Genomic DNA, 288,358 nt, shown 5'->3' on the forward strand with positions numbered 1-288,358 from the left:
TTCCTTCCAGATACATGTTATTCCCTAATTAGATAGGCATGCCACTTAGGTCTTCATCCAAGTTGTAGAAATGTTGAACAAGGGCAGGCTAGAGAGAGCCCAACAACATCCCTTCTTAAGATAACACTGCACCCTTAATGACATCAACACTTTGGGGGTATAGCTTCTAGACTGTTTTCAGCCTAACAGCATTTTATGTTATACTGTCATCAGTTAAAATCCGCTTCTGGGGCTTCCCTGGTGGCGCAGTGGTTGAGAGTCCGCCTGCCGATGCAGGAGACAGGGTTCGTGCCCCGGAGCGGCTGGGACCGTGAGCCATGGCCGTTGAGTCTGCGCGTCCGGAGCCTGTGCTCTGCAACGGGAGAGGCCACAACAGTGAGAGGCCCGCGTACCAAAAAAAAAAAAAAAAACTCTTCTCATAAGAATACTAAGATGTTATTTTGACTGTCCTCTCTTATGAGTGTACAGTGGAATCTTCCACAGGGTAAATGTAATATGATACTGGAATAGATTAAATGCAGAAGCAGATATGAGAATCAGCTGTCTTCTATTAGGCCTGATATATTTGCAAAAATATAAAACAATAACACTGCTCACTAACTTTTTTTACTTTGGACAACAGTTATTTTTCATTAAAATATGTTATTTACATTAATATATGTGCCTTTGTTATTTTTAAATGAATTAAAAGATTTTAGTTTTAATTTCCTGTATGATGAATATTGACAGGTATAACTCACATAAACAAAAGCTATTTGATGTTCTCAAGGACTTATTTATTTATTTTAAAATTTTATTTATTTTGAAATGTTGTTGACATGCAACGTTATGTTAGTTTCAGGTATAGTGATTTGGCATGTGCATACATTATGAAAGGATCACCATAATTAGTCTAGTAACCATCTGTCCCCATACAAAATTGTTACAATATTATTGACCATATACCTTATGCTGTATATTAATAAGCCACCCCCATGGCTTATCTATTTTATCTCAAGGATTTTTTAGAGTATAAAGGAACCCTGAGACCAGAAAGTTGGAGAACTGCTTAGTGGAAATGAGCGAGCCCTAAAGTTCATGTCTTGCTCCCTGAGGGAAGACAAGTTGCCTAAGATTTCCAAGACTTCTTCCAGCTCTACAGCATAGGATGATGATTTAAACTGCCTTGTCGGGTTACTTTGAAGATTGGGTAGAGTGAGCTTGTAAAACTCTTAGCTCGGTGCATGGCACGTGAGTTCTCAGAAAATATTAGCCAACACTGTTATTAGTACTGCTATCACTACTACTATTACTACCACTATGAGGATTATTATTCCCTCCTGGCAATGTCTTTACTTAGCTACTAGGGGATTTAGTCTTTGAACTTGTTAAATGCTCTTGGGCCTTTGTACTTGCTGTTCCCTTTGCCTGGAATAGCTTTCCTACCTTTCTGTCCAGCAAATTCTCATTATTCTCTCATATGGACTTAGAGCTTCTTTGTCTTGGAAGCTTCTTTGTCTTTTATGGCTTTCCAAAAAGGTGTCCTGCTGTAGGTCCCCATATATGCCCACTTAGCACACTTCTTGTATTTTTAATGGCTTTTCTATTGCATTCTGAAAACTCTGTGACAGTGGGGAACACGTCTGGGTCACTGCTATAATTGCAAAGCTCAGCACAGTGCCTGCCGTTCAGTAAATGCTTGTTGAATAAACTTTGCGAAAGTCCCCAATTTCTCTTCTCACCCTATTGCTCCTTTCATATCCTGGAACACCTAAGCAAATTTGGTACCTGAAATACTCTTGTGAATTCTTCAGTCCTCAAATTAGATGTGAAATCTAAGCTTGAAAAGTGACCTGGGCTTCATTTGTCAGTTTAAGGTAATGGCTACTTATCTTAAAAGATGTTTGATTGTATGCATTCACTTCCCAGGGATCCAGAGTTGTGCAGAAGGTAAAGTATCAACTTTTGTATAAAAGCTGGTTAATTCTTAGTTATGATCCAGACACAGATCACTCACAATCTAAGATAGAGAACTGAGATGGCTAGAAAAAATGCTTCTGGGTACCAGCATCACAGCTCTTATTGCTATGAAGAGCGGGAAGAATACTTTGCTTCCTTTTAAGTTGCCTTTCCTTCCACCCTTAATGGAATTTATGCCTGCACTTCTCTGATCCACTGATAGCAGTTCCAGAATTTCTATTTTAGAGGAGCTTAGGGACAGCAATCTGATTGAATAAGGGGCTAGGAGACTTTTTCTTTAAGCTATATTTGCATAGCAAATACACTGTTTTTACTGACATTGCATGTTTACTTTGGAGGGTATTCTTGGATATAAGAGGGTGCTAAGGACTCCTAAGTCACCTTACTGCTGAAAGTACATCTATTTTTAGTATGGAGACATGTGAAGTAAAGGAATAGGAAAGCTTGATAAGAGAGGTTTGACTGGGTCTCTTTTGTTACTGCTATTTACATTTGTAAACCTATACTCTGCCTGGTGAGAATTAACCAATATGATTTCAAAAAGATTTCAAAGTCTGACAAAGCAGAGTCGACCATGGGAATAAGCACCAGAGTATATTTATTAAGTCTGGGGCCTAAAGAGATCAGTATAGTCACAAGGAAACAGGCAGGTTGACCAGAGAAAAATAAGACTTGAAGAAATCAGTTTATCACACAATTACTGTGTATTTATTTCGGATACAATAACATATAAGACATGACCTCAAGGAGCTTGCAACCTAATTGGGAAGACAAGAGAGTGCCTACGAGGTTATCATTTAAGCATATTTGTGAGACTACTTTTTAGCATTCACTGTTCCTGCTGGTTATTATGTTCTTAGCCTAATTTATGTGAAGAAAAATAAAATGAAGAAAAGAATGGATGGAAAGGAAGGGGATCGTGGCTAAACGTATTATGACATATGCTCCAACTTTAAAGTAGTATTATTCATAGTTTTAAAGCTGGAACCTTCAGCTAACATTTAATTGGGCCTTCTTATTTTGCAGAGGAGGAAACTGAGGCCTGTCTAGCAAAATACCCCAGCTGAGAAGTGGCAGGCCTAAAACCAGAAGCCGGGTTCTCTGTTCCCATTCTAGTGTCCTTTCCATCACAGTCTAGTGCCTTTGAAGTTGAGGTGAAATAACTGGAGTCACCCTATCCCTAGGTCTGTGCTAAAGAGCCTTAGTTTTCCCTTTAGTGGTTAGATGGCTTTTGGAATTCTTTGATTACCCAAATCAGGAATTTTTTTTTTAGCATGACAGTTTTCATCAATCCTAATTTCTCAGTTCCCCAAATAGAATCTATCAATGCTGAAGCTCCTAGTCTTTATCAAAGGGACAATTCAAATAATTAATCTGAATCACAGACCAGAAAGTGGGGTTTTTTAACCTCTATTCACTCATCTCTCCACTTCCATATCTTTAACCATATGAATGATTTCCAAATTTTTTATTTCCCTCCTGACCTCTTTTCTGAATCATTTTCATATTTCAACAGCTGCATCCCTACCTGTTTTTCCTCCCATGACCTCAAACGCAACAGGAAGCCAGCTCCTACTCCACCGGTATCTCTGTTTCTGTCAATGACACCATCATTCTTCTAGTCACCCAGGTCTGAAATCGTGGCGTCATCTCTTTCTTCTTTTCCACATCTAGTGAATCACCAATTCCTGTGGTCTCTTCCTGAAACATGTCTCTGAAGTTCATTTCTTCTTTCCTAATTCTATTTTGTACATGCCAACTCACATCCTCACACTCGCATAACCAGCTGGACAATATGCTGCGTCCCAGTTTCACCTTAGCAACACATTCTACAACCACCCTGGACTGCTCTCTCTCGAAATCACCATTAAAAAACAAAACCACAGGGCTTCCCTGGTGGCGCAGTGGTTGAGAGTCTGCCTGCTGATGCAGGGGAAACGGCTTCGTGCCCTGGTCCGGGAAGATCCCACATGCCGTGGAGCGGCTGGGCCCGTGAGCCGTGGCCGCTGAGCCTGCGCGTCCGGAGCCTGTGCTGCGCAATGGGAGAGGCCACAACAGTGAGAGGCCCGCGAACCGCAAACAAACAAACAAACAAAAAACCACAGACACCTACTTCACCCCTTTGATTCTAACTTTCCACAGTTCCCCAGTGTCCATAGATGATAAGATTCGAAATCAGTGAGCCCTGGATCATGCCTCCCATACTTTTATTTTTTTTATTTTTATTTTTTTAACATCTTTATTGGAGTATAATTGCTTTACAATGGTGTGTTAGTTTCTGCTTTATAACGAAGTGAATCAGTTATACATATACATACGTTCCCATATCTCTTACCTCTTGCGACTCCCTCCCTCCCACCCTCCCTATCCCACCCCTCTAGGTGGTCACAAAGCACCGAGCTGATCTCCCTGTGCTATGCGGCTGCTTCCCACTAGCTAGCTATTTTACGTTTGGTAGTGTTTATATGTCCATGCCACTCTCTCACTTTGTCACAGCTTACCCTTCCCCTCCCATACTTTTAGAACCTCGTCTCCCATTTCCTCCACAGAACCGTCCTCCCCACTGACCATAACTTCTCTCCCCAGTACTGATTGCCACCTTTTGCTCACACCTGGAGCGGATTCTAGTCTCATCTGAACTCTGCTTTGCTAAAGTCATCAACCAGGGCAGCAGACCATGACCCTTCCTCAAAATTCCGTAGGTATCTACTGATGGTTCCACTGAGGCAGCCTTCAGCCCTACCTCCCCCGAAATATCTGTACACGTCGGTTGGTCCCCTTACCAAGCAGATAATTAGCATCTGTACGGCACGAAGGAGCCTCCCGTGTCTTTGTATCCCAGCGCCTTTTTCATAGTAAATGTTTGTTGATAAGGATGAGTTGAGGGAATACGTGGTGCTAACTTGTTAAAAAGATGGGAAGGCACAAAGGGAGGCAGAGGCATACCCCCTCTATCCGCGTCCCCGCGGTATGGGGTGCGGTCTGTGGGGTGCGGCGGCCTGGGAGGGTCCCAGGGCGCGCGGCGCAAGGTGCCCTCGGGGTGCAGCCTGGGAGCCCGATCGCCCGCCCCCGCCTCGCTGTCTGGCGCTTCTGCGCTGCGGCCGGGCCGGCTGGCGTGTGGGGTGCGGACAGGGAGGCCCGGCCGTTCCGCGCTCAGAGGTAGGTGGTGCTGTTGCCGTGACTGTCTTCCTCATTGGCGCGGGCGGAGACGCGGAATGTTCAACTCCTGACTCGGGCGGAAAGCGTGGGAGCCGACCCGGCCGCAGTCCTCTCGAACCCCGACCGCCGCCCCTGCCCTCGCCGCGCGCGGGGCCTCGGCGCCCCCGGCTGCTGCTCGCGCCCGGCCCGGGAGCCAGGTAAGGGGCCAGGCCAGAGGCTGCGGAGCAGGCCCGCCGCGATCGCGACTCGTCCTGGCGTCGCGGGCCCAGGCCCTGCCGGGGTCAGGGCCTCCACGGAGCACCCCTGCCCGACACGGAGCTGGCGTCCCCGGTTCCCGCGCCCTTGCGCGGCCGGGAAGCGGCTCGGGAAGTTCGCACGGGTCCCAGGCAGAAGTTGGCGCCGGGAAGAGCGGGGCGCAGCCAGAGAGACTCTGGTGGTCTCGGCCCCGGCGGGCGGCGCCTCCCGGCCGCCGCTGCCCTGCCCGGACGTGGAGCGCCGGCCTCGCCGGGGTGACCCGGGCGTCTCTCGAGAGGCGAGGCGCGAATCTCCCAAATCAGCGCAGGTTGCAGGCCGCTTCCCGGCAGAGGTGCTTGCGTGCGAGGAGAGGCCACTAACTTCTGCTTTCCTGCCGGCCGTCCCGGGAGCTCGCCTCCCGCCCAGAGCGGCAGCTCCTGCACTGCCCCGAGCAGCGTGGAGCTCGTGCCTTCCGCGGGCGTCGGGGTGGCCGCTTTGCCGACCGGGTGGCGTCCCCGGGTTCCTGGGCTCGGGGTCCTGCACCAGGACGGAGGTGAAGGCTGAGGCGGCCGCCACCCCTCGCTTGCTCCTGACAGCTTGCAGACAAACTTTAATCCAAAACTGGCCGGAGGACATTGAATTTCCTACAAAATGGGGCAATCTTAGATTGTTGAAAATGTATGTTTCTGATGCGCCTCTGGGTCTTGGATAAGCAGTGTTTATGGGGAAACTTAATTACTATTTTTGTTAGTTTCTTTAATAATGAAAGCAACATCATTTAGTGTCCTATTCCGGTGATATTACAATAAACAGCTTCTTATGTATGATAGTGTATTAGAATGGACTTACAGAATTAATTCTATGATTTTTGAGCTACGGTGGTTGTTAAAGTATATCCATATTTTAACCTTAAAGCTGTTTTAGGAGAGCCTTCTTGCTTTCCTGACCTCCGTTGAAGTGAACAGCTAGGATTCAGTGGAACCAAACCTACAGACACATTTAGACAAAAGATAAACAAGCAATCCAAGACAGTAGTAGGCCCATCTCCACAATGAAATTTCATGTCGTTTTTTGATTTTCAAAAAATATGGGATGACTGCATTTTAATTATAGTTTTAGTCATTTGTGGAGCCTTTGTTTTATGTTCCTGCTACCATAGTGAGAGATTTGGGAGATTGTAAATGAATGCGAATTTAGTTTGTTTGGAAAGGGAGAATTAAGATAAAGAAACATGGTCTTTTAGAGCAATGTGTACTGTTTATTTTAATCTTTCAGAATTTAATTTTTATTATACCTTTTTTGAGATTATTATGGGAATTTTTTTAAACTGGAAAATATTGTTTGTATCAAAAGTTTTAGTGGTAATAATTCCAGAGTAAATGACCATAATGGCAAGGACATTTTTTTCTTGTCTAGGAAAGCAAATAGATGATTGATCTCTTTTTCTTATTCTTTTGGGGAACACATAAGGACAAATCAAAGAGAAAGAGAGAAATATCCAAATATTAAGCACTGAGGATTTGGATCTAAAAATGGATGGTCAAAGATCTTGGGAACTCAGGGACCTTCTTGCCAAATAAGGAAACTTGGCAGGCTAAGCTGTGTATTTTAAGTTAGCACAAGAGTGAGTGTTATTGGCAGTATATTGGCTGAGTGCCTATCCGGAATGAGCAGTGAAACTGATAGGGCTACAAAATTATAAACAGGAGTTAACAGGGGCGTGAAGTGAATAATCTAGTCATCAGAGAAAACACTGGAGAAATTACAGTGATGTTTCATGAAAAGGGGTCAGACATGGAGTGAAACTATTAGTGTGGAGTGAAAGAGAAAAGTGGACAGTTGATTTTAGAAATTGATGGATTCAGAAAAAAGAAAGGAGAGAATCAATGATTTTTTTTTAAAACCAGAAAAGGATGTTTGTGGTGATATAGGCCTTCTTGGAATAAGATAGCCTTATATCTGTATCCAGAGATGCTGGAAATAAAAATCAATTTGGATCATTTGTTTTCCATTTTATTCTACCCAGGACAGATTGACAGGGAGGGTGTCTTGTCTATCTACATGTAATAGGAACAGCGAAGGCACCTTTTGGTCTTACTGCAGGGAAGATTTAGGCTACTTTTGTGGCTGTTAACCTTGCCCCACTACACACAAATAAGCAAACTTCCAGCTGTGACCATAAAACTGTACCTGTTAAGGAAAGAGAGCTATAAATGCTAGAGCTTAGATTGGTTTGACTGATACCTGGGTGCTTTTGTGTCAGACCCTCCTACAGATAGCTGAACCATCGATTATGCCCTAATAGCAGTTAAGTAATCCCAACACAGTAGAAGATTCTGTGAGAACAAAGCAGCCACGCATTTGACACCCTGACCCCGGCATCCCATTAAAGCCTCAAATTGAACTTTAGGTGGATGGTAAGCAATCTAGTAATTACTATAATAAGAAAAGAGATTGTTTAAAGAAAAAAAGGCAAATTAGAAGGAGGAGGCAGAATGGTATAGTGGAAAAAAGACATGATATGGTGGAAAAAATGATATGACTTTGAAGTCAGACCTGAATTTGAATTTGTGTCACTTTAAGATAGGTAGTTGGCTTGGGCAACTTTTACACGGTTGATCCTCAGTTTCCTCACATGCAAACTGAGGACAGTAATCCCTGCTTCATAAGCAGAAGGATATGAGACAGCACATGGAAATGCTTGAGCCAGTGCCAGGAACTTTAGCCACCATCACTGAGTGGTAGAGAAGGGGTTTTCCACACTCTCAATTTATACACAGAGAAAGCTGCCTGTCTCACCTGTTCCCAGCTAAGGCTTGCCCTTGGTAGCCTGCCCTGTTCCCAAATCATACTTACGTGTGTATGTAGGGCTAGGAGGTTTTCATAGCTATCCTCCTGCTTTGCACATAAGGATTTCTAAAGCAGCTCTGTGCGTACCTCTGTGTTTATACACAGCTTTGTAATATTCTTGGGGGGAGAATCTGAAAATTAGTGCATTTATATTTGAACAGTTTGGGAGCTGTAGGAATGGTGGAAGATTATGACCTAGAAGACCAACATTGACCATTCTTACAGCCGATTTTGAGCACAGATTGCCTTCAGGGACCAACATTCTTCTCTGTGGACTCATCTCTGGACTTCCATAGAGGAAAACCAAAAAGAGAAGGCAAGGATCACTGCCTAAAGGTCATGGAGTAAATCTTTGCTTATTAAACTTTTCTACCAAAAGTGGGGAAGAATGTATTCCTTCAGGGATCTGTAAGTATAGCCATAAATACCCCTAGTGTAAGCAAGCACTTTTTTTCGAATCTTGCATTTAATCTTAAAAATTCATGTGACTTTGGCGTTGTCTTCTGTACTGTTTGGCTTTATTGAACAAACCAATACAAACAGACATTAAGCAAGTTTATTCCTCCAAATCTTAAAATCGCTGATGTAAGACGTGTGTTTATTCGTACATCTTCTGCTCAGAACTGGGTACTCCACCCGTGGGCTAACCCACATTTGAGGAGCATGGTCCTGGTTCTGGTAAATGGTACCGGCACCATTCTGCTTCATAGACCAGCCTGCCACATGGGGTAATGCAATTCCATTATGCTGAGAAAAGAATGGGGGTAGATCATCATCCAAAGAGTTTTTTTTTTTCCTGTGGTCATACTGTGGCTTTTGAGGTCAGCAGAGCTCTTTGCTTTGGAAGTCAAGAGGAGGGGGGAGGATAGTTGTAGGATAGAAGTCTGAAATATGGCTCTCACCTTCTCAGCCAGTTTGGGAGGAGAAATTTAGGAGGATGCCCAGTCATCTCCATTATCCCCATTGCTGGTATTGGTCACTGTGTTCCTCCACAAGCGAGGGGCCTCTCAGTGTCAGGTTCATGACTGTATCCCTAAGAAGGGAAGGGAGAGGTCAGTCATGGTGTACTCATAGGGTTGGAGTGGATCTTTGTGAAACGAGTCATTCTGCTTTCGTCGTCTCCTATCCACACTCCCGTTCAACACTCTCAGTGATGGAGGACTCACTACTAAACAGGGTGGTATATTTCCTTGTTAGGCAGCTCTAATAACCCAGAATTCTTTCTGTAACTTTTGTCCACAGATAGCGTTGCCTCTGGCTCGGTGATACATACTACAGAGTCTTCCTTTGGTCTTATCTAGTTTTAATGTCCCCATTTTTTTTTTTCATGTTACATCAAGGTTACCAGTTTTTAACTCTCATATTTCCCTTTCTCAGGGAACCTTCATTCTAGGTTTGTCCAAAATTGTACTGTTTGTTAGCAGCCGGGAAGGTGAGATACTTTCTGTTTGACAGCAGACTGTTCTAGAGTAGAAATAAAAGCTGAGTGGCAGCAGGATCTAGGGATGGATGGACCTGCTGACTGAATAAGCCGTGTTTACTCACCAGGCTTTCTCCCCTACCCTCACCCGTATCCCCAAACACCTGTGTGTTCCTCTTCCAGCCAGCCCATAGAAATGTGCCCTCTCCATGCTCCTTTGTTTTAGTCAGACTCTGGCCCCATTCTCTTCCTCATGCCTCCAGTCATTCAACGCTAGAAGCTTCTAATCATTCGACATGAGAAGCCCCTGCAGTGACCCATGTCCTGGATTGTACCTGCTTCGAGTTTCCTAGTTGGGCTTCTGTTTGAGCACAGACATATTTACACACGGCATTTCTGTGGCATAAGTGCCCCTGCCCCCTACATTCCTGTTCCTCCTCTATTTTGCTTCTCATAACAACATTTCTGGCAAGAAAAGTATGTCATGGAAGTCTCTTTTCATTAACTGAAGTATTAAAGTACAAATAATGTCTCATTTAATTAGTTCATTTTAATTTTAACCTGTGCTTTAACTAGAGAGTTCTGTGTTATTTATGTGATAAAGGAGCGAGGGGAAAAAAAAAGTGAAACAATAGCTTTTCTGTTTTTTTAGACTCTTGAAGTTGGCTTCTCTCAGATATCCATGACTGAAGATCCTCTTCACTGAGCCCAGCAACCTATTCTAGACAAGACGGTCTGCTTTCTGGTAGCAGCCTTGGAGGAAGGAAGGACGTAGCTACAGTAGACACAATACTAGTTAGTTCTATTCATACCCAGTCTCTAGCTAGTCTTACAGATCTTATCTATCATAGCAGAACAGCAGTCCTGCTCAGGAACAGAATCTTTGAATCTTTGACCTTGGTGTTATAAACAAATACATCAAACCAGAGCTTTCCCCATTTTTTTGAAGATAAGACTTGCAGAAAAAATAAATAATTGCAGACCTGCAATCCAAGTGGTATTGTTTTTATGTACATGGTGATGAAGCACATTTTTATTAGTTTATTCTGTGTTAAGGAGGCTGAAACAATACTAGCATAAATAAATATTAGGGCAGTGAGCTTGGCAAAAGAATTTACTGAGGGGTTTTTGGGTTTTTTTTGTCATATTCAGGTCATGACAAAACAAATGATTTTTTTCTTCTATATTGTATCAGAAAATAGACTTTTAACTTTTGTGAAGAGAGGAAGAAGAGTAGTATAAATTAGGGGTAGAAAATGATCTGAGTTGAGAAATAATAGCCCTGTATAAACCTAAAAGATAGAAAAATCCAGAAAAAGTCCAAAGTTCTTTTCTAATAAAACTAATCCTTTTATAAGTAGATTTAATTTTTTTTAAATTAAGATTTGCAAGTATCTTGAGTCTATTTGATATGCAGTAGATAAGATCTGAAAGAAGATAAGGGCCACCACAGAAATGTATACTCTAAGACCCTTCCAAAGTGAGGGCTATAATTGACTAAATAGGTCCCAGAAACTCTAGTATCTAAAAAGTGCCAAAAAATAAAAGTATTGTCTTTTAATAACTTAAATATTCTCCTTATGAAAAAAAATGTTTAAAAGAAAATTATATTACTAAGAAGATAGATCTTGCAAAAATGGCCAAAACCAAGAGCAGCAACTAGAGGAGTGAGGGAAAAAAAATAAAACGTACACAAAGAAGCTCACAAAATAGGGATTTAAGGATCAACAATACATTATTTATAGTTGTTCGGCAAAACTAATGAAGATATAATATAAAACAATTCTGAAAACAGGAGAGGAAAACTGTTGAGGAAAGCATACCTAACTACAAAGGCTGAAAAAATAGATGGTTAAATATGATATCAAGATTTCTTAAAATAATTAAAGAACCATAGTTTCCATTTATTGAGTATTATATACTGGGTGCTGGGCACTGTGCAAGGCCTTTCACAGCATCTGCCACTTCTCAACAACTACACAGAATGGGTATTACTGCCAGTGAGAAAGCTGAGGCCGGAGAGGCTCAGTGCCCTGCCCAAGGCCTGGCGGCAAGTCAGTTCAGATTTGCTACTAGAGCTGTCGAACTGGGGTCTTTCCCCTGGATCATGCTGTGTCCGTGTTGAAATATCTGTTACTTGGAAGTGAGACTTAAAGAAATCAAATAATACTGTTCAAACTTGATAGCTTTTGGACTATCAATTTTGAGACACATGGTAACAGAATGGATATTTCCTTTATTGGGTCTGGAAATGCCATGGTCTGAGAAAAGTGATTGATTCAAGGTTACTGAGAAGTAGAGGCAGAGTTCTAACTCACATCTATCTAATTCTAAATTTGTGGGGGTTTTTTTTCTTTTTTTAAAATCCAGGGCAAAAGTCCATTTTTTGGATTGGAAAGCTGAAAACTTTAAAAAGTAAAACAATACTCCCTATAAGGATTTTTTTCTTCCTCCCTATAGTTCTACTTTTGATAATTACCTGATAGTACTATATATGTTTTCAGCAATTAATAGTTTAAAAATATTTTAAAATTTTAATGTAAGGAAATTTTTTTTTTTTGGCCACGCCCTGTGGCTTGCAAGATGTTAGTTCTCCGACCAGGGATTGAACCCAGGGCCCGGGCAGTGAAAGTGCGGAGTCCTAACCACTGGACGGCCGGGCAGTTTCCTAAGGAAATCTTTAAAAATTAAAAAAAAAATTAGTCTTACTACTCAAGTACTCAAATGATTGGATTCAACCACTGAGTTAGTGATTTTCAATATTTTCAGAGTTCTGACACCCTCTTATACATTTTTGTGATATCCCTGTTCTAACTTACCCTTCAGTGCTCTGTGATAGATACTTATCATTAAAATTTAAAACAGCTTTGAGAGTTTATGAAACCAAAGTTAGGATGCTACAAAATCAGGACTGGGGACTTCCCTGGTGGCGCAGTGGTTGAGAGTCCGCCTGCCTATGCAGGGGACACGGGTTCGTGCCCCGGTCCGGGAAGATCCCACATGCCGAGGAGCAGCTGGGCCTATGAGCCATGGCTGCTGAGCCTGTGCGTCCGGAGCCTGTGCTCCGCAACGGGAGAGGCCACAACAGTGAGGCCCGCATACCGCAAAAAAAAAAAAAAAAAAAAAAAAAATTAGGACTGGGAATTATTGCATGGAGAAAAATTGCCTTTCTTGTGTAAAAGCAATAGTTTTAACATGGTGGGATGAAAACATCGTTTGATTGGGTATACTATGTAAATACATTTATATAGATGACTCATTAAATTCTAGTCTATTCATTGGAGAATACACCTGAAAAATTAGAACATAATTTCATCAGGTAGCAGTCTTCCCCAAGATGCTCAAAGTATGATTAATCAGCAACTCAGTTTATCCATTCTTCTGGTCATAAGTTGATCCTCTTAGAATAATGATTTTAAAGGAGAGAAAGCTCAAAGGGAAAAGTAAATATATGTGGTCAGACAGTCACATAGATGGCAATGGGAATCTCAGTCAGGTTTTTCAGCTGTGTCCATGATGCTTTGACACGCTCACTGGAGTTAAAACCTGTATTCATACACCCCAGAATTGTTAGTCTCTTTGGTAATCAGATGGGACCTAATTTTTTATGGTCTCAGTAAAACCCTCAAGTAATTATATAGTTCCGTTCCTTCATAGCCAGTTTCCAAAAGGCAGGATGTACCACCAAAGGCAGGATGAGTAACAGTGATTCTGGGAAGAGCTGACTGGTTGCCTCAACTCAGGGTGAAGATCCTGGAGAACTATGCTTCTCAGAGGTCAGCCTCCCTCTGGCACCCCTGGGTCAGTTTCAAGTGGGACTGATCCTGCCTCAGTTCATCCACATTCCCGGGACTTGCTCTGCACCAGAGGGTTCAGACTTATTCATATTGATCTCATCCTGGTTCAGATCTGTTTGTTCTGGAAGGATTTCTTCCCTCCCCCTCCTCCTCTCCCCCTCCTCCAGACTCAGAGACACCTAATCCTGAAGACCCAAACGTACTGTTCTCAGTCTCCCAAGAAGCCCAGGCAGCTGTTTCCAAATCAGGATTTGCTTCGGATTCCTCTGGGGGCCACTTATGAAAACTATAGTTCTCAGATTTTACTTAATCTGATTGGAATCTTTCCAGCTGCAAAAGGCATAACAGGAATAGCCAGAAATTATTTATTCATTTATTTATTCATTCATTCATTCAATACATACTTTTTAATGGAAAAGGTGTGATGCACCTAGCTGCGTAGTAGGTGCTGAAGATCCAGGTGTAAATAGAAACGTGTCTTGCCTTTAAAGAATGTGAAGTCTGGTGGGAAGTAAGTGGGAATGATGAACGGATAAAAAGAGGGGCTGCGGTACAGAAGGAGAATTAACTCTGCTCGTGAGGCCCAGAGGAGGTGGTCAGGGACATCACTGGGCAGGGAAAGGCATTCTAAGCAGAGACACTAGCCTGTGCAGAGGTGTGGAGATGCGAAAGCGTGTACTGGCAACTGCAAATCAGTCCTCCTGCGTGTCTGGGGAGGGAAGAGACAAGAAGTAAAAGTGGCTATAAGTGGTGAAGGAAGCTCACAAGGAAATTTCCTGGAATTAAAAGACATGAGTCACAGACGGAGAGTATACTGAGTATCCCACCAGTGAATGAAAAAGGCTCACCTCTAAGCATATCCTATTAATTTCAGGATTCCAGGGATGACTACAAGGTCCTAAAAGCTTTCAAAAAGGAAGAAAATAATGTAAAAAGAATTAATAACCAGAGTAGCTTCAGGCTGCTCTACAGACACGTTAGAAACTAGATGGGTATGAGGTAATATTGTACTTTGGAAACTATAAGGAGATTATTTCCTATCTGTAATTCCATACTACCAATCAAGACATTTTAAGACATACAGATTCTCCCCAAAAATTGCATCCTGGGCACTCTGTTCAGGTAGCTAATGGGAGATGGTACACTGTCAAAGTAAGGGAATAAACCAAGAAAGAGAAGCCAGGAGATCCAAGGACAGGCGTTCCCACAGAGGAAAAGGTGAAGGAAATGCTGAGGATGATGGGGAAGGGAAGTCCCAGTCAAGTCTAGCCTAGAGCAGCTATTCCAGCTAGATTGCCTGACGTTGAAGGCTATAGTAGGAATGTCTCCAAGAGAAAATGGAACACCCCACCCCTGCCAAATTACCCGATGTTTTTACTTTATTGAGAGGAGTTTTGCAGTTCTTGGGAGAGTTTGATGAGGTGAATACGTTTTAGGTGTATAAAAAGCTAAGCAGGGCTTCCCTGGTGGCGCAGTGGTTGAGAGTCCGCCTGCCGATGCAGGGGACACGGGTTCGTGCCCTGGTCTGGGAAGATCCCACATGCCGCAGAGCGGCTGGGCCCGTGAGCCATGGCCGCTGAGCCTGCGCGTCCGGAGCCTGTGCTCCGCAACTGGAGAGGTCGCAACAGTGAGAGGCCCGCGTACCACCAAAAAAAAAAAAAAAATCTAAGCAAACAATGAAAACAAAAACAGAACAACTAGTAACTCTGGGAGAAAGAAAAAATTATCCAAGAAAGGAAAATTCATTAAGTCCTGCTCAGCACTCTTGGGAATAATGTTTACTTTATCAGACTACTGTAAACAGTGAATATTGACTTAACCAAACGTTACAGTAGAGTTGGATGCTGGGAGGATTGGGCAAGTGTGACATATTTGTATGTAAGGGGGTAAAGGATGGGATATGAGAACTAAATCGTTATCTTCCACAGGGAGAAGTTAATAGGTAATAACTAAAACGGGACAATCAGGAATTAGCAATATAAAGACATTTTTAGAAATATAGATATAAAAATATCATATGAAATATAAATATCAGAATAAAACCCTAAGCGAGTTGAAATTAGTTCCCTCTGAAGAGAGAATTGGGTGTGGGGAGGGAGGGGAAAGGAGAGTTTTATTTTTTTGATAAAAATAAAAGTGAATAGTAAAAATATAGTGTCTATAATACTTAACACTGAGGAACTCTTGCAAGTGGTGTTTTCCATTTTGTTGAACAAACTTCTTTTTTCATCTATATTTTTAAGTTTTAATGACATTTTCTTTTTTTCTTTTTATTGGAGTATGGTTGCTTTACAATGTTGTGTTAGTTTCTACTATACAGCAAAGTGAATCAGCTATACGTATACATATGTCCCCTCTTTTTTGGATTTCCTTCCCATTTAGGTCACCACAGAGCATTAAGTAGAGTTCCCTGTTTAGTTATCTATTTTATACATAACATCAATAGTGTATATATGTCAGTCCCAATCTCCCAATTCCTCCTACCCCCCCTTCCTCCTTGGTATCCATACATTTTGTTCTCTACGTTTGTTGAACAAACTTTTTGCGGATAAGAACAAATTTGCATGTTCTGTGTACCTACCTTTGGCACATTCTTAAATTTTATCTTTTTTTTTTTGCCTTCTTTTCTGTAATTAGCTAAATATGAATTTAAGCAAAAGTAAGGTAAGTTGTTGACTCAGATAGGTACAGACTGTATCTGGATACTATGTTTATTTATGTAGACGCTAAGCTATCTTTTAAAGTGCAGAGGATAAACAATCCTCTCTCTTGCCTTCTTCCCAAAGTAGAGCTGAGTTTGGCTTCTGTTAAGAAATCAGCATTCTTCAGTGACCTGATGTTCCTAAAATGGGATGGCTGCACGTTAAGATCTCTGAGCTTACTGTGTACATCACTCTGCAAAGCTGCAAGTTGTTTAAGAAGAAATGTTGTCAATCTGTATAGGTGCAAACTGCCTCCCTCCACCCTTTTCTTTGGAAAATAATCAAACTCCACAGAAAAATGGAAAGAGTAGTAAAACGCCCATATAACTTTCACCTAGATTCACCAGTTCTTAACATTTTGCTGCATTTGCCTCCTTCCTTTCTATACCCATTCACTTTTTTCGGAGGGTGAGGGGGAATTGAACCATTTTAAATTAACTTGGAGATATCATACTTTAATACATCACCCACTATATCTTTCAAGAGCAAGGACATCCTTCTACAAAACCAAAATACCATTACTTGCCACGGATAAAATAATATTATCTAATATATAGTTAATATTCAGATTTCCCTAAAATCTTAATAACTTCTGTAGTTTTGGTGGGGGGGGGTCCAGAATCTAGTCAGTGATTATGCATTGCATTTAGTCATCATATTTAAGTCCTCTGTGTGCTGTAAGTTTCTCTGCTTTTTTTTTTTAATCTTTCATGACATTGACAATTATGAGGACCCCAGGGGAGTTGTTTTGTAGAATGTCCTGTACATATGGATTCATCTTTTTGCTCCCTCATTATAAGATTCTGATTTACAGTTTGGGAAGAATATGTATACAAACTTTTTTATCCATCTGCTTTTCATGCAAGTTCAAAACTTTAGACCTTCGTTTTCTTGTTTGTATGTTTTTGTTTTGTTTTTCCTGCGAATCTGTGGTTTGGTATAGGGTGTGAAGAATGACCCCTTACCTGGAGATAGTAAAACTCCTTAGACTGCAGAAAATATCACTGTAATAATCTCTGGGAGAGGTAATCAGTTCCTCTGGAAACAAGAATAATATTTTTTAAAAAACATTCTTGGCAGAGTTCTCTGGATGACGTAATATATTTTGTAATCAAGGGCAAATTTTCTGCTCTTTAATTAAGTTCTGCTCCAGGATACAATCCAGGGAGCCACTTCTGCAAAACACTTGGCCAGCTCTTCTTCCATCCCGAAGCTGACCGCTTGCTTTTGAAATCCCAACACTGAATGCGCGTTCAGTTTGCAGCATCTGGGCCCTCCTGTGCCAGCATGCTCAGATGCTTAGGTTATGTATATTTTGTGTGAAGTGAGTACAACACGGGGAGATGGCGTGCCTCAGATGCCAGAAGAGCTGTGCAAGCCTGCTGCTGATGGCATGCTTCCCGTTTGTTGGGGCTTTGGGGAAGGAGACCTGGTGACACAGTAGCCTTTAGGCAGAGCTGCTTGGGATGTGAAGGAAGTGGTGCTGCAGGCTTTGTCGGTGGGGGCGTGGGAATCTGAGCCATTTCTCTGCAGACAGCTGTGTTTCAGAGTCTGGACAAGTTGCTGTTGAATTTTACATGGGCTGCCAGGGTAAGTGTTTTCATGTTGATTTGCTTATACTCTTGCTTTTCTTCCTCCTAAGTCATCAGGCCCTTTCTGGAAGTGCTTGCAGGACTTGGTATACGTTAGCTAAAGTGGAATACAGAGGTTTCATTCTAATATGTTTCTAATCCAACTTTCTTTTCCTTTCCCTCTATAGATTTCGTGGAAGTATAATACTTTGTCATTATGAGATGTCGTCTCTCGGTACCTCCTTTGTGCAAATTAAATTTGATGACCTGCAGTTTTTCGAAAACTGCGGTGGAGGAAGTTTTGGGAGTGTCTATCGAGCCAAATGGATATCACAGGACAAGGAGGTGGCTGTAAAGAAGCTACTCAAGATAGAGAAAGAGGTAAGGTCTTTTCCTGCTATCAGAAGTGGTCACGATAGCACTTATGTAAACTTTTCAACCTGGAGTCAGAGGTCTCAGGCTGCCAGGGACCTAGCAGAGCCTTTGGGGTTGATCCGTGAGGCCGTTTCCCAGTTTCCATTCTGGGAGCTCCATAAATAGCAACCAATGCCACGTGTGCTGGGGGTTGAATTTTACTAGGGGTCATCTGAACTGAGAGGATTTCTTTCCATGGCGTGAAAGACCGAATGTTCCCTGAGCTCTCGTCCAGGGGAGGTGAGCTTTCAGGCCTTCCCAGGCTTCAGGCTTTTCCCTGGGTCAGCCAAGAGGGGTCAGTAAAGAGTAGTGTGTAAAGTTTTCATCCCCTTTCCATTTTCTGTCTATTAATTTGTGGTCCTCAGGAGCTGTCTTTTGAAAAACAAAAAGCATTATTTTTCTACTGAAATATAAGCAATACCAGCTTCTTGCATTTCACCTCTACTTGAAGCCCAAAGTGATGGACTTTGTTTAATAAAGATGCTAGACAGAGAGCTGGCCTAGTTGTAAAATGGGAAAAAGGTCTTAACTTTCAGAGTCTGGGGTTTGTGCTGGTCCTAGTCAAGCCCAAAACTTATACACAGGCCCTTTATCTTTCTTAGGAAAGTGACACATCATCCCCACATTCCGTTTGGTACCTAAACTCCACAATAAAGCTGGTTGTGGAGTTGACCTGCGGGGGCTCAGGGCATTGATAACTTTTAATAGTTACCCTCTGGAGTTTGCTTTGGTCATTTCTAGTTATGTCCTGTTTTGGCTGCTTATTGTTCTTTTCAATATCTTTTTGAAGTGAAATTTTCCATAAACATCTTTTAATCTCCCTGAATGATTTCATTTTTTTCATTGACTGCTGCCAGTGAACCATAGCAATTGATTGGAGATGGAAACCCAAGTGGAAAGCACTATGTGGCCTTCCATCTCAGCACTGCTGTGTGACTGTGTAATCACCATCTGTGTTTCCGATTGTTGAAGCCAAGTCAGAAAGACTAAGATATCTCTGCCTTGGGGTATCTGTAGGTTGTGGAAAGCATTAAGAAGTGAGAGCTTTTAAAGCCAATGTGTGCCCCAAACCGAAGGGCACTATGTAGAAAAAGTTTCCTTCCCCTCATTTCTTGATCAACGAATTTTTAAAATAGTAGCCAAATAATAAAACCATTTCTTATTCTGGACTTGAACCTAGTTTTTTTTATCTAGTGAACTCTTAAGCCCTTTACAGGCCAGCATTATTGTACCCATTCTGTAGCTTGGGAGATACAGCTTTGAGAAACAGGTTAAGCTGCCCCAGTAGGGGTAGGTGAAATCCAGGTCAGACGCCCTGTTCTCCAGTTTTTAACTCTGAAACCTCTAGTTGACCAGCTAAGAACAGAAAATAAACCAATTCCATCAAATTTATATTCAAAGAAGCGTATAAGTATGCTAATATTTTTAAGCATCATGCAACTTCAGTACAATGAACATGTTCTTGTGTGATTGTTGGATGTGAGAAAGACTTTATGAGACATGAAATAGATCTTGATAGGAAGACAATAATTGCAACCCATTCACTCCACCTCCATCCATACCCAATACCTTTTTTTACTGTCTTTGACAAAGCCAGGAAAATGACATAGGAAAGCACAGGGGTGAAAACAGGAACCGGAAACTGCCAAATCCTGCTCTTGTGTAGATATTTAACCTGAGTATCATTCAGAATTGGAGTTGATTACAGTAAACCGCAGGAGCATACCTCATAAACTTCTAAGTAGGAAAGACAGAAACTCAGTGTCAGCTTTGGAGCTTGATTTAATCAGTGACTGTCCGTGATAAAGAGACACGGTAAGTTATTGCAAAGCATCCCCACACTTACTGACTTGACATGCGTTTAAGATGTAAATAATTTTGGCTAGGGGTTGGCAGTTATTGGAAAGGAAATATGCATTTCTTATGTGAATGTTTGTTATACTGTATGAACTATGTATTGCCTTGGTGGCTAGATGTTTTCTCAGTGAAAAGATAAAGGTAATAAGCTCTGGATTTTTTCCAATTTATAGATTCAGTCCTGTGTCACTTGGTCATTTTTGACAATGAATTTTAGAAGTGATGGAACATTTACTAATATGTTGGTAGCTCGCTCATGGAACTCTTTAAGAATGACCTAAGGGCTTCCCTGGTGACGCAGTGGTTGAGAGTCCGCCTGCCGATGCAGGGGACACAGGTTCGTGCCCCGGTCTGGGAAGATCCCACGTGCCGCGGAGTGGCTTGGCCCGTGAGCCATGGCCGCTGAGCCTGCACGTCCAGAGCCTGTGCTCTGCAACGGGAGAGGCCACAACAGTGAGAGGCCTGCGTACCGCAAAAAAAAAAAAAAAAAAAGAATGACCTAATATCTGATTAAATATATGTTTTGTGAAAGGTGGAGAAAATACATTCAAAACTCTAACTCTGGGCTTCCCTGGTGGCGCAGTGGTTGAGAGTCCGCCTGCCGATGCAGGGGACGCGGGTTCGTGCCCCGGTCCAGGAAGATCCCACATGCCGCAGAGCAGCTAGGCCCGTGAGCCATGGCCACTGAGCCTGCGCGTCCGGAGCCTGTGCTCCGCAACGGGAGAGGCCACAACAGTGAGAGGCCCACGTACCGCAAAAAAAAAAAAAAAAAACTCTAACTCTGCTTATGTGAGGGTATAGAGGAATGCTATTTATTTTTTCTTTATTCGTAGACCTCTAGTTTAGTGAGTATATGTTACTTTTCTGATTTAGAAATAAAGGAAGAAAAATGGCATTTACTTAAAATCTTGGTAGTTCTTTAAAACTTAATTTTTTTGATATTCATCCATTTGTTTTATTTTTTAGATTCCACATATAAGTGATAGCAACAGTATTTGATTTCTCTGACTTATTTCACTAAGCATAATACCCTCTAGGACCATCCATGTTGTTGCAAATGGCAAGATTTTCATTCTTTTTTATGGCTGAGTAGTATTTCATTGTGTACATATACCACATCTTCTTTATCCATTCATCTGTTGATGGACACTTAGGTTGCTTCCATATCTTGTAAAACTTCATTTTTAAAAAACTTTTACACCTAGTGAAAAACTACAAGGATAGTACCATGAACTGTAGCATATCCTTCCCCTAAAATCATAACTAATTAACATTTTGCAACATTTGCTTTCTCTTTATATATTATTGATTTATATATATTCATACATATTTTAGTTTTTACTGAACATGAGAGTAAATTGCAGATGCTATGTTCCTTTATCCCTAAATACTTTAGCTTCTCCCAAGAACACAACTGTAATACAACTATCAAAACTTTTACCTATTGTACGAGTCTATTTTCAAATTTTGCCAATTGTCCCAGTAAAGGCTTTTTATGGCATTTTTTTCCCCAACCCAGGTTCCAGTCCAGGATCACATAGGGGGATGTGAGGGGGATCCCCAGCCTCCAGGATCTAATGCCTGATGGTCTGAGGTGGAGCTGATATAATAATAATAGAAATAAAGTGCACAATAAACGTAGTGCGCTTGAATCATCCCGAAACCACCCCCCTCCACTCCCCCCCACCCCCAGTCTGTGGAAAAATTGTCTTCCATGAAACTGGTCCCTGGTGCCAGAAAGGTTGGGGACCACTGACATACTGCATTTAGTGATATATCTACTTAGTCTGTTTTAATCTGTAACAGTTTTTCTGCCTTTCTTTGTCTTTTACACTTTGACATTTTTGAAGTGTGCTGGAAAGTTTTGTAGAATGTCCCTCATTTGGACTTTATCTGATTTTCCCTCCCTCTTGCCTAGTTTAAAGTTATGTAGTTTTGGTAAGAATGTTATATAGGACATGTGCCCCTGGTGTGTCTTAATGGAAGACCTCCGATGTCAGTTTGTCCCATTGTAGGTGATATTAATTTTGAACCTTGATTAAGAGGGACTCACTCAATATCTCCCCAGTAAAATACCTGTTTTCTCTTTGTAATTAATAATTAAGCTATTGGTAGATACTTTGAGGTTATGTAAATATCTTCCCTCAACAAACACTGCCCAATGTTTTTAGCATCCATTGACGATTCTTGTTCGAATCAAATATTGTGACCGTTACTGTGGGGGAAGCAAAAGGTTCTAGCATAAATGAGAGCCTTTCTTCCTTGTTTCCTTACTTTTCACTTATTCACTCATTCATTTATTTATTGCTTCATTGTAGACTTACAGATTCTTTTTCAAATTCAAAATGTTATAGTTCATTACTATCGTTATTCACTTTCATGCTTAAATTGTTCCCGATTTAGCAAGTGGGAGTCCCTTAAATTTGGCTCCTATGTCTTTTTGATACTTCTTCATCATTTTTTTAGCCTTTTCATACTCCCTGGCACAAAAAGATGTTCCAGTCTCAGTTAGTTCCATTCCTGGAGTCAGGTGTTTCTTCAGGAAGCCTGATTCAGGGTACCTGGTTTGGGAGTATGATATTTAGAAACCAAGATTTGGGTACTAGGTTTGCTTATTGTAGACTCTTTTAAAAAGAGCCTTTGTTCTTCTGGGAGAAAGAATGGTTATAGATAAATTTTATTTATGGGAGCATTTAATTAAAATTTTAATATACATCTGTATAGCTATGATCTGTGATACACTCCTGTTAGAAATGTAAATTGATACATGTTTTGGGGAAGAGTTAGGAAAATATATCAAAAATATTAAAATGTTTCCTTCCTTTGAGCCAGAAATCTTACTTCTAGGACTTTATCCTAAGGAAATAATCAGAGATATGCAGGAAGAAGGCTATAATAGGTTGCTTATCTCAAATAAATAATGAAGAATTAGAAAAACTCAAGTGTCCTACAACAAATTATCTTTTAAATTATGCTACATCTTACCACCCTCCCAAAAAAGGAAATGTGAAAGATGATGGTTGTGTTAATTAACTTGATCTTGGGAATCCTTCACAATATACGTATGTATATTGACATCATCATGTTGTATACTTTAAATATATTACAATTCTACTTGTCAGTTATACGTCAATAAAGATGAAAAAAATTATGCTACATCTGTATAATGGAATTCCATTGCATTTGGAAGAATACTTAAAGAGCTAGGAAAATGCTCATAATATATTGCTAAGTGGTAAAAAAGTTACAAAATAAGGTATATAATATCATCCCAGGTGTCTGTGTGGTGTTTTTCTTTTTCTTTCTGTTGTTTTTCATATTTTTCTATGATGATCTCATATTTCTTTTTTAAGAACATAACACTTTTATTATGAAATTTTTCAAACATGAAGAAAAGTTGAAAGGGTAAAAATGAACATCTGTATGTCTGCCATCTAGGATCTGTTATTAACATAAATACTTGCTTTATCACATGTATGTCTATGTATTCTTCCATCCATCAATCCATTTTGATGCATTGCAAGATAAGCTGCAGGTGTCAATAGTTTCCCCTTAAATACTTCAGCATGCATATCATTACCAGAGTTCATTATGTGTTTGCAGTTCTGTTTTCTTTTAATGTAAAATTTACATACAATGAAATACACGTATCACTAAGTTTTGACAAATGTAAACACAGTGTAACCCATATATTTACAGGAAAAAAAAACTCAAAAAAATCATAGCTCTGACAACCTTTGTCACTTTCTAAGGATGTTCAAGTGAATTAAATTTTATAAACCTCTTTAGTCTGTCACAAATCACACATTTTTCAGTCTCAATATGTGCTTTCAAAATGTTTAATGTTTACTTCTACATTGCTTTCTCATAGCAGTGCTACAGGTTTTTCAGTGGTAATTTAGCTTGTTTTTGTTGGTTGCAGATTTACTTACAGAGCACTATTTATTTTTGTTACGAAAAGAAGTTTTCAACAGGAAAAAAATAATATGGTCTTAAGGGCATATACCAAAGGTAAGAAAAGAAGCCATTATTGTATCTTTTTGGTAAATTCCAGATGAGCTGAGATCAAACCAAACTGCTTAGGCAGAAATTGAAGCAGGGAGTGGCGAGGGCAGAGGAAGACACTGTGGATCCCAGTGTCCTCTTTCCAACCACATACCCAGAGGAGAGCAGTCCCCACACGAGTGGTTCATCAGCTTCACAGCATGAACCAGGCATGTCTGTACCTGGTACTTTTTTCTGTCGGAGAGATGGAAACCTGCAAGCATTTGTGTTAACTTGAAATCTGTTGATATTTAACTGATGGTAGGAAACCGGATTTAAGTATGAGATATGAAGGAAACATGATTCCTTTTTATTTCCCCCAAAGAATGAAAAGGAAGCAGAATCCTCAAAAGGTGAAATATGAGGCTCCTCCTTCAATTGCCTTGACTTCTGCAAGGCCCCACTCCCTTTTTTTTTTTTTTTTTTTTTTTTGCGGTACGTGGGCCTCTCTCTGTTGTGGCCTCTCCCGTTGTGGAGCACAGGCTCTGGACACGCAGGCTCAGCGGCCATGGCTCACGGGCCCAGCCGCTCCGTGGCATGTGGGATCCTCCTGGACCGGGGCACGAACCTGTGTCCCCTGCATCGGCAGGCGGACTCTCAACCACTGCACCACCAGGGAAGCCCCCTACTCCCTTTATTAAAAAAATCTATTTTCCTACCAAATTTGATTGTTGTAGAAATGTTGAAAGCCAGATAAATTCAAGTTTCAAAACTTTCCCACAGTATAAATATTTATAGGTAAAGAGAGAAGATCAAAATATCAAAACTGATCATAAGAACAGGAACTCTCAGTAACTTTTTATATAAAGGGGGAGATACCTGTGTGAGACAGAAAATACAATCTTGAAATTGACACAGAACTCAAAACTAAAAATGAGAGCTTTTATTATACAGACTTTATCAACATGTCAGCAATTAGTGCTTCACTAGAAGACTAGTTAATGTTGTTGTCATTTTATTAACTCTTGAGAGACCCTTTTTCCTCTTCTTTGCAGTTCTGTAGCTGACTTTTTATCCATGAATTATTACCTTTGCTTTAACTGTAGGAATGTGAGTTATTATTTAAGATAACCCCATGCAGAATTTTTCTGTCCGCAATCAGAATTTACCCATTCTGCATTCTATTCTTTTAGGTCAGTGGTTCTCAAAGTGTGGCCCCTGGACCACTAGCATCAAGCGTCACTTGGAAATTTGTTAGAAATGCAAGTTCTTGGACCTCACCCCACCCCTACTGAGTCGGAAACTCTGGGGTGTGGGGCTTGGCGATCTGTGCTGCAACAGGCTTCCCAGGTGTTTCTGATTGCTCACTGGCGCTTTAGGTTGTACCTAGCGAATCATGTCAAATACAGACGATCAGTATGTTGACTCCAGTTTGGAATTGCAGGTACTTAGTGAAACTGGTAGTGGAGAGATTGTTGTTGTTAGAGGCTTTCGAGACGCTTAAATTCACCGTGCTCAGGTGACCACCTGTGCACAGGCCCTGCTTGGCAATGTCACTGGGCATAATGAACTCAAGGCAGACTTAGGAACGGCCGACAGACGGGAAACCTCAGGCAGATGCCCTGAGATTCCAAACCTTTTCCACTGGGGTTCTCACCTGACTTTCCAGCTTTGTCTTTCATTTGCTGACCTGAAACCACCTTCCCTTCTCGCCCCCTCCCCAACCGGGTCCAGCTGTGCTTCCATCCTGCTTTCCCGTTTCTGTAACCTTGTCCACATTCTTTCCTTCACCTGTAATACCTTTGTTCTCTGCCTGAGCAGGTCCTACTCATTCTTCAGCTTTAATTTCTTCCTTCACTGTGAAACGTTCTCAGATCACACAAACGTAATTTTTCTCTTTTTCTTTTGAATTTATACCAGTTAGCACCCATACAGCTAATTTGACATGCGATTAAAACTGCCTCGTGGCTCTAGAAATACTGTAAGGGAGGGCACTTAACTTTTCACATGAACATGCCACGTCTTCTCATCCGAAAAGTGGGGCTAATAACAGTACCTCCATCACAGGGTTGTCGAGAGGATTAGAGAACTTAACACGTATAAAATATCTAGAAGAGTGCTTGACACAGAGGAAGACTTGGGTGACTGTTAACTGTCGGTGATATCTTCACAACCATGCTCTAAAGTCAGGATAGCAGATAAGTGTCATGTTTTGTGAAAACTTCAATTTGTTGGTTCCTAGAACCTATGTTGAGAAGGGGTCAGAGGCCACGTTTACAGTTTGCAGGAAAAATCCATGGCAAGGCTCAGCATGAATGCAGAAGGGCAAGCATGTATACGCAAGTGTGTGCAGCATCCCTGGTGAGAACTCTCTGAGGGCAAAAACAGCCATTAACCATTGCCTTTGTTGCTGATGCTGTCACCATCCTGGTCATCATCACTGTACCAAGTACAGCTACCACTGTGAGCTGATCACTTGGTTAGGGGCTTTCCATCCTTGCCCTCTTCCTCTTCACAGTTGTGTTACAAGATTATAATCTCCATTTGATGGCTCAGAAACTAAGGCTCAGAGAGGTTAAGTAACCCGGCTAATATAAACAGCACCCTTCTTACCTGTCTCACAGCACCTAGCACTGTGCCTTGCTCAGAGTCAAGTATTTATTCTTGGGATCATATCGCTGTAGATGTCCCTCTCATTCTCATCCAGGAAAGATATCCTGTATGGACGTATCTACATTTTCTTCGTTTACTCTCTTTGAGCTATGAAGAGGATAGAGCACACCTGTCTTCACTGTGTCAACTGTGTCACTGTACCACTTGCATTCAGCTACATAGTGGCTTCCCTGGTGGCGAAGTGGTGAAGAATCCACCTGCCAATGCAGGGGACACAGATTCGAGCCCTGGTCCGGGAAGATCCCACATGCCGCGGGGCAACTAAGCCCGTGCACCACAACTACTGAGCCTGTGTTCTAGAGCCCGCAAGCCGTAACTGCTGAGCCTGTGTGCCACAACTACTGAAACCCGCATGCCTAGAGCCCCTGCTCCGCAACAAAGAGTAGCCCCCACTCACCACAGCTAGAGAAAGCCCTCATGCAGCAGAGAAGACCCAACGCAGCCAAAAATAAATAAAATAATGAAAAAAAAATACTACAGCTACATAGTACTCTTAGTTATTGGTTTGATTTTTATAAATTCCTTTGCTTTTGTACCTTTTTTAGACCGGCATGCCATTTCCACTTAAGGAATTTTAAGCATTTCACTATGCCATGCTTTGATTTTTTACTACATACATAAATCATTACTTTGAATTAGAGAATAAGCAGTTTAAAATAATGGATCATTTTATTTGATCATTAATGTAGTCACCACTCCAAAGGTATATATATAAAACAGCTATCCATCACTCAGCTCTTTTCTGTGAGACATTTCTGTTACTGGGAGCTTATAAGACATCCCAAAGTGAACTGCTATAAAGAGATAGAGAAAATTGGACAGGGACTTCCCTGGTGACACAGTGGTTGAGAATCTGCCTGCCAGTGCAGGGGACACGGGTTTGATCCCTGGTCCGGGAAGATCCCACACGCCCGTGCACCACAACTACTGAGCCCCTGTGCCACAACTACTGAAGCCTGCATGCCTAAAGCCCATGCTCCACACCAAGAGAAGCCACTGCAATGAGAAGCCTGCGCACTGCAATGAAGAGTAGCCCGTGCTTGCCGCAACTAGAGAAAGCCTGCGTGCAGCAACGAAGACCCAGTGCAGTCAAAAATAAATAAATAAATAATTTTAAAAAGAAAATTGGACACATGTTGAACAAATATGTAAATTACACGAGTAAGCGTATACTACTGATATATCTGAAGGTAACACAAACCTTGTGGAGAGGTAACCTTACACTGAGGAAAAGCTGTAGGAATGGCTTCCCTTGGGACCAAGAGGAATTTAGAAAATTACCTGAATTATAAATAATTTTCTTATCATGTTATGTGAAATGCAGTTACATGAAGACAAACATCATTCTAGGATATTTTCAGATCACTTATGCGACTGTAATAGTGTTTTATTTTCAAGAAAAAGCCCCTATCCTTCTTATTTTTGCTTCTCAGTCATTTAAAAATTTTTTAATCCTTTCAAAACTTTGTTAGATTACATATTTACTTGCATGTGGAGGTTTTTTTCAATTTGCCATATGTAACATTACATATTACAACAGTTATTTCAGCTTTTCATTAAAGTTATTATTGATCTCAGTATATTAGGCAATAAACATTTCAGTTAGTTAATAATATTTTTCCAGCCATCCTCTAAATATTGTGCTGAAATCAAACCAATGAATGTATTCCAGTAAGGCTGTCATATCCTGACTAACTGGTGTTATACAAAGCTAGGCTCTTGCTGCTAGAAGAAAAATAGTACGAAGCCTGAATTGGATTTTTGAGAAACACAAAGCCTAATATGGAGAGAACAATTAAAAAACTGAAAAATTGGAGGAGAGGAAGAGCTACCTGTGAGTATTTCAGATAGTTTTCAAGTAGATATGATTAATTCTCTGTCTTCAGAATAGAATTATGTCACTTGGGTATTAAAAAGGTGTGTAGAATTTTCTTCTCTGCTTTCTAGTGAAGACAGGAACTCACTCTCATGGAAGTACTTAAGACAGAGACCATCTTATCAATTTTTTTTTCACTGATGCTTGATTCCTGCTCCTGGTTAGGACAACCAGTTTCTGTTTGAAGGCTGCCATCGATGACATGTGAGTTGCAGGCTGTTCAATTTTGCAACAGTTTAATTCTTAGAAAGTTCTTCATAATGTAACTTCCAGCTGTGGATACTGGTCTCTTTTTCTGGGGCCATACAGAACAAATCTTACCCTCTTCCTTCCGTATGTCTGCTTCTTGAACTTAAGATTTGTATCTGATTGATCTTTTTTTCTAAGCTCTGCATTGTAGCCAGCCCACCATAAGCAATCAATAAATGCATAGGGAGTAAATAAAATAATAAACCTAGTCATCATATCTCAACTTTCTCTTCTTCTGTAAGATTTTCCAGGAAGGTTTTGCTCTTCCTGAATCTACAGAAAAGAACAGTCTGCATTTCTAGTCTACTTCATTCCTAGCCTTTTCTTCTCCACGTTTGACTGATCTTTTGAGCTCTTAACAAATTAGTTTGTCTTTGAATGAAAGGTTCTGTTCTGTGGCTGTTAGGCAGGATTTTCCTGGCCATGGTTCTTATCTGTTTTTTGTTTGTTTGTTTGTTGTTTTTGGGGTACGCGAGCCTCTCACCGCTGTGGCCTCTCCCGCTGCAGAGCACAGGCTCCAGACGCACAGGCCCAGCGGCCATGGCCCACGGGCCCAGCCACTCCGTGGCACATGGGATCCCCCCGGACTGGGGCACGAACCTGTGTCCCCCGCACCGGCAGGCGGACCCCCAACCACTGCGCCACCAGGGAAGCCCTGGTTTGTTTTTTTTAACATGTTTCCAAGAAAGGAATCCAAGATGCTTTTTCTTAGCAGTGTTAATATCTGATGTTCATGATTCATGACCTGAGAAAAATTAAGGTGTCCTAAATGAAATGAGACCGTTGGAGTCTTAATGACTTGAAAATATGACTTCTACCCGTGATACCATTTAGGAGAATAGCACTTGGTAAAATTAGCTACATTACAGCAGATACACTGTTAAGGATGGAAATGTCTGGTGAGTGTTTGTGCAGGCTCTGCTCAAGAAGGAGGGGACTACATGGCCGATCTGCTTTTGAAGACAGATTATATTAAGTAATTAATGAACAAAATCCATTTAACTCACTACATTTTAAAAACATGCAGAATAGTGCATCCTTTAGTGGGAAACAATTGTTTCTGTTATTGGGACTATAATCGTAGAGCCTATCTTAAGTATGTATTCATTTTATTTTAATCATTGGGTGGGTATTTTAAAATATAATACATAGTTTGGTTAACATCTAAACTAACTTCTACTGAACTAATTAGCTGCTGACCAAATCTTTAAAGTTATGAAAGTGGAGAACTTTTTTCCCTTAAAAATCTCAGGATAGGGACTTCCCTGGTGACACAGTGGTTAAGATTCTGAGCTCCCAATGCAGGGGACCCAGGTTCAATCCCTGCTCGGGGAATTGGATCCCGCGTGCATGCTGCAACTAAGAGTTCACATGCCATGACTAGGGAGCCGGCAAGCTGCAACTAAGGAGCTGGCGAGCCACAACTAAGGAGCCCACTGGCTGCAACTAAGGAGCCCGTGAGCTGCAACTAAGGAGCCCGCCTGCCGCAACTAAGACTGGGTGCAACCAAATAAATTTAAAAAAACTCAGGATAATTTCTTAACCTCAAAATAAGGCCTCTAAGTGTAACCTACATTCTTCTTTGGGAAAAACTTGGGAACTGTGGCTAAGGCCAGGGTACTGGTCTCAGAACAAGGAGGATATGTGGGAAATTCTGATTCCAGTTAGACTTACTGTAAGTGCAGATCAGACCAAGAACAGATCTAGTAAGAGATCAAGACATTAATATTAACTGGATTTGGGGGTGTGGAGCATTAAAAATTTATACTCTACCTTTTTTCAAAAACTATTTAAGATTATTAGCAGGTAGAATAAGCATGTTTTTGAGATTCCAAGGAAGACCCTCTATGCCCCCCAAATCTCCCAGACCTGAATGTAGGGTAAGGATATATAAGCAAATTAACATTTCCTGAGTTCCTGTCTTTGACAGCCTCTATTCCAAGCCGTTTACATATATTCTCTATTTAATCCTATTGCTGATGCCTCAAATTTTAGCATTGTAATTTCATTCTTTAAGATTGTTTACCCTAATAAAACTGCAAATACCACTGAGAAAAGAAACATGTTAGTAACACCTCAGAGTAAATGACATATGTGATTTTTCTTCCTGGGACATACCTTTCTAGGTGGGCAGATGCACAATTGATGCTGTAGGAGACTGTGACCTACACAGATTAGTAGGAAATCTCCTTTTCTGTATTCTGTCATCCAAAAAATATTGGATATTTATTACATGCCAGGCACTATTCTAGATACTGGAGCCACATCAGTAATAAAATAAATAGACAAAAAACTTACAAAAAAATAGACAAAATTCATGTCCTTATAGAGCTTTACCTTCAAATGTGGGAAATGAAACAACTAACTGAAGGATATATTAAAACATTATAAAGACCCTTATGCCTCTTAAATATGGGCTGAACTTAGTGACTCACTTCCAAAAATTAGAGTATAGAAAAGAAAAAATTAGTAACTTTACAATCAACAAAGGTGCCAAACACTACCTTAACCAAGTGACATGGGTTAATATCGTTAGTGTTAAGCCATGCTGCTAGCGCATAACCCCAATATGATGTGATGAGAAAACCACTTCACCTCTGTGGTCCTCTTCCCCCCAAACCCATAACCCCATTCTAGTCGTGAGGAAAATATCAGATAAACCCAAAATGATGGACATTCTACAAAATACCTGGCCAGTACTCCTCAAGGTTATTAAGGTCTTAAGAAACTGTCACAGTCCAGAAGAGATTGAGGCATGATGACCAAACATAATGTAGTATCTTGCACTGGATTCTAGAACAGAAAAAAAAAAAAAAAAAAAGACATCAGTGTTAAAAACGGTGAAATCTAGATAAAGTCTGGAGTTTAGTTAATAGTAATGTACCATAATGGTTTCTTAGTTCTGATACATGTACCCTGGTGACGCAATATGTTAAAATTAAGGGAAGCTGGGTGAGAGGAATGATCTGCATTATCTTTCCAACTTTTCTGTAAATCTAAAATTATTCCAAAATAAAAAGTTTATATTAAAAAAGTGAGGAAAAACATAGAGCAGAGTACGGGGCATCAGGAGCGCCAGTATGGGGCTAGTGTTGCCAGTTTACATGGGCTGATCAGGTAGGCCTCGTTGAGAAGGTGGTATTTGAGTAAATGCCTGGAGTAAGCGATGAAGCCATCTGCTTACACGGGGATAAAACAGTCCACGCAGAGGGAACATGCAGATGCCAGGTGGGAGCACGCCTGGTGTGTTGGGGAAGAGCAGGGAGGCCGTTGTGGCTGGAGTGGAGTGAGTGAGGGGGGGAAGAGACAGGAAATGGGGCCAGAGAGGTAACAAGGCCAAATCGGATAGGGCCTGTAGGCAATAGTAAGAGCTTCTGATTTAAATCAGGAGGAAATGGTGAGCAGTTCAATGCTTTGGCGTAGAGAAGTGAAATGACTTATGTTTTAATATGACTACTCTGGTTACTCTGCTGAGAAAAGACCATATGGGGCAGGGGCAGAAAGACCAGTTAAATTATAATCCAGACAAAGAGATGTTTGTGGCCAGGCCCAGGAAGGTTACACTGGTGGCAGTCAGAAGCGGTTGAATTTGGGGTATATTTTAAAGATAGATCTAACCGGATTTGCTCACTGGACGTGCTGTGTGAAAGTAGAGTCAAGGAAGTCTCAAAGGTTGTGCACTGAGGAGATGGAAGGATGCATCTGCCATCATGGGAGAGGGGGAAATCATGGGTGGAGCAGGTCTGTGAGAGCAGATCAAGAGTTCATTTTTGATACAGGCAATGAACCGAGGAAGGAATTAGCCACCTAAAAACTACCACCTACAATGCAACGAAAATATGAGATAATTGGAAATAACCCAAATGTCCATCACCAGATGCATGGATAAACAAAATATGGTGTATGTATGCAATTAAATAGTATTCATTCCTTTAACAGGAGTGTAATTCTTTTTTTTTTTTTTTTTTTTTTGCGGTACGCGGGCCTCTCACTGCTGTGGCCTCTCCCGTTGCGGAGCACAGGCTCCGGACGCGCAGGCTCAGCAGCCATGGCTCACGGGCCCAGCTGCTCCGCGGCATGTGGGATCTTCCCAGACCGGGGCACGAACCCGTGTCCCCTGCATCAGCAGGCGGACTCTCAACCACGGCACCACCAGGGAAGCCCAAAGGAGTGTAATTCTTATACATGCTACAAGGTGGATGAATCGTGAAAACATTACACTTAGAGAAATAAGTGAAACACAAAAGGACAAATATTGTATGATTTTACTTATATGAGATACCTAAAATAGGCAAATTCACGTACAGAAAGTAGAATAGTGATTACTAGGGGCTGTGGGGAATGGGGAATTGTTTAATTGGTATAAAGTTTCTGTTTGGGATGGTGAACAAATTCTGGAAATAGACTAGTGGTGATGGTTGCACAACAGTGTGAATGCATTTAATACACTGTACACTTAAAATGGTTAAAATGGTAAGTTATGTATTATGTAGCACAGCTAAAATATAAAGTTCTATTTCAGAAAAAAATGAAATACTGAGGGATACATTTAACGAAAGAATTGTGCAGTATCTTTACACTGAAAACTATAAAACATTGCTGAGAGAAATGAAAGAAGACATAATAAATGGAGAGATGTCCGATGTTTATAGGTCAGAATATATGTCAAGATGTCAGTTCTCCTGAAATTGATTTATATATTCAATACAATCAAAACCTACAGCCAGCTTTTGGTAGATATTGATAAGCAGATCATAAAACATATATGGAAATGCGAAGCACCTGGAATAGCCAAAAGAATTTTGGAAGAGAGAGCAATGTTGGAGAACTTACGCTACTGCCTTGTATCAGTACTTACTATAAAGCTACAGTTTTCCACATTGTGTGGTGTCAAGATGTACGGATAGAACAGTGGAACAGAACAGAGAGTCTAGACATAGACCCACACATATTTGGTCAATAGATTTTTGACAGAGGTCCCAAGGCAGTTGAGATGAGGATGAAAAGATGAAGAAGGGATCATATTTTCAATAAATGATGCTGGAACAATTAGTGTCTATACGCCAAAAATTTCAGAACCACTGGAATAGGGAAATGTAGTTGGTTGCTGAGTACTGATAAGGGTGTGTGTTTTCTCCAGGCATATTCAGCTCAACAGGTGCAGGAGTGGAGTAGAAAGAACATCGGATTTATTCACGGTTGTGGTTTTCCTGAGTAAAGTGAAGTAAAAGCAGGACAGAGGAGGTGAGGATGGATTGAAGGGAAGGACTCTATGAATTGCCATGGAATTTAAATGAGGGGAAGAGGGGAAGGAAGACATCTGGGAAGGGAGTGGCATGAAAAGATGTAGGAACTGGTGATTGTAGGGCGAGGGGCTGCTGGAGTCCAGGTGCTAGAAGGAGGGAGCAGGAAATATAAGAAGTGGGATGGGTGGATATTGGATTACGGACGGTGCAGTTGCTGGTCATGCAGGGTCTAGGGTGTGACCAAAAGGATGTGCTACTGAGGTGTGTTGAAGGATTAGATTGTTGCAGCAGAGTTCAAGGACTTGAGAGGACAAGTGTCCGAGGCTCATTTATGTGCATGTAAACATTCCTACACTATGTGACAAGAATTGTAATCGGAGAAAATGGCAGTAAGCTAGGAGCTGAAATCATCAAGCAATGAAAGGGAGTTCTCTGGAACTTGTATATGTTGGCAACTGTAAAGGATAATGGATGATGTAATCTAATGACATAGATTCAGCTTTTAGGGAGGGGAGGGAGAGCTGTCTGGAAACGGTTATGAGGAGCCAGGAGGACACCTTGTTCCCCTCCAGGCCCCATGGAGCAAGTGCTGAAAGAGACAGACTAGCTGTCATCGGGAGAGCTGCAGAGGAGAGCTAGCTCCTGTCAGAAGGTGAGGGAAGGTCTAGGGAAGTTTAGACTTTCGGCGGAAGTGTAAAATGGCATAGCCTGCTGGAGGGCAGTTTTGGAGCCTGACAGAAGTCTTAAAATGAAATGCTATTTGATCCATCACTCTAACTTTTAAGTACTTGTTCTAAGGAAATAATTGGAAAAGGGCACATGCGTATGTGTTAAGAGTTGTATATGGCCATGAAAAATGGGAAACAGTGAGCATATGCTACTTTTATAATCAGAAAAAAAAAGAAGCTAACCAAATGCATGGAATCTTATAGCATGGAGACGGGAAAGACATCTTTATGATTTGTCAGTTTTGTATACAATGGCAACTCACCCCCTGTTTAGTTTTAAATCATGAAAGTACCTTGAAAATATACTCATATGCTTTTGGTATTTTCTGCTTCAATTCCCGTAGAGTATCATTGATGGCATCCTTTTTTTTTTTTTTTTTTCATGCCACACAGTTTGTGGGATTAGTTTCCTGACCAGGGATCAAACCGGCCCCTCAGCAGTGAAAGCGCAGAGTCTTAACCACTAGACCACCAGGGAATTACCCATGGCCCTTACTTTTAATCTCCTTGTTTATCTTAATTTTTTCCCCTTAATTTCTTTGCTGTCATGAAGTTCTGCATACACGTGGTATAAAGTAAACATGAATTCTACTTAAGAGTCTCTCCGGGTATGAGCTGATAGCTGAAGAAACACTGCAGGCATTTTAAGTTAAAATATTGTACATTTCTTTGGGTTTGACATCTTAATCTTGTAGTATTCTTTAGGAAGACAAATAGAACATTTGATTACTAACCAACAGGGCTTTAGAATTTTGCCTTTGTTTCTAGCTGGCTCCAGATTTTGGTAATTATAAGGGGGAGAAATCTGTATTAGTTCTGTAGGTGAAAACTTGTAAAGAACACATAACCAGTACTTGGGTGGTATTTGAAATGTGTTTTTTCCTTTATTATGGTAGATTTTTTTTTCTTTTTGTTTTAGCAAATTCATAAAGGTTCTGGAATGTTTACCCACAGCCATTTGTCAGGATGAGTTAGGAAGAAATTTTCCTTTTTAAGAACTGCATATAAACAGAGAAAAACATTTCACACCTGTTTATCTTAGCACGGCCTGCAGAGAAGGAGAGGCAGGTTCTCCATTAACTCTTCCCTTCAGAGAGGAGTTTAGAAAAGAGACAGAGCAGCCTGTGACCTTATCAGCCTTGAGTAAGGACACTCACAGCCAGCTGGAAGGGCCCGCCATTTGTGCCTACAAACAAAAACCTTTCCTACGTTTCTTAGTTCTCTTTTTGAGCCCCTCTGTACAGTTCTTTCAACTCACCTAGCTGAATTGTCTATGTTCATAAGATACTTCTAGAATACATTTTCAGAAATACACTTCAGAATTTTTTTCTTTAATGAAAACTACCTTTCAGTTTTGGTCCTCATTTGATACAGAAAATGTCTCTCTTATCCTCGTATATTAGGAAATCTAGTTGTGGGGTGGGGTAGGGCGGGTGGGGTGTGATATATTTGTCTCCTCTAAAGGAACGTCTGATATCCTCTTCCTTTTAAGATATTAATTTGATTCAGTAATAAGTGAGGCATAATAAGTAAAATTAATAACCTTTTAACTTTTTTTTTTAATTTATTTATTTATTTTTGGCTGGTCTTTGTTGCTGCACGCGGGCTTTCTCTAGTTGCGGTAAGCGGGGGCCGCTCTGCGTTGAGGTGCGTGGGCTTCTCATTGTGGGGGCTTCTCTTGGTGCACAGCACGGGCCCTAGGCGCACGGACTCAGTAGTTGTAGCTCGCGGGCTCTAGGGTGCAGGCTCAGTAGTTGTGGCGCACGGGCTTAGTTGGTCCGCAGCATGTGGGATCTTCCCGGACCAGGGCTTGAACCCGGGTCCCCTGCATTGCCAGGTGGATTCTTAACCACTGCACCACCAGGGAAGTCCAATAACCTTTTAACTTTAAAAAGAAACAAAGTCCTTTTTTTTATACAACTTATAAATCAAAATAAGTGGTGTCCTCGTTGACTGAATCAGTCCGTAAGCCGTATAAGAAAATCAGCCTGCTTTCTCATTTGCTACCACCCCTCTTCATGGACTCTCTCTCCATGCAACTTATTTAAACCACTTCATGTTGCACACATTCCTGCCTTCCTTGATTTCAGTACCTGCCTCAGTTATTGTTTCTGTCCTGTCTTTGACCATCAACCATCCTGAGTGAATTTGGCATCCACTTTAAGGACCCTTGAACCGACTGCAGACTTCTGTCACTACCATTTGCATGGCTTTTAGTTCCACTTACGTTCAGCCACTTATGGGTAAAACCTCATAGCTTAGAACTGCCTTCAAAATAGCCAGCCTGAGCTTCCCTTCTGTGCCCATAATTTATTTTACCCAGTCTTCAGCAGCTCTGCTTTTCTTCATCCTTATCACGGCATCTAGCCTTTATTCTCCAACCTCAGCACTCCCTTTTGGATTCATTTGCCTCCAGGCCTGCAGGTTTCCCACCGTGCACTTATTTCAGTGTTCACCTCTTTAATCCTGTTAAATCCCTTTGTTCTTATCTCCTTGACCTGTTGCTTGAAGACAAAGACAATGGCTTTGTGCATCTGTGCATCCCCTTGCTCCGTGTTCACTATTTTCTTAATGGGCAAATGACATTAAGATATGTATTCACAGGTTTCGTTTTCATAACTTTTGACTGTGTCAAAAATTAAACCTGCCATCAGAGGACAAATGTTTATAACACTCAGGAACCCAGCTAATGGAATTGCAGGGCCTGTAGTTTTAAATCAGGGCTGCAAACTGCAGAGTCTACATACGGTAATCTGAAGGAGTAAAGTCAGCACAATGGGAAGTAGAGGGAACTGGGGAGGTGGAGAGGGCAGCTCCACTGCGTACAGCTGTGTGCTAGTCCATCAGGGTTGTCACGGTTAAATGTGGTACCAACGGGTAGCTCATGGGTATTTCTGTCGTACAGGTATTTTGTGTTTGGTCCACACAGTATTTTAATTTTAAAAAGTTCATTGTCGACATTTAAAATTTAGATGATTTCATATGAAAATCCAGATTTCTAGCTTCCTTGAAAAAGAAGCAAACTGGGTCCTATTGTTGAGTGGTGACACTGATGACTTCTTTGATGAGGGCGAGGCTCATTTGGGAGTATTAATTCTAAAAGATTTAGTAAAGATCAGTACTATAATTTTATAATTATGCCTCATTTAGTAAGATGCAATTTTCATTAGTATTTAACAATGCAATCAATAAAATAAAAAGAAGAATTAGGGCTTCCCTGGTGGCGCAGTGGTTGAGAATCTGCCTGCCAATGCAGGGTACATGGGTTCGAGCCCTGGTCCGGGAAGGTCCCACATGCCACGGAGCAACTAGGCCCGTGAGCCACAACTACTGAGCCTGCACGTCTGAACCCTGTTACCCACAACAATAGAGGCCATGACAGTGAAAGGCCCCGCAGACCGCGATGAAGAGTGGCCCCTGCTTGCCACAACTAGAGAAAGCCCTCGCACAGAAATGAAGACCCAACACAGCCAAAAATAAATAAAGTTTAAAAAAAAAAAAAGAAGAATTAGTCTGTTAAAAAATTTATCTGTGGGCTTCCCTGGTGGCGCAGTGGTTGAGAGTTCGCCTGCCGATGCAGGGGACATGGGTTCGTGCCCCGGTCCGGGAAGATCCCACATGCCGTGGAGCGGCTGGGCCCGTGAGCCATGGCCGCTGAGCCTGTGCGTCCGGAGCCTGTGCTCCGCAACGGGAGAGGCCACAGCAGTGAGAGGCCTGCGTACCGCAAAAAAAAATAAATAAATAATTTATCTGTGAAGTATATCTGAAGGACTAAGGAATGTTAAGCTGAATCTCTTAAGAATGCCAAGAGTGCCTCTTATGAAGAAGAGATATGTTCTTGGTAAACTTTTAAACTTCCTCACTGATTTTTTCCCCTAATAAAACATACTGCACTCTGTTCTTGGAATGGACTTTTAGCACAGAAATGTAAAGTACCAATACAAAAACACAAAATGTATAAGTCATGAGCTGAAATGTATCTTTAAGCAAGAAGCAGCTTTGCAAACTACAAATATCATATTTCCTGAATTATTTCTGATTTGATAGCGGTACCTTCCTTATCTCCATTCATTTTCCCAAACTATAGACATGAATTATATTTTTATGTGGCAAAGTGTTAATGGAGTGACTCTTTGGTTTCTGTCCTACGTGGCAATAAAGGAATGAGATGAAAACCAAGAACAGTGATAATGAAAAGATCACTGTCTCTTTTCCATTTTCTTTTTCCACATGAAGCTCTCTCTCCGGTCCTCAGTTATCTCTGTAAGGAAAGCTACTCTGAAAAATGAAATCTTCCTTTGAAGATTCTGGAGCGATCAGGCTGTGCATATTACTCTTGTTTTCACTGATTTGCTTCTATGATAGTGAAATAAAACAGGTAACATTTTATGCATAGTAAAATATTATATTTGCAGGCATTTCCATTCATTTAAAGGCTTCTGCCTCTTTTTGGAAGTTTTTCCCCTAATATGAGGAGTGTTAAGTGCATTGATATATTTAATTTTTTGTTTCATTGATGAGAGAGTTCTTTTAAAATGATGACGTTTGTAGCAATATAAAGATAAAATTTTATATGAATTGGCTCCTTGATGATTTACCCATAAATGAAAATAATACCAAGGCTCTTATATGCCTCAACTATTTTGCTATTTATTTTCTTAATAAAATTTTTACTTAATAAAATTTTGTTTTTTACAATAAAATTGTAACCTCAGTATCCTTAATTGACCAAGAATTGGTTAATAATTTCCAAGATTACACAATACAGGATAGGACAGATGTTAGGGTAGCTTAAAGGAGTGCTCATCTAGAAAATGTCTCTGAGTGGGACAACAGTCATAAATTATTTTTGGCTATGGAAATTTTTGTTAATCTCTTGTGGCATCTAATACCAGAGACACTCTCCCCTGAGGTACGTTAGGAAAACATCTAAGTTATATATAAAGGCCTTCTCTGTTCAATTAGAGTGAAGTACCTGCCATTTGTCAAGGTAAAGAGGGTGGGAATGGGGTGGCGGATGCTTGAGGGAGGGGTCAATGGAGAGATGTAACAAGAGTATCTAAATCTCTGGTAAGGGGGACTTCCCTTATGGTGCAGTGGTTAAGAATCCGCCTGCCAGTGCAGGGCACACGGGTTTGATCCCCGGTCCAGGAAGATCCCACATGCCGCGGAGCGACTGAGCCCTTGCGCCACAGCTACTGAGCCTGCGCTCTAGAGCCTGTGAGCCACAACTGCTGAAGCCCGTGCACCTAGATCCCGTGCTCCGCAACAAGAGAAGCAACTAGACAAAGCCCACGTGCAGCAACGAAGACCCAATGCAGCCAAAAAATAAATTAAAAAAAAAAATTTTTTAAATAAAGTAAAATCTCTGGTACAGCAGGAGACTCACCCCAGGGGGTTTTCTGTTCTTTATACAATTAGAATCAGAAAATTTGGGACCTTAAAACATATTATCTAAAAAAAAAAAAAAAAAAAAAAAAATTATCTGAAGCCAAGTATTTTTGCTCTCGTTGTTTTACAGATGGAGAAATACAGCCATGTATAATAGTAGACCTTAAGATTAATTACGTTTCATCTCTTTTCTCTTTGTAATTCTGTTTTCTTCCAATCAAGTCAGAATATTTCTTAGTTTATTGAATTGTTTACATTTAAGGAGATAAAAATCTTTCTTTCAATAGATGTGCCCAAAAGAATGAGATCTGATATTAGTTAGTAACATTAATGAGTCTGGTTCGGGGAGACCACAGAGTTTTATGGACCTGTTAGTTTTTTGAAATTATTTCCAGATTCTTGGCTCCGTGTTATGGGCTTGAGGTGGAGAAGCAATTTATAAAAGCAGCAAGTAAAAAAAGTAACCTATAAGTATTTTATGTGTTGGTTCCTTGGGTTGACTGTATGTCTAATTTTGATCTCTGTGTCCGTGAATACTCAGGAGCCACAAACATACACCCACACGAACACACCCACACGCTTTCTCCCTTAGGTTTTCACAAGACCTTTTCGTGGAATCAGTGATTTTACGGTATAAAGCAGGGAATGGAGATTGTGTTTGACAGAGACTAGCTTCCTTAAAATGGAGGAAGTCCTTAATGGCAAGGCCTGACTTAGAAGTTGGTGGTAGTTATGTCTGTTCACCATCATTTTTTGCATCTACATCATCATATATGTAGGGCTTGATTTCAGACTGTCTTCTTTATTCAAGAAATTATAGCTTCTTCCTGTTATTTACTTAAAATATTATCAAAATAATGGTAACTAAGTTTGAAAAATGTACCGTTTGTAAGGTTAGTAGGTCCTGTCCAGTGGGTCATACCATGATGTAAGAGATGCCTCAGTACAAAACAGCAGATTATATCAGTCAGGGTCCAATCAGGCAACAGAAACTACACCAGTAATTTGAACAATGAAAACTCAATATTAAAATTACTAACTAGCAAAAGGTCAACTACTATTTTTTTTTTGCAGTACGCGGGCCTCTCACTGTTGTGGCCTCTCCCGCTGCGGAGCACAGGCTCCGGACGCGCAGGCTCAGCGGCCATGGCTCACGGGCCCAGCCGCTCCGCGGCATGTGGGATCTTCCTGGACCGGGACACGAACCCGTGTCCCTTGCATCGGCAGGCGGACTCTCAAGCACTGTGCCACTAGGGAAGCCCAAGGTCAACTACTATTAACTAGTAGAAGTCTCTAAGGAATATCGGAATAGCAAAGGTAGGGAGCAGCTACTCCCTCTGAACCTAGGAAGAACACCAAAGGAAGGAACAGACTTGGGAGAGAAATTTAGACCTCATTGGAGAGCATGTAGCTGCTTCTGGGTGGTGGAGGGTTTTGCTGTGGTGTCACAGTCTGGAGCTGGTTCACAAGAAGCCATCCGCTGGGGTTCCAGTGATGGTTCTCAGGGGTACCACGGCTGGCGTGTAGGAAGCCACCAGCTGGGCAGCTGGCAGGCTGAAGCTGGTCGACTGAGGTGCCAATAAAACACTTGAGGGTGAGTAACACTGGGTGTCTCATATGCTGCTGGCAACCATAGCCACTGGAAAAAAATCACACAGGAAACAGGAAGGGAAGCCCCCTCCTCTGTCATGTCTTGCAGTGGCTCTCCAGTGCCCATTATTGACAGCCTAACATCGTGCCAGCTGGCAAAAGAAAAATGTTTATAGGGTCTGTCTCCAGTATCATGAGGCAGGACAAAACAACAGATATGGTGCTGAGAAGCAACTGATTGGTAACTGGCCCAGTTCACCCCGTTGGCTACTCAGCTTCTGTGTACAGCCTCTGTGCACATTTGAACTTCCAGATAATAGTGAAACAACTCTGTGCTTTTACCAGTGAAGAGCACCTGTCCTTTGTACAAGTGAAGAAGTTTTCACCCTTCCCCCAAAATAAGGAGACACACACTCCCAAATGTCATTGTATCCATTGCTGACCTTATTAATCTCTCCTCAAATTCCATTGTAGTCTCACTGAATACTCTGTTACCTAAAGACTAAGTCATAAAGTTAACCCCTCACAACTTGCATATAAAACATGGGGGAAATAGACATTTTTCCAAGAAGACATACAGATAGCCAGCAGGTATATGAAAAGATGCTCATCATCACTAATCATCGGGGAAATGCAAATCAAAACCACAGTGAAATATATAATCTCACACCTGTTAGGATGGCTGATAGCAGAAAGTCAAAAGATAACAAGTGCTGGCAAGGATGCGGAGAAAAGGGAACCCTCGTACGATGTTGGTGAGAATGTAAATGGGTACAGCCACTATGGAAAACAGTTATGGGGGAGGGATCCTCAAAAAGTTAAAAATAGAACTACCATATGATTCAGCTGTCCTACCTCTGGGTATATATCCAAAGGAAATGAAATCACTGTCTCAAAGAGAGATCTGCACTCCCATGTTCACTGCAGCATTATTCACAGAAGCTGAGATATGGAAGCAACCCAAGTGTCCATTGATGGATGAATGGATAAAGGAGTTGTGTGTAAGGTACAAACTTTCAGTCATAAGATGAATTAGGTCCTGGAGACCTAAAGTACAGCATGGTGACTATTAATAATAATGTGAAATTTGCTAGGAGATTAGATCTCTCAAGTGTTCTCATCATACAACACAAAAGGTAACTATGTGAGCTGATAAATATGTTAATTAGCATGATTGTGGTAGTCATTTTATAATGTATACTTATATCAAAACATCATGTTGGGGACTTCCCTGGCGGTCCAGTGGTTAAGACTCCGCACTCCTAGTGCAGGGGGCATGGGTTTGATCCCTGGTCAGGGAACTAAGATCCCACATGCCGCATGGTGCAGCCAAAAAAAAAAAAAAATCATGTTGTACACCTTAAATATATACAATTTTTATTTGTCAATCGCACCTCCATAAGCTAGGGAAAAATAAGAAGAAAAAGAGATAAGAAAGAAATAGTTAATATACACAAATAAGTGTACATATATTATACAGATATAGGTATAATTATATAGATATCAAGCAAAGGGAAAAATACACAAAGCCCCTCCCATCCTCATTTCTGTAACTAGTCATGATTTCTGGCTTCCTTCCTCCTCTGCTCGTTCCAGATTTCCTTCTTCCCTCAGCCAAAACCTCAGCTGTTCAGGGTTCTTTACTTGGTGGGGTGACCTGAACTTTCATTTCTGAAGGTTCTGAGTCTTCAGTAGTCCTGCCGGTTACTGGTTATCGTTGTGTTTCATTAACTCTTGTTATTGATCATAGACGTATTAGGGGTCACCTCATAGAATCCCCTGGGTTTCAAACATAGAGTTCCTTTCCCCCACTGTTGAGCAACAGCCTAAGTTTTTTCTTTGGTAGTTGGGATCAATCACTCCCATCAGGAGAGGAACTTCTTTTTCTACGTTTTGGTTCAGTGGCATAAAAAACCTAAAATAGCCAAGTGGCATTCTTATATTCCAATTCACTGGAATCATTATTATGTGTCCCCCGGTGGGAAAATTTCACCCTCTGGGACTAAGGCTTCCAAACTAGCAGAGCTCAAAGCTGCTGTGGTGGGGAGCGCAAATCCTCCGAGTGGATTATTAGGTATAAGAGCGATAGGAGTCACTCTCCGTTCCCAGACCCACGTATTCCATCACAGGGGAGACAGTGGTCTCTGATCCAAAGCGTGTACTTCATCCTCTACGTCAGAGACACTTTTACGGCGTTGTCTCTCAACTGGTGACATAGCTGAGACTTCAGTAAGCCACTTCCACCTTTCTGTTGGAGCCGCTGCTTCTGAGTGAAGGGGTATATGGTGTGACGAGTCACTTCCATGGGGATGAGCCCGTTGCTGCCCTTCCTTTGTTGTGAATTGGTTTCCTTTGTCGGGAGCCCCGCAGTATAGCGAAGAGAGTGCGATAATGGTGAATAAGGCATGCTGGGAGGCAGCTGGTGAGGATGCTGGCAGGAACATTACTGCTTCTCCACAGCAGCAGCAGACCGCTCGCTCAGCCTTGCCAAGGGGGAGGTCCGTGAGGCTGAGTCTCCATCCCTGCCACCACGGTCACTTTGTTCAGGACCCATTGAGCTAGCATTGCAGTGGCTGGGAAAGAGGCTGAATGACATCTGCAGAGCATATAATTTTGTTTATCTGATTCTTGAGCACCCCATCTGCGGTGGATGCCCTTTGGTGAGCGTTTATATGGGACATAGTCTGTGCCCGCGCTGAGACATCCATCAGCTTACCTCTTCCCCCCAAATTCTTTGTCATCAGTCTTCTAATCCTGTTCCTTTCAAGTCCCTTATCATTCAGACAAACTGTAAGCAGTCACCCATGGGTTAGTATAAATTCATACTTCGGGCCATCTCTCTTTCCAGACAAAGTGGGTCGCTAGATGTACCGCCCAGGTTCTGCCCACTAGGAGGATTTTCCTTAAAAGCTGTTCATTGGCGATTATCCCTGCTTGGGGCTGCAGACATCTACTTTTAGTCGGTACGAACGTTATCACACAGAAACATTTATAAATTGAGCTCATGTATTTTCTTTGTCAGTCAGCCTGCTCTAGGGAACTTAGTATTGATTCAGAGCTAGTATTTCGTAATCTCTGAAACCACTGGGCATTTCCTTTTCCCCAGTGCACTGTCCGTGTAGTGAATGGCAACATGTCCCTTTGGTAATGCTCAGAGGAGGATTTTCTACGCCTGTGACAATACAGCAGGGCTCTTCCTCAAGGACACCTGGACTTGCCTTCAATCAGAGGGCTCTGGTCTAGAAACTGGGTGTGATGTTTGACTCCCTGGTGGTGACTTAGTGGTTGCCAGACCTAGAGATTTTTCTGTTTAATAGATCATGTAATATTCTAGTAGATTCCACGCTGATTTCATTCCTAGGGACACCCAGTATCCCTAAGCGTCTTGGTTATCAATACATCCCTGCTGCCGTTTATGGTAAATGCACCAGTCTTGTCTTCGGCCTCTGCTAACCCCTGTATTTCTTCATCACCAAGGAAATCAGAAAGCCTGTCTCAGTGGTGACACCTCCTGCAGTCATACCTGGTCTACAAATGAGTAGCCACAGAGTTTTTCAGCGATGCAGTGCTCCTTTCACCAATGTATTTTTCAACGTGTTAGTGAAGGGAGTGTCTCTGGCCCTCCTCAGGAGATCTGGTTAGGGTGGGTGTGTATGCAGTTTGCCTGTAGTAATCAACTCCAACATTTGGATTCCTTCTTCCACATCACGCCAGGGAAGTTCTAGCATCTCAACCTCATTACACGTAGGCTACCACGGGGTTCAAGTTTTAGTCAACCAATCAAGTAAACTATTAGAGACACTTCCAGCTTCATGGGCTAACATATTAAATCTGGAATCTCTAGTAAATGCATCCATATCTCTGAAATCAGCCTGATCTGTATATTCCCACCCTCCTCTGTCTAACACCTTTGATATTTACTCCTACACACATTCCCTGGGCTTTTCCCATATATATTAACAAAAATCTTGCAGGTTTTTTTGGCCTGTAACATATTTACTTGTGGATGGTACTGTGTACCTGGCCACCTGGAGCCGTGTTGAGATTTGGGGACAATGGGTGGTTTTGGTCAATCTTGAGAACAATGGGCATCCCCTTGTAAGGCACGTACTGTAGGTGACGCTCTCCAGCAAAAGTTTTCCAGCAAAAGAAGGCTTGTCTCTTGAGACATAGGAGGGCAAGTTACTTCTATAGGCAAGGGAGCCTCAGAGTGCCTTTGGGGTTTAAAATGGTCAGTTTTGTCTGAAATCTAATCAGATGTACCCCTTTCCAGGCTTCAGGTCCAGTTCTTTCCCAATCAATACACTAACTTTCACATGCAGAACTTGGTGAGGTTGTGAAATCAACTGATGTTGTAATTCAGCAACATACACAATAGACTTTGGTTTTAACTTCTGGAATTAGTAGTTCTGTGGCTACTGGAAATAAAACATCCTTTTAGAGCTGCTATGGAAGCTCTTTGGTTGTTAGACCATGACTTGCGCTGGGGATTAAAGGACCTGGCGCATCATTTTCTCTTGGTAACTACCTCATTGCCCTCAAAAGAACCCATCCTACCCTACAGCCCTTATGTTCATCATTACTGCCATGATGGTCAAGGACAGCAGACGCTTTGGCTTCCAGGCCTTGTTTCAATTGGCGCTTCACCTCAGTTAACCACAGGTGATGATAACATGATTAATGTTGCTGCCTCTTTATGCCATGGATTATAACATCCTCTTTCCCGTTGACAGGGAACTTGGCACTGCACTGCAGTCCACGTTCGTGACCAAGCTAACCCTAAAAACTTATTTTTCAGGGTCTGTAACCTGGGACCACACGCAGTACCGCTCTTTGTCAGTCAGAAAAGTTAATATAGAGAATTATTGACTAGTAAAAGGCGTTAACCACCCAGCGGGGTGAAACAAACTCAGGAGTACAGAAATAACGGACACGGGGAGCAGCCACTAACTCTGGAGCTGAGGGAGAGTCTTCAAGGAAGGAGCAGACTTGGAAGAGGTCCCATCCACCACACTGTGGTTGAGACCGGTGGGCGGGGCTGTAGCTGTGAATGGGTGATAGGGGAGCTTGTGGTGGTTCCACGGGCTGGAGCTGGTTCACAAGAAGCCACCTCCGGGGGTGCTGGTGACGTTGCATGTAGCGCCCGGGGTTGGAGTCGTTCCACACGCAGCCCCTCTCTGGGTTATCTGTGGGCCAGAGCTGGCAGGCAGCAAGCTGCCCATTAGGGTATGGCTTCCAGAGCTTGTTACAAGAAGCCAGCTGCCGGGGTGCCAGAGAAGCCTGCTGAAGGATGAGCGCCCCCGGATTCATGCTGAAAGGGGGAGAAGAAGCACCGAGGAGCAAGAAAGAGATGCCCCTTCCTCTGCTGTGCCTGCATTGACCCTGCAGAGCCTCCCTTCACAAAGCCTGAAACCACACCCACCAATTAAGGAGAAATGGTTATGGGGGTCAGCTCAAGTGTTACAAAGGACGGCAAAGTGTCGGTGCAGAATTAATTGAGAGGCAATTAATTCGTAACTAGCACCTATTTATAAGTAAGTACCAGGTCAGTCTGAGAAGAAATGATACCATTTTTTCTTCCTATATTGAAAATCAACTGCCTAGTCTTTAGTTTACATGTTTTGTGGAAGATGTGTTTTTTTTGTTTTTGTTTTTGTTTTTGCGGTACGCGGGCCTCTCACTGCCGTGGCCTCTCCCGCTGCGGAGCACAGGCTCCAGACGCGCAGGCCCAGCGGCCATGGCTCACGGGCCCAGCCGCTCCGCGGCATGTGGGATCCTCCCAGACCGGGGCACGAACCCGTGTCCCCTGCATCGGCAGGCGGACTCCCAACCACTGCGCCACCAGGGAAGCCCGAAGATGTGTATTTTAATCCGCCTTTAAATATATCCGTTGTAGAATCTCTCGTATATTACCTCCTAAGAGAAAGAACGTTCTCAGTGCAATAAATTCTTGCCCGTGTATGTCAGCCTTCCATCCATGAGTCCTGAGACCACAACTAAAGAACATAGATTGTTTTCTGGCTTTTTAGCTTGGTGAGAGCTCTCATCACAGCAATACAAGGATCTCAGATTACCTTGATAGCAACCTCACTTACTTGTGTTTTTCTTCTTAGAAGTTTTTACCTCATAGTTTGAATAGGAAACAAAGTTAAATTTCAGATATGTTCTTTGAAAATAAAACTTTATATACTAGTATTTCTTGCCTAACACTAAAAATGTCAGTACACTGGGGAGTGGAAGAGAGGATGCATTTCATTCCAGAGAGGAGTTTTCTCAGAAAGCTTTCTTTTCTTGATTTCCTTTTAATTTTCTAGATTGAGGGATGTGTGCTTTCCCTTTCTGTTTTGCAGTAATCTGTACATTATAAATGAACAGAAAATTATACCTCAAAGAATGGTTAAAAGCAAATGCTTGGAAGCAGTATAATTACATTTCTTTATGGAATTTTAATATGTTTCATCCAAAGAATGAGGCATTGTCTCTAAATATATATTGTTTCAAAGAGCTTTGTGTGATGCTTGTGCCATGGCACTTATGTAGGGCTTATATAAATTAGGGTATAGAATGTGTGGTTTCATACTTTATAGCTGGGGCAGGGAAAAGAATGACGGGCATGGGCAAGAAAGAGATAATGTTGTGATACTCCAGTGGTGATGGTCCAAAGTCACAAAGCGGGCTTCTTTACAAAGAGAGTATTCGTTTCCTGTTCTTACTGTCAGTCCAGAAGGAAGGAGAATGAGAAGCGCTCGGATTGCAGATGCTCTCGCACACTATTTTGGGCAGTAGGGTTTGCTTAGAAAAACAGGATAAATATTGATAGGCAGCATCCACATGTTCAACTCTGGTGGTGGCCACTGCAACAAGTAGGAGGTTTGTGCTTTCTGAATTTTAGAAAATGAAATAGAGCCTACCAGGATCCTTCACTTATGTGACAACCCGGTGGTTTTGGAGTGGACATTTATTTTCTCGTCAAATCACAATCCTATCTGGGTTGGTTTTGTGGTTTTCTTCGGACATGCACCAGGAAATAGGGATTAGCAGTATGACCACTCAGTAAACATCAGGATTTTGATCACGAAATGAATGAAACAAGGAATAAGAAAGCAAATTTCCACAGCAGAGGACCACCCAGTGGTCATTTCCTTCTAATTACCTCAGTGAGTCTAAGAAAGAAGGAAGAGGTGGATGGATGGATCTGCACTGATGGTAAACTCTCCGGAGGCTGGATTCCCTTTTCCTCATTCCATTTCCTCCCTCATTTAAACATTCTGTCGATATTTAAATAATTCAAATAATGACTTGCTACTCTCTCACCCCTTTTCTTAAGACTTGCTCTGCTATTCACAATGGGGGAAAGAGAAGAAAAATACTTTGATAACTATTTGGAAACAGAAATTTTGCTTTTCTGAGGATTCTGTTAAAAAGGTGACCTTTAAAAAAGAATTAGCAGCATCTTTCAACTTTAGGATCCCAGCAAAAAACAAGCATGTTTACATTTTGGAGAGTCGTGGGGAAGAAAGATGATGGGAACTGGTATGAATATGAGAAGAAGCTAACATGTACATCTTTAGTAACAAACCAGACCTTCTTTCTTGGGGAAGCTTTTTTTAAACGCCTAATTCCTAAATGAGATGGGCATGGGGACAGGGATACAGAAATGTATATGTTAGTTTGGAATATAATGTTAGTAAAGTTTATCCTAAATTAGGACAAAGGCATTAAGAGATGAAGTCAGAAACCCCATAATTTGTACAGAGCAACTAATAATAATATGTACAATCCTTTATTGAACTCTTCCCGTATACCAGCACTCTGTGTGCATAGGTAACACCCCTGTGAGTTAGGGGTTACTACCAATACACAGGTGAAGCAATGGAGAGAAGTGGATTTATATGCCCTAAGTCACATAGTAAGTGGTAGAACTCGAATTTGAATCCATACCTTCCTGGCTTCCACCATACGCGTACGCAACTGGACCTCTCTTAACTGAAGCGTACCTAGTTGAAGACCTCCCACACCTAGTTACAAATTTCTTTTTGATTCTAACAAGAGAAATATAATGAATTAATTTAGAGGCAAAAATTTTATGAAAACTATTGAAATAACAAGGGGAAGTTTTATTTTTTCCTCTGATACTAGGTTTATCTCACACGCCTCCTTGATGCCCTCTACAGTGTTTCTTCTCATGGTAGTTTTCTAATTGCAGCTCCCAAGAAGCAGCTTGGTTTGGGTTTATGCATCTGCAAAAGATCCTTTGACAGAGTAGCAGATGGCAAACATTATGGTCATTGACTTTATTTATTTATTTATAATTTTATTTTTGGCTGCGTTGGGTCTTCGTTGCTGTGTGCGGGCTTTCTCTGTTTGCGGTGAGTGGGGGCTACTCTTCGTTGCGGTGCGCAGGCTTCTCATTGCGGTGGCTCCTCTTGTTGCAGAGCACAGGCTCTAGGTGTGTGGGCTTCAGTAGTTGTGGCACACAGGCTCAGTAGTTGTGGCTCGTGGGCTCAGTAGTTGTGGCTCGCGGGCTCTAGAGTGCAGGCTCAGTAGTTGTGGCACATGTGCTTAGTTGCTCCGCGGCATGTGGGATCTTCCCGGACCAGGGCTCGAACCCTTGTCCCCTGCATTGGCAGGCGGATTCTTAACTACTGTGCCACCAGGGGAGCCCACATTGACTTTAATTAAAAGTTTTCATGCCGTTCTTTGCATTATTTCTCCCACAGCTATTTGGAGACTGTGTTTAAGATCATGATTTTAGGATCTTAGTAGGCTGATTCTTTCCTGAAAGTTCAAAATGATAGATCATTTCCTGATCAAATAGAATTTCCTTTAAATTCCATTAAACAAGAACCTGTTTTATCTGTGATAATTTTAAAATGAAAAATTTTCAACTGTTTTATAATAAAATGTGCTTCAGGGAACTGTAAACATTCTTCAACTCAATTTTAGAAATCTTAAACATTGAAAACAGAATTACAGAAATAGGTGACACTATGTCAATAAATAGTAACATTTCTGGAGTGTTTACTGGTGAGGGTAAGCTCATACATTTGTTATTTCATTTCATTCTCACCACAACTCTGTGAGGTAGGCACTACCACATCTCATCAAATCTAAAATGCCTTCAGTTTAAAATGAGCCATTATTTTATGCACCACTAAGAATGCTGCCAATGAAAACTGCAAGATGACCACCAGCTGCAATACAACCTTGATTTCAGTGACATCTGAAGAAATAAATGTACATCTTAGAATCCATGAAATACGTCAGTATCAGTTTTACATATGAGGAAACTGAGACAGAATTAAATAACTTGCCTGAGATCATCTGGTTTATAGGTAGCCTGCTAGAATCAGAGCCCAGGGCTCTGACTATATGTTTTATGTTCAAACTGTTACACTTGTGCTCTCACAAATGCTTTCATTAAGGGATCTGGGACTGATCCACTTTACTGGATGATTTATCTATATTTGACTTATTAAAATTAAGTTGAAATTGCCTTTTCAAAATTTATACATAATCAGAAATTAGAATTGAAACCCATGTAACTAACTAAAGCACTAAAGCAGGGCCAAACACACTAGTATAAAAAGGACACGAAGAGACATTTCACCAAAAATAGACTATTTACTGTTGATGACGATAAAAACCTATGTAAATTTTCCCTACTGTTGAGGGGGCTGGGGAAATGGATACTCTTAAATTATTGGTAGAAGCTTAAGCTGACATATTTCTAAATTGCATCTGTGTATTATTCTGTATCAAAATGGGCATACTTTTTGACCCAGGCATTTCCCAACTAAGAATATGTGCTGAGCTTATGGGCAAACAAGTACATCTGATAAATATACAATGATGTTTCTATGGTCATGAAAAATTAGAAACAATCTAAATGTTCAACAATAGAGAACTGAGTAAACGAATTCTGGTTTTCCCATTCAGTGAAAATTAAGCTGCTATGGAAAACGATGATCTCAATCCATAATTACTGACATGGAAAAAATAAAGCAGCTTATAGACAATATATATTTGCCTAATGAAGAACTGCTTTGAGATGCTATCCACTGAATTTCCATCACTGTCACACACACACTAAAAAAGGGTTATGAAGCTACATCGATATTTTAATGCTGTCAAGGAGAGAGTGGAATTCATATTTTTACCCTAGACTCTAAAATGAGTCCCTTCACCTTTCTGGTTCCCTCCTCTGTAAAAGAGAGGGTTAAAACATAGAATTATTGAATCTTTCCAGTTCTAAAATTTAAATGCACACTCACTAAAGAGAATTAAATACGACACAAGAATTTGTTGGGCCCCATCCAGAGCCTGCTAGTTAACCGAGGTACCAAGTTCAGGTATGATGGGGCTAGGACAGTGCTGAGCACATCGCTAGGCAAGTGCCCTCGTAGAACGGGCTTTGCATTTCTGTTCACTGCCACCGCCTATCTAGGAGATAAAAGGAAATCGTCAATGAGAGAAAAAGTCAGGCTGATGATGGTTACTGCTGCTGCAGCATCATCACATCAGGGTAAAACAAAAATTTTAAGTGCACCGGGATTCGGAGTTTGACAAGATTTTAGAACCTGCCAAAACTCTACTGAAACATGTGGCTATGTCTAAAACAAATAGGATACTGGCAGAAACAGAATTTGACTTGTCTATCAGCACCTTTGAAAACAATGTGTATGCCGTTTCTTAGGGATGATCATTACTTCACATGGTAGTGGCATTTGTGCAGAGTTTTTGTCTGCCTAGATCAAATCCTTGGCTCTGTGTTCTAACTTGGTGGAAATAGCAGAACCAGCGGCAGCCCAAAGGTCTCAAATCATCCTTGTGCATACACTCATTTTGTTTTTCTACTCTGGCTTTTACCCCAGAGGAGATAATGCATTGTCTCCAGGGAATTCAGAGACTATGGTATATGTCTTATAGAATCTAAAGGAGATTGAGTAATACATACACATGTAAAGTTGCATGTATAGTAATTGACATTAGGTGCTCCATTAAGCAATGAAATGTCACAGTGTACCAATTTTTCAGGACAGGTTGCCATGGATACCTAATGTGATAGAGGTAGGGAAAGAGTTGCTTAGGAATTCGATGATTTCATTTTGAGGTGAAGTGAAAAATAAACTGTTTAGAGATAGGAACCATTAAACTAGTTTATATATACAAATACTTGTTTTCAAAATCATCAGTCTTTCAAAATGAGTATCAATTAATGACAGTTAATTTATATTGCCTGTTGTTTTGTAAGCCAAAAAGCTAGGCAGAATTCTTCATTTCAGCTAGGAAATTGTGTGGCATATAGATACTCTTAAGAGAAAATATTTTAATCAAAGAAGAATAAAACTCAAAAAAATCAAATGTAGAAATACAGAAAGGTGGCAGGAGGCTAGTAGGAGGGAAGTTCTCTGACGGTCTGCTCAGACACACTCAGTACTGTGAACCCTCAGGTAGCCTTTGGATTGGTTACAAAGCAAAGATTTGGGAAAGGAACAAGTTTGAAGAATTAATAAGATGGAACAGAAGCAGTGGTAAGGATGGCAGCTAACTAGTTTGATATGATTTCATGTCCTCGCCTGTGTCTAAGAGCAGTTTGCAACCAGGACTAATTCTAATTCTCCGGTTTCCTGGAGGTATCCCTGATCTCACCCCCAACACTCCCCAGTGGAATTCTCATCTCTAATCGAATAGATTCCAAAACAAGGTCCCTGGAATGGAAGGACAGGACTCCTAAGGAAATGGGTGTTCATCTAGTTGTGTTCTCAACCATGTACATTTTTTTGACAATAGAAAGATTTTTTTGGAATTGGTGCTCCCTTATTCCATCTCTGCTTCCCTTAATACAAGTCATTATTCCCTCTCCTTCCAGTATCTATTTTCCCTTTCTAATCCATCTACCATATGGATACCAAAACAAACAGACAAAAAACTCACCAGGTCAGATCATGTCATTTCTGCACCAGACACTTTTGATAGTTCTCCATTACTTACAGAATAAATTCTAACTCCTTAATGTGACATTGGGGAATTCCCTGGCAGTCCAGTGGGTAGGACTCCCAGCTTCCACTGCAGGGGGCCCGGGTTCGATCCCTGGTTGGGGAACTAAGATCCCACAAGCCCCTCAGCCTAAATAAATAAATAAGTAAATAATACAAGGAATAAGATTTTTTTTTAAAGTGCACATTTAAAAAAATATATAACATTAGCCCGCTTTAAGAAAGTTCACCCCCAGTAAAACTCTTCAGCCTCTTATGCTACTTCCCACTCATGCAGGCTGTATCTCAGCCTCATGAGAGGACAGGACGTTCTCCAAATTGGCAATGCGCTCTCCTGCCTCCAGCTGAAATGCATTTCTACCTGCTCCCAGCCTGTCAGAGGCCTGTTGTCCTTAAAATACCCCTCCTTCAAAGCTCTTCCTCCTCTCCTCCCCTCCTCCCAGGGGAGTTAAAATGTCCCTCTGTTTTCACAGAAGTCTGTTTACACCTCTACTGAGCACTTAGGTTGCTTTTGTAAGACTTTCCTCTACCCCATCAGGATGTGTAGCATAGTGGTTAGAAGTACAGGCTCAGTGTCCTGTAGTGGCTGGAAGTACAGCTCGGAGGTGGTCGTCCTGGGTTTGAATCTATCTCAGCTGTTCTACTTATTAGCTTTTTGACCCAGGGCAAGTTAATTAACCACTAAATCTCACTCTATTAGAAACTGTAGATAACATTGGTAGCTCTCTCAAAGGCTCGTTTAAGGAATTAGATAACACAAGAAGCATTTAGCCCAGTGCCTAGCACACAGTAAGCCTTAAACAAATGTTAGAAATATACACTGTGTCTCTTTTTATCTCTTCCATCTCAGAGCTCCCAGTGGTACTTTATTTATAGTCGGTACTCAAAAATATTTATTGATTGAAAACTGTGGCTCGTTTTTTTTTTTTACTTTTTTTTTTTGGCTGCGTTGGGTCTTCGTTGCTGCACACGGGCTTTCTCTAGTTGCGGCGATCGAGGTCTACTCTTTGTTGTGGTGCACGAGCTTCTCATTGTGGTGTCTTCTGTTGTTGTGGAGCATGGGCCCTAGGCATGCAGGCTTCGGTAGTTGTGGCACCCGGACTTGGTAGTTGTGGCTCGCGGGCTCTAGAGCGCAGGCTCAGTATTTGTGGCACACGGGCTTAGTTGCTCCGTGGCATGTGGGATCTTCCAGGACCAGGGCTGGAACCCGTGTCCCCTGCATTGGCAGGAGGAGTCTCAACCACTGAGCCACCAGGGCAACCCCCAAAACCGTGGCTCATTTCTATAGAGTCCTCAGTAAGTGTTTCTCTATTAAGCAAGTGATGGAGATACATAAAATTTAGGGAGCAATATTTTGAAATGCTTTACCTAAATATCTGACTATTTTAAGAGGGCAAGTTTGGTGAAGTATACATAATTTGCATGTAAATCCTGAATTTTAGAAGACTGTATAGTAGTAAAGCAATGAAAACTTTTAAGTCCTTTACCCATAGAGCTGATGTCATTATTTTTATCCACAGTAATAAAAAGTGGATACGATCTGAAAACAGATTGGGTAACATGTAGAGAGATGATGCACAATTTGGAAACTCCAAATTGATGCTAACTTCCTGGAGGAAGCTCTCTCACAGTAACTGTAACAGAAAGGACTTCGTGGAGGGAGAGACGAGGTTATAGTTTGATGCAGAGTGAGGGCATTTGGGGACTGTAGCATCTGTAGGGCTTGAGAATGTTAAGTACGGTCATAAAATGAAGAGACAGTTGAGAGCATACCTTCATAAAATTATAGAAACTTAAAAGTTGAAAAGGATCTCACAGTCCCGTTTTCCTAATTTTGTCTGCACATCAAAATGACCTGGTGGGCTTGTTAACATACACATAGCTTGACCCTACTTCCAAGAATTCTGATTTAGTAATTCCAGAATAGAACCTAGGCGTGCGCATGTGTGTGTGTGTGTGTGTGTTTAAATAATTATCCCTGATGTAACAGGTCAGTGGACTGACATTGGCATTTAGGAAGCACTGATCTCCCCTAACCAGAAATTCTCATTATGGGATGATTTTCTCCATCATCTGGTTATCTGGATGCTTTAAATACCTCTGGTAATTGGAACTTACACTAAGACACCCTTTCTTCTTTTGCACTGCCCTCTTTTAAAGGCCTTTGTTGGTTTTAGTTAGAATTTGCTACCTTTTAACTCTGCCCATTGGTTCTAGTACTGTCTGCTGGAGCCATATAAATTGGGTTTGACACCTCCGCCATCTGCAGCCTTCAGATATTTGGAGACAGTTATGATGCCCTTTTAAAAACCTTCTTTTATTTAGGCTATAGAACCCTCTCCATCCTTAGTGTGCTATGGCTTCAACTTAATTCAGAAGCCATATATTAAGGACTTAGTATATGCCAGAACTGTGCTGGAAGTTGGAGAACTCATGGCGATCTTACATTTGATCTAGGAGAGGTGAACTTGTAAATAGATACCTTCAGTACAGAGGCAGTGGTGTAAAGTGTGGGTTCTGGAGTCAGACTCTTCTTGGAATCCCTAGTGCAATCACTTGACTAGCTTGGTCTTTCAACAAGCTTTTTGTGTCCTGATTTCCTCATTCTAGGGTGAGAATACTAATATGACCTGTCACAGAGTACCTTTGAGGGAATTAAAGGTTTTCAGTACAATGCTTGGCATACAGTAAGTGTTCAATACATTTTGGATAAAAAATAAGCTAAGGGCAATAATAGTGATAGGAACAAAGAGGATGGATTACAACTTGGAAGGCATAGTTTATCTGGTACTGAAATAAAAATATTGAATTAAAGTTTCCATGTTCAAATTAGGTGAACTTGTACATGCTTTTACACGTAAAGAGCCATTTAATCCTTGTGGAATTAAATTAAATACATTTACTCACATCCTTCTTAACACTTATTTTAATAATTTAGGTAGCATCTGATTCAGTTAATATGATAGTAGGAAAAGTAGTTGACATGTTTAAAGGCTTGGTAAGAACAAGAACCTGAAAAGATTTCAATGGATGAGAGCAGATGGAAATGAAAACTCTTATACATAGACTGTGAGGAGCTAAGTGTAGGCAGAAGGTGAGGAAGCTAAGTGTAGGCAGAAGGTGAGGAAGATATGGCTTAAGGGAAGGACATTTTTTTTTTTAACATCTTTATTGGGGTATAATTGCTTTACAATGGTGTGTTAGTTTCTGCTTTATAACAAAGTGAATCAGTCATACATAAACATATGTTCCCATGTATCTTCGCTCTTGCGTCTCCCTCCCTCCACCCTCCCTATCCCACCCCTCCAGGCTGTCACAAAGCACCGAGCCAATATCCCTGTGCCATGCGGCTGGGGAAGGACATTTTAGATTTGGTTTATTATGAGTTAAAATGTGATATATTTGCCAGAAAAGTTAATGTGATTTTCAAACCGTGATAAGAGAAATTTAGGATCCTGAACAATTGAAGATCATGCCCTATTCTCTGTTTAAAGTTCTAGATCTGTTCTTACTTTGCTCTTATTAACTGGGATGTTAGGCAAGTCAGCTAACTTCCCTGGAACTTAGTTTCTTCACCTATAGTATGGGGATAACTCCTGCCTAGTTGTATTTCTTTTGAATTGTAAAGATCAAATATAATGAATACAAGTGGGACTGTTGTCACTTTAGAGAATTTTGTCACATTTTATTCATATGGTTCAAAACCCTCTTTCCTTGATATGACTGACAATATTACTAGTTTTATTAACCATCTGGAATTTTAATTAATTAAAATTTAAATAACTAAAATCTTAGAGATTGTGCCGTATACTTTATTGTTGCTTTGCATTCAGTAGAAATATGGACATCAAAGTGGTTGGTAAATGGTGAATTATTTTTTACCTCTTTTAATTTGTATTTTGACTGGCAAACCTAACTGTGCATTAAACAGACCAAGGTATTTTAGAATAAGTTGTACTGAAAACCTCAACAGCATCCAGGGCTAAGATTAGGTATAGCAAAAGCAGTATGAACTACCTCATTGCATAGCCAGTGTTCTACTTTTCGGGGAAAAGAATACTCCAGGAATATAGGAAAAGAACAGGGTGGTAGTTTCTTTTACACTCTTTGCTACTGGTGGCTTGTGCTTTTTGGGGAGGCGGGAATGGTCTCCTTTTCTCCATTCTTTCTCTGTCTCTCTATCTCTCTGTCTTTCAACGGTTAGAACAACAAAAAATACATAATATGGAGATCAAGAGCCTGCAGATTGCAGTTCTTTCTAATTATATTTTAAACCCAAACATGAACATTAGAATCCTTTTACACACAATATGACAGTTTTCCATCCACCTTACATTGACATTTTGTTTTGTGTTCTCTGTAGCTACCAGAGAGCCTCGATAGGGAAGGAAAGAGACAGAGGGCGAGAAAGAAAGGGAGAGTCTAAATGACAGTCTTTTGAATAGTGTAAGTTCAATCTCTAAAACAAAAAGCACGATCTTTTTTTCCCCTAAATAATGTGCTCTCCAGCTTCACCTCTCATCCTGAGAAACATGAAAGAGAAAGTAAAAGAGGTGACCCAAATCACAGAGTGCCTTTGATAGGAGAAATTCAGCTGTTTTGAACACTTAAAATCAAAGGAAGTGGTTTCCCTAATTACATGAACTATGTGAAATCTCTCAGAATAGCTCTTCCACCCCAGGATTCCTTGCACTTTAGAAGTTTGCATAAAAAGCTCACATGGAGAATCAGATGCAAAGTGTTTGATTCAGATTTTATTAGGCAGAAGAGTGCCCACATCCATCCTGCAGTTTGCCAGCTGCTCGGGTTGGGACCACTATACCTGGTTTTGATGTGGATGTCTTTCAGACCTGCAACATTAAGATCTTTGTTCTATCCTTTTCTTACAAGGAGCACCACTTTTCAGAAGCAGTAGCTGTGAAAATATTCAGAAGATTGGTCTTCCCAATTTCTCTCTCAACCTGAAATGGATTCATAGCTGTGTTTGTGAACTTTGCATGGGAAAACATGATTTCCTGGTTTGGTTGCTGGGTCGTGTTAAAGTGTTAGATTTTATTAAGCTCTTCATTATATTTTAATATTTTAAATATAATCATTTACCATAAAATTTATATGTAAATTTCCCCATTTACTCTCAGAATCTAGAAATCTGCCAAAGCACTTGGCCTAAAGAATAGTGATTATAGCTGTATTAAATCTTTTGTATTTTGATAGTCACCTTGTTATTGAGGCATAAAGGGTGGGACAGGTGTGCAGAGAAGAGAATTTCAGATATCCTGAGTTCTCTGGGGAGGCAAGCATCAGTATGGAGGCACCAGAAGACAGAAGCATCCATCTTAATTAAAATGTCAGCTTGAGAGCTTCCCTGGCGGTGCAGTGGTTAAGAATCCACCTGCCAATGCAGGGGACACGGGTTCGAGCCCCGGTCTGGGAAGATCACACATGTCGCGGAGCCTGTGCGCCACAACTACTGAGCCTGCACTCTAGAGCCCGCGAGCCACAACTACTGAATCCTGTGCGCCTAGAGCTCGTGCTACACAACAAGAGAAGCCACCGCAATGAGAAGCCTGTGCACTGCAACGAAGAGTGGCCCCCGCTCGCCACAACTAGAGAAAGCCCGCATGCAGCAACGAAGACCCAGTGCAGCCAAAATTAAATACAATAAATAAATTTTAAAAAAAATTCTTCCATAAAGTACTGACTTAAATTGTAACCCACATAAAATGTCCTGACACTAGGACTGTTGGCTCTTGGGCAGCGAGGTTTAAGTAAAGGAAAATAAAAGTGCCCTTCAACCAACCAACCTACAAAAATCTATTTAAACAATTACATAGCAATTTCTTTGTACTTTAACAATCCTCATTTATTTCAGAGAAATAGCTTATTTGAAAAGATACATAGATTGATAAGTATTTGTCATTTTAGAGAGAATATTTAAAATCTGAGAGTGTGCATGACTGAACTATGGGACTCTTTTCTTTTTTTGTGTGTTGTGAACTAATTATGGATGGATAAAGATTTGGCTGTTTTGTAGATAGTCTCATCAGTATAATAAGAGAAAGGAGATTTGAAAGATGACGAAGGATTGATATTGTGGTAGGGGTTTTGCTTAATAGGTAGGTTTTCACATAATTGTGAAAAGGTCTGTTATCTTAGAAACCTAATATAATATTCAAAATGAAAATTTTTAAAAAATATTTATTTATTGGCCCTGTTGGCTCTTAGTTGCAGCATGTGGGATCTTTCGTTGCGGCACGCAGGCTTCTCTCTAGTTGTGGTGCGTGGGCTCCAGAATGCATGGGCTCAGTAGTTGCAGTGCACGGCCTCTCTAGTTGTGGCGCGTGGGCTCAGTAGTTGCAGCACGCAGGCTTAGTTGCCATGCGGACCTAGCTGCCCTGCAGCATGTGAGATCTTGGTTCCTCGACCAGGGATCGAACCGGTGTTCCCTGCATTGCAAGATGGATTCTTAACCACCGGGCCACCAGGGAAGTCCCTCAAACTGAAATTTTAATAGCTATTTTAGTTCAACAATCCCAAACCCCCATTTTAAAAATCAGTAATTTGAAGTTAAGAACTGTTATATTGGGTAGCAATAAATTCAGCTGTAGGGCCCAGGCCTTTGGTTTGCCTCTTTGGAGCTCTTGTCAGGAGCACACTGTCAAGTTCCTACTGCATCTGTTATTTTTCAAATGACGTTAAACTGCCTACACTATGCTTGTTATAAGAGAGAAGGTTAAATATGCTTGAATGATAAGTGTTTGATAACACTTTAACGTGAGCAGTAAAAGGTCATTTTGCTCTTCTTCTTCCTAGTATTTCTAACAACTAAGAAATAGTGCCACATAAATCACAATTCAGCTTCTTGTTTGCAATCAAGACTATATCTAAATCATCCCAGAGACTGAGAATTATGTTAAAATTATGTTAAAATGTTAATTATGTTAAAATTATGTTAAAATTATGTTAAAATAAAAGTCATGTTAAAATTCCACCACCTCTCTGGAAAACGGGTTCTGTAATCCTTACCGTTCAGAAGTCTGCTTAATGGCTGGCTTAAATAACTTCTGTTAAGGTTTTAACTCAATATCCCTTGCGTTATCCTCAGATGATTATAAATAATATTATTCAGATAGTACTTTTACCATTTACAAAGCACTGTTATATTATCATTCCATTTACAAAATGATGAAACAGGTTTAGTGTGACTCCCAAAATTATACCTTAGAAACCAGAGCTTAATCTTAGGTTTTTGGGGTCTGGATCCAATACTCTTTACCCACGATAGAATCTCAGCTTTGGAAAAGACCTTAACTGACGATATTTCTTTTTTTTTTTCGCGGTACACGGGCCTCTGACCGCTGTGACCTCTCCCGTTGCGGAGCACAGGCTCCGGACGCGCAGGCCCAGCGGCCATGGCCCACGGGCCCAGCCGTTCCGCGGCATGTGGGACCCTCCCGGACCGGGGCACGAACCCACATCCCCTGCATCGGCAGGCGGACTCTCAACCACTGTGCCACCAGGGAAGCCCGCAACTTGAATTTTTAACTTTGTATATTGAGGTACCATGTGACTCTATATAGAGCTACCTCATTCCTTTTAATAACCTTTATACTTTGTGTTTAAATAGTATTCGTTTACCTTTTCTTTATTATACTAAATTATATTCTTGGCCAATGTACAATAAAAATTTACTAAACATGTGAAGAACCATGAAAATGTTTCAAAAGGAACAAACTGTGAGCTGACCCAGATGTTGTAATTAGCAAACAAAGACTTTAAAGCAGCTTTTATAAACATGTTCAAGAACTTAGAGGAAACCATGGCCCTAATGAGAGAATAGAGTGGGAAATTCAGCAGAGAAATGGAAACTAAAAATTCTAGACCTGCAAAACTGCATTTTCTGAAATGTAAATTTTACTAGATGGGGCTTAACAGTAGATTAGTAAATGAAAAGGAAGTGTTAGTATATGTAAAAACAGATTAATAGGGTTTATCAAATCTGAAGGACTTGATAAGAAAAAAAGACTGAAAAAATTGAACACTCAGTAATATGAGACAATATCAATCAATCTAATATACATGTAATTGGAATTCCAAGGGGAAAAAAAAGGAGGATGAACAGAAAAAAATTGGAAGAAATGATGACTTAAAGTTCTCCAACTTTGGTAAAAAGCATACACTTATAGCTCCAAAAACCTCAGCAAGGGCTTCCCTTGTGGCGCAGTGGTTAAGAATCCTCCTGCCAGTGCAGGGGACATGAGTTTGAGCCCTGGTCTGGGAAGATCCCACATGCCGCAGGGCAACTAAGCCCGTGCGCCACAACTACTGAGACTGCTCTCTAGAGCCTGCGTGCCACAACTAAAGCCCGCATGCCTAGAGCCTGTGCTCCGCAACAAGAGAAGCCACCACAATGAGAAGCCTGTGCACCACAACGAAGCGTAGCCCCCACTCACCACAGCTAGAGAAAGCCCACGTGCAGCAGCAAAGACCCAATGCAGCCAAAAATAAATAAATAAAATAAATAAATAAATTTATTTTTTAAAAAAAAAGCTCAGCAAACCCCAAGCAGGATAAATTAAAGACAAAAATCAAAACCAAAAACACTACACCTAGTCACATCATAGCTAAACTGATAAAAATCAAAGGTAAAAGAAAACTAGGAAAAACAGAAAGATGACACATACATAAAGAAGAAAAATAATACAAATTTCTGGTAATTTCTCCTCAGAAACAATGGAGGCCAGAGGCATTTTTAAAGTGCTGGGTGAAAAAAAGAACTGTCAACAGAATTTCTATATCCAGTTAAAGTATTCTTTAAAACTGAAGGTGAAGTAGACACATTTTTAAATAAATGAAAATTGAGACAGTTAGTTGCCAGCAGATCTGCACTACAAGAAATGGTAATTTTTCATATGAGGATAAATATAAAAGACAATCTTTTTATTTTGTTAATTTCTTCAGAAGACAGCTGTTTAGAGGAAGAGTTGTTCTGTCATATTATGGATTTTATAATATATGTACATTAAATTACATAATGCAAATGACACAAAGGATGGGGGCATAAGAAAATTACTTACAGTTTATGTGTAGCACAAAATTATATCTAGTAGACTGTGATAAAGGTACAGATTGAATTCCTAGAGCAACCACACACACACACACACAAGGTATTGTGTAAAACCCAATGGAGAAATGAAAATGAAATACCAAAAAAAAAAATTATTAATCACAATGAAGACAGGGAAGGAGAAAAAGAGGACCAAAAAACAAATGGAACAAATGGAAAAGATAACAGTATAGTAAACTTAAAGCGATCAACATATATAATAACATTATGTATAAAAGGATTAAGCACCCCAGTTAAATGTCAGAGATTGTCAAAGTGGATAAAAAAAGCAAGACCCAACTATAAACTATATTCAAGAAATGTATTTTAAATATTAGAGATCTGTTGAAAGTGAAAAGATGAAGATATCTTACACAACTGGAAAGCATAATAAAGGTGCTGTGGTTCAGGAACCAAGAATATTACCAGAGATAAGGATATTGATTTAATAATGACCAAAGGGTCAATTCCTTAAAAGATATAACAATCGTAATTGAGTATGTAAATAATGACTAAGCTTCAAAATACATGAAACAAAACCACCAGAACTAAAGACAGAAACAGACAAATCCATCATTATATTTGTAAACTTTAAACATCCCTCTCTAGGGAAATAAGAACAAAGGGCGAAGTATGTGGGGAGGGATGTGGAATTTCCATCCTCTGTCCATGCATACCACTCTCCCAGCACCTCCATGTGTTCATCCACCTGGAAGCCCTCTGAACCCTGTTCTTTTGGATTTCTATGGAGACTGTTACATAGGCACAATTGATTAAAGCATTGGTCCTTGGCGATTGATTCAACCTTCAGCCCCTCTGCCCTCCCTGGAGGTCAGGGGGATGCGACTGAAAGTTCCAACCCCGCCTAATCACCTGGCTGGTGCTCCTGGCAACCAGCTGCCATCCTCAGGTGTTTTCCAAGAGTCATCTCATTAACATAACAAAAGGTACCTTTGTTGCTCTCAGTATTTAGGGAATTCCAAGGGTTTTAGGAGCTCTGTGCCAGAAATGGGAACGAAGACCAAAGACATATTTCTTATTATAAATCACAATATCACATACTTTATTCCTTTTATTGCCAAATAATATTCCATTGTATGAATATACCACATTTTATTTATCCATTCATCAGTTGATAGACGTGTGGATTTTTTTCTGCTTTTTGCCTATTATGAATAATGCTGTTATGAATGTTTGTGTATGGACATATGTTTTTAATTTTCTTTAATTTTAGTTGCTGAGTCAGATGGCAACTATATGTTTATTATTTGAGTAACTGTCAGATGGTTTTCCAAAGTGGCTGTACCATTTTACATTCCCACCAGAAGGGAATGAGGGTTCTAATTTCTCTACATTTTCACCAGTACTTGTTATTGTCTTTTTTTATTATAGCCATCCTAGTGGGTATGAAATGGCATTTCATCGTGTTTTCTAAAATTTAATTTAATTAATTATTTCTAAATTTATTTATTTTATTTTATTTATTTTTGGCTGTGGTCGTCGTTGCTATGCGAGGACTTTCTCTAGTTGTGGCGAGTGAGGGCTACTCTACAGCACGCGGGCTTCTCATTGAGGTGGCTTCTCTTGTTGCAGAGCACAGGCTTTAGGCATGCAGACTTCAGTAGTTGTGGCGTGCAGGCTCAGTAGTCGTGGCTCACGGGTTCTAGAGTGCAGGCTCAGTAGTTATGATGCATGGGCTTAGTTGCTCTGCGGCACGTGGGATCTTCCCGGACCAGGGATTGAACCCGTGTCCCCTGCATTGGCTGGCAGATTCTTAACCACTGCGCCACCAGAGAAGTCCCTCATTATGGTTTTGATTTGCATTTTTCTAATGAATAATGATGTTGAACATTTTTTTGTATGCTTATTGACCATTTATATCTTTTTTGGAGAACTGCTCTTTAGATTCTTTGCCCATTTTTTAACGGGGTTGTCTTTCTATTATTAAGTAATAAGAGTTTGTATATATTCTAGATATAAGCCCTTTATCAGCTATATGATTTATGGATACATTCTCCCATTCTATGAGTTGTCTCTTCATTTTCTTAATGAAGCCTGTTGAAGCAGAAATGTTTTTAATTTTGATAAAGTCCAATTTATCTATTTTGTTGCTTGTACTTTTGGTATCATATCTAAGACAGCTCTGCCTAACCCAAAGTCATGAAGATTTACTCCTGTATTTCCTTCTAAGAGCTTGATAGTTTTAGCTCATCGTTTTTGTCTGTGATCCATTTTGAGTTAATCTTTCTGTATGGTGTGAGGAAGGGGTCCGACTTCATTTTTTTGTGTGCGTGAATAATATCTTCTTACATCTTCTTAGAATTTTGTTATAAGGTCACATTAGCTATAAGGGGGCTTGGGGGATGAAACTTTTGGTTGGGGACCTTGCTACCCTAAACAAAATAGAATGCAACCAGCAGCAGCTGTCAGTTTTTACTTTTCACCCAAAATAGTGTACCACCAAATTTCATGAAGAATTATCCTAATCTTTCTGAAATATGAATTTGATCAAGAGGCATTCTATAACTGGCTTCAAAAAAGACTTTTTAAAAAGTTTCCTGGGGCTTCCCTGGTGGCGCAGTGGTTGAGAGTCCGCCTGCCGATGCAGGGGACACGGGTTCATGCCCCGGTCTGGGAAGATTCCCACATGCCGCGGAGCGGCTGGGCCCGTGAGCCATGGCCGCTGAGCCTGCGCGTCCGGAGCCTGTGCTCCGCAACGGGAGAGGCCACAACAGTGAGAGGCCCGCGTATCGCCAAAAAAAAAAAAAAAATTGGCTAAAAAGTTTCCTGGATTATATTTGTTAACATGGTTTTCCAGAAGGTGATGTGGAAAGCTGAAAAGAAATGCTATTTATTACAATTAAAGTATTTATTTCACTCTTCTTTATGCCTCCACTCAACTATTTGCCCACCATCACTCTCTCTCTCTCTCTCTTTCTCTGACACACACACACACACACACACACACAGTGTAGTTTTTGCCTGCTAACATTACATTATATTAATGCGTTTGACAAACATATCCTTAAGGACATGTTGGCCTCTCTGCTAAAAAACAGGTCATAGTACCTCCCTGGTTCTTGGGTCGTAAAAATTTCTGAACACTGCTTAGTAATATGTTATGCAGTGAGAGGCAGGATGTCTAGTGGCTTTCAGTACATGTTCAACTCCAGAACGTTTCCTTTGTTTTATTCTTCTAAAGCAACTTGGAATTTATTCACTGTTTCCTGATATTGTTGAGATGGGTTATGTGAGTACCATGGACTCTGGTTGAGCTTTCTCCCAGGCAAGTTAGCAAGCTCAGTGCACTGACGGGTGAAGAAAGCTTCACTCTCCTGCCTCCCCCTCACCACAGGTCATCTTTTCTAACTTCCTAATGGTGCTTGGAAACTGTGCAGATTGTTTAACAGGAAATGTATAAGTGTTGGTTGCTTTGCTGATTTCTATGGAATGGTCCCTCTTGAACTTCATGGCTTCTTTGGCTGTGTAGCTCTAGGACTAAGATTGATGATGAAGTGAAACCTGCGTGGCTTCTGAGGTTCCACTGATGCCTCCCCTGCCTTCACTCTGTCTCTTGTCTTTCCTGCTCTGCTAGATTGAGCTGCTTTTGCTAACTCACTTGGTTAGAGCAAGGTGTTTTTGAAGATGTGGTCAAGAGCTATCTCTATAAAGCTGGCTTCTTATGGAGAAAAATCTGGAATTGTAGAGGAATTCTGAACCCCAAGCAGCTGTTGAAGACATGTAGAACCGGCCACATTGTAGGATATGTATAAATATTTATTATAATGATAACGCTAATAACCATATTGGGAGCTTAATACATCCCAGTTTTCTTGGTGCTTTATATGCATGGACTCATCTAATGCCTAACAGTAGTAAAATGTATTCTGATACTCCTCTTCATTTTATGAAGTGTTTTCACATTTATTTGATTCTTCTTAAAAGCCTGTGATAGGAGGCCAGAGAAGACTAGGGTGACCTAACAGCTAAATGTGATGTGGTACTCTGGAGTGGGTCCTAGACCACAAAGAGGACATTCATGGAGAAACAGGTGAAATCCAAACGAAGTCTGGAGTTTTGGTTAATAGTAATGTACGATATTAACTGGGCGAGGGCTCTACAGGGCCTCTATTTTTTTCTATGACTCTAAATGGAATCCGAAGCACAGCTTTCCTCTGAACCTAAAAATTATTCCAAACAAAAAAGTTTAAAGTTTTTATTATCCCCCATTCCACAGATGTATAGTGTTTGAAAGGCCAAGTAACTTGCTGTATGGCACACAGGGGACTTAGTGAAAAACCAGAACCGAAAACCCAAGTCCTTGCCTTCCCGATGCCGCACCTGTATTCCTCTCCGTGCTGCCGCAGTAAGAATGCGCTGCTCTCTGGGCCGTCCTCCCAACAGCCTTTGAGAGCTGAGAGATAATATCCTCACTTTACAGATAATAGATCATTGTGATCCGTGTTCACTCCTGGAAAAATAACTGAAAAATATTTTCCCCATTGCCTTTGAGCCGATAGTCCTTCCATATTTGAATGGAGAATACAGTGTAACAGTTACACAGTTACACGTATACAGTTATACAGTATACAGTTATACAGTTACACGTACTGGGCTCATTTGATTAAACTAACACAACAGAGACCTCATTATGATGAATGACAGCCAGGGCCACAGGCAGCTGTTTTGAAAACAAATAATGGTATATTGTGTGCTCTTCTGTGACCTCTGACACAGAGATCTGAGAATAGGCAGAAGATAGAAACACAAAACCTGCCCCACCGAATTCACATTCGTTCTGCAAATGCAGTAATTGTGAGGCTAATGATGGTAAGCTGGATTCCTTACCCCGTGTGTGGAAAAGAGAAGTTATGTTCACTTTCCTTCAGCTTGGCACTTTATTTTTAAAATAGTAGGGGACTTTAAGAGATTTATTTAGAGAATAGAAGAACTAGGCTTAACAACTTTTGGTCTCCTTGGTATATTTTGGTATTTGGATTTAGATTCTTCCAGCTGCTGTGGTGTTACCTGAGTATGCAGGATGACATATGCCTTCACTCTCTTCCAGTGCTGTATTCACTAGACTCTCTGGTTTGTGGTCACTCTCCTGCCCAGACCTGTGGCAGGACAGGTATTCTCTCCTTTATGAGTCTCACTGTGCTGTTGCTGTCAGTCTTTGCATCTGTTTTCCAGCACTTCATAGTTCTAACTGATGTTCTGTGTATCTGAGTTCAGTTCTGTATATCTTCTAAAAATTTTGTCTGCGTTCACTCTAGGAATGATTCATTGAGGAAAACCAGGCGCCTAGCATGTACTTTCCATGCATATTTGGCCCTCACAGCTGCTTTAAGTAGATACTGGTTTTCTTATTTTACAGATGGAGAGCAAGCTCAGTGACATTAAGAGACTCGCGAGGCCACACAGCTCACACATGAGAAAGTTGAAGTTCAGCCCCAGGGTTTCCGACTCCAAAGTAATGAGGCTACAGTGTAGCTTTGCCACAGAAACCACTCTCCAGGCCAGTGCACATTAGACTCACCTAAGAAGCTTCTAAGACACACCCATGCCTGGGTCCCACCCCATACCAATTAAATCCGATTTGAGTCAGAATGTTAGAGTTGAAGGGACTGTAGATCATTCATTCTGTCCTTTTTACCTCCACATTTTGACATTTTATCATTAGGTGAGCTGAGGCCCCAAATCACATAGCCATCAAGTGTCAGAACCAGGAATAAACGTGGGTCTCTTGATTCTGATTCTAGAGTTCTTTCCATACCCAGATCAAATAAATATGTTAGAGTATTTACTATATTAGGCATGTGTATTGTCACAGGTGAGTTTGTCCATTTATATGAAATATATAGAAATGTGTGTCCATGCACATCCGTGTACATGTATAGAGCATGTTCATCTATCGACATTCATTTGTGAGAGAGGCAGTACTGTGTCATGGTCTAAATCATAGGCTGTACAGCCAGACTGCCTGGTTTGAATCTTGGCTTCACTGCTTCTCAGCTATCTGACCATGAGCAAGATACATAGCCTCCGGTTCTGTAGTTTCTTAGAGATAAACTGGGGGTAATAATAGTATTTACTTTGTGGATTAAATGCATTAATGTCTGTAAAGTGATGAGACAGTGTTAATACACAGGAAGCCCTGCGTGAGTATTAGGTAGAGCAGTGTGTGAGTGATGGTGTGTTCAGCTTTCAACTTCTGAATCTCAAAAGTTATTACATTCATTGATTGCAAAAGAATTATAAAATGATAGTATTTATGGGAGCTAGTTCATCTGTATCAAGTCGCTTTCTCCCAGCCTTAAAGAAAATGGTATAGCTTTCTTTAAGCCCTTAACAAGGTGTATGTTCTCATGCTTCATAACCCACAATCTTCTATCCAACTCCTTCGGAAAACATGCCGATGTTCTGGTTTATTTTCTTCTTTATCTCTGGGTTCACTGTTGGACCTCACTACTTAGGGAGACCCTGTATCTCTGGGCTCACTATTCCATCCCGGCTATATTCAGCAATGACTTTCTGTGTGTTTTGTTAACAAAGGTCTCGGGCTCCCAGAAGTGTTGCTCTTGTTGATGTATAACATACGTCATCTCCAGGTTTATATTTGTTTACATGCAAAATGATTCTTGTGTTTTGAGGGTCATATGCCATTGATAAGCATAATTATACAGAAAATCTTGAATTATTTTCTCTCTGAGACTTTTAGTGATGATAATGGTCTGTTGCATGAGAAGAGTTCCACCTAGGGCACTCAGAATATAAACTGAGGCCTGTCTCTGATCTCTCCAGGGTTCTAAGCGTTGTTGCATGAAATAAAAGGAACCCTGTTACACAAACACTGCTTCAGTCAACAGGTGCGGGAAGAATGTTACAGTATCATTAAGTACCATTATCAAATGCCAAGAAAAAGGGACTCTTTTTCTTTCTGCTCAGAGGTATCAATGTTAAGGTATTATATAGAGCCACAGTCAGATTAAGGACACCAACTGACTCTTCAAGCAAAGAGAAAAATCAGAATTTGGGGTGTGATGGTGTTTGGAAATGACATAAAAATCTGAGCAAGCAAGTTCAAGGGACACAGGAAGTTACATAGGTCAACTCAGGTAACTTGAGACAACAGAATAGGCTATCTAGAAAAGTAGTTTCCTACTATATGGGATCGAAGGCTCCCAAGGATATAGGGAAGGCAACTTCTAGGGAAAGCTGGTAGCTGCCCAAATAGCTCACTAGTAAGGTAGCTGCTGTCTTTTTTTTTTTTTTTTTTTTCATTTTTTGGCTGCACCATGTGGCATGTGGGATCTTAGTTCCCCGACCAGGGATCGAACAGCGACCCTGGCAGTGGAAGCACGGAGTCTTAACCATTGGACCACCAGGGAAGTCTCAGGTAGCTTCTGCTTTATGTGATCAGAAATTTCAGAGTTGAGTGGACTCGGTGCTAAATCATGCTAACATATTTGACTGCAACTGAAGAATAAAGTCAACTTACTAATTTAAAATTTTCCATTCGTAGGTGAGACATTGCTTTGTGAGTGTGGACTCAGAACAAGAGGAGTTAGTAATGGGATTTGAATATGTTCTACTGCTACATTCTGCTGATAATCTAATTTATCTCCAACAGGACCCGCCTCGCTGGAGAAGTTATTATGCTTTACAGACTTCCCTGCCAGTGCTTATTATCTCTTTTTTCTAGGCCATTATGGCTGACCATCCCTAACTACCACTAACTACACAAATATATACATGTGTACACACATGCACACACGTGAACTTTAAGTATGTCAATACTTTCAATCAAGTTATCTCCCACGCTGCTGGCCTGAAAGGATCTTTTCACTTTAGAGGGACTTGGCATATCTCTGCTTTCACCTGTTTAAGTCAGTCATTTCCAAATTCCCAGCAATACATCACTGCTTTCCTGGTGTTAACTTGTCCTTAGGAGTATTCAATCAGAGGTGGAATGCCTATTTCTTAAAATAATACTAAGGGAACTACTTCATTAGAAGGACAGTTGGAGCAGATCACCTTTAAATTCCAACTCGTGGTAAATTAATAATTCTCTTACCTCTGCAGGCCAGGCTGGAAGGTCTGTTTAAACATTAATATGTTTTCTTACTTTTTAGGAGTCTCTCCTACTGAAATTCAACCTGAAAATCAGCTTAGCATGTATTGTCATGTTGCTGTAGGTTTGCAGGTCCATTACCTATCTGTGTTCTACATATACTCCATGTTCCAACCAAACAAAAGTGCTTCTGTTTCTCAGATATGCTGCCCCATGCTGTGTCTCTACCCTTTGCTTGGAATGCCAAGCCTTCACCAGCTATAAATCAAAACTGAATTCAGGGGCTTCCCTGGTGGCGCAGTGGTTGAGAGTCCACCTGCCGATGCAGGGGACATGGGTTCGTGCCTCGGTCTGGGAAGATCCCACATGCCGCGGAGCGGCTGGGCCCGTGAGCCATGGCCGCTGAGCCAGCGCGTCCGGAGCCTGTGCTCCGCAACGGGAGAGGCCACAACAGTGAGAGGCCGGCGTACCGCAAAAAAAAAAAAACAAAAAGAAAAAACTGAGTTCATTCTGCATTGTCTAGTTGAAGCTTTCCATTATCCCCCAGCTTCACCTAATCTCCACATGGGTCCTCCACAACACTTTGTACTTCTTACGGTGGTTGTGTTGCATCTTGTTATTGTGCGCTTTTATTGTTCCCCTGATATTGTGTAAGTCTTGATGGTAGGGGTTTATTTTATTTTTATATAACTTACAATGCCTGTGTCTGATCCTTGTTTTCATTCATACCAGGATATAGCACAGGTATAGATGCTAAGGACAGTACCAGACTGTTAAGGGGAGGTTATATTTAACTTAAAAACTCAAAACAGAACCTATAAAGGGTATATTTAAAAGAAAAGATCAGAATTCAGAGTTAGTTAGGGAAACTTTAACAATAGAATAAAAATCCAGCCAAATATAATTGGATTAAGAAGTGAATAGAAAGCAAGGAAACAGAACTTAGTGTAAAGTATTATTTCAAGACATTTTGATGTTTAGGAAAGTAGTTTGAGAAGGAGAGAGGGTCAAGGAAAGTTGTTTGTTTCTTGGAGAGATGAAACTCAAGCACTTTTTCGGCCTAGAGGATAGAACTAGAAAGAGATTAAAGGCTCCGGGAAGGATATAATTGATGGATCGTAATGTCCTGAGGGAAGAAGGGGAGATATAAAGAGCACAGGTGTCAGGGTAAGGTCTGGGGGAGGAAGGATAGATAGAGGCAGTTAGAAAGGCAGGAAGCATAAGGAAGGAATACTGAAGGCAGTTATGCCTGTTTCCCCAGTGTAGAGTAGTCATAGTAACCTGAGACTGAAAAAGGCAAGAGTAGCTGAAGGACATGAAAATAGTCGAGGTTTATTGTAGCTGATTCATAAAGGTTGTCTTGTTTACTACTTGATATCATCATTGCCTGTCTTCCTCTACTAGACCGTAAGCTCCATGAGGGCAAGGGTTTTGCTATCTTGTTCTTCACTATCCTCAGCACCAAACAAATGGTGCCTGGCACATAGACACTCAGTAAATATTTGTTGGGTGAACAGAGAATGAAGAAGGGAGCTGGGACGTCCCTGGTGGTCCAGTGGTTAAGACTCCACACTGCCTATGCAAGGGGCACGGGTTCGATCCCTGGTTAGGGAAGATCCCGCCTGCTGCCTGGTGCAGCCAGAAAAAAGGGAGCACACGGGAGATACTCAAAATTACTGCTACAGTTTTTTAGCTTTCCATAATTGGAGATGTAAACAGAACTCATTGGATGAGATTGCTGAGAAAGCTCTTTAAAGGAGGCTGACCTAAGAGGATGCCCTTATGCACTTTCCTCCTTCCTGCTGCGTGGAATGTAAATATAATGGCTTGGAACCTCAGGGGTTGTATTGTGACCGTCAGGTAACGTTGAGGATGCCAACCAGTGCTAAGGGAGGATGGTGGGATGGAGGTAATTGTGGGGCTGCCATATTGGGCTTCGTGCAGCCTTCATGTTTTGAGACAATAGAAACTACTTCTTTAAACTACTGCTATTTTGGATCTCTGTTTCTTTCAATAGAACCCAGTTGATTAGAAAGGAAAAACTGAACGGAATTAAGGGACTAGAGACCTCAATGTGACCAACCGAAGAGCAGGTTTAAGGGGAATAAGGCTAAAAGATTAAGGTCAAGGAGGGGCTTCTAAGTTTGCGATGGGTGGGTAATGGAAGGATCTAAGGGATTGTCATAAACTGCTAAAGCAGAATGCTGGTGAAGCCTGCTGGAGGAGAAAAAGCTAAGGAAATAGTATCTGTGTGCACAGATAGGTCACCAAGAGGTAACCCTTCGACTAGACCAGTGTTTCTTTGAGTTTTCACTTGATGGGCTGCCAAGGATCTATCTGTGGACCCCGGAATCTTATCTTGAGGACTCCAATTTGAGATACACTGCAGAATACTATTTTATTGTATGACCTTGTTGTCAAAACGATTTAAGGCAGCTAATAAAAATACAAATTGTGAGATGTAAAAAAATTAAAGTAGGAGAATGGGGCAAACGGAAAATATGGTAGAAAAACAAAATGAAAACAGGAATGAAGTTAGTATGATAAAAGCACACTCATGAGGTTCTTTGTACTTTCTAGACGTAGGCAACAAATTTGTGTCTATCAACTTGAAAAATGTAACATGATAGATTGTTGAGCAATGGGATAAAAACAAACCAGTTCAGGAAAATCACAAATATTCCTTTTACTAAGACCATTACACTTAAATTATAACTTTATATGATTGAACTAAAAAGAACAACAAAAATTTTCTTTTAGATGGGAGGAATATAAAGATGGTTTTGAGGAGAGCCACGGTAACCAAGTTTACAACATATCCCAATATTGGGCTGAAAAGTGAATACATTCAGTCAGATGGCTGTACCTAATACCAATTATTTAAATATGTTTTCAGAATCACCGATGTCTTTGCATAAACTTAGGTAAAGATAACCCCCCAAAATTGAAAAATAAGATATGTCAAGAAATGGATAAGAATTAAAATTTTTAGGCTTAGGAAAATGTATAATGTAATACAATATAAAAATTAGCTTTCACCATCTCTATTGAACACAAAGACAGACTTAGATTTCAACATGAAGGTTAATGGAAGGAAAGATTGTCATGGTAGGTGGTGATGGTTATTAGTATTGGAGGGTTTGCTTAAGTGGAGGCTATCTCTTCATCAGACCTTTAGGGGAGAAATGATCTTAAGAGCCTATGATTCCAGATTATTTTTACTATATATTTGTTGGGATTTGGTACTTTTTTTTTCACTCAATAGTCTGTGAGATATCACACACATGCCTTTGTCATTAGTTATTGTTTGACTATGCTGACAGAGCCCAGAAATAGTGAAATCATTAATTTAGCTGAAGAATCCAGGTATTCAAGATACTGTCTAACTGGAGTCTACAGGATGTGAAAGGACTTTTCAAGTCTATTTAAAAATTAAATTTGCCTGAATTCTTCTAAATGATTTTTCAGATTTCCATAATAAATGTAGCAAACATTTCTCTTATGGGATGTAAATAATCAAACTCTGTTGCACTGTAGGGTAATATTATAAAGCACTTAGCTAATCAGATTGCGAGAGTCGCTCAAAATTCCTAACCATGTAATTTTTGCGTAGAGAGAGGGTGCTTCATGCTGTGCCATTAACTGGTTTTATTAGCTATCAATATGGTTGTTCCTGGCTGGCCTGACGGCCTAGTGCCTATGGGATTTAGATCTTGGTTCTTTACTTGATCCTGCACAGTTGAGTGTCAGGAAGGTATGGAAATCTTGCAGTGGGGGCAGTGGCCAAGGCCCTAAGGGGGAGTTGATGAGGAGTTGTTTCTCACGCTTCTAGATTTTCTAGGCCTATTGTAATTTTCGGATGTTCTATAAACTAAGGTTGCATTCTGCATTCAGATTAGGTTTGTAAAGTAAAGTGGGATGGTTTAGTGATTATAAGCAGAGCTCTGACATAAGACAACCTGTGTTAAGAACCTGGCTTTGCCATTTTCTGTGCCCTTAGGCAAGTTTTAAAATTTCTCTGTGCCTAGTGAAGGGTGATAGTGAAGGGCCCTCGCTCATGGTTTGCTGTGAGGATTTAAAAGGTTAGTCTACCAACTGCATATGCAATCACCAGGCAGAATGATTTTTTGCATTACTTACCTTTCTAAAATATGATTATTGTCATTAAGTTCTTTAACTACCCCTTCCATTTCTTCCTTTAATTTCTTCATACTACATACATTCAAAATAAAGATAAATAAGTACCTCTGCTCAAAAACAAGTATGCGTTTTAAAATTACATTTATATTATGTTTTAGTTCTCTAGATTGATCTAAGTCATTAAATAGCATTAGCAAATGTATTCACAGCAAATATAAAACATTTCAAAATGAAAGAAGAAGATCGCCAACTGAAATAAAAACAAATGGAAGGGGAGGGGGAAGGGGAAGCTGGGACGAAGTGAGAGAGTGGCATGGACATATATACACTACCAAATGTACAATAGATAGCTAGTGGGAAGCAGCCGCATAGCACGGGGAGATCAGCTCAGTGCTTTGTGACCACTTAGAGGGGTGGGATAGGGAGGGTGGGTGGGAGACACAAGAGGAAGGAGATATGGGGATATATGTAGATGTATAGCTGATTCACTTTGTTATAAAGCAGAAACTAACACACCATTGTAAAGCAATTATACTCCAATAAAGATGTTAAAAAAATGGAAACATTAAAAAACAAAAGCAGTCTACTTGGCATACTAGGCACTTAGTACTTAGTACATCCTAGCTGTTATTAATTATTCAGGAGTCTGCAAACTGGAATCTCTTTGAGCAAGGGCAACTTTTAATAAAAAATATTTAGAGGGCTTTCCTGGTGGCGCAGTGGTTAAGAATCCACCTGCCAATGCAGGGGACACGGGTTCAACCCTGGTCCAGGAAGATCCCACATGCTGCGGAGCAACTAAGCCCGTGCGCCATAACTACTAAGCCTGTGCTCTAGAGCCCACGTGCCACAACTCCTGAGCCCATGCGCCTAGAGCCCGTACTCTGCAACAAGAGAAGCCACCACAATGAGAAACCCATGCACCGCAGTGAAGAGTAGCCCCTGCTCGCCGCAACTAGAGAAAGCCCACACACAGCAGCAAAGACCCAACACAGCCAAAAATAAAAACAAATAAATAAATAGATTTAAAAAAATATATATTTAGATGAGAGGACTCATATTTTATTGCACTTTTTTTTAAAGGGGGGTGGAAATTTACAAAAAGAGGCAGAAGTAGAAGACCTAGGTGCAATCTTTATTACTGACGTTTACTAGGCTCCTGGGAAAAAAATGAGCCTGCACAAATCAAATCAATGACCCAGTTTTCTTAAGTCTTAAATATGATAAAAATATCTAACTTACTTGTGAGAGTCAAATAACATAAGTGCTTTGGAAATATTAAAGTGCTATATTTAGGTAAAAACACAGATAAACATAAAGTCAAATATAATAAATACATGCAGCTAACTAATCCAAACCAATTACGAAAGTATAATCCACTGCTGGAAGAGATCTGATCTTTGCTCGTAAGCTTGACTTGACTCTGAATGATGAACTGATTAAAAAGGAAGGGGAAAGCCTTCAGAGAAAGGAATTAGCATTGGGTAAGCACCTAGTATTTGCTATACACGGGGGTAGGATTTCTGTTCTCCCTTAAGGAGATGGGCCCAGAGAGGTTAAATAACTTCCTTTAAATCACCCAGCTTATTGGTGGCATAGCCAAGACTCATGCTTCAGCCTGTTTGACTCCAGAGGATGTCCTAACACACCACAGTTAACTACCTCAGTTCAGTTTAGCAAATATCTATTGAGCACCCACTCTGAATAAAGTAGTTAATAATGCATCAATTTTTTTTTATAGAAATGGAAAGAAATTTAGAGCATGAAGGAATCTGGAAGATAATTTCGTCCAACCAAGTAGTTTTCTAGGAAGAAAACAAGGTCCAGAGTGACCAGGTGGCTCCAGGGCCGTCTATTTTGTAATTAGAATTTAAATTTCCACTTGCCTAATCTAGATTTTGATTAAATTATATTGCTTTTCATTTAAAAAAAAAAAGCCTAATCCTTCGTTAGTTCATACTTCAAGTCTTATTCAAAGGCTTTCTTTGGGGAGGTTTTCTGTGTAATTTTAGCCCCAAGTGATCTCTTTGACCAAGTTACGTAAGTTGTTTAGTGGAAAGTTAGGTGCTTGAATGTGTTTTTGTCACCCAAACTGAATACAGGTTGTTTATAATATATTTTACTTTTTCATGTCATCACAGTGATATTCTGTTGTGAGCATGAAGAATCTAAAGTCTGTTAGCCTTTTTATGCCTTGGAAATATCTCTTAAATCCCTATCCTTAAATCTTCACTATTTATTTCATTCAGTTTTAGCCACCCTTCCATCCTGCCAGGTTAGTCTGCCCTTAGTTGGGTATGTACTTAACTGGAGAGCAGCCTGATCCCTGGAGGGGAGCCTAGGCTGCTGTCCAAGCAGCTGCATGTGGTGAGTCTGCTGCAACCCCAGGAAAACCCTTGAGCAGTTTAGACTTCCCAGTACCGGTGACATTTGTAATGCATCCCACATGGCTCCATCTTGACTGTTCATGAAGAGTGAGCAGAATGACTTGTTTATTTTTCCTTCTTAGTATTTCTAGCCATTTTTCTTCCAAAGAAAAGTTTTCATGACATCAAATGTCATGAGGAATATAGGCTGTATTATATTATGGAACCTGAATTCAGTTCATTTATCCTTCTTTATTTCCCCGAATACCTAAAGGGCAGCATTTGAAAGAGAACGTACAGAACTGAGAGGTTTGCTGCTTGTCATGTTATTGAATGAGTCTCATTAAGCCTAAAATGACTCAAAGAGCATGACCTGGGTATGACTCTGGTGATTAAATACAGGATTGAGAATCATCCAAGCCTACTTTTAAAGTTGTTCTATAGCACTGAGTTTTTAGGAGGAATGGGGGCTGGTTTTCCATCTTGCCGTACATGTAAGAATCAAATTGTTATTTTAGGAAAATGCCTCTAGCCATGATACTCTTGGAGTAAAAATGCAATGAATTAAACAACTTTTTCTTGACCCTGGTTCTTGTGATCTGATATGTAAATCTTCTGATTACTGAGAGTGAACATTCTGACTCAGTTATCTTTATAATCAGAGCCTGAAAGAGTTAAAAGGGAAGGGAAGGTCTACCCACTTCTTGCCTGAAAGAACCAGCTATTTTGACCTTATAGACTTGTAAACACACTACTGTTTTAGGAGTTTTTAAATCAAGAATTTCCCCTTGCCCCTTACATTCCACTGCTAAGTCCGATAGTTCTGGGCTCTGTGGGGATAATGATAAGAGGTATGCTGTTCTGAGAAGACCAGTGGCGTTGTCTTTTCGAACCCCTCCTGTTCATAAGAGGCCTGGTTCAGTTGTAGAGTTTTGTGATACTAGCCCAAGCCTAGGAAGAGGGCTGTCTTAGTCCATTCAGGCTACTGTAACAGAATACCAAAGGTGGGATGGCTTATAAACAACAAACGTTTATTCATCACAGTTCTGGAGGCTGAGAAGTCTGAGATCAAGTTGTTAGCAGATTCAGTTTCTGGTGAGAGCCCGCTTCCTGGTTCACAGATGGCCATCTTCTCGCTGTGCCCTCACCGGGCAGAAGGAAGGGGTGAGAGAATTCTCTGGGGTCACCTTTATAAGGGCACTAATCTCATTCATGAGGGCTTCACCCTCATGACCTAATCACCTCCCACAGGCCCCTCCTTCAAATACCATCACATTGGGGGTTAGGTTTCAACATATGAATTTTAGGGGAACACATTCAGTCTATAGAAAGAAGCCTTCGTGAAATGTAGCCCCACTCCTGAGAATCAGGGCTCCATTTTTCAGTGTGTCGTAGAGGAGTGTCTGCCACAGTGGGTATGGAACGTGTGGACTTGATAAGAAGCTGGCTTACTTGCAGAGGTGATTTTTGGAAATATAAATGGTAAAATGCATTGGGTAGAAAACTGGAACTGGAAGGTTTAAGACTAAGCAAGCCTCTGCATTCTGAATCTGAAAAAGTGCAATGAGGGCATGCTTGGAGAATAGCCAAACAGGGAAGGGCGGTCAAGAAATTTTGCCTGTTTGATTCTTGTGGACGGCAGAGCCTGCAAGAGGCAACTTGTAGCCATCCAAGTCTTCATTCTGAAAGTTCAAATCAATAATGAGCTGGTGAACATAAATTTCCATGTGGCTTCTACTATGGTTGTATAATTGATTGACTGTCATTCTTATAAAATAATACCCTTAAGTAACCCTTATGCATGTAAAAGAACAGAATGAATATTAAAGCAAAGCCACACCCACAGGCATTTTAATCTTCTTACTGTCCTGTTCAGAGTAAACATTTACCTAACATGAACTCTTACCGTGGCAATTACTTAAACACATTTAATATCATTATCATCAAATACTATTTGTTCATCCACCCTTCAGATATTATTGAGTACTTCCGGTACATAAAGCATCTAACCTTTCTCCCTCATGTGGTATCATACTAGACATGGTGCAAGATGAGCAACGTAGGGAAGGCTTCCCTCAAGAGCACTGGGCCACAGGAGCAAATGTCAGAAGGGAGAGGAAGGATGATGATTTAATAAAGCACTGAGCCAGACTCTGAATAGGTGCACTCAGTGCCCAGCACCTTTGTCTCATGGCCTCTCAGAGTCCATGGCCTTCTTCAAGAATAACCCAGGTGAACACTAGTTTGCTCTGGAGCCATATCAAGAGAAACTCATAGCTCAGAAGTTAACTAAACTAGTTTTTATATACCTAGGGTAGTTCTGGGGAGGTAAGGAAAGAGTTTTATCTCTTCCTGACCCAATCCTAGGGAAAAATCAGAATTTCCATGCAAATCAATATTTTTATATTTATATGCTCTAGTCATATATATTACATATAACGTACATGTATTACTTTTTCTGATTCAAAAATTATAGAGACTTATTGTAAAGAATTTGGGAAATATATAAAAATTTAAAATCATTTATGATTCTTTTTGCTACCTACAGATAACCACAATCAATATGTTATTTTATTTCTTCCCCATCTCTCTTCTTATATGTGTCATTTTAATTTTTTTAAAAATGTGGCTTCATCTCATATCTTCTTGAACTTTGGGGGACTATACTGATCCTGGATCAGATTGATATTTTGGAGACAGAGCTGTCTTTGGAGAGAACCTTTGACCTTGAATGCACAGTGCAGTAAGGAGACTGCTTCCTTTTGAAGGATTGGATGAGCCACTTTTCTTCCTTTTACTATCATACTCTGATGGAATCATAGACTCTTGGAATTGGTGAGGACCTCAGAAATCAAGGTCCTCCAGAAATCAGGAATGTTTTAAATACCACACACCAGAGGGCAAGGAGGAGCAGCTGACACTCGTGGACAGTAGAAGTGTACCTTGGATTTTTTTTACACCTACTGTCTTTGTGGTCGGTACCACATCACAGGCAGAAAGATGGACCCTGTGAGACACAGTCCTGCTGCTATGTAGCAGCTAAGAGCTGTTGACAACCAGGGAGAAAAGCTTGTTCCTAATATAAGATGTAAATAGAGCCTGCCAGCCTCATGATATGGGTCTTCATAAACGACTGCTTTGATTTTATAGTGATAAGTAGAGTGCCATTGGTACCTTTCTTTCACAAAAAGAAGTGAACCCAACTTTATTTTTAATAAGTTATCACATAAATACATACAGACTGTATCAATGGAATATTTTTAAATGTAAAACAAGCTTTAAAAACACAAAATCTGGGCTTCTGTGGTGGCGCAGTTGTTGAGAGTCCGCCTGCCGATGCAGGGGACACGGGTTCATGCCCCGGTCTGGGAAGATCCCACATGCCGTGGAGCGGCTAGGCCCGTGAACCATGGCCGCTGAGCCTGCGCATCCGGAGCCTGTGCTCCGCAACGGGAGAGGGCACAACAGTGAGAGGCCTGCGTACCGCAAAATAAAAACAAAAAAATCTTTCACCCCAATGTTCATAGCAGCACTATTCACAATAACCAATACATGGAAACAACCCTCAAGTGCCCACTGGTTTAAGAAGATGAGGCATATACATATATATATACACACACATACATACATACATATATATATACATATACATACATACGTATATATACACACACACGCGTGCGCGTATATACAGTGGAATATTACTCAGCCATAAAAAAGAATGAAATATTGCCATTTGCGGCAACATGGATGTACCTAGAGAATATTATACTAAGTGAAGTAATTCAGACAGAGAAAGATAGATATTATATAGTATCACTTATATGTGGAATCTAAAAAATAATACAAATGCATCTATATACAAAACAGAAACAGACTTACAAAGAAAACAAACTTATGGTTACCAAAGGGGAACGAGAGGGGAAGAGATAAATTAGGAGTATTGGATTAACAGATGCAAACTACTATACATAAAATAGATAAGCAACAAGGATTTACTGTACAGCACAGGGAACTATATTCAATATTTTATAATCTATAATGGAAAATAATCTGAAAAAATATATATAACTGAATCACGTTGTTGTACACCTGAAACTAACACAATATTGTAAATCAGCTATACTTCAACTAAAAGAAAAAAACTCATAGAATCTTTAAGGGTTCTATGGTAGCTCTCCAAAAGTAAAGAGACAAATTAAAATTTGGGATTAGGTTGAAAAAAGTTTTGAATAGAGGGAAAGGGATTGCTCTGAAGATGAAGATACTAATTAACTTAAAACCTTATTATAAAGCTGTTGAAAGTACTTTAAAGGAAGGATGTTAAAACTTAACCACCCCCTAAACTTAAATTTAGTTAAATTATGATACTTAGTAAATTTAGTTAAATTATGATATTTAGTTTCTCTTATTCTCTCTGATCGGATCAGCCATTTGGAACCTGCTGGTTGAGTTCTGGAAACATGGCCAACTGAGCTAATGGGTCATCTCCCCACATAAATGCTTAGAAATGCCAGTTGAAAGAAAATTAACAGAGTGCCCACCTCCTCCCCAAATCCCTGATAAGTTTTCCTATGAAGAAAGAAGGAGGGAGGGAGGGAAGAAGAAACCAGCCCCAACTGGAAACCATGGGAGCAGTCACATATCTTACTGCAAACACAATAGCTGTATAGACATCTGTGTGCTCTGATAAGGACATTACTACTAGACATTTTTATGAATAGACCTGTGGTTACTCCACTTGTCTGTCACATTGGGATCCTTTATTTTATGGAGAATCTTTGAGCATGAGTTTAAATTGCTGTAGTCTGTCCTGGTCTTTCCTTAAATCCTCACGTCCTAATCTGGAAAACTACTTATTTACCCCAAAGATCTTTAGACCTTGGGTTGTGTAACTCTTGGATGATTAGTAAATAGATTATGGTCATTCATCTCTGCAAAAGTCTAGAATAACATTTTTAAAACCTTTAAAATGTTTATTGTAGTAAAATACATACAGCATAATATCTGTCATTTTAACCATATTTAAGTGTATGGTTCAGTGGCATTAACTATAATCACAGTGTTGAAATCAACCATCGCCACTATCTATTTCCAAAATTTTTCATCACTCCAAACAGAAATTCTACATGTTAAGTGATAACTCCCCATTTCTTCCTCTTCCAGTCCCTGGTAACCTCTAATCTACATTCTTTCTAACCTGTGAATTTGCCAGCTTCAAGATATGTCATATAAGTGGAATCATCCAATGTTTGCCCTTTTGTGCCCGGCTTATTCACTTAGCCTAATGCTTTCAAAGTTCATCCATGTTGTGGCAAGTATCAGAACTTAATTCCCTTTTACGGCCAAATAATACTCATTGTATTTATCTACTATGTTTTATTTATCTGCTCATCACTTGATGAATGCTTGGGTGGTTTCTGCCTTTTGGCTGTTGTGAATAATGCTGCTGTGAGTCCGCATACAAGTATCTGTTAGAGTTCTTACAATAGCATTTTGCAAACAGAAATGTAAATACATTGTGTAGAAAAATGAAGTCATCTGGACTTCCAGTGTTGACTAAAATTGTTATTTCAGTGTAACTTGAGTAAACATAAACCTAAGAATTAACTCTTTATTGTGTATAGCTCATAAAATCAAAATCAATTTTTCAGTTAAATAAAAATGCAACTCTAAGATCAATACAACAGAAATAAACAACTTTCATCAAATTATATGTACTAAAAATAATTCTTTTGTTAGTTTTAATAGTGTAAAAAGATATTTACAGTTTTCAGTACAATGGAGCATTATTTTAGCCTTCGTCATTGTTATGTTTCCTTTTTAATAGTGAACTTTTTAAAACCACTAATCCATTATTTTGATGTGCAGGCCATTTGCTAGAGTATCCCAGAATTTAAATCTGGAAAACAACAATCTAAGGAAAAATTATTTGCTGCATATTTACTTCAGCAATTTCCATTAATGAACTTTTGGCAAGCAGGTGCCTATAAAGGCAAATCTACATAATACATACGCTTGCTATCAGTTACTGGCTGCTACAAGTACAGGTTTTAGTAATTCAGTTAATCCCAGGTATTTCTGTTGGAGTTTGTTTGAATTGCTAACATGGTGTCACTTGACCTTCATCTATTGCAAATACCACTTATTTATTTAATCTACCTCTGCTTATTATTAGCCCATTTCCATGAAACTACTACAGCACTCTAAAATAGCACGTTGTTTTCAAGATGTTAAATCAAATTCTTAGTTTATTAAATTGGAACCTAAAGTCTTATTCCATAAAAATGTCTTTTACTTACAAATCATACTGCAAGAGTTTTTTATAACTGTAAAAAAATTAAAATACGAGCACAACAAAGGGACACAATAGTTGTTATTTTGTCATTAGCATATGTCTACTCAAGAGCTGTTAGACATGCTTACCAATACCTGAAAAGATCAATTCTCTCTCCAGGGTATAATTTGTCAATATCTTAAACGTAAGCATGAAAACTAGCTGGAACACTGAAAATCCCATGTCGTGCTTAATTATAAAATGGTCGTTCAGGGCTTCCCTGGTGGCACAGTGGTTAAGAATCCGCCTGCCAATGCAGGGGACACGGGTTCGAGCCCTGGTCCGGGAAGATCCCACACGCCACGGAGCAACTAAGCCCATGCGCCACAACTACTGAGCCTGCGCTCTAGAGCCCGCAAGCCACAACTACTGAAGCCCGTGTGCCTAGAGTCCGTGCTCCACAACAAGAGAAGCCACGGCAATGAGAAGCCCCCGCTCGCTGCAACTAGAGAAAGCCCGCGTACAGCAACAAAGACCCAATGAGCAAAAATAAGTAAATAAAAATTTAAAAAAAAGGTTCTCCAAGGATTCAGAATATTCTTGTATTTATTTTTTATTGTTACAGACATTTTAATGGTCACAGGATTTAGATATTCCAAACAATATAACAAAACACACCAAAGGATAACAGTCCCCTATTTTGACCAATACTAGTCCCAACATTTATGCTTCCTCACATTGAACTCTCATGCTTTACTTACAAAAGAGTTGATCTGCCGCTTAAAAATAGAGGGCTTGGGGCTTCCCTGGTGGCGCAGTAGTTAGGAATCCGCCTGCTAATGCAGGGGACACGGGTTCGAGCCCTGGTCAGGGAGGATCCCACGTGCCGCGGAGCAACGAAACCCGTGCGCCGCAACTGCTGAGCCTGCGCTCTAGAGCCCGCAAGCCACAACTACTGAAGCCCGCATGCCTAGAGCCCGTGCTCCACTACAAGAGAAGCCACTGCAATGAGAAGCCCGCGCACCGCAGCGAAGAGTAGCCCCCATTCGCCGCAACTAGAGAAAGCCCGTGTGCAGCAATGAAGACCCAATGCAGCCAAAAATAAATAAATAAAATAAATTAATTTTAAAAAAAATAGAGGGCTTATGATTTCCAAGCTTCACATGAACTCAATTTTTACAACCAAGGTCATTTATGATTATTTAATGAGAAGTAGAATTGTCATATGGATGAATAATTGTATTTATTACTCAATTAATGCATTTTCTTTCTACTTGGAAAACTAAACTATGAGAAGGTTGTTTGATGAATACAGAACTTCTACACACAGTGGACGCTCAGTGAATGTTAAGGAATCGTTTTGATGGCTCCCTTCAACACCTATATTACTAAAAGAAAAAACTGTCAAATCAACCTTGATAAATGTCTCATCCAATCACGAATAATGTTCCTTTCTCTTGTTCCCACATTGACCCCTTGTCAACCCTCAACCTTCTGTTTTATATCTAGTCACACCACCTTCAAAACAAGTTTCACAGCATTTTAAATGAAAACTCAACTCCTACTATGAAAAGAAAAATGTATAACAAATGTGCAAATTCCCAAAGGGGAGTCTCCTTTATGACCAAGGCTTCTCCATTTTTATTCATTGCTGACTTTAACTGTACTTTTAATTCTTGATTAGCCATATTTTAACTCCACAAAAGCAATAAAATTTTAATGACTACATGTAATTTACTTAATCTAGAGAACATCCTCCTGTAGACATTAGCAGATATACACTGTGGTACCTCTTTTATTTTTCATTTTAAAAATTAAGTTTAGGGCTTCCCTGGTGGCACAGTGGTTAAGAATCCACCTGCCAATGCAGGGGACACGGGTTCGAGCCCTGGTCCGGGAAGATCCCACATGCCACGGAGCAACTAAGCCCGTGTGCTACAACTACTGAGCCTGCACTCTAGAGCCCGTGAGCCACAACTGCTCAGCCCACATTCCACAACTACTGAAGCCTGTGGGCCTAGAGCCCGTGCTCCACAACAACAGAAGCCACCGCAACGAGAAGCCTGTGCACCCCAACGAAAGAGTAGCCCCTGCTTGCAGCAACTAGAGAAAACCCATGCACAGCAATGAAGACCCAATGCAGCCCAAAATAAATAAATAAATTAATTAATTAAAAACAATTAAGTTTAATAAACAGTATTTTTTACCATGACACTCTGCAGTACAGTTTTCTAATAATTAACACATTTCACAGTGTAAGGTCTGGCTTCCCTATCAAATCACCACTGAAGGTCAAGAATCCACGTGTCTGTCCTTTACAGTACTTTGCATATGGTACGAGAGCAATAATATATTTTAAATAAATGGTTAGATAAATAATATAAATAGGTATTACCTGAATCTATTCCAGTAATGGTTAAGAAACCCTGCCGTAATTTTGTCATGACTACTCATTCAACCGACAGAAGTTCAGTCTTGTTGCAGTCTCCCAAAAGAAATATTATGCAGGAAAAAATGTACTTGACTTTTAGGAAGAGGGCTTTTACTGTAAATAAATGTGGTATCTCCCCTCTTTAGTCATCCCCTTCCACTGTCAGTCATGCCAGCTTGCTAGTAAGCACCTCTTCTGCCGCCAGTTCAACCCCACTTCTTTTTTAAATTTTTCAGAAAGCTTCAATATATAAATTCTTAATCTGTCAAGAGTGCTGCCAAAGACAGTTTTATCAGCATCACATACTTGTTGAGCACATATACATCTTTGTAAATGTATGTAAAAGAAAATTGAGTAGGAAACTTATTTTATGAGACTTTTATAAATGTGAAATTTTATGCAATTTTGTATTTGATTTTTGTATAGGCAGAAATACTCAGTGTCCTCAGTCACAGAAACATCATCCAGTTTTACGGAGTAATTCTTGAACCTCCCAACTATGGTATCGTCACAGGTAAGAACTCTATTTGACTTTTTTCTTTCCCCAATTACCTAGCTTTAGATTCTTTAATATGCTAAAATGCTTAATATTAGGTTCTGTCATGAATTGTGTGCTACTGTCAGATGTCACTTTTGTTGCTATAAAGCATTAATAAAACTGATTATATCAATATAATTAAGAATGGTGTTTCCACTTCTACCCATGTTTAATTGTGCTAATTATATCTGCGTAAATGCTATTTAAATGCACTCGCAGCTGCAGTACCAATATTTAAAGGTGCCATTTAACTAAAATTTCATTTAATTAGTTGAAATGAGCGATGTTTTTTGTAACTCTGTGACCTTTTACAAATTAAGATTTCTTGAGCTATTCATGTTATAATTCTTTGCAAGGCATTTTAATCCCGTTAGAGCATTCTTTCTTCAAGGCCTCTGACATGAGAATATTTTTCAGATTTGGTCATCTGCGTTGATAATGACCTTGATCTAAATTATCACATAATTTGGAGCAGCAGTTTATAACTGATGGAAATACCCTTTCCAAAAAGGAGCACACAGAAAATTTTGCCGTATAAAAACACAGAAAGGCACATATTTTGAACACTTTATACTCATATTTGTATAATCCAATGAGCAACTTCAGGTCTATGATAAGTATAGTGCTCAATTTTACAATACGTAACTTTGACCAGGTTCTTTATCACGGCAGTTTTTTGATCAAAACAAAGCGAACAAGAAAACCTTAAAAGATTAGCCCTCTCTTCTACTGTAGTGTTAAGGACTTGGATTGTCTTTATATAAAATAACAAAACACCCTCAGTAAAAAGGGCTGGATTAGGTACTTCCTTATAAATTATCTCATCTAATAGTTAGAATAACCCTATGAAATAGATAAAGTAATTTTATTTCACATAAGAAACTAAAACTCTAACTTAAGTACTTTCCCAAGGTTACCCAGCTAGTGGTAGAACCACAGTGGTATACATTTCTCAATTGGATTATACAGAATCTCCTCTTCTTGTATGCAAGAAGCCTGTGAGCACACTGTAGGTCCAACGGCTGTGGAGGGCCGACTGTACTGCTCCATTTTATATAAGGGACTTGAGTATCTGTGGATTTTGGTATCTGCAAGGGGTCCTGGTACCAACCCACCACAGATGCTGAGGGATGACATACGTACACGAACTGAGTCAAGTGTGGAAGATCAAATGGGTAGGGGATGATAGCACTTGCCCTGCCTCTTGAAATGAACACAAATAAGTCTTAGTACGGGAAGGTTAAGGCAGAAAGAGACAGGCACACACACCTTGATCACCCCGCCTAGCTAGCTCCCCCTCTTTAGAACCTCATTGTCTTTCTCAGATGCTGGGGTTCTGAGGCGGGAATCTTGAATGGCTTGAATCTATTCCAACCTGAGTGTACTTGTTGATAGAAAAGGTTATTGCAGCAGGCAGCTGTTGTCACTCATACTGAGGACTTGAAAGAATAATTTATCAGAGTGATGGAATGGAATGAACACCAGAATAGGAATTGAGAGATGAAATCTTGTCTTGATTCTGCCAAAGCTGCATAGGTGGGTCACTGATGATCTATGTGTCAGTTTTCTCATACGTGAATGAAGGGACTAGAATTGATGATTTCTGGGTGAGAGTGTGTATGTGTATGTGTGCACCTGTGCATGTGTGTTTGCTGAAACTTCTCATCACAGAGATTTTCTAAAATCTGCTTATAAGACCTGGAACAGAGTCCAAGAGGCAGCTGCCATTTTATTTCCCTTGGAAGGGAAGTGAACATCTTTCCCCCAGATCTGCAAAGAAATGGGGTGACTAGAATCTCAATCTCCAAAGTCAAAAGAAAAGGTACAATAGTGGACCATCTTTGCTTTGATCTTTGGAAACCTTAATTCTGTACTACCGTGCAAGCAATAACCATGAACTGGAGTAACTATCATAATTTCAGACAAAATAGGCTTAAGAAAAGAAATATTACTAGAGATAAATTGGGTCATTTCATAATGATAAAAGGATCAGCATATCAGGAAGATATAGCAATTGTAAATGTATATACAGCTAACAATGGGTCCTCAAAGTACATGAAGCAAAAATTGACAGACTTTAAAGGATAAATAGTCAGTTCAACAATAATGGATTTCATTACCCCACTCTCAGTAACGGAGAGAACAACTAGATAGAAAATCAGCAAGGATATAGAAGACTTGACAAACGCTCTCAACCAACTCTCCCTAACTCACATACATAGAATACACCACCCAACAAAGAATATATATTCTTTTCAAGGGCACATGGAACATTCTTTAGCATACCTAAGTTAGGCCATGAAATAAATCTCAATATATCCAAAAGGACTGAAAAGTTCTCCAACTACAATAGAATTAAGTTAGAAATTAATGCAAGAAAGAAACCTGGAAAATTCCCAAATATTTGGAAATTAAACAACATATTTCTAAATACCCAGTGAGTCAAGAAACTACAATGGATTTTTAAATACTTTGGACAGAGAGAAAAGGAAAATGTAGCATATCAAAATTATAGGTGGCAGATAAAGTAGTACTTGGGGGGGGATTTATAGCTTTAAACATCTATGTTAAAAAAAAAAAAAGGTCTGGGCTTCCCTGGTGGTGCAGTGGTTGGGAGTCCGCCTGCCGATGGAGGGGGCACGGGTTCGTGCCCCGGTCCGGGAAGATCCCGCATGCCGCAGAGCGGCTGGGCCCGTGAGCCATGGCCGCTGGGCCTGCGCTTCCGGAGCCTGTACTCTGCAACGGGAGAGGCCACAGCAGTGAGAGGCCCGTGTACCGCAAAAAAAAAAAAAAAAAAAGATCTGAAATTGATCATTAAGCTCCAACCTTAACAAATTGCAAAAATAACAGAATAAACCCAAAGCAAGCCCAATGAAAGGAAATAATAAGGATTAGAGCAGAATGCAATAACATAGAAAACAGAAAAATAATAGAGAAAATCCATGAAACTAAAAGTTTGGTCTTTGCAAAGATCAGTAAAACTGACAAACCTTTAGCTGGACTGACCAACAAAAAAGAAAATACAAATTAGCAAAACCAGGAATGAGGGAGAGGATAGCACTACAGTCCCTACAGAAATTTAAAAGGATTATAAGGGAATGTTATGACCAACTTTATGCCAACAAATTAGACAATTTAGTTGCAATGAACAAGTCCCTGAAACGATAAAAAATTTCAAAACTGACTCAAGAAGAAACAGAAAATCTGCCCAGAACTATAAGTAAAGGAATTTAAATTTATAATTTAAAATATCTTCCTAATGAAACACCAGACCCAGATGATTTCACTGGTGGATACTATCAAATGTTTATAGAAAAAATAACACCAGTCCTTCCCATACTCTTTCTGAAAATAGAAGAAGGAACACTTACCAACTCATTCTAGAAGGCCAGTATTATCCTAATATCAAAGCCAGATAAAACATAATAAGAAAACTGCAGACCACTGTCCCTCCTGAACATAGATGCAAAAATCCTTGACTGTGTATTAGCAAACTGAATACAGCCACCAATAAAAAGGACTGTACACCACAACCAAGTGGAATTTATCCCAGAAATGTAAGGTTGATTTAACATCTGAAATCAATTAATATAAAGCATCATAATAGATAATAGAATAAAAGACAAAAACCATTTGGCATTCTACAACACCCATTCACGCTAAGAAATCTCAACAGGCTAAAAATAGAAGTCAATTTTCTCAGCCTGATAAATAGCATCTATTAAAACCCACAGCTAAGATCTTACTTAAAGGTGAAAAATTGAAGGTTTTTCCCTTAAGGTTGGGAACAAGGAAATGAGGTTCTGCTCTTGTCACATCTAGTCACCATTGTACTGGAGGTTCTAGTCAGTTTAATCAGGCAAGAAAAAGAAAATAAAAGGCATCCAGGTTAGAAAGGGAGAGGTAAAACTGTCTTATGTGACATGATTCTCTAAGACTCAGGACACCCCAGGAATCCACAAAAAACTACCAAAACTAATAAACAGGGTAAGCAAGGTCACAAGGATCCAAGATTAATCTACAAAAATTAATTGTAGGGGGCTTCCCTGGTGGCGCAGTGGTTGAGAGTCCGCCTGCCGATGCAGGGGACACGGGTTCGTGCCCTGGTCCGGGAAGATCCCACATGCCGCGGAGCGGCTGGGCCCGTGAGTCATGGCAGCTGAGCCTGCGCGTCTGGAGCCTGTGCTCCGCAACGGGAGAGGCCGCAACAGTGAGAGGCCCGCGAACCGCAAAAAAAAAAAAAAAAAATTAATTGTATTTCTATATACTGGGAATGAACAGTCTAAAAATGAAATTTAAAAACCATTCCATTCACAGTACTATCAAAAAGAGTAGTACTTTGGTATAAATTTAATAGTATTGGGGTATAAATTTAACATAAGAAGTGTTAAGACTTGTGCAATGAAAAGTACAAAACATTGCTGAGAGAAAATAAAGATCTAAATAAATGGAAAGATTACATGTTCGTGGCTTGGAAGACTCAATATTGTTATGACGGCAGTTCTCCCAAATTGATCTACAAATTCAAAACAATTCCTGTCTAAGTCTCAGCAGACATTTTTTGTAAGAAATTGACAAGGTGATCCTAAAATTCACATAGAAATATAAAAGACTGGAATAGCCAAACCAGTTTTAAGAAAGATCTAAGTTTAAAGTCTTTGCCGCATTTCAAAACTTATTATATAAAGATGTTAAAAAAAAAAAAACTTATTACAGATCTGTAGTAATTAGCATGGTGCAGTATGTCACACAAGGACAGGCATATAGAGCAATGGAGCAGAATTAAGAATTTAGGGGAAAAAACCTTGCATTGATGGTCAATTGATTTTCAACAAAAGTGTCAAGACTATTAAATGGGTAAAGGATAGTCTTTTCAACAAACTGTGCTGGGAAAATAAGAAATCCACATGCAAAAAAAAAAAAAAATCTTAGACTCTCACCTCAAACAATACACAAAAGTAAACTGAAAATGGATCATAGAAATTATCAAATTGTACACTTACAGTATGTGAATTTTAAGATAGAGAATTTATATCTCAAAGCCATTTTTAAAGGAATGTTCTCACTTTCTTGGCCTTTTGTGCTTCAAATTTGAGGGCTCTTCTAAATTCTGATGCAACAAATACTGATTTGTTTGCATTGTCACATAAACCCTCTGACTTATGTGTTTCATCTTATCTCATAAGAATAACAAATTTTTGAAGAAATACCTATATTCATGCCTACCTTTGTTTCAAATACATTCTTGCAACATCCTTGTGTTTCTGAATTCCATCTGAATGTATTTGGATTTCATTGTCAGCTCAAGTTTTATTATTCATTCTGTTAGTGGTCTTGTCTTTGACAGATTTCTTACCAGGATGATATTCACTTTTAGAAACTTTTAGAAACAGCATGGAACAGTTTTTATAAACTTTTAATGCCTTTTGTTAATTTAACACATTTTCCCAATGAAACTATGAAGTCTTATTTCTGAAATGTGCCTTGGTTTTAATTATATGCTTATGTTTCCTTTGAAAATAGAATATGCTTCTCTGGGGTCACTCTATGATTACATTAACAGTAACAGAAGTGAAGAGATGGACATGGAACACATTATGACCTGGGCCACTGATGTAGCCAAAGGTAATGCTTCATGTATTCTTACAGAATTGATGGAGAGCATCCTGACATGGTGACTTTAGTCGGAGGATTTCTTATTCTGTATCTTAAGATGTTCTTTTTTCAGACCAAAAGTAGCAAGAATTCTGCAGCTTACTGTGCACATAATATTTTAGATCATTGCCTTTCTACTCCTGCATTCCTTTTCTCTTCTTCCTTTCTTTTTTACCAAAAACCAAGTTCCAACAAAATCAGTGGCTCCAAGGCAGCATTTTTGCCCTGTTTTGTGACATTGTAATTGACCAGCTTGTTTGATACATTAAATGGAAAGATTATAATTCTGTTGTGCTGCAAGTCTCTACTTAGATGCAGTATCCAGAAAACATGACTTACTGTAGGATTAGTTCTACTGATTTCGGATACATAATAATATGCTAAAAATAGTAACCACTTGGAAAAAATTTTTTTATTTATCCTGCCATGCAAAAGCAATTCAGATTTTATTTTATATTTAATGTAAACTTGGAAATCACCCTTGGAAATGAAATATTTTTAATACACAATATGCCTAAACAAGGTGCCTAGTTCTTTTTCCCTCATAAATTCCTGCATAGACAAATGCTTTCTAAAGCAATTTAAATTCCATTTATTTTTATCTTTTTATTTTCCATTTTCCTAACTGAATGTTTCTGAGTTTTATTTATAACTGTCAAAGTTGCTTTGGAAACAACTTAATCTAATGAATGCTGATGGTTACGTTTGTATTCTAGCAACCCCTAGAAAGCAAGTCTTTCCAAATTTTACTGGAGCAATTAACTCCTTTGCATTTTGCTGCTCCAATCTCTACCAGCATCTCTTTACAAAGCAAATAAAGGGATATTTAGCATCCAATAAGGAAAGCAACTCATACTTTGCTTTCACTGGGAAGTTACACAGGGACTTCCAAAAGTAATAGCCTTTCCTTTGGGGAATTATCTTGTCTGCTTGAAGTTTCATCAACACCTGCCAAATTCTTCAAATGGAGAAAGTGAAAATTAAAAAAAAAAGTTTCATGCTAAATGCTGCTGCTTGAATGATACTTCATTACCTTATAAGAATAATAAGCTCTATGTTTAGGATGGTATACCTAAGGCTTTGGCTGTGTTAATTAACTTAATTGTGTATTCATGCATCAGACGTCTCAAATCAGCCTTAAAATTTCACATTCTTCAAGACATTTTCATGTAACATCATAGCCACTTCTCTGCATATCAGTAGGCCACCTGTTCGTAAGCAGGGTAATGTGCTATTATTGGAAACTGCCTGAAGCCTTGTGGAAATACACTTACAGAAATGTAAATACATATACAAGCAGTTCTTGACTTAAAACACTTCACCTTACAGACATTTGCATTTAGGGTGCTCAGCCAATTACACCCATCTTATTACTTAATGGCACTTAAGATGGATAGACAGCAAACAAATCAACCGACACCAGTCACTCAGCTTCCAGCTGTACACCCTCCACTTAAGCTTCTCTGGCCCCCAGCCTGTAAACCTCATCCCTCCTGGTCCCTTCCCCTGCAACAGTCCCTGTCTGTAGGGCAAGTCCTTTGGCTCCAGATCAGCTCAGTCATTCCTGTGGTTTCTCAAGAGCCCTGGCACTCTGTATCAGAAGTACAAGGAAGAAAAGGGACAGGACTAAATAGCACACTGGAACTAGAGGTAAAAAATAGGGATGGAGAAAATGGGAGTGTCCAGAACCACACGGTAATAAAATCACTTTTTGGTAGCTGATGAATTAATCTGAAAGGCAAGTTCTAATGTGTTTGGACTCAGGTGAGAAGCGTAAAGCAAAGAAGAGACTTGTTTATGTGTAGTCACAAGTAATACTTAATACTTGAAATGCCTGCGAAAGGAAGAAGAAATCAGTGCTTTCAGAATGACTCCTACCCTCTCTGATAAAGCTACGTGTAGAACTTGGAGATGAAATAGGAAGGCTTGATTTTTGTTGATTCCATTTTGAATTCAGCTGTGCCCTTCAGTTTGACCATGACTGAAGCCACTGAAGCAACAAGATGTTGAGAAATCAAAGGATGAATAATTCATTTCAAATAAGAGTGGATTCGTGCATTTTGAAATAGGCATTGCTTAACATCACTGAAAAGAGAAAACCTCCTAAAAGGCAGAAAAAAAAAGATTCTCTTCTTTCTGGGTGGGAAGAGGGATAGAGGGCAGACCAGCCAGTATATCTGAAATTGCTACAGGTCAGTCAACAATGGGTAAAAGGAACAATTAAAGCAAATAAACCAGGATCCAATCTCCAAATGGTCATCATTGATTCCACATCTCCCCAGTGACTCCTGTGAAATCTTTTTTTTAGGAAACTCTGAATCTTAAAATTGATGAAAGTATTTTTCAGCATTCCTATTTTTTTGCAATAAACATAAGGCAGACAGAATTGTAGATAGCTCTATAAAAACACATTAAATAGAATTTTATATGATTTTGATTACAACTTTTTATGTACACTGAATGTTCTATAAATGTATATTATATGTTATACACAAATAATTTACAACACTTTTTCTCGTAATAGCTGCCATGAGGAAGAAAAGTGCCTGTATTTAAAGCTTCTGTGCTTGAGCGTTTTTATTGTCAGCAAATGTAGAAATGATCTAGGTCTACCTCTAATAGTTAATTAAATAGTTTCTACCTGAAAAATTATTCAGGAATTTGATTCTTAAAGACAAAGAGAAATAACTATGAAATTCTGTCATAAAATTATTAAAAGTTACCTGAGTTATAGCTTTTGCATTTTCACAGCTTAGAATATGTAGAACTTAATATTAGAAGAAATATTTCTTTTATTCCAGTTATATCTTGTTTAAGATCATTTGAACTACTAATACTTTTGTTGACTCTTCCGTAATATCTTTATATGGCAAGAGTTTAAATTTTTTGAAATTTTTCTTTGTTCTTTCATGATTCTTCACTATATAATAATCAGAATGTAGAAAATAATAGATTATTTTTAAAATTAGCCTTTATAAAACTGAAATTTTCTATATACTGAAAAAAAGAACCAAGGCCTAGTTATTAAATTATTTTTCAATAGATAGTTCATTAGGGCTTCCCTGGTGGCCCAGTGGTTGAGAGTCCGCCTGCCGATGCAGGGGACACCGGTCCGGGAGGATCCCACATGCTGCGGAGCGGCTGGGCCCGTGAGCCATGGCCGCTGAGCCTGCGCGTCCCTCCGCAACGGGAGAGGCCACAACAGTGAGAGGCCCGCGTACCGAAAAAAAAAAAAATAATAATAAGGTAGTTCATTAACCAAAGGAACCTGTTTGATTGGGGTGAGGGGCTATTCCATTGTTTAGAAAAGACAACTTGAGAAATAAAGAGAGGAAATGTTTCAGTAGAAAATGCTCTTGTTCTTTATTCTAAGGGGATAGACTGTATAAATACTGGGAAAGAGTCATTTTTTAATTCAAAATAATGAAACTCTATATACATCCAATTTACTGAAGTAACCTGATTTTCAATATGTTGTAGAGAATTTTGGAGTACATTTAAATATATATTATGTCGAAGATTTATCCTTGTAAGAAGAATAAAATATTTTGTAGCTACTGTATATTTTTCTATCTGAGGATCCCCAAATCCTTTACCAACCACAACTAATGAATCCAACCAGTTCTCCCCACCCCTACCCCACCTCCACTCCCAGGGTCTTACTGGAATGAGAAACCAAGCTTCACTGGGTAACTGCAGACATGCAAATGAAAACTGAAATTTTTGGTCAGAACTTTGGCTGATTTAGAAGGCAGTTGGTAGTATAGAATACCTTAGTCATTAGAGCATTTCTTCCAGTGGTATCTGTGCTATTTTCATGCAGACTCCAGAAAATTAAGGTGTCCTTATTGGATATTATAAGAAGCTAGCTTTATCCACAATCAAATTCCAACTTCTAAGAGGTTAAAGCACATAAATTTTTCTTAGCATATAAATTTTCTTAATGTGGGCATATCCTGTCCCTATTTTATCCATCATGGAAGAACAGAGCACATGAATTTAGTTTTTGCTATTAAATCCTTTGCAAAAATGTGGAAAGTAATACTGATGTTTAAAATAGAAAGGTAATACTGATACAGTGTTGAAAAATTATATTAATAGGCCTTTCTTCCTTTTTGTACAAAAAGGAATGCACTATTTACATATGGAGGCTCCTGTCAAGGTGATTCACAGAGATCTCAAGTCAAGAAATGGTAACGTAGTCATATGTTTTTATTTTACCTATTTTATTATAAGATACATGCACCATTGTATAGAAATAGGCATCACGCTTTCCATCTCTTTTGTAACCTGCTGTTTTGACTCACTGCTGATACTGTGAAAATCTTTCCTCTATTAATAAATGTTAAAATCCTCCACATTATTTCAAGAGGCTGCATAGTATTCCACTGTATAAGTAGCACAGAATATGGACATTTGGATTGTTTACATTATTTTTTCTATGATAAGAAATGTTGAAGTTAATACTTCTCAGTAGAAATTTTCAACACATCCCTAATTATTTCTCTAGAATCATTTTCTAAAACAGGTATTGCTGGTCAAAGCACATAGTTGTGTATTTCTAGTTCTTCTATTTTTAGATGGCTCTCTGTACTAGCAGTTTGGAGTTTTGTTCTTGTTACTCCTGAGTTATTTGGTGTAAATTTTTTATGTCACTCACATTACCCGAAGGAGTGCCCAAAAATGATCAGCACAGGTTTGGAAAGTAAGAGCTTTCTTTTTCTTCTTCTCTACTTCCTAAAGTTTATTTATGATCCTGTATTTTATAATTCGGAGAGTGAGCACTTTTAAATGGCAGGATTAGATGTTACCTTCAAGTAGGAGTGGTAATAGAATGCTTTGTCCATTACATCACTTGAAAATTAATGGAAAAAGGCAGTGGGACTATTTAGCTAGCCAGCACTCAGAGTTTGCCTCAGAGTTTGCTACTTAAAAACAAAAAATCTTGCTATCAATTCATTCACATGCCTTAATTTTTTACTTGCTTTCTAAGTGATTCTTCTAAGTATGGAGGAGGAGGAAAACAATTTATTTTTAGAAAATCTTTAAATCACTGCAGTTAAAATGGGTAACTGCTAATAGTGTGGTCCTTAGAATGGGTAGTCGTGGCCAGCCGAGGAAGAGAACTCGGGAATCCAACCAGCTGCCCAGGACCTTGATGCTTGCGGGGGTGGAGAAGGGGAAGTTGTCAGCAGCTGCCACTCCTCAGCAGTCCAGGTTGGACCAGCACCCTGACCCTGACAGTTCACTCTGGCTGATTGTTCTTGCCCTTTTCTAGGTTTCATCACTTATCCTTTGGCTTTTCTTAGACATAAGCTTCCTGGAGCTAAATACTTTTAATATATATTGGCTAGCAGGAGGTCATTAGGAAATAATACAGAATCTAGTAGGAAGTATCAGAGTTTTATGACTTTGTACATTTTCAGTTCTTGCTCAGAGTTTCAATCTAAATAAGTTGTTTAACATCTCTCCTTTTAATCTAGTTTACCAGTATATCCTATATATCCCATGAGAGGAGAATGGTTAAATTATCCAAGATGTCATTATGAAGACTAACAATGGAGAATGTTCCCATTTTTAGAAATTACAGTTTGAGGGCTTCCCTGGTGGCACAGTGGTTAAGAATCCGCCTGCCAGTGCAGGGGACACGGGTATGAGCCCTGGTCCAGGAAGATCCCACATGCCACGGAGCAACTAAGCCCATGCGCAGCAACTGCTGAGCCTGCGCTCTAGGGCCCATGCTCCGCAACAAGAGAAGCCACCGCAATGAGAAGCCCACGCACCGCACAGAGGAGTAGTCACTGCTCGCCACAACTAGAGAAAGCCCGTGCACAGCAACGAAGACCCAACACAGCCAAAAATAAATAAATATAATAAATAAATTTAAAATAAATAAATAAATAAATCTATATAACTTAGAAAATGAAAGTCCTACTATTCTGTCTCCATCCCCACCCCAAAACTGTTAAAAGTTTGATCTATATTGTTTCAATGTGTATGTGTTTTCACATCAAGTAACTACACAAACTGTAAATTTATTTTTGGCTGCGTTGGGTCTTCGTTGCTGTGCGTGGGCTTTCTCTAGTTGCAGTGAGCAGGGGCTACTCATCGTTGCGGTGCACAGGCTTCCCATTGCAGTGACTCACAAGATACGTATGTGAATATGTTCAATAAGCAGATAGATATATAGTTTTGAGGCTGAGATCTATTTGAGAGTGTTAAGATGTAGTTGGGGCTTTTATGGGAGTGGGCGAATAAGAGCATAAGAACGGAGAAGGCCAAGGGCAGAATCCTGAAGGAATGTTTCTAGCCTTTCCTTTGTAAGCTAAGCCACGCAGTGCCTTGAACATGGTAGTTTAGCAATACTTATTAGCTGTTACTAATGACCTTGATAAGTGGAGAAAATAACCTTTGCATGATCCAGTACACAGAAATAGCCTAAGGGTAAATTTGATACTATATATAATTAAGCTATACATTTTTTCAAATAAAAATATAAATATTGTTAATACTATATTCAGTTATTTAAAAAATACTTCTACTTTTTATCATAAGATTAATAAGTGTTCATTAAAAAAGTCTAACATTATAAATCTGTGTACTAAAATGTACTGTGTCCAAGTTGATCTTTTCATCTTCTGCCTACCCCCCAAAAAAATTATTCCTTCATTCCCTTCTCGGTGAGTGACAATACCAGTTGCCTAATCCAGTAATCAAATAAAAAGGAATTACAGTTCGATTGCAGAGTTCCTGTTCTAACCATTATGCTGTATTGCCTCTATTTTATTTCCTCTTTGAGTTCTCCTCCTCCTCCCCCATAGCCAATAATCCAAGCCCAGTTGATTCTGCTTCCTGTTTCTTGACTCGGTCCACTTCTCTCCTGTCCTTTGCCACAGCCTTAGTGCAGGCATCCTCATCTCTCTTGGACTACAACACTGGTGCACACAGTGATCTACTTACCTGTGTTCTGTTCCCCTTTGCACATTTGACTGTTTGATTCCTCCACTTAAAATCATTCATTGCCTTTCCATTTCTCACAAAGGCTCTTCTGGACCTGGCTTGTGCCTTTTCCTCTGCTCCTGACCTTTTGTACAAGCTCACTCTTCTGCTTAGAAAACTGCTTTCCTCCCCCAGGTCTCCTCTTTCTGGTTAGCATAGCATCATTTCTTCCAGGAAACTTCAACCTCCTTACACTTTGACTTCTTAGACTGCTCTTTGGTCCTATGGCAGTCTCCATGCCTCTCATCATGGAACTTATCCCGCTTTATTATAGATGTTTAACTGTCTTTACCATTAGACTGTAATCTCTACCAGAGCTGAGACAATGTCAGTCTTGCTCACCTTCCTCTGCTAGAACATAGTACATGGCCTTGCCCATAGTATATGCTCAACAAATATTTGTTAAATGAATGAATGTATGAATAAGTAAATAAATGAGTATTATCTCTGCCTTCAAGAAAATTACTCTTCAACTGGGAGGAAAAACCATATATATACCATGAAGTAATAATGCTAATTATTCCTCAGTATCATGTTGACAGTCTAGTGGCAGAACCCAAGTAAAAATATGGTTCTCTTGACTACTCCTAATCTATGCCTTTTTTGCTGGACACTACTGCATTTAATTTAAACCAGTGTTTTGAAGCCTTTTTTAATCAGCACCTCATAGAATTAGTTTTTTATTTTAATGTCAGCTCCTTTTTACAAAATCTTCAGTGCAGTAAATACTTTAATTTTACCTTTCATAATGCCATATGGAAGATAGAAATAGAAGTTTATAATATTTTTCAGTATAACTCAAATTAGATGAGTTTCATAATTTATCTTTTTTTTTTCCTTTTAGTTGTTATTGCTGCTGATGGGGTGTTGAAGGTAGGACTCTTTATTTTAATTTTTAAAAATTTCGTTAATTTCAGATGTAGGTTTTGTGACTGGTAATTCTTTTATTCGTCAGTGAGTAAAAAGTTGGTACTCGTTTCTCTTTTCTCAGATCTGCGATTTTGGTGCCTCTCGCTTCCACAACCACACAACGCACATGTCCTTGGTTGGAACTTTCCCGTGGATGGCTCCGGAAGTCATCCAGAGTCTCCCTGTGTCTGAAACTTGTGACACATATTCCTATGGTGTGGTGAGTTCTTATTTTTTGTTGCTAAAGGACATGCAAAAAGCAAACAACTTGCAGAAGCGGGGTATGACAATTTAACCCAGTTTTAAAACAATGATGCTGTTTCTGGTGGAATGCCCAGAGCAGTGGCAACAGAGAGAATATTTTCTAATTACTAGAAGGTTTACTTTGATCATTTTTATGCATCTGAGTTATTTTGTCCTGTGTTGAGAAGAAGCCAGTGCCATCGCAAGAAGCAGATTTAGATGGAACCTAAAATAGTGTTGGGCCTGATGCCCTCCTGTGGAGAGTGCCTTCCTGGGTGGACATATGTCTGTAGAATATCTCTGCAAGTCAGTGGATACAATGTGGAACAGGACTTCGTTGTCATGCGTTGCTCAGAAACCACCAATGGATCTGCCAAATGAGTTAATTAACAGGAAATGTCAACCGTTAAACTGATTAGTGAATTTCTGGAGAATACAGAAGAAAATGTGCTTATCATCTAGCACATAGCCTTGCCCGTGTCTGCTGCAATGGCTGTCTGAAGCACGAATCTAAGGTCTCACATAAGAATACCAGCAGAGCAACATAGTTACAAGAACAGAATAATGTGCCGGTGGGTCGGGAGGTGGGATGCTCAAGGAAGAGAGACCACAGGAATGAAGTGAAGGAGCAGAAGCTGCTAGAGGAGTTTTGAGATGTATCATTCTTGAGGAATAAGTTGTATCTGAATTAGCAGAGAGAAGGAAGTGGGGGCAATGGGGGAGGAGAGGCAGGGAGGGGAGAGTGGGCAGGGAGTTTCCTTGGTGGACGAAGGAATTTGTTGCCCTTTTTTGAGGATAAGTTTTTTATCCCTAAAAATGCTGTATTTCCTTTAAAAAGTCCAAAATAGTGTTTGGAACCCCCTGTCTTCGCCTCTCATCTCCTGATCATATTGCCTCTCTATTTTATAACTTCTTAAAAGGAGACTTTCATAATAATGGGGAAAAAGCAGTCTAACTGTAGACCAAATCAACATGCCTCTTCTTCCTGAACTTCTGTGTTTTCAACTGAAGGTGACAGCTGATAGCACAGGAGACCAACACTGTCAAACCCATTCCTTTTTCTTTAGAGTTCATCAGTCTCTAGGTAATTACTGCTAGCCTCAGTAGGTTCTGGGCTGGTTTCAGTTAGCTAGCTTTTTCTAAATCATTACTACATCTTATGTATACCAAATTAATATAATAGCAGTTTTGTTGGCTATTGAAAAAAATCATTTCATGAATGAAATATATGTTTTTGATGAAAGGCTAGAATTGTAAAAGTTGGAAGACAGTAGTAGCATCAGGTTAAATACCTAATTTTCCTTAATTCTGTGTGCTTCTAAGAATGAAGGCTATAACCTATTTTAGACAGTGATAAAATAATTCTTATCAAAAGAAAGGGAAAAAACCAAAAGTTCCTGAAGAAATATATTCTAAAGCTGGTCCCGTATGTCAAAAGTTACTACGTTCTAACCATTCTACAAATCATCTGCTGGGGAGTCTGAAAATGGGGAAATTTGTTGCGATTTAAGACTGTTTGTGAGATTATTTCCTCTTAATGAAGTTCCTCATTTTTTTTTTTTTTTTTTTTGCGGTACGCGGGCCTCTCACTGTTGTGGCCTCTCCCGTTGCGGAGCACAGGCTCCGGACGCGCAGGCTCAGCGGCCATGGCTCACGGGCCCAGCCGCTCCGCGGCACGTGGGATCCTCCCGGACCGGGGCACGAACCCGCGTCCCCCGCGTCGGGAGGCGGACTCCCAACCACTGCGCCACCAGGGAAGCCCTATGTTCCTCATTTTTAAGCAAAAATCTATTTATTGTGTCAGGCACTGTGGTAGACACCAACTTAGGGCAATTTACATTTTACTTTGCCTGCTCCTTGGGACCAGTGTCTCATTTTATCCTGTGGAAACAGGAGCCAGCAAACTTTTTCTATAAAGGCCAGATAGTAAATATTTTAGACTACGAGGGCCACTTACCATCTCTGTTGCATATTCTTTTGTTTTTTACAACTCTTTAAAACCGGTAAAACCACTCTGCCATCTGTAGCAGACTGACATTTGAGACCCCTGTGGAACCCTCTTATTCAAGATTGGAAGACAAGCCACATGGCTGAAGAACGGTTCCTAGTATTTTGATAAGGGACCGCAATTCTCACTCTTTCCCATTGCATGTTAGTTTTAAAACAGGGGCTACTCTTTTGCTATCTTAAAGAGAGGGGTTTACTCGGAATGCTGGTTATTCTTACCCCATAGCTGCATCAGCAGAATTCCATTCAGAAAAGTGCGCATGTGCTCATTTAATTATAAATGACAAATCAGGATTTTATTTAATTCTGACCCCTTCCCATAGTACTGTCAAGTAACACCATTAGTGAAAGAAAAAGTACAAGGCATGCTTTACTGAGCCTTATTGTTTAAACAATCAGTTTTTTTTTTTTTTTTAATGAAAATAGCGTTACATGTCCCTAAAAGAGCAGCAGAGGACAGTTATTAAGGTAGGGGCCATGTTAGCTGTAGAAGTTTATAGTGCATAAACCTTGAAAATTATATCTATCTAGGAGAGCAATGCAGGCATTTAGAATTTTTGATGTCCTTTCAAAACAGGTGAGTAACCAGAACTCCTTTGTCAGTAGGTGCATCTGTTTGCAGAAAACATACCAGGGTCCATTAAAAAGCCTGTTCCATTAATTGAGCTCCCACCCACAGAGCAGTCACATGCAGATGAATAAGAACATAAAAAACAGTTGTCCCTTTTTTGAAACCCATCCCCCAAACCCCAATATATGTTTGCTTTTTATTTTTCTTTCTCAGACTTGCTGTAAGAATTTAGCCCTTCATAGTCTCAAAGTCCCTAGCCCTCCCCAGTTTAATTAACCTCTGTTTCTTCTTAACACATGAGGAGACGAGCCAGCCTTGTATAGCCCTGAAATAAACGTGCTGGTGAAATGCCAGAAATGGATCTTGTGATCCTTGCTTCTGCGCTGGTATTCGCTAGGCAGGCAATTGTTCTGTTTTATAAGGCAGTAGGTTTTTTCTGTCCCCTTCTGGTGACTTCTCTTGAAGGACTTAACCAGGAGTGTTTAGGATATTATCCACAAAAAAGAAAAGACTTCAGGAGAGCCAAAATCATTGAAGAATTAGCCTTCTGAGAACTCAAGACCTAGCCACTCTTTAAAAACAAAGCTCTCCTGAGGACAATGCAGAAAGGATTACCTTCTCAGAAGCTTCTCAGCCAAAACCAGCTTTGAAAATAGAGTAGCTTAAGAGCGAGCATCACTGCCTCACTTGTCTCTGAGCCCTGTTCCAGAACCAGCCCGGCTCAGGTAATGGCTTTCCATTGTTTGTAAAAGAAAAGGCAGGAAAAGTACACAGCCTTGTCCAAGTTTCTCTTCTGTAAACTGAAAATAGAAATTTCCCTTGTGAACCCAGTTTAAACATGGGGATGTCTCAATATAAAATGAGTTGGAAAATATTTTTAAGGTGAAAGATCACAATAACGTTTGGCCTGCATTTTCCATAACTGATATTTTCAGTCACAGTTTAATATACTTTTTGACCTCTAACTGACTTCCTCCACAAAGTTACATTTTTTGTGCCACATGTCATTTCGTTCAGTAGAAAAAGCTGTTGTCCTATCTCATACCACCTACTTTTTGGATACATTTCTGAATGGTGAATAAATAATAGGAAATCTTGAGATGTGCTGATCCTGGAATTAAACTGAAGACCTCATTTGGGCTTCAGGACCCCGTGGTTAAGGACACCATCCCCGCCATTCTTGCCAGTTTCACGTCCATCAAGTGGCTCCCTCAGCTGTGGTAGCTCTTTAGAGACACAGAGAGGGAGTAGAATGAAACTATCTTATTTTTTCCAGGATTAGAACCCTCGGAGAAATATAACTCGGGTCTTATTAGATGTTTGGACACTTTCCAGCTGAATATTTTGGGATAAAGAATGACATAAATCTTTTTCTGGTGTCACTCCCCAGGCTCTTGGTTCTGCATCTTACCCCACAAAACCCAGGCCGCCTTTGTGCACATGTGTGCGCATGTGCAGTGTATTGTGCAGGCAGGCCAGACTCCAGAAGGAGGGGTGCAAGGCTGCTTATCCAGACGTTTTGGGGTCCAGGGCATTAGATTTATTTGAGGCAGTCATTCTTCCCATTCTCCTTAGTAATGCCAAATCCATTCACTTACTTGCCCTTCATAAGCCTTCCCCTCCCCAATCCCACCACCGGGAGGGTGGTAATTGCAACAAACTGAGGGGCTTCATTTCCTGCTCAGCCCTCTTGCTGCCTCTGTCCCCCACCCCAGCCCCGTGCCGCCCTGTGTCAGGTTACCACACACCTGTTCTAGTTCTCACCCTTTCTTTACTTTCAGTGTTTGCTGGAATCATCCCCTTCTGGGATGCCCCTTACCTTTTCCTAAGCACTTCTGTGACTCAAATAGAATTATTCAGGAGCTCTTCTAAAGAAGTACCTGACGCACTTGATTAAAAGCCCAAAGAGGTTTCAGTGAATTTCTTTTCCTCCTGCTTGAGCAGCGTCTGCCAGTTTCCCTGATTTTGCTGCTAATTATCTTCGTATTAGCCAGAATTCATTTAACATGTTATGGCTCCAATAAGACCGAGAGCGCTGGCTGAGGAAATCGTGCATATTGGATTCCCTTGAATAGTGTATATATCCTCAATCTACATTCTTATTTAGAAATGGGTTTTTGTTTTTAGAACAACAGAAGTGTACATCAGAGGTGCTGAATTCGCTTCTGCCATGGCTCCATACCGAAAGTAGGGCCCGCTGCATTCTCTCTTATACTGTAGCTCTTCCCTCTCTACAATTACATGTGGTCAAGACCTTGACCTTCAAGGGTGAGACAGCAAATTCATATTCTAGCTCTGCCACCTGGTAACTCAGTGCCTTTGGGCAAGTTTATTTAACTTCCTTAAGCCTTAGTTTCCTCATCTATACAATGAGAATGATACCTCTCTGATGGGATTGAGATTAATCATGATAACATACCAAAAGGGTTTAACAGAGTAACTGGAACATAATCACTCAATAAATGATAGTGGTTGTTATTATTACGATAATCATTGAAAAAATTATAATTGTTTTTGCACTTCACAAAAGTATTGGTAGATTCAAATCTTAATACTCATGTGTATAAATAGAGAAAGAAACTGAATGTAAAAATCTCCATTACTCAGAGTTTAAAGAGAATACCAAATCATTGGCTGTTTTCAGCATTTCCAGCATCAGTTTGCTTCAGTACAAATTTATTAATCCTGCTAATCTCAAGGATGGCAGAGAGATAACACAAACATAAATTTGCACACGCATGAACACACACGCATACACAGCCTATTTATATGTATATATATAAGGCGTTTATTACATTTTAGAATATAGTATAATAAATTATGTGGTAGGTGGAGGAACATGAATCCCTTAGACTGACTCATTTTGAGAGAGATTTCTCCAAAGCACAAAATCTAAATGTTACAGTTTGGCGAGTACCAACCATTGTGGAGGAAGTGGTTTAGCCAGTGATTTGGATTTGGCCCTCGATTTTTTTTTTTTTTTTATGAGACCATTATTGAACCTTTGAAAATATGGTTGAATTCCCAGTTATTATCTTATAGAGCAGTTTATCAGAGATTGAAGGTGCAAAAGAGTTTTGACCAACAAAATATAAAATCTAGTTTGTGGTGATACATGAGAATGCTGTTAATTTACAAGATAAAGTTAAATCACTGAGGCCCACTAGTTTCATAAACTTTTAAGCCTGGCTCTAGATATTCTAATTCCTAAACCAGATTTTTTGTTTTTAATATAAAAAAAGAACAGCAACAACAACAGCTAAAAATATATATATATATATAAAATATATGGAAGAAGTCCTCTGCATGAATATATACATTTTGCCCAAGTTTCTACAGATGGAGTTGGTTGTGCCTGGTAACTGGATACAGTTAAATGTTAAAGTTTCAGTAATATACCAAAAATATGAAGTACAAGAATAAAAATTCCATTTTCTTTTTGTTCCAGGTTCTCTGGGAGATGCTAACAAGGGAGGCCCCCTTTAAAGGTCTGGAAGGATTACAAGTAGCTTGGCTTGTAGTGGAAAAAAACGAGGTAAGTCTGCGATTCTCCATTCAGGTACATAGATCAGAAAACAGTATTGGGGTTTTGCAAAAGACTTTTTCATCTTCTTCAAATTGAAAGTAAGTTCACGCTTATGGAAAGATTAGCAGTAGGAGCTAACACAAAGGGTCAAAGTGATGTTATTCCTCATGAATGGACCCTTTACATCTAATTGTTGCAGCTTCACGTCGTGATGCTGTAGATCAAAAATTGTACAAGTACTGTACTAGTTTCTCAGTCTCAATTGTAAAACCTAGGGGTTTGTTCTTAGTGATGAAAGAAGCCATTGCGTCCAAGGTAGGGGAACAGTTTTAACTCCATCTCCTGCGTTTAGGACATCTTTTTTACTGTCCGGGAGTTGGTATATCTGTAAGAGACCTTCAGCTACTTCAACTTACCTCTCCCAGCAGGAGTCACTATAGTACAAGAAACTGTCGCTTAGATGAGAATTTCAAAAATAAAAGAAGAAAAAATAGTTTCAAAAAAGGGAAAAATTACAGTTTTGCCACCTACGTTGAACACTACATTGAAGATGAGCTCCTCACTGGAATTGGCGAGGCAGTGGCATAACTGTTCCCTTCTTCATGCAGAGCCTTTCCATTTCAAAAGAACTTCAGTGGCGTAAACACCGTTTGTGCTGTGTCCCCAGCCTCGCTTTTCTTCTTCCCACAAATTGAGGCTTTCCGTTAGTTGGACCCATGAGCCAACATCAGAGAACATGGTACATTCATATCAAAGACAGCAAATACATTTTGAAAGGTTTAAAATTGTGACTGAAACGCACAGTCATGGAAATTCTCAGCATAAGGATGAAGCATCCATTATCAAGGTATTATGAGAAGTTAGATCAAGTAATGGAAGCACGCAGTTGTCTTTGCAACGCTGTAAAACAACTTTATTTCACAAAACTTCTTCATTTCCACATCTTATCTGTGCCCTTCACAAAAGGGAAGGGTGCAGGCTTAGGGTAAAATAATTTGCAAAACGGTGAATATGTAGCAATATTCCCTTTTTAACGCTTTAAAAGAATTAGATTGATCCGCTCCCCATGTGAGTGCAGGAGCAAACTAGATCAATCAAAAAGCTGCTATTGACTGAGAGAAACCAAGTTTCCATATTTTAGATCACATAATTCATGGTTACCTTATTAATTTGTCCTTCTGAGCCATTGAGAATGGATGAAATGTTCATGATAGCTGAACTTGATGGGAGAAAGCTGCCAATTTAAGAAAAATAAAAAGATGTTATATTCAAGAATGTGTCTTACTCATTGTTTCACAGAGGCTGTTCTGTTTTAATTAAATGGGATGGTTATTCCTGGTGTGCTATTAAATCAGACCTCACACACAGGGTAACTGATTATCTCATGGTATGAGAACCCACTTGATTCTGTTCAGTTTCTTTTGCCAGTGAGATGATTAGACGTGTAGTTCTGGGTTGACAAATAGAGTGAAGAAGATTATTGACCTTCTGTTGACTTTGGAGCAGAACACTCAATGTCATTTTTTCCCTCTGTATCGTTTCAAGATAAACTAGGAGGAAATTTTTTTTTAAAGCTGACTGGACCCTCCAAATATGTATAAGACAGAGTAATTAATATTTTTAATATTTCATTTAAAGGAGGACAGAAAAGGTGTGAATCTAAAGCACTTTAAAAACAAAGAGAAAAATGAATTTAGAAGCTGCCTTTGAGTAGCTGACTTGAGGGTTGAGAGTCCCCCATAAATTACCTTCAGAATCTCCTCAGCAGGCTACATGAGGAGGCCATCGCCCCCTTTCTCCCCAGGAATCCCCTAAAGTAGACTGTCCGTGGTGTGATCTCATGATCAGCTAATAACAGATGGAGACTCTTCAAATGCCTCGCATACTATATTTATTAAATGAAATAGTCATTTGAAAGAAACCCACACGGTGAAGTAATTTTTCTCAACTTTCTAACGAACCTAATGAAAATTGGGTATTACAAGGGTATTTGTTTGTCTGTTCTCATTCTGCATATTTATTTCATTTAGCAGAATATGGAAATTAAGTTCAAATGTAGTTTCCATTGTCATCATTCAAGAAAATGTCTTCATTCTACCTCATAAATGGAGGCACTTATTACCAAAACAAATTCTGTTGAGGTAGCATTAAAATAATTCCCAAGGATTTATTTTATTTTACAATAAAATTGAGACTTTGACTTAAATACCATTTGTAAAAATCCCTTCAACTTCCAGTTATTTTATTTTAGTTATTTTTACTCTGGAATACCTTGCGCTATTGAGTTGAAAAGAGAAAGCTATAGTTTTTTTTAAGAGGCCTCATTGAAATAAAGGATGACATGTTTAAACTTTCAGAGAGACATTTTAAATGTGAGCTAGTCACACTAGAATGCTAGTCATCCTAGACTCATAGGAAGCTGCAAAAATATTACAAAGAATTCTGTGTGCCCTTCACCCTGCTTCCCCCACTGGTGAGACATAGGCATGGTATAGTATGAAAACCAGAAAATTGACACTGATACATTACTGTTAACCAGACTCTAGACCTTATTTGGTTTCACCATTTAGGATTGCTTTTTGCATCTGTAGGAAGATCGATACTTTCTAAAAATTATATCTGAAGACCTTTAATTCCAAACCCTTAATAATGAAATAAGGTCTTCAAACAATCATTTTTCCTATTATTAAATCCTATTGAAACTAGAATCCATAAAGCACTGTTCAACTTTACAAAGCAAACAGTGAACTCATAGAAGGCATGAAATTAAGAGGGTATTACTAATAAATTTTAAAAACCTTACAGATGTGTCTATCTGCCTTTGTAATTTCCATAAAACTCAATTAGTAGTCATTCAGAGTGTTCTGGCATTATAATTCCTATCTTTATAAATGCTTAAATGTGTTTTATTCTAAGTAGCAAAATTACTATTCTTTGTTAACAGAAATCGTCAAAAACTTAATCCATTGTTCTTGACTACACTTTAAAAAAAGATAATGAACTTGACTTAAAAAATAATTATTGCATCTTATGTTGAAAATGGTGCAAAAAAGAATATGATCTTTTTAAAAAATATCATGCCTAATTTAGTGATTAGGAAATATTTTAATTTTAAATTTGAAACTGTTTTATTTTAAAATATTTAAGTTTTAAGTAGTGTTGCAAACCTGGTGCTAATATCTGGTTATTTCAGGATGTTTTAATGAGTTAGGAATGCCCACAGTTACGTAATCAGGACTTAAATATTTTAGATTCTCTTTTAAAATACTTTTTAGTGTACCAAAATAATCCGTTGCATGAAGTGTCTGAGTCTAGATTTAACTGATCTTTGACCATCTCAGATAATTTAAAATAATTATGTCTCCTTTTATAATGTCTTACATGTGGTATCTAAAAAGTTTGTCAGTAAGAAAAGATCAACATCCATATTCAGCCAGTTCACATTTCAGTTCTTGGGAAAATGTTGTGCTAAAGTTATGTTGAAAATGTTACCTTTTATGAAAACTTATTTTTCATTACACATGGAGTACATTCAGTCACATAATTGCAGTCACTGTTTTTACTAGTTGCCATCCCCAACCATCTTACTTTTTTTTTTAAGTAAACACATGATTTTCCTTTTGACCTTCAACAAAAGGTTTCCAGTTTGCATTACAGTAAAATAATAGTACCATTTACTACACCTTGCTCTATTCTATGAAATCACAAGACCAGAAGTTGAAAAATGCTTAGTGTAGCCTCTAAGTTGGAGAGTTGTTCTTTTGTTTTTTTACTTTGCTTTAAAGTTTTATTTATTTTGGTTTATTTTTATTTTAATTCCAAATATAGATTGTCTGTTTTCTTGCCAAGGCAACTGTTTTTCTAGTTTTATACGTAGCCTCCCCCAAATCCAACTAAATTGTTTTCAGTTTTTTATTTGCAAAACTTCTTGGCAAAAAATGCTGTAAAATAAATCTTCTTGTACAGAGGTTCTCAGCTCTATCACATCCAATGCTCTCTTTATAACAACTATGTTAATGCTTCGTCTTCTTCCCTGAAATGAAATTTAGAGGTAGTACAACATTGTATTTTAAGCCAACATGATGCTCTAAATGTAATATAAGGAAGAAGTAAATATGTATTGCAATGTATAAATGCTCAGGCATAAAAACAGTAGAGGTGATGATGGAAGGTTTAGATGCTTCCACCTATGGATAAATAGAATTCAACAGCTACAAATGCAGAGTAGAAATGGGTTGTATTAATGATTCCAGTACCATGAGCAACACTGTTGTAGGCAACATTTTCCCAAAATCTTGGTAAGGTTATGAATAATGCAAAAATCAATCTGCCCTTGATTTATTTTATTTAGTAGTTGCATTCATAGAATGTTCAGTGTATTTTTAAAATATCTTTAAAAATACTCTATTTATAAATCAGATTCTAAGGCTCAGAAAATTATAAGCCTCATTGTTTTCTTGTTTTACTCACATGAATGCACCCGGGGCATTTGAAGTTTGGTGGAATGCAGGAGAATTTTTAATCAGGGCTTTACTATATATCGAAAGATGGCCAGCATTCTTGACCTGCTCCAGGTGCAACCCTCCAGACTTTAAAACAAAAATGTCTCTGTAGGGCTTCCCTGGTGGCACAGTGGTTGAGAGTCCACCTGCCGATGCAGGGGACACGGGTTCGTGCCCCGGTCCGGGAAGATCCCACATGCCGCGGAGCAGCTGAGCCCGTGAGCCACGGCCGCTGAGCCTGCACGTCCGGAGCCTGTGCTCCGCAACGGGGCAAAAAAACAAACAAACAAAAATGTCTCTGTAGATCTGTATACTGCCCCTGGGGGCCTTACATGTCCTATGAGAACCACTGCCGTACAATGTTAGAACAAGACTAATCCTCACATTATAATCTTTGTTCTATCGAGTCCTTACAGTTTATGCATTTGACCAAAACTAAGCCATAAGGAGTCATCCATTCAGAATGTCTCATTTGCTGCTGGGAGAATGCACACTTCTTTAAAATTATCTCTGTGCTCAAGATGTTTTCAGAAGTTGTACACCTATTGCCAAAGCTGAACTGTTTTCCTAGTTACCTGGCCTGTTTGCATATCTCATAGTTGCCTATAAAAGTACAGTGATAGATGTGTGGTTTAGATTTAGTGTTTAAGTTAGTATTTAAGTATTCCAACTTGCCCCTCTCGTACTGGTTTCTTTTAGACTTGATTCTATATTTTGTTGCACTTGTTGTGCTGAACCCTATTTCTTCATCCACTGTGGTTCCTCTTTGGAGGAAAACAGTAAAGTGTCTTTAGAGATTAGATGCTATGAACCTAAATGTAAATTCTCGCCAGTCACATATTAATCAATGCAAGTTTTAAATTTTATGTCTTGTTTATGCTACTAAATTAACTCTTTTATACCTTTCAATTGGAATTTCCTTCCTTTAGTGAGAAAATCCTTGTGTTTTGTTTTGATTGATGTTTTCTTTCCCTGTTACAGAGATTAACCATTCCAAGCAGTTGCCCCAGGAGTTTTGCTGAACTGTTACATCAGTGTTGGGAAGCTGATGCCAAGGTACACACACACGCACATGCACACACACACACGCACACACACACACACACATATATTGTTGTTGTTGTTGTTGTTCTGAAATTTCACTTGTTTGTTTGGCTTTGACTTTTTAAAACTTGGGGTAATAAAATTCATTACAAAGCAAAGCTGGGTTGCTGTTCTTCCGAGCCCCAGATTGACTGTGAAGGCTTTCTGTTGACATCTGCTTGTCTTGATCCCTAGAAATCATTACTGGGTCTTTCTTACAGCACTCTGGCATTCTTGAGTCAATAAAAAAGAATTTTGTTACCTTGTTTTTAATCTTTAATAGTAACTGTTGCACCTTCATGTTATACAGATGCTAGCGCACAGTGCTTATTGTAAGCCAGGAACTGTTCCAAGCACTTTATGTATGTTAACTCATTTATTCCTCAGAATATCTCTGTGAACTAGGTAGTGTTATTATCCTCATTTTACACGTGAACACAGGTTAATTAGTGAGCTCAAGACCACACAGCTAGTAAGTGTTGGAGCTGGAGGATGAAGCCAAACCAGCTGACATAAGTCCCTGTGCTTAACCACTACACCATATTGCCTTTCTAGCCAAACACCAGGCAAAGGTAGCACTTCTAGAGAATCTTGATACACACTCCCTGTGGAGTTTCAGTGATGTTTTTTAAGCTATCACAATAGAGTTGGAGAAATTCCAAAAATTAAGGCTTTCATGTGGTTATCCCATTCGAGCATGAATGGCTCATTTCCTTTCCCCACAAAGATCTGTTTAAAAGACTCTTACAGGGCTTCCCTGGTGGCGCAGTGGTTGAGAGTCCACCTGCCGATGCAGGGGACACAGGTTCGTGCCCCGGTCCGGGAAGATCCCACATGCTGCAGAGCGGCTAGGCCCGTGAGCCGTGGCCACTGAGCCTGCGCGTCCGGAGCCTGTGCTCTGCAACGGGAGAGGCCACAACAGTGAGAGGCCCGCGTACCGCAAAAAAAAAAAAAAAAAAAGACTCTTACATACATACAGAAATGTTTATAGGTAAAATGATAGGTGAGTCTCGGATTTGCTTCAAAATAAAGTGAAGGGAAATGGATGATGGTATAGATTAAATACCGTCATTCATGATAATTTTTGAAGTGATAGGTATATAGAGGGTCATTATATTGTTCTCTGTACTTTCTCATATGTTTGGAATTTTCCATAATAAAGAGATAAAAATTAAAAAGATTCTCACAGATTAAATATTGGAATAAGAGAGATACACTCAAGGGACTTCCCTGGTAGTCCGTTGGGTAAGACACTGCGTGCCCAATGCAGGGTGCCGGGGTTTGATCCCTGGTCGGGGAACTAGATCCCACATGTGTGCTGCAACTAAGAGTCCGCATGCCGCAACTAAGGATCCTACGTGCTGCAACGAAGATCCCTCATGCCGCAACCAAGACCCGGTGTAGCCAAAAATAAATAAATAAATAGTTAAAAAATAATAATAATAGGGGGCTTCCCTGGTGGTGCAGTGGTTAAGAATCCGCCTGCAAATGCAGGGGACACAGGTTCAAGCCCTGGTCCAGGAAGATCCCACATGCTGCGGAGCAACTAAGCCCTTGCGCCACAACTACTGAGGCTGCACTCTACAGCCTGTGAGCCACAACTACTGAGCCCACGTGCCACAACTACTGAAACCCGTGTGCCTAGAGCCCATGCGCTGCAATGAGAGAAGCCGCAATGAGAATCCCACGCACCGCAACGAAGAGTAGCCCCCGCTCACTGCATCTAGAGAAAACCCGCGTGCAGCAACAAAGACCCAACACAGCCAAAAAATAATTAATTAATTAAAATAATAATAATAAAAGAGATACTCTCAAGAAAGGAACTAAAATTTTATAGTTCAAATTTGTCCGGTTTTTCATGGAAATAGGTGTATTACAAACTGACCTTTTAAATAGAGATCTAAAAAGAATGATTTAAGAATGGAATTTCTAAAAAAAAAAAAAAAAGAATGGAATTTCTCCCTTAATTTAAATGCAGTTCCTGTATGACCCCCAAGAAGAATGAATGATGATAACATATACAGCAGTTCCTCGGTATGGGGTGGGGGGTGGGGGGGATAGTTGGTTCCAGGACCCCAGTGGAATCCACGGATGCTCAAGTCCCATATATCAAACGGCGTAGTTGAGTCAGGAACCCCCCGACCATCCTCGGGTTCAATAGCCTGTTCGAACTTGGGTTGATTGAATTCACCAATACGGAAACGTGCGTTTTGTCTAGTGGGAGTAACTCGTAACACTTGGTGAGTATGGGGATTGTGTTAGTATCAGGCAGAATTCATGCTGAATCATGAGTAGTGGTTTTCAGCACACTGTTCCACGCCACAAGCGAGAACCGCTGAACACCAAGCACAGTAGTGCAGCCAGTAGCACAGCAAGGGACACGGACCGGAGAGGCCCCTCTGCCCCACGTGCTCCCTGTCGGCTGGGATGAGCGGTGCTTTGTCTTGGAAGAGTTTGTTGCTGGTTCTCCCCAGCCTTGTGCGTTTCACCTTTGGCCTGGTGAACCAGCAGCCTCCATCTGCTTTCACTCCCGTTCATCAAACTACCCTCACCCTTTTTTAAAGAGTCCTACATTTACTTAGTATTGTTTTTTATTAAGGAATTTAACAGTTTTTAAACTGTTAGTATTTTTATTGAGGCTTATTATTGTTTCATTAGTTTTTTTATGACAAAGTTGATAGGTTTTGAATGGTCTGTCCTGCCCCTGTGTAGGCCTTATTTTAGTGTGTGATTTTTTAGAATGTGGGGATTTTGAAGCATTAAGAGAAATGCCTGCACTTTGCAACTAATCCAGTGGAAACTATAAGTGGCTATTTGCAAGCTTTCTGGAGAACATTTATTTTATACTATTAAAATACTACCCTTTTCATACTCTACCACTTATATGTCCGTTGTGGCCCAGTTGGTAATTTTTGTAGTATTTGTCTCTCTGATGCTCAAGTAGAAATTTCACCTGAAGTTATGTGTGCTGAATTAGATGAATGCCACTAGATCTCTGTAATTTTAATTATATTTCAGTATGCAAAGCAGGTTTTGAGTTTCTTAATCAGAAACTCTGTACTATGTTAATTAAAATTCTAAGAATATACATTTATGGTGTATTGATTAAATGATAGTGTAAACACCTACACAACAAGGACATGAGGTCCAGAGTTGATGCCATGAAGTTGGCATGTCTCTGTTGAACACGTAGTAAGCTGACCCTTTTTTAGGGTCAGAGGAATCTTGTGTTCTAGCCCCGTGAAGTATGAAGAATGTTTGAGATCAATTTTTATTTCCTAAATTCATGGCATTTTATTCTGATACAAATAATATATGCCCTCTATATTTGATTTGATTATGCATCCAGCTCACATTTCTAACTCTCTCATTGCTCTCTCCTCTAGACACACCTTACACACCTTCTTTATTCCCTGAACATGTTCTTTTCCTTCTTTTCTTTTCTCCCCTGATTACTTCATCATCAGGCCTTCCCTGGTTATTCTGTTTATCCCTGTCCATACTAACTACTTCTTTTCCAAAACCATAGTCTGAGCTACTGCCTCATCTTGTGCTGTTGCATTTTTAAAAATATCTTTTCTTCCTAAATGGATTACAGGCTCCATGAGGGAATAGAGCTAGCTTTTCTTTGTTTCCCTATAGCATCTTCCGTAAATTTAGTAAGTAGATGTACAATTTTTTGTTGACTCAAGTGGCCAGAGCAAGGTTTATTTCCTGAGAGGCACATTTTAGTTCTCTGGCTAGAAGTATATAGCAATTCAACCAGGAGTTGGTGCCAGTCCTATGCCCATAGATAGAGCAATAGTTGGTTAAAATATATTTTATTTCTTTTTTTTTCAGTCCTTAGACTCTAGAGTATTAACACATAGATTAAAATATTCAGCTCACCTATAGAAATATATTCTTTTGCAATGAGGAGGTAGAAATGTATACAAGAGAAAGCTGCTATTAGGTAAATAAATGTTAGATCATTCCAGTGGCTTCCACCGGGTGTTCAAAAAAATTTTTTTGAAGAAAAGAAGGAAGTAAAGGTGGGTATTGGTTCAAGTTCTAAAATGATATTTCTAAAGGAGAAAAAAATAATAGTTAAAGCCCTGAGTTTGATAGGAAGTAATGTCTTACCGTCATGTGATAAAGCATTTTGAAGTGTTTAAGAGCATAGACCCTGGTTCTGTAACTTGCTTCCTGTGTGATACTGGGCAATTCATACTTTTCTGAGACTGATCTTCCTTATCTATAAAACAAAAATAACAAATAATGTATACAGATGCTTAATAAATTGTTCTGGTTGTGCCTTTTTAAGTAAGCAAAGCCTACATAATACATAAAAGGAACCTAAACCGCTTCGGAGGAAGATCCTAGACCAAATGCCGTATTCTGTAACCAGAATACTCATTAAATATTAACACAAAATTCTACATTGTTGCTACCTTCTAAATGTTCACTTTGATAATTTCCATCTGAGAGCATATTCTAACTATAAAATTAAGATTTTTTCAGGGATACTTGCCATCCAATTACAAAAAGTTTTACCTTATCTCAAGAATGATTAAGTGGGGCTTCCCTGGTGGCGCAGTGGTTGAGAGTCCGCCTGCCGATGCAGGGGACACGGGTTTGTGCCCCGGTCCGGGAGGATCCCACATGCCGCGGAGTGGCTAGGCCCGTGAGCCATAGCCGCTGAGCCTGCGCGTCCGGACCCTGTGCTCCACAATGGGAGAGGCCACAACAGTGAGAGGCCCGCGTACCACAAAAAAAAAAAAGAATGATTAAGTGTAGGGAACAATATTATTCTTTGAAAATTTGTCAGCTCCTCCTGCTACTTTTCCATGAAAAATGAAAATCCTATATTTATTATATAATTAGTTCCTGTACAAACAATTAAAACATTTTTCCTTTTGCAACCTTGACACATGGTGGGAGAAATTAAAATGGAAACAAATTCAAAGAAGACAAACAGAATTTTTTCAAATTTCCTACTTAAGGCACTTTTCTCTTTGCTTATTTCAAGGCTTAATGTACAATCAGTGACATCTAGCTACTTACGCCCTTTTTAAAACACACACACACACACACACACATACACACACACACCCTTGAAAGAGAACAATAATGGGAGAACTCAGAATAAGTATCCCAGTTTTATATTCCTAAGAAAAATTGCTTTTCTTAATGTAGGAAGCACTCAAGTCCTGCGAGCAAGCCACCTCAACATTCTTCCTTCTTGTTTTTGTGCTCCTAAATTAAAATGCATGTTTTAATTGCTGCAACGGTAATTTGTTCAGAAATGGTATAATTATGAGGTGTGATGAAGAGAGAATGTACATCATCCTTTTATTATCTTTCTCCATTTTTGTTTAAACCTTTTGTCTCAATCTTGGCTAGAGTCTAAAGAGAGAGACTAGGGTAGTTTTTGCTAGCTAAAGAAATACATCTAACCACTCCTTTTTCAATTTCTAGTAAACAGTACCTGAGAGTTTCCCAGCACCAAAACTAGTTTTAATGTGGAATAAACATTGAGAACAGTGAAGTTATGATGGCTTTAAAATTGGGGAATTTTTCTCTGAGCAACTGGTTTAGGAAATTTTATAAGTTCTGCTAGATTAATAAGTAGGTTTCCCCCAACATTTTATTATAAAAATTTTCAAACATATGGAAAAGTTGAAAGAATTTTACAGTAAACACTGGTATACCCATCGCCCAGACTCTACTGTTAACTTTTACTATACTTGCTTTATCACAAAGATTTTTTAAAATAAATTTATTTGTTTATTTTTGGCTGTGTTGGGTCTTCGTTTCTGCACGCGGGTTTTCTCTAGTTGAAGTGAGTGGGAGGCTACTTGCAGTGTGCAGGCTTCTCATTGTGGTGGCTTCTCTTGTTGCAGAGCACGGGCTCTGAGCGTGTGGGCTTCAGTAGTTGTGGCTCATGGGCTGTAGAGCGCAGGCTCAGTAGTTGTGGCACACGGGCTTAGTTGCTCCGCGACGTGTGGGATCTCCCCGGACCAGGGTTCGAACCCGTGTCTCCTGCATTGGGTGGATTCTTAACCACTGCACCACCAGGGAAGCTCCTATCCCATAGCTTTCTTTTCTTGGCTGCATTGGGTCTTCGTTGCTGCACGTGGGCTTTCTCTAGTTGCGGTGAGTGAGGGCTACTCTTCATTGCAATGCACGAGCTTCTCATTGTGGTGGCTTCTCTTGTTGCAGAGCACAGGCTCTAGGCGTGCGGGCTTCAGTAGTTGTGGCACGCAGGCTCAGTAGTTGTGGCGCACAGGCTTAGTTGCTCCGCGGCATGTGGGATCTTCCCGGACCAGGGCTCGAACCCGTATCCCCTGCACTGGCAGGAGGATTCTTAACCACTGCGCCACCAGGGAAGTCCTATCACATAGATTTTTAAAAGACTTAACTTTTTCCTTTTAGGAGTCCTTAATCATACCCAAAAGAGAGAATTAGTACTTTCCTTAGTACTAATTAGTACTTTCCTTACCTGGAAAAATACTGTAATCATTCCAACCTTAGGCCACACAATAGAAAAATGACATCTGAGTCTATTATGAATAACTGGTTGAAAATAAGAAGTATGGTTCCCTAAACCTGAGCAGTCTGACAGTTGTAAAATAACTAAATCGGGACATTACATCATATTTTATTTTGTTTTATATAGTAATAAGGTGACTTGACCTTATTACTATACCTGTGGATTTTCTCTTAAAGATCTACTTTCTTGCATCCCAACAAGTGATTATTTTTTCTCCTTCAGAAACGGCCGTCTTTCAAGCAAATCATTTCAATCCTGGAGTCCATGTCGCACGACACGAACCTTCCTGACCAGTGTAACTCATTCCTGCACAATAAGGCAGAGTGGAGGTAGGTGCCTCACATCCGAGTCACATCATCTGACTTTAAGGGATCATGAGTAGCTTCAGCCAGGAACAGAACCTGGAAACTTGATGACAGTCCTGATTCCTTAGAAATTGGGGCTTTTTTATGTGTTTTTGTGTTAGAAAATTTTGGAGATCGAATAAGCCCTCCCTCTCATATGTAAGCAAAGAGTGTTCCTCTAAGCTTGTTGCTTTATCATATGTCTAAGTATTTAGAAAGCATATTAAAACAGTATCTTCTGAGATAAAAGACGGTTACCTGACATTCCTCTGTATACACTCTGTGTTAGGAAACTTTGTCCTCTGTCCAGTGAGAAATAAAAATACTGTCTGCTTGGAAATATGCAGAGCACTGTATCTGTTGATGGAAGAGTTAAGGAGACTGTAAAAACACTTTTAAAAGAAAGCTTTTGATGTTATAAATCCTATTAAATTTTTTCAGGTGTAAACAAACTTAGTAATGAGAGAATTGTATTGTGTGAGTGGAAGAAGTAAGCCCGAGATGAGACATTGGAGCCGGGTCACATGGTGCACGAATATAAATAGCATGTTTGGAAGCTGACATAATTCCTCCCTGACTCAGCAGAGATTTAAGTAACTCATCTCTGCTCCTGTTAGCTATGGCAGTAACGTGACGCCTGGCGCCACCTGCCGATACCAAATGAATACTGCAGGCACTTAAAAAACGACAATCGTTTACTCCTGTGATGACACATTTCTTTGGGCTTTCTGTTTGGTGTTTTACAATAACCTTCTTTATTTTTTATTCTTTGGGAATCTCTAGGACCAGTGAGTTAAAATGAATTTTTACTTAGTGTTACAAAAGTAATACTGTTTGCTGGAGTCTAGGTGTGTATGAGGGACTTTGTTCTGGGCTGAAATAATTAACAAAACAAAACATGTAAGTAATATTTGTTTCCTACAGTAAGAGATCAGCACAAATCTAATCAGATCACTCCCATTTTAAATCAGTATAAGGGGCTCCCATTGCTCTAGGACAAAGGCCAAAATACCTAAGATTCATGGCACCCTCTGTGCTCTTGCCTCAGCCACCTCATCTTAAGAGCATCATTCTACCCCTTAATTTTTGACGTTGGTCCCTCAACGCATGCATATTTCTCCCTCATACCTTGCAAATGCAGTATCTTCTGTATAAAATTCATCCCATTTCAGCGACACACCAGCCCTGATGCCCAAACCCAGCTTAGCTCCTACTACTACTGCTTCAGATAGTAGCTGAAAAAAACTCCTTTAAGGAGGTGTTTCCTGACCCCAGACCAGCTGAGGTTCCACTTTATGTGCCCTGAGAGCATCTCCTTCATAGCTTCTACTGCAGTTGAAATTAATAAGTAGTTCTGCAATCTGTTGTTTAATAATGTGTGTCTCGCTGGCTAAAATGTAAGCGAGTCGGATCATCTCTTGTGTTCCTTGCTGTAACTGGAGCCTCTAGAACGTATCTTGAATACCGACCGCAGTTGCTCAACAGATATTTGGAGAAGGAAATACCACGGTGGTAATAATATTAAAAGACATCACCATATTACACAAAAGAATAGAAATATGTAAGTTAATTTGTTTGCTTTGACAAATGTGCTTCTTACATTCATTCATTCAGATATTCATTAAACCTCTGCTGGGGAAAGGTGTCCTTTAGTTTTGGGCTGTGGTGATGAGCAGAACAGCCCCAGTGCACATGGAGTGTCAGTACTGGATTACTAAACACAAATATACGAATAACTTTCATTACCATTTTGATAAGTATGACAGAAAATTACTGGACGTCTGAGTGTATATAACCGTGAAATCTAATCTAGTCTGAGGGTTTAATAAAGGGATTCTCTGAGGAACTGCTGTTTGATCTGTTGGCCAAAGGATTAGTAGGATTTTAATACTACTATTAATACCCATGAGATAGGGAGTCTTTGAAGTATGTCAACAAAATCAGAAAATAGGGGGAAAGTTGGTAAGTTTTCTATATAAAAATGTAAAACCTCCGTAAGACCAAAAGCAATACCCACCATCAATAAATTTATAAGACAAATGCCATAGTGTTACAGCTTTTTTCCTGTATGATAGATCATCTGTTCTAGAAGTTTCTAGTCTCAGGACTCCATTACACTCTGAAAAATTATTGAGGACTCCAAAGGGCTTTTGTTTAAATGAGTTACATCTGTCAGTATTTACCACATTCAAAATTAGAACTGAGAAAAAAATTTAAATATGTAGTTATTGATTCATTTAAAAGACGGTAATAAATCCTGCTGCTGCATTCAGCCTATGGTACTATCCCACGTCATGAAACCTGTGGAAAAGTCTGTACACTTATGAGAGACTGAGAGTAGAAAAGGTAAATCATGTCTTAATGTTATATTGAAAACCAATTTAACCTTTGAAAAGCTCTCATGAGTCCCCAGATCACACTCTAAAACCACCACTTCTGTCTTTAAAATAAGATTTTAATTAAAATATCATATTAAAGGGCCTGAAATGGCATTTCACAAAAAAAGAAGTCAAATGACCAATAAACATGTGAAAAGTATTCAACCTCATTTAGCAATCAAATCAAAGGGAACATGATTTATTCATCAGATTGGCAAAAATTTATATCATGAAAATATCCAGTGTTATAAACTTCCTCATACTTCGCTGGTGGGAAAATACTACCTTTTGGAGGACAGTTTGGCTATATCGATCAGACACCTCTCCCACTGCCATTTCATTCCTAAGAAAATAAACGGGAAGGTTGTGCTAGAATGTATGGACATTTGTTTATCACATCCTTTAGAATGATAAAACTGGAAATGAGCTTAAAGTAAAATAAAAGATTGATTTGGTTTTTTTGTGGTTTTTATGATTTAGAAAATTATGATATCCCCACACACAAAATAGTATGGAGCCTTTCATGATATTACAGATCTGATAAACGATTCAAAAATGGATGCTACGGTCCAGTACGTTCAGAATGATTCCATTTATTCTAAAATAAACACATATTTATGTGTACATGTATGTGCACATAGAGAAAAGTATAAAAAGGTCAATGTTATATATTGTTGGGTAATGAGATTATGGGAAAGCGTTTTCTATGTGTTATCTTTATTTTGTATAATAAACCTGGATTCGTTGAATAACAAATTTATTTTTTTTAATTCTTCAAGCTAAAAAGATGAGAGAAATAAAATTGGTAATACATTAATGTATTTTAGTAAAAGGCAAACAGTTGCCTAGGGGACTTCCTCATTGGCTGTCTTTCAGGAATTCGTTAATCCTGAGAGCTGGAGAAGGAATATATATCTTTACCTGAAGCACTAAACCACAGTTTGAGCGGCAGCAGAGCTGTTTTAATTGAACTTGGTAATTGGTTAAAAACGTGGGGAATAATAATCATATTAATTAGAGTAACAATAACGAACACAGCTGTCATTTATCACATTCTTAACCAGACGCTTGTAGTTTATTTGGACTATCTTTTTTAATCCACATAGCAACCCTAGTGTGTACATCACAGGTGCAAGAACCGAGACCTGGACAGGTTGGACAACTGCTCAAGATGATACCATGTGAAACAGAACCAGCGCTGGCACCCAGGTGGTCTGATCCCACGGGCCTGCTGTGGCACACACGCTGTGCGGTGCTGTCCCTGAATTTGTGGCCAGTGTCATGCCCTCCACTGGATTCCCTTTTAGCAAAGAGAAACATCACAGGGGCATGATGGGTTTTTATTTTTGTTTTTGTTTTGCGGTACGCCAGCTTCTCACTGCTGTGAGAAATAGATAATATATATATTACATTTATATTACTTTTTTTTTTTTTTTTTGCGGTACGCGGGCCTCTCACTGCTGTGGCCTCTCCCGTTGCGGAGCACAGGCTCCGGACGCGCAGGCTCAGCGGCCATGCTCACGGGCCCAGCCGCTCCGCGGCACGTGGGATCTTCCCGGACCGGGGCACGAACCCGTATTCCCTGCATCGGCAGGCAGACTCTCAACCACTGCGCCACCAGGGAAGCCCAAGGGCGTGATGGTTTTCAGTGATGATTAGGGCAAAACAACTATCCCACTCAACGTGCCAAGTGTCCAAAAGAAGGAAATGTTTTGTCAGGTCATCTGGATATTTCAAAGGACAGCACATTCAGACCACTCCTCTCTTTCCCCTGACTTTTATCTGGTGTCTGAAACCATGCGTCTAGGGTCCAAAGTGTGTGTAGGAAGTTAACAAGTATCAGTGAAGTCGGACTCCCATCCTGCTCTGGTGTTTCTGACAAACACTTGTTTGCTGGTGGAGCTTCCTCTACACATAAACCAGATGGAACATCTAGTCTTAGAAACTTAAATGATTATTCTGAAAATTCTTTTTAAAACTAGGTTATTAAAAACCACATGAACTATGTCCTTTCCTTTTACCTAATAGGTGATAGGCAAGAAATCTAGTGTCAGACCTTTCCTTGTTCATCACATCTTCACCTTGTTTCTCCTCCTATTGACTTATTAGCAATAGTGGCCACGAGCATTAAGGACAGAAAATGTGTCATCCTCTTGGTCGTGTTTTCAGTTCTCGTTGCCCTTTGTGATTGTCTGCAGCCCTGTGGTCACCTGCACTGAGTGAGCCTCATGTCGCTGTGATAGTGCATTCAGGGTCTCTGTCTCTTGATAAGACATTCTGCTGGTTGCATTCTTCCTTGGTGATCAAAATATTCTTACTCTGGCACACCTTCTTAAAAACAAAACACAGAGGGCTTCCCTGGTGGCGCAGTGGTTGAGAGTTCGCCTGCCGATGCAGGGGACACGGGTTCGTGCCCCGGTCTGGGAAGATCCCACATGCCGCGGAGCGGCTGAGCCCGTGAGCCATGGCCGTTGAGTCTGCGCGTCCGGAGCCTGTGCTCCGCAACGGAAGAGGCCACAGCAGTGAGAGGGCCGCGTACCGCAAAAAAAAAAAAAAAAAAACACAGAGATTTAAAAAACTAATCTTTGCAATTTGGATTTTAGCACAAATCATTTAATATATAACACTAAATGTAATATATATATTATCTATTTCTCATGTAATATATATATAACTGTTTTTATGAATTAATCTTTTATTTCAAAGTAAGTTTCTGTCTAGTAAAAGAAGATAATTGTAGTTCATTGCCTGTTTTTGACATAGGGAAAATTTTCATCAACTTAAAACATATTAAACTATATTTTTAGAACAGGAGGGTTATATAAGGGCATCAGCCAATGCATTTGATGCGAAACAGTGCATCAAGAAAAACAGAGGGAACAGCCAGGGGAGCAACTGTCTTTGTGTTGCCATCCAGGTTTGGGTTACATCTCTTGTGGCGTAGGACCTGGACCACTGCTGTCAATATCCCGGGGCGTCTGGGAAAGCCTCGTTGGGGAGCGTATTTACTCAGTCAGTTTTTGTTTTTCTGCGACAGCTCTCAGCTTACTTAGCTTTACTTAACTGTTGATGTATTTTCCAGAAGGGCTTAAAATCAGAGTGGGCTCCCAGAGCTGGAACTTGAGATGAATCCTTGGCTTAAATGACAAGTGAAATTGCATGCGTTGGCCATTTACCCTGATCAAAAAGAACACCAGTGAGCTCAGTCTCCCTGGCAAAAGAGTTGGGACTGGGCTTGGTGGAAGCACCACGTGGCAGCAGCCCAGGGCCCTGCCGTATCCCACTGAGTGTGCCCAGCTCTGCTGCCTCCTTTTCTCACCCTCTCATTGATTGAAGATGGCTCATTCTTTCCTTTTTGTTACCAAAGTTTTAACCTAAGGTTTTCTACACTGTGTTTTTTTCCTTAATCCTCCATTTGAAAAATAAAAACACTTATTTATAAATGGGCATAATACTTTGTCTGAAATATCAGGGATAAAATTTGGATTTTATGATACAGTCATCATTTTGAAAGATGGCTCATTTACTGCTTTTCCTTAGGGACTCTAGTGTGACTTGACTTACCTGGCTTTATCATTTTCAGATGACACCAATAAAAGGGACGGGGTTGACAGCAGAGGCTTCTCCACTTACTTTCCTGCCTCCCTTGCTCTGAGGTACTTTGCAGACAGCCAGGGAAGTAAAACGTGGAGCCCAAGTCCAGAAACACCTCAGTAGCTGTTCTCGGAGTTGGGTTTTGCCAATTAATACCCAGAACCTTTTTGTTTTCCTTTATCTGCTTCTCATCTACAAGGGCATTGGGATAAGCTGTCCACTTATTCTGATTTTCCCTGGACATAAAAAGGCAGGCTTTGGCTACATACAGTCATCAACTTAGATCTGGGGGCATCTACCTTCTGTAGTCAAAGTCCCAACCAGGATCGCACAGTCGGACGTGTAGGTGTGTCCCAGGGGCACATGGGAGCAGCTGTTGGCTCAGCAGCTAATCTCCAACCGGCTTTTCTTTCCAGTCCCTTCCTTGTTCTGCGTCCTTCCCTCTGCGCCTTCGCTAACCCTTCCTTCCACCCTTCGCTCTGCTTCCTCTCCTCCTTTCTCTCTTCTTCCCTCCCTCCCTCTCGGTCTCTCCTTCTTTCTCTCAGTCTCTCATTACCGTTGCTTTTCTCACCGGCTCTTCAGAAACTGAAAGGGAAGAACTTCCAACTCTCAGAGCATAAATTTAGACTTAAACATGATGACAGCCCTGAAGGAGAAAAAAACCTGCCCTGAGCCATCTTACCAATTTCAGTTTCTATAAAGCACAGGTCTCTGTAACTGGACATATTGTTCCAGGTGGTGAGGTTGGTCAGCCCATAGAGACTAAGGAGGGAACTAACTTGCTTTTTAAATGATTAGAGTTAAAAGGAACCTTAGAGTTCATCTGGCCCAGGATTCCCACACTTGCCTGATGGTCAAAAAACGACCTGGCCCTTCTTTCAGATAATGGAGATTCCTAAGCCCTACCCAGCCCTACTGAATCCTGAGCTCTGAGGAAGGGTCCTAGGAATCTATGTTTTGTTGTATGTTTTGCCCAGGTAATTATTAGGATCAGGCAACTTGTGGAGCCCTGATAGAAGATAACTACCACCCCGTACAACTGAGGAGACTGAGTCAAGTTAATCAGTCAGTTACTTGAGCTACCCAGCAAATAGGCTAAGGTGAACTTACTAGTGGTATGACAGTGATCATATAACTGGAGTGTCATTTTCCCATCTCTCTCTTTGTGAGATGAGTACCTGTTTCTTGGGGCTGTAATGAGAGTAAGATGAGATAATATATAATAGAGCCAGATGACCGTAAGCATTTTTTTTTTTTTTTTTTTGGCTGCACCGTGTGGCTTGTGGGAGCTTAGTTCCCCGACCAGGGATCAAACCTGGGTCCACGGCAGTGAAAGCCCAAGTCTTTTTTCTTTTATAAATTTATTCTTACTTATTTATATATTTTTGGCTGCGTTGGGTGTTTGTTGCTGCACGCGGGCTTTCTCTGGTTGCGGTGAGCGGGCTTCTCGTTGCGGTGGCTTCTCTTGTTGCGGAGCACAGGCTCTAGGCGTGCGGGCTTCAGTAGTTGTGGCTCGTGGGCTCTAGAGCGCAGGCTTAGTAGTTGTGGCTCACAGGCTTAGTTGCTCCACGGCATGTGGGATCTTCCGAGACCAGGGCTCGAACCCGTGTCCCGTGCATTGGCAGGTGGATTCTTTTATTTATTTATTATTTATTTATTTTTGGCTGTGTCGGGTCTTCGTTTCTGTGCGAGGGCTTTCTCTAGTTGCGGCGAGCGGGGGCCACTCTTCATTGCGGTGCGTGGACCTCTCACTATCGCGGCCTCTTTTGTCACGGAGCACAAGCTCAAGACGCGCAGGCTCAGTAGTTGTGGCGCACAGGCTTAGTTGCTCTGCGGCATGTGGGATCTTCCCGGACCGGGGCACAAACCCGTGTCCCCTGCATTGGCAGGCAGATTCTCTACCACTACGCCACCAGGGAAGCCCGGCAGGTGGATTCTTAACCACTGCGCCACCAGGGAGGTCCCAAAAGCCCAAGTCTTAACCACTGGACTGCCAGGGAACTCCTGACCATAAGCATTTATTAAATGGCTAAACCAAGACACCAGCTCCATAGCTCAGGCCCCACCCAGTGGTTCTTCACTGCTTTGAGAAAGTATTCTGAGCTGATGTTTCCAAGCTAGAAACTACCTGTTGATTTTGAAGGATATGAAAGATTTCCTATTCTCTGCTCATTTACTGTTTGGTTTCAAAGCACAGGTTTAGCCTTTTCCTTTGATTAAGCATTGTGATGGACCCCTCAGCATGTAACACCTCTTCAGCAAAGTTGCGACTTAAACCAGTTATATCCCTGTGCAGGTGTGAAATTGAAGCAACTCTTGAGAGGCTGAAGAAACTAGAACGTGACCTCAGCTTTAAAGAGCAGGAGCTCAAAGAACGAGAAAGACGGCTAAAGATGTGGGAGCAAAAGCTGACGGAACAGTCCAACACCCCGGTGAGTGTTCCCTGCAGGGTTCACGGATCCCGTACTTAGGAGGCTGGCTGAGCATGGCAGCATGGCACCCCTCCCCCCTCCCCTGCTGCCTCCTCACTTCCTGCCTCGTGCCTCTACATTAAAGGATCCACATTTACACCCCGTAGCGCTCCTATCTCTTTTCAATTAACAAAATGCCAGAAATTTAGAAGGAAAGCTTAGCCTATTTCTGGCTCTTTCTCTGAGAACTGTTATTCTGTCAGTGTGTTTGTGTATTAGAATTACAAAAATAAAATTCAGTGTATTTTCACACCATCTGCTAGATCCCCAGAGCCTGTGCCTCAAGGCTGATTAACTCTTTAGAGTCCGCCGGTAATTAATAAATGTTATACCAAGGCAGCTAGCTGTCTGAGAAAGTCGTTGATGTGTCAGAACTTCACCGAGTTTTCCTTCTAAAAGAGAGCTAACTTAATGACCTATAAATGACGAGAATTAATATTCCTTGCTCAATTTAGGGTCACAATCATGGGCAGCAAAAGATTGGAAAAAGACTTCTCTCAGGACAAGCTTCCAGTATTTACTCCACCAAAAAATATACTGGTTTTTTTTTCCAAGTCCTGTATTTGGACTAAGATAAAAATTCTTTGTAAGGATTTTGCTATTTATATACTTACCATGAGCTTATATGTTAACATGATATATTAAAATCTAGTCAAATTTCAGCATTCTTCCCTATTTTAAATAATTTATTATTTTAGGAATTAAGTATAAATTTATCATTGGCTTTTCCAGGGTTTTTAATGGGCAATATATGTCCACTTTAAGATCACAAGTAATAATAAGATTAAAAGTACACTTGTTATGTACTTTAAATTCATTTTTGATAGTTGCTATGGCGATTGTACCCAAAAAAAATTCTTAAATGCCCTTCAGTTTGTGATCTTCAAAAAACTTTCCTGGGCTTCCCTGGTGGCGCAGTGGTTGAGAGTCCGCCTGCCGATGCAGGGGACACGGGTTCGTGCCCCGGTCCGGGAAGATCCCACATGCCGCGGAGCGGCTGGACCCGTGAGCCATGGCCGCTGAGCCTGCGCGTCCGGAGCCTGTGCTCTGCAAAGGGAGAGGCCACAACAGTGAGAAGCCCGCGTACGCAAAAAAAAAAAAAAAACTTTCCTATTTTTAACAGTCTTAATCTCCATTTAGCAGCCAATGCCCAACTGCAAAGTACTTTCCAGTGTCTAAAGAATAAAATAGTTTGCCTCCTTTTCCAATTTATGTGGAGAAATAACCCGATTTCCAAAAAAGGAAAATACAGTGAAGTTAAATGTTTATTATCAGATTTAACTTTTTCAAAAATGACTTTGGTTATCCAGGGAATCCCAAAGTAAGAACTGAATTGCTATGCATAAGACTGTCATGGGTACCACATCTTATAAGTACCATAGTACTTATAAGTTCAATGAATTTTAACTTGGCTCTCAAAAAAGAAGTTAAGGAAAGTTTCCTGTTCTGGTTGAATTGGTACCAACAGGCAGACTCAGAAAGCATTACCTTAAGGATCTTCAAGGGAACACTGCTTCTCCCAGAGCTGATGAGAGGCAAAAATATGGCCATCTTCTGAAGTCTGAGAGTTGTGGGGATTTTTTAAGTACATTGAAATCTTAAGCTATAAAGCATTGCATGGCTTGACTCTTTCTAAATGTAGCATTTTAAGAAAAAACTTTAAAGGACCCATTAAAGTATGCTTTAGAACCTTTCTTTAGTTTACTGGCATTAGTTTTGCTAAGAAATTATGGGCTGCCTTGCACACATTATTGCTATTAGTAACGCAGTTGTATAGTAAATGATGAAAAACTCTGAGTGCACAGTAGGTTGTATGCTTGCGTTTTAAATGCAGAAAACTCTCTGTAAAGGAACTGCTCTGAAGGCTACCATCTAACAATGGACAGCATGCAGCACGATCTCAATGAGATTTTCTTCCTTTTTTTTACTTATGAAGGCTAAGTTTTCTTTCTGTACAGTACTTGCTTTTAATGTCTCTTCTTCATAGAGCTGGTATTTCTGAAGGAAAGGTTTGTGCTCAGGTATTTTATAAGTAGATATTTTCTTTTATCCTCACATCAGTTTCTAGTTGACTTTAAATGAGGTTTCTGAGAGACTGATAAGAATAAACCTCTTTTAAAAGGAAGCGACTGGAGGTTGAGGTTTTCTCTGTGTAGCCTCATCTTAATTATAAAAGTTTAATATTAAAGTAACGTCATAAAAAATTGTATTACTGCATTTATTTCAAGGAAGGACACTACTTTCTTTCCTGAAATTAAAACATTAGTTAAAGATATTTGGGAAGCTGAATCTTCCATACACAAATATGAACAATATGTTTATTTTTAATGATTGTTGTAGCTTGATGTAGAAATTTTACTTCTTTTAAAAATAATAGCTTATTTGAGAGGCATTTGTTGAGATCTTAACATAATGTGAAATAATTATGAAATATATGAAATAATAAAATAGATAAGCAGCAAAGAGATCCTGAGAGTATCTAACAATTGAAAACAAATTTGAGAGGCTGGGAAATTTGACTGCAAGGAAAGTAATAGCCCGTTTCCGGTGTTAAAGGATCTAAATCAATTTCTTTCTTCCATGTAACTTCTGCTTTTTAGTTGAATTATATGAAGTTCTGATTGAACTAATAACTGTAGAGGTCTTTTCCTAGTGGAGTTAAGATAGTTTTTTTTAAAAAAACTTGATTCCAATTTTAATTTAAAAATTAGGAAATTGGTCCTAAAAAGTACCTTTACATGCAGAATATGAAAGTCATCCCAGAGTTATATTACTTTTTTACCCTTATTTAAACAGCATCAAAATAGAAGCCTTAATTTGCTCCTTTCTCAAAGGAAGAGGCAGTAACACTTTGAGATCCTAACAGTTTTACCCCTGAAATGAACAACATTTATGGAAATAGGTTGGCTGTTTAAAATAATTATGTAAGATTGAAAATAAATGTCTGTATCTGCTCTGAGAAGAATTCCTAGAAAAAAATTCTGCTAAAAGAAGGAAACTTGTAGAGAATAGAGACAAAGGTAACAATCTAAATTAATACTAGTTTCCTTTCCTCCCGGTTTTCCCATGTATTTACATACTTGTTTATAACTTAAATGTTAGAGACAATCTAGAATTTGTTTACAAGTGAATTATTTCATAAATTGGAAAACAAGAATTATATCTGGCTATAATAAATAATAAAGGGAGACAAGTGAATTCTAGACTGTTTATTAGTTTATAGATACTTAATCTAGCTAAAAAGGTAGCTAATGACCCAGATCTCCCAATTGACTGCTAAACCGTTTTTATGCTTCCTCTAAGCTTTTCTTCTTTGGTCCAAGGTTTCTTGTTTATTTTTTTTAACTCGAGATTTAATCTCTACTTAATTTCTCTTTTAATATAATTAACTAAATGTTTCCATATGAAAGTCAAATTGGGAAAAATTGAGAGAAATTCTAAAAACTACTTTGTTTTAAGGAAAATGAGGGCTTAAAACTTACAACTTCCTTCCTATTGGAAATTCGGCTTGCTGTGGTGCTTTGTAAACCTTTGGTTGTGATTTACTCTGTCATTTATAAATTATGGTAAACACGCTGGAGCCAAACCTGCCATTAAATAAATTCTCAAATAATCCCTTACATTCATTTATTTCACTAATCATTTACCTTCTGTGCAACACCCACTAATTTTGTGGTATCTGTTTCCTTGATATAAATTGGTCCTAATTTCTCTTTTTACTTCTGTCCTTTCTTCCCTCATGATAGCTTCTCTTGCCTCTTGCTGCAAGAATGTCTGAGGAGTCTTACTTTGAATCTAAGACAGAGGAGTCAAACAGTGCAGAGATGTCATGTCAGATCACAGCAACAAGTAACGGGGAGGGCCATGGCATGAACCAAAGTCTGCAGGCCATGATGCTGATGGGCTTTGGGGATATCTTCTCAATGAACAAAGCAGGAGCTGTGATGCATTCTGGGATGCAGATAAACATGCAAGCCAAGCAGAATTCTTCCAAAACTACATCTAAGAGAAGGGGGAAGAAGGTCAACATGGCCCTGGGGTTCAGTGATTTTGACTTGTCAGAAGGTGATGATGATGGTGATGATGACGGTGATGAGGAAGATAATGACATGGATAACAATAGTGAATGAAAGCAGAGAGCAAAGTATTAAAATTGAAAATGTCCGGGAAAACAAAAGAAACTTGTTATCTCAGTCTGTACAAAAACCAGTAAGGAGGTAGAAAACCAAGCACTGCATTTTTAGGCCAATCACATTTATATGACAGTCATTTCTTTACGATTTTACTTTTGATTTGTCTTTGCTTACAGAAAAGGGGGGAGGGGATTAAGCCAAAAAGGTCTATTCAATGAATCAGCAAATGTGGTGCCTGATTATAGAAACTTGTGATTCTATATGTAATATAGCATTTTTTAACGAATGACATTCTGGCTTTTTAAAAATGAATACATTATAGTTTGATTTGATTTGATTTATTCAGTTGCTTTAAAAAACTTACATTTTGAACAAGCACTCTTAACTCCTAATACTTCTTTGACACTTGATTTTCTTGTAACATACTATGTTTTTTTTTCCCTTATGGCAATACACCATACTGTCAGAAATTATTGATAGTGACTACAAAATCTAACAATAAAAAAATTGAAACGAAAGGAGGTTCTAACAAATACTTCTCCAGAAATACCTAAGTGCTGAGGGTTTTTAATACTTAATAGCACAACTACTGAAAGTAAAACCCAAGAGATGTTTTCAGTAGTACGTTTGCAGGAGAAATACTCTAACTTGAAACCAAACAGCAGTGTTGTGGCACTTTCACACCAGTGCTCGCCCCAGAAGCTTCTTAACAGCACACTGTCATCTAAGGCTTAGCTTAGACTTTATACAAAGAGAAAGAGAGGGTAAGGGATCCCACTTCCAGGCAGCGTGAGCGTTAATACGGGGGCAGGAGTGTATGCGTGTGTGTTTGTTTTCCAGAGGGGCATGAGAATCCTGGATTCTAAATACATGTAGAGATATTTTAAAGACGGAACTAAATATTATAAAAAGAATAGCAAAGATAAGCTGTCCTTACTTAGGCAAAAGTGCAGAATGAAGGGTCCTTTTTATAGCAGATCTAGCCTTCCAGATTTCTTTTTTTTAACCCTGACTCAGCCATGCTGGTGTTAAAGAGAAGTAAATGTAGGTGCTGCTCTGAAAACCTAGCTAGCCAGAGAGATATTCTCAGAATGTTATCACAGAATTGTCAAAGCTTGTTTAAACTATAAAATACTTTATTAAAAAGCTACAAAACATTTGTAGTTATGTACATACAGAAAGGCAAAAGAACAAAGAAAGATTTTTTTTCAGTCTAAATTTGAAAGCAGTGCCGTTCATTTGACTATTAAACCAAAGTACTTTGGGTGGTTCTTTTTATGGAAGATTTTTTTTTTTAATTTTATTTTTGGCTGCATTGGGTCTTCGTTGCTGCGCGCGGGCTTTCTCTAGTTGTGGCAAGCGGGGGCTACTCTTCGTTGCGGTGTGCAGGCTTCTCATTGCAGTGGCTTCTCTCATTGTGAAGCACGGGCTCTAGGCACACGGGTTTCAGTAGCTGTGGCACGCGGACTCAGTAGTTGTAGCACATGGGCTTAGTTGCTCCGCGGCATGTGGGATCTTCCCAGACCAGGACTCGAACCTGTGTCCCCTGCATTAGCAGGTGGATTCTTAACCACTGCGCCACCAGGGAAGCCCACAGAAGATTTAAGAAAGGATATCATCATAGATATTGTCTAATATTATTTCCAAGTATATTTGATCATAAAAAGCCTCCTGGAATTTGAAGCATGACATGCTTCCAATCCCCATTAAGGGTGGAAAATACCACAAAATGATCAGTACTCTGTGCCAGCTTTATTTAGAGAAAAATTACTAATACAATGTTCTGGGTGTGAAATGTAGAGACCAGTCTGTATAGAATAGTGATAAATAGAAGGATCTGGAGTCAGATCGTGATTCAAAATCGCTGTGCAACCTTGGGCAAATTATTTAACTTGTACGTCTGCTCACCTTTAACTTGAGAATGGTAATAGTACTTACCTAAAGGATTGTTGTGAGGATTAAATAAAATGATACATGTAAAGCATTTAACACAGTACCAGGCCAATGGTAAGTGGTCAGTTAATGTAGCTGCTGTTAACTATGCCAGTGAAAAGACACTGAAAAATAAGTGGTTTCTGTAACCTGGAAAACGAAACTATCAATTTCAAGTGATATTTGTTGAGTAGGATGAGATGAAAGTTAAAGTGAATAGCTTTCAGAAAAGATAGAGAACATCTTTGGAACGAAAGCTGCACGAGCCGATCTACTCTGTAGCCCTTTGAACACCATGCACATGGCAAGGTTTAGCTAGTCTGAGGTGTTTGCAGGCCTTGCTACCACCCACAGACCAGGCAAACACAGAAAGAAGAGGTAAACGTTTCCCCTAGGAGATGGGTTCCCCACATACCCAATCTGATACACTTCCTATGTCTATGCAAATATAGACACAGATACACACACACCACAGTATATTGCTGGTGACAAACAGGTGCAAACATAAATAGGCATCCTATCTGCACTCAGACATGGGGGAGGCCTCTTTGATTCAAGACGAGCCACTCAAGCAGAAGATCTTGGAGTGGAGCAGAGGGGATGGTTTTCAGCTCTTGACTTCCCAGCATGCCCTGGGGCTCTGTGCCATGTAACCTGAAGGAGAGCCAGAGACCAGGTAGTTCACAGCTTGTTGTTGCACATCTTCCCAGGCCAAGGTAAAGTCATCCATCCCACCAGTATTCATTGAGCCCCTCCTTTGCGCCCGGTACCGTTCTAGGGAACAGCTAGATGAAAATCTGCACTTGTGGAGCTTACAGGCCAGCAAGCGGAGATGGACAACAAACCGAACAGATGCATCATGTAGTAAACATTTGATAAGTGCACGTTGGGAAACGAAGCAGGGAAGGATGAGGCCCATAGCGGAGTGTTGTGGACTTTAAAGTGTGGTCAGGAAAGGCCTTACCCATAATGGAATCTCTGTGGGCTGATTTTGGGATCTGTGCACCTTATGTAAGAGTGTAAACCTTAAAAAATAAAAGAGTGTAAACCTTGTCTCTCATTTGAGAATAACCGGAAGTAAATTTAGAACGTATGAAATGAATGGGATGGACATTTTAAAAAATTTACATTAAATAAAAATGTATAATAATAATTAGATCTATTAGGATTATACATAAGGTTTTGGTGCATTAATAAAAGCAGCCAAATAAGGCCAAAAGAGAAAGGTAACAACCCAGACCTAGGTTTACCATCATTCAGGTAATATTTCTCTAATCTCTCGACTGCTGCCATTTTCCTCACAGAAATTCCAGAGATGGTCATAGCTCAATACTCTGCCATCAAGAAACTGCAGAGATTTTGGACACAGCAGAATTGATAACCTCAGTGATACGCTTGCAGTGTTCTAACCTAAAATTGGGCTATAGGTAATTACTATAGGGCACTGGCTATTTTACTCTCTGTTCCAAATCAGTGTCTTGCTAGGGTTTTGAACATCCCTGAAATCTGCATCATAGAAACAGAATCTTAAAGTGGTTTCCCTTGATCTATGAAGATGATTTAGAAGACTTTAGACTCTATTATTAGCCTTATTAAATTTAAAAACAAATATTTATCAGCCTTAGGCAGAATTTCTAATGAAGATGTTAATTATACAGCTTTTAATTCACTTTTCAGATCAGTTTTGTTGTTGTTTTTGTGTTTTAACGTCTTTATTGGAGTATAATTGCTTTACAATAGTGTGTTAGTTTCTGCTGTATAACAAAGTGAATCACTATACATATACATATATCCCCATATCCCCTCCCTCTTACATCTGTCTCCCTCCCACCCTTCCTATCCCACCCCTCTAGGTGGACACAAAGCACCGAGCTGATCTCCCTGTGCTATGCAGCTGCTTCCCACTAGCTATCTATTTTATATTTGGTAGTGTATATATGTCTATGCCACTCTCTCACTTTGTTCCAGCTTATCCTTCCCCCTCCCTGTGTCCTCAAGTCCGTTCTCTACGTCTGCGTCTTTATTCCTGTCTTGCCCCCAGGTTCTTCAGAACCTTTTCTTTTAGATTCCATATATATGTGTTAGCATACGGTATTTGTTTTTCTCTTTCTGACTTACTTCACTCTGTATGACACACTCTAGGTCCATCCACCTCACTACAAATAACTCAATTTCGTTTCTTTTTATTAGCCAGTGATTTTTAATATGCAGTAGATTTGTTAGCCTTTAACACCAGCTGGGGAATTCAAACTTGATCCCCATGAAAATCAAGGAATTGGGGTGGGGGAAGGTTTGGGAGAGATCTAAAACGATTTCTCATGGCACTACGATGTACACAACTTTGCTTTTCAGAGGTTTCATTGGAGTGGTAAGAATTTCATGAAAGATAATTTTAAAACTTACTTTGAGTTAAATCTTGATCTTTTTTTTGATACACTAGACTTGTTGCTGCCTTTTGAAACTAGCAGTCTACTGCACCGCATACATCAAAAAGCATAATTTTTCTATAATCAGGTACCTTTTGCTGCTTTGGGGTAAGACTGTTTTCCTGTTTAGATGTTAAGCATTTCCAGAGAGAAGAATCTGTTCTGTTCTTCTGATTGTAACATAGCCTGATAGCTGTAGATGCAGCCTCCCTGATGAGAAATGAGCGTCTCCCAGGCCATCTGGAGGACTAGCTATGTTTCCTCGGACTCCAGCTTAGTTTGCACTCTATTACCTGTGAGGAGCTTTCTGGCATGTGATTATTCACTTCAGAGCTCGAGTTTCAGGCACGTACATTAACTATTTTATATTGTGTGCAGAATAATAGACCTTTTAATGTCAGATACAATACACTGCACATATTGCTTTTGCACTGTTTTAAACTTTTTGTACTAAATGATAGAAAGTATTTGTATTCTTTGAGTGTGAGCTTTGAATAGATGGCATTATCACCTTATTGGTTTTTTTTTTAACAAAACGTTTTTCTCAACTATTCTATCGCAATGTTATTCTGAGCAAGTCGTATGCCAAAGTCGTGTATCATGTTTGTACGGAAGATTAAATTTTATTCTTGTGTGGTAAGACTACTCAGTTATTGACTTTTTGTTGGAATTTGATATCCCAACACAAAGTCCACAATGTATTCAGAAATCCAAGTTGGTGTCATACATTTCATTTTGATGTGAACTTTGCTTTGCTTTCCTTTGTTTTAAGACTCCATTTTGCAATAAACGTTTTGACAGTAAATCCCTTTGTTATGTGTTATTGTGTATATCAGAGCTTTGTTAGATTGGATTCCCAACAACCTTTGAAGGAATCGTTATCACACGCACGACCATGAGTGTGAGCTTCTCTCCTGAAATCAATTGGAGTGTAAATAATGAATTTGTAAAGTGATGGGGCAGTCACAAGGTGGATTTTTTTTTTTTTTTAATCCCCAAAGAGAGACAGAAAAGCTTAGAACTCACCCTGTAGCAGATACACTGATAACGTTAACAAGGTCCAGCAGACATAGAGGAAATAGGAAGCCACTCTGTGGCTGGAGATATTAACTCTTCTCCCCTGTTCTGCCAAATTCAAACCGTCTTGAAGCATGCCTGGCTCCAGCCTTCCTCTCACTAATCTTTGCCAGCAGCATGCAAGAATCCTGCCGGAGCAAGTCTCACACTGAATCCAGCGCCTTTCCCTTGGCGTCATCTTGGTGAGCCACCCTCAGAGCACAAGTCAACTCTTCTCCTCTCCTTCGGACATGAAAACCAAAGATGTTGGCTTTGATTAGTTGTTTCCTTTACAACCTTTATTCAAGAAATACTTATCAATTTTGTTCAGCACAACATTTGGGAATTATATACACATCAGAACATTCCATACACCCTCACTTCTTCTAAAAGCCAGCCTTGATGCAGCCCTAAACGGCTCTGTAAAGTAAAGCAGTCTGTTGTTTCTTAAACTAATCAAACAAGTTCCTTATTTCACATTTGATTCTGTGATGGGAAAAGCAAATGACGCTGCTGCAGCTGTATCCAGCTGCCCCGTGAAGAAATAAAACTTGTCATGTATTTTCTTTGATCAAGTTCAGTTTTAGATCCTGTTTCTCAAGTCACTTTCATTTCTGCATTATTAAAGCAGGTGAGTGCATGTGACTACAAACACCAGGTATTTCAGAGGAGGGAAGGGGCAGTCCTGTGGGAATCGGAGCACATGAGGGTAGCGGAGTACATATAGAGTGGTAGCGATTTATACCCTTGCAACTTATCTGTACGTCTCAAACTCTATGCATTCAGATTTATTGTAGCTCGTGGGTTTTTTAAATAAATCTGCCTGGCCCCCTAGAATTGGCTGCAGTTCCCCTTGATCCTTGGACATGCGCACACCATATCTGGAGCTGCCGTTGAACAAACGTGCCGTGCCCATCCTTCCTTCCTGTCCCGCCTCCACCACTGCCAGTGTCTTGCCTTGTTGCTTCTCACCAGGAGTCACCTCTCTTCTAGCCTGCTGTGCCAGCCCAAGCCACTATGCCTTCCATCCCCCATGGTAGTCTATGAAACCCTCCCTTTTCCGTGGTATAGCCATAGACATTGAACTCTATACCAGAGAATTTAGCATCATAGTAAATGCACCCTTCAGTTTTACTCATTCAACAAACTGTTCAACAAAAATTTACCAGGTGTTGTGTGCCAGGCACTCTGATGGGCACTGAGGAAACTAAAATGAAGGTGGCCTTGAACTCCTCCCAAGGTATAGTCCATACCTACTTTACCCCCCCTTAAATTAAAAGCTCCTTGAAGGCAGGGGCATGGCTTTCCTAGCAAGGTTTTGAGCATGTGAATTTAAAATACCTGCAGATTAGAAGGATTAACTCACCCACCCTCTGATGTTTACACTAATGGTAAAAGTAACCAAATCCAACTTCTTTTTTTTTCAACTCGCACAAAAAATACTATTTGTAACACGTGTTGAAAGACACTTTGCCATGTTGCCTCATGAGCAATCCAACCATGTTGGCAAGTTAAGCTGGTTAAAACTAATGGCTATAGCAAACTAACTCAAGTCACAAGACACAGATTTTCTTCCCGTTACGTAGGTATTTATTTAGTCTGTGGCCATGGAGCATATATTGAAGCGAGTAGTCCTTTGGCTCTGAAAATGGGCAGGCAGGAGTCCTCTTGCAAAGTTGTCATTCATGTTTGTATACTTGCCAGGGAGGGAGGTTAGTTTAATTTAGTTTTAGTTAGAGCAACTCTGCAACCTGGGTTCCTTAGGACGGCTCCAATTTTACGTGTCCTTCTAATATTTTGTTTTAAAAATATAGTGCAACTGAGACATTTAAACACTTAGAAATTCCCCTCTAAAAATAAGCATGTAAAACATCTGGTTACCAAGTGGTTGCTTTGGAATTTTCATTAATGATCAAACGATCTTCGTGTTGACTGAGAATTCCGAAGACGGCTCTGGTATCTGACAAACGTCAGAAATTCCTTGACTGCCAAGGCCTTCTCATGGGAGGTAAAACTACTCTCAGTGTGCCAAGTACAAAGAGTGGAAAATCCCAAGATGTGCAGAGTCCCATTGTCACGGCTCACCAAGCACAATGAATTGTTACTGAGAGGTGGTTTGGCTTCTGTGGGCAACATCTTTGGAACCCTGAGAAATTCCTTAACGGTTGGGAAAACTGGTTTCCGTTCAATGCCACCTGCAGGAGGAACCAAGCCAGAGCTGCTTGGTTTTAGCTGCCCAGAGCTAAAATACTGAAAAGTGTGGGGATAAACCAAAAAGACAGTGATAATATTCCTCTTTTTTTCCATTTCATTCATATTTCCCATGCAGCTGCTGCCTTCCTTTGAGATTGGTGCGTGGACAGAAGAGGACGTGGTAAGCAGCTTCTTTTAATGCCTCGTTTAACCTGGGCAGATAGTTCATAAATTTGTCCACAAGTTAAAAATACAGGGAGAGGGGTTTGGGCCTTAGGAAAGTGTTAAGTAGGAGAAGTTGACAAATTCCATGTCTTTCTATTTTTAATGCAGTAATGATTTAAAATAAGGCATCGAGCAAAGCAAGTATCTCTTCAAATCTTACAAGAGGATTCCACCTCCCTATTTGCTCTGAAAGGTATACCAGGATACAGTAATGAATACCAGTTAAAGGGGGGATCCAGGATACTAAATGAACATACTTGGAAAAAAATTGATCTTAAGTTTTCCCAAAAGACCAGGGATGGACTTGAACCATGGTGGGGAAAGAACTGGTAGAGGCAGTGCCTTAGCCTTGTTCATTTTACCGTCTTTACTCTGACCTTCCCAAGAAGGAATAGACCCGAGCTCCCAGACATTCTCTGAAGCGGGAGCCGGAGAAGCCCCATGTTTGGGGGAGGATGTGAACAGACAAGTTAAGTCCAAAGGAAATCCCACACCCTACAGACTGGGTAGAGACCCTGAGGAACAATCCTGCTTAGCCTGTTATATCTCTGTATCTGTTTCCTTAAGTGAAAAACAGGTCCGAGAATTCTTGGTCAGAGACCTCAGGGGTTGTTGCCTGTCCAGGTCCATTTTATAAGTTCAAGGTTTCATTAAATGAAAAAGGAAAAAATAAAAGTTTGTATGCCAGCCTCAGCAGGCCCACACCCCAGGAAATAGACTAGGTACCCCAAAGTCAAACTCATTATTAGAAACTCTTGGGAAGGTCTCTGGAAGGTTTACCAGACTCAACTGGTTTCTGGGCCAGGGCACATCCTCCCAAGCCCTTGGTCTTCTGGTGAAGTAATACTGCTTTCAGATAAGCTCATCTCTGTGGCTTCTGCAGGGGAAGTACGCTAGCACCAGTTGCCTCTATTTCCCATTCCCTGAGTCCTGGTGATTCTAACTTTCCTGCCAGCCCTGCTTAACAAGGACAGAGGACTTAGGCTCGCCTCTTCACAGGCCTCCATAGAACCCCTTTATCCCCAGCTGCAAAGTTGGCCCTTCTCGTTTGAGAAGAAATGTTTTAAAAGGCACTGAGCTCTAAAAGCTATTTTTAGTCTTTGCTCTGAGGTTGAGTGGTTTTCAAACCATTTAAATAAAATTCCAGGGTCAAGGGCTCCCTAGAGAATGGGTGGGCCTGGGTGTGGCCCCCCATTCTGTCTCCCTTCACCTGGATAGTGTGAGAGGCTACGGTAAACACACGCCAAGGGAAATTCAAGGACTGAGGTTGCTGGGTCCAACCTCATTCTGTGTAGGAAGCTCCACACTTGAACTTGTCTCGGGCCACAAAGCTACTTCATGACCAGGCCTAGAACAGAGGACGTATTCTATCCATCTTTCTGTCCACTGCCGTGTGGTCCCTCTCACTCAGACAATTCCTGGGTAAACCAGTGCCCTTCAACAACCCAGGGGACCACTGGCACATGAATGGAAAAAGCATTATAAGTAAGAATCTTCTTGAAAGGATTTTTAAATATCTTTCAAATAAGGAGGAAAACCAATGGTCCTTCAAGGGTCCAAGACCCCCAAAGGGAGGATGTCTCCAATTTGAAACCTTGAAGTTTTAAAACAGTAAAGAGAAAGTCTTCTGTTTTCCCTTTGTGGTTTAGCAAGAATTAAAGGTATTTTAATCCATTGAAAAACTATGTGTTTTACTGTTAAGTCTGGCCCCTGACCATGAATGAATCTTCAAAACCATATATGTCCTCTCTTCCACAGTATTTTTGGGTTCAGCAGCTCGTCAGAAAAGGCAAGTGGAAAAACTTACCTTCTTAATTCATGGAGTTAACTTTGCTTGGGATGTGATTGAGTCTAATTTTATTCTGTCTTGTAATCACTCCCTTCAGGTGACACTTCAGAGGAGATGAGCATATATGCGAACTTGTTTAAGGAAAACAACATTACAGGAAAGCGACTGCTTCTTCTCGAGGAAGAAGACTTGAAAGACATGGGCATCGTCTCCAAGGGGCATATCATCCATTTAAAGGTACCTCAGAAAGGGAGAACATTCAGTCAGCAAACCTTTATTGAGCTCCTACTGTGGGGTAGGTCGTGTGTCACGTTAGAGGCTGAGCTGGTGGTCACAGTGTGGAAATACTTCATACCAGCTGATCATTAGCTGCTGCCCCCATGGGACCCCTACTCCCTCTTCATAATCCCAGAACAGAGGGTTAATACCTGGTCCAGCAGAAGTCACATGGATACACCTGCATAGAACCCCCGTGCCCTCAGGAAGTCTCTAGTCTAGTGGAGAAGACAGTCATTAATCATGCAAAAATGGTAGCATGGCAGTTGTAAGAAGTACCACAAAGGAGAGCTGAGGTTGGGCTGAGGGGAGGCTTCTGTGCAGAAGTTATGGAGTTGAGAGCTGAAGGGCCAGGAGGTGTAAGTGGGTGAAGGGTGTGGGGAGGAGGTGTTTGGGCGGCAGGGCTCTGCCTGTGGAGGGGCCTCAGCGTGGGAAGAAGCGTCGTGCGGCACTAAAGCCGTGTGCGCCTGCAGAGCTGCCAGCCCACCTGGCAATAGCAGGAGGCAACTTGCTTTGAGGCCAGAGAGGCCGGATATCCATTAGGGACCCCTAACGATGCCAGAACGTGTCCACAGACTGAGTGAAGTCTGCAATCTTCCAAATTTTACCCAGAACAGACACCACCACCTTATGTGTACTCTTATCCCTCATTTTCTCAGGAAATCCTAACATTTCCCCCCAGAACTTCAGTCTTGAAAGCTTTCCTTTCTTTTTTTTCTTAATAAATCTATTTATTTATTTATTTATTTGGCCGTGTTGGGTCTTCGTTGCTGTGCGCAGGCTTTCTCTAGTTGCGGCCAGTGGGGGCTACTCTTCCTTGAGGTGCACGGGCTTCTCATTGCAGTGGCTTCTCTTGTTGTGGAGCACGGGCTCTAGGCACACGGGCTTCAGTAGTTGTGGCACATGGGCTCAGTTGTTGTGGCACACGGGCTTAGTTGCTCCGCGGCATGTGGGATCTTCCCAGACCAGGGCTCGAACCCGTCTCCCTTGTATTGGGAAGCAGATTCTTAACCACTGCACCACCAGGGAAGTCCCTTAAACACTTTCAAAGCTAAACCTCTGTTTTTGTTGTTGTTGCTTTTTTCGTAGTTTAGCAACCAGTTCTGTTTTTTTGTTTCTTTGTTTTGTTTTGCTTTTTAGTTACTCAAACCAAATAACACTTGCTGGCATCTGTGTGCACCTTGTTATTATTCAGAGGTCTGTTTCAAGAGAGATCTTACAATGAAATCGAGTTTACGCCCCAAACCTCCTCAACCCCAGTGTGGGTAGACGGAAGGGTGGACACAGGTTAGAAAGAAGAGAAATAGAATAAAGAAGGAAATGTAGGGACTTCGCTGGTGGGTCCAGTGAGTAAGATTCCGCGCTCCCCATGCAGGGGGCCCGGGTTCGATCCCTGGTCGGGGAACTAGACCCCGCATGCATGCCACCAACTATGAGTCCACAGGCCGCAACTAAGACCCCACATGACGAAAATAAATAGATAAATAAAATAAATATTTTTTTTTAAAGGGAAGGAAATGTAGAAAAAGCAACTTCTTATCCAAGTCCACATCTTGACAAAGGCTCTACCAACTTGCCAACAACTTTCCCCTTTGCCTCAGTTGGAGCTACTGATACCAGGCTTTTTCAGGGAAATCCTCCCTGAGGTCCAAGGAGAACACATCCACTTCTGTCCTATGGGCCCTGGATCCACATAAGGAACATCCTTACAGCCCCTCAGCACCCCTTAGATGATGCCTTAGCCTTAACCTACCACCTGCTCCCTCTCACAAGATGGGCAGGAAACCTCATGCATAAACATACATCTTAAATGATGGTAAATAATTTAATCTCAACCTCCAGCTGTGGGCAAATCCATCCTGAAAAGCAGCGCTGGCTTAGATGGGCTACAGTAGGAAAAATTCTTCTCTCTGGTACAGAGAAGTTTCAGGGTTCAAAGAGAGAGATTTGATCAATCTTGTCCCATTTAGCAGATGCCAAAAAGATGCTCCCAACTCCCTTCCCCTCTCCTGCCTTTGAAATAGGACTCGTTCCTTAAGGAGCAGTCAGGAGGAAAAGGGGTGGCGAGTTGTGATAGCTCCTCAACAGCCTCGGTGATTTAAATATTCCCAGACCCAGCCTAGGACAGTCTAAGTGCCCCTCTGTGCTGGTTGGTATCGTTAGAGCAAGCGATGTCCAAACTTACGGATTATGGTTCAGCAAATCCAGTGGATGCCTACTGATCACAGTCCTGGGCCTGTGAAGAAACAAAGAATCCTGCCCTTAAGGACTTTACATCCCAGAAAAGAGAGAAGACATGTATATACAACTTCTCTTAATTCAGAGTCTTGGCATTTGGGAGCGGAGTGTCTGCCCTGAGCTCCAAAGGAGGGGCGTAGCCAGCATCTGTGGGGACCGGAGACTCCCTCCTGGAAGAGTCTGTGTGTGCACAGAAAGACAGTCAGTCCCTGGGGGGGGGGGGGGGGGTCTCAAAAGTCAGGCGTGCGGGCCCCACACCTCTGCCAAAGCCAGGACCCTCTTACAGTGGCCGCCCCAGGGGTGGGCAGGGGTGGGGGCTTGGCCCACAGGTGACACTATCTTAAACTCAGCTGGGTCCTGGGTACTTCTGACAAGTAAGCTTACATGAGAGGGAAAGAGTAAGGGGAAAGGGTCATGGAAACGGACCTTTCCATGGGAGGTCTGGGAGCATCCTGCATATACTCTCGGGGCAACAAGGATAAAGAATCCTTCAAGCTGGGCCATTCGGGATGGGACGCTGCAAGGGGACCTCCAGACTGGAAGAGCCCGCCTGGTCCTTGTGACAGTGCTTCCCACGCGCGCACACACACCCATCCAGAGGGTGAGAAAGTGCCCTCCATTCTCTGCGGTCTCACGGAGGAAGGCAGGGCATTGTTGTACACCTTCTCAACGAGTGAGTCTCTCAGCCTACAGATGGTCGATTATACAACTGCAAAGTGGACGGTCTGTCCACCTGCCCTTTGCTACTTGGTTGTTCCTTTCAGCCTGTCTTGGCGTCCTCCTCACCCGAGCCTGGAAGCCCTCTGTGGAGGAGCCTTGAAGAAGGAATAGAGCCTAACATCCAATAAGTGCTCATTATTGGATGATGTGTCAACAGCTTTCATTTCACTTTTTGTTTTGTTTTGTTTTTGCGGTACGCGGGCCTCTCACTGTTGTGGCCTCTCCTGTTGCGGCGCGCAGGCTCCGGACGCGCAGGCTCTGCGGCCATGGCTCATGGGCCCAGCCGCTCCGCGGCACGCGGGATCCTCCCGGACCGGGGCACGAACCCGTGTCCCCTGCATCGGCAGGCGGACTCTCAACCACTGCGCCACCAGGGAAGCCCTCATTTCACTTTTTTAAAAATGCATCTAATTTTTCTTACATCGGTACTTTTTTACTCTCTATGTGATATGCTCAGTTCACAGAAAAGCTGGATTATACCTGATGAGTATAAACAAGAATCATAATTTAAATTGTCCTCCTTTCCTTTGAGAGTCCTTTGTCCTCCACTGGCGGAGGGAGCTTTGGACACAAACCCACAGAAAAGCCCTTTCAATGCAGTAAACCCTTTAGTGAGATTTCAGCCCTAATGAGAGCCTCTGGTGATATATTCATGTTCTTTGTTGTTCTTCCCACAATTACTCGGGGTGACAACTGCATTCTGTACAGTAGAATATTAACTTATCACTACTCTACTCTACCAGTATTTGAAGAACGGTTTTATTTATTTTTTCCTCTGAGATTAAACATCTTTAAAATATCTTCCTGTTCCATTAAATAATTATAAACTACCTATAATACTCTGAACAACCAGGTTTATTCTCAATAGATGTTGGATATTAACATCCCCAAGGTATTTTGTGAACTACGTAAATAAAGAATGCCTTTATATGTGCACAATAATGTTAATCCTTTCTTGGCATTATCGGATCATTAATAAAGTCATGTGGGTTTCTTGTGTTTTTTTTTTACAGTCAGCCATTGAGAAGTTAACCCACGATTACCTAAACTTGTTTCACTTCCCACCACTCATTAAGGTAAGGAAGGTTTTTCTTACTGAGAATATGCTACTTTTATTGACATATGTACCAGCCACATCCACACCTAAATTTGCCAATGTCGGAAACCGTTGTTTGAAGTGAAATTTAATCATATCTGTCCAACAAAAGGCCCTTTGAGTGAAGCTGAGGATGTGCATAAATGGAACAACCTTGTTCCCTGCAAGTTGAAATATTAACAATCCAGTCATGATAAGAACAACACATGTCACCTCAGTGGCTAGGGGATATAAGTGCTAACATTGTAGGTGAGGACCTCTGGCCTCCCACCTGGCTCGGGAGACCTTTGTCCGACATGGAAGCCGCTGAAGGAGTTCACACGCTAAGCTCTGGATTGCCACTTGCATTGAGGGGTAGAAGTTTTACTGTTTGAATAACATATTAGTATATTTAACGTATTATTTTGAATATAGTCTAAAGCTATACAGCATAGTTTGTTATAAAATTAGTAGATACTTGCAAACAATATACAGAACTCTTCTCATTCACCAACAACTCTGGTTTTCCATCTCTAAGCCCACGAAGATTCATTTGTTCCTCTGCTTGGCCCTCTATCCACAGATGCTCTAGGAACTGCATAATTCTTCTTTGGGATTAGGGTGTAAATATCTTGAGTGTTGTGAAACTCTCAAGGTGAAGTCTCTGTGCATCTCCAGGGACGAAGTGCATTTCTGGGGTAAAATTGCACAATGCAAGATGCATTGTGAAAAATGTAAGATGGTGTCATTCAGTTTGCAGTGCATGAGACAAATCATTGGGCAAAGTTCTCAAAGGCTTAATATGTCATTCCTCTTGCTTTTAGTAATTGGAATTTGTAGTGTATCCCAAAATAACCAAAAATTAAGCAATAGATTAGAATGGAAAAACTAGTGCTGGGAAATCATCTCCTTTACATGAGAAGTAAAAGTAAAAACACTATGTAGTATAAACAGTGCTTAGTTTTCTGTTTCAGGACTCAGTAGGTGAACCTGAAGAAAATGAGGAAAAAATAGTGAACCTTGAACTTGTTTTTGGTTTTCACTTGAAACCAGGGACTGGCCTACAGGTAAATCATATTTTAAATCCTTTGGATCAATTTCAGTCTAATTTACTCTTTTTCTCTCCTGGAACTGTGTGGTTTTATATACCCCCTACCAGCTGGTAACATGATTCTGAGTAAATTTATAGACTTTATAAAATAGAATTTAATTGAAAGGCTGCCAGCTGCCTCTGTAAGCCAATCTAGGAATCGTTCTCATTCAGCTGAAGAGCCCTGTGTGAGGCCACCCAAACCCTCAAGGAAACGCACTGCAAACCATGGTGGGCAGTGGGCAGTGTCAAGGTCGGGGGCACGGACACTAGAATAATTGTTTGTGCTTCTTGGCGTCACAGCTTCCTGATTCCAGTTTCTTTGTTTTTTAAGGGGAATCACTTTCATAATATCGAGAGTAGAACAACAGCAAGAATGGAACTTGAGGCAAAATGGAAACCTAGATTATCAACGCTAAATGGGGTGGCAGGACATTTGACCAAATCTCATTCAGTCAGGCTGCTACTTTATGTTATGTTTAGAGTCTGGGCTAATTACGTGGGCTAGGTGTCATATGAATTGGAATCATAATAGGTTTTTGTTACTTTGGATTACTATGAATAGCCAGTAATAGTGATCACGTCTATTAATTGACCACTCGTGTTCCAGGCATACAGGACTCAGATGTAGGTGCTATTTTCCCCACGGCTCTGAAAGGCCAATTAACTTGTCCAAGGGTTACATGGCTAGCAAGTAGCAGAAGACGGATCTGACGCAGGCCTCTCTGACCCCAGAACCAAACTCTTAACTACTGCACTATTGGTACCTTTCCTTTGATGCTGCAAAGAGACCTTGTAAAAACAACTCCTCACAACATGAGCCCGTTGCTCTGGGAGAGCTGGTGGGGCTCAGCTGGCCCACCGGCCCTCACTAATTAAACCATGCTTACCCCAGGTCATTCCTGGAACCAGCACTTGGGAATGATTGGAAATTGTTGCAAGGGGTTAGTTTTACCAGGGGCTTCAAAAGATGCTCTTTCTTGGGCTTCCCTGGTGGCGCAGTGGTTAAGAATCCGCCTGCCAATGCACGGGACACGGGTTCGAGCCCTGGTCCGGGAAGATCCCACATGCCGCGGAGCATCTAAGCCCGTGCGCCACAACTACTGAGCCTGTGCTGTAGAGCCCGCGTGCCACAACTACTGAAGCCCATTTGCCTAGAGCCCGTGCTCCGCAACGAGAGAAGCCATCGCAATGAGAAGCCCACGCACTGCAACGAAGAGTAGCCCCCGCTCACCGCAACTAGAGAAAGCCCGTGCACAGCAGCAAAAGACCCAACGCAGGCAAGATAAATAAATAATAAAATAAATAAATTTATTTAAAAAAAAAAAAGGATGCTCTTTCTAGACACTGGACAGAGTGTTTTACCTGCACCACTGCAGGTATATTGGTGCTCTTGCTGAATGGAAATCTTAACCTCCCTTGTTTGGGCCACAGAACTTGGTTGAGTGAAAGCTGCTCTGACTCTAGGTGTCTGGTATAGGAACACTTTTCTTTTCCCTCTGTGAATGGGTCACTGTCTATTCGTGCCTGTTGTTAGAAGCAGCTACCAGAAAGGGGGGCAGGAGAGTAAGTTCCTCTCCAACAATAAGCAAGGGCCCTTCCAATCCTGAGATTCTGTAGCTGTGGGCACCCCAGGTCCATCTGATGGTAAACAAACAGCACATTTTAATTTGCCTTCTTTGGGATGCTCAACTCTATGGTACTTTATTTATGAGTGCTCTGTGTTTAAAGTTTTTTGTTTTTTTTTTTTTTTTTTTTGTGGTACGTGGGCCTCTCACTGTTGCGGCCTCTCCCGTTGCGGAGCACAGGTTCCAGACGCGCAGGCTCAGCGGCCATGGCTCACGGGCCCAGCCGCTCCGCGGCATGTGGGATTCTCCCAGACCGGGGCACGACCCCGTGTCCCCTGCATCGGCAGGCGGCCTCTCAACCACTGCGCCACCAGGGAAGTCCCAGTGTGTTTAAACATTTTTATGGCTTGGATGGGGTAAAAGAAGAGGGAAGAATTTTCCTGAAAAAGACTTGTCAAGAGTAATCTCAACCAAGAAAATTATTTTCAATTAACAAAGAAATGACTTGTTAATGTGGAAAACTGAAATATATATACAGGTAGTAAAAATCAGAAGCTATAAATGATATTGGAGACCAAATATAGTGGTCTGGTTTTGACATTGATGGTATAGACCTCTTGAGTCATTGGTTATCCACAAGGCCTAAAGTCACTGCAACTTTCGATTGTCTGCTGATCCTTGGTCACCCATGCAGAGTAATAATTTCATCCATTCACTCAGCAGAAATTTACTGAGGACGTACTGTGTGTCTGGCTCAATGCTAGATGCTCAGAATGCAAAGTAAAAAAGTATAGTACTGCCTTGCAAGGAACCCACAGTTTATGGGAAGAAGTAGACAAGATCAGTGAATGGTTTTCATACAGAACGATGCATTTTTTACAACATCATGCACATCATTCAATGAAAGCACAGTGGATGAGCACTGAAGTGATGTAGAAAGGGGTCAGAAGAGGATCTTGACGTCTTCTTGGTAGAGGTGATACTTGAACTAAAATTTGAAAACCATCAGGAGTTATTAGGTAGGGAGAAGACATTGAAGGCAAAAGGAACAGCATGTGCAAAAGCTCAGAAGCCAGGAAAACACAGGCAGCTCTTCTTTGGACTGATTTCTATAGGACCTCACAACTCAACTCAAGCATCGCTCCCTCTGGGGCGACTTTAACATGGAGCAGGTGGAATAGTGTGGGGAGAGTTAAGGCCAGAATGGTGGCTGGAGACCAGAAAAAGAACTGTTTTATGTGCTGAGCTAAGGAGTTTGAAGAGTTTTTAAGCAGGGAGTAGAGAGGATTCTATTTGTGTTTTAAAAAGATCTCTCAAAAGCACAGAGAAGAATGATTTGGAAAGGGCTCGGGATAGAGTGATAAAGTCCTGTGTGGGGCAGTGCAGACAACCAGGTGAAAAGGAACAAGGAGCTGAGGCTATGCAGTGCCATGGAAGTGCCCTGTGTCCAGGGACACTGAGACGGAACTGATCAGACCGAACTGATCAGACTGTGTCACTAGCTGGGGTTGGGGTGATAGAGAGGAGCCAGGACGGCACCCAGTTTCTAAGGTGAGCAGCTGGATAGATGACATTATAATGCAATAGATCAAAAGTGAAATATAGGGCTTCCCTGGTGGCGCAGCAGTTGAGAGTCCGCCTGCTGATGCAGGGGATGTGGGTTCGTGCCCCGGTCCAGGAAGATCCCACATGCCGTGGAGTGGCTGGGCCCGTGAGCCATGGCCGCTGGGCCTGCGCGTCCGGAGCCTGTGCTCTGCAACGGGAGAGGCCACAGCAGTGAGAGGCCCGCGTACCGCAAAAAAAAAAAAAAAAAGAGAGTGAAATATACAATGCAGCTGTAACACCAAGGTGCTAAAAGAATAAAGAAGTGACGGGAATGGGTGAGGTTAATCAGGAAAAGCTTTTTTTTCCTTTCTTTTAAATTTTTAAAAAGTTTTTGGCCACGCCGCGCGGCTCGCAGGATCTTAGTTCCCCAACCAGGGATTGAACCTGGGCCCTCAGCAGTGAAAGTGCAGAGTCCTGACCACCAGGGAATTCCCAGGAAAAGCTTTTTTTGGAAGGGATGAGTTTAGAATATGAGCTCGAAGAGGCTCATGGTCGTTTGCAAATAATTTTCTGAATATAATGTTTTAAAACTTATGCTTAGAGAGTCCTTCTTTCTGAAGAGCTCAAGTTATTTCATCATGTCATCTCATTTATCCCCCTTGGCATTTCTGTGAGATACATAAGGCACATGGTATTGTCATCCTTGATTAGAGAAAGCGTGTTACCAGCCTAGGGTAAGAGGACGGAACTGAGACCAGAAATTACATCTTCATCATCACCTGTATATTAAACGTGTGCTAAGCTCTAATACCTGGCCCAAGATATTTAAGCCATCTGGAAACTTCCACAAAATAATCCTAGAGTAAATTATTGTCCAGGTCTAAACTACCCAATTATGTCAGACTATAACCTAACATTTTGAAATATCTTCTCACAAATGTGCTTTAAATTGAAATTTAAATTCCCCACATGAAAACCTTGTTACCTTGACCCTTCAAGGTAGAACCCAAGAAAGAAGGTCATCCTCAAAATCCCAATTAACTGAGTTCCCATAAGCCCATCTTCACAGAAAAGATGAAGCCTTTCCCCCGTCTCCATGACTAGAATAAGTTACACGAGAACACTGGGGTTTTGGAAGTTCTCTCCAAACCTGAGTTTGTGTATCAGGGAGATTCGCTTGACCATTTCACCTTTTCTTTTACAATTAAAATGAAGGATATATTCTAACGGCAGCCATTGGGAATAATGTATGACAGTGACTTTATCATGAAAATAGTAGCTGTGTTTTCCCATTGCCTCTGAAAAGGACCACCAGTTAGCTACCACTTAAAATTGGTTTGTTGTTTCAGTAACTGGCCTACTAAGAGGAAACAATGGAAATGTGACCTTATCCACAAATATACAAATATATGTAGAAAATAAAGCCTTTCCTTGTAAGAAAGACCTGTGGACCTTTATGGTCAAAGAATTCAGATTAAATTCTTTTTTTAGCCTCATTTTACAACTAGATGGATTATGGCATATAAGTGAGGGTGATTCACCAGACCAAGGAAAGCCTTTCACGTCTGGGAGCCTGGTGCCTGCTCCAGTAGTCCAGAGCACCTGCGTGACCCCCTGCCCATGAACTTAGTCTCTGCTGCCGCCCCCAACCCCTCGGGATGACCAGGCCCTCACCAGACACCAGCACCATATGGAATTCAAGAATTCATCCACAAATGAAACAAACATCCTTTTTCCTTTCCTTTTTTGAGACAACCTGGCAGGGGAAATAATTGGACAAAAGGGTTCCCTGAAAATTTAAATTAATAAGAAGTTGAGAATGAGTTTTACCCATTTACCTGACCCATTTCTAAAGAGTAAAGTTAATTCTTAATTTGAATAACAATGTACATTGAGGCAGCCTCCAGGTTGACAGTGGCATTGGCAGAAATTGGGTCTTTCTCAGCTCAAGTTTCCTGGGCGAAGGGCTTGAAATGCTTATGGTAATTATTATTATTTCATACCTCAGCCAGACATTGTGGCAAGTGCTTTGCAAACATTTTTCTGGTGTAACTGTTACAATCCACCCTCATAGGGAGCAGTATCCCTGCAGGCCCAGGAGGAAACTGAAGAGAGAGGAAAAGTTCCTCCCCCAGAGTTCCTACCTGGTTAGGGGCAGGTCCAGCCCAGGGGCTCAACCCTGGTGTCATACTGCTTCTTTTTGAAAAGTATCGTCATCCCCCCAAATAGGTGTATTGGTAATAAAAAGGCAAACACCTTTTTTGGTCAGTTAATACTAAACCACCACTATTTTTGTTTCATGTGGAAAGTGCCTTGCGTTTTGTAATCTAAGGCCTTTGACTTGCTACAGAAGGAAAGCGGCTTCCGGAATCTCAGGCAGCTTCATGCACTCCCCAGGGTGGCGACCACCCTTTTTTATTGAAATATTCAGCTGCATAGAGTTTATTATTATATCTCTTATAAGCTCACCAGTCAGGAACATTGATTCTCAAATTGCCAAGGAATAAACTATCAACTCACCCAGGAGTTTTCTCACCGAGATCCTTTTGAGATTTTGTGTCATAAAAATTCAAAAGCAGAGTTAGGAGGGAACTCTCCGAGGAGCTGTTCATTCCTTGTGTGTGCTGGACAGTCACAGACTTTTCTCTCATGTCCTTAGTCCCTTTTCTCCCCAGTGAGGCAAGGAAACCTGATTGAAGCTGGGCTCCCTTGGGTCTAAGTGGATCACCAGCTGTAGAGAAGAGATGAGCTTAGGGGAGAAGCCTGGGAAACGACACCCTGGCTCCAGTGGACCCTGAACTAGAGACTGGCTTCCAGACTCCAGCCACCTCCCTCCAGATGACCATCTCTTCTGATTTCCTTCCGAGAGGCATTTTGAAGGGGCAAGCGAACCAGGTAGAGAAAATAAGAGGGACATTTGGAAGGGGTGGAAGCAGCACTAACTGGCCCCATCGGAATAGAAGGCTTCTCCGTCCCCCTCGCCTCCCTCCTTACGTCCGTCACTGTTGGCACCTGGCCCCCTTCTCCCACTCCCCACCCGAAGAAATTCAGTCAATAGTTCTGCTTCTCCAGTTGTTTAGCTATAGTTTACAAATGCTGCTTTTCACAAATACTTCCCACTTACTATGGTGCTTTCACGTCTCTATTAGATTGCTTATAAAATGTGGTATTTAATAAACTTAATTGAATCTCCAGGCCCTTCCTCAAAGCACTATAAATATTAAAAACTGCCAAATACGGCTTTTTTTTCCTATTGTGGAGTTTTTATAAATGGATAGATAAACATGAATAAAATAACAGGGCACAAAGGATTTTGTAAGGAAGTAAAAAGTCAACGCGTTTTGTACATTTCGGAAGAACTAAAAGGCAGTGCTTTGCCTTACTTTTTTTTTTAATTAATTTATTTATTTTTGGCTGTGTTGGGTCTTCGTTTCTGTGCGAGGGCTTTCTCCAGTTGCGGCGAGTGGGGGCCCCTCTTCATCGCGGTGCGTGGGCCTCTCACTGTTGTGGCGTCTCCCATTGCGGAGCACGGGCTGCAGACGCGCAAGCTCAGGAGTTGTGGCTCACGGGCTTAGTTGCTCCGCGGCATGTGGGATCTTCCCAGACCAGGGCTCAAACCCGTGCCCCCTGCATTGGCAGGCAGACTCCCAACGACTGCGCCACCAGGGAAGCCCCTGCTTTGCCTTACTTTGATATGTCTTGCGTTTATGAAAAATTCAGTGTAGGGAAGTTTATTTCCCATGACCAACTATTTTGGGGGGGAAAGATACATGTACACACACATGTGTTTGTGTGCCTCAGTATATAAGCTTGCAGTGGTAGGGTTCTGTAAGAAATACAAATTTTAATTGACAGCAAAGGAGCAAATGCAGTTCAGAATTTGACTACGTGACTTGCTGCTGATTTCCAATTTGCATTGCCGATGGGCTTCGTCAAACAGGTCAGGCAGCCTCCTATAGAACTAAAACAAAACTGGGAGAGGCGTCCAGTACATCCTTGCTGATGGGTTGATAGTCATGTGTAGAAATGGCCTGCCAGAAAATGTCTAATAACTGGGGAAACAGCCCTGACTTGTAGTGTTTGCAGCTTTCCATGTCGTCAATACTCCTACCGTGGCCAATTTCAAATTGCCAATGTGACATCACTGAACTTGAAGTTGGGAAGAGATGAAAGCAATCAGCTCATGAGGGCTGGCTCCAGCACAGATTGGATCACTCTTAGTCTTCTTAATCAAGATTATGAATTCCTTTCAAAATCATGAGTAGCAAGGAAGTATACCTGATGAAACATAGGTTTAAATAAATTGCAAACACATTATTGCTGGTTTCCAGCTATATTAAAATGCGTAGTTAGCTCAAAGAGTGTTCCAGGCTCCCAATGAACCCCTTCTTGGCTTAGATCCCCTTGGGTGGCTATTGGCTCATACAGCTACACTGACCACAGTGTATGAATCACAAGTTAGGATTTGAGTTTGTAGGAAGTAAGAATATAATTATACAAACAGAGAAACAGAACTTAAATTTGTGACTGCCTTTTAAAACGGTTGTAACAGCCATCACTGGCAACTTTATGATGACAGGCGCAGTTGTTGATAATAACAGAGATCTTTGCTTTTAGAAGCAGGTTTTGAAAAGTCTCTGGGAATCACTGTAAGTTCTGCAGAGAGAAGGCCTTGATAACTCACAGTGACTTGTGTATTCTGAACCAAAAATTAGATATTGGAAATAATCAACTGTAAAAGAACAGATTATTTGGAATGAAATTAAAAGCACTATGTTAGGGCTTCCCTGGTGGCGCAGTAGTTGAGAGTCCGCTTGCCGATGCAGGGCACGCGGGTTCGTGCCCCGGTCCGGGAAGATCCCACATGCCGCGGAGCGGCTGGGCCCGTGAGCCATGGCCGCTGAGCCTGCGCGTCCGGAGCCTGTGCTCCGCAACCGGAGAGGCCGCAGCAGTGAGAGGCCCACGTACCACACACACACACACACACACACACACACACACACACACACACACACACAAACACTATGTTAGGAAGCAAAGATGTGTGACAACCACATCAACATTAGGATTTGGATTGAGAATAAACAATGCCTGCTAACTAGGACAGTTTAGGGTTTTTTTCCCAAAAATTCTATTTCTAAAAAAAAGAAACAAAAATTGTATTTCTTAGAGTCATTTCTGGAGACATGGGAGGTAGGAGGAGAATCTAATAGGTATAAGAGCTGTTTTTGTATTTTGAAGGTCTTGGGTGAAAGTTTATTTGCAGCCCATTTCCCAGCATTAAAAACATTTAAGCAGTAATTAGGTAAGCGAGACCACTTTCTATATTGGTTAAGAAACCCAGTCTGAGATATAATAGATTCTTATTTATTCAAAAATCAAGAGGAAGACCTACTATTCTTTTTCTCCAAGATGAATACCTTGTACCTCCCAATTTCAAATACAGTTTAAAAATGAAGAAAGAAAGAAGCCCTTTCCAAACATGTCAACTAACATCTGAACCATTTCAGGTAGTCAAGTGTGTGATGCATCGTATGAAAGTGTATCTCACTTGATTTGTTTCACTTTATTTTAACATCATCCCTAAAGTCCTTTTTTCAAGCATAACTCAAATAACAACTCCCCAGAAGGCAACAGAACAACCTTATCTCCACTGGTGTCTGGTTGGCACCAGTCTGCCCTGACCTTAGACACAAGCCATTGTTAAGGGTATAACGCATTTACATATTTTGCAATAAAACATGAGTTATTTGCATTACTGTGTCAAGTTTTATTTGATTCTTTCACCTAAAAATGACTCATTTTCCTTTCTTGTATTTTAAAAACCAACTACTCTAAGCTTGTTTGAGAATAATCAAAAATTGCCCATTTAGCTAGAAGTCATTTTCTTTTCAAAAGGCAAATGTTATTTAATCTTTCAGCTGTTCATTGTGCCATCATAAATACTTTCTTTTCAGCACAGTTGTGGGGACTGAAATGAGCCCACTAATTGCCTCCCATTTCGACTGACATGTGGTGGTTTAGTGGAAAGAGAACACAGCAGGGAGAAGGAAATAGGAGGCTGAGAAAATGAGAGCTAATTATTTTCACTGCCTCATGTCAGGCTCTGTGTCAGCCTTGTTTTTACAAACTGGAAGGTTTAGCACTAAATAAAACAAACTGGCGTCATGTTTTTATATACTGGCAGTGTCATGGAAGCAGCTGCACATCTCAAAGACAATATAATGCCTGCGTTCACATGGACACCATCTGACAGACACTGTGAGCCACGGCTAATGAGGACATCACAGTGGTGCCAAGTGAAAGGTGCTGAATTATGTATGATTCTTCATCAGTACAGCAATAGTCCTGTACATCATTATGAGACATTGTTTTGCTGGAGAGATTAAAACATTCTTAGTTCCAGACCCTGCAACCTATATGCGCTGAAAGAGGTTATTAATGGAATTTTTAGGGAGAGTTTCTTGTGGATTTCTTTTGGGTTGAAAAACAAATCTCGTGGGACAAAGCCGTGATGGGTCACGACACTGTATAGATAAAGAAGAGAAACAAATTAACCATACTTGCATTATCTTCCTTTTAAAGGCAGCATAATAAAATAGAGTGTACCAGGGTTATACATAATGATAAATAACCCAGGTGCTATCTCGGGATGTTCCACTCTCCTGCCTTTAAAACAGCAGGTTTCAGCAGCTGAGCGAGATAATAGCAACGCGTGTAAAGGAGCCTTCGGAGGCCTAAATCATCAACATCTTACTACTTTTAATACCAGCATGACCAACATTTCTATCGTATTTTTATTTCATCTTGTATGACTTCTTACATTTCAAAATAGTCAGTCGCCTGCTATGAGACTGTTTCCCTTTTTTCCCCCCTCTTGAATCTTAAAAAGTTTATTCTGACCTCTGTATTTTAGATTTTAAAATGTTTCCCCAGTACAGGCCATTTTTTTTTTAAGGTGGAAGGGCCTCTTTGCTAGAATCCTGGGCATTCTCTGGTGACTTTACTTTTTCTCTGGTCATGGGGAACGGGTAGGGTGGTGATGGGGATTTTAAAAACCAGTGTCCCCTCCATTAGACTGGGCATGCCCAGTGTAGCTAAGTTAACTTGCTGCAAATCTCTACACTTTCTGACCCTCAGTCTGCTCATCTGTAACGTGGGGGCAGTGCTATCTATAACAGGGTAAGCCTGTGGGGATTAAGTAAGAATCTCGAAAACATTATGCCTAGTGAAAAGAGCCAGACATGTACACATGCATACTACAAAATCCCAACTTTATGAAGTTCTAGAGCAGGCAGAATTAATCTAGGGTGGTAGAAATTGGACCAGTGGATGCCCCTGGTTGTGGAGGAGTTATCAACTGGGAAAGGGCATGAGGGAATTTTCTAGGCTAGTGGAATATCTTACCTGTTTGGGTAATTACATTGGTGTACACATTTGTTAAAATTAATTGAGCTGTACACTTAAAAATCTGTACACTGGACTTCCCTGGTGGTGCAGTGGTTAAGACTCCGCGCTTCCACTGCTGGGGGCGTGGGTTTGATCCCTGGTTGGGGAAGTTCCGCATGCCTGAGTGGTGTGGCCACAAAAAAAAAAAAAAAAAAAAAACTGTACATTTTATTGTGTGCAAATTATACCTCAATAAAAAATACATTAAAAAATGTTAATGTCTGTAACCTTCAGGTGATGGTCATCTATAGGAGCCTGAAAGCCGAATGTGGAGGTCTGTTTCCTTCTCAAATGTCCTAAATAATCTTGGCCCTAGATTTTTAAAGGTTTATCTATAATGTTCATGTTTGCAATAAAATCTTGGTAGGAAAAAATAAATAGAAAGAGAGGTTGTTGTTTCTGAATTGCCCAGAACTTAAAATAATATTTAAGTATAATTTTTATGCTAACTTCAATCACTTTTTCTATTTAGAAAATTTACCTCTATCTTGATTAGTTCTTTTTTTATTTTTTTTCTTCCTTCCTCCTTTTTTTTTTTTCTTTTTATGGCAGGGAGAAGGGATGTGTATGTTTGGCATCCCATGTATTAGCCTGGAACTCCAAAGAATTTTAAACAGCTTGCAGAGAATGTAATAGTGATTTCTCACAAAGAGATATTTAATTTAGCATTAACTGAGTGTTGTTTAGGATGTTAACTTCACAGTGTAGGAGTTTCTGTTTTACTTGGCCAGTAATCTTAATTCAGAAAATCTTTTCATGTAATTGGCAATGCTGAAGCAGTTCAAACGGAATGCTTTCTCATCCTCCATTAACCACACACTCGCTCCTAAAATTATCCAGGTATTTCAGCAGCTGAAATGGTACATATCCTGGGCACTCAACAGAATTGTCTTTTTTTTCATCAGTTTCCAATGCAAAAATTCCCCTCGCCCCAACAGAATCCCATCTGTTTCTTATAGATTTGCACTGAGGGGCAGATTAGCTAGCTAGTAGAAAGGTCTGGATAGCTGTTTTTTGCTATTCAGCCTCAGTGAAGAACTTCCCCAAAGGCTGCTGTGTCACCGCCTTTTCCCTAGAGATTAGTAACTAGCACTCCATAGAGATGTGCAAGGTACAAATTTGAAAAGTGGGAATGTCCTCTTGGGTGGGAATCTAGTTATGAAATAAAAAATCCATGGTAGTCAGGACCTGCCCCATGATTTCGCTTGTGCAAACAGAGGGGAGAAGGTTGTTTCTGCTTTGGGGAGTGGCCGTCCTGCCTAGCCACAAAGCCTAAGCCAGGACTGGAGGGAAGTGTTTGTGATTCCAGATCCTGGCCCAATCAGTCAAGGAAAGGAGCTTACAAACAGTGGAATGGCACCATATACACTTTTAACAATGCTCTTTTTCAATAAAGGAGGGGGAAATGGACTGTGTTGGACTTATTGGAGAGACTCAGTATTTCAGTCTCTGCCGTGGAGTCCTATCAAGGAACTCACCAAGATAATCTGGACTACTCGTTGACTTTGGAAGCTGGAAAGTACTATAATTCTTACTCTTGTTAACCCGTAAGAGGGCAAGTTCAGGATTCAGAAAAGACAGAGGGGAAACCTGCTCTTCATAGCACAGTGGGCCCCCTTGGTTTAGTTCGGAACCCCACCACTTGCTCTCTGTGTGATCTTGGTCAAATGACCTCATCCCTCTGTGCTTTAGTTTCCTCAGCCAAGATGAGGCTCTCTGGCTGTCAGTCACATTTCACAGCCACTGTCCCTCCGGACATCTGCTGGTTTCTGTTGGTAGGGCTGCATCAGGATCTGTTGAAACAGGAAAGGGCAGTATTGGTGTTATCTAATCCATGTATGTAAGAAGATCTAAGTTTCTTCCTTCTACTTATTTCAGAAAGGCAGTCTTTGCTGTGTCGCCACTTGGCTGCACTTTCTTTTTTCCAACACTGATCAGTCCCCGGCACCAGTGTCAGTCAGTGCCCTCCGGATCCCCAAACTCCTGCCCAAGGAAGATGCTTTGATCCAGCCTGTCCACTGTGGCCGGGTCCCTATTCTAAACACTCTTTGAACCTTCCTGCCTCACTTACCTTCTCGCCCATTCTCTTAGATGGCTGCTAGATGACGGGCTGGCTGATGTCATAACAGATTGGAGCTCTATTGGGGACCTGTATTGGTAACAACAGTAATCACTTCTTTGGGGGCTCCTAATTTGGCTTCAGCACAGTGCTGGGTACTTTATTTACATTATCTCATTGAGTCCAAATACAACCACCCACTCGTCATGAAAGAACACTGAGATTCAGACAGGTTCTATAACTTGCCTGAGGTTGTGGGGAAAGTGGCAAAACTGGGATTCCAGCTCAGGTGGTTGCCCTTTAAACTTGTGATCTTTCGCCTAACCCCTGTCTTGCTCCACCCCCCCCCCACCCCCCCAGGTAATGGCTCAATGATGATCCTTTCCTATATTGTTTCCATTTGAATAGGAATTCTCAGCACCTTAAACCAAATGAGTGAATAACAGAACCACTGCAGACTGCCAGGGGTGAAATCGTTTTGGAAAAGGAGTCCTTCAGGGCTCTCTCAGAATACAGAGCTGTCTGCTTTTGATTTCTGCCTGTCAAGATCAAGTTGTTCGCAGACGTTCAAAGTAACTCTTGAATGTTTCCCATTCAGAAATCAATACCCACATTTCTGTCATTCACATCAAGCCAAAATCAATAGTTCACCCTGGTAAAAGTGAATGGTTTTTAAATCAGAGTCTATTCCCACTATCTGGTCCATATCACTACCAAGAAACTGAAAAGCTAGCAACTGTGCTTGTAAAATTCTATATTAGGCTCATAAGTATGCACAATTGTTATTTTTAGTGATATTATTGATGAGTTAATTCATCTTATTCATATGAAAACCTTCCCAATGATCCGTTGGTTAAGAACTCCGTACACTGCGGGCATCCCGTCTGCAGTGGGGTCCTGTGGAATTCAATAAGTTGTTTAAGTCCTGGGAGTTGTGGAGAATGCTTTTGGACACCTTTGGCTCACCGAGTAACAGAAATATCAGGAATACCTTAGGGTAATTTAAAATTGATCAGAATTTAAAGAATTCCATTACTTTATTTGTAGATTACTTTTCTTAACTAGACAACAATAAAATCATACATACCCTGAAAATACCCAGGAGTTACATCAGGGCCTTGACATATTAAATTAATAATTTGGGTGAACACTGCATATTTCCTTTCTTTCTCTCCATCTGTGTAACAATCAATGCCTACTTTTTAATGAATGGATAATGCCCCTCTTATCACTTCTCTGATTATAGCTTTATGGCTTCTGTAGAAGATAGCTTCTTTTATGGTTCAGGTAAAAGGCTTTCTTTCAGCTAGGAGGAAAAGAATTAAAAAAATAAAAGGACTGTAACCCTATATCTAGATCCTGTTTCTCCACATTGGACTTTGAGGAAACAAAGAAGTTGGGGCTTAGGGGAGGACCTGTGACCACTTGCTTTTTTGGTTGTATTAGCAAAGTCTTCTCTGCTCCTGCTCCTTTAATAGCTGGTCCCATTCTGGAACTCTGTCAACCATCCAATGAGTTTGTCCTGCCACCCTCCCAGTTGCCCTTCCCTATTAGTATCTCCTCCAACTTTGGAGCCAAGCAGCCTTGTGCCTTTTTTTTTTTAATTTTATTTTTGGTTGTGTTGGGTCTTCTCTCTAACTGTGGTGTGCGGGCTTAGTTGCCCCATGGCATGTGGGATCTTAGTTCCCCAACCAGGGATCGAACCCGCGTCCGCTGCATTGGAAGGCAGATTCTTAACCACTGGACCACCAGGGAAGTCCCCAGCCTTGTGCTTTTCTAATCCCACCTCCGCCACTTCTTGGCTAGGAAAACCTAGAAAAATTCCTTCATCTGTCTAAGCCTCATTTTTCTCACTTGCCTGATGGGCAAATAAAGCTAACTTGCAGGGTCATTATGGATGTCAAATAAAAGAGCACAGTGTAAGTACCCAGCAAGATGCCGAAAGCGTAGTAAGCACTCCACAGCCTGGGTTCCCTCCAGTCAGACCCTTCTCCACGCAGAGCTCCCCTGAGCCTGTCCTCGGCAAGGTCTGATTGGGGCCTGAGGTCACGGAGGTGAAGCAGAGGGGATTGGGCATTTGCACCACAATTCAAGGTCTTTTAACTGTGCTTTTGACTAACTTCATTCCAAGACTTGCCAGGCACGAGGAACAGAACTAAGTCAACTTGTCTGTTCTAAGGCTTTTTATTCCAGCTACCGCCTTGAGGAGGCTCTTGCTATTTCAGAGAAGAGCAGTCATGACTCCAAAGAGCGATTATCCTGCCCAGTTATCTCAGGGCTCACGTTGCCAGGGTAGCAGTGGCTCCAAAACAAGGAAATACTGAGAGATTTGTCAATTCTGAGCGACTAATTTGACTTGTGTTAGCCAGGAGCTGGTTTTTCACGCTATTGAATAGACCTTTTCCTTCACTAATTGGCTGTCCATCTTGTGAATGTGGCTGGGCAAAGAGGGGCCCTCCCTTCAGGCCTGGGCTCTTCTTGGTTCTGCAATTCGTCCAGAAGCTTTCCTAAAACATGGGGCGCCCCCAGCTTCCTACTGAAGCCAACAGGTTTTCAGCAGCCCCTTTGTTAGCGTTTTTCCATAATAATTGTGTCCGAGCTTGCTCTGGGAACATTCCAGGTCTGCTTGTGTGAGAGCATGTTCTGGTTTCAGCATGTAAGGTGGTCAGTGCTTTATCCTTAATCTCTCAGAATCCTTCATTCTTCAAATAGAATAAGAAAGAAGATGAATTTATGATCCAGGGGTCAGATTTGGTGCACAGACATGGGTCTCTTTTTCCTTTTAATTGCATACACAGTGTTTATACCCCAACATTTTTATTATTAAATTTTTCAGCAAAGTTGAAAAAATTTTATAGGAATTCTTGTATACTCAACTCCTAGATTCAAGCATCAGGATCTACTTACTTTATTACATATCTGTCCATCCCTCTATCTTCTTAACCATCTATCAATCTTTATTTTTGGATGCATTTCAAAGTAATTTGCAGATACGAGTACACTCCCTCCTAAATACTTCAATATACTAGAGCTCAGTAAGAAATGCACATATCTGAAGTATACATCTGCTGTGTTTTAACAAATGCATATACCTATATAACTCAGACCACTATCTATATAGAGCATTAGCATCTCCAGAAAGTCCCCTCATGCCCCTTCCCAGTCAGTCCCCATCTGCAGAAGCAACCACTTTTCTGAATATTTTCCACTGTAGACTGGTTTTGTCTGTTCTAGAAATTCATGTAAATGGAAGCCTTAGTTTGTTCTTTTTATACAAAATTTCACTTGCTATAATGCTTTTGCGATTTATCCATGTTGTTGCGTGCATCAATAATTAGTTCCTTTGTATTGCTGAGTATATTCCATTCTGTGAAAGTGTTGGTCAACACTTGGCCTGTTTCCAGTTTTTTAGCTATTATGACAAAGCTGCTCAGAAGAATACTGTACAAGTCTTTTTTCATTTTACTTGGGTAAATACTTAGGAGTAGAATTTCCGTGTCATAGAGTACATATATGTTTAGTTTTATAATAAATTGCCAAAACTTTTCCCAAAGTGATTTTACCGTTTACACTCCAACCAACAACCCAGTAGCTCCAAATCACAGCCAACATTTGATGTTATCAGTCTTAGCCACCTGGTATGTATATAGTGGTATCTCATTGTGGTTTTCATTTACATTCCCCTGGTGACTAATGGTGTAGAGCACTCTTTCATTACCTCGTGGTTTTACTGAAAATTTAATGAACATACCATCATTTAAAAAATCAAGAGGTTTCATACAAGAATCAGATATCCAACTTTTCATAAATCATTAAAGGACCTAGCAAGACTAGACGCATATTCCCACATGGGAACAATCAACAGAAGCTGAGTGGTGGCTGTCCCTTTAGGGCAGTTGCCCTTTAGATCCCAAGAGTCCCTTAACCCTTCCCCTGACCCCCCCACCCCCCCAATGCTTGGGCCAGTTATGCATTGCCGTACATACTCACGTTTCCTGTTCAGAAGAAAGGGAGCTATTTCTTGAACCCATGTCATTACCAACACTGGAAAAGTGAAAGGTAGATCCAGAGGGACTTATATTTCAAAAAAAGTGGGAAGACCACATTTCTTAGGGTCAATGGAAAAATATCCCTACCATGTTTAATATGTAAATTAAGTGGGTCCATTGTGAAATATTACAGTTTAAGGCTCTGTAATGAAACTGCCTGGCTTTATTCATTTTTATCTACCTTGCTCATTTAGGATGTGGAGTTTGCAACTCCTATAATAGAACATTTAGATTGATAAATGGTGTCTCAAGACGGCCCCACCTGGGGATTATTTAGATATAGAAAGAGATCTAATTTCATGTCCTTTTATTGATAAAGAAAAAAAAAAACACTCCAGTAATACTTCATTTAGAATACGTCATGTGTTATAAAACATTGAGACCAAAAAAAGATTGTTTTACTTTCTCAAATTCTATAATTTTTCTTTTAATTCTAGGATTGTAAGTGGAAAATGTATATGGAAATGGATGGGGATGAAATTGCAATAACCTACATCAAAGATGTGACATTCAACACTAACCTACCTGATGCAGAGATTTTAAAGATGACAAAGGTAGAGTTCTGTTTACTACTTAAAGGCTTTTTTGAATTCACAGACGTCAAACAAAGACATTAAAATACCCCAGCAGCGTGCTTTTGTGCCTGTGATGCTCACACCAGCTCAGCCTCAAGCTGGCTGTTGAAAGGCACATTTTATTTAGCAGATTGAGATCATAATAGTTTTTTGTTAAAATTCCACTTATGCTGTGTGAACTAAAAAGTACTACAAGAAAAGTGCTGTTTAATTTTTTTTAACTTTCTTCTACATTTCTTTATGTGTATTCCGTCACTTATTAAAGGAAAGAAAATGCTAATGATGTAACTGTTTACCTCGAATTTTGGGTCATTTTCAACTTTTAAAAACTTGTCAGGAGAAAGGCTTTCTTGGTGGTATTGAATTTCTTGAAGAACTGAGATGAGATTATTCATGAAGCACATGTTGAAGTCTTCATGGCTTCCTTGACTTCACACCTATGAATTCCCGGAGTGGCCAGAGAGCATCTTACTACTTTGGGGTCAATGGTACAAGCACGCCCATTAAAACACTGAAGACAGTCTTAGAAAAATGCTTAGCTTCTCTTCAACATGGAAAAATTCAAATCTGTCAACAATACTGAAAAAATACATATAAGACTTCAATTGTAGAAGGTCAACAACTCAGGTGAATAACCATGATGTCAATAGGACAGTCACCCTAAACGTCACATAAGCCATTAACTCTAGTACACTCTTGACTGTGTATTTGGTTTCAGTGAGGAAAATGGGGCTGGCAGCAAAGAGCCATGGTACAAACACAAGTGGGGAAGTGCAAAGAGTCTTCAAAGCCACAGCATTAGACTTGGCGAATGTGTTCTCGCTTCCCAGGCACGAGGTTGCTAACCACCCAAGTCCTTTTAATTTAGAAGCATATGCATATTCCTTGTTGGACTGCCCTGAGTAACTGGAAGTTATGTTATTTATCACAAAGTTTATGATCTGCTTTCACCTTTCCCTTATTCTGTTGGGACAGACTGTGTTTTGGTATCTTGGAGACTGGACACACACTTTCTCTTTCCTCCCCACCCGTGCCATCTCTGGTTGCCGCCAGTTGTTAGTGGCTTCAGTGTCACTGAGAAGCAAGGCACTGCCTGATAACAGAAGGAAGTCACTCAGAGCAAAAAGAACGGGGTGGAGTTATAAAACTGAATACAGGTGCTTCTGCTCTAAGGCCATATAGACATTCTAGAGGAACCATATCTTCTGCAAAATCATGCAGCAACATTAACAGGGCTTATGGGAAAAACAGGATAGGGGCGGGCCGTTCAAAATCTGTAGAACTTTTTAACATCAACAGAAATAATAAAAATCCTAATTAAGGAAGAAAAACAAAACAGAGGAGATTGATTCTTGTCACAGGAGAGACTAGAAGTTGACTCCATACCCAGACAAACTTTGTCACAAACCTTCCGTCTGTCCCTCTGAGGGCCCATTCATCTTTCCTAAAAATCATTTACTCCCCTCCAAGAGGCCTGCATCCCCCTCTTCCCCTTTCTCTATAAAGATGGCATTTAATCCTGAATTCTTTGAGTTACTCATTTTTCCCTGGGTATCTCCTGTGTATACATGAGGTATACATGTTAATAAAAATCTCTTTGGTTTTCTCTTGATAAAAAAAAGAAGCCCAGTTAAATCTCTACCACATTTGCTTTGTGCCTATCTCATGGCAAGTCATTTGCAGCCTTAAACCTGGAATGATGGGTTGGGGGGTGGGAAGAGAGTGGAGATTCACTTCTAATAAAGACCATTTTCATCAAACTTAAAATAGGATCCAAGGCATAGGCTTCTTTATTACTCATTTATTTTAATATAGTGGAGAAATGTCTTCCCAGTTTCATTTGCACCTGCAGCATTGCCGGGTAGCCTGATAGCAGGGTGGTTATGAAGCCGCTAAACCAGCCACTGCTTGCAACCAAAAAAGTCACTTTAGGGTCTTCTAAGGTTGTTAAGGCTTCTCTTAATGGTGAGAAAACTTTCCGCTGAGGCTTCCACACATTAGCTTGAGTTAATGACCTAATGATTGGATTGAGTGATGTATCGGAAAAGAGAAGATTGTGGGAGCCAAGATTAGCTGTTCACAAACATAGGAAAGGATATGTTATGAAACCAAACCCCCAAACATTAGACATTAGCATGTTGTGAGTAATCACATGTGAACCAACATGAGTTTCCTAATAATCTGACATCATGGCTTTCACGATAACCTGAATCGCGCCCTATTTGCCAGCTGTGTACGGCACAGCCGGCCTCCAAGAAACCTGTGCTGTAGCAGGGCAGGCTGTACGATGGCACTACACCCATCCGAACTTTTGTTTTTTTCAGCCCCCGTTTGTAATGGAGAAGTGGATTATAGGAATAATGGAAAATCAGACTGTAGAATGCACAGTCACATATGAGGTAAGCTGGGCAGGGGGTGGGCACCTGTTGGCTTCACCATCAGTTTCTCCGTAGGGATTTATTTGCTCCCTCAGAGTTCTTAAAATTTATTGGAAGAGAAACTACTTAACCAACATGAGTATGGGAAGATCAATACAATTATTCTAACGAAGTGTTGGGAAGGATTGAGAATGGGATACACTTGCCTAGAGATTGAGGTAGTAATTCATTCATTCGTCAGTTAATGATTGAGCACCTTCTGCATACCACGTATGCATGTGTGAGGTACTGGGGATACGGAACAGTGACCAAGACAGAGCTCCGCCTTCTTGGTGCTTAGAGTCTAGGGGTGAAGGTAGATCAGCAATTCTTCACAGAGTGCAACTTCTACTACCGTAAGGGGGGTCTAAAGAGCTCTGCCTTCTTGGTGCTTAGAGTCTTGGGGTGAAGGTAGATCAGCACTTCTTCACAGAGTGCAACTTCCACTACCATAAGGGGGGTCTACTATCAAAACCAGACTCCACATATTTTATATATGGAAAAATAGAAAAACGTATACTTTAGAAAAATGTGCTATTAAAATTAAAATTCATATATTGAGCAAATACCTACCAACGAGTAACATTCCGTGATTAGGATAGACTAAATCTCTACTCTCTCGAGGCTTATATGTACTCCAGTGGGGGGAGATAGATGATAAATAAGTAATCTCAGAGTGATAAGTGAGAACCAGAAAATAGTGAGACACGGGGCGTTAGATTGGATGGTGAGGGAAGGCTCCTTCTCTGAGGGGGAGGCAACAAGGAAGAGCAGAGGAAGGGCAAGTGCAAGTTCCTGAAGCACAGAGGGCGTGACAAGGCTAGAGAGGTGGGCGGGGCCGAGCCTAGAGCCTCCAGAGCCGCAGTGAAGAGTTTGGATTTACTGTAAGCACCATGGGAAGCCAGTGGGTGTTTTAAGTAGTCTGCTGCTTTAAATGATCTAATTATGTTTTAAAAATCAGCAAGGTCTTCATGGTGGTGGGAAAATCTGCTTCACGAGGTAGAGAAACCCTGGGGGAACGGGGTGGAGGGAAACAGTTATAGCAGAGTCTTGGCACCCATGGAGGTATTAGTATGCGGCTACCCTTAATAGGACATGCCCTCATTCATTCACTCATTTATTCACCCAAGAAACATTTAATAAGCATTTGCCATGACCTGGGCACTGTAAGAGGAGCTTACACCTGTGTTATCTCATTAACCTTGTGCAAAGAGTCAAAAACAGGGAGCATCGTCTTCACCTGGCAGCTAGGGAAAACGGGCTCAGAGAGATGAAAGGCGGCCCCGAGGTTTGGGGTAGTCAGTGAGAGTCGGTGAGAGTCACACCCAGGTCCTCTGACTGTGAATACAGTTTCCACTCTTCCTATTCTATCTGTTCCCTTCCTAGCAGTAAGGTGAGGGAAGTCAGCCTGGAGTGGGACTTTGTGTGCTGCTGCACTGGGACGGTCTTCTGAGCTGCCAGGGTGTGGCTTTTGAACGTGAGAAATCCAAACCCTGGACAGTCCGCTTATCCAGGGTGACCCGATGCTGGAAGCTAATTAGGACAACAGCAATGATTTATCCTCATCACCCAGGGTGCACTGCCTGTCAGGGATGAGGCACCTGAGAAAGAGCATTCACTGTCAAAGCGTTGCCTGCAGGGCACAGAACCTAAATAAAAGAAGGTGACTGGTCTTGAGGAACTTGGAATCTGGATTATTCTAGAGCCTGTTGACCAGCCCCACCGCCCCCCCCCCCCCCACTACTAAGGAAAAGCCCTCTCTGAGTAACTGGACAGTCATAACAGCCAAGTTTCATCTCTACCTGCCTTAGTTCTGGAGATACACCTCACCAAGTTTTTCCTTCTCTTTCTCTCTCTCCCGCCTCTCCTCTCCTTCTTCCTCCTTCTCAGGCTCCACGATGATACGCTACTTGTGTCTGTAACAGTCACTTCAGGATTTTAAAAAATATATATTTTCATAACCGTATCAAATCCTGAGGCTCTCCAATCTAGTCTGATTTGTGACACCTGGTGATGAAGGGGAGCACAGGACAAAGAAAGTGGTGTGTCTTGATCCGGCGTCCTCTCCTTTTTCTAATCCTTATTCTTAATTCTCTATCCTGCCTCACTTTTGCATTTGTTACCCTGTACCCTCCCATGGGGGTAATTAGTCCCACCGACCTACCCACACTCACCCAGTTACCCAGGATGATCACAGGCAGTCCTGGGCAAAATAGTGGTCAGATTTTTATTTATTCAACAAAATATCTGAGTTCAACTACTATAAACAAAAGACATTGTTATGTTTATCATTACGTATTAAACGAAGAGGTAAATTGAGATTTGCCAACTAACAAATTCTTAGAGAAGACAACCACCTTTTTAACTATACTATAGTCCACTAAGGAATAAAGTAGTTAAAATTTTTCTTTTAATCAGATTACCATATTCAGGCAAACCGTGCAAATATATTACCTAACGCATTATGATAGTGTTCTAAGGAGTTACACTGAAGGGATATGATAACCTGGTTTTCCTTCCTTCCTATTTTATAAACGTGTGTATATTTGGTTGTGGGTTTCTCTCCCTTTTTTTTTTTTTTTTTACAGAGCGATGTTAGAGCTCCAAAAAGCACTAAGCACGTCCATTCAATTCAGTGGAGTAGAACGAAACCTCAGGATGAAGTGAAAGTTGTCCAGCTTGCCATCCAGACGTTATTCCCCAACTCAGAGGGCAACGCTGGAAGCAGGTCTGACTCAAGTAAGTCAGCTGTGCGCTAGACATGTTCCAAAACGGAAATGTCAAATCCTCAGACCAGGGATAAGCGCCAGTCTGTGAATTGACATAATTTCTAATATAATACTTCCTTCTTCTTTTTTTAGAATATTGGGTTTTATACACAAATTATATGGAAAGTAGTATTTATGGGCTTGGAAATAGAGACATATTATAATAAAGTATAATATTTGGATAACTACCATAAAAGATGAAAATTAGTGATTATTTTATATTGGTAAATAAAATATGTATGTATATTTATACACATATATATTTAGTTTCCAAAATTGTAGATAAAGATAAGAATCATCTTCCATGTCCAACAAACCTTCCTATAGAATCACTGCCATCACTGGGGCGACCTCTTGAGTCGGGAGCACCATGGATCCGTCAAAGCATAAGAATGATAGGGGTGGGACTTTCCTGGCGGTCCAATGGTTAAGACTCCGAGCTTCCACTGCAGGGGGTGTAGGCTTGATCCCTGGTCAGGGAGTTAAGATCCCACGTGCTGTGCCGTGCGGCCAAAAAATGAGAAAAAAAAAAAAAGAGAATGATAGGGGAAGGGAGCGAGGGGGAAAATAAAAGGAAGGAAGGAAGGAAAGAAGGGAGGATAGAGAAAGAGAAAACATGAAATACATATACTGGGTAGTGGTGACAGTAATTACAGACACTATAAAGAAACCATTTAGAAATAACAGAGGAAGGCAGGCTGACTTGCTGTTGAACTGGTCATTATTTGCTAGCTTCAGGGAAGAAGTTCTGACCTTCACCTTTGCAGGTCCAGAAACTCTAATACAACCCAGAGTCAGGCTAACAAACATGAAGGAGATGGATACATAAAACCCCATGCAAATCACTTTTCACCGTGAGAAACACACCTCCCCAACAAACCAGAAACACACGTTTTCTGATCAGTGCCTCTTCTTCCCAATAAGAAAATATACCTGAGAAGCCATAACAGAAGGTTCTTTGGTGGCATGGAAACAAAGTACCCTGATGGCTAGTGTCCCTGAGTTATGAGAGCCTAGCTTCTGTGTCCTCCACTATAAGGACTCGCTTGCCAAGGAGACTAGGTGTGTTTTTTTTTGTTTGTTTTTAAATTAATTTATTTTATTTATTTTTGGCTGCATTGGGTCTTCGTTGCTACGCCCCGGCTTTCTCTAGTTGCGGTGAGCGGGGGCTACTCTTCATTTTGGTGTGCGGGTTTCTCATTGCGGTGGCTTCTTTTGTTGCGGAGCACAGGCTCTAGGCACGCAGGCTCAGTAGTTGTGGCTTATGGGCTCTAGAGCGCAGGCTCAGTAGTTGTGGTGCACGGCCTTAGTTGCTCCGCAGCATGTGGGATCCTCCTGGACTAGGGCTCGAACCCGTGTCCCCTGCACTGGCAGGCAGATTCTTAACCACTGCACCACCAGCGAAGTCCCAGACTAGGTGTTTTTAAATGCCCACCAGCCACGGGGCCCAGGATCCTGGGCAGTACTCTAAACCCAACAACAGGTTTTAACTATAATAAAATTTATTGTCTTCTATAACAAGAAGTCCAGAGGTAGGCCAGGCTCCAGGTGCAGTAAGATAAGCTGCTCAACCATGTTAAGGATGAGAAATGAACCTTTCCTTCATTCCACTCTGCCATCCTCAATATGTTGCCTTTGCCCTCAGCCTAGCTCCTCTCATGTTCACAGTCATCACATAAAGATATGATAAGGCTGAATGGATACAAATACAAGACCCATATATATGCTGTCTAAAAGAAACCCACTTCAGACCTAGAGACACATACAGACTGAAAGTGAGAAGATGGAAAAAGATATTCCATGCAAATGGAAACCAAAAGAAAGCTGGTGTAGCAATTCTCATATCAGACAAAATAGACTTTAAAATAAAGACTATTAGAAGAGACAAAGAAGGACACTACATAATGATCAAGGGATCGATCCAAGAAGAAGATATAACAATTGTAAATATTTATGCACCCAACATAGGAGCACCTCAATACATAAGGCAAATACTAACAGCCATAAAAGGGGAAATCGACAGTAACACATTCATAGTAGGGGACTTTAACACCCCACTTTCACCAATGGACAGATCATCCAAAATGAAAATAAATAAGGAAACACAACCTTTAAATGATACATTAAACAAGATGGACTTTTAATTGATATTTATAGGACATTCCATCCAAAAACAACAGAATACACATTTTTCTCAAGTGCTCATGGAACATTCTCCAGAATAGATCATATCTTGGGTCACAAATCAAGCCTTGGTAAATTTAAGAAAATTGAAATTGTATCATGTATCTTTTCTAACCACAATGCTATGAGACTAGATATCAATTACAGGAAAAGATCTGTAAAAAATACAAACACATGGAGGCTAAACAATACACTACTTAATAATGAAGTGATCACTGAAGAAATCAAAGGGGAAATAAAAAAATACCTAGAAACAAATGACAATGGAAACAGGACGACCCAAAACCTATGGGATGCAGCAAAAGCAGTTCTAAAAGGGCAGTTTATAGCAATACAATCTTACCTTAAGAAACAGGAAACATCTTGAATAAACACCTTAACCTTGCACCTAAAGCACTTAGAGAAAGAAGAAGAAAAAAACTCCAAAGTTAGCAGAAGGAAAGAAATCATAAAGATCAGATCAGAAATCAATGAAAAAGAAATGAAGAAAACGATAGCAAAGATCAATAAAACTAAAAGCTGGTTCTTTGAGAAGATAAACAAAATTGATAAACCATTAGCCAGACTCATCAAGAAAAAAAGGGAGAAGACTCAACTCAATAGAATTAGAAATGAAAAAGGAGAAGTAACAACGGACACTGCAGAAATACAAAAGATCATGAGAGATTACTACAAGCAACTCTATGCCAATAAAATGGACAACAGGAAGAAATGGACAAATTCTTAGAAAAGCACAACCTGGAAGACTGAATCAGGAAGAAATAGAATATATGAACAGACCAATCACAAGCACTGAAATTGAAACTGTGATTAAAATTCTTCCAACAGGGCTTCCCTGGTGGCGCAGTGGTTGAGAGTCCGCCTGCCGATGCAGGGGACGCGGGTTCGCACCCCGGTCCAGGAAGATGCCACAGAGCGGCTGGGCCCGTGAGTCATGGCCGCTGAGCCTGCGCGTCCGGAGCCTGTGCTCCACAACAGGAGAGGCCACAACAGTGAGAGGCCCGCGTACTGCAAAAAAAAAAAAATCTCCCAACAAACAAAAGCCCAGGACCAGATGGTTTCACAGGCGAATTCTATCAAACATTTAGAGAAGAGCTAACACCTATCCTTCTCAAACTCTTCCAAAATATAGCAGAGGGAGGAACACTCCCAAACTCATTCTACGAGGCCACCATCACCCTGATACCAAAACCAGACAAGGATGTCACGAGGAAAGAAAACTACAGGCCAATATCACTGATGAACATAGATGCAAAAATCCTCAACAAAATACTAGCAAACAGAATCCAACAGCACATTAAAAGGATCATACACCATGATCAAGCGGGGTTTATTCCAGGAATGCAAGGATTCTTCAATATACGCAAATCAATCAACGTGATACACCATATTAACAAACTGAAGGAGAAAAACCATATGATCATCTCAATAGATGCAGAGAAAGCTTTCGACAAAACTCACCAATTTCTGATAAAAACCCTGCAGAAAGTAGGCATAGAGGGAACTTTCCTCAACATAAGAAAGGCCATATATGACAAACCCACAGCCAACATCGTCCTCAATGGTGAAAAACTGAAAGCATTTCCACTAAGATCAGGAACAAGACAAGGTTGCCCACTCTCACCACTCTTATTCAACATAGTTTTGGAAGTTTTAGCCACAGCAATCAGAGAAGAAAAGGAAATAAAAGGAATCCAAATCGGAAAAGAAGAAGTAAAGCTGTCACTGTTTGCAGATGACATGATACTATACATAGAGAAGCCTAAAGATGCTACCAGAAAACTACTAGAGCTAATCAATGAATTTGGTAAAGTAGCAGGATACAAAATTAATGCACAGAAATCTCTGGCATTCCTATATACTAATGATGAAAAATCTGAAAGTGAAATCAAGAAAACAATCCCATTTACCACTGCAACAAAAAGAATAAAATATCTAGGAATAAACCTACCTAAGGAGGCAAAAGACCTGTATGCAGAAAATTATAAGACACTGATGAAAGTAATTAAAGATGATACAAATAGATGGAGAGATATACCATGTTCTTGGATTGGAAGCATCAACGTTGTGAAAATGACTCTACTACCCAAAGCAATCTACAGATTCAATGCAATCCCTATCAAACTACCATTGGCATTTTTCACAGAACTAGAACAGAAAATTTCGCAATTTGTATGCAAACACAAAAGACCCCTAATAGCCAAAGCAATCTTGAGAACGAAAAACGGAGCTGGAGGATTCAGGCTCCCTGACTTCAGACTATACTACAAAGCTACAGTAATCAAGACAGCATGGTACTGGCACAAAAACAGAAAGATAGATCAATGCAACAGGATAGAAAGCCCAGAGATAAACCCATGCACATATGGTCACCTTATCTTTGATAAAGGAGGCAGGAATGTACAGTGGAGAAAGGACAGCCTCTTCAGTAAGTGGTACTGGGAAAACTGGACAGGTACATATAAAAGTATGAGATTAGATCACTCCCTAACACCATACACAAAAATAAGCTCAAAATGGATTAAAGACCTAAATGTAAGGCCAGAAACTATCAAACTCTTAGAGGAAAACATAGGCAGAACACTCTATGACATAAATCACAGCAAGATCCTTTTTGACCCACCTCCTAGAGAAATGGAAATAAAAACAAAAATAAACAAATGGGACCTAATGAAACTTCAAAGCTTTTGCGCAGCAAAGGAAACCATAAACAAGACCAAAAGACAACCCTCAGAATGGGAGAAAATATTTGCCAATGAAGCAACTGACAAAGGATTAATCTTCAAAATTTACAAGCAGCTCATGCAGCTCAATAACAAAACAACAAACAACCCAATCCAAAAATGGGCAGAAGACCTAAATAGACATTTCTCCAAAGAAGATATACAGACTGCCAACAAACACATGAAAGAATGCTCAACATCATTAATCATTAGAGAAATGCAAATCAAAACTACAATGAGATATCATCTCACACCAGTCAGAATGGCCATCATCAAAAAATCTAGAAACAATAAATGCTGGAGAGGGTGTGGAGAAAAGGGAACCCCCTTGCACTGCTGGTGGGAATGTGAATTGGTACAGCCACTATGGAGAACAGTATGGAGGTTCCTTAGAAAACTACAAATAGAACTACCGTATGACCCAGCAATCCCACTACTGGGCACATACCCTGAGAAAACCATAATTCAAAAAGAGTCATGTACCAAAATGTTCATTGCAGCTCTATTTACAATAGCCAGGAGATGGAAACAACCTAAGTGTCCATCATCAGATGAATGGATATAGAAGATGTGGCACATATATACATGGAATATTACTCAGCCATAAAAAGAAATGAAATTGAGCTATTTGTAATGAGGTGGATGGACCTATAGTCTGTCATACAGAGTGAAGTAAATCAGAAAGAGAAAGACAAATACCATATGCTAACACATATATATGGAATTTAAGAAAAAAAAATGTCATGAAGAACCTAGGGGTAAGACAGGAATAAGGACACAGACTTACCAGAGAATGGACTTGAGGATATGGGGAGGGGGAAGTGTAAACTGTGACCAAGCGAGAGAGTGGCATAGACATATACACACTACCAAACGTAAAATAGATAGCTAGTGGGAAGCAGCCACATAGCACAGGGAGATCAGCTCGGTGCTTTGTGACCAGCTAGAGGGGTGGGATAGGGAGGGTGGGAGGGAGGGAAATTCAAGATGGAAGAGATATATGTGTATATGTATAACTGATTCACTTTGTTATAAAGCAGAAACTAGCACACCATTGTAAAGCAATTATACTCCAATAAAGATGTAAAAAAAAAAAACAAAAAGCATATGATAAGGCCCACAGGAAATGAGAGGTCAATCCCTTCCCTGTTCTCATGTTTTGGAGTAAGAAAGACTTGCTTAGAAACCCCCTGCAGACTACCTTTCAGGCTGCTATGGCCAGAGCTGAGCACCTTGTGCATTCCCGACCATGGCATCGCTATGTCTGGCTTGGACTAATCAAAGTCTGCCTTAGAGCCAGATGTGGTCAGCTTCCCCCATGCACATGGCTCCATGGAGGGGGTTGGACACTGAACAAAATCAGGGTTCTGTTGGAAGCTAGGATTTCAGAGAAGTCCAAATGAAGGGAAGAAGGCGTGTGGTGGTTGAATGAAGCCTGTGAGGAGTGTCTGAACACAGGAGGTTGCCTGTATCTGGATGCGTCCCTCACCTGAGAGGCGGGAGTCACCTGTGCAGAGCAGTGAGGGAGGCTGCTTGCTGGCAGAGGGAGGTGAGCATGCTCTGTTCCTCTCCAGAAGCTCCATCGGCACAAGCACGGCCAGAGTAGCTCAGTGAGGACACCAGGGAACTCAAGAATGAGGGCAACTCAGGCCCTTGGGAAGACAGAGATCTTAAGTGTGAGGAACTTGCTTATTCACTGAAATATAGCTTACTAAATGGCTCTTGTTAATTAACCATTTTCTTTTACCATAACTTCTTCCTGTTTGCCATGAAGCTTCATTTTTCATGCAGAAAACATTTCTTATCCCTGAACCTCAGGAATCTTTCCTCTGGAGATATGAACAGTCTCTCTCCCAAACAATGTTTAGCTGTTTCAACTATTAGAACCCAATTTATTTTATCTGCATTTAGGGTTCTTGAGGATTTAGAAGTGCTGGTTGGCAAAAAGCCTTTTGTTTATTAAACATACCTCTGCCATCCAAAGACACTGAAACAGCAATTTCTAGAAGTGACAACATGGCTAAGTGGGAACAAGATGGGATTTAGATGCAGAAGGACCTGAGATTATTAACTGAGTGACTGTGGGTCCAGTGACTTCCCCTCTCAAGCTTCGGTCTCCTCAATTCTAGAATGATATTATTAGTGTTGACCTGAGAAGATTTTTGAAGGGTTAAATGAGATACTATACAAAAAGCCTTTGGAACAGTGCCAAGCATGTAGCATAAATTCGGTAAGTATAAATGTCCTTATTTTTTTTAAGTATTTATAATAATAAAGGAAATGTCCTTATAACTAGCCTAGAATGTCTATGAATGGTAAAACTTTGAGCTTCCCAAATAGGCTTGAAGTATCCTGAGACAGGCTTATGAATTAGGCATGCAGATTTACTGTAGCTTCAAAGATGTTCATTTCCGTTTCTTCCACAGGTGCTGATTGCCAGTGGCTGGATACTCTGAGGATGCGGCAGATTGCATCCAACACCTCCTTACAGCGCTCCCAGAGCAACCGCATCCTGGGGTCACAATTCTTCCCCTATCTCAATGACCAGGACTCCTATGCTGCCGCTGTGAGACGGACCCAGGTGCCCATTAAGTACCAACAGATAACACCTATAAACCAGTCCAGAAGCTCCTCTCCTACTCAGTATGGACTGACCAAAGACTTCTTTTCTCTGCATCTCAACTCCAGGGATAGTGACTTTTCCAGTCTTAATACTGACAGCTCTTTAGAGAGGGGTCGATACTTAGATAGAAGCAGGAACAAACACAATCATGCTAGCCTATCGCTCAGTTCTTCTCTCAGAGGAAGATTCAGTGGAAAAAGTCAGCATTCCACTCCTTCAAGAGAAAGATACTCTGGCAAATTCTGCAGGGTTTCTCAGTCAGCACTCAATACTCATCAGTCACCTGACTTTAAGAGAAACCCAAATGCCTCCCATCAACCCAGGACCATCCCAGGGATGCCTTTGCGCACAGACACCGACTCACGAGCCAATGAAGAGGAAAGCAAAGTCAGCGAAGGGGGATGGACAAGGGTGGAATACCGGAGAAAACCCCACAGGCCCTCTCCTGCCAAGACCAACAGAGAAAGACCCAGAGGAAACTTCCGCGGAAGGAGAAACTTTTGATGAATTGAACTAGTTGAGCTTTTCCTAGCACGTTTTTTTTTTAATGTAATGGATTTTGCTAATGTGCTGCCTTCCAAAAGAATTAACAAAAAGACAACCTTTCCATTTTTTGGATTTGGGAAATACCTTCTAAGTGAGACTATAGCCAAAACAGGGCCAAATTATGGGTGTTGGTTGTCCAGTGTAAGTAACTAGACTTAAATATAACCAAACATATTTTATTTCCCTGAATTAACATCTTTAGAGGAGGGAACATACCATTTTATTACCCTAGCCATTGCTGTTCTAGTTAGCAGGGCCTGGACTAGGGTGAGGTTAAATGGAAAAACTTATCTTAAATGGGGCACTCATCTTGGGTGCAAAATTTAAGGGAGGAATCAAAAAGCTCAGTAATCAAGATAAATAATATTCTAGTGTCATATTTAAATAAATGACAATTAATGCGAAATAACTGTGATAAAGAATCGAAATTCTACGTAAAGACAGAGTAAGCATTACTGATTTTTCCTTTTGTCTAAGGCTCCCATATGGCTTGGCAAGGCACTGTTACTGAGCCTGTATTTAGAATTTTGATATTTTTTCATCATGTAATTTTTGCATTAATTTTCTCTTTTAAAAATATTGCATTAAAATATCATTTATCTCGATTACTGAGGTGTTTTTTTTTAATGCCCCCTTACATTTTGTGCCCAAGGCAAGTGCCTCACTTGCCTTACCCAATCTCCACACTGCTGGTTAGTATTTATTTTAGTAAGATATTTGGGTTTTTATCACGGTCAGAGCCAACTTGATTTGACTTGTCATTTTTAGGCAATAAAAAAGGTTATTGAACTTAATGTTGATTATGATGCCATATATCATACCTTAAGACTCACCAGAAACCAAAGATCTCAATTGCCTAGGTGATTTGTGGTTATTTCTTTTCCAAAGTTCCCAGGGACTGCCCTTGAATATCATTTTCTATATTTTGCCAAAGGAGGAGCAAAGAGGGGAAAAAAAGGGTCCATGAAGTCCTCTTGGGATGTCAGCACTCTCAAATCTAAAAGAAAACAGACACAGAACAGGATGATAACATCACAAGCTAAAAGCCAGAGAAATTTAAAATTACCAACAGCCTGTTAGAGCAAGACAGTAAATACCATCCTTGTAGCAAGAAAGCTGTAAGCAGCTGGGGGTAAAGAGGCGAATGGTACGGGTGGGCGGAAACTGCCTGCAGTTTAGGACAGGAATTGTGGGATCCAGCTTGGGAAATTCATATTTTTACAAATCAAAGGGTCAGGTGGCAACGAACATATTATATGTCAAATGAATAAGTGTTACTTTCAGTACCTTCTGAGATTCTGTTCAACATTCACTAACCCTGAATATCAAGTGTCCTTTGGCCTGGATAGGATTCTCAATGCTCTGTAGAAAACCACATGACACACTGGCAATTCTGGGGATGGCGGGGGGTTTGGGGGGAGGTCTCTTTTAATAGAAACCGGTCTTCAAGTACATGCGTATATTCCCAGAGTAGCTGCCCTGTTCTAATACAGTGCTTGGGGCCTGGAGGTGCAAACTGCATTTGGGCAGCATTAAAATCTAGGTTATAGGAAATGACCTTTACTTGCAAGGGAAGGTATGACCTAAACATCAATCCAACAACTCAGTTGTCTAACTCTTATTGTTTGCCATCTGCATTTACAAGCAAAAGCGATGGGAAATGGTGACATCAGACACCAAAGTCCTCTTTTCCACCAAGGATAACCAACTTCTCTAAGGTTTTAAGCTCCACTGTGATCCTTTCTCACGAAGCTTGTATCAACCACAGTCTGTTTTCAATTATTTTTTTCCCTTTGTCCTTTGTTCATGTTTAATTTTTTTTAAAGTGAGCTAATACTAAGTATGCTATCTTCATAGCATGCTGCTTCCAAATAAACAATAAAATATTTTCTTTGATTAGAATTTCTGGATAGGGCTTCCCTGGTGGCGCAGTGGTTAAGAATCCGCCTGCCAATGCAGGGGACATGGGTTTGAGCCCTGGTCCGGGAAGATCCCACATGCTGCAGAGCAACTAAGCCCGTGCGCCACAACTACTGAGCCTGCGCTCTAGAGCCCACGAGCCACAACTACTGAAGCCCGTGCGCCTAGAGCCTGTGCTCCGCAACAAGAGAAACCACCACAATGAGAAGGCTGTGCACCGCAACGAAGGGTAGTCCCTGCTCACTGCAACTAGAGAAAGCCTGCGCGCAGCAACAAAGACCCAACACGGCCAAAAATAAATAAACAAATAAATTTGTTTAAAAAAAAAATTTCTGGATAAGTAGCTGAATGTATTCTTAACTGGGTCACTCTGATGGGAGCACAAAATGTGGCTCTAATTATTAAACAAAATGTGCATTCTGGGGAATTATTTAAGACTCTGGTTTAAAAGGTATTATGCCAGTGATTGCTTGTTTCATGCTGTTTCCGCTCTTCTTGCTTTCTTGGGCTATTTGTTAGAGAATCCAGCCTGGTAGTAAAATGACTTAATGACCTCATCCCTAGTTAGTGCAGTAGCTGATCACAAAGAGGTTATTCCAACAGTGCACAAAACTGACCACTACATAAGATCTCATGAAAAAATACTTGTCACCTCAATGCTCCCAGCCAAAACCAAACTAAGAACATCTGGAGTCTGCTTCTTGCTTGTAAAGAAATAATAAGAGTGGATGTTATTTTTTTTCCTAATGATGCTTATTCACCACAAATTGCTTGCCAGGTTGAAAGATGAATGTAAGTCAAGGACAGAGCAAGGATGAACGGGACTTTTTTTTTCCATCAAGTTAAATCAGTTACATGAGGCTGAGTTTATAACAACAACCACCAACAAACACCACCAAAAAAACGCACCAGGGATATTTTAAGAGAAAAAAATTATAGTAGGAATAAATTAAGAAAGTATTTCTTTGAGTTGGGCACCTCTATGTGTGGGTGATGTGGTCGACCCTCGTAGGCTTCTGATCAAGTCTGGAACAGCTGAGTCTATACTGGTTGCTACCAAAGAGGCAGTCATCACTCCAGGCATTGCCCAGACAAAGCGGGATGTTTTGCTCTTTGCACAGTCACTAGACTAGCAATTCTATAGAACTAACCTGAATAATTGAATAATCCCAAATATGGAAAGGAGAACTAGAGATTATTTATCAAGGATACTTTAGAAATAAACGTAACCTAGTAATTATTTTCAACCAATTCCTGAATGTAGTTCATAAAAATAATACAAATTAAACAGCCATTTTTTTGTTTTGTTTTTTTGTTTTACTTTTCGGCTGCGCAGCGTGGCCTGCGGGATCTTAATTCCCTGACCAGGAATGGAACCCACGCCCCCTGCATTGGAAGCCCGGAGTCTTAACTGCTGGACCGCCAGGGAAGTCCATAAATTGCCATGTTTCAAAGTATTCACAGTAAAATTTAGAATAGTAAAATCTGAAATGGGATAATTGGATGAAGAAACAACCGCTACAAAAGAAGACTCACAGTGACACAAGTGATAACTGGTAATATTTGGTATGAACAACAGAAAAATTGATATACAAAATCTTCATTGTAAAACTTACATTGAAAAGAACTGATCTCATGGGGGAGGATCAATACAATAAAAAAATTAATATAAAAATGGGAAAATTTTATTATGTTGGATAGAATATCAGGGAATTAAATTGGCATAATGACATTCTTTCTTGACAAACATTTCTCAGTAGTTATAGATTTCTGATCACAATATTTTACTCATAAATATAGAGTCAAAATGTCCTAGGGTCAGGCTTCCCTGGTGGCGCAGTGGTTGGGAGTCCGCCTGCCGATGCAGGGGAAACGGGTTCGTGCCCCGGTCCAGGAAGATCCCACATGCCGCGGAGCGGCTGGGCCTGTGAGCCATGGCTGCTGGGCCTGCGCATCCGGAGCCTGTGCTCTGTAATGGGAGAGACCACAACAGTGAGAGGTCCGCGCACCGCAAAAAAAAAAAAAAAATTCCTAGGGTCAAAACATCAAGATCAGGATGTCCAATAATTCAAAATGGCAGGGTCAAAACATCCTGCACACAGCTCAGAGCATTCTGACTTAAGTGCAGCTATTCCAATTCAGAAATACCAAATATTTTAAAAGCCTTCTATGTATGTTCTCTGTAATTTAGCATTTCACCTCAACAAGTTGCTGTAGACATGGCATGCTTCTGAAACTCTGGCTCTCAGAAACTGCTCAGTTACAACCATGATTTGGTTGTGCCCGCTTGTTCAGAATGCAACATCATTGAAATTTTAAATTAGAGACGCTGTAGTGAGGAGGCTTATAAAATCTCTTGCCATCACTTGGATTTGAGAAGCTGCAGTTAAGCCAGAGTGGCCTGGGGAAGTCAGAGCATAAGATCTGGACCCAGCTCTGTCTATTTGCTGTTCCTGGAACTGGTATATGAGATTGCGGAGGTGGAAAAAAATGACAGATCCATGGTCAGAATTGTCAAGGCACCAGTGACCCCTCATTCAATTTTCCTATCCCTTTGACTCACTGGCTGGCCAGATAATGCATGAGCAAATCAAGAGAGTTAAAGAATAAAGTAGACTTGTGACCTCATAGTTCATTCAAAACTAAAATCAAGGTTTACTCTCCATAACCAATGTTCGGTTTACTCAGCTCTCCCAAAGAAATTCCTTCCCTACCACCTAGATGAACCTCACTCAGCCCTCACAGTCCAGCTGACGTCCTGTTTCCCCAAAGGCCTCTGTCCACAGTTCCAGCCATTTGACCCATTCTGGACTCCTCTTGGGGGCCTTTTATCACATAGTCCCTTGCACCATTGCTTAACCCTTGTGTTCCCACTCCCCTGAAGGTGCTCTGTGAGGACAGTGCAGTGCTGCCCAAGAACTTGACGGTAGGAAAATACAACTAACCTCCAAGAATTCATCAATGGAAGGGCCACAAACATCTCAATACCTCCCAGACCTGAAAAACGTGTTTAAAAATCAGACCGGAGGCATGAGGCCATCCAAAGAGAGCACAAGTCTTCTAGAGGCAGTGGGAGGGTTAGAGGGTGGGTTTGGCGACAGCCAGAGGCGGTCAGCCTTAGAAGGCCAGAATAGGGTGGTCCACAAAGGAAAAGGTTAGCAATACTATCCACACCAGGCCTTCACACAGGGCATAATCTGCCCAATCGTCTTGGAGACCAGTAAGCAGGATAATATATTGTCCGCAGAGCCCTTTCCAAACAGATGTGAGAATCCACTTGGTTAGGGAAATACAAACCTGTTGTGGAGACGGTCATATGATTGGGCTTCTGCTTACCTTTTCCACATCACTGTCTGCCTCTCCCCACAGCAATCAAACTGAAACGCTGCCATGTTCTCTCTTGTCTTCAAAACTTCTACTCTCTCCACCCAGCTTCCCCTGCATTGTCTAGCTAAGTCATCATTTAGCTCTCTGCTAAGACCTCACTACCTCCAGGAAGCCCTCCCTGATCCCCAGGCCCTTCTTCATGTGTTCACATAGGACCTTGTAATCAGATGTATCTCCCTTTGTTAAAATTGTCCCCAAGTCTGCTTCTCTGTATTCCTCACTAAACCATCAGCTCTATGAAGGCAGGGACTGCACCTATCTTGATCATCGGTGTATCTCCAATACATAGTTGGTACTCAGTCTGTTTATTGAATGAATGCATTAATTGATTAATATATTAATCAGGCTAACAAGCCATTAAATCATCTAAATTCTTGTACTAATCCCATGCTCATTAAGTGACCTTAACAGGAATCTCCAGTCCACTTTATTTTTTCTAATATTTATTTATTTTTTTTATTTGGTTGCAGCGGGTCTTAGTTGCGGCAGGTGAACTCTTAGTTGTGGCAGGCGAACTCTTAGTTGGGGCATGCATGTGGGAACTAGTTCCCTGACCGGGAATGGAACCTGGGCCCCCTGCACTGGGAGCACAGAGTCTTAACCACTGTGCCACCAGGGAAGTTCCCTCCAATCCACTTTAGAGTTACATTTCTAGTGTTAAAAAAAAATTGCCATTCTGATTTTTACATCAGTCTCTTGTGAGCTTTGCTAATATGAATTGGCCCCTGAGAACAACTCTGAGACACTGATTAAATCTGGGGGCTTATTGGGAGTTCCCTGGCAGTCCAGTGGTTAGGACTCAGTGCTGTCACCGCTGTGGCCCAGGTTCAACCCCTGGTCTGGGAACTAATATGCTGCAAGCCATGCAGTGTGGCCAAAAAAAAGAAAAAGAAAAAAATTGGGGGGCTTATCACTGAGAGCAGATTCTGGGTGTGCCAAGGCCTCCAAGGGAAAGGCCAGCCTATTTTTCCCAAGAAGTAGCCCCTTGGATCATAGTGAACTGTGCTCATTTTCTTTTCTTTTTTATTATGTATTTATTTATGGCTGTGTTAGGTCTTTGTTGCTGCGTGCAGGCTTTCTCTAGTTGTGGTGAGTGGGGGCTACTCTTCATTGTGGTGCGCGGGCTTCTCACTGCAGTGGCTTTTTCTTGTCGGGAGCTTGGGCTCTAGGCGCACGGGCTTCAGTAGTTGTGGCACATGGGCTCAGTAGTTGTGGCACGCGGGCTCAGCAGTTGTGGCGCACAGGCTTAGCTGCCCCGTGGCACGTGGGATCTTCCCGGATCAGGGCTTGAACCCGTGTCCCCTGCATTGGCAGGCGGATTCTTAACCACTGCGCCACCAGGGAAGCCCAAACTGTGCTCATTTTCCATTTTGAATTTCTGTATCTCGTATAGCACTATAAACACCAAATCTCAAGAAATGCATGTCACAGGAATAAAAAAGAATAGAAATATTACATATATCCAAGAAATTCACACACAGACATTGTCCTTTTAGACATTTATAGAATCTCACTATATGGCTTTCCTTTCCAGAGACCCAAAGTTTGCTGGGGGTTTTTTTGTTTTGTTTTTTGTTTTTGCCCGCACTGCAAGGCTTGCAGGATCTCAGTTCCCCGACCAGGGATTGAACCCAGGCCACAGCAATGAAAATGCAGAATCCAACCACTAGACCACTAGGGACCTCCCCACAAAGTTCTTCTTTTTTTTTTTTTTAAATGAATATCAATTGTTCCTAAAACCAGTGCCCTCTCTAGTCCTGCTGTGACTGCTTCTAAAAGTACATGAAGTTTTACTGAAAGTCTGACCTGGCAGTTTTCCCTTCTCATCCCCACGGGCTCCAGGTGCACTCCTGATGCCAGATGATGCCTGTCCTGGCTGAGACAGGGAAGGCGTAGCCTCAGTGCAAGGACAGTTCAAGATTTGTCAGCTGACTCTGGCTGATTATCAAGATGTCCAAACTGGTTCCTTTGCTATGTGTAAGCAATTTAATTTTGTGCCTAATTTTAATCTGCGGTGTACCGTATGTCTGCATCTGCTGTGTTAAAGCATTCATTAGCATTTAAAGGGGGAGTTGATGGTATCGATCACTTTTATTAAAACCAGAAACAGTCATGCAGCAGTAGCTGATGAGCACTCTCTTCGACCACTGAAGTCACAGCCACAGCTCTGGCACAACTCTGGCACAAACAGAAAATGCGATATTAAGGCAGAGACATCAGAGTGGCATCTGTTATAAGCACTTACGATTTACCACCATCCCCTGCCATCCCCAGCCTTCCAAATTATGAGCTTCTTGAAGATAGGAAACTTCATTTTTTTCCTGAATTTCTACCACCTTGCACAGTGTCTGGAACAGAATAAATTTTCTGATGAGTGAATAAATTAAGAAACGAAGGTGAGATAGCCAGTGCATGTTATATAAACACTCTACAAGAACAACTGTATTTTTCTTATAGACGTTCTAACAGCTATGTATTGCTATGTAACAAATCACCCCAAAACTTAGTGGCTTGAAATAAGAAAACACATTTGTTATCTCACATAGTTTCTGTAGTTCAGAAATTTAGGAATGGCTTAGCTGGCTGGTTCTGGATTGGGCTTCTGATAAAGCATCAGTCAAGATGTTCAGTGGAGCTGCACTCATCTAGAGGCTTGACTGTGGCTGGAGGTTCTGCTTCCAAGATGGTTCTCTCACATGCAGCTGGTTGTTGGCACAGGACCTCAGTTGCTCCTCGTGTGGACCTTTCCACATGCTTTAGTATCCTCATGACATGGTGGCTGGATTCCCCCAGAGAGAAAGATCCAAGAGGGTAAAGTGAAAGCCACAGTGTCTTTTCTGATGTAGCCTCAGACGTCACGCTGAGGCATGTCCCGTAATATCCTGCTGTTTAGACGGGTCACCCTATTCCATACGGGAGGGATGACACAAGGGTGTGAATACCAGGAGGTGAGAATCACAGGGTCATCTTGCAGGTTGGCTACCACAGACACCATTAAAATCTCTGTACTCCCTAATTATAAATTGATATCTCCTCTCCTGAGCTTCGCCTTTTCTGCTTGTTTTATATTTTCTCCCAGCCTAAATGTTGAACCTGAGCAGATTTCAATGGAGTGTTAGAGCAGGAAGGCATCTTGAAGACCATCTCCCAACGTTCAATGTCCTCATTTTACAGATGGAGAAACCAAAGCTTGTAAGGGTGAAGTGTCTGCCCAGTCACTCAGCCAGTTACAGGCAAGGCAGCACTCAAGGTCCCCAGCCTAGGCTCTTCCCTACCCTCTTCTCATGGAAGCAGTGCTTTGTGAAATGTTTAATCATGTGTGAAACTGGTGTTTGTGAGGTCCAGCAGCTGTAAGTTAACACTTATTTTATTTTGGTATAGTTGGACCTCTTAAGTCTCCATAGAGATTGGAAGAGTCATTATGGACTAGGTGTGACTAAATGCTTCTAAAACCAAAACATTCAGGCAATTACATTTTCTCCTTCTTCTATCAGGCCTGTGTCAGTTCCCTCTGGATTTTATGGTAGTTCAGAGAAAGCATTTGTTTTATGGAATTTTAATGCTCAGTTCGGTCAGGCGAAAGTTTGCTGGAGTCCTCGTGAGCTAGGCACAGGCCCTGCGTTCTCTCTGATTTCCATTGTCAATTCAGAAACAAGTGTCAGAAGTAGGCGGAGTTATTTCCCTATGGACTAAATTAGAAATTTTGAAAGAAAGAGATCGAAACATAAAATGGAAAAAGAGAAAGCTTCTATTTTGTGAGACAGGAATAATTCTTTCCCTGCTCCTTTGACAGTTCTTTGGCTCCTACTGTATACCACCCCTTCCTCTGACTGTGTGTGTTTCATCCTTGCCTGGGGGACCTGCGGCTCTGACCTTGAAGTTCCCAGGACTTAGCTTACCCAATTACTTGTCTTTGTCTAAAAAAAGTCTAAAAATTACTAGTTCTTCCATTTGATGTAACACGCTCAATAATGACCATTCCTTAAATTTAAGCCACTATAGTAAGTCACTGTCTTATTCTATCAAAGAATCAAAATGAGTTTACTGAAAATGAGCCATCCAATGCTAGATGGTCAGTTTTCAGAAATCCCCTACTTCTTACCCACACAGATGAAGTTCCAAAGGGACTCAAAGGATAATAGCACCACCTGCTTATTTTACTGAGTTTTCACTATAAGCAACGGCATCCCATGCTAGCTTGTTCAAACACAAATTTATTGTAATGTAATATAAAACATATCGTGGAAGAAATAATTTTGATTAGAGTTAACATTATTGACGGAGCATGATGTGCCAAGCCCAGTTCTAAGCCCTTCCTGCTTTTAATCTCCTCAACCTATGAGGTCGATTCTATTATTATCTCCACTTTACAATTGAGAAAATTGAGGCATAGAAGTCAGCTATCTGACCAAGGTAATCAAAGAAGTGGCACTGTACCAGGCCAGGACCCCACAAAGGCTGGTACTGGAGGGAAGGTGGCTCCAAGGGCCTGGGGTGGGCTGCTGGCTCCTTGCCCCATGCTCCACCGTCAATGACTCAGCTTCCCCACGCTGCTGCTTCCCAAGCCACCAGCGTCGGCTGTTTGCTGCTCCCCCATATTTCAGCCTGCACCGACAGGGGGCTTCCCATCCCTCATGCTACTTCCTGAACTTTCAGCTGCAACTCCCACCTGTAACTGTTAAATTCCTTCCATAGTCCTTGTCTCAAAGTCCCAAAAGAGAATCGACTTGGCCCAGATCATATTTCTGAGACAGACCAGAGAAGGCCCAGGTTGCTCAGTTGATCTTAGGCTGGGCAGGTACCCTCCCTGGTCCTGTGGCCTGTGAAGAGAGAGAAGTGTGAGGATGGCAAACAATAGAATGCATGGCCATGTAGGCTGCAAGGGTAGACAGCTGCCATCATGTCTCTTAGAACAGGGCATAGGCATACTCTTCCGGCACACTTTTATTCTCTAATGTCTAATCTACACTGTTTGCTCGAAGGGCATATGCAAACACATTGGCTGAGTTTAGTAAGTCTTTGTATGTGTAATTTATAAGAACTGTACCAAGAAAATTATACGGATAGAAATGTCTGCTTTTTAAAAAAGATTGGGGGCTTCCCTGGTGGTGCAGTGGTTGAGAATCCGCCTGCCAATGCAGGGGATGCGGGTTCAAGCCCTGGTCTGGGAAGATCCCACATGCCGCGGAGCAACTAAGCCCATGCACCACAACTACTGAGCCTGTGCTCTAGAGCCCGTGAGCCACAACTACTGAGCCCATGAGCCACAACTACTAAAGCCCCTGACTAGAGCCCGTGCGCTGCAACAAAAGAAGCCCCTGCAATGAGAAGCCCGCGCACCGCAACGAAGAGCAGCCCCTGCTCGCCACAACTAGAGAATGCCCGCGCGCAGCAACAAAGACCCAATGCAGCCAAAAATAAATAAATAAAATAAATAAATTTATAAAAGAAAAGATTGGCTTGTGAGTAGGAAACCTACACCACTCCTATGTTTCTCCTTTACTCTCACATTACTATAACACTTCTGACATCACATGGGTGGGGCTTTTCCCCCTCACCAAGCAGTCCTGCCACACCAGCAGGGGTGGCCTACAATTCAACTCCATTCTGACACTGTCTACCTGGAGATAGTGTCAGATCCCCAGGTTAAGGGCTAAGTCCCACAAGACTGCCATGCACACTCCTCAACTTGGAATGTCAATTGCAAGTCCACGTTGTCACCTGTGCTTCTGACCAGTGGGCTATAAATCAGAGGTTCCCATGATCCCCTCCTCGGGTTTGATTAATTTGCTAGAGCAGCTCACAGAACTCAGGAAAACAGTCTACTCCTTGTTTACCAGCTAATTACAAAATGATACAAAGGCTACGGATGAACATCCAGATGGAAGAGCTGTAGAGGGCATGGTCAGTGGGAAGGGGCTCGGAGCTTCCATGCCTTTTCCAGAAGTGCCACTCTCCCAGCACCTCCATGTGTTCACCAAGCCAGTTCTCCAGACTCCATACTATTGAGATTTTTATGAAGGCTTCATCACATAGACGTGATCAATTACTAACTCCTTTTCCGGCCCATCTCCCCTCTGGAGAACGAGTGGTGGAGCTGAAAATCCCAAACTTCTAACCATGACTTTGTCTTTCTTGTGACCAGCCCCATCCAGGAGCTTACCGAGAATCATCTCATTAGTGCAAAAGGCATTCCCATCACCCAGGAAATGCCAAAGGATCTAGAAGCTTGGTGTCAGGAACCAGAGTCAAAGGTCAAATATTAGAACAAAAAAATGCTCCTAATGCTCTTATCACTTAGGAAAGGGTTTTAGAGCTCTGGGCCAGGAACCGGGGCAGAGACCGATGTATATAATTTCTATTATTTTACAGACTGGACAACTCTATATACCAAAGGGTAATCAATTTAAATCAGTATCTAATTGAGCGTCTACTGTGAGGAACGTCATGGACAAACTTCTTAAGAGTAGAAATAGAGTTTGTAGAATTTGAGAGCTAGGAAGGACTTAGGGATGACTTAGTATCCCTAAGTGTCCCTCGGACTGGAGTCAGATGTGTTCTAAAGGTCACACATCCTTTAAAAATCTTTTTAAAGTTTTCTGTCTGTATTCCAATAATAATCTAAAAAGATATGAGTGTATTTTGGATCACCTGTTCGGCCTCCTCAAACCTATGTACTGCTGTACAATTTCAGGGTTTGAGTCTGTGTTTTTGTTGATGCTAAATCAGATTAACATAATTTTGGTGGCCTAATGATAAAAAAGGAAAACTTACTAATACAAATGAACTGCATTTATGCCCAAACCACCGCATTCAGTGGTTTTGTTGCGGAAATCCAAGGCCCAAGAGTGGCCGCTTGTCTAACACTCAGAAATGAATTGTCTGAGGAGACACACGGGCTGACAAAGCAAGAGACTTTATTGGGAAGGAGTGCTGGGGTGGAGGGCAGCAGGATAGGGGAGCCCAGGAGAACTGCTCTGCCACGTGGCTCGCAGTCTCGGGTTTTATGGTAATGGGGTTAGTTTCCAGGTGGTCTCTGGCCAATCATTCTGACTCAGGGTCCTTCCTGGTGGCACGTGCATCGCTCAGCCAAGATGGATTCCAGCGAGGAGGATTCTGGGAGGTTGGTAGGACATAAGGACTGGAGTCTCCTCTCTCCTTTTGACGTTTCCCGAATTCTCCCCGTTGGTGGTAGCTTGTTAGTTCCGCGTTCCTTTTCAGGACCTCCTGTTGTAAGATAACTCATGCAAGTGGCTACTATCTTGCCTGGCCAGGGCAGGTGGCTTTGGTCAGTGGTTCCCCTAACAGTTTGGTTTTCCGGTTGTTTGAACAGGGGAGGATGATGACAGAATTTGTGTAGTTGAGGGCACTGTACTCATGAGGGAGACAGAAACTTCACTTCAAAAGACGTCATTCTTCATATCTAATGAAATGTTTATTTTATTTTATTTATTTATTTTTATAGAATGTCTCTTTTTTTTTTTTGGCCATGCCGTGCAGCCTGCAGGATCTTAGTTCCCTGACCAGGGATTGAACCCGGGCCACAGCAGTGAAAGTGCCGAGTCCTAACCACTGGGCCACCAGGGAATTCCCCAGAATGTCTTTTTTTTTTTTTTTTTTGGAGTATAGTTGATTTATGATGTTGCATTAGTTTCAGGTGTATAGCAAAGTGATTCAGTTATACATATATCTACTCTTATTTAGATTCTTTTCCCATAAAGGTCATTATAGAGTATTGAGTAGAGTTCCCTGTGTTATACAGTAGGTCCTTATTAGTTATCTATTTTATATGTAGTAGTGTGTATATGATCATCGCAACCTCCTAATTTATCCCTTCTCCCCACCTTTCCCCTTTAGTAAACATAAGTTTATTTCCTAAGTCTGTGGATCTTGATTTTATTTATATTTAGCTTGTAAATTTGTTTGGGTTGTATAGTTAGTTGAATGACAACTAGAAGGTAAGGAGGTTTTTTGGGTGGTGGTGTTTATTTTTAAGTAACATTTAACCAAAATAATTTAGTAATACTGGCAGAATTTAAGAATTCTTTTTGTTTAAAAGGATACCATACATTACTCAAGTTTGAGGAACACTGATTTAGGTCAACTCTACTAATTTTCAGGTGGTAGGTACAAGGCACTGAAATATAAAGAAATCTGTGAGCTACTTAAGACAGGAAGTGACTTATTCATGCCGAGTGCACAGAACTTAGATCCCTAGTCATCTGTAACTGAACTAAAAAAAAATAGACCACAGCAAGATGGTGACAGAGCCAGGATGAGATTTTTTTTTTTGCGGTATGAGGGCCTCTCACTGCTGTGGCCTCTCCCTTTGCGGAGCACAGGCTCCAGATGCACAGGCTCAGCGGCCATGGCTCACGGGCCCAGCTGCTCCGCGGCATGTGGGATCTTCTCGGACCGGGTCACAAACCGTGTCCCCTGCACCGGCAGGCAGACTCTCAACCACTGCGCCACCAGGGAAGCCCGGGATGAGATTTTTACACCTGTCTTCTTTCCTATTCCCTGCCCTCAGCGGCTTGTCAGTTCATTGCTTACCTGGTCACCTGTGACTTTCTTTTCTTTTTTTAATTGAAATATACTTGACATATAACATTGTAAATGTAAGGTGTACAACATGTTGATTTGATACATTTATATATTATAATATGATTGCCATTATGATAATAATTAGCACCTTTATCATGTCACACAATTATCATTTCTCTTTAGTAGTTGGAATAATCGAGATCTAGTCTCTTAGTAAGTTTGATGATTATAATATAATAGAATATTGTTGTCTATATTCACTGTACTGTGCACTAGATCTGTAGGACTTATTTACTACTTGTTACAAGCTTATACCCTTAAACAACACTCTCATATCTCCCTACTCTTCAGCCCCTGCTAACCACTATTTTATTTTTTGTTTTTACAAATTTGGCTTTTTTGGAATCCACATATAAGTGATATCATACAGCATTTGTCTATCTCTGTCTTAACTTATCTCACTTAGCATGATGTCCTCAAGGTCCATCCAAGGTTACTGCAAATGGCAGGATTTCCTCCTTTCTCGTGGCTGAATAATATTCTTCCATTGTGTGTGTGTGTGTGTGTGTATGTGGTGTGTGTGTGTGTGTGTGTAGGTGTATATATATATATATATATATATATACACACACACCCCACATCTTCTTTATCCGTTCAGCTGTTGATGGACGCTTAGGTTGTTTCCATATCTTTGCTATGAGAATACTGCTGTAATAAACATGGGAATGCATATATGTTTTCAATAGCCTGTTTCCATTTCCTTTGGGTCTATACTCAGAAGTAGAATTGCTAGATTATATGGTAAATCTATTTTTTTTTTAGAAACCTCCATATTGTTTTCCATAGTATTCCAACTTCTTTTTCCTGTCTTTTTTCTCTCTCCCATTCTCAGTAGTAGCAATAATTATAACCACAATTTTCCTCTAGCTTGCTATGTGCCCAGTGCTTTATAAACATTATCTTGTTCGATGTTCGATTAGACTCCTCAAATCCTGAATTGTCTTCAGTTTTGTTTTGTTTACCGTTTTGTCTTTCCCATGTCTTTGTCTTGTATACGTTTCTTTAGCTGGGCAGCTTTTCAGGATGAAAGGCTGCTGAGTGTCCCTGAAGGGTGACGCTTTCAACCTGAATCAGGCTATTGTGTCTATTACAGGAATCATGAATTAATGATACTTGTCCAGTCATTATCTCGAGAGCTTTTTGTTGTCCTTAAAGAGAGACAGTTCATTTTGCTTGGGATATGATTGTGGTGATTTGGGTCTCAATAAAAGACAGCTTCCATGCTGGTGGAAACCTTTGTATTTTAGAGTGTTCTGCTGTGAGTTGCCTTCCTTAGGTTCCTTGAAAGAAAACACCCTTCCTCTTCCTCTCTCAATCCATCAGTTTTACATAGACAGGTTTCTCAAACACAGACAGGAAAAGTATCACATGTAACAATGCCTTCCCTTTATGCAACGCTTTACAACCAAGCCACAAAGGCCGGCCCCAGAGCCGGCAACACCACTGCGTTGAACACCCTTATCTCTGTTCTACAGAGGTGAAAAGATTTCCCTAGAAATCTAGAAGAATCTAGAGTGCTATCCAAATTGGAGCTTAAGTTTAATCTTTAATTCAGATTACTGTGGTCCCATTCACAACACTGTCTTTGTAAGACTGACTGCCATCATAGCTACAGAATAAAAAGAATGAATATTGTAGGGGAGGAAAAAGTTTCCCTCGACCCTCTTAGGGTCCCTGGCTGGGTCTGAAAATTAAACCAACAAAGACAGATTAACAGGAGAAAAGCATACAATTTATAGTATCGGGGAAAATTCCCTGTTTAATTTTATGCATATCTTAAAAGAGAATTTCTCAGAAGATAGCTATTTCCCCCATCCCCGCTGTCACTCACTCTGTTATGAGTGGCGTATCTCAAATTGTTAACAAGTTATTTTACTCAAAAAAATCTAGGCATATCTAAAAGATATATTTGTTCTATAGCTCCCTAGCACTGATGCTATATCAAGATTGAAAAGAGTGACTTTACATTGATTCTAGTTTAAAAACAAATGATTAAGAACACAAAAACATAAAAAATAATGCAATGATTATCAATACACTCTCTTTTTCAAATCATCGTTCCCGAGTTTGCTGATTGCAGCATTTGAAAACCAAAACATTACCATTAACAGGCTAGGGAGTGGAAAATAAATTCCACCACTTTCTGCACTTCCAGGATTTGACCTTTAACATTGGGCAAATTTGTAAATTTGCCGAAGTCAGGCTGGCTTGAGGTTAAGGAGGAGCTCAGCTTCGCTCATCTGGTTGTTGGATCCACCACTGAAAGTACCGGCTCATTTACCAAAGTAAATAGAACTGTAAAGACTAAAACCAAACAAAATGAAAATCGATTTTTTTTAAGAGGTCATTCTGGGAATATTTTTTCTTCTCCTTACTGAAGGGTAGCTTCAATGTGCCACCCCAAAATTTGTCTCTTTGGTATAAGAATTATTTTGAGGGGATTATTTTAAAGAAACTGCAGGTGCAAAGAAGGCTCTGAAAACAGTAGCAGTTACCCTTTGGTAAAGGGAAATCTTCATTTATAAAGAAATTTACATTAGAAAGGGGGCCTGCTTTTTCAGCTGAGAGGCTTACCTGCAGTGGTGGGCAACCTTTGTTTACCAAACCTTCCTCTTCTCACCTTCCTCTGAGTTGCTTCCCCCTTTGAAGCCCCAGCTCCCATCTCTGTCCTTAGATCAGGATGGCATTTAAGTCTCACCTGTCTGGCTGCCTTTTGAGTCTCAAACCTTAGGTTCCAGTATGAATGCGCGTAATAAAATGGTTCTATTTTTCTCCTGTTAATCTGTCTTTATTATGAGGACGAGGGGTCTTAGCCAAGAACTCGGAAGAGTAGAGGAAAATTATTTTACCTCCCCTACGTTCCCTTAGAAAGCAGAGTGCTTAGCCCTTATTTCACTAAGATTACTCCATAATAGGAGTGAGATAAGTATCTTTAAAAGACAAAAGGGCCTATATGTAAAGTGCTCAGTTCGTAGCTGGCTCCTGCCAAGGGCTCAGTAGATTATAGCTGTTACCATTGTGGTTAGCAGTATTTTATTAGATCTTAAAACTCAAATTAAAATGGCCAGGCCTGAGAAAGAAGCAGTAAAACTATATTCCAGCTACTTGTTTTAGTCTTTTTATTCATCTTCTTTGTTTAAACCATTCTCCCGAACCTTTTTCTTTGTTTTGTTTTTATATTGTTTTAAGGAGACTGGGTTAGTAGTGGGCCAATTTTTCAATTCCTTAAAATTTTGTAATCCAGTCAGTTTCCGCCCACCCCAAAATAAATATACTTGTTGCCTCCAGGCCTCGGCTATTTTTAAAGGGTTGTGTATCTGGGACTTGGTTGTACAAGTTTGTATGTTCCTAAACACTACATACCATGATGGCTTGGTACCGATAAGTGGAACATCGCCTGCCATATCAGTAAGCTAAGGATGTCACAGTTCATCAGTGATTGCGGCCACAGCCAATGGTGAGCTGGTGAGCCCTGAGGGAACTCAGGAAGGAAAAGAATACCTGCCAGCTAACAGCCATTAGACTGCAGCCAGTCCCCACAGTGAGCTCTGAGGAAACTCAGGATATGAAAACACAGGATACTGGCCCCAGATGGGTGAGGTGTACATCAAAGGAGTGATTTCAGTGAACCCAGACTCTTGCATCTTCCCATATACAGAAAAGCGCTAAATTCCTTAACTTGACATAGCTGGTTTTCTTTAATTAACAGTAATCGTTTGATGCTCAGACCACCTGCCCTTTGTTGCAAAACTCCTATATTTCCTGGCTCCCCACCTGGGCTCTTTGGAGCAGTTCTCTCAGGGTTGCTTAAGATGTTATCTCCCGGGTTTGAAGTCCTAAAAATTCCAGCTGAATAAAACATAGCTCTCAACTTTTAGGTTGTGAATATTTTTTTAGTCGACAGTACATTGAATAAAATTCTGTAAATTTTTAATGGATCCCCACTATTCCAATCTAATATTATTACCTAAAAAAGACAACTAAAAAAACCCACGTGTGTGTGTGTGTGTGTGTGTGTGTGTGTGTGAGAGAGAGAGAGAGAGAGAGAGAGAGAGAGAGAGAGAGAGAGAGAAAAGACAACGTCTGGAAGGATATACAATAAAATATTAATTTTGTCTCTGGGTGATTAGATAGCAGGTGCTTTGTATTTTATCTTTGTTTTGCTTATTTGTATAATACCTCAAAAATGAGGGTGAATTGTATCATTTTTTTAGTTAAAAATGTACTTATTATAATCTAATATCTTTAACATTCACACTACTATATATAAAATAGGTAAACAACAAGGACCTACTGTATAGCACAGGGAACTATACTTAATATTTTGTAATAACCTATATAGGAAAAGAATCTGAAAAAAACATACACACACATACACGTATTTGTATAACTGAATCACTTTGCTGTACACCTGAAACTAACACAACACTGTAAATCAACTATACTTCAATTTTTAAAAATTAATTAATTAATAAAAGGAAGATATGGGGACTTCCCTGGTGGTGCAGTGGTTAAGAATCTGCCTGCCAATGCAGGGCACACGGGTTTGAGCCCTGGTCCAGGAAGATCCCACATGCCGCAGAGCAACTAAGCCCGTGTGCCACAACTACTGAGCCTACGCTCTAGAGCCCGCGAGCCACAACTACTGAAGCCCGCGCGCCTAGAGCCCGTGCTCTGCAACGAGAGGCCGCGAAAGTGAATGGCCCCGCTCGCCGCAACTAGAGAAAGCCCTCGCACAGAAACGAAGACCCAACACAGCCAAAAAAAAATATATAAAAAAGGCCATTATCTAGAAACTTGCTGAGCTGATGGAAGGGCACAAAGTTTCTCAGACATTCTTTGCTCCTCCCTCAACAGCTCCCCCGCCTCCCGTGCTAATCACTCAAAACCTGGACCTCTATGCCTGGCACCTATGATGATCCTGTTGCCAGGTGTAAGTGATACCGCTGAGGATCAAACCTTTGCCTTTTAAGCCTGTGTTTTCCACGAACCCGACTCCAAAGGATACTGAGGATGTGCTTCAAAGATATTCATTTGAATTTTTACTTCCATAGTGACATGCCCTCTGACCTAATTACTATTAATTACTATTATTACTCCCAGCCAGAAAAAACAAGTTGCTTTATTTGGAAATTAAGAGGAAAAAACCTGAGCCAAAAAGACCTCCTGCCATTTCATATCAATACATTGGAAGAAAATAACCATGCTCTCTACCCTTAAAAAAATGAGATCAGCAGAAATACTTTGTGATGGGCTGCATGCAATGTGGAAATATTTTTGTCTAATTTTTTATACTAATAAACTTCCAGAACTCTGAGAATCACATTGTTGGTTGTGACAGGTTGGGGGTTATAGAGGAGGAGTTTCATATGTATAAAGTTAATAACAGTATGTGGAGATTATATTTAACCATGTGTAAACGTCCGGTATGGAAAAAGAGAATACTCAGGCACAAAAAAGAATGAAATAATGCCATTTGCAGCAACGTGGATGCACCTAGAGATTATCATACTAAGTGAAGTAAGTCAGACAGAGAAAGACAAATATCATATGATATCACTTATATGTGGAATCTAAAAAAATAAGGCAAATGAACTTATTTGCAAAACAGAAATAGACCCACAGACATAGAAAATGAATTTATAGTTACCAAAGGGGATGGCGGGGCAGGGGGAGGGATAAATTAGGAGTTTGGGATTAAAATCTACACACTACTATATATAAAATAGATAACCAACAAGGACCTACTGTATAGCACAGGGAATTATACTCAATATCTTGTAATAACCTATAATGGAAAAGAGTCTAAAACAGAATATATATATAAACTGAATCACTTTGCTACATATTTGAAACTAATACAACATTGTAAATAAATTATATTTCAATAAAAATTGAAAAAAAATTTTTTAAAAAGAAAAAAAGAGTATAGGCCCAACGTTAGACTCAGCTGCAAAGTTGCAGAATGCTTTATCTAAAGACTGCAGAGGTAGCCCCAGTGTCCATCTGCCTCTCATCTGTAGGAGGTACCAGGCTAGGTGACAACTCTCAAGTGACTTTCTGGCCTTCCCTGAGTGCCCAGGCCACAGAGAGTTTGATTTTCCTTCCTAAAAATTTCTGTACCACTTACAGTCTGACATTTATATTGTGTCACTTGATATTTTTAATCACTTGATTTTAATACAGAATATATAATAAAGTCTTAAAATGATCTCATTGTTTCTGTAGGTTGGTCTTCTCCCACTAGACAGTAGCTCTCTCCTCTTCAGGGTCATTGATAATATCCTTTGACCATCCAATAACTCCACAAAAATAACAGGCACAGAGCAGCTCATGCTATCAACTTGACTGAAGTGATGGTTTTTCAGGATTAAAAACACCAACGTTCAAATGTCACACCAGTTCAGTCTACTGTTTCCTACCACATGTTAAAAGGCAAACAAGACACATGCTTCATGAAACAAAATATATTTAAGTATTTAGCTATACATTGCATTATTCTGGTGTGGTAGAAAGGTTGTTTTTCAGCCAGGTGAGCTGGTTTACAATACCAGCTCTGCAAATTACCCACGTGACCTTAAGCAAATCATGTAATCTCTCTTAACTTATAGTGATTAATTCAGTGAGTCAGTCATTTAACAAATCTTTCATTATCATTTGATCTGTGCAGAACGTGGTGCTAGAAAGGGATGCAAAGGTGAACAACGTCGCCTCAAATCTATCCAACATTTATAGTGAAGTTTCCATTTCTGCAATTTTGTTTGTTTTGAAAAGCTTTCCTTTTGTTGTGCTCTGAACATTCCCTCTTTAGAGCAATATGTTCTTGTTTAAAATCTTCTCATATCTGCAGATACTAATATAGTCTTTTTTTCCCCAATGTTTATTCCCCCCCCCAGAGTCTCTGTTTTCACCAAGTTGCTTTTTCTCTATTTTTCTGTTTGTTTTCTGTCTCTTTCATTATTACATGCTTTCCGCCAGTACCATCTTTTGGAGTAAGAAAAGCTGATAGGAAGCTCTGAACACTTGAGTGTAGCCTATCAGCTGTGATCTCACCGTAGTGCAGTGGTTTTCTACATGTTTTGACCAAGTGAACAGTAAGAAATGCATTTTACATAATGACCCTGTGTATGTGGATCTTAAAAGCTTCACAGTACTTTGACAATACTTTCCTTTATTATATGTGATACAGTCTCATTTTTTCTTTTCTGTTTTGTGGACACAACCTACCATAATAAATTCATGATGTAGTAAAGTATTATCACCATAAGTTGAAAAGCACCAGTAGAGATGATCTAGCTGGGCTGTTTTCTAGAGGAATCCTGGTCAGTCCTTCTCTCTTGGACTTATTAGACAAGTACCCAGAAGATACTTTTCTTTTTCCCTGCATGGAGAGTGTCAACTAAAAAAAAAAAAAAAACAACACAGCAAGCTGCAAATCAGATGGTTTATTTGGGGTTTTAAGTATTGCAATCCAGGACACACAGATTCAGGTAACCCCAAAAGAGTGTTGTGAGGAAGAGAAAGAGTCAGGGGCTTATACAGACAAAAGGCCATGACGTTGTTGAAAGTTGCCTGGTGAGAATTGTGATGGACTCTGACTTGAGTCAGAATATATTTGCTTTTAAGGAATCACAGATTGTTTTAGGGTAGGGGTCTGATGAGTAGCTAGACTGTCATGAGTTATTTTAGGGCAAGGGTCTGATAAGTACAGTATTCTGAGTTTCTGGCAGGTGTGCTGAATGCCTTCATCAGGTCAAAAGGTCAGATTCCATTCAGGTGGAGATGTGCGTAAGTCACACATCCTTAGTGGCTGCCCAGCTACATTTTGGAGAGCTCTCTTAATGATTCCAACTTCATTTTGATTTTCCTTTCACAACAGTTCATGCCTGGTGGCCAGGGGTCTGGGAGCCAAGTTGGGGTAGAAGCTGGGGGCCTTGATCTTCAACATGGGAATGGTTATTAATCACCAGTTTTTCAAGTTAGAGTCCCTCACTTCAGAAGCCCTTATATTAACCTCTGCAGGTGATGAACCTCAGTCTCGGGAGAGAGGCAGCCACTTGGGGGTTCCAGTGGGGGAGGGGCCCGGGGCTCCAATGGCTCCTTACACTGAATTTCAACCATTCCTCCTTTTTGTAGCTCACCTGTACCCCTCTTCAGAAAGGTATATGATGCTGCCAATTTCTGAGTCTTTCGGGAATTCTGCCCTGTAAAATGAATCCATTTTCTTGTTTTGTTTGTTTGTTTTAATCTCTTTTTTTTAAACATCTTTATTGGAGTATAACTGCTTGGTGTGTTAGTTTCTGCTGTAGGAATCCATTTTCTTAAGACGGTTCCCATTCCACCCATTCTTTTCCAGTTTGTAAAATGTTGTTGCTTTTGTTTCCTCTCCCAATTTCTTTGATTTTCTCTTTTTAAAAACCAGCAAACAACCACCCCTGTTATTGTGGGTTTAGTGGCGTGTGGGAAGGGAGCATGGATCATTGCTGGTATTAAAGCCAACATATAAACCAGCCTTTATATACAACTTCGTATTTTCTTTAAAATTTTTAAATTTAACATTATAGCATAATCACTTCCCTGTATAATAAAAAAAAAATACTCGATAAACATCATTTAACTGCTGCTTATATGCCATTGTCCTGTCTTAAGAATTTCACCATCGTGGACATTGGGCTTGTTCCTAATTCTTCCCCGTTATGAATAATACTGTAATGAACATCTATGTGTATAAAATCATGACCCGATTTTAGCTGATTTCCTTAGAACTGTTAAAAAACAAAATTCAGCTGAGTAAGTGTAAAGATCTAATTGGCTTTATTCAACAATTCATGAATCGGGGCAGCATTCCGATAGGTAGGTAGAGAGGAACTCCGAGGAGCTGTACAAAAGGGTAGAAAGGGGGCTTCCCTGGTGGCGCAGTGGTTGAGAGTCCGCCTGCCGATGCAGGGGACACGGGTTCGTGCCCCGGTCCGGGAAGATCCCACATGCCGCGGGGCGGCTGGGCCCGTGAGCCATGGCCGCTGAGCCTGCGCGTCCGGAGCCTGTGCTCCGCAACGGGAGAGACCACAGCAGTGAGAGGCCCACACACCGCAAAAAAAAAAAAAAAAAAAAAAAAAAAAGCTTTACTGCCCCTCACCTTTAAAAAAAAAAAAAGGGTAGAAAGGGGCAGGGATAAGGAAAGGACGCACTGCTTCAGGCAAGGTCACCTTCCCATGGGGGATGGAAGGGGTCTACCCGGTGGATTACCTCATTAGTACTGACCAGGCAATTCCCGACTGGCTAGTTAAAGGTTACATTCTTGGGAGAGGCAGAAACTGCAATTAGGTTAGGTACCGAGTCTTGGTTTGCTGATGTGGAGCGTAGCTCAAGTGACTCCATCTGGAGGCTGTTGTCTCTTTTTCTTTTAACAGAATAAATTCCCAGAGGAAATATTACACGAGAAAAGAGAACGCAGATATATGAAAGAGCAAGTTTACGAAAAAGTAATTCTCAAACTTCAGTTGCCTCAGAATAGCCTGGAGGGCTGGTTAAAACAGCCTGCTGGGCCCATCCCTAGAGCGAATGATTCAGCGAGTCTGGGGCGGGGCCAATCACAATTTGCATTTTTAACAAGTTCCAAGGCCTTGGCCAAAGCTGCAGGTTGGGAGCCACACTCAGAGAACACTGATCTAAACCACAGACAGAAAAACAGTCTCGAACAAAAGAAGATGAGGTTAACTGAGAATAGATGAAACCGCAGAAGTGTTTGTTGGTGGAAACTAGGCGAGAAGTTGCATCTTTTTTCTGCCTGAAGTAGGAGGTGGAATCCTCAGCCAGAAAACAAGGTAAGAGTAGAGTAAAAGGTGTGATAAAAGGAGTGAGTGATTTGGGTACGCCTTGGTGGGATTTAATGAAGGAGCTGACTTGGAACCCCTATAAAGCATTAACTGAGGGCATTGAACATCTAGCTGAAACTAGCCGTCATACATCTAAAATGATGACTAGGTTCATCATCCTTTGATCTTTTACAACAGTGCTCAGCTGCCAGAGGAGGCCTTAAGGGCAGCCGCCCAAGGGGTGAGGCGCTCAGGCTAGGGGTGAGAGAGAGGGAAGCAGTGACCGTGAGATCTAGGCCAGTGATGAAAGCTCTGTCCACCTTGCCAGAGGGCAAGAAAAGAAAGAGTCAAATGACGGCACGTTTGATAAAATATAAAGCAGGCCTTGTGGAAGTAAGGAAGTGAGAAAGCTGCAGAGAGGACACGAGTGGTCTTGAGTCATGCTGTTAGAGCTGACCATTCTGGGAGCAGAGCTGTTCTGAGGTGTGAGAAGAATTTGGAGATCAAGAGAATCTGATTGAGGAAATCTGAAGGTAAACTGTTAGATGGGTCATTTGCATGGGCGTAAAAAGTTCCTGAGGGTAATGACAAATCCCTGGTCACCTGGAGGTTGGTAAATAAGTAGCCCAAAGGGGGGATAGTGGAATTGAAGGGAGAGGTGGGCTGAAACCGTTGGGTGTCATTTCTCTGGGCTCCAAGGAGCCCAGTTCTTTATGTCTCAGGACGGAAAGATTTCAGCGAGAGGCAAAGTGATAGATAAGACGTAATTTATTAGAATAGGACGCTTGTGAGGCTTGCAAGCAGGCAGGCAAGCTTTGCGCTGCCCCGAGTACTCAGTGGGTTACAGTTTTATAATCAAAGGAAGGTGGGGGGAGAAGACCTTATTTATCTTTCTTTAGTAACCATCACGTTTCCATCATCAGCTCCTCCTCCAGGTTGGGTTTTTTGTCCCTATGTGGTCAGGTCAGGACTGTCATGGCACATTGGAAAAATTATTTCAGGTCTCAGTACCATGAGGGTCTTTCATTTGGAAACGTCACCTTTCTATAAATGATTGTTTTTTGTGTGCACAGAGCATGTGCTGGGGATCATTAACTTGATGACACCACTGGGAAGGTTGTAAGTCTTATTCTTCACTATTGTTTTATTGTTTTTAGGGAATTGTGCAAAGAGCATGTCCTGGGGGTCAAAGAGCATGTTTTGAGGGTCATTAACTTACTGAGCTCACTGGGCAGGATGTAGGTCTCATGCCTGCCACCATTGTTTTATTGTTTTGGGCTTGTCTCGTGCTTCTGGTGCACGATTTTGTTGCTAATCAAGTTAGCTTGATTTTGTTGTTAAGCAAACCAATGTGGCTTTGATGCTAAGTGACTTGTTCTGCTTCATGAGTCAAGCAAGCCCACATTGTTTCAGCATTTTCCCATTACTTTCTTGAGTGACCATTAATCTTACTGTGGTCTCCCAAAGCCCCCTAAAGTTCCCTCTGTAGCTACAATCCCCTAATGGGGTTTCTAAGCTATTTGATTATCCTACTCAATCCCTATCAGAAGTATACCTTTCACGTGAGAGATTTATTTCCTGCTTTCAGGGAGAAAGAAAGGAGGGTCACAGTGTCCCTTCTGTGTTGGCCATTTCTTTCTTTCTTTCTTTTTTTTTTTTTTTGCGGTACGCGGGCCTCTCACTGTTGTGGCCTCTCCTGTTGCGGAGCACAGGCTCCGGACGCGCAGGCTCAGCGGCCATGGCTCACGGGCCCAGCCGCTCCGCGGCATGTGGGATCTTCCCGGACCGGGGCACGAACCCGTGTCCCCTGCATCGGCAGGCGGACTCTCAACCACTGTGCCACCAGGGAAGCCCCCTGGCCATTTCTTAAGTAACTTTAATTCAAAACAATGAATATGACACTGAGGCACATTTGGGGGCAGCCTACTCTGGGCTCCAACAATTCCTATTAAGCTCTAGAGTTGGGCGGCTGCTGTTCTCTACCCGCCCCCCCCACCCCGCCCCCAGGATCGTGGTCATTCTCAGTGCTCCAGGCAACCACTACCAATCTCTTAGAGTTTGCACTCAAAAATGAAAGTCCCTTGCCATTCTTGTGCTAGACATTGGAACGCTAAGTCCCTGTTCTCAAGGATCTTAATGGCTGTGGTGCGGAGGAGAGAGTGGAAAACAAAACATGTCTTGATGAGGGCTCAGAAAAGGAACACCTAACTAAGTCTAGAAAGTGAGATAGAAAATGACCTCTCAGAGGACATTTTTTTTTTTTTTAGAGGACATTTCTTGGTGAGACAGAAGCTCTTTGAGACAGAGGAAGGAAGGAAGGAAGGTAGGAAGGAAGTTTTTTCAAAATGCAAATAAACCACTTAAGACAAAAGAATACCTATTGTTTCTCATTGCTATTTGTGGCCCACCTTCTGAGAAAAGGAGTTAGCCTGGGGCCAGGTGAAAAAACTAGGCGGCAGAGGGAGATATTTGTAGCTGGGTTGGGAAGGCTTTGCCAATTCTAGGGCGGCCCAGCTTGTAGGGAGAAAGGGTATAGACAAATATACAGCTCTCGGGTGTCACCCTCACTCTGCCTGTGAAATTGTTCACCTTTCTTTTTTTTTTTTTTTTTTTTTGGCGGTACGCGGGCCTCTCACTGTTGTGGCCTCTCCTGTTGCGGAGCACAGGCTCCGGACGCGCAGGCTCAGCGGCCATGGCTCACGGGCCCAGCCGCTCCGCGGCATGTGGGATCTTCCCGGACCGGGGCACGAACCCGCGTCCCCTGCATCGGCAGGCGGACTCTCAACCACGGCGCCACCAGGGAAGCCCCTCACCTTTCTTTTAAAGAGAAAGACACACCCTAACTCTAAAGACTTGGCCCAAAAAAGGGTGAGTAGAGGAGGAAAGGAGAGAAAAGAGGCAAGCATGTTGGGTGTGGTCATGGAGAGTGTGTGGATAGAGGAGGGAATCTAGAACAAGCCCCAGGTACACCGGCATCTTTAGCTTGGGCAGAGGAAGTGAGAAAGAGTGCCTGTAAAGGTGGCTACATGGGTTCCTGGGGAAATGTAGCCAAGTCTTGGAAAAGGGAAAAGAGAACACTAAGTGATAGAGTAGATGGTAGATGGTGGGAGTTTTAAGAGGGAATGAGAAACAGGCAGTCATTGGGAAGGGCAAACAAATAAAAAGCAATACGTAAGTGAGCTGGGCTGAAATTCTTGAATTTTTATTCAGTAGCAGATGGAGAGCCCCTGAGGTATTGCAAATAGGGGAACTATGTGGTTGTGTGTGTGTTAAAATCGCTCGCTGACCGGGAAGAATCTGGGTGGGTGAGTGGGCAGTTGGCAGTGGGACCAGAGGCAGGGAGGTGATTCAGCCGCTCCATACATCTCCTTCATTCTTTGTCCATCTTTTATTTTCGGTCTTCCCCTCCCTATCTATAGGAGCCTACAAAGTCCTAGTGCAGAGACTTATTTTTCCTCCCATTTCTCCTTTTTACAGTTGTCAGAAATGAAAGTGACAAATGTAACCTCTTTTTCACTGAAAGGAAAGAAGCCTTGCTAGGTTTTAACAAAAAGGAGACTGTCCAAATAGGTTTGTTATAAGTACTATAACCGAGAAACTCTCAGTTAGCTGTCCTGGCATCCCCAGGTGTTATCTTAATTTATTCAACATTTACTATACATCACTGTAGAGGAGGAAAAATAATTTTGCCTCTACCCTTCTTAGGTTCTTGAATGAGACTCCCCTGTAATAAAAAGACAGATTAACAAGAGGAAAATTTAATTCTGTTCCTATATACAAAAGCCCCACAAAGAGACTGAAAGACGTGACCAGAGCAGGAAGCTTTTCTAACTTTTAGACAAAGAAACAATAAATTTGTGAAGAACTGACGAGACAAACAGGTTTGGGCTAGAAGTAGTAAATGGTGAGGAAGTACCAAGATTTGTTTATCTAGTCTTTTTGGCCCTAGATTCCCTCTATCTTGTGGTGAGGATGCCTTCTACCCTCCAGGTACAGGGAAGGTACCTTTCACAGGGGAGATTTTTTTTTTTTAATTTCTGCTGTACAGCAAAGTGACTTAGTTGTACATATATATATATTCTTTTCCATTCTGATTTGTCACAGGATGTTGAATATAGTTCCCTGTGCTATACAGTAGGACCTCGTTTATCCATCCTATATATACTAGTTTGCATCTGCTAATCCACTAACGGAGCAGGACCCTATGGGATAGCCTTCCCCCATATCCTCCGCTTTAGCTCCTCTCTGAAGTACCTGGATAACAGTATTTGATGCACATTCCTGAGCTGTTTTACAGATGTGAAAACCCCCCCACCAAATGGAAGATGTTAACTACTTGATGACCTTGAGCACATAGCCCCAGGCCTCCTGGAGCCTAAGGATAGATAATGTTAACCCCTATGACACCACCCTGTTACCTCACCATCAACCAGTTAGAGACTTTTACATGTGCTGATCACATATCTTGCGACCCCCTTCCCTCACCTGGCCTTTAAAAATGCTTTGGTGAAAGTGTTTGGGGAGCTCGGGGGTTTTTTTTGGGCTGAGCCACTCGTCTCCTTGCATGGGCCCTGCAATAAACCTTTTTCTGTGTTCCAAAGTCCGACGTTTCAGCTTGTTTGGCCTCACTCTGCGTCGGGCACACAAACTTTTGCGCTAACAATCCCAAGCTCCCAATCCTTCCCTCCCCCTCCCCCTTGACAACCACAAGTCTGTTCTCTATGTCTGTGAGTCTGTTTCTGTTTCATAGATATGTTCATTTGTGTTGTATTTTAGATTCCATATATAAGTGATATCATATGATATTTGTCTTTCTTTTTCTTGCTTAGCTTAGTATGATAATCTCTAGGTTCATCCATGTTGCTGCAAATGGCATTATTTTAGTCCTTTTTTTATCACAGGAGATTTATCTTCTACTTTCAGGGGACAAAGGAGAGTCAGTGTCCTTGCACTGGCTGTTTCTCCAGTACCTTTAATGAAAAATAAATGCCAGAGTGGCATATTTTGGGGTGACATGTTCTGAACCCCTGTATCAGTCATGGTACTAAGATGAGGACCATGAATCAGACAGACCAGAACTGGTTTGCAAGGGAGAAATAGAGACACAGTGTACAGAACAAACGTATAGACATCAAGGGGGGAAAGCAGCGGGGGGTGGTAGGATGAATTGGGAGATCAGAATTGACATATATACACTAATATGTATAAAATAGATAACTAATAAGAACGTGCTGTACAAAATTAAATAAGTAAAATAAGATTAAAAAAAAAAAAAGACCGGGTCTTTGCTCTCCTAAAGTTTACATTCTGGGTAGGTTTTGGATATGTGTGTGTGTATGTTGGGAGTAGTGGGTGAGACAGATTGTAAACAACGATGAAAACTTCAGATTCTGAGAGGGGCTGTGAAGACAATAGGGTCCTGGCATAGAACGTAATAGGGTTGAGGGGAGGGCTTTCTGAATGTAATACACGGCCTAGGGGAGGTGACATTTGAACTTAGACTTGAAGGAGGAGAAGGCATCAAAGTACAAAGGTCCTTTCAAGCAGACAGAATAGCCTGTGCGAAGAACTCTAGGTGGTTATGAGCCTGAGGTTCCCGTGGCTGAATCACGTTGAGCAAAGGGGGGCCATTGGTATAGGATGAGATGGAGGAGTTCGGCAGGGCTGGAGCAGTGGAAAGCTAATGAAGGATTGTTTTGTTTTTGTTTTTGTTTTGCGGTACGCGGGCCTCTCACTGTTGTGGCCTCTCCCGTTGCGGAGCACAGGCTCCGGACGCACAGGCTCAGCCGCTCCGCGGCATGTGGGATCCTCCCGGACCAGGGCACGAACCCGTGTCCCCTGTATACACTAGAACAATGGCAGTGGCGATGGAGAAAAGTAGATGGATTTGTGGCATATTTGTGGAAGTAAAGCAAGAGTATTTGGTGACACATTAGAAGGGAGAAACAAGGGATAGAGAGGACTATCGACTAATACTTGGTTTTTAGCTTGATCACCTGGGTAGATGATGATGCTATTTACTGAGGTAGAAAGATCTGGAGATGAGTGGCTTTTTGAGGAGGGAATTGGAGATCTATTATGACATGTTATATTCAAAATGACATCAAGTAGCTGATTTAATATACGAGTTTGGAGTTCAGAGAAAGGTCTTGGCTGGAGATATAACACTGGGAGTCACAGGATATGATGGAACCACTGTTCCTCAAAAACAGTCTGATAAAGTCACATCTTTCCTAGTCATCCCTCAGTGCCATCTTTTAGGTAATCTCCACCATTTAGGTAATCTCCACCAAAAATCACCATTCCGATTTCTATTGCCATTGTTTCATTTCACCTGTTCTGATACAGGTTTCCCCTCCGCTATCTGAAAGTAGAGCGCTTCTATGAAACATTTGGCAAGCCGAAATGGTGTGAAGTGAAAAAGCAATTACCTTAACACTTCTTGCTAGCTGGTGCACAAATAAATTGAGATAAAGCACAGACACAGTTCAAATCTGTGGCGGCTTGATGCTGAGATGCTGAGTGTAGTTCCCGGGGAAGGAGGCTGGCAGTGCCACCTCTATAATGGTGGCTGGCGGCTGGCTGCAAAATAAGTGCTGTACGTTATTTTCATTTTTCACCTTTTTTTTTTTTGTAAAAGTGAAAATCCTCTTTGGCTTTCTTTCCAGTGTGGAAAACGGGTAAAAGCGAAGAGGTTGTAAAGTAAACTTTCGGAAAGTGGGGGATACCTGCATTGTACTTTCTTCATCATCCAGTTCAAAACCTTTTTTCCCTTGTGATTTCTTCTTTGACTCATGCATTATTTAGATGTGTGCTGTTCTGTTCAATTTCCAAATATGTGAGACTTTTCTAGACGTCTTGATGTTGATTTCTAATTTAATTATCTTGTGGTCAGGGAATAGACTAGGTACAATGGCAATTCCCTTTGAAGTTTATTGAGACTTATTTCATAACCTGGAATAATGTGTATCTTGATGAATGTTCCATTTGCACTTGAAAAGAACATGCATTCTGCTACTCTACAGTTGCTGGATGAAATGTTTTATAAATGTTAATTATATAATTAGGTAAAGTTGCTTAATGGTGTTTTTCAAATTCTCCATATCCTAGTTTTTTGGTGTGTGTGTGTGTGTTGGTCTAATTCTATCAGTTTTTGAGATGGGACGTTAAAATCTTCAACTACAATTGTTTCTTTATTTCTCCCTTTAGCTTTGTCAGATTTTTTTAATGTGTTTTTTTTTTTTTTTTTTTTTTTTTTTTTGTGGTATGCGGGCCTCTCACTGTCGTGGCCTCTCCCGTTGCAGAGCACAGGCTCCGGACGCGCAGGCTCAGCGGCCATGGCTCACGGGCCCAGCCGCTCCGCGGCATGTGGGATCCTCCCGGACCGGGGCACGAACCCGTGTCCCCTGCATCGGCAGGCGGACTCTCAACCACTGCGCCACCAGGGAAGCCCCTTTAATGTGTTTTGAAGTTCTGCTATTAGGTTCATATACATTTAGGAATGATATGTCTTCCTGGTGAAACAGTCCCTTTATCATTATAAAATATTCCTCTTTATCTCTGGTAATACATTTTGTTTCGAAGTCTAATTTGTCCTGTATTAAAGTGGGTCTCTTTTTGGGGACTTCTCTGGAGGTCCAGTGGTTAAGACTCTGCACTTCCATTGCAGGGGGCATGGGTTCAATCCCTGGTCGGGGAACTAAGATCCCACATGCCATGTGGCATAGCCAAAAATAAAAAAAAAAAAAAGAAATAAAATAAAGGGGGTCTTTCATTGATAGCACATAGTTAGGTCTTCCTTTTTTATTCAGTTGGACAATTCCAGTCTTTTAGTTGGTTAGGTCCATTTACATTTGCTGTAATTATTGGTGTGATTAATTCAATTCCACTATTTTTTTTTTTTTTTTTTTTGCGGTACGCAGGCCTCTCACTGCTGTGGCCTCTCCCGTTGCGGAGCACCCGGACGCGCAGGCTCGTCAGCCATGGCTCACGGGCCCAGCCGCCCCGCGGCATGTGGGATCTTCCTGGAGCGGGGCACAAACCTGTGTCCCCTGCATCGGCAGGCGGACTCTCAACCACTGCGCCACCAGGGCAGCCCCCTCTCTGTTAGCTTTTTAGCCTGATACCACAAGCCAGTAAGACTGCAGATTTCTGCTTGAGTTCTAGCTCCCCTAGACATGGGAACATTCTGTATGAGTGGATCTCATCCAGTGAGTATAGTTCCCTTCTTTTAAGGCTTGAAGGCCCCTCCCGTTTTTGCTTGCTTCAGCCCCTCTCCAGTATCTTCAAATAGTTAATTACATTTTATCCACAGTTTATGACTGTTATCTGTGGGAGAGTTATTCTAGTGCTGGTTATTCTGCCATTATCAACACCATAACTCTCAGTTCTCTTTTAATCCTTTAAAAGTCTTTCTTATATCAATGAGAAAGCCTCAGTTTGATGTTGTTATTTAACATCACACTTTTTGTTTTGTCCAAGAGATCATGTCTCAGACTTTAGAAGACAATAAAATCTAGTTAGAATTTAATAATCATGTTTCATATTTTATCCATCTATCATTTTATTGATGGCCAATTATACTGTTTTTCCAGTTGTAGCTATAATTTTAATTTTTATACAAGTAAAACAAGTGTGAGTCAATGTAAAGAAAACTAATAAGTAATAGTAGAAGGATTATACAGTTATGGCAAAACATAAGACAACAGTGCTGGGAATACTGAAGTTAGGAAAATGCCCTTCAATAACATACTTCCTGTGACCATGAGACACTGGTGAATGGAAGTTTAGCGTTAGGAAGAGAAGTCAGGACAGGAAATAGAGATTAGAGAATTCAAAGGCTTAAGACCTTCAGTCCAGTGCCATTGTAAGAATCAGGTTTTATAACTTTAATGTAAAATGTTGTTGAGAATACAGCCATTCTAAGAGGTTCTATCTTTGGTTTTTATCCTTATAGGTTGTTAAATTTTATAAGAGTCAGTATAACCTGTTCAATTCCACTTCTGATTTATGTTTTTTATTTGATGTTTGCTTTCTATTTCCAACCATTGTGAAGGTAGCTTTAAAATACATCTATAAGTTCATTTGTTTGAATGTCTCTGATGAAACTTCAGTTTCAGAAATGTCTATTGTTACCTTTCTTTTTTTTTTCTACATTGATCTTGATCCTGAGGAGGGTTATAAATTTTCTTTTAAGTCATCTGACTCTAGTCCTAGATCAGGTCGATATCACCTGGAAAGTAACACTTTTGTTATCCAAGAATATAAAGAAAATAAACCCCCAGGGAGGCAGCATTGAAAAGAGATTAGAAAAGGGGCTATCAGGATGATAATCCAATTTAATCAGCTCTCCTTTTTCTAAACTCTCTGCTACCAGTCCTTTTTACCCTGGCTTTTTAAGGATTGGTATGACTACCTGGTGTTAATATTTATTTATTTATATAATGAAGGCACAGTTTTAGTTTCTTAAGTAAGTAGGTTTTAGTCAGTTCACTGTGGAGTAACTGGTTCTTTGATCTATTTTGAAGGGTGGACTGAAGAAAAACTTCCTGATAATTCTGTTAAGGGCCTCATGTCATGGACATGATCCTTATACTGTCTTTTCTAGCTGGTACTATGCTTAAATTGCATTATGCTAAAACACAGACTTTGGAAATACAAATACTTTTGATGAGAAGTCAGTGGTCATTTGTATTCTCTTGTATATAATATATATATTTTAACAGCTTTTAAGATTTTTCTCTTCATCTTTGGTTTTCAGAAAATTTACGAAGGACATCACAGATGTGGTTTTCTTTGTATTTTTCTTGCTTGGGGTTCGCTGAGCTTCTTGAATCTATAAATTTGGGAAATTTTCAGCTATTATTCCTTCAACTATTTTTTTCTGCCTCATTCTCTCTGTGCTTTCCTTTTAGGACTCTGATTACACATATATTAGAATTTTTTGTATTGTTTCTATAGGTCACTAAGTCTCTTTTCTATTCTTTTTCCATTTTTCTCCCCAATCTTTTTTCCTCTTTGTTCTTTATAGTGGATAATTTCTAATCACCTATCTTTATGCTCACTTATTCTGACATCATCTCCAATCTTAAATCTATCCATTAGATATTTTATTTAGGTTATTTTCTTTTTCTTTCTTTTTAAAAATAAATTTATTTATTTTTATTTTTGGCTGCATTGGGTCTTTGTTGCTGCATGCGAGCTTTCTCTAGTTGCGGCGAGCAGGGGCTACTCTTCGTTGTGGCGTGCAGGCTTCTCATTGCAGTGGCTTCTTTTGTTATGGAGCAGGGCTCTAGGCGTGCGTGCTTCAGTAGTTGTGGCACGCGGGCTCAGTAGTAGTGGCTCGTGGGCTCTAGAGCACAGGCTCAGCAGTTGTGGCACACGGGCTTAGTTGCTCCGTGGCATGTGGGATCTTCCTGGACCAGGGCTCGAACCCGTGTCCCCTGCATTGGCAGGCGGATTCTTAACCACTGCGCCACTAGGAAATTCCCTATTTTATTTTTCAAATCCAGAAGTTCCATTTGGTTCAATTTGTATACTTTGATTTCTCTCCTGATAGCTTTTATTTATTACAAGATATTTTCCTTTATGTCCTTGAGCTTAGTTATAATAGCTGTTTTATCATCTTTCTTTGCTAACTTCAACATCTGGGGAATCTTGAGGTCAGTCTGCATTGATTGCCTGAGTCATGAGTATTTTCCCCCTTGTCTAGTGATTCTGGGTTTTATTCAAAACATTATAAATAATCATTGTAGACACTTTGGATTCTGTTCCGTTCTTCCAAAGAGTCTTGATTATTTATTTTAACAGGAGGTTAACTGGGCCTGCTTCAAACTCCACACTCAGACTCCCTTGCAGTTGGTAGCAGCTGAAATCTCTGCTTAGTCTTTTTAGCCATGGATGAACTTCTTGGATCTCTCATGCACATGTAGTTTAGGAATCAGCCAAAGATTTGGGCAGAATTTACATGCAGAATTTGAGGCAACCCGTTTATGACTCTTCTTTTGGAGATTTCCCCTCAGTTTCCAGTTGCTGTTTCCATTTCAAACTGGTTCTTCAAACCAGTAAGACTGCAGGATTCTATTGAAGTTTTAGCCACCCTGTCTTGTGCCAACTAAGGACTGCCTTCAGGTAAAAGGACATAAAAATGGGAAATTCACACAGCTATTCCCTTTTTCCAACTATAAACATCTTTGCAGTTCCTGTTTGCTTTTGGTCACTCTCTAGTGCCTTTGGGCAACTGATTTTGATATTTTTGTCCAAGAGTGTTGGTCCTATAGGAGCTCTACACCATTACTGGAGCAAAAAAGTTAATTAGCCTGCTTTAGGGACAGTATTTTTGCAAAAAAGTTAATTGGCCTGCTTTAGGGACAGTATTTTTAGTTTAGACCTTTATTTTACAGATAACTACTCAGTATTTTTTTAAGCTTAACAGTTTTATTTTTTAATTAAACATTTTATTTATTTTGAGATAACTGCAGATTCACATGCAGTCATAAAAAATAACAGAGACGCCATCTACCCTTTACCCAGTTTCCCCCAATGGTAACATCTTGCAAAACTATAGTACAATGTCACAACCAGGAGATTCACACTGATACAGTCAAGATACAGAATATTTCTGCCACCACAGAGATTCCTCATGTTGCCTTTTTATACCTGTGCCTACTTCCTTTTTGCCCTCACCTCCTCCTTAACTCCTGGCAACCACTAATCTGTTCTTCATTTCTATAACTTTATTATTTCAAGAATGTTATATAAATGGAATCATACAGTCTATAACCTTTTAGGACTGGCTTTTTTCACCAGCATAATTCTCATAATTAATCCACATTGTCATTAATCTGTAGTTCCTTTTTATTGATGAGTAGTATTCCAAGATATGGATATACCATAGTTTGTATAAACTTTTTCCCACTGAAGGACATCTGAATTTTTTTTCCAGTTTTTTACTATTATGAATAGAGCTCCTGAAAATTCATGAGGTTTTTGTGTGAACATAAGTCTTGATTTCTCTGGAATAAATGCCCAAGAGTGCAATTGCTGGGCCCTATGTAGTTGCATATTTTGTTTCTTTTTTTTGAATTTTATTTAATTTATTTTTTTATACAGCAGGTTCTTTTTTTTTTTTTCCCCACGGCACGCGGGCCTCTCACTGCTGTGGCCTCTCCCGTCGCGGAGCACAGGCTCCGGACGCGCAGGCTCAGCGGCCACGGCTCATGGGCCCACCCGCTCCGCGGCATGCGGGATCCCCCCAGACCGGGGCACGAACCCGTGTCCCCCGCATCGGCAGGCAGACCCCCAACCACTGCGCCACCAGGGAAGCCCACAGCAGGTTCTTATTAGTTATCCTTTTTATACATATTGGTGTATATATGTCAATCCCAATCTCCCAATTCATCACACCCGCCCCCCCTGCATATTTTGTTTCTTAAGAAACTGTCAAAACTATTTTCCAGTGTCTATGTCATTATACATTCCCACTAGGAATATATGATCCAGCTTCTCTCCATCCTCACCAGCATTTGGTGGTATTACCATTGTTTATTTCAACCTTTCTGATAGGTATATAGTGTTAATCTCATTGTGGTTTTAGTTTGCATTTCCCTAATAGCTAATGATACCAAACTATTTTCATGTGCTTATTTATCACATATATATATTTTTTCTATGAAATGACCATGTGTTTTGTACACACATAAATTGGATTGTTTGTTTTTTTGCTGTTGAGTTTTGAGAGTTGTTTGTATACTTTAGATACTAGTCTTTTCCCAGATACACAGTTTGGAAATATTTTCTCCCAAACTGTAGCTTGTCTTAATTTTGTAAACGTTTGGTAGAATCTCCAGTGAAACCATGTGGGCTTGGATGTGTCTTTTGTGGGAGTTTTAAAATTACACATTCAATTACATTGACTTATAAGATCTTCAAATTATCTATTTCATATTGGGCAAGTCATGGTATTTTGAGAAACTGGTCATTTCAACTAAGTTGTCAAATATATGTGTGTAGAGTTGTTGATAGTATTCCCTTATTATCTCTTTCTTGTCTGCAGGGTCTGTAGTGATATCCCCTGCTTTATTTCTGACATTGGAAATTGTTTAACCTCTTTTTATCAGTCTTATTAGAGAATTGTCAAGTTTATTGGTCTTTTCAAAGAACCATCTCTGTCTCATTGATTTTTCCCTATTGCTTTTCTGTTTTCAGTTTCATAATTTTTGCTCTAATTTTTATTATTTCTTTCCTTCTGGTTGCTTTGAGTTTAATTTGTTCTTCTTTCTTGAGGTGGGAGCTTAATAAAATATTGATTTGAGACTTTCCTTCTTTTCTAATGTATGCATTTAGTGTTATATATTTCCCTCTCAACACTTCTTTACCTGTGTCCCTCAAAATTTGATATGTTCTATTTCCATTTTCATTAAGTTCCATCTATTTTCTGATTTTCTTTGAGACTTCCTCTTTAACACATGACTTATTTATAAGTGTGTTGTTTAGTCTCCAAGAATTTGGAGATTTTCCTCTTAGCTTTCTGTTATTTAATTCTAGTTTGACTCCCATCAAGGTTACACAACACACTCTCTGTGATTTACATTCTTTTTAATTTCTTAAGGTTTATTTTATGACCCAGGATATGGCCTGTCTTGGAATACTTCCTCTGGACACTTTATTTTAATTAATTAATTAATTAATTGGGCTGCACTGGGTCTTTGTTGCTGCGTGTGGGCTTTCTCTAGTTGTGGAGAGCAGGGGCTACTCTGTTGTAGTGCGCGGCCTTCTCATTGCGGTGGCTTCTCTTGTTGCGGAGCACAGGCTCTAGGAGTGCGTGCTTCAGTAGTTGTGGCCCGTGGGCTCAGTAGTTGTGGCCCGTGGGCTCTAGAGCGCAGGCTCAGTAGTTGTGGCACACGGGCTTAGTTGCTCCGTGGCATGTGGGACCTTCCCGGACCAGGGCTCGAACTCTGTGGCATGTGGGATCTTCCCGGACCAGGGCTCAAACTCCGTGGCATGTGGGATCTTCCCGGACCAGGGCTGCATTGGCAGGCGGATTCTTAACCACTGCACCACTAGGGAAGTCCCTGGACACTTTAAAAGAATGTGTATTATGCCGTTGTTGGATGGAGTGTTATATAAATGTTGATTAGGTCCTGTTGGTTGGTGGTGTTGAGTTCTTCTATATCCTTGCTGATTTTCTGTCTAGTTTTATCACTTATTGAGTGAGGAGTGTTGAAATCTCCAACTATAATATGGGTTTATTTCTCCATCCATTTCTATCATCTTTTGTTTCTCATATTTTGTAGCTCTATTGTTGTGTGCATCCACATTTAGGATTACTGTTCTTGGTGGATTAACCTATTTATCGTTATACAATGTCCTTCTCCATCTTTGTTCATTTTACTTACTTTGAAGTCTCCTTTATCTGATATGAATATAGCCACTCCTACTTTTATTAATGTTTGCATGCTGTATCTTTTTTCATCTGATAATTTATTATAAGTTTCTTATAGACGGCATAGAGTTAGGCTGTTTTTCAAGAATCTACTCTGCCGATCTGTCTTTTAATTGTTTTATTTAAGACATTTACGTTTATTTATTATTTTTGGCTGCTTCAGGTCTTAGTTGTGGCATGCGGGATCTTCGTTGCAGCGTGCGGGCTTCTCTAGTTGCGGCATGTGGGCTTCTCTCTAGTTGTGGCAGGCGGGTTTTCTCTCATTGTGGTGTGTGGGCTCTGTAGTTGTGGCATGCAGACTCCAGAGCGCATGGGCTCTATAGTTTGCAGCACGTGGGCTCTTTAGTTGAGGTGCGTGGGCTCAGTGGTTGTGGTGTGCGCAGCATGTGGGATCTTAGTTCCCCGACCAGGGTTCCAACCTGCGTCCCCTGCATTGGAAGGTGGATTCTTTACCACTGGACCACCAGGGAAGTCCCCTAAGCCATTTACATTTAATGTAATGATATATCAGGGCTTAAATCTGCCATTTTGTTTTTTCTGCTTTCCCATGTTACTTGAACATTTTTTAGAATTCCATTTTGGCTTATTTACAATATTTTATAGTGCGTCTCTTTGTATATCTTTAGTACTGTATGCTCTAGGTATACATTATTATACCTAATTTGTCACAATCTGCTTGTGTTTTCATTTAAACAGTTCAAGTGAAGTATATAGAAACTTTATTTCTTTTTATATCCCTTTACGCTCCCATTTGATAATTGTTTTAAATATTCCCACCATATAAATTTAGACCCATATTAGACATGTTATAATTTTTTCTTCAACCATCAAACATAAATTAGAAAACTAAGGAGGAAAAGAAGTGGTGCTCCCCCTCCCCCCAAAGATTGATATGTCCTTGTCCTAGTACCCAAACACTGTAAATGTTACCTTATTTGGAAAAAGGGTCTTTACAGATGTAATTAAATTAAGTTAAGGATCTTGAGATGAGATCATCCTGGTTTACCCAAGTAGGCCCTAAACCCAATGACAGGTGTTCTTATAAGAGACACAAGAGGAGGAGTCACAGACACAGAGAAGATCATGCAAAGATGGAGGCAGAGACTGGTGTGAGCAACCATAAGCCAAGGAATGAGGACAGCAATCAGAAGCTACAAGAGGCAAGGAACAGAATCTCCCCTAGAGCTTCTGGTGGGAGCACAGTCCTGCTGAGACCTTGATTTCAGACTTCTGGTCTCCAAAACTGAGAGAATAACTTTCTGTTGTTTAAGACACAAAGTTTGTGGTAATTTCTTACAGCAGCCACAGGATCCCCATACAACACCACACCCAGCCTTCCAGTCTCTAATCTGAAAAAGAGGAGTCCAAACAGACCCAGCTTGACCAAGCTCTTATCCTAGAGATGGGATTGCCATAACAACTCTGGTTACAAAGTAGACTAGATCTTTCAGACTCTTACTTTGAAAGATGGTAACTAGAAAAACCAGGCTTTACCAATTTCCAATTAGGAATTTATGAAGCCAATGTTATGGATTGAATGTCTGTGGCCCCCATCCCCTGAAATTCGTATGTTGATGTTTAATCTCCAGTGAGATGGTATTTAGAGGTGGAGCCTTTGGGAGGGAATTAGGTTATGGGGCCCTCATGAATGGGATTAGTGCCATTAGAAGAAAAGATATGAGAAGAAGAAGATATGAGAAGAGATATGAGAGAGCTTGCTTCTCTATCTCTGCTCTCCACTGTTAGGATATAAGAAGAGGGCCACCTGCAAATCAGGAAGCAGACTCTTGCCAGACACGAGATCTGTTGGCACCTTGATTGTGAACTTCCCAGCCTCCAGAACTATGAGAAATAAATGTTGTTTAAGCCACCCAGTCTATGGTATCTTTGTTAGAACTAAGACAGGCAGTTTGTACAGTTTCTAAATTTTTGAGTTTTGGATAATTCTTCTTGCTTCTCTAAGCAACCCTCTTTTCTTACTGGCCATTTGGTCTCTTTTGCTCCCTCATAACATTGGCTCATAGTAATCTTTGGTCTGCCGTGGACTCAGAGCATCATTTATTTGCCTTCAATCCCACCATTGGCCAGTGTTATCTCTTGGTATTAACTAAGCTAAGAGAAAGGAAATGACTGGCTTAAGTTCACCTGTGTATGTGAATGTATGTATCTGGGACCACTAAGGTATTATGGATCAGTGGCCCCTATCTCAGGTGTCTAATCTGTGGTGGCTGGGAGCAGGGGAACATTATCACCTGGTATCAAACATGATGCTTAAGCAGGTGGGGCTGGGTATTCAGATGCTGTCAGGTACAATATAACAGTAGAGTGTGGGCTCTGTCGGGGTTGAAATAGCAGCTCTGCCATTCACCACACGTTCTATGACCTTGAGCAAGTTGATCTCTCTCAGTTTTTGTATTTTATCTATAAAATAGAGAGAATGAACCAAGCCTGCCTTATAGGATTGGTGTGAGGATTAAATGAGTACATGTCTGGCATATAGTAAGTGCTCAGTACATTTTAGCTATTATCATTGAGCCTGCCAAGCCCATAACTTTTTCCATTGTGTAGTTTCAAAGACACCCCAGACCAACATGATTCAAATATCACTTTTCTACTCAGAAACTTATATTCCTGTTCCTAACTTTTAAAATAAAGCTCCTAAAATCATAATTACTGTATCAAGAGACAGTATCATGGAGCAATATCAAAGGTGCTTCTCAGTCTAAATTCACAACCTCCTGGCACTATCATCTCATCTCTAGTTCTGCTACAGTTCTTTCTTGCCATTCTACAACCTATGGAGTAAATGGTACCTTTAACCACCATCAACACTGCTGATGTATTATTTAGATATTTATTATTTAACTACTTTTTAAAGTGTATGAAAGTATTAAAGTATGTAAGTATATTAAGTATATAAGTATCTATTAGTTAATGAGGAAATTTAAAAAATAAATTTCTAGGAATTAAAGTAATTATAGGGATGAGATCAGCTAACCATGAGCCTTGCCCCAAGAAAACCAGGTCCCCTATTTTCCTGCCTTACGTTAATATATGTTAGTAAAGCACCGGGTACATAGTGGATATCTATAGACAGAGCAAAGTACACTAATGTGGGATCTGTCTTATACTTTTTTATAACCCTAGTAATTATATAATTTCAACTGGAGGACCAATGTTGCACTTCTACTTCTAACTGCTATTTGATTATTGGAATTATAATCATGGTTTTTGATTTTTCACATAGCTTTCAAAATATATCTCCAAATTTACAGAGCATTATGAATGTAGTTCATTGGCTTGTTTTTCGAGGACATCAATGAGATTTTGTTTTCTTTTAGCGACAGCACTCTAAATCTCCTTTTTAATCCTACCATTTTATGCTCCTCTCCCACTGGTTATATTCTTGTTCTCTCTGACCTCCTAAATATCTCTTACATCCTGTTTTATGCTCACCCCTCCCTCTAATCCCACCAGAACAATCTTAATTTAGGCCCTCATCATTCTGTGTCCTAGATAGCTGGAATAGCTTCCCGTTTCCCCAGCATCCAGCTTCCTTGTCCCCTTCATGTGCATTCTTTATCCTTCCAGAGTGATTTTTCTAAAATGCAAATTTTACTATATTGTTCCTTTGCTCAAAACCCTATTGCTTTCAGGATACAACCTAAACTCCTTAGGCCTTTGCAATTCTAGCCCAAGGGGTTCCTGTGATCGCCTTGGTTGCCATTAAATCGTCTGTATTGCACCTGTTGGTGCCTGGTAGTCTGCGCCACTGCCTGGTAGTGATACTCGGCAAAGCTCCTTGCTATAGTACTACTCACAGCACCTCATCATCTCCTCAGTCATTAATGAGGATGTTTGGTGGCACTTGTAGTTGCAGATGCTGGTCTTACTGAGACAGGAAAAGAACCCCCTCTCCCACCGCCCACTTTTACAGTTCTTTCAATAAACGCCAAAGGGAGCAGTCCATTCTGAGTTACAACCCCAGGAGGCACAAGTTTCATCAGCCTGTTTAAAGACCATTTGAGTGGAATCATTGTGTCCTACTCCAAAACATCCCTTTGGGCCCAAAATCCATAGGTCCCGGAGATTCCCAGTCTAGCCTGAGTATCTGTCAGGGTCATTTCCTTTAACACTGGGGGACACTCACCAAGGGATAAGCGTGCTGGTTCTCCCAAGGCTGGATCTCTGTACACCCCGGCCAGACTGACAGTGCTGGGTATTTTCTCCTTGTTTCTTCCTGGTGGCCCATGAAGAGAGGACATGTTTGTGAGTTAGGGGTATTATGTGTCATGATCAGGAAAATTATTTTTATTAAAAAAAATTGCAATCTTTCCCCCCCTCCCCACCACCCGCTGTGCGGCTTGTGGGATCTTAGTTCCCCAAGCAGGGATCGAACCTGTGCCCCCTGCAGTGGAAGCGCCGAGTCCTAACCGATGGGCTGCCAGGAAAGTCCCCCAAAATTGCAATCTTGAAACACTATTGTGGCAAAAAGGAGCTGTGAATTATGATGACTTTTTGGACTATTAATAATTCTATCACATTTTCCACGGTAATTTTTTCTGTCTAGAAATCTGGGAGAGGGTGGGATGGGAACGTGGTTTTGCTCCTCACTCCCCGCGCCTTTAACCTGACCCCATGAGTCCTTGTGGAATCCAGATTTTTGGTGAGCTGTTGTTGCTATTTTTTTATTTTTAAATTGTGGTAAAATGTACATGAAATTTACCATTTTAACAATTTAAAAGTGTACAGTTCAGTGGCATTAAGTGCATTCACAGTGTTGTGCAAGCATTAGCACTAGCCATTTCCAGAACTTTTTCATCTTCCCACACAGAAACTCTGCATGCATTAAACGTTAATTCCCTCTTTCCCTTCAGTCCCTGGTAACCTCTATTCTACTTCGTGTTTCTGAATTTTTCTACTCTAGGTACTTCATATAATATTTGTCCTTTTGTGTCTGGCTTATTTCAGTTAACATAATGCTCTTTAGGTTCATCTATATTGTAGTATGTATCAGAGTTTCATTCCTTTTAAGGCTAACATTCTATTGTAGGTACACACCACATTTTTTTTCTATCCATTCATCTGGTGATGGACATTTGTATGATTTACACCTCCTGGCTATTGTTAATAACACTGCTACAAACATGCGTGTACAAGTTTCTCTTTGAGTCCCTGCATCAATTCTTTTGGGTATATACCTAGCAGTGGAATTGATGGATCATATCGTAATTCTCTGTTTAACTTTTTAAGGACTGCTGGTGGACTGGTTTTGAACTCTACGGATCAATGTTCAGATTAGGCTCTTCCTTGGGGCCCTGACCAATATCTTCAATTTTTAACCAATCTATAGTCAATCCTCAAGTCTCCTTCAAGCTAACAGTTAAACTTCCTCTCTCTACAGCAATTCTCTTTCCACAGAGTTGTTTAAGAGGAACAGATCTGAAGAAGAAATCAATGATCTGGAAAATTCACACCTAGGACAGTTTACAATAAGTTGTCTATGTAGCAAAAACCAGAAAATTTTCACACCTTTTTCTTTGGTACACTCCAGTTGTTTCCAGTGTATGTGGGGGGATGATCAAATTAAAAACAACCCCAAAACTCTTGAGCACAAACAAACAAAAACCTTGCTAAGTGCAAATTTTTAAAAAAATTATGGAAGGAGAGCAAGTTAAAGGGGAGTCTGGATCATAAAAATGTAGGCAGAGTTAGGTTGTAGTTATAATTCAGTGTCCATAATGTTGGAACCGACTGATTCAGTAATTAAAACTTGACTTTATCTCATCCAGTGTTTAATGGTGCTCTAACACTAGCAGTCAAGTATTTCACAATGGACAATGCTTATCCACGAGAAAACAAATATTTCCTCTCCCTAAAAATGGCCAGGTTTGTATTCATGGTTCCATATTCCATTCTCGCATCAGGTGTCAGATGTCAGCAAACTGACCTACTTAAAATGGTGTTGACGTATGATTAAAAGCAAACATACCAATATGGTTTGGAGGGGTAGGATTTGTGGATCTGACTGAGCCAGGGTGGTCATGGGCTGGGCCCTCCTGCAGAGTGGCTTCTGGCTGCAGAAGGGTAACTTAGACCTTTTGGGTTTCTTGCCTTTGTGCATCCTGAAAGCAGGCGTGGGGTGCGGTGGGGTGGGGGTGGGGCGTGGGAGTGGGGGTGGGGGGAGGGGGCGTGTAGATCGATAATTAGGGGGTTATTTAAAATAAGTCACCTGACAGACTGCAACCTGCCTGTATCCACAAATACAATGACAACTCTCCCCAGTCCTTTGTTCCTGGGTGTGTGGCAGCTATTGAAGGTCTCTTGTTTACAGAGCAGCTTGGGTTCCAGTTACATTGCCTGAAAGAAGGAAAGGTGTGTGGGACTAGAGCAGCACACCTACTGGGACATTAGCTTTGTTTTGAAATCCATCTAAAAGTGATAACATGTTGGTAATTGTTGCATTCTTTGTCCTAAAACCAAACATCTAGAGGTCAAGGTTGACTTCAGCTCACCTTGTTATTAGTGCTCAGAACCTCAGGGTCAAGTATCATACTTAATAATAAGAAATGGAATTCTCTGTGCAAAGTGAATAAAAGCTATGGGACAGCACACAACCACCCTGAAAGTTCATAATAGCCTGAGGAGTTCAAAGCTCTTTAACAGGAGACTGGTATTTTAGAATGTTTTACAGATTTAACATTCCTCCTACAATCATTCTGGCTAGTAATAAGTAGTTACTGAGTATGTGCTGTATTTATAGCCCTCATACCAGATCCTGTCTGTGTATGTCAGGTGTGTGCTTATGAAATGTCAGGTATGTACCTATTACCTTTGCTCTGGCCTGCGCCCTCATCTCTGCACACTGAATTTCCATTCTTACTCATTTTGTGTCTTTTGTTCAAAATGAACATATTTACCCGTATATGATTAACATAGTGACATAAAACCTTTATGAGATGGCTAAAATTACAAGACTAACTCGTATTCCAATTTATAGGACCCTATAAAGGGACCGCATATTTAACACTACAATATATATCTTGACTGACGTAACGAATGTTTCAAAATTAAAGTTTTTTATCATAAAATGTTTCAGATACAAAAAAATCCCACAGAAAGTGAAAATATAAAAAACACTTATGTATCTACCACTCACATTTAACATTTTGCCATATTTGTTTCATACATTGAAGACCTGACCCTCCCCTCCTTCCTCCATCTTTCCCTCCTCAGAGTTAACCTGTATCCTATTCCAACTGCACGTCTTTATATACTTTCACAACTTATGTATGTTTTGTGTTTAAAATTTGCATAAGGGGTATACTTTACAGAAGTGTTTGCAATCTGCTTTTCCATTCAACTTTAAGATTTACTTACATTGATGCAAGCAAGCTATGCCATTCCTTTGAACACTTCAAATTCTATTGTATGAATACACCACTGTTCATGTCTCCATTTCCCTTCTGAGGGCCATTTAGGTTGTTGGCAATATTTTACTACGATACACAAATCCTACTGTGAATGAACCATCCACTCCTCTGGTCTGGTTAGCTCTACCTTCAAAATAATACATCTTAAAATCTGACCACTTCCCCCCATCCCACGATCACCCTAGTCCAAGCCATCATTTTTTCCTCCAGGGGCTCGTGTCTCACTCTTGCCCCCCTTTAGTTTATAGTTCACACAGCCCATGGAGTCTGATTGGGTCTTGTCTTCATCAGAATCCTTCCTATCATACCTGATATAAAATCCAAACCTCTTCCTATGGCCAGGGAAGCCCCATGTGATCTGTCCGCTCACCCTCTCTTTCCCTAGCTTTCTGTAGTCCAGTATGGTCCTTTACTGGGCTTCTGTTCACTCTGCCTGATACCAGCACTTCCTTCATCTTCCTATGGCTTCCTCCCTTATTTTTATTCAGGTTCCTGATCAGATAACACCTCCTTTCCTGTTTCTATTTTTTTTTTTTCTGTTTCTATTTTCTGAATTGGTACCTCTTTCATTTCCTATCCGTCTATCCTACTTTTTCCTTCTTGGAAGTTATCACACCTGAAATTATCTTATTGTTTACTTCCAGTCCTCCACTAGAATGTTAACTTCCTGGGCTTTATGTCCCAGTTCTCAGAATAGTGCCTGGTGTCATGGGTGTTGGCAAGCCTCAGCTGAACGAATAAAGGAGAGAGCATCAGTACAAGACTCATAATGTACCTTCTCCAGGACAGTATCTTGGAAACTTTGTTGATGGTGAAGCACAATAAGAAGTACGCGTTTTATACAGCATACACACAGACAGGCACAAGCGCTTCAGGAAACAATACTCACACTACTCTTATTTTTAAAATTCTATTTCAAAAAGAAAGAAGAAAATACGCTAGTTGCCACCCACTAAATTGATTTCACAATTTGCCAATGGGTTCTAACTTGCAGCATGAAAAACTTTGTTTTAGGGTATATATCTGGAAGTGGTTTTGCTAAATATTCCTGAATTGCACTCCCAAGTGAAACATTTACACTAATAACATAATTTCAGGGATTTCCTCATATCCTTACCAACACCTGGTCTTAACAGGCTTTAAATTTTTGGCCAGTCTGAGTGAAACTGTATCTCTGTTTTAATTTGCATTTTCCTGATTACTGAAAAGACTAATAGACCAGTGATCTTAACCTTAAAAAATATGTAAACTATATTCTGGTGCCCCAGCAAGACTAATACTTTTCTTATCAGAAGAAATAGGCAAAGTGAGTTAATCTTCCCCTACTTTATGTAGTTTAACAATTCCAAAATCTCACATGTTTAATTTTAGTGGCACAAGATTGTATTCCCAAGGACACAGTACTAACGACAATTTTAGTTCATTCACCATTCATGCAGTCGTTTATTTACTCAACAAATATTTATTGAGGGCTCGCTACTGCCAGCAATTTCGCCAGACAGACCAACAAACTCTCCTGGCGCCTACCTTCCAGACCCTGAGCTCTTTGTTCCTCGCTCCGTGGCAGAGTGACCATGGATCAGGCGTGTAGTAGAAAGGCTCGAAAACTCCGATCAAGTCCTTAACGATTCTTTCAATCCACGTTCTCGTGCATCGATTATTCACAAGTTTTTGTATTCAATATACCCGGAGAGGAACGCAGTGTGTTCACGCATGCTCTCTCCCTGCAAAGGAATATTCCCAAGAGAAGTTTTGAAGGAGAAAGCGAATGCTTCATTTAAAGCACTTGTTTTAAACGTAAGATTATAATTAAGGTCTTTTAAAGCAACACAATTTATTTAACTTTTTCTTCTAAAAGCAACTTTTTCCCCTGTTCTCTACAAAAAAAATTTTTTTAAGCCTCACACTGTATTTCGTCGTAATGTCAGGTTCGTTTCAAAGGGCAATGAAAAATCTCAGGCTCATTCTGACTTAGGTAATTCTAAATTTGGACGAAGAACGTTAACTCCAAACCACATTAATACAGTCTTTAGCTTCCATTCTTCTATAATTTCTAGACTTTATTATCCCATAGATGAGTCTTAACTAACAGTAGCCCTTTCTCATTTCAAAACCACAAGTCTTATATAAAACAACTTCCCGTGCTTTCTGGAAAGAAAGATCAGGCTTTAACTCATTTTATTGCTTCAGATAATGGTGCGGTTACCAGATAAGAGGTGCTACATCTAGGGGCAGTGCCTGGGCTGATAAACGGTGGAGTTCGTGCTTGGTTCTTTGATTTTTATTTTATATAACGTAAACCGCACACCGCAGGGAAAGTGCTAAATGCTGAGGCCGGCGCAGCTCTCCACGACTCCCATCTCCACTTTCCTCTCCCAGCCCCGGAATTCATGCAAATCAGCCTGCTAACCCCGGGGCAATACGACCCATTTTCGCGCCATTCGCTCGGGACCGTGCAGCTACGTAAAGAGGAGTGGTCCTGGAGCTCCTAAGGCACCACAGTTCCAAGGAGGATTTTAGGGGACTGCACGGCTATCACAGGACTTCAGGGTACCTGGGGGGACCGCTTTTTTTCCGGGGCCGAGTGGGTCTCTCGCGCGGGTGGACCGTTACCATAGCTGGCAGGACCTGCGCCCCAACGCGGGAAAGCCTGCCGCGCCCCGCCCCTCCGGCCCGGGCTCTGAGCGCCCCGCCCGCCGGCCCGCGCTGCTTGAGCTCCGGCTCCTGCGTGGTGGGACGGAGGCGCGCGCGGCTTCTCAGCTCTCAGCGCTCAGAGCGCCAGCCGCCAGCATGGACGCTCGCCGCGTGCCGGTGAGGCTGGACGGGCGAAGGCGCGGGATGGGCGCGGTGGGTGTTGGGCACGGGCGGACCCCCTCCAACTCCGCGGCGGAGTGCCCTTATCAACTGGTGGCCGTCCTGGGCGGCGCCCGTTGAGCCAAGTCCCTGATGTTGTGCACTTGCGGGTAGTTCGGGGACTAGGGGTTGCCCCCGACGGGCGTGTGCACCCGGCGCGCGGGCGGTCCGGAGATTTGAGAGCTTTGCAGGATGGTTGGCAGCCCCGGGGAGCTCGAGGCCACGTGCGCCCGAGGTGCACGTGCGCTGGGGGCTGGCCGGGGGGGCCCATTGTGGCCGCTGTACGCGGACCTGCCCGCGGGGCGCGGAGGGGAACGCCGCCCTGCAGCCTCCAGGCCCTTTCCCGCGCGCAGCCCCGCGCGTACTGGGGGTCCTTGCGCGCGCTTCCCGCCCGCTTTTGCATCAACCATGCCGGCAGGCGCTTGTAACCTCTGAGGGTTTGGAGTTTGGAGTTTAAAGGTCTTGCAAATCGGTCTCTTTAGAACTTGGGTTATGCACACTTGAGGGGGCATTTCTAGTCCCAGGCGGTGATTTAGTGCAGCCGAAGGACTTGGTCTGAACGGTTCGCCGACCGTTTGCTCATTTCCCACTCCCCTCCCCACCCCCCAACCATCCTCTCAGCAGCAGGACGTAGCCCTGATGGAACGTTACTTTCTGCTCTAACGGAAACCGGAACGGAGGGTCTGCCCCAGAAGAGGTTAGAGGGTGGGGGTTGGGTGAAAAGGAAGAGAGTGACACGCTTAAAATAAATATGGGTAAGGGGCCCACGTGGGAAGGCTGGGATTCCCTGGGGGTGGGTGGGAGAGGGCGTGTTGGGGGCGTGGTTTCAGAGACAGCTCTCCTGAATGGACCTGGGCATTGGCTTTCGGCATGAAGAAAGACGTGTAGCTGGACTTGGACTGTGACGTGCCTGGGTTCAAATTTGGGCCATCGTGGGACTTGAATAGTTCCTTTCACCGCTCTGAGCCTCAGTTTCCACCTTTGTTGCAAGGAATTAATGTGAAAGCATACTTAGTGCCTGGCACAAAAAAACACCTATTAAGTGGTGTTAGTTATTACCTATCTGCCAAGAAAGTCCATCTCAACCATGATCATTTGCCTTGCTTCTTTCTAGGTCTTTTCCTCCAGGTATACATTTGCCTGATAACTAACTCTTGGCATGTGGTGACTAGTTAAAGCTCAGCAGGAATTTCCCTGCGAGCTTCCAATAGAATGCCTCCCTTGAGGCTGTCTTGGGCGTCTGACTGCTGGCAGGTATACTGATGAGTGAATGGTGATAATTCCTGCAGTAGTGCAAGGAGCTTTGCTGTTTTAGGAGACTGCAGACTCCTTGCAACCCTGTGATCTTGAGCAATCTGTTTCACCTCCTTGGAGCCTGTAATTTGCTCATCTGGAAAATGGGGAGTTTCTGAGATCTCCTTTAATAGGTAGTACCTCTACCTATTATCACATTTGCCTGCCTTTCTAAAAGGACAAAAGACTAAAACTTCCTAAGATGATTGAATGGAGTCTGTTGAGGAGTACTGGGTGGTTGGGTCCCATGATCATGAAAATAATTTTATTTGCAAGAGAAATGCATAATGTTAAGTATAGAAGGAAGGTCAGAATGTTCTGTTCACCCGACACCGCACATCTTGGCATTATTTTTGTGGGACCCCTAGCAGAGCTTGCCTTTTCAAAAGTTTTCAGTGTAAGGAGTCACTTCTGTTACTCCATGGCTATACTTCAGAAGAGAAAAATATAGGAACTACTAATAAAACATTTAAGAAATCTCATTAAATATTAAGAAATGGTAGAAACTGCCATCTTTTTACATGAGATTGATGCCAGTTGCATGTTCTGATGAGCAGTGCCAGGCTATTCAGTGTTCATGAATGAAGGCTGCATTTTCATATCCACAGGCCATTTGTGTCTTATGAAAGGACTTCTGAAAACTTAAGACTTGTGCAGCAAGGGGACTGCAGAAAGAGCTGAATGTCTGGCCAGCCTAATAGAGCCCTGAAGTGGAATCAGGCATTCTACCTGGGTTTGGAGGACTGTTTGACCTTTAACTTGGCTCCTGTACATTTGTTCACTGGGTCGATATATTTGATTTGTAAGGACTTGTGCTGAAATCACTCTACCCCTCCTGATTGGCACAGGCCTGTTTGAAAGCCTGCCATCTCGAAGTAGAGGTGCTGCCCAGTTTTTACAGTTTGGGAAATTAGCATCACAGTACAGAGCCCAAAGCTTACATAGAAAGATCTCATTAGCTTGATTTTGGCTGAGGGAGAGAAATCACTACCATTTTGTACTTTTGAAGTACAGTTTAATTTTTTTTTTAAGGGCAAATTTTAGGAGTTTAGCTTTTTTTTTTTTTTTTTTTTTAGGAGTTTAGCTTTTAATGCCTTGGGAGCTCAGTATAATAATGTTAAGAGTTTGGGGCTCTTAAGATGGGTAAAGGGGTAGCTCTACAGATATTTGAATAAATTGATAGTTGTCGTTATAATGTTCCTTCACAGGGATCTCTTTTTAGGATATTACCTGGTTTTGAAAAAATTTTTGTAGCAATTGCAAACCCGCCTTTTTCTGTGTAGGGTATGAGAAGTGGACACATCTCCTCTGTGCTGTTTGAACCTACTCAACTCAAAAATGATATCTTTCGTTAGATTCTGCGGTAAGCAACCCATTTAATAGTGTTGCCATTTCTGTTTGCAGCAAAAGGATCGCAGAGCAAAGAAGAACTTCAAGAAATTCAGATATGTGAAGTTGATTTCCATGGAAACCTCGTCATCCTCTGATGACAGTTGTGACAGCTTTGCTTCTGATAATTTTGCAAACACAGTAAGTGCTGCCTGAGAATAAACAGAATGGAGTCTGCCGTGCTCAAAATGCCTCAAATGCTTTGTGCGTGATTAAAACTGCTTGCTTTTTGCTTACATTTCTATACAGCCGTTATGAAAATACAGTATGCACTGTAATTTCATTTCACTTTTTGCTGTGGTTCTAGGTAGTAATTGTTGGAGGTAGATTAGCTACTTATTCTATCCTTTTGAAATGTCGCCTAACCTAACATGCCTGATGATTTGCCATAACAACTCAGAAATCATTTGTAAACCTCTGAACCATTTTTCTTTGTAACAAAAGCTATTCTCTTGTAGTGCACTTGTAAATGTGATTTGCTCTCTGCACGGTTTATGGAAAATTGGTTCTTGAAAAAGGAAAAAAAATGCACAACCACATTTATTTATTTATTTTACAGAAACCTAAATTCAGGTCAGATATCAGTGAAGAACTGGCAAATGTTTTTTATGAGGACTCTGATAATGAATCTTTCTGCGGCTTTTCAGAAAGTGAGGTGCAAGATGTGTTAGACCATTGTGGATTTTTACAGAAACCAAGGCCAGATGTCACTAACGAACTGGCCAGTATTTTTCATGCCGACTCTGATGATGAATCGTTTTGCGGTTTCTCAGAGAGTGAGATACAAGATGGAATGGTGAGTTTGAGAATTTCACCAATATCAAGAAATAAGGTACCTTTAGAGGCATGACGTACTTGCCTAAAAAGTTTTTTTTTTTCTTAAGATTTTCGTTTTAGTCATGCCAGAAGATTTTGTTGATCTTTTAAAAAGTTTTAAGAGTATTTTCTTCATGTCTTAAAGCAGTTTTTTGCTAATGTAGTTCTCCTTGTAAAGCTTGACCATTTTTGTAGTCTCTGAAAATCTTGGAAACTGGTAAGATAGAACTGGCCCGCCTGCAGATTTCTGTTGCTACAGAAATCCAGCCTAATCAGAGGAAGCACACGTGTCCTCAAGATGAGCTACATTCACATTTAAGTTCAAGTGCCCAGCCCAGGGCCTGACATAGAGTAGGCCTTCAGTAAATGTCGGTTCCTGTAGTGGATCTGTGCCTGCATCCGGAAAGCCTGTGATAACTCCCATGCAGGAGCTTAAGTGCAGGTAATGACAATTAGGGCCCTGCCTGCTTCCACTTTGGCTCCTCTGTTGGCTTTTCCTGTGCATGCTGTCTTACCTTTAGCCTCTGTTGTCCTGCTCAGGACACTGCTGCCGCTGCCGCACCTCGGTCCCACTCTCCCCGAGCATGCTGGTTACTTCTGCACACGTTTTTCTGTTAGCAAGACTTTCTCGACAAACTGTTGATTTGCAGTCAGGTGCGTGCTCTTAGCTCATTCTGCCCTGACACGGGTCCACTGCCTGGGACCGCACTTGAGCGGCACTGACATAAGTGAGGACGCCTGACCAGCGAGTGTTTATCACTGTCTAACTTCACGATAATGTAATATTTCCTCTAAGAGGTGGTGTTGGTCTGAATCAGTATGTATTGGAGTTATTGGCAGGGGCTGATCTGCGAATCTGGATGTCACCCAACATTGTCTGTAGGCCTGAATCATTGCCGGACAATGTTTCAATTCTTTGTAGATGCTATTTGTTGCGATTGATAAAATGCCAATTGATTAAAAGGCTTAAGAACTGATAAAAGTTTTGTCATTTTATATCTTTCAACCCATGCACACTAAAAATATAAGAATAGTACAAAAAGCGGTGGGAATTTTGGAATGTTAAAAAATGAGTCTTCCGTTTCTGGGACTTTATGGGTGGTATTTTTTGCCTCTCTCTTTTTTTTGTTTGTTTTCAGCCATCACCACAGTCATTTTCAGAATATTTTTGTCACCCCAAAAAGAAATGCTGTACCCATCAGCAGTCACTTTGCATCCTTTCCCAATATCCTCAGTTCCTGACAACCGTTAATCTATTTTGTCTCATAGATTTGCCTATCCCGGGCATTTCCTAGAAGTGGAACCCTACAATATGTGGTCTTTTGTGACTGGCTTCTTTCACTTAGCATAATGTTTTCAAAGTTCTTCCCTGTGTCAGTACTTCATATCTTTTTTTTTTTTTTTTTTACTTCGTATCTTTTTATTGCTGAATAATATTCCATTGTGTGAATATACCACATTTTATTTATCCATTCATCAGTTGATGGACGTTTCGGCTGTTGGCACCTTTTGTTAGGACTGATGCTGCTCTGAACATGTGCATACAGGTTTTTGTATGGACGTACACTCTTCAGTAGGAGTAAAATTGCTGAGTCATATAGTCTGGATGGTTAACCTTTTGAGGAACCGCCAGACTGTCTTCCAAAGTGGCGGCACCATTTTACAGTCCTACCAGAGTGGGTGTGTGGGTTCCAGTTTCTCCACATCCTTGCTGTACTTATTGATTTGGTTCTGCTAGTGGGTGGGAAGTGATGTCTTGTGATTCTGATTTGCATTTCCCCAGTGGCTAATTTTCATACATTTTAAATGGTGGAAACACACTACTTTTGGAATCTGAGATTTTAAGAATTTTAGGCTTCCAAAAAGTGGGTAAGAGAAGGAGGTAGTCAGATCTCATAGAGACAGAAAGTAGAATGTGGTTGCCAGGGGTTGAGGGGGAGGCGAGTGGGGAGTAACTGTTTAATGAGTATGGAGTTTCAGTTTGTGAAGATGAAAAAGTTCTGGAGATGGATGGTGGTGATGGTTGCAGAACAATGAATGTATTTAATGTCATTCAACTCTACACTTAAAAATGGTTCCAGTGAAAAATTTTATGTTATGTTATATATTTTGCTAGTTTTTTAAAAAAGTAGTACAGAACATTGAGACATCTTTTAATAAAGTTTAGTATTGCCATAAGCATTGAAATCATATTTATGAGAGCACACATATTTACTCCTAGGGGAATTCTTTTCAAAATGCATAAAGATTCTATTTTTAAAGACATGAAAAAGGGAGCTGGGATTTTCACATTAAAAAAATGGCTCGGAACCACTGGCCTAGGGACTGTGAAGGTGGCTTATAACAATGTGTCTCAGGTAGGCTCCCCGAGTTAAACTATACTCAGGTTGTTGTATTTATTTGTAATTCTTGATTTTGTTACCCAGAGCTGTCAATTAAACTTGACAATTAAAGTGTTCAGTGCAAATGTATTTGCTGCAAGCTCTTTTTGTTCCAAAGGCATATTTTGTAGTCATACTGTTGTAGACTGTGCAACAATCAGCAAGTCATTAATGCCTCACTTGTTCTGATTGACTAGAGGCTGCAGGCAGACCACGCGGGCTGTCGGACCCGCAGTCAGTGCAGAAGTTCCGGACCTCTCCGGGTAGCCATGAAGTTTCCAACTCGAAACACCAGGGGAGCTGCCAACGAGAGAGCAGTGCCCTCCGAACCCTCAGAGAATTCTGTGACCGATTGCAATTCTGATTCAGAAGATGAAAGTGGCATGAATTTTTTGGAGAAAAGGGCTTTAAATATACAGCAGAACAAAGCAATGGTAGGTATCTGACTTTGAATGTATTAGAACTCACCCTTCCTTCCCAGCTTTTCTCTAAGCCACTTGTTGCTTATATCTTTGTCATAAGAATTATTTTCCATGTAGCTCTGAAATTTTCATAACATATGTTTTAAAATGTGTTTCTTTCCCTAAACTAACGTTTCTTTTTTTAATCTATTAAAGTTTTGGTAGATGTATAGGGGAAATCAGAAACTCTTTGAAACGTGCTACTGTGATTTCCGGAATTTACTTGTTTTCAGTAGTTATTCTAAACCAATAACTTCTGTTTACTTTCCTCCCTTTTTAGCTTGCAAAACTAATGTCAGAATTAGAAAGCTTTCCTGGCTCCTTCCCTGGAAGTCGTTCCCTGCCAGGCTCCAGTTCAGTAAGTACAAATCCTTGTTTGTATGGTACTGTTTTGGACAGGTCTGATTTTAAATGGGCAGGTCTGATTTTAAAGTCCAATTTCGTTATTTCATGTGGTCTTGTAGACAGACTTAGAGGTGATAGAGGAAAGCTTCTGACAGATCTCTGGGACCTCTTCCTTGCACCCTGGGCTAGGGGTGCCCCTGTCCCCTGATGCCGAGCTCCTGTGGGGCTCAAACCCCAAGCCCCTCCGTTTTCCTTGGCCACCCACGTGGCACGTGGGGTCCTAGTTCCTGGACCAGAGATCGAACCCGCGCCCCCTGCAGTGGAAGCACGGAGTCTCCACCACTGGACCTCCAGGGAAGTTCCTCAAACCTCTTTTGATTGGTTGTTTCTTTTCCTCCCACCCAAGTAAACCTAAGACCCTCAGGGGTAGGAAATAAAGATCGAAAATGGTTTTTTCTGTATCCCCAGCATTGGCAGATTCCTCCTACATGGTAATGGATGTTTTTAAAATCTGAGAATGAAAAAAAAGAAAGCAAAAACAATTTGTTAACCAAGTCATGGCCTAATGTATGTGATTATATCCTGAGGAAACTAAGCTGGTGCAACTCAGGGGAATCTGGTGTGTCTGGTGTGGTACAAAAGGAAAGATTTCCTTTTCCGCCTCTCCCTGGGCAGGAATAGAACAAGGAAAAGCATACATACATTTCTCTCTTGGGCAGTATAGGAACAGTGAATATGTTTCAGGGCTCAAGAGATGTTGTAGAAAAGGTTTTTTTTTTTGGAGAACGAGATTCTTTCTCGCATCTTTATTGAGTAAAGCATAAATAGATCATCCCTCAGTTTGACAGAAACCAGGTTTGGTGTTAACAAAAGCCAAATTACAATGGCTGTATCATTTCTGGGCTCATTTTCCATGCATTACAGAGAGGCTGAAGGAAATCGGGAAGTGGAGTACTCCTTTTACTTAAAGGACAACCTGGTTCAGGAGAAGGTGCCACTTCTCATTCTGGAATAAACGGGTCCAATCCTCTGTGTTTTGTTCAGCGTCCAAAGACACCCCGAAGGCGCACATTCCCAGGTGTCTCCTGCAGGAGAAACCCTGAGCGGAGAGCTCGTCCTCTCACCAGGTCGAGGTCTCGGGTCCTTGGGTCGCACAGTGCCCCGCCCACGGAGGATGAGGAGGAGGACGAGGAGGAAGAGGATAAGTACATGTTGGTGAGAAAGAGGAAGCCCGTGGCCGGCTACGTGAACGTGAGTTCTCCGCTTTCATGCTTTCTCTTCTGTTTGTCATGTTCTGGTGGCCCAGGGTCATGGACACAGCACGGGAGCACACACCCCCTCAACACCAATGATCCGTATGAAATGTTCTTCTCAAACACTCCAGAACGGTTAAAGTCACATCAGCTTTTTTTTTTTTTTTTTTTTTTTTTTTTTGGCGGTACGGGAGCCTCTCACTGTTGTGGCCTCTCCCGTTGCGGAGCACAGGCTCCAGACGCGCAGGCTCAGCGGCCATGGCTCACGGGCCCAGCCGCTCCGCGGCATGTGGGATCTTCCCGGACTGGGGCACGAACCCGCGTCCCCTGCATCGGCAGGCGGACTCTCAACCCCTGCGCCACCAGGGAAGCCCCATATCAGCTTATTTTGATGGTTCTTGCTAGCAGGCAAGAGGATCAAAATTATCTTGGGCTTTTCTTAATCGTAGGAGTCATTTCCATGATGTTGTCCCATGATCCTTAGTAAACTTAGGATTCTCCCCTTCTCCATAAGCTCTAAGAATGATTTCCAGGTTGAATTCTCTGAAGAAATGACAAAGCGAGTATCTTGAGATTCAGAGCTGGCAAGAGCCAGGAAGGCCACTCTATTCCATGTTTCTCATTATGCAGGAAGATGACATGCCCCGAAGTCGTCGCCCTGGATCCATGGCCCTTCCCCATATAATTCGCCCAGTGGACGAAATCACGGAGGAAGAATTGGACAACATCTGCAGCAACTCTCGAGAGAAGATCTATAACCGTTCATTGGTCAGAGCCTCTAAATGATGTCTGGAAATGTACACGTCTGTGAGAGAGACATTTTGCTAATGTTCTGACAGTCTTAGCATATGGGATGTGTGCCTGTGTGTTTTTTTCATGTAAGAACAGAGAGTTTTGTAGCATCCTTGGGATTTAGCTTTCTTAGTAAGTTTGCAGTAGTAGTAGTTGCTTAGTAAGTCTTTAGTAGCATAAAATCTTTTCTCTTAATTTAGAAATTGATTCATTCAACCTAAGTATCTGTTAACGTGTGTCTACATAGATAGGTGTTGGGGATATGGTTGTGTGGTAAAGATAAACAGATCTTTTTTTTTTTTGCGGTACGCAGGCTGCGGCCTCTCCCATTGCGGAGCACAGGCTCAGCGGCCATGGCTCACGGGCCCAGCCGCTCTGCGGCATGTGGGATCCTCCCGGACCAGGGCACGAACCTGTGTCCCCTGCATCGGCAGGCGGACTCTCAACCACTGTGCCGCCACCAGGGAAGCCCAAACAGATCTTTTCTTGTTGTAGTTTTGATAACATAAGGTATTGCGTCTGCCAGTTGAATGAAATCACCATGCTTGAGATACTTTTCATGTCCTTTTGTATACATGTGTGTATAGATGTGAACTAGGATTCAAAGAGAAAATATGAGACTTTACCCACAAAGAAGGACATTCTTTTTTTTCTCTTTAAATTTTTTTTTGTAGTCAAATTCCTCCTTTTTTTGGCTGTGCGGCTTGCCCTCCGCAGTGAAAGCGTGGAGTCCTAACCACTGGACCGCCAGGGAATTCCCAAAGAAGGACATTCTTTAAGTATTTTGTCTACAGAAAGCAGTGTTTTTGTTTTTGGTTCTTATTTGCTTATTATTTGCAGGGAACGACTTGTCATCAGTGCCGCCAGAAAACTATGGATACCAAGACAAACTGCAGAAACCCAGAGTGCTGGGGCGTTCGAGGCCAGTTCTGCGGGCCCTGCCTTCGAAACCGTTACGGTGAAGAAGTCAGGGATGCTCTGCTAGACCCAGTATGTGCCTCGAAGGGGTGGTCCTGGGGGCTCGAGAGTCTGCCGTGAGCTGATAGGGCCAGAGAGAGATTGAGCCCTTAGTGTCGTGGGACATTCATTTCGGGGAAGACAGATGCATTCAGAGTGTTGGTGGATAGTGGTGAGCCCTTCTGGAGTGCTCCCGACCCGGCCATTCAGGGAAGTCCGTTCCCCACTTAGCCCTGCTAGTGGCTGTGGAACTTTTTCCGTGGGATTTCCTAAGGGAACGTGATGCATGACTAACTGATGTTAACCATGTTACGAGGTTTTTAATAATTAAAAAGATCTGAATGCAATTAATCAGGCCCATCTTAAAGGTTAAACAGGAGTAAATAAGTAAGCGGCGGCGTGAGGTTTAACTTAATGGTGCCTTTTCATGCTTATTCAGAGCTGGCACTGCCCACCGTGTCGCGGGATCTGCAACTGCAGCTTCTGTCGGCAGAGAGACGGGCGGTGTGCAACTGGGGTGCTCGTGTACTTAGCCAAGTACCACGGCTTCGGGAACGTGCATGCTTACTTGAAAAGGTAGGGCTGATTTTTCCCTCTTCCACACCCAAATCTGACATTCATTTTTGTATCTTAATAAAACGGTCGAAGTCAGAAGAGTGGTCTTATGGAGGGCAGGAGGGTGCAGGTATTAACTAGAAAGGGGCACATGGGGAGTCGGGGAGGGTTGGAAACATTTTATATCTTCATCTGGGTGGTGGTGACCCTCGTGGGCATGCGTGTGTAAAATTCAAGCTGTACACTTAAGATGTGTTATAACTTGATAGAAACGTTTAAAAGAGTGAATTAGGCTCTCAGAAAATTATTATTTTTTTAACTTTTTAAAAATTGAAGTATAGTTGATTTACAATGTTGTGTTTCAGGTATACAGCAAAGTAATTCAGTTATACATATATATATATATATATATATTTTTTTCATATTCTTTTCCATTATGGTTTCTTACAAGATACTGAGTTTAGTTCCCTGTGCTATACAGTAGGACCTTGTTGGTTATCTATTGTATATATAGTAGTTTGTATCTGTTAATCCCAGACTTCTGATTTTATCAGCCCCTCAACTCCCTTCCCCTTTGGTAACCATAAGTTTGTTTTCTATGTCTGTCAGTCTGTTTTTGTTTTGTAAATAAGTTTTCATTTGTATCATATTTTAGATTCTGCATATAAGTGATATCATATGGTATTTGTCTTTCTCTCTCTTATTTCACTTAGTATGATAATCTCCAGGTCCATCCCTGTTGGTGCAAATGGCATTAATTCATTCTTTTTAATGGCTGAGTGATATTCCATTGTATATATGTACCGCATCTTCTTTATCCATTCCTCTGTCGATGGACACTTAAGTTGCTTCTATGTCTTGGCTGTTGTAAATAGTGCTGCTATCAACATTGGGGTGCGTGTGTCTCTTGGAATTAGTTTTCAGAAGAGAATTGTTAGGCCGAAAACCATATCCTGACATGTTCCCTCTTCTCTTTCAGTCTAAAACAGGAGTTTGAAATGCAAGCATAATAATTGGAAGATCCACTACCTGCCTTCCACTTCACAAATCTTCCTTGTTTTAAAGTTTTCAATTTTGTCATGTGATTGAAACCCGAGTTTAAGAATTCTGATGATCAGTCTGTCTTATAGGCAAATCAGGTTAACCTCATTAGACATGCACGCGTGTCTGGGCATCACAGGGGTGTAGTGCCAGCTGTACCCTGCCCTCCTGCAGTTTCTCCTTTGCATTTCCCCCCACCCCTCATCCCATGCCATCCCCCTCTTATCTCCAGTGGTTCTCTTCCATCATTTAGTTTCAGAATCCTTTTTAAATGACAATTTTATGAAAGCATGTTTGATTTAATTGGTGTTGAAATAGCCCTGGAATCCACCCATAAAACCAAGCACTTAGAAACGCAGTACTAGTGTTAAGTAACTACATCTCTTGATTTCCAGAGACTAGCCCTCTAACTTGCTTACGTGAAAACACTGGGTCTGATTTAGTGTTCGCTGACATTTTTAACAGAATCAAGGCACAAAAGTCTTAAAACCGTGTGGAACAATTAGGTGATTGTTGGCAAGTGGAATATCTGACTGTGGAGGCCTCTCAGGAGAATATTCCATGTATTGTGCTTATTATTCAAGTTGTCGCAGTTGAGGCTTAGTTGCTGCTGATTTCTTCCACCAAGTGCATCTGGCCCACACGGTCACGACCCAAAGGTTCTCGGGCAGTGCTATGCTTGAAATCATTGTAGAAAAGCCATCCTGGGGAATTGGGACGGGGAGCCTTCAGGAGTAGGCCGATTTGAATTCATGGAATAAAACTTCAGGATGAGTGTAGTTTGCCAAGTTGATTTCAGTTCATAACGTAAGGTATTTCAAATAAATTCTTGCTTATGTTGCGTGGAAAATTGATACTTATACTCGGCTACAATTCTTTGCAGTTTTTACTTTCTTGAAGAAATTATAAACCAGGCACAGGGTTCGCATTCAGGTTTGAAGCACTTTTATAACACTGAGAAGTGCCTTTTTGGAGAAGGGTGACTTTCAACAGTTTGCTAACTTGACATCTCTGCCAGTTTAGTTTCTGGGCAGAGTCCGTGTGTCGTCTCTCCCTCTGCCTGTTTCGGCATAAATCAGATCGTTTGCTAGAGGTAGAATCTAAGTGTGTGTATGTTCATTTTGCTTTGCGTCTGCAGCCCATAGCTGTGCCTGTGCAGTGTTTGGTGCATAATTGGACCTTGAATCAATAAATGTAAATAGAGCATTTGATCTGTTATGCTTTTATACAAAGTTTTTTATTTTAATAATAAAACATTTTGTTCTAGCTTGTCTGCTTTTTTAAAAATCTTTGATGCTCAATCTTACCGCACTGAGTCCTAATTTTTTCCTCCTATTTAAACAAAAGACCATGTCTACCTTTTCGAGAGCCCCCCTCCCCCTTCCCCCCCACCTGCACACACACACTTTGGCTTAAGTTTCTGACAGTCAAGGGCCAGCTCTTTTGAACAAGGCCTGGCTTGGTGATAATGCCTGATAGCTGTGAATCAGAATCAGCTAAGACGGCTACATCACCAGATAGAAAATACGGGCCCCTGAAGTTTTACAATGTTGTTTTCTCTTCTTTGACCATTTGCCAACCCAAGAACCAACAGTGATTTCACAATACCTGGCTTGCTTTTATCAACCGTTCGGATATTTATTGCAGGTACGCTGTGCCTTGAGACCTATTCCAGAACTGAGAGAATCAAAAGACAAAAAAAGCATGGTTCAAAAGTTCTCGTACCCGATTCTTTAGACCAGGGTTGGCAAGCTACATCCTGGGGACCAGATTCTGCTGCAGCCTGTATTCATACGACACATGAACTAAGTATGGTCTTTTACATTTTTAGAGAGTTTTTAAAAAAAGAAAGCATGTGACATAGTGGCCCACAAAGGCTGAAATGCTTTATGGTAAGTTTGCTGAGTCTTGCTCTAGACTTACCTGAGAAACCACGTTTACACCACATACATTTGGGGAGAAGACCAAAATAAATGAAGTTACACAACTGTAACTGTATTCTATACAAGCCCAAAAGAAATTGACATTTCTTTTCATAAACCCTTACTATCTTAAGAAGCCCAATTATAACCCAACCCTTTTAGGGATGCAATTGGGAGGCTTCTATTTTTGGAGTTAATCAAAATTGGTCGTCGTTTGGAACGTTTTTGGTGTTACCATGTTTTAAAATTGTGAAGTGGCACTTATGTGGTTTTCATTAAAAATATTGCTAGCAACAGTAGATGCTGAAGCCTCATACCCTGAAAGGATTTACAATCTAGTGGAAGAAGTAAGACAGAAATCTAAAAGTAACGTGCTGTAGGAACGAAGAGAGGAAAAGCAATTGGCGTTTTCTCACTAGCAGGCGTTTTACAGCGTTGATGGGCAGGTCTGCTGCTCTGTCTCAGCCTTGTCTGTGGGAACCTCTACTTTCTCCCATGCACCCCACTGTAAAGCTCCACACACGGTCCTTAGAGTTGCGAGAACTCCAGTTTGGACAATTAGATGAAAAAGTAGTATGAGGGTATTCATGCTTCAGGAATTGCCTTTGTATTTCTCCATCCTGGGTTCCCAGAGGTAGAGATGGTATCCAGCTTTATCTTCACCTACTAAGAGGTTGAGAAAGGAAATAGCAACTATAATAGACTTTAGTAGTTTCATAGGAGGGGCAAAGGCAGTAGTTAGAAGGTGGTGCAGGACGGGGTTATTTGTGTTTTATTTTGCTTTCAGAAAAGAAGTGAGAGGGAGCTCCTGATGGCTCAAGGTCGGGTAGACAGTTGAGTTATTTGCATGCCAGGGGAATGGATTACGGGTTCAGGGATTTAGAGCATGGCTGCAGAGGATTAGGTTCTGACAAAGTGATAGCAAGTCCTGAGGGGAATGAAAGGTGAGCATATGTGACTTTTGTGTTAATGTTAACTGCACACTTGTGGGGTAGTAGCTCAAGGATGAACTAAATCCAGAGAAGTTGAGAAAAGTGCCCAGTGCCACGTAGCTAAAGTGGCTGAGCTTGACTAGAGTATTCCGGGGAGAAGCCTTTTTTTTTTGGTAACTAAGCAGAACTCGGGCAGCCTTAGGAGTCAGAAGCAGAGGAAAGGGCTGTGGATCAGGTTGTGGCAGTGAGAACAAGGGTGTCTTGGGTGCTGGGGCAGTCCTGGCCGAGGTGGCTTATGTGGAAACCCTGTTGGTGGGGAGACAGGAGGGCTGGGAGGGGCTGAGGGCTTCTGTGGTCAGGAGGGGTTGGGGGTAGGATTCCGTAGACCCCCCTCATCCCTGGGGGATATGTTCCAAGACCCCCAGTGGATGCCTGAAACCACAGATAGTACCAAACCTTATATATACTATACTTTTTTCTATACATACATACCTATGATAAAGTTTAATTTATAAATTAGGCATAGTTAGAGATGAACAACAACACCTAATAATACAATAGAACAAAGGTGTAATAAGGTGAATGTGCACACTCGCTCTTTTATAATGTTGTACTGCACTCGCCCTTCTGATGGCCATGTGAGAGGATGAAATGCCCTGCGTGATGAGATGAAGTGAGGTGAATGGCAGTGGGCATTGAGACGGACCATTAGGCTACTGTTGATCATCTCCTTCCCGTGACCCTGGATGTCAGGAGCAGACGATATGGATGGCTGGGGGTCTCCCAGTGGGACGGAGCAGGGCAGCACGAGACTTCATTGTGCTACTCTGAATGGCACACAATTTAAAGCTTCTGAATTGTTTGTTTCTGGAATTTTCCATTTAGTGTTTTTGGGCCAAGGTTGACCTTGGGTAACTGAATCCGAGGAAAGCAAGACTGCGGATAAAAAGGGTCTGCTTACTGTGGTAGGTATTGGCTCATCCAGCATAGATGTTAGAAACTCGTGAGGCTCTTAACTGCAGGGCATTGAAGTCCTGTGGTTAGAAGACTCCTTAGTTAACTACAAGGTTGAGGAAGGAGGAGAAGAGGGTGAGAACTTCCAAAGGAGGCATTGCTATGAGATAGTGGAGGATGGACTAAACTTGGAATGGCGGGAGGGAGCTGGGGATCTTTGCTTTCGAATGTATAAGGTATGGACTCAGCTGTAGAGAAATTAGTGTGCTCCAGGTAGAGACCTTTATTCATAATAGCCAGATGATGAAAGACTTGTTTGAGGCAAAAAGCCAGAAACAAAGGAGACATCACTTAAGTTATGTGACTTAATGTCACTTATGTATTTTTTTTGACCTTCCGTGCATTTTGTTTTATATGGTAGCATTTGTATTCTATATACAAATTCTATAGCATTAAGAATGTCAAAACATTTAAAATGGCCATATAATAGTATTTGTTTATATGAATGGTCCATATTTTACTTAAACAATTCCCAAAATTGGGGTATCTTGGTGGTTAACAATCTTTTGATATTGCGAGTAATGCTATTGTTAGTATCGTTATGCCCAAATCTTTGGTTAAAATAGATTTCTAGAAAGTGTGGTAACTCTTAGTTGCAAGGATGAAGAAAGGTAGGAGGCTGAGAATTTTGGAGAGTGTGGGGCTGGTCTGTAGCCCTAGACTGTAGCACAGAGTTCTAGGTGAACTTGGGTATAGCCCAAGGGTGGGGAGAGAGGAGGAAAGCTACTTGGCTAGACACCAAAATGGGAGGCATGGCTCATTGTAGGTCAACTCAACCTGTAGGATTGCAAATGTGCGTAGCCTGCCAAATAGGAAACTTTTTTTTTTTTTTAACGTAATCCTGTGCCTTGAAGGTTTGTTGGGAGTGTTTATTGTCAGATGAAAGTACCTGCTGATAACACATGATTGCAGCAATGCTCAGTCCAACATTATATTGATAAATATTTGCCACAGGAGGGACTCTGGAGTTAGTTGAGCCACCTCCTGGGTACAAGACACAGTGCTCAGTACAGTATGTACGTTAGCTTTTCATAGCAGATATTTTATTTTTAACTTTTTTTTTTTTGCGGTACGCGGGCCTCTCACTGTTGCGGCCTCTCCCGTTGCGGAGCACAGGCTCCGGACGCGCAGGCTCGGCGGCCATGGCTCACGGGCCCAGCTGCTCCGCGGCACGTGGGATCTTCCCGGACCGGGGCACGAACCCGTGTGCCCTGCATCGGCAGGCGGACTCTCAATCACTGCACCACCAGGGAAGCCCCATGGCAGGTATTTTAGAGATGAGGAGACTCAGCGAGGTTAAGTAACTTATGAAAACTCAAGAGCCCATGCCTGCTTTTCTAGCCAGAGAAGAGAGATATTAGAACCAAACACTGTTCTGAGGACTTCTGATAGACCAGGCTACATACTCGATAGGGCTACATATCTTGATCATAACATATAATACCACCCACCCATAGTTACGTGTTTATTTCACTTTCTCCCCTCATTCAGGCTGTGAAGTCATTGAGAGCAAGACCATCTTTGATCCGAATACCCTTATCATGTACTAGGTACTCAACAAATGTTTACTAAGGAAGTGCCTTGTTGGTCTAGTGGTTAGGATTCCAGGCTTTCACTGCCATGGCCCAGGTTCAATCCCTGGTCAGGGAACTGAGATTCCGTAAGCCACGTGGCAAAGAGAAAAAAAAGTTCACTAAATATTTATCAAAAGATAAGTTGAGGGTTCTGGGCAGGAAAGTTCCTGAGATGTGGGTGGAGAGAACTAAAGTCATGGTGGAGGAGAAATAATGGATAGATCCCAACATTGAAGAGTTGGTTAATCCCAGCATTAACCCCTATGAGGTGTAACCTTTCTTTGTGATATAATGCTTAGCTTTCTATGAAGCTGCAATGGTCAATTCATTAAGAATCATGTATTTCTAGTAATGTATTTTTATGGGAAAAATACATTTTACTTCATTATACTAACTTTAAAGAATACCTCTATTTTACTGAGTAAAGAATTTGTATTATTGAGCTATAAATGAACTACAAAAAGGTAATTTTAGATACAGTAGCTCGAAGTGTTCTCCATTTGTTGGGGGAAAACTTTTGGTGGCAAAAATTGTGTGCATAGAATTTAAACTTTTTTTAAAGAGAAGAGACCCTCCCCCACTGTGTGTGCCCATCACTAACTTCAGCAGTGATCAAAGCATGGTCCATCCTCTTTCATCTATACTCTTTTACTATCCCCAGTCCACTGAATTATTTTGAAGAAAAGCCCAGACATTACATTCATACACACTTCAGTACTTCTAAAAGATAATGACTCTTTTTTTAGAACCATAATAAAATATCATTATTATACCTACATAAAGTTAGCAAGAGTTCCTTAATGTCAAATATCCAATCAGTGTTCAAATTTTCACTATCCCACCCCTCACCTTCCATTTATACAATTGGTTTATTTGAATTCAGGACTCGACTCTTATTCATTTATATATTTAATGTCTCTTTTAATTATTAGGGTCCCCTCCCTTTATTCCCCTTGCTGTTTATTTGTTGAAAAAAGTCATCTTTCCTAAAGAGTTTCCCACATTTTACTAATTGCAACCCCATGGTGTCATTTAATATGTTCCTCTGTCTTTTCTGTTATCTAGAAGCTTGGTGTGATTCAGATGCAACAGCAGTACTTTATATTGTGTACTGACATCAGCAGACTCTTACTATCCTGTTCTCTCCCTTTTTGTACTGTTAGTGGCCACTGATAAACATTTTCTGTAAATTCTCTCTTTCTTCATTAATCAACCGGAAACTTCCCCTCAAGTATCTAATTACACAAGGTAGAGTTTTTATTACATAAAAGGTGTATTAAGGACTTGATTATTTTTGTTAACCAGTCTTCAGAATCAAGAATTAGTTCTCTAGTATCTTCTAATGGTGCCAACCAAGGGTTTTTGTTTATTTGTTTAAGTATCACATGAACTCTTGGATTTTTCAAGTGTTTGATGTGACTCAGTCCATAGCAGATATTATTCGTATTGATGCCCAATTTTGGCCCATTGGGAGATTTGTCATAGGCTCCTGCATCCTTCTGATATGACCCCGGTGGTCTTTGATAGTTTCCTTTGTTTTCTGGTAAGACAAAATGTTCCAGGCTTATCTTACACATTTTCTGCCCCAAACCTAGAATCAACCATTCCTTCAAAGTATTTTGTTTTCAAAACACATTTCTTTCATATCTATCTATGTATTACATATACACACAACTTATGTAAATGTGCTCCTATATAAGCAATTATATATAAATATATTAGTAACATCACTATATATAAACATATATATGGTTTATGTATTATTATTTCAGAATAATAGTACCAATATTTTACTTATATATTAACATTATTACTGAAAAACAGTTGAAGGTAATTTTCTGTTTTCGTCCTTGGTGTCAGTCCTTTGGTACATATTACTGTTTTTTTTTTTGCGGTTCATGGGCCTCTCACTGTTGTGGCCTCTCCTGTTGCCGAGCACAGGCTCCGGACGCTCAGGCTCAGCGGCCATGGCTCACGGGCCCAGCCGCTCTGCGGCATGCGGGATCTTCCCGGACCGGGGCACGAACCCGTGTCCCCTGCATCGGCAGGCAGACTCTCAACCACTGCGCCACCAGGGAAGCCCGTATATTACTGTTTTTAAAGTCATTTTAAACTCTTTTGTTTTTAAATGGATTTATTTTTGGCTGCATTGGGTGTTCGTTGCTGCGGTGCGGGCTTTCTCTAGTTGTGGCGAGCGGGGGCTACTCTTCGTTGCGGTGTGCGGGCTTCTCCTTGCAGTGGCTTCTCGTGTTGCAGAGCACGTGCTCTAGGCGCGCGGGCTCAGTAGTTGTGGCACATGGGCTTAGTTGCTCCGCAGCATGTGGGATCTTCCCGGACCAGGGCTCGAACCCGTGTGCCCTGCACTGTCAGGTGGATTCTTAACCACTGTGCCACCAGGGAAGCCCTGAAACTCTTAGGGCTCGAACCCGTGTGCCCTGCATTGTCAGGCGGATTCTCAACCACTGTGCCACCAGGGAAGCCCGTAAACTCTTAATGTGGTTAAGCCACCAACTTGATACATTGTTAGGTTTACTTGTGTTACTTTGCTTTTGCTTTTAAAGACTGCTCTTCAAAAAATTAGGATTTAATTTTGTCTTGTAATGATGTAAAACAGTTACATGTTTCCAAAGTCAAGCTCAGAAAATAAGGTGTTTTTAGTGAAGTCTAAATTTTATTCCTATCCTTCCACCCTGATCCTTCTCTCCCTCTCTAGGTTAATATCTTAAAATTTTTTATGGCTTATACTCTGATTTTCAGAACTATAAGCAAATACGTATATATATATGTACCCTCCTTTTGCCTTTTCAGATAAATGATAGTATCCTACTCACTACATACTTTTCTTTATCTTGCCTTTTTTACTTAATTACATATGGGAGAGAGTCATGATTAATTTTATTATACAAAGAATTCTGAACTATACTCACGTGTATGAACATGGAACTAAACCTTGAGGTTTCAGAGAAAAAGATATTGTAGAGAGTGGTTTTCTCCCCTACTCAAACACTGAAGGACAGACTCTTCTGTGAGCTCGTGCTAAGATAGTCAAATTCTCTCTTCTCACATGCTTAGTAGGCAAGCCATATCAGTAGGAACCGGTATTTCAGTTTAATTTTAATTTTTTAAATTTTTTTAATTTTAATTTGATTACACACTTTTTAATAGGCTGGTTCTCAAGTTTGTCTTCTAAATTGTATAGCTGTAAATGTTTCTCACTTGTTGAAGACCCTCCAGTATGTCTTTTAGAAAAGTAATAATGACCACTGGAGCTTGCCTGTATTTCCAAGACATGACCATTTTGAGTAACCTAGTGCTTGAGGAGAAAAATATGAAAATAAAATTCCTTCATGCAAATGCTCCCTGCAACTCTCATTGCCAGTCAGATTTCTGTAAATCATGATAAACAGATGCCACCAAACTAAATGACTAAGTAAAATTATGAAGATAGATTCTATTTATCTTACTTTTCAGTGTTGGGGAGGGAGAAAAGGATGATTAGGGCAGACACCAAGAACTCTATTAACTGATTTCAGCAAAGTGAGGTGTGGGATTCTTAAGCACTGGAGAGAGCTGGCCCTGGTAAGAGAGAGGTTTGATGGCAACTTGGTTTGCTTTACCAGAAAACTGGGTTTTGGAAACAACCTAATATCAAGCTCATTGGGTTTTTGCCTCGTGTTTAGCTTTTTGTCACTTTTATTCTTAACTTTAAAAAAAGATTGAAGTAAAATTCACATAACATAAAATTTACCATTTTAACTATTTTGAAGTGTACAATTCTGTGGCTTCCAGTACATTCACAGTGTTGTGCAACCATTGCCACTGTGTAACTCCAGAACATTTTCATCACTCCCCAAAAGAAACCAGTCACTCCCCTTTTTCCCTCTCCTCAGTCCATAAGAACCCATCTGCTTTTCTGTCTCATGGCTATGCCTATTTTGGACGTTTGGGAACAAACAATATGTGGCTTTTTGTGTCTGATTTCTTTCACTTAGCATGTTTTCAAGGTTCGACCTTATAGTAGTTCTCAGGACTTTATTCCTTTTTGTGACCTAATTATATTCCATTTTATAGATATGCCACAATTTTTCCATCAGTTGATGGATATTTTGTTTGTGTTCACTTTTGGCTGTTGTGAATAGTACTTCTATGAACATTCATTTGCAAGGTTTTGTTTAAACACCTGATTTCAGTTCTCTTGGGTATATACCTAGGAGTGGAATTGCTAGGACATAGAGTTTGAGTAACTGCCAGACTGTCTTTTTACTTGCTTGATTATACTCTATTATGCACAAAAGTTTTCATTTTCATAGGGTCCAATTTATTGATTTTTTTCTTTAGGTGCTTGTGCTTTTGATGTTGTATCTAAGAATCCACTGCCACATCCAGAATCATGAAGATCTATGCCTGTGTTTTTCTTCTAAGAGTTTTATGTTTTTTAACTCTTACATTTAGGTCTATGGTCCATTCTGAGTTACTTTTTGTATATGGTGTGTGGTAAGTGTCCAGTTTCATTCTGTTGCATGTGGATATCCAATTGTCCAAGCACAATTTGTTGAAAAGACTTTTTTTTCCCTGTTCAATGATCTTGGCACCCTTGTTGAAAATCAGTTAACCGGAGATGTATGGGTTTATTTCTGGACTCTTAATTTCTATTTCATTGATCTTTATGTCTATCCTTATGCCAAGACTGCACTGTTTTGATTACTGCAATTTTGTAGTAAGCTATAAAATTGGGACATGTGATCTCTCCAACTTTCTTCTTTTTCAAGATTGTTTCAATTATTTGGGGTCCTTTGCAATTCCATATGAGTTTTAGGATCAGTTTATCCATTTCTGCAAAATTAGAAGTTGGGATTTTGATAAGAATTGCATTGAATCTGTGATTTGTGGAGTACTGCCATGTTAACAAAATTAAGTCTTCTAATCCAGGAACATGGGATGTCTTTCCATTTATTTAGGTATTTTTAAATTTCCTTCAACCATGTTTTATAGTTTCTAGTGTACAAGTCTTGCATCTCCCTGGTTAAATTTATTCCCAAATATTTTATTCTTTTTGATGCTATTATAATTGAAATTATTTTCTTATTTTATTTTATTTTATTTTTTGCGGTACGTGGGCCTCTCACTGTTGTGGCCTCTCCTGCTGTGAAGCGCAGGCTCCAGACAGCACAGGCCCAGTGGCCATGGCCCACGGGCCCAGCCGCTCTGCGGCATGCGGGATCCTCCCGGACCAGGACATGAACCCGTGTCCCCCGCATTGGCAGTCAGACTCCCAACCACTGCGCCACCAGGGAAGCCCTATTTTCTTAATTTTATTTTCAGATTGTTTATTGCTTATATATAGAACAACTCATTTTTGTATATTGAAGTTACTATTATTATTATTATTATTTTGTGTGTGTGTGTGTGTGTGTGGTACGTGGGCCTCTCACTGTTGTGGCCTCTCCCGTTGCGGAGCACAGGCTCCGAGGCCATGGCTCACGGGCCCAGCCGCTCCGCGGCATGTGGGATCCTCCCGGACCGGGGCACGAACTCGTGTCCCCTGCGTTGGCAGGCGGACTCTCAACCACTGCGCCACCAGGGAAGCCCTGAAGTTACTATTATTTTTAAGGAAACTGTTTTCTCACCAGTGCATCCTTGATAACTTGTGCTAATTCTTTGAGTTTAACAGTTACTCTCTGACCTTCATGCTGAAGGATATTAATACCTCCTTAGTTTCATCCATCTTGATATAGGGATTTCAACACTGTCTTGTTAGCAAGAAGTTTCTGCTCTTTAATTAACCATGGATAATACTACATTTTAAAATGCTGACTGATATGTTGGGGAGGAGAAAAAAAGAGATATGGGGCTTCTCTGGTGGCGCAGTGGTTGGGAGTCTGCCTGCCGATGTAGGGGACGCAGGTTCATGTCCCGGTCCGGGAAGATCCCACATGCTGCGGAGCGGCTGGGCCCATGAGCCATGGCCGCTGAGCCTGTGGGTCCGGAGCCTGTGCTCCGCAATGGGAGAGGCCACAACAGTGAGAGGCCTGCGTACCACAAAAAAAGAGAGATATGGGCAATAAGCTTATAGTCATCATATTTTAAAAATTTATTCTTATTTATATTTTTAAATCACTTATTATATAAAATTAGAATGTCATAATTTAAATCACCCATAATCCTGCTACTCACAGGTAACCACAGTTAAGAATTAGATTACTCATGGGTGCTGAACATAAGTATTGTTAATATTGCTAAGATCATACTCTTCCTATAATTTTTGTTCTATTTTTAAAATATCTAAATTCTGTAATAATGACTCACTGTTAGAAAACATCAATTTAAATACACTATAAAAATAAAAAGTAATAGTAATTTCTTTACATTTATTTCGGATAGCCACTTTTGGCATGTCTTTCATGGGCCTTTTTTAAAAAAAAAAAATAAGTGTAACACATGCATTTGGTTAAAACAATCAAATAGTTCTGAAGGATTCATAATGGAAAGCAATGGTGCCTTTCTCCACTTCTCCAGAATCCCAGTGCTGCTCTCTAGGGGGAAATCATTTTTAACTCCAGTTTTTGTAACTTTTGAGGAATGACCTCCATATCTCAGTATTTTTCCTGATATTTTTTGATTTAGCAACTTTAGACACTAATATATTGGATCTCCTGACCTTTCTTCCCTACATCCTTATCATCCCTCAAGGCCTGAGCAGAATAAGCACATTGGCCCAGATATTAGGAGAGACTAGAATTTCCTAAGCACTTACTATGTGCCAGGCTCTGCTCTAAAGTTGCCATTTTAATCCTTACAACAACTGAATGAGTTAGTTTACATCATTCTAGTTTAATGGTAAGGAAACAGAGGTTCAAAGAGGTAGAAACTTGTCCAAGTGTGGCAGATTGCATTTTCCAAAACATGGCCACAACAGTATTTCTGGTCCCACCTGCTTTTCCAGAACACTGCCATTTATTTCCCCATTGCCTTGGAGTCTATCTCCTCACCCCTTAAGCCTGGGCAAGCCTTTGTGGCTGACTTGATGAGTAGAATGCTGTGGATATATTGCTGCTGCATGACTTGCCTGGGTTTAGAAAGGTGGAACGCTTCTTAATGTCTCTCTCCCTGTGGATTCTCACCCTTGGAAGCCAACCACCATGTTGTAAGGAAGCCCAGGCTCCATGAAGCCACATGTAAGTTATCTGGCTTATAGTGTAAACTTAGGGTCCAGCCGGCACAACAGCTGGCATCAATCCCCAGATGTGTGAGAAAACAAGCCCTCAGCTGATGAGTCACTCTCATCCTTCCAGTCTTCCAGCTGAGGCCCCAGACATTGTAGAACAGAGACAAATTGCCCCCTTTATGCCCTGTCCACATTCCTGACCCACAGAATTGGTGAATGTGACAATGAGTAGTTTTATGCCACTAAGCTTTGAGGTAATTTCATACACAGCAATAGATAACCAAAACATCAGGGCAGCATACATCTGGTAAGTGACAGACCTTGGGTTTGAGCCTCGTTCCACCTCCAGAATCTCTGCTTTTAGCCACTAGGTTCCACAATCTGTGAAAACTACTGTATTCATTTGCTAGGGCTGCCGTAACAAAGTACCACAGACTGGGTGGTTTAAACAATGGAAATGTATTTTCTCACAAGTCCAATATCAAGGTGTTGGCAGGGTTGGTTCCTCCTGAAGCCTCTCTCCTTGGCTTGTAGATGCCATCTTTCCCCAGTATCTTCACATGGTCTTCCTTTTGTGCTCTCCGGTGTCCTAATCTCCTCTTCTTATAAGGACAGAGCCTACGTGTATGACCCCATTTTACCTTAATTACCTCTTGAAAGGCCCTATATTCAAATACAGTACTATTCTGAGGTACTGGGGGTTAGAATGTGAACATACGAATTTGGGGAAGACACAGTTCAGCCTATAACAACTACCCACAGGGCGTGGAGCTCTGGCTCCTGGCTCATTCTTTACCTCCTGCCTTCGTCCGCTTTATCTTCCTGGGCAGTGGTTTTGGACCCTAGCCACACATTAGAATCATCTGGTGAGCTCAAAAAAGAATTCTAGCCATGCCCTACCCCAGACCAATTAAATCAGAATCTCTGGGGTAGGGCCTGGGTACCAGCATATTTTTAAAGTTCCTCCATGATTCTAACGTGCAGCCAGGGTTGAGGATGACTGCTCTGGTGTGGAAGAGAGGTCTGGCGAGAGCAGTGAGCCAGCCAGGACGGGTGAGGGTCACCTGGGGCAGCAAATTCATGTTTCGGTTACAGAAAGAGAAATAGAGAATCCCAGTGTTTTGGTTACAGAAAGAGAAACAGAGAATCCCAGTGTTTCATAGTAGCTTAGATATGAAGAGGATGGGGTATCAAGTGGGATAAAAAAAGCAGAAGATATAGGGAAATAGCCATCCCGCTAGTTAAGGTGTGAAATTCTATTACATGACATTAGAAACCAAGAAAAAAAATAAAGCAGGAAAGCACAAGATATGCAGTGGCAGTGAAGTAACAAAAATGAGCAAGTAGGGGGCTTCCCTGGTGGCGCAGTGGTTGAGAGTCCGCCTGCCGATGCAGAGGAAATGGGTTCGTGCCCTGGTCCGGGAAGATCCCACGTGCCGCGGAGCGGCTGGGCCCGTGAGCCATGGCTGCTGAGCCTGCGCGTCCGGAGCCTGTGCTCCGCAACGGAGAGGCCACGACAGTAAGAGGCCCGCGTACCGCAAAAAAAAAAAAAAAAAAAAAAGAGCAAGTAGGATTTGGTGTGAGTCGTCGCCCATTAGAGCCTGGTTTTCATGTTTTACTTTGTAACTGAGCAGAGTTTATTGACTATTTTATAATATGCAAAAATCAAGTGCCAGCAGTCTAGCCCAGCCGGGGAGCCCGATACCCACACGTCAGGAGCCTTGATCTCCGTACACTGTCAGCAGTCAGAGCAGCACCACCCTGTCCCCACCTCGCCCCGGCTGGCCACAGACACTCAGCAGACCTCTATACTCCAGACAGATTTTTCTTTCCTTCTCACTCCCAGCCTTCTTCCCCTTTGGCTGTTTCTGGGGCTCTGTGTTGCTTGTGAATTGACATGGGGGGATGTTGCCTATTCCTTAAGTCATTTATATTAGTATTACTACAGTAAATTCTTTATGAAATAAAAATCAATAGTCACCGACATCCTGAGTAGTGAGGAAAATAATTGTTTATGGCACTCAGCTTAAGCTGTTCTGGTAATCACGTTGAAAAATACAATATTTATTCATTAGATCAAATTTAATGAGGCCTCCTGGCAGTAATTATAAAAATTACTGTAGCAGTAAATTACTAATGAGTTGTGATGTGCTTCCTACCTGTGAAGAAGGACTGGGGGTTGAAAAAGCCTGCTACCCAGATGAGGATGCGAGGGAGGGAGCCCCACAGGCTCCGCGCTGCTCCCTCACCCAGGCAGGAGAGGAGCAGTGTACCCAGACCACAAAAGCAAACAAGAAAAAAGACCAAGGACATGCAACCCGGGTGGTGGTGGTGGGGGGGATTCTTGCAGCCGTAGGAACAGGATCAAGATTAGAGCATTCTTTTCCCAAAGGTGAGCATCATCTCAGCGACTTGGAGTTGCCGGCGTGCTGGGGTCACAGAGGAGCACCAATCTGTGCCTGGGAAGGACAGGGCTTCTTATTAAGGCCGGGAAATGATTCCAGACACACGCCGCCCTTCAAGTCTGGGGGCTCGACTCTGACCACTGAGGTACAGGTTCTGCTCGGCGCATTCAAAACCAGCCGCTAAGCCTCTGCTCTAATGCAAACACAGCTGATGGTTTTTACAAGCTCCTGCGGGTTTCTTCCTCCTCTGAAAGCTCAGAACTAGATAGAATTTTTGCTCTTTATTTATAGCATGGAGCTAAGTTTTTTTAAAGGTTGCAAGTAATTAATTTTGATTGAAAGTCTATATGTGAAAAAGCCAGAAAATATATTGATCTGATGGTAGGCACAATTTTATTTTATTTATTTATTTTTTGCGGTACGTGGGCCTCTCACTGTTGTGGCCTCTCCCGTTGCGGAGCACAGGCTCCGGACGCGCAGGCTCAGCGGCCATGGCTCACGGGCCCAGCCGCTCCGCGGCATGTGGGATCTTCCCGGACCGGGGCACGAACCCATGTCCCCTGCCTCGGCAGACAGACTCTCAACCACTGCGCCACCAGGGAAGCCCGGTAGGCACAATTAAAAAAAAATACAACAGGGTTAAGTGGGCATCAAATATCCAACAAGGTATGGTTCAACACAGCTTTGTACTGCAGTTTTCTGGATTAATATAAACGATGGATACTAGCCTTACCCCATAACAGGGCTACTATGTCAGGTCCCTATGGTAGCCTTTGTTCCCCAGACACAGAACCATGGCCTGCCGATGAGGGACCAGCCACGCTGGGTGAGGGTCTCCCACCCACCAGCAGCTGGAGTCGGGTACCCAGTAGAAACGCCTGCTGAAGCCTCAGCACAGCGTCCCTCTCCAAAGTAACGTCTCTGAATAGCAGGCAGGCTGTCGTCTGGAGTGACAACTATCTATTCAGGTGGTGGCTGCTTTTGTCGTCTCACTTGTAACACCAAGAGGATTTTTGTTTAACTTTCAGAATTCTGACAGCATCTCTGAATGTCGTACTCCAAGTGGGTCCAGCCCCTCCTCTCGTGGGGAGGGTGCAATGACATTAGAGTGTACATTTTTTTCTTTAAATTGCAGATGCCTTAAAATGAGATTGTCAGGTTTGTTGGCTCGTCAGACGAAAGTATCAAGTTTGTCACAGTGTATTATATCACTATAATATGATTATGGTACACGAAACTAATGAGTAATATTGTACTTAGTGGTGGGACTGAGTCACACTAACATTAAAAATGGTGAGCAGCCTTGCGTCTTACCAGAGAACCTAGGAAAGACGCTACCCTGTGGGACTTGAGGCCGGAATTTCATCATCAGGGAAGGTCAAGAAGCCCTCTTTGGAGAGGGAGAAAGAGCGGGGAGGGGCAAGATGAGGGTTGTGTGGGGAGACCAGAGCATCAGGGAGCCAGGGGCTCCTCAGGGAGACGGATTGAAGCCTCCGACGGAAAATGAAGGAAGGAGTCAGTGTCAATTGTGAGTTTTCATCACAATTAGAATCGCACGTGGCTAAACTAGAAGCCATTTGAAGAGGAGTGTTATCTGCCTTGCTTAAGCCCTCGGCCATTCATTCCTTCATCAGATGTTCATAAGCCTCCTGCGTGCCTGGCACTCGGCATCAGGCACCCAGCAGTACGGGTACCAGGCACAGGCACCCGTGAGGTGAGGTGAGGCCCGCGGTGAGCAGTGCAGACATTGAACAAGTACAAGTACAAACTAACGTGCAGTGCCCGTGTGGTGTAAGTGCTGGGGAGGGAAAGACCTAATTTATTTAGCGGAAGTGATATTGGAGCTGAGAACTCAAAAGATGAGGAGTTAGGAGGGGAATGGTGGTGTTGGGGGGGTTGGCATTCGAGGCACAGGAAGCAGCATTCCTGCGCAGGAGAGCACGTCGAGCCCGTGGGAACTGGTGGAAGTTCAGAGGAATGGAGGGAAGAGGTGATCCCATAGTCACCACATGAAGAACGTGACTTCCGGGGTCAGACAGACAGGGCCAGTCGACCTCTCTGTGTTCGTTGTAAGGCCCTAAATAACATCATCCGTAAAGCCCTCCGCACACACGGGTCCTGGCATGTAGTAGAAATCGGTGCATGGAAATAATCATTATTGTTACTGAGGGGCAGGCTGGTGAGCTTATTGCTATGTGGCGGTGTGCAGACAGCCAAGTGCTTGTTTGGTGGTAGATGGACTGCTGGGGAGTTGGACAAAGGTGAGGCACGTGAAGGCATAGCACTGCCATTATACCCGAGTCAGGGCGTAGAGGAGAACAGAAGAGCAAGTACTTACTTTGACTTAGGACAACAATATCCCAAAGTAAACATTCATCTACTTGTTAGCATCAAGCAACACCTCCGCGTGTGGTAGATGAGCCGGCACATTATGGTTTCTTTGAGATTTCTTCAGTACGCAGACTGCACAACCGCACTCAGAAGCCCTGAGTCCAACACGCCGTTCTTTGAGTGCCTAGAGAGTGGTCAATCTGAAGTGCCGAGACACACTGCGCTTGTGCCTACTAGTACAGAAAGTCTGCTTCCTAAAACTGATAGGATTTACAGGGTTTATCTTTTCTAAAAGATGCATGTGTATTCCCCTCACTAATGTTATTGCACCCAACACTCATATTTGAAGAAGGAAACTTACCTGCAAGAACTGCGAGAAAAATTAAAAATGTGTACCCACGGCCCTCCCAGAAGTCAAAGATGTCAGTGTGTAGAGTGTGTCAAGTTGGAACTTTGACACCCCTGAACTCCTCGTCCCCAAACTCAAGAGCAACACGGAAAAGATGAAGTGCTAAAGAGATTCCTCATTGCTCCTATCCCAAGAGCACGCCAAAGGCTGGCTGAGATTCATTTGTCATGAGTGGGTTGTGAATATATTTATAAAGGATTAACCTGGGCCTACAGTCCAGGAAGACGATTTGGTTAAACACATATTTTATTCCATTTTGTCTTCTTCATCTACATCTTCCCCTCCTTCTTCTTGATATGAGTCATTGTTGATGAGGGTATCGTGTGCACCTTTAGTATTCCTGCTAGGGAAGACGTAGCTTTTTCCAACCCGGACTTCCAGAAGATTATAAAGCTCTTATTTTCCAAGAATTTTGTCTAGAGGAAAAGCATGCACTGATGGGTTGACTGAGCTTTGTAGCCCAAATGGCTGAACAAATGAGACGTGGGCATTTTCAACTGGCTTATCCTTTCAGAATGCATAAAGTGGGGAGTTGTGGGGAGGGGGGCGACGGGGAAGAGGCAGGAGGAGAACAGACACAGGCTGGAGACTCACCAGTCCTGCCAGGGGCAGCTTTGTCCGGCCTGGCCTGTCTCTGGTACCCGGGGCACCCGTGCGTCCTCACGCAGCTCCGTTCTCCCTCGCCTGCAAGCCTGCTGCCCCTGAACTCTTTAGAGCACCAGGTCTGAGTGTGGCTTAAAGGCCATCTGCTACAGGCACATGGTCAGCCCTTTGTGGAAGCTGCTTACTGGGGGTACTTTAGAACTCGGCCTCTTTGTCCCGAAAACAGCATACTTCTGTGAGCTTTTTTTCCCCCTAAATTGAACCACTCCTGTCCCTAATTGTGTCACTCCTGCTGTCACCTCCTAGCCATCAGAGCCTGTGGCATGGTTCTGATTGTGTTGCAGTGCGTCCTTGAAGCATCCTTTTTGTTGTGTTCAATGGCTCTCCTTCAGCTCACAACACAGTGGTCGCAATGGTCTCCTAGGGTCACCCATTCTCCACTGAGGACCAGCCCAGAAAAGCTCAGTCGTAATGAACGGGGCTTCAGACGGACAGACACACACGCGGGCTTGAGAGCCCTCCTGGCTTCGGCCACTCTAACAAGAATTTGTCATTTGTGGCTTTTGCACATTGGAAAAACTTTCATCTCTGAGTTTCTATGGGCTATAAATACTTGGTAGGTTAAAAAGGAATCATTCAGAACATGAAATAAACATAACCTGGCACGTACACAGCAACACACCTCAACGGAGCCCTTCAACTTGTAGGCCAGAGCTGCGGGAATCTGAGACGGGCCTTCCTTCATCTCCTCTCTCATTCACTTCCCTCCCGGGCTGGACACTGCTCTGGTTTCTGACCTTTTTTGGTTGGATGTTTTCCTAATGAGGCAGGAGGATGAGGTCTCCATGTTACTTACACCTTTTAACCACAAAGTGAAAACTTGATTTCCTTGGGATGGGGGAAAATGTGTACAATGTATGGAGATCACGATATAGGTAATATGTATCTCCCACAAATACAGAAATGAGTCTAGCAGAGGGATGCTCTAGCTTGATTCTGAAAAATCACTATGATCTATGGTCTTTATGGCTTTATTTGTTTTCAAAATAACTGCTTTATTATTTTTTTCAGATCGTAAATGAAGTGATTGTTGTAAAAAAAATTTAAGGAATAGAAAGATAGACCGAGAAAGATAAGCATCAACCGTATTTTCCAAAGATAGTGTCATTAATACCTTTGTCCTGTGTTTTTCTTTCTTTTTTTACATCGAGGTATAAAATACACATGAAGAGGTACACAAATCATAAATGCACATCTCAACATTAAAAAAATTTTTTTAATAGTATATATCCATATCACCACCACCTACATCAAAACGTTCCTTGTACCATAGCAAACTCTGTTGTGTCCCCTCCTAGTCGATACCAGACATCCCTTCCTGAGCACATATAATATATGTATCCCATTTTAGACTGTTTTCTCTATATTACACTTTTTATGCTTTGCTTATGTATAGCAGGCATTTTTACAAAAAGAAACCAAACTCTTCATATAGTATTGTGATCCAATCTTCTCACTTTATGTAATAAAAAATTTACATTTATATATAATAAATATATAAATTCACTTTATATAATACCAATAAGATCTCATATTTATATCATATACAAATATATAATTTACATAATTATCACTTCATATTCTTTCTATGTCGTTAAATCTAAAACTAAACCATCATCTGTAATGGCTGCATCCCATTATTAGGTGTAGCATAATTTGTAAACTACTTTCCTACTGATGGACATTCAGCATTGTTCCCTTTTGATTATATTTAGAAATTGCCATTAGGGTAACATTTATGAGCAAACTTATTCCAAAGGCTTTGTAATCCTTTACTGTTGAGTGTGAGTATTTCTTACATGCTTCTACATTTTTATATTATCCATCTCTTTTGTTCCACATTTGTTCTTTCTCTTGTGTGTACTCATCTTTCAGCACATGCTAAAGGACTCTGTGTGTGTGTGTGTGTGTGTGTGTGTGTGTTTATTCAGATATTGTTCATGTTGTAGTTCCAATCTAGCCCAGTCTTGGAGCAGGAGACAGAAAGTTATGTTCGGGTCCACACATCATATCATGAGGTTTTAAAAGTCATTTAAAAATTCTCATCGGATTTCACATCTTCACAGATCATTCTATTTACAAGGGCAAAAAAAGAAAAAAAAAGGTATCTGGCTCAAGTCCTCTGATTCCATCCTTATTGTAACGTCACCCCTTACCCTTGACTAGAAAGCATTTCCATGAATACGCACAGTGCGTTTCTTTCTGCTCTAATCCGTGAGTATCACTGCCCTGGTCTCTCAGCCCCCCACGTCAGGCTTTTTGTGAGATGCTCCATTCTCTTTATTAGGAGTGAGAGTCTTGTACAAAATTCCAGTGCTGTGGGTTGGCACGCTCGTTGAATTTTCAAAACGGGTTCATTTTCCTGGCCAGTTATTTAATTTATTTTTTAAAGACATCTTTTATTTTCAGTCAAAAGGACAAGGAAAAATGATTCTGAGAGATATGTGTTTAAAGTAAAAGGGGGTTTTATTAGGATGTTTGTTTATGTTGACTCTACAGAGTTCTTTTTAGTCTGGAAGCCACAGGGATTGTTATTTCTTTGTCATGGAATCCCTAGATCTTTGTGGGAAGCCTAGAAGAACCAGTTTCTCTTCCATTTAAACAAATTCAATTCACTCGCATTGGCAGAGCACACCAAAATCTTATTTTTCTCAGCCAAGGAGAGGAAAGTCTGGGAGTTTTTAAATTTTATTATTATTATTTTTTATTTTAGGCTGCGTTGGGTCTTTGTTGCTGCGCGCGGGCTTTCTCTAGTTGCGGTGAGTGGGGGCTACTCTTCCTTGCTGTGCGCAGGCTTCTCATTGCGGTGGCTTCTCTTGTTGCGGAGCATGGGTTCTAGGCGCATGGGCTCAGTAGTTGTGGTTCATGGGCTCTAGAGCGCAGGCTCAGTAGTTGTGGCACACGGGCTTAGTTGCTTCACAGCATGTGGGATCTTCCTGGACCAGGGCTCGAACCTGTGTCCCTTGCATTGGCAGGCAGATTCTTAACCACTGTGCCACCAGGGAAGTCCCTGCCTGGGTGTTTTTTAAACATGGATTTTCCATTCTAATTCCCCCCCCCCCCCCAGGGGGAAATATATATATATAATACACATAGCCTCTTCTCCAAGGCAATGAGGCACATGAAGTTTCTCTCCTAAAACCCTTCCTGGCCAGATTATGTATGAGTGAAAGTAAAATTTTCTTATAGGCTTAAAAGAAATCGCCAAGCAAATACATACTTGTTTGGAAAAAATTCAAGCAAACCTCTGAAATGTAAAAAATAAAATTTGGTCTCTCACAGTCCCATTACCTGAGGAGCAACCATTGTTAATAGTTGGCATTTGTATCATGCTTTAGAAATAAAATATGGGATTGCATTATTCATATCATGATGCAAAAAGCTGTTTTCACTCCACACGTATTGGACACATCTCTATGGCAGAACACAAAGATCTACCCCATTCGAGTGGCAGTAGAAGATTCCATAGTACGAATCCCTATAACTTTTTAACCATTTTTGATCAATGGACATCTAGGTTTTCCTACAGATTTTTCTATTTACAGGCCTGTATATTGAATCTAAATGTCTCACAGGTCCCGTTATAATTATAGCCACAGATCTTAACCAGTCGCAATTGGCGGTTGGTGGTTATTTTTGTCCATTTCTATTCCCAGAAAAGAAGGAATGGGGCAATCCACATTCAGTGATTGGCCTGCCTACCCAGTACCCAAATGTAACTATAAAACCTATTTTTTCCTTCTTCCATCCCAGCCTCCCCACCTCCTTCCTCCCACATGCCTTCTCTCTTCCCCTGACATGGAAAAAAGTTTCCAGAAGAAAGTTTTGGGCTTAGCAACTAGGCTGATACATCAAACTCATTTAGAGAAATGACTGCATTATATTTTTCTGGTTCCATATTCCTGGTTTTCTCCTACAAGTTCTCTGGATTGTTCTGCATTTACAACCTGATGACTATGGTCTCTGAGAGGATTTCCGGTGGCTGGAAGGTTTATGGTTGATGATGTCATGTAGTAGCAGTTTCACACCAAGTCCAGCATTCCTGAGCCTAACCAGGTGCTCTTGAGCCCGAAGTACGGCGTTCTGAGTCTTCATGTTTGCTTCCCCCTCCCTCGTCATGGAAAACAACAGACTACACCAATCAGCCAGAAACTGCACAGAGAGGACGGCTTTCAGACTTGCATGTTAGAAGGGCAGAGTTCTGTGTGTTGTGTTTGTACTGTCAGCCTATGAAAAACAGACAAGATTTAGGGAAAAAAAGGAAGGCTATTTACTAGCGCAAAATACAAGATAGTTCACTTTACATATTTTCTTGACGGACACAAAGTGACACCCATACTGATTGACTGTCGGCGTGTGCCTCTCCACGGATCCAGGCTCTCTGCGATGGATCAGCGGGGCTCAGGCAAGTGTCAGGAAGATTATCAAAAGAAAGAGCTGTCTGTAGTTGTTCCCTTTTTGAAGAGATTGACAACTCACCCTAACAAAAGGAAACATTAGTGTGCTATTTGCGTCTCCGAGAAAGAGACTATGATGAGATGACGTGATAAATGGTGGGGTGGGGCTAAGGGTGGGAGGGAGGTTGCCATAAAAACACACAAGGTAGCTAAATCGTGTAGTGCAAAGAAAACCTCAGCTCGCACATTGATGAAGCTTATATTTTTAATTATTATTTTTTAAAATTTATTTATTTTTGGCTGCGTTGGGTCTTCATTGCTGCGCACGGACTTTCTCTAGTTTTGGCGAGCGGGGTCTACTCTTCGTTGCGGTGCGCGGGCTTCTCATTGCAGTGGCTTCTCTTGTAGAGCACGGGCTCTAGGTGCGTGGGCTTCAGTAGTTCTGGCACGTGGGCTTCAGTAGTTGTGGCATGCGGGCTCTGGAGTGCAGGCTCAGTAGTTGTGGCGCACGGGCTTAGTTGCTTCGCAGCATGTGAGATCTTCCCGGACCAGGGCTTGAACCCGTGTCCCCTGCATTGGCAGGTGGATTCTTAACCACTGCGCCACCAGGGAAGCCCGAGGCTTGTTTATTTTAAGAAGGCAAGCTGGTCTGAACCCCAAAAGCATCTGCAAAAATTTTAGCATAAGTTCTCTAGTGTTGCCAACAGCTTTAAGAGAAATCTTAAATATTTCGTACCTTTTCTCTAGTTGCTTTACTGTGACCATTGGTAGCCTGCACGAGAAGACGCAGTGTACTGTGAAGCAAAAAGGAATTAGGCAGATCTCCTCCCTCCACAAGATCCAGAGTGGGGTCTACATTTGGCATAGCCCGGAACAGGGGTTTGTGGATTCACCGAGGGTGTTTATATGATTCTGAAACTAACTGGATGAACTTGGGTGTATCCAAATAGGAAATTGTCCCCTCGAGATGCTTTACCCCTCATTAATTGCAGGGATAGCACTGATTTCAAGTGTTTTCAGGTCATCTTGTCAGACTTGCTTCCCGAGCTGATACAGCCGAGTTGATACGCAGTGAACGAGTTGCACGTGGAGATGAAAACGCTTTGACAGGCAGCTAAAGTCCACACGGCACCTGCAGGAAGCCGTCACTTTTCTCCTCGCTGACCCTGCATTCTCACAACATTCCTAGGCCTCCAAGGTGCTCCTGGGGGAGTCTCCTGCCCATGGCAAACCAGGCCATGTCTAGTAGGTGGTGGGTCTCCTCTGGCCTGAGCAGAGAGTGGTTCTAGATCTCAAGAGTTTGCCGTAGGAGCTTAGCTTTGGGCCAGGCTGGCCCCTCTAGGCGTCCTCAGGGTCTGGGCCTGGAGTGGGTCCTTAACAAATGCTTCCTGCGCTTGGTTGATCCAGAGTTGCTGAGGGCTCTGGAGCGTTTTGTTTAGCATGGATCTCAAGAAGAGGATTCTGACTGAGCCTGGGTCTCTATCTGCTCCAGTCAAGTCCAAGGATCTCTGCCACCGATTCCTACCCATGCAAGCTTCCTACGTGCACAAGCGTTGGCTTTTGGAGTTCATGATGGGAGTTACCCAGTGAATCAAGACAGGCTCTTATGTATGCATCTGAAGGGCCAGGTGCTGGCAGGGGTAGAGAGGAAAGTCTTCTGGGCTTTGTGCGCTGTCAGCCGTGTAAGCACCAACAGGGTAGGAAATAGCACTTCCTGTCCACATTTGGGTGTAGGTAGAAAACACGGTCAATACCAAATACCAGTAATAACAATGGGGGATTTTTTAGAATGTGCTTCTTTCTGCTCTTTGGGTGCTGGCCTCCACCGTTACATCCGTTGATGACCAACTTCACTATATTTTTTAAATGCCGTACTTTCTCCTGAGACTTAAAGCAGTTTGAATCTTGGTGTGATTACCCTTTAGTCTCTGAGGGGTTTGCATCTCCCTGAAAGCTCTTCTTCTAAGGATGACTGGGTGGGAGGCTGCGGTGACCTGTCCACTCACAGTGATGGGAGGGCTACAATAAACAGTAAGGCGCGTCTCTGTTGGTCAGTGGGAACGACATGCTCAGGTTACGCCAGTCACTAATTTGGTGACTTCAACAGCATTGGGAAGCCCTCACCTGCCCACAGAGGAGACCAGATACAGGTCTGGGTCTTTCCACATTTAGGTGACCTCTGGGAGACAAACTTGTCTCCTTCTCCCTGGGCCGATCTTTATCTTTTGAAGGACCCTTGGCCCTGTTTGAGCCCCTAGAGAACCCTTTCAGGAGCCCCTGGATCTAAAGTGATTTAGAAACAAGTAGTTGAGGGAAATGGTGAATAAGCAGAAAGTCGGAGAAGGAAACTCTTGTGAGGACTGGGGAGAAGAAGGCAGGCAAGCAGGCTAGAAAGGGGAGTCAGGGGTCCTGAAAGGAAAAGAGAGGGAGGCTGTGTGTGTTAGAGAAACAGAGAAAGAGAACAAAGAGGAAGAAGGCCGGGGAAAGAAATCAAAGGACTTGAGTGACAGCCAAAAAAAAGGCAACAACCAAAAGCAAACAACAGCAACAACATCAAGGCCCAGAGAATGGTGTCCTGCCCCCAAATTTCTGAGGTGAGCAACGCCCACCAGGTAATCTGACAGTGACACCAGGTGGCTGGTGAGGCCGCACAGGAGTTAGCCTAAATGGTTTTACCCTAAAATGACAAGTTTTGTTCTCTAAACCAACCCTTCAGTTGAAACAGTATTGTAAGAAACCTAGATACCATGTAATCCAATGTCCTCATTTTACAGCTAAGGACACTGGGTCCTCAAAGGATCAAAAAAGACCAACCAACCAAACAAAAAATGCAATACCACTGTGCAGACGTGGACTTCACTTAAACAACTGCATGACTTCAGTTTGTTGTTGTTATTAGTCTTTTAACAAAATCCACCTTAGAGTTCACTGCCTTTTGATCAACAATGGGGAACTAATACGAAAACACAAATTGCGATGATCTGGGCATTATATTTGATCAATGCGGATGCACACAGGAGATTTCTGTAGAAAGTTAATCAAGAGGAAAAATCATCACAAACAGTAACTTTTGACATGAAACAGATTATTGAAGAGAGAGCACAATTTGACTGGTGTCATCTTTCCCTTACAGTCATCCCCCGGTACCCGCAGGGGACACCAAAGTCCTTGGATGCACAAGTCCATTATAGAAAATGGTGTAGTGTTTGCATACAACCTATGCACATCCTCCCATATACTTTAAATCGTCTCTAGATTACTTATAACACCTAGTACAATGTAAATGCCAGGTAAATACTTGTAAATACAGTGTAAATGCCATGTAAATTGTTACTGGTGTGCAGCAAATTCAAGTTTTGCTTTTTGGAACTTTCGGGATTTTTTTTTCCGAAATATTGTCAGTCCTCTGTTGGCTGAATCCATGGATGTGGAACCCGAGGATACAGAGGACTGCCTGTATCCTCTACAGAGTTACAGAGAGCCACTTGCTATTCTAGAAGTAATATCAGATGTAGCTCATGTGCTTTTGGAAGTTTTTAAAGAATATCGTACCGTAGACTTATCAAATGTAAGCAAGAACAGGAATTCTAAATATTTTTGGTCTTATACAGTCAGTTAGCATTTTGGTCTTATACAGTCAGTTAGCATTCAGGGGTCTGTTTGTCCTAGTTGTATCTGCCGATGGCTTCATCTAAATTATACACCCAATGAAGCATTTGATGAAAAAGAAATGTTCGATATTAGAACGTGAATCAGCAAATATTGGGCATGTGGAATATTACGCTGGACCTTTAAAAGCAATTTGTGTCCTGGGAAAAAATGCAAAAAATATTCTTACAGGGAGGAAAATGAAGAAAGGAAAATATTTGGGGATAGTTGCTACTGATGGTATATTGAGAACTGGTTCTCTAAATCAAAATTTCTTACGTGGCTACGTCTTATCAATTATTGAAAATAAAAGAAAATATCTTTATGATTTCAAAGGGTGGTTTATTTAGTTTGATTTGTTTTATTGGCTTTTTTTTTTTTTTTTTTTACAGCTGTAAGGCTGTTTCCTGCTTTGCTTTGGTCAAATTAAAGGGAAGAGAAAAAAATCAAACAAGAAAATAGCTATGTTAAGTGAAATCGATGAACATTCAGAAGAACACAAATGCTTTGCCACTTTTGCGAACAATTTCCCATCTCTGCGTGTTTATGGACCCCTCCCTCTGAGCATCTCTGTGTATTTACTAATTGCCGGTGGTGTCCCCTCACCAATGATGGGCACGCAGGCTGTAGAACAGGCTGCTCAATGTCACCGTCAGGAAGTCAGCCTCTACCTGAGGGAACAGAGCATGCAGGGTCAGGCCCCCCTGAGGCAGTCTTTCATCTGTGCAACTAGGTCATCTCTGGAAATCTGGCGAGAAGCCGCCACCAGACAGGGTGGGCAGGGCAAGAACCCGCTGCCTGTGCAGCTCATCTACCAAAACCCCAGTTGTTGTCATCATTGCTCGCAGTAGGTGCCCTGATCAGATGTTGTGGCAGTCACGTTGATAATGGCCGAACATTTATAATGTGTCCCTGCATGCCTAAATGAATCTGTATCATTAAAACAATAGGCACGGAACACAGTTACAAATTCTTCATTGACAGACATTCTAACCAGGCTGCTGCTGGTTCTTTTAGCTGAATTGTTATGAAATACTAACTTGGCCTTTTTTAAAAAAAACGGGGGGTGGGGGGGGGGCATACATTCTCTTTCTAATTTTTGAAGCTCTGTCTTGTGGCAAAACATTATTATTCCACTTGTCCCAAATTAAACAATTTAATATTTTAGAAAACAACTTTTCCCTATTTAAATGAAGTCAAGTAATACAGTTTGCAAAGTAAAAGGCAGGGTTTCATCTTTTAGACAAAAAAAAAAAAGTTAAAAGAAAGACACTTATTGTCTATTTAACAATCGAAATGCTCCAATAAAATAAAATAAAATCGTGGTATCATAATAATGAGTTCTCTTTCAGATGGTTTGCTCTGAACTGAATTATGTTCTTTATGTAATCAAATGACAAATGGTTTAATTCAGTATCAGATATTCGTGAGCGGTAAATGTGCTGCATCACCAGAACGGGGGCAAAATCATAAACAAATACTGTAGCATGAACAGAGATGGAAGCTAACGGAAGTGGACGTCTGCACTGGTTTTCAGTTATTGTGGCCTTGATTCCAAGAGAGAGAAGAAGGAAAGGGAACGCTCCCTTTTCTAACCATCCTAAAGTGCGACCGTGGTGAGAATGAAAGGGAGAGAAAGGAATGTGGATATCGATTCTCATGGCTCCTTCTCAGATCAGAAGGCTAAAGGCAGATCAGGGATTAGACCACAATGTGACAGAAGTTCCTAGACACTTCAGAACGGATCAGGGAAGTATTTCTTTATTAGAAAAGAGTATGTGAATTGAATCTTGTTTTTCCTTTAAGGTTAGAACGGCTAATTATCCTGAATCTGAATTTAATAATGGAGTGAGTTCTGACCGTCCAGGGAACTGGATGAGAGCTTATCCTGCCCCATCCCCTACCTGGCTGTACTGTTTGCCCTGTACATGGCAAGACTTCATGGGAAGACAGGTCTTTGGAAATAATGGAAATTGCAACTGGAAAACCCAGCTGTATCCTGTAGGCTCTGAGCGTCTTCTTAGACCTCCCTGGAACAAACCAATTAATTTAGAATCACACATTTCTTCTTTTAGCCTCAGCCAAATACTCTCAATGCCCTGCAGGTCTCTCTGTCTGTTTCTCTCTGTCTCTCCCAGCAGTGCTTTGCCTCACAGGGGGCCCCATGCCACCATTTCCCAGCTGCCGTGTTCAGACTTTTCTAGAACTCATGAGATCAGAAAAGGTTGAACCCCACCCAATGTGTGAGGCAGGCCATTAGAGGAGCTCTATTCCCATCCCTGTAAGCAGTCATTTGGAGTTGCCTAAAATCCACAAAATTGAAATCAGCCCTCCCAAATGGCATAAAGAGTTTTTGGTTGTTAACTCTACCATCTCCTGTTAGCTAAGCTCATTTGTTTTCCCTCCTGAGAGAAGAGCTCTTGCGTCTAATCACACCTAATCTTGCTGCAAAGATGTTTTCCTAAAAAACTGTGTAAATCAAGTTTTGTAAATCTAACCATGTTTTATGCATCAGGGGAACTTGAAATGTAAAGGAATCCCATGGTGCATCCTTCTGTAAAATGAAGATTTGCTCCCTTGTTATTCATTTTTGTAAATCTGAATGTTCAGTGGGTTGAAGGAGGTATGCTTTTATTTCGGTTTTTGCATTTGGTGTCTTTCCGTTTCTTATTTTCAATGAGCCTACAAATGTGCACACATTCCACCTTTAGAGGAAGGAAACACAGCAAACACACTCTCTGATTCTTAGGTCATAAAGAGCCTCCAAATTCTGTGCCAGTGATCATAATGAGTCATCGTCCGATTGAAAAAAAAAAAAAAACCAGCAGAAAACCTTGCCCCTATCACACACCATAAAACCAGAGGTCCATTTCAGACTGTCTCGGTTCTGTCCCTTCCCTTCATCTTTCTATTTGGGAAATTAAAAGATGCACAGAGTTCTCCATTTAAAATAGGATAGTGTCTATTAAAGCTTTACCTAGCAGGAATTTGCCAAATAGGGACATGAAGTTACTCAGCCACCAGGGATCCTGGAGAGTCTGGTCTCTGAAGATGAAGTTAGAAATGAGGGAATGTTTACTGTTCATTCTTCTATTCGACAGAAACCCACAGGGTCCTATAGCAAGGAAAGGCTTAGCAATCCGAGCAGAGTGAAACCAGATTCCCAAAGTTTGTGCAGCAGACTTCACTCCTAAGGGCAACTTTCTTGAGGTATTTTTCCACCCTTCATCCCCTGGATCCCAATTAAGGGAAACATTTTTTTAGACATGTCTTTTCCCCATGATACTAAAGCAGGGCTGTTCTTTCTTTCTCTCCTTCCCTCCCTGCCATCCTCCCTTCCTTCTTTCCTTCTTTTTCTTTCTTCCATCTAGATGGGCAATGCAAAGGGTCTGATATTTGAAAATGTAATTTTATTAGTGAGAAACTTCTCCTACAAGGACCTTGTTTTAATTTGGGAAATTTCCCAAACCTAAATTCCCGGTCCAGAGGACCCTGATTCGATCCAGGCTGGGCAAACTGGAGTATCTTTCAGTAAAAGGGAGATAGCCAAGGGGAAGTAAGAATCACACATGGCTGAACACCGACGTCAGCTCAAGTCCTTGGAAAGAGCCACCATCCGAGAATAGAGTGGCTGGCTGAGAGCTCGCTCAATCAGGGCTTCGGCGCTTGCAGGAATGAAATAACGCCGGACGACGTTACGAAGCGCTTTGGCTGCCAGCAGGGGGAGCTCTAGCTCCGGAAACCCGTCAGTGGTCGCGGAAAGCTCTTCACCGAGTCTAGATCTTTCCAAGGAGTTGAAAGCTCTGTGGTCGTAGAGGTCGGTAAGAAGACCCACGAGTGACGTCGATGAGCCAGAAACAGAGGTCTCCCTTCGCATGGGCTCTGGACGAGGAGAGCAGTTAATACCTTTGCAGCAACAGAGCTAAAAGAGGCATTTTAAGAGCCAGTGACCAAAGTCTTACAAAGACATCAGAGAAAAAGCGTCTTCTTCCTCCTTCTTTCCCTTCCTCTGCCCCTGGACACAGCTCTGTTTCTTGGGGACCGGGACCGCGGTCTGATGGTACACTCCAAAGACACATTTGGCGGGGGGAGCCTCCCGGGCTGTACAAGCTGCCAGTGGTTGGAATGAACCGCATTTCTCGATGCCCTCCATCAGCTCTGGGTCACAGCTGGGTCCCTGCTGCTCTCATTTTTTTAGGCAGGAGACGCAGAAAACCCTTCAGTTGTAACTATATCAGGGCCAAGAGGCTCCACTTACCATGTCTTGTGTGGTTGTTGTAGTAGGTTCTTCGGAGAGAGAAAGGCGGCCCCAGGAAAGGCAGACACATGAAAACCATTCCAGCCCATGAAATATCTGAGAAGCAGCCGGGCTCCCAGCGGCTTGTTCCGAGCTGTGTCAGTGTTCCACATGCCAGTGTCCCTAGGGAGTTTCCAGGTATTTCGGGAACAAAAAACTTCTGCCTTGTAGAGTTTGAGAAAGGCTGTACCGCTATCCATGCATTCCCCCCTTCCCCACCTCTCCCGGCAAGAACGCTTGTTACCACTTCAAATGAACACGTGAAAAAACCAACTTAATTTTCTTTAATACAGCATTTCCATAATTGATCTGACCATGAAATATTTTTTCCCCTCTCCAGACAGTACCTATACCCTGGGTACTTCTGTTCTCTGGAGCACACTTTGAGAAATGCTGAGTATGCATAAAAGAGCCACGTTCTAGGGGTGAAGAAACTTGTGCGTTTCTGCAGATTGGCTCTGAATTTAACTTATTATTATTTATTTTTTATTTTGCGATGCCACGTGGCTTGTGGGATCTTAGTTCCCTGACCAGGGATTGAAACCCTGGCCCTTGGCAGTGAAAGCACTGAGTCCTAACCACTGGACTGCCAGGGAATTCCCTGTTGTTATGATTTGTGGTGAGTCATCTAGCCTCTCTGGGCCTCAGTTTCCTCTTCCGTAAAGTGATGATTCTTCAGTTCTACACATCTATGTGGATCCTGGCTGCAATGGGAATCCCAGGTGTTCAGATACATTCAGAGCTCCTAAAACCTGTGTTTCTGAAGATGGAAATCGATCACATGTTTATGTGGAAAGTAAGTTGTGAACTTTTGTCTGTGAACAGACAAAATTGACAAAAATCATATGACAGGAGGAGGCAATATTCCTTTCTCTTTGTATTTGGTTTATAAACCGCACTAGTCCTGTGGCTACTTCTGTGTGTTTTTATCTGTCCGCTTTACTTAATCGATGGATTAGCTGCATGCATGGTTCTCTGTGCTTTCCATGTGCAAAACTGCAAGGGTCTTATTTGTTTTTTTTTTTTGCGGCACGCAGGCCTCTCATTGTTGTGGCCTCTCCCGTTGCGGAGCACAGGCTCCGGACGCACAGGTTCAGCGGCCATGGCTCAAGGGCCCAGCCGCTCCGCGGCATGTGGGATCTTCCCGGACCGGGGCACGAACCCGTGTGCCCTGCATCGGCAGGCGGACTCTCAACCACTGCGCCACCAGGGAAGCCCAAGGGTCTTGTTTTGATTTAGTTTACGTAATGAATGAATTTTAATTGTTGAGGACATTTATCCGGAATCTTAACAGGGATTCCACAGATTGCAAGGACATACAGGCTTCTCTGAGCAACAGCAGGAACCATAATGCCTGCTGGTGGTGGTTAGGGACTGGCGTTGATGAAACAGTGCAAGTTAGAAAGCATACAGCCAGAGGTTTTGCTAAAAGAGCTGTAAGGAACAGTGGTTGAAATATCGGGTCCTCTGGGACGAAAGGGCCTTTCTGCTCTTTCCCCAGATCCCTGCCTCTCCTTCTCTTGGAAGTAGAAATGGTATTACCATGAATGCCTTTCCTTGGAGAGATTGGTGAGGTGAATCAGAAGGAAGATGGGGAAACGGGGGTTTGTGGTATGTTACTGGACATCCATCTTGCGCATGCCCATCTGTAAGTCCTTGTTCAGCAATGTTGAAAGAATCCAGCAGATATTGGTTGAGCACCTACTATGTGCCAGGTGCTTATTCTCACCAAGTGGAAGGTCTTCTCTTCCAAGCTCTGGTGCAAATTCAGCCTCCTTTCTGGAGCCTTCACTGATATTTGCAGCCTTTACTGATAGCTGTCAAGTGCTAAACGGTTTTGGTTGGATCACGCAGCTTAGCACTCATTATATCCTGCCTTGTTGCTGTAGTTTTATATGAATTCCTAACTAGGATGTAAGCTTCATGAGAGCAGGGACGACATCCTGACACTCTTCCTTGCACATGGTACCTCTATAAATACAGCTCGCCAAATCACAGCGAATCACAGCAGAATCTGGGGAATCCTTCAGACAACGGGTCTCTGCACCTCAGAGTATTAAAACGTGTTTTTGAGCCAATGGTGTGTGTTGCATGTTAAGTGCTCATAACTATCTATTTTGTCTACTCTCTTTGTTTCAGTGGGTTTTTGTTAGTTTCAGAATTAGAGGGTCCGATTTTGGGTTTACTTCTCAGTATTGGTTGTTGATAATGTTGTGCACTAACATTTGTTGAACTCTGCAGAATTAAGTGCCTTTCTGGGTGGTCTGAATTCATCTCCAAAGGCAACTTCCACTGATGTGGTCTTTTTCCCTGGCTTTCTGTTTTACAAGTTTGTGGCTAATTATGAGGGTTTCAGTCAGTTTGATGACCACAGATGGCACCAACGCTCCAGATGGCCCAGAAGGGGATTTGTGGGGCTGTGCGGTCTGGGCTCCTTCAGAGAGACCCGCAGGGAGATGAGCAATGCGATTGTGGGCGTTTGTCTCTGCCTTTCACACATCTCTCCTCCTGGCATCGTTGCCCACCTTCTGGAGCCATTCCCTCTACCTACTCTGGAACCCAATTTTTTTTTTTTTAATTTATTTTTGGCTGCGTTGGGTCTTCGTTGCTGCGCGTGGGCTTCCTCTAGTTGCGGCGAGTGGGGGTTACTCTTCATTGTGTTGCGCGGGCTTCTCATTGCGGTGGCTTCTCTTGTTGCGGAGCACAGGCTCCAGGCGCGTGGGCTCAGTAGTTGTGGCTCGCAGGCTCTAGAGCGCAGGCTCGGTAGTTGTGGTGCACGGGCTTAGTTGCTCCATGGCATGTGGGATCTTCCTGGACCAGGGCTCGAACCTGTGTCCCCTGCGTTGGCAGGCGGATTCTTAACCACTGCGCCACCAGGGAAGTCCCTAGAACCCAACTTAGGTGTTCCCTGCTCTAGGGTTATTGCCTAAGTAGGGTGGGGGCTGATGAGCCTTTACAGCGGGGTCCCTTCCAAGTGTGCACTTGCATGAAAAGTCGATCTGGAATATCCAGAAGCCTTTCACAAAGCCTAACTCGACTGGTCTTTCCCAATTACCCTAATTTGTAACCTTTGCACAGTAGCTTTTAGAGTCCACAGAATGCTTCCATGCAGAGGCAGCTGTGCTATAAACATCCAGGTGAAGTGAGGGGAGTGGTGGAGAGGCCGAGGGCAGGTGACTGACACAAAGAGGGAGGAAGAGGTGGCGGGGCTGGAACCGGGTTCTTCTGACCCTCCCCTGCCCTGTGTTTTGCCTTGTATTATGGTTATTGGCAGATACGTCTCTTATCCGCAGAGCCTGTAGTAAGATGTAGAGGACAAGTATGCAGTCTGCAAATCTGGGGCTAACAGTCGGCCTGCCCCCTCACACGCCAGTGGACAGTAATGATGGTGATTAATAACAGCTCCCATGATTCGGTACTCACCATGTACAAGGAATTGTACACATTTCACCTCGTTGTCTTAGTGTATTGGGGCTGCTAATGCCAGAGACTTGCTAACACCCTGCTAACAAACATTCATTCCTCACAGTTCTGGAGGCCGGGAAGTCCAAGTTCAGGGCAGTAGCAGCTTTGGTGTCTGGTGCGAGAATCTGTTTTCTGGTTCATAGACTGCTGCCTTCTCGCTGTGTCCTCACATGGCAGAAGCGGGGAGAGAGCTCTCTGGGGTCTCTTTTAAAGGGCACTAATCTCATTCACGAGGCTCTACCCTCATGACCTCATCACCTCCCAAAGGCCCCACTTCCAACTACCATCATATTGGGGATTAGGATTTAACATCTGAATTTAGGGGGGACACAGACATTCAGTCTGGAGCACTCATTTCCTACTCATGACAGCCCGAGAGGCATATATTCTTCTTTTATTTTTTGGCTGTGCCGTGCAGCCTGCAGGATCCCGACCAGTGATCAAACCTGGGCCCTCAGCGGCGAGAGCATGGAGTCCCAACCACTGGACCTCCAGGGAATTCCCGAGGCCTATATTCTTATCCTGTTCTACAGCGGAGATTAGAGCAAGGGTTCACGGTCACTTACTGATGCTGCTAGGATTGAAAGCCATGTTTTGTCTGTTTTTAGTCAGTGATTATTTATGGTTTCTGCATTGGTTGTTGAGAGGTTTAAATAAGATAAATAGCATGGTGCAAGCCTGACCCACAGTAAGCTCACAATAAACACTAGGTCTTTCTCTCCTTTCCCTTGAGTCTAGGGACCTAATCACCCCACCCTCTAACCCCTGCCAGATAGATAGTCCGTATGGTATAGTGCCATAATATCAACTTGTATAAGTTGCTTCTCAGTAAAGGTTCATTGAGTTAAATGGAAATCAAAGCTGAGAATGAGGAAATCCTTTTGCTTTTCTAAGCAGGTGGAGGAAATATATGAAGACCCAAGCAACCATATTGCAAAGGTTGCTGGCATCTATGCTGGAGCATAATGACGCCAGAGTTGTGGCTTTGGTCCCCAAACTCCATCTCTGGTTCTTCACCCATCTCTCTGGCTTCTCTTTCTCTGTTCACCTTCCTGTTACGCAGTTATATTCCCAACACCCACTCAGCTTGGAGCCGAGGTGTGGACCTCATACGTAACGCATCTTGCACTGAATTCATTATTCCCTCATCCCGCTTAGCTGCTTTTCTTTTTAAGCTTATTCGTATCACTTCAGGTAATGATGGTTTTATTGTAAAAATACATACGTGAGAGCTGAAAAAACAAAAACAAAACCGGGCTTCAGGGGAAGAGAAACCACAGTGGGTCAGAATCCCAGAGCAGCTCTGGGAACATAAACAGCAGGATGTGGGATACTTTTAGTCTGGTCCCCACTGCTGACCTTACTCAGCTATCCTCCAGGGTCTGCCAGACTCTGTACTTGTTGCTGAGTGGCTGGTCCACCCTACATGCTGTGCATCCTTTTCTTTTTACCTCATCGCTTCTGTTAACCTTCCTCTTCCTCACCTTGACTATAGAGTTTGCTCCTGCGTAGCTTTGGCTTGCCTTGCCCCCTCACAGCCCGACTCTAGCTCATGGAAGTGCTGTGCATCCTGCCATCGTCAGCTCCCCCCTGCTTGTTGCCCCTGAATCCTACTGAATCATTCTCTCAGTACTTTTGCAGTTCAGATTGGAGAGAACCTGATTGCCAAGCACATCCTTTCTTGTCAGACCACCTTACTGGTTATTGACCAGTATATATGGATTTGCTTGAGTCGGATCCAATCCAATCAGCTGTGGCCAAGGGTAGGACCCCTGGGCTGCCTTTCTTCAAGAGTGTTTCTACAACCCAAATTCTCATGCTAAGTGAAAAAGCCAGTTGTAAAGGATCGTATACTGTATGATTCCACTTTTATGAAATGTCTAAAATAGAAAAATCTATAGAGACAGAAAGTAGATGAGTGATTGCCTAGGGCTGGGGGTGGGTAAGGAATTGGAAGATGATGGTTAAGGGGTGTGGTGTTTCTTTTGGGGTGATGAAAATGTTTTAAAATTGATTGTAGTGATGGTTGCAAAATTCTGTGCATGCACTAAAAGCCATTAAAGTGTACACTTTATTTATTTTTATTACCTTTTTTAGCTCAAAGGTTTTTAAAAATATCTTTATGGTAGTTGCTTAGGAGTCTTTTTCTTTTTTAAGTGAACATCCATCATCTCATATAAACATAATATTAAAGAAATAGAAAAATTTTTTCCTTGTGATGAGAACTCAGGATTTACTCTTAACAACTTTTGTACATAACATACAGCAGTGTTCCTTATATTGATCACATTGTACATGACATCCCTAGTACTTATTTATCTTATACTAACTGGAAGTTTGTACCTTTTGACCACCTTCATCCAATCTCCCCTCCCCTCACCCGCTGCCTCTGGTAACCACAAATCTGACCTTTTTTTCCTCTGAGTTTGTTTCTCTGTTTTTGAATTATAATTCACCTATAACACTGTGTTAGTTCCTGGTATACAAAATAGTGGTTTGATATTTCTATACGTTTCAAAATGATCACCATGATATCTAGTTATCGTTTAAAGTGCACACTTTAAATGGGTAAACTGTATGGTAAGTGAATTATATCTGAATAAAGGTGCTTTTTTAAAAAAGTGTTTGTGGGAAGTGGGAAAGGTAAGCTGGGACAAAGTGACAGAGTGGCATGGACATATATACACTACCAAATATAAAATCGGTAGCTAGTGGGAAGCAGCCACATAGCACAGGGAGATCGGCTCGGTGCTTTGTGACCACCTAGAGGGGTGGGTTACGGAGGGTGGGACGGAGGGATACGCAAGAGGGAGGAGATATGGGGATATATGTATATGCATAATTGATTCACTTTGTTATACAGCAGAAACTAACACACCATTGTAAAGCAATTATACTCCAATAAAGATGTTTTAAAAAATAAATAAATAAAATAAAAGATAAATAAAAAGTGTTTGGTGGGTAGTTTTCCATAGGAGGGGCTGAGGACACGGAAGGTACCATATCCTTCTTGTTGATTCTAATAAATGCCACACTCTCTACCCATTTTGCCAAATCCAAGCTCTGGAATTTATCCTGACATCTTCAACTCTTTCAGTTCACGGCTTACCTCCTTCCCTGATTCCAGCTCTTAGTGCAGGAGTTGGGCCTCAGTTTGGGTCAAGTGCCCCTCCTCTGTGCTCTAGAAGCATCTCATACGTGAGCATCTCTTTTATTATTCCATATCGTACTTGGTACCACACCAGCAAGTCTCTGGGGGTCTTTCAGCATTCCTAGCATGCTGCCTGATGCGCTAGGTACCTAAGAAGGTTTCTTGCGTGGATGGGATGGACGGATGGAATGGTTGGATGGGATAGAAGGAGGGAAAGGGCCAGTTATTGTCTCTGCCCATGACCACTGCCTTAGTAGTCCTACCAGTCACCTAAGACATGTGCGCCAATGGGAGAGTGGCTGCAGGATGGGTAGAGGCGTGCAGCCCCACCATTGTCATCTACCCAAGAATCCAAAACACAGATGTTGTCGATGCAGATTAGCCCATTTCTGTCAGAGCAGTTATCTGGGGCAACTGGCAAACTTCCAAGGACTCGGTTTCCACTCACTGTGATTTGTGTTGAGTTTCCAATGTTCTCTGGGGCATGATACGCTCCTTGGGGTGAGGGCAGACCCAGCACTAGCAACGCATTATAGACCCAATGTTTCCAGTCATTTCTCTTCTGTGCCAAGCCCATTGGCTGGAAGCTTTGGGGCAGGGTGGAAAGGCAGGAGGGTGGGAGGAGAAGGAGGGGCGGGGGAATGGCCACCTCAGAAAACAACGATTGATTGGAAATATGAAATGTCTTATTGATAAAAGCAAAGGCTAGATGGAAGGAAGCAGTTTGATATAGCACACTATTTGAAAAAATCATGTGCGTCTGTTTGGCACAATATACAACATAATGACAGCAATCTTCCCTGTTTGTATCTATTCATCTGATTATACAGAGTAACAATTCTTTTAGTTACACATTTATTTACCCAGGGATTTTTTTAATGGATAATAAGTTAGTAAATCAGATAGCATGTGTTCTGGATAATACTTTAGTAAACTGTCTACCACACAAGACAGTGGCAATTCACATTTTATATAATATCCAACGTTCCATTAATACACAGCACAATGTGAGGCTATGAGCAGCTCTTCAAGAAGGACGAAGCAGATTTTAATGATTATTTAATACTGTTTGATCTAGACACATATTATGTTGAAAAGCTACAGATTTCAGTCCCGCAGTGCACCACAGATGTAACGAGAAATGCGGATTTATTTGAAGTAGAATCCGGTGGCCTTCTTTTTTTTACGGTACGCGGGCCTCTCACTGCTGAGGCCTCTCCTGTTGTGGAGCACAGGCTCCGGACGCGCAGGCTCAGCGGCCATGGCTCACGGGCCCAGCCGCTCCGTAGCATGTGGGATCTTCCCGGACCAGGGCACGAACCCGCGTCCCCTACATCGGCAGGCGGACTCTCAACCACTGCGCCACCAGGGAAGCCCCAGTGGCCTTCTTTTGATGCAGTTGCCATCACTGTTTGTGCTGAAGTTTCCTGTCTTTGCCTCAAGGATACATTCTGGTTTTTTCTAAGTGGTGAAAATCCAAACTTGAACCCCCAAACATACATTGTTCCATGGCAAAATAATGAACACTAAGGAAGAGTGGAGAGTATTTCATTTAGGCCAATGAAATATGATAATAAAAATAAGAATAATTCTTCCCCTCTTTCTGAAGTGAACACAGAAGTGAACAAAATTCCTGGTCCTTTCTAGAATGTCGAATGGGCAGAAGTCTGCTGAAGACGAAGATGGAAAAAGAGCAGCGCTAAGGAGAAGGGCTTGTGGCTCTTTCCTGCTCACACACCCCTGGGTGGGGCTGCCAGGAGAATGAAGCTGCAGCACGCACTTGCAAACGTTCACTCCCTCTGTGCCTCCTTACAGAGCTCATGGGGCATCTCCAGGTCATTAAGAGGAGGTCTGTTGTGGACATATATACATAATATATATACATAATATAATATAATATGTTGTGGACATATATACATAATACCACATTATGTATCTTATGTATCGTATTTTAAAGAAAATGCCTTGCGTCAGATTCCCATTGCTCCACACGTTTGTAGGTATCCCTGGAAATGGACACCCGAACCTTTACGACTCAGCAAGTCATCCAACAGGGAGCCTCCGGGCTGCTTCAAGGAGTCATTTCCTAAAGGGGGGAAAATCTACACATTATATCTGCGGAGATATAGTCAACAGCAGACCTTTCTGTTCCTCCTATGGTGTGGCATGGGACAGTGTTACTGCCTATGGATATGGTGTTCACACTTGCCTTGTTTTTGAACAGTCCCGCCAGACAAGCTCCTGAGCCAGGGACTCCACAGCTTCAAAAAGCCAGTTCCTTGGGACAGAATGAAAAGACATTGGCTATGTGAGCTACTTTCTTGAAATAATTCAGCAAAATTAGATTTGTTTCAGAGTAGGACGAAATTTGAAGAAGAGACCTGGCATTAATGAGTATCTATTATTTACCAAGCATATTCCACATATTTTATCATCTAAGAGTTACAGTGGCTTTATAAAGTAGGTCTTATCATCCCCTTTTCCAGACAGGAAAACAAGACTCAAATTTGCACAGTTAATGAGGGGCAGGGCCAGTCTCTGCGCCCAGCACTAGCTGGCTCCAGAGCCTTTGTGGGTTCTCTGTATCAGTGTGCCTCAAACTGGGTTCCACAGTCCTATCCTCTGGGAGTTAAAAATACACCAATGCGGGCTTCCCTGGTGGCTCAGTGGTTGAGAGTCCGCCTGCTGATGCAGGGGACGCGGGTTCGTGCCCCGGTCCGGGAAGATCCCACATGCCACGGAGCGGCTGGGCCCGTGAGCCATGGCCGCTGAGCCTGCGCGTCCGGAGCCTGTGCTCCACAGCGGGAGAGGCCACAGCAGTGAGAGGCCCGCGTACTGCAAAAAAAAAAAAAAGAAAACACCAATGCTCCTGTTCCACACCCAGAAATTCTGAAGAAATTGGTCTGGGCTGGCGCCAGGGCATCAATATTTTTAAGAAACTCACCCAGCAATTCTACCAAGATGCTAGGGTTAGAAACCACTGGGTTACATCATACCACCCACCAACTTACAACCTCATGATGTCACATACATTTACCTGAATCACATGGATCACAGGTGACAAAGATCATGCAATCTGTAATGGGGGACAGACAAGAAAAAAGCTGGATGTCCCTGAACACAATTATCAATCCATTCTATGAACGTCCCACACATTAGGCATTCCACAGGGAGATTTCAGACCGTACTGACCTCTTTTTTCCATTCCAATTCAACGAGCACCTTGAGATGTTTTAAATAAGTTCATCGAGCTATATATATTCTGCTAGTGGTTGTATTGTACCAAACCCATTCAAGGAACTCAAGAAAGGAAATGATCCAATTAAGCTGTATCTTTGACCACAGGCTCAAACATCGGTGTACAAGTTTAAAACTTAGACTTCCCCAATGGTTAATTGTTGTTCTTCAATTTCATGATCTCAGAGCTCTTGGTTGGATTTTTGTTTGTTTAATAATTAGAATCTAGCTATGTGCCTGGCACGTTGTTCTGGTGCCACAGATGTTCATTCTGTGGATGAGAAACAGTGAAATGTAAAGCATATTAAATGTGGACTTATTCTTGAATCAAAACTAACTTCTTCATGGAACTTTTTGCTTTTTTTGGTATTATAGGTACTTTCTTTTCACACATTAATACCATTACTTTCCCCCAAGGCTCTGGGGGCTATCTATAAGGCACAACAAACCTCCAAAACCCTCCCCCAAAACAAAAACAACCCACTCATAATCTGGAAGATAAATTATGTAAGCAATATGGTTGTGATTAGAAATATTAATGCTTATTGGAGGAAATGCTCCAAAATGCTAACAATGACCATACTTGTTGATTAAAGGTAGATGTCAAAACTATCCAAACTAGGGCTTCTCTGGTGGTGCAGTGGTTAAGAATCTGCCTGCCAGTGCAGGGGACACGGGTTCGAGCCCTGATCCGGGAAGATCCCACATGCCGCGGAGCAACTAAGCCCGTGCGCCACAACTACTAAGCCTGCGCTCTAGAGCCTCCAAGCCACAACTACTGAGCCTGCGTGCCACAACTACTGAAGCCCGTGCACCTAGAGCCTGTGCTCTGCAACAAGAGAAGCCACCACAATGAGAAGCCTGTGCACCGCAACGAAGAGTAGCCCCTGCTCACCACAACTAGAGAAAGCCTGTGTGCAGCAACAAAGACCCAACACAACCAGAAAAAACAAAATAATAATAAAATAAAATAAAAAAACCTAGGGCTTCCCTGGTGGCGCAGTGGTTGAGAATCTGCCTGCCAATTCAGGGGACACGGGTTCGAGCCCTGGTCTGGGAAGATCCCACATGCCGTGGAGCACCTAGGCCCATGAGCCACAACTACTGAGCCTGCGCATCTGGAGCCTGTGCCCCGCAACAAGAGAGGCCGCGATAGTGAAAGGCCCGTGCACCGCGATGAAGAGTTGCCCCCGCTTGCCGCAACTAGAGCAAGCCCTCGCACGAAACGAAGACCCAACACAGCCAAAAATAAATTTAAAAAACCCCCAAAAAACTATCCAAACTAAATTCAAACACTCTTTTGAGATTTTAAAAACTGTTGATATCTGTAGTCCTAGTTATCATTTTCTTCCAAGACAATGGCTCTGGGTCATTCAGGAGACCCAGAGCCATTCCTTCCTTCCTTCCTTCTTTTTTCTTTTTTTAAAAATGTGTATCTTACTTCAATGACCTGCTCTAATAAAAGCTTTTTATTTTGAACATATGGGAGTAGAGATTAAAACACTAGCAATTTTTGCTGAAAGTCCTTCAAAATGACCAAATATGCACTTCCAAAGCTTTCTTGGAATTGAATGTCTTTGAGCTACTCTGTATATTTACCCGATTCCGGATTTCATTGAAGGGATGAAGCATTCTGTATGGTTTACCAAGAAGACGATAAGCGAAAATAGGAAGCTTAATTCTTGCAAAAAGATTTCAACCTCCTTGATTAGGAAAACAGACGCTGCAGCCAGAATGCCTATGGTTGATCCTGGTCTTGTGACCCAGGCAAGTCATTCACCTCATTTGCCTCAATTTCTCCATCTGCAAAATAGGACTAATATTTGCTAACTTCCCTATGGAGTTGCACGTAGAGTGCTTAGAACACTACCTGGCACATGTTAAGTGCTTAATACATGATAGATATTATTATTATTATTTTAGATGGAATAGACACTTAGATCAATGGCAGAGCTAGTAAAATTGTACAAAGTCTAATGCGGACTAACATAGGATTATGTTTTAAAAAAAGATTTTCTCTTTTTGTTGAGTTTTTCTAAGCAAGGAGGGGGCTCCCGGGAGGCAGGAAGTGGGGAGTGGAGAGTAGCAGAGGACTATTTCCTTGCTTTGCTTCAGTGTCACACAAAAACTCAGTCGTTTTGTTTTATGCCTGGATGCTGCCCTGGGAACTTCAGCAGATATTAAAGAACAAGTTCAGAATTATGTTCTGGTGACCAGCAGTTTACTCTCCTGGCCAGGGCCACAGCCCAGGATTTTAGCGAGAAACCATACTCTGAGCCTGGACTTAGAAAACATGAAGCTTTTAACACAGGGGGGCGGAAGGGTTGCAGCACATTTTCTTCCCTTCCTCCCTCCTTTCTTCCCTCCTCCTTTCTTTCCTTTTTCTTTTTTTCTCATTCTCGCTTAAAAAATTATCAATTCTAAAAAAGAAAAAAAAATCCCCTTGAATAAACTTATCTGTTTTCCAACTGATCAATACAAAGTGTCAAATACAAACAGAGTAAGTTACGGGATTTGTCTGACGGTGGTGACGGTGGGTCCAGTGGGCATCCCTGGTCAGGGAACTAGATCCCACATGCCAAAACTAAAGATCCCACGTGCTGCAACTAAGACCCGGCACAGCCAAATAAATAAATTAATAAATTTAAAAAAAAAGAGTAAGTGCTTTAAAAAAAAAGTAAGTTAATTAAAAAGTAACTAAAGAGTTAATTATGTTGCTAATGTAGCAAATAGCATACACTACTCAATATTGGTGTTCCGCTGCATATGTACTAGTACTGTGGAGGCCTTTCTGGGAGATGTTCCCTGACTGTGCACAGACCCAGGTTTCTCCCCCCTGCTCCCACTCTGGTTTCCTTCTCCTCCCCCTAGTCCCCAGAGAGCTCTTCTTCACCCTGCTGGGGGCAAGGGTGTGCTGAGGGGAGAAGGTGCTGGTTCTTTTGCCAGGGGCTTCTTACCCTGCGCCAGCTTGGAGGGCCCTTAAGAGACCCTGGGCTCTGAAAGAATGCATTGCTTACATATCTACCAGCTTTAATTTAACTACTGTATTTGATTTACAACACTCTTTCTAGCAAAATTAAATATTAGAATAAAAATGTTCAAAAAGACCCCTCAATGCTTCTTTTTATAACTTGGACCACATTTTGAGTGCATGCAGTTAACTACAAGGCATTCTTCCCTTGGCCATAAATTCAGATGTCTTGTCTTCATTATAGAACAGTCCCATGCAAGCCCCAAATTGCTCGTGTTTCACTTTTATGTTTTTCGATTCACTTAGTATATTATTCTTAAATCATCGATTCAAATTCTTTTCTAAGTTTCCTTTAATTTTTGCCTCTACACCTTGGCATCCCCTCTGCCTTAAAGCTAATAGTTGTTTTCCCCTTAAAGAAACACAGTAAGACTAAATCATCTAGTTTCTGCATATATTCCCCCGCCATTGTGGATTGTTCTTTGAGTGTCTTCCAGTCTTGGACTTGCCGCCTACCATAAAATAAAGAAACTTAAATGTCATTGCCTATGTTCGTGTAAGAGGACTGGTAAATCTGATTAGTCACAATGAAGTCATCAGACCAGGAACTCAGAAAAAGAGGTTAAGAATGTTGGATGAAATCCTTTTTTATTAGAATATAGATTTTTGGGTCTGGATGGGTCTCAGAAATACATTAGGTTTGACTAGACATTTTCTGGATGAAGAAACCAAAGACACAGAGGGTTACTTTTCTTGGTCAAGCGCTAACACAACTAGTTAAGCCTCCTGGACACCTCCTAGTATAGCACTTTCATTCATTCACTCACTCATTCATATCTCCCTCCCTTCCTTTCCACAGTGTTTATTCTTGCCTACTATATAGTTGTTTCATAATAAACAAGGGCCCATCTATTTTTGGAATAAGAAACCTGGGCAACAGATGGTCTGACAAGTAGGAGAGTCCCAAATAGATGCACAGAAACAGAATGTTTGAAATAGGAACTACCCTGGAAAATGTGATTTGTGTGGTCACTGTCACTAGCATAATGTTCTCATTATAACACATACCACACCGCTTTTACTGTGATGCTATAGAATCCTAATCCAAGACAAGGCAAGAAGAAGCAAAGGGTAACAAGAAAGTACACACACACTTTCAGACCCATACACAGAGACGGAGCTGCCTCAGATGGAGTTCAACATACAATTAGCACACTGACATTTTGGCAAAATTTCCAGGCATTTCCATAAATCCTTTTTAGATTCTTCTTCCCTCCAGCTCAGCAAGCCAGTCACATTTTTCCGGGCCTCAGACACACAATAGCATCCGAATGATATTTAAGAACAAGCCCCCAGCATGACCAGGGAGACTCAACCAGCCTGGGAGAAGGGAAGGGCACCATATGCCGGGTGCTCTTTGTGTATGGCCTTGCTGCCATTTTCCAGCTGCCTTTGCCTCTTTAGTTTACTTTAGGAGACAAGAGCCCGACCGAAACGTACAAAGGGGATTTAGGATTAAGCATCATCTTCTCTCTCTCTAACCTGTAACGTCTTTCATCCTAACAAAGGTGGGAGGAGCCGCCGAGAAGGACGGGGCTACCCGAGGAGGTTGAAGAGGAAGCTAGGCGACAGTGGGGGAAGGGGACAGAGCCACCTTTTTAAACTTGCTGTCCCTCTGCTCTCAGTTTTTCTTCATCACACAGAAGCACCATCTGTTCACAGACTTGCTGCGCGTCCATTTGGTTTCCATTCAGTAACAGCTTATGTAGGAAGCAGATTATGAAGTGAGCAAACATGTCACTGGCTGGACGAGGGCTGTACTTTGTTCATGTCCCTTAAAACTTTACAGAAACAGGGCAGCAGCGAGCTCTGCGCAGTCCTGACTGCTTCCCGGCCCTGGTGCGCGGGCCTGGATTACACCGCCTGCCTTTGATTAGCCCTTTTATGCGAAAGCCTCTCAGTGTTGATGAGTTTCATTTATACTATATTTTAAAGTACCCTGAAATGATGTTTTTCCAATGTTTACCATTAAAAAAAATTTAGTGTGCTAACCTAACAGGAGCATAAACAATTTGAGAACAGGAAATTTACTACCTCTTTCTGTACTCCCTTTTCTCTGGTTAACTAGAGTCAGCTCTATAATACACTGACATTTTGGCAAAAGTTGCAGGCATTCTCTTAATTATGTAGGCTTATTTGATTATGCTTTTAAAACTAACAAGTGGAATCAATCAGAGGTGGCTGTAGACATCAAAATATCACCTTTTGCTATCTCAAAAAAAGATATACTGTCTTTGACCTTTTTAAGCATCCTTGGAGAAATGACCCAGATCCCATGATCTTCACAGCGGGGCCTGGTACCTCCCAGTTATGTGACTCTCTTAAGCAAGAACCCCTCACAAATCATCCCATAGCACTGATATATTCAAGATGACATCCCCAAATATCACTGGACGTTTTAGTCATTTAACACTTTTAGATTATAAATAATGCTGGATCAACATCTATGAGCATGAAGCATCTTCTATTTTTAGAATTATTCTCTTAGACTACATGGTGGGAATTGGAATCACAGAATCAAATTTGTGCCATTTTGAATTTAATCTTCAAACTCTACCCCTTAAGAAAAGTTTAGTGTTTTGAGTAGGGATATAAGGATCAGGACCACTAATTCATCATTGCATTTAAACATTTTCACCCAAACTGTTGAATAGCCTTGTCATATCACTTAACTAGAGTTTTCATCTGTCAAACAAAATTTAATGTTTATTTACTTGAAACACTTTTTTTTTTTTTTTTTTTAGCGGTACGCGGGCCTCTCACTGTTGTGGCCTCTCCCGTTGCGGAGCACAGGCTCCGGGCGCGCAGGCTCAGCGGCCATGGCTCACGGGCCCAGCCGCTCCGCGGCACGTGGGATCTTCCCGGACCGGGGCAGATGCCCGTGTCCCCCGCATCGGCAGGTGGACTCCCAACCACTGCACCACCAGGGAAGCCCATACTTGAAACACCCTTAAAGTCCAGAAAAAAGAATTGCTATTCTACTTATTCCTAATTTTCCTTAGGAACTCAATGAACATTTAAACACTGGTAGAAAATGTGAGTGAGTAGATTATATTAACTTAAAACTTGGTGTGTTATTCTAGCATTATAATACATTTTGTACATACCATATGTTGCTTAGGCATCAAATAACAGAAGTGCAATAAAGAAATGTCAGATTTTCAACTCTAAATATCACGGATTATTAACTATCCACTGATTTTTTTTAAACAGTCAAATTTAACTCTGGTATAATTTTTGATTCAATTTCATACTTTCCTTGAAACTATTCAGTGCATTTTTAAAATTTAAATTAAATTGGTGAAGGAGAAGATCTCAGACTGTCCATTTTAAATTGAAATAGCCATGTCGGTTTCAAGAGTCATTTTAAGTGAACTACCTGTGATATGCAAACTTTTTCTTGGGTTAATGCCCCAAGTTGCCTTGTTTTAATAATGTACACTTCCTGGCTAATAACTTCTTTTTTATCACTCTTGAACATAAACATTCTTTTGTTTGAAGAGAGCTTTTATTTTTCACTCAAAATTATCAGCACATAAAATACGTGCCTAGGACAACAATAGTGAAAAATTCCAGCAGCCGGGCCTGACCACAAACATGCTGCTCTGTCACTGGGTCTCAGTTCCTGTGTGTGCTGCTGGCACAAGAATTCGCTCTGACAATCAATTGATAAGCATAAAAATCCTTTCACTCCTCACAGAATAGCCTTGGCCGTTCCAATGTAAAGCTTATACTCATTCACGTAGTAGCTCCTAATTATCAGACTGAAGATGGTCCCTGGGAAGGACTGTGAACCTTCATTAAACCTTGTATGATCCACAACTCAGCTCTAATTTCTTTTGATTTCTGAGTCCACGCTAGTGTGCATGACTGAGATAGGGTTACATAGAGCTGGGTGAGTTGTGAGAAAAAGTTTGGAATATTGTCTGTATTGGGTAAGGGGGTGTAGACACTTTTCAACCATTCCTGCCAAAGGGTTACAGTGCTTAAGCACAGGAGGGCATCAGATGTGTCCCTTGAAAGTCTTGTCTGTATCACCTCCTTTCTCTGGTCTGTGCATGTGCACATTCCCAAGAGCATTCTCTTATTTCTGTCCCCTTGCAAAAGCTAAAGGCCAAAACCAAAACAATTCCCCAGATAATTAAACGTGATAGTAAACCAACTCGTCTTTATACTTCTTGTCTTTACTTAACTTCTCCTCCTCATCTGTACACTTTCCAGGTGTCATAATAACAGACAGAAGAGATGAGATAGCAAGACAGGAGCTCCTCTCACCCCTGCCCTTAAAAACAAAAGCATGAGAATTGGTTCTGGGTGACTCTTTTGGTATGTGTGTCCTCTGCAGAGGGGACCTGGGGCTGCTGTCTTGCGTGGAGGCCCCCTTCACTGTTTGCAGTCTCCAATTATCACTTCTACTGTTCCACCTGTGACGAGTCTGGGTGTTATACAGTGGTGTGCCAATATCTCTTTAACAGCCACCTCTTCAGAAAAAAGAAGCCCTGATATGTAGCATTTGCCAATTACCATGGTGTAAATACTCACACCACTGCTGATTTTAAGCTGCCAATGTGATTTCACTGACACGCAGTTGGGAAGAGATGCAAAATCTACTCTTAGGAGCTAGTGTGAGCTGGTTCCAGTGCAATTTCATCTCCCTTCGGACCACGAGCTTTCTCCTTTCATTCAGTGATGAATCCCCTCTTGGGCAGCTCAGATACTTTATCCAGTCTTGACCCCAGGGTCAGCCAGTCTCTCCTTCTTCGACTTTTCTCCATCCTTAGATGCTCATTGCATGCTTCCTATCTGCCAGACATAGTACAAATCATCGTGGCTTCCATGTCAACTAAGACAGGGTCCCTTTCTCAAGGAGTTTATCATCTAGTGCAGGGGTCCCTAATCCACTGGTCTGTGCCCTGTTAGGAACCGGGCCACACAGCAGGAGGTGAGTGTCGGGTGAGCGAGCGAGGCTTCATCTGTATTTACAGCTGCTCCCCATCGCTCACATTACCACTTGAACTCCACCTGCTGTCAGCATTATGGTGAGTTGTAGAATTATTTCATTATATATTACAACGTAATAGTAATAGAAGTAAAGTGCACAATAAATGTAATGTGCCTGAATCATCCTGAAACCATCCCCAACCCCCATCCATGGAAAAATTGTCTTCCACGAAACCGGTCCCTGATGCCAAAAAGGTTGATCTGGTGGAGACCAGATAAGTTATCAGTCTAGCCAGGGGTATTGGTTCAGAGTGTAAATGATGCAGTGATACAGGCAGGCCTAGGGGGTTATGAGATCCCAGAATCATTCACAAACCCCTAGATCTCTTTTACTTTTCTGGAAGTTTGGGAAAACAAGACCCACTAATCACTACATCCATCCTGGACTGGAGAGCATTGCTCGTGAGGGTATCCTGCTGTTCAGCTTCATAGGCAAAGCATCTCCTGTTCCTCTTGGTGACGCCTCCTCTATCCTAGTGGACTATTTCACCTCCTTGGCCAGTTAGATTGAGGCCAACCAGAGATTCCCACATTTACTCTCCTCTCTATCTCAGGATAATTCCCTCAAATTATCCCTCATTTTTGCTCACAGTCTTAGACAAGGAACTCTCCATTTCACCACACCTATGCCCTCATTTGCCCAGCCTCCCCACACCTCTCAGAACCCCTTATACTCAATTAGCTCCTTTTCTACTTGGCTTTTTCCAGTCTTTTCTTCACCCCTGATTTCTTCCCATAATTCCACAGACCTGTAAGTCACTCCTCTCCTTGCCTCTGCTCTCGTCCTGATTGTGATTCCTGGCTTGGGCTTCCGGAGCGTCTAAACACCTTATGTAACTCGCTGAATCTCAGTCTCCTCATCTGGGAAGTGCCAACACCTCACAGTGCTGTAGTGAGTGAATTAATGAAATAATAATTAAATGAGATAATCAAGTAACGTGTAATTTACTGATCCTTTACTCTTGAAGTTGCAGAATGTTCTTGCAGTGACCAAAGGTAAAGGGCTCTCTCCTTATAAACTCCTTTCTCCTGGAGGGAGCCTGAGTACAGAGCCCCACTCCTCCAGTTACCTCCTACCCCGTCTGTCCCTTGTTGTGATAATGTGTGTGAGATAAGACAGGAAAGGGCACCTTGAAAGCTGTAGAGCCTTAAGCACTGATAGGGTGTCATTGGTAACCCTGTTACAGGGAAAATTCCAGTGTCCTCTGACCTGCCTGCAAAGCCATCCATGCTCTAACTCTGGTTACCTAATTTCACTTCCTCCAGCTGTTTCCCAGAAACAATCCTTACTTCAGCCAAGCTGATGCCCTTCTGTGCCACCAACAGGTCTTCTCTCGTGCTATTTGGAGAATGCCTTTCACTTCCTGGATCGTCTTCTTGTCTAGACCCTTAGGCGTAGATAAAGTCCCAGTTCCAAACCCGTTAGCTCACAATCTGTCTTTCCCTCCTCTAAACAACAGAGCTGTCCGTCTTATTCCCGTAATTGGACTTTGTTAGATACTGCCTTAGAACACGGTTTCCCAAAGTGTGTTTCTGGGAATACTGGAGCTACCTGATGAAAAGGAGATCTTTCTCTGAGCCCTTAATATGGTGATGAGCACCATGAATCTCCAAGAAGGGGATGTAAAATGCAGCACTTACCAAAACAGAGTTGACCATAGAACAATTTTTTAAAAACATAGAAAATTAACAAAGACTATTGTTCTTCGTATAGCCTGGGAAACACTATCTTAGAATGTTAAGTTGATGATATATGTTTGGTTATTTGAGGTCACAGATTCCTCGAGGTTAATATCATAATCTTTATTTTGACCATGATCACCATATTGCCATTTATTAAAAGAAATCTAAGAAGCCATGGACCATGAACTGAAAGACATTGATTTTGAACTCCAGTTCTTTCTCCTTTGAAAAGGGAGATCATGAACACATTATTTAGCCCCTAATATAGACTTAATCTTATGAGGATAATAATACCTAGCTAACTGAATTGTTGTGAGGACTAAATAAAATACCACATGTAATGTGCTGAACATAGGGCCTAGAAAATATAAGAAGTTCAATTAATTTTGTTTTTCTTCTCCTTTCTCTCTCTAGATAGTTCATCTTGATAGATACCTTGGTCTAAAGCTTTGTTATTATTTGTAAGTAGATTTCTAAGAAAACCCTCTAAAAAAAACCCCTCTAAATCATCCAAATGGCTTTTGAAATTTAATGTTATAAATCTGGTTAACATACGTCAATAATCTTCACTATCAGAGGAAAGAAAAAAAGAGCCACAATAAAATCAGCGTCATGATTCTTTTGTAACTATGATCTCCACACAGTTAAATTGCAAGCGACTGTCAAATTATTGTTGGTATTGCCTCTAATGTTTTATGTCTTCATGTTTTTCAATTTCTTTTTGTGTACCCATTATCTTTGATTTTTAACAATTTATTTATTTAAAAAAAATATATATAGGGGGCTTCCCTGGTGGCACAGTGGTTGAGAGTCCGCCTGCCGATGCGGGGGACATGGGTTCGTGCCCCGGTCTGGGAAGATCCCACATGCCGCGGAGCGGCTAGGCCCGTGAGCCATGGCCGCTAAGCCTGAGCGTCCGGAGCCTGTGCTCCGCAACGGGAGAGGCCACAGCAGTGAGAGGCCCGCGTACCGCAAAAAAAAAAAAAAAAAAAAAAAAAAATATATATATATATATATATATATATATATATATATATATATTTATTTATTTATTTGGCTGCACCAGGTCTTAGTTGCAGCATGCAGGATCTTCGTTGCCACATGAGGGATCTTTAGTTGTGGCATAAGAACTCTTAATTGCGGCATGTGGGATCTGGTTTCCTGACCAGAGATCAAACCCAGGGCCCCTGC

General features: G+C 41.3%; 2 protein-coding genes across 4 annotated transcripts; both read left to right on the top strand.

The window, feature by feature from the left end:
• The first annotated feature begins 5,208 nt into the window (after nt 1-5,208).
• MAP3K20 (mitogen-activated protein kinase kinase kinase 20) lies at nt 5,209-177,084 on the top strand. Of its 2 annotated transcripts, XM_082841161.1 has the most exons (20): nt 5,209-5,315; nt 17,881-18,073; nt 86,520-86,607; nt 92,155-92,256; nt 96,414-96,479; nt 100,130-100,158; nt 100,277-100,414; nt 106,464-106,550; nt 112,025-112,099; nt 118,881-118,987; nt 127,271-127,406; nt 139,322-139,366; nt 141,169-141,199; nt 141,297-141,436; nt 145,447-145,509; nt 146,483-146,575; nt 163,706-163,822; nt 166,168-166,242; nt 168,849-168,999; nt 176,362-177,084. In XM_082841161.1, the coding sequence occupies exons 2-20, from the start codon at nt 17,915-17,917 to the stop codon at nt 177,060-177,062; spliced, it is 2,403 nt and encodes an 800-aa protein (XP_082697287.1). In that variant the 5' UTR covers nt 5,209-5,315; nt 17,881-17,914; the 3' UTR covers nt 177,063-177,084. The 2 variants fall into 2 exon arrangements, with proteins under 2 accessions (XP_082697287.1, XP_082697286.1); XM_082841160.1 differs by lacking the exons at nt 139,322-139,366; nt 141,169-141,199; nt 141,297-141,436; ... (4 more) ...; nt 168,849-168,999; nt 176,362-177,084 and adding an exon at nt 131,192-135,377.
• A 48,412-nt stretch (nt 177,085-225,496) lies between these two features.
• CDCA7 (cell division cycle associated 7) lies at nt 225,497-236,811 on the top strand (the record flags this gene model as incomplete). Of its 2 annotated transcripts, XM_082841042.1 has the most annotated exons (10): nt 225,497-225,517; nt 228,257-228,382; nt 228,801-229,037; nt 231,636-231,872; nt 232,180-232,257; nt 233,289-233,495; nt 234,128-234,265; nt 235,130-235,279; nt 235,686-235,822; nt 236,781-236,811. In XM_082841042.1, the coding sequence occupies 10 exons, from the start codon at nt 225,497-225,499 to the stop codon at nt 236,809-236,811; spliced, it is 1,362 nt and encodes a 453-aa protein (XP_082697168.1). The 2 variants fall into 2 exon arrangements, with proteins under 2 accessions (XP_082697168.1, XP_082697169.1); XM_082841043.1 differs by lacking the exon at nt 228,801-229,037.
• Nucleotides 236,812-288,358: the final 51,547 nt, after the last annotated feature.

This window comes from Leucopleurus acutus, assembly GCF_964270905.1.
Source record: "Leucopleurus acutus genome assembly, chromosome: 6".
Classification (NCBI taxonomy): Eukaryota; Metazoa; Chordata; class Mammalia; order Artiodactyla; family Delphinidae; genus Leucopleurus; species Leucopleurus acutus.

What these genes read in the sequence shown, in the direction of transcription:
- MAP3K20 (XM_082841161.1), top strand. Translation starts at nt 17,915, where the DNA reads ATGTCGTCTCTCGGTACCTCCTTTGTGCAAATTAAATTTGATGACCTG. An exon ending in TTGTAGTGGAAAAAAACGAG is followed by an intron (nt 106,551 to 112,024) that starts GTAAGTCTGCGA and finishes TCCCTGTTACAG; the next exon opens with AGATTAACCATTCCAAGCAG. An exon ending in CACAATAAGGCAGAGTGGAG is followed by an intron (nt 118,988 to 127,270) that starts GTAGGTGCCTCA and finishes ATCCCTGTGCAG; the next exon opens with GTGTGAAATTGAAGCAACTC.